A 288,358-nucleotide genomic window follows, 5' to 3' on the forward strand; every position below is an offset into this window, starting at 1 on the left:
TCCTTTCCTTGCTCCACTTGTGGTTAATTTGGGGAGACGCTTGAGGATCGGGGCCCTTGAGCAGAACTTGGGTCGGAAGCAGTGGCCGCCTTCCTTGCCAAATGGCTATGCATCCACCTTTAAGGTAAAGGTAAAGGGACCCCTGACCATTAGGTCCAGTCGTTAACAACTCTGGGGTTGCGGCGCTCATCTTGCTTTACTGGCCGAGGGAGCCGGCGTACAGCTTCCGGGTCATGTGGCCAGCATGACTAAGCTGCTTCTGGCGAACCAGAGCAGCACACGGAAACGCCGTTTACCTTCCCGCCGGAGCGGAACCTATTTATCTACTTGCACTTTGACATGCTTTCGAACTGCTAGGTTGGCAGGAGCAGGGACCGAGCAACAGGAGCTCACCCCGTCATGGGGATTCGAACCGCCGACCTTCTGATCAGCAAGTCCTAGGTTCTGTGGTTTAACCCACGGCGCCACCCACGTCCCTATGTGTCCTCCTTTACTGAGGACAATCTGCTTAGAAGGCCTGTCAGGGGAAAGCCTGCTCTTCGTAGGAGTCCTTTACTGAGTCAGGCCATTGGACCATCTATCTCAATACTGTCTACACTGACTGGCAGCACCTCTCCGGGGTTTCAGGCAGGATTCCTTCACAGCCCTACCTGGACTGAACCTGGGATGCTATGTGTGCAAGGCAGATGCTCTACCAATGAGCTACAGCCCTTTTCACGCCTGAAGGAGCGTTTCCACCCCCATCGTTCTGCCTGGACACTGAGGTCCAGTGCTGAGGGCCTTCTGGCGGTTCCCTCACTGTGAGAAGCCAAGTTATGGGGAACCAGGCAGAGGGCCTTCTCGGTAGTGGCACCCGCCCTGTGGAACATGCTCTCGTCAGATGTCAAAGAGAAAAACAACTACCAGACTTTTTGAAAACATCTGAAGGCAGTCCTGTTTAGGGAAGCTTTTAATGTTTGGTGCATTACTGTATTTTAATATTTTGTTGGAAGCCGCCCAGAGTGGCTGGGGAAGCCCAGCCAGATGGGCGGGGTATAAATAATAAATTATTATTATTATATTATTATTGCTCATGATGAATCTCATTTGCCATTGTGTCACCCTGCATTTTGACGAGGAACTACCGGGTTTGCATTTCTTGAACGGATTCGCAAGCCAAACCGTGGCTACTGTTTTACAATTCTCGATTCTCTGAATTATGCAATGCAATTCTGCAAGCAAACGGTATGCCCAGAAGCAGACGTATTGGGGAAGAAGCGTGCCTTAAGACACCTGTAGTGAGAAAAACTGGCAATGTTGCATTACATCTGGGGAAATCGCCTGTAAAAAGGTGTCCATAAAAATACGTTTATTAGGAGAAACCTATACAAAAATGCTGACAAATTTTCAGGAGGAAAACAAACAAACAAACAAACAAACAAACAAACAAACAAACAACCTACCTACCTACCTACCTACCTACCTACCTAACTGAAGTGCTCCAGAAATGTGGAGGACTGAATTTTAAGATTTCGAAAATGTAAAATGTGAAGGAACAAAATGGGCAGGTTCCTATGTCCCTACTGGCTGGTGCCCATAATGTCACAAACTCATTTCCTAGTTTCCCAGTCATTTTGAGACTTAATTTTGAATGCTTACTTCCCCACCTCCCCATAGAAATTTATTTAAATCATATATATGAAGGAAAAAGACCAGTGACTAATGCAACATTTGTGCTTTCCATTTATGTCTGTTTTCTAAGCAAGTGCCACCATTGTGCTTGCTGTAGCTGGTGAAGAACCTGCTCATAGCGCATTTTAATAGCTCTTACAAGTGCAGGACAGTTTGACAGCAACATTTTAAGATCCTTGTTGCTATGACCTTAGAATGGATAGATGCATGTCGATTTCTCTCCTATTATGAAATTCATACACTCTTCTAAACATTCTAAGAGAGTCAAAGATCTTTTTTTTAAAAAGAAAAATTATCCTAAGATTCGTCTTAGTAAAACTACAATAGAAGAAAGAGTCGGTTTCTGGTTTAATGGGAATAAACATTTTAAAGCTCTAAAACTCTTATCATGCAGAAGATTTCATAAGATTCTCAAAGTTGATTTTTCAATGAAAATGAAATGATGCCTTTCTTTTTAGCATCCTATTATCTTGCAGTTTTTCCACAGAGAAGGAATGATCTAGGCCCAGTAATTACCGTCTACTAGCAAGACAATTTTTATTTTCTATATTTTTTTTTTTAAAAAAACAACCTATACAGTTGCAAAGCGTGGAGACCTAATTATCTCTTCCTTCCAGTTCTCAGCACAGGTTATATGGAAATTCCTTTTGGATCTGATAAATGCAATTACTCACTAGTCTGCTGGGACATGTCATTACTCTATAATCACCTGGAATTTATTTACCAATAAACCTCATTAAATTGCTATGTAATTAAACAGCAGTTACTTGGCATTTTGTCCTCTTCAGTATAAATTGCTGTGGACCTTTAAAGCCTTTCTAATTCCAGGGAATGGGAGCACTGGTTTAGTGTTTTCAGCCATCATAAGTCCAGAATGATGTTCAGGCTGCTTCACAGAGCTTGCGGGGCTAAGTGTGAGCTATGAGCCGGTAACAGACAAAGTCACTAGATGGCCGAGCTTTAAGCAACACACGATTACAGTGGTACCTCGGGTTAAGTACTTAATTTGTTCCAGAGGTCCGTACTTAACCTGAAACTGTTCTTAACCTGAAGCACCACTTTAACTAATGGGGCCTCCTGCTACCACCGCGCCACCAGAGCACAATTTCTGTTCTCATCCTGAAGCAAAGTTCTTAACCCGAACCACTATTTCTGGGTTAGCGGAGTCTGTAACCTGAAGCGTATGTAATCCGAGGTACCACTGTACTATGTTCTACACAGGCGGAGGCAGTGGGGGTAGAGAAGAAGAAGAAGAAGAAGAAGAAGAAGAAGAAGGGGAGGAGGAGGAGGAGTTTGGATTTGATATCCCACTTTATCCCTACCCGAAGGAGTCCCAAAGCAGCTAACAATCTCCTTTCCCTTCCTCCCCCACAACAAACACTCTGTGAGATGAGTGGGGCTGAGAGACTTCAGAGAAGTGTGACTGGCCCAAGGTCACCCAGCAGCTGCATATGGAGGAGTGGGGAAGCGAACCTGGTTCCCCAGATTACGAGTCCACTGCTCTTAACCACTACACCACACTGGCTCTCAATTGCACAATTACACAATTGCAGGGTGAGGTGAGTGGTGCAATCCCCAAAGACCCAAATCTTTTGCCCCTCTCAGCTGTCCCCAGCCTGCCATTTGAGGCGACTAGGGGCATGGTTGGCGCTGTGGTCTAAACCACTGAGCCTCTTGGGCTTGCTGATTGGAAGGTCAGAGGTTCGAATCCCTGCGACGGGGTGAGCTCCTGTTGCCCAGTCCCAGCTCCTGCCAACCTAGCAGCTCAAAAATCACACCAGTGCAAGTAGATAAATAGGTTCCACTGCAGCGGAAGGTAACCAGCATTTCTGTGTGCTCTGGCACTCGTCATGTTGTTCTGTGTGCCAGAAGCAGTTTAGTCCTGCTGGCCACATGACCCGGAAAGCTGTCTGTGGACAAACACCGGCTCTCTTGGCCTGAAAGTGAGATGATCACCACAACCCCATAGTTGCCTTAGACTGGACTTAACCGTCCAGAGGTCCTTTGAGGTGACTGTGTGTCAGGCTTCAGAGAAATGGCTTCCTCCCCCCCCCTTGCCATGCAACACCAGAACAAAGCCATTAGAGTATTTTACCAATTTACGAGTGTTTAATGATCACAGCAAAAGAACAACGCAGCCATTCTCAGAGTGAAGGTGCTCCCAATTAAGTTTTCCTCTTACTTCCCCCCGAGTCCTTCCCGTCACTTCCCCTTCTTGCCACCTGATCCTGCAACCACTGACCCTTCTGCGTACCAACCTTATTGGCTCTCCTTGCCCTTGGACACTTTGTAGCAAAGGGAAATCAGTTATCTCTCTCTCTTTCTGTTCTGCTTCTCCTAACTGTTCCCCACTCAGCTCTCCCCAGCTATTGTTTTCTGAACTATGTCCCTCTGCAAACCAATTCTCTAAATCTATACTGCTCCACTGTTCCTGGGCAGCTTCAGGATCCTGGTCAGGAGCAGGAAGAGGGGGAGGCTCCCACAATTCCTCGTCAGAGCTGTAATCCTCAGTCTGGTCTCTGACACTCTGACCTTTAACATTTATGTGGCTGCCCTGTGCAACACCAAAATCCAGCGCCTTCTGTGAATCTCACCTTTTGTTGTTTGTCATTGTTGTGGTACCCTACAGCATCCTCTTGGCTCAGCACCCACTGCAGGCAAACTGGTCAACCTTCCCGAAATCTGCCTCTGCAGCCTCGCCAGGTCCTGGCCAGGGACCCCGGGGGCTTGGAAGGCTCCCTCACCAGCCCAGCCTAGCTGCATTGCCATTCACTGCCCTTCCTATCTGGTCCCCATATGTTCTTCAGCAACAGACAGTGAGGCTGCTTTGAAAGGGGAGTCAAACTCGGTTCCCATCCTCAGTGACTTCCTGCCATTTTAGGTTTCCCCAAATTTAATATCCTGGGCTGTAGCTCTATGTTTCAGCTCACAATCCAGTATATCTGAAGGAGCGTCTCCAGCCCCATCATTCTACCCGGACACTGAGGTCCAGCGCCGAGGGCCTTCTGGCAGTTCCCTCACTGCGAGAAGCCAAGTTACAGGGAACCAGGCAGAGGGCCTTCTCAGTAGTGGCACCCGCCCTGTGGAACGCCCTCCACCAGATGTCAAAGAGAACAGCTACCAGACTTTTAGAAGACATCTGAAGGCAGTCCTGTTTAGGGAAGCTTTTAATGTTTGGTGTATTACGGTATTTTACTATTTTGTTGGAAGCCGCCCAGAGTGGCTGAGGAAGCCCAGGCAGATGGGCGGTAAATAAATAAATAAATAAATAAATAAATAAATTTATATTGATCTATAACCATCTATAAAATATCTGAAGGGTTGCCACATGGAAGAGGGAACCAGCTCGTTTTCTCCTGCTCTGGATGGTAGGACACAAACCAATGGCTTCAAGTCACAAGAAAAGAGATTATGCTAGACATCAGGAATAACTTTCTGACCATAAGAGCTGTTTGACAGCAGAACGGTCTCCCTCAGGAAGTGGTGGACCTTAAAATCCTTCCTTGGAGGTTTTTAAGCAGAGGTTTGATGGCCATCCATCATGGATGCTTTAGTTGAGATTCCTACATTGCAGGGGGTCGGAATAGATCCTCACAACTCTACAATTCTATGATTCTGTGGTTCTGTAACCTGAGTATTGTGACATCTCTAAGATCTATGAAATATGAATTCTTCACAGGACCCTTCTTAAGTCCTAAATGTAGATGCTTGTTTTCTTTTGGCATTCAGGGGTGGTGGAGGACAAACACTACAATTTACTTTGGAGGAAATAGTGTACAGTATAAATCAAATGTGCTTTTAAGTGAGATCCAGCTCATTGTAAGACGTGAGACTACAGGGAACCAGGCAGACTTCTTGGTAGTTGTGCCTGCCCTGTGGAACGCCCTCCCGTCAAATGTCAAGGAAATAAACAACTATATGACTTTTAGAAGACATCTGAAGGCAGCCCTGTATAGGGAAGTTTTTAATGTTTAATGTTTGTTGTTTTAATGCTTGATGTGTTTGATGTTTTAATTTGCTGGAAGCTACCAAGAATGGCTGGGGCAACCCAATCAGATGAGTGAAATAATAATAATAATAATAATAATAATAATAATAATAATAATAATAATAATAATATTATCTTCAGACAACAGCCACACCTTTTGCACAGTTTTTGCTAAGGGAAACATAATCATAAAGCACCCTTGATCCTTTTTTTTTTTTTTTGAGAATGGCCAATCTAGTTTGATTTCCCTCTCCACAGTCCTCAGCTAAACCTGAATGAGACTTTTCCATCTACAAAGTATAGGCAGCCAGCTTCTTCTAAGCTGCCCTCCCTCCTCTCATCTGTGCACGCACACTTCTTTTTCCTTTTAACAGTCTTCTTCAGCTACTCCTCGACATGCCATCAATACAAATAGCTCTGACATTTTTAGTGCAATTGTTGCAAAGGAGGTAACTTTAGGGGCCGGTGGAAGTCAGCAATGCTGAATTTCTTTCCGAGATCCCCCTGTTTCTCTTCTAATAAACAGACCTGTCTATTGGGGAGATAAATTTCATTGTAACAGTTTGGACTTTCTTCCTTACTTACTTTCTTTCCCACCCCCACCCCACTTTAACAAACCACCTGCAAGTTTTCTGCAAACAACATGTTTTATAGGAGCTCAAGGCAAAGCTCACCCATCACAACTTGACAGTAAGAGGAGGATGAATGGGGTCTTATCTCAGCCACACATGTAACCTTCAATGTCCCCTGGCCTGACCTCCCTCTGCACTCATTTATGAAAATGATTCATCTTCCCTTAACTGCCTGGAGGCTGTAGATCTTTCAATGCCGGACTTGTGCAGGCTGAGGTTATAAACTCCAGGGGTGTGGAAGGTATCTGGAGGCATTTTCATCTTGAACGTAAGGAAGTGTACACAAAACCCACTTAAAGGGACATTGAAGGATTATGGAAGGCGATACTTATCAAAACACATTATCTTCGTTAATGTAAGAGCATAGGGGAGCTCAGCTGGGTCAGACTGAAGGTCCAACCAGAGTCTTCTGGGCTGGCCGGAACCAGAACATGCAGACAATGCCTCGCTCTCTGCGTCTTCCCAGCAGCTAGAATTTAGCAGCATGCTGCCTTTGAACATGGATGTTCTACTTAGCTATTAAACATTAGAACACAAGAAGAGCCTGCAGGATCAGGCCATCCAGTCCACTATCCTGACCTCACAGTGGCCAACCAGATGCTTGCAAACAGACCTGAGCAGGACTCCCCCTCCTGTGGCTTCCAGCAACTGACGTTCAGAAGCATTCCTGCCTTTACACATGGAGACAGAGCATAGCTATAATAGAAGCATAGAATCGTGAAGTTGGAAGGGATCCCGAGGGTCATGTAGTCCAACCCCCTGCAATACAGGAATCTCAACTCAAGCGCTATGCTGGTCTGTGACCAAAATAAAGTTCGATGATGAAGAACTCAAGTGTTCATGAAAGATGATCATCCAAGCTCCCCTTTTTTGGTAACTTGAAGCCATTGGTTCACATCCTAGCTTCTGGAACAGGAGAAAACAAGCTTGCTGCATCCTCCAAGTGAAAGCCCTTTAGATATTTGAAGATGGCTGTCATATCTCCTCTCAGTCTCGTCTTTACTAGGCTAAACATAACCAATTCCTATAACCATTCACCATAAGGTCCTCGATCATCTTGGTTGCCCTCCTCTGCACACATTGCAGCAGAGCCCATAATGTGGCTTGACCAAGGCAGAAAAGAGTGGGACTATTACTTCCCTTTGGGACGTGGGTGGTGCTGTGGGTTAAACCATAAAGCCTAGGGCTTGCCGATCAGAAGGTAGGCGGTTCGAATTCCCGTGACGGGGTGAGCTCCCATTGCTCGGTCCCTGCTCCTGCCAACCTAGAAATTTGAAAGCATGTCAAAGTGCAAGTAGATAAATAGGTACCGCTCCGGCGGGAAGGTAAATGGTGTTTCCGTGCACTGCTCTGGTTTGCCAGAAGCGGATGCTGGCCACATGACCCGGAAGCTGTATGCCAGCTCCCTCAGCCAATAAAGTGAGATGAGCGCCGCAACCCCAGAGTCAGTCACGACTGGACCTAATGGTAAGGGGTCCCTTTACCTTTACCTTTATTACTTCCCTTGATCTGGACACTATACTTCTGTTGATGCAGCCTAGAATAACATTGGCTTTTTTTGCTACTGCATCACTTTGTTGACTCATGTTAAACTTGTGGTCTACTAAGACCTCTAGACCTTTTTCACATGTACTGCAGTCAAGCCAGGTGTCCCCATCTTATATTTGTGCGCATGGTTCTTCCTTCCCAAGTAAGACAGAACCTTACATTTGTCCCTATGGAAATTCATTGTGTTAGTTTGGGCCCAGTTCTCCACCCTATTAAGGTCATCTTGAATCCCAATTCTATCTTCAGCAGAATTGGCCACCTCTCCCAGTTTGGTGTCACCTGCCAGTTTTATGAGCATCCCTTCAATGTTTTCATCCAAGTCATTCATAAAGATGTTGAACAACAATGGGGCCTGGACAGAACCCTGTGGCATCCCACTTGTCATTTTCTCTAGGATGACGAAGACCCATTAGTGAACACTCTTTGGGTTCAATCAGTCAACCAGCTACAAATCCACCTAACAGTTACCTCATCCAGTCCACATTTTACCAGCTTCTCTGAAAGAATATCATTAGGGACTAGATGTGCATGTGCACTGAAGGATTTTCAAAACATGAAGCAAAATACAATGTTAAAATACAAGTTAACAGTGTAAAGAAATATTTAAAAACACTCTAAAGTGCAGCATTACCAGCAAAACGAAACACTCTTTCTGGAAGAAATAAAATCTCCTCAGTCAGCAGCTCCATTTACGAAACAACACAATGAGAGCCCAGATTTGGTTTGTTTGAAGACACTAGTTGTTTGAAAGGCTAATAGTTAAAATAACATCCATTGTACTGAAGGCAGAAAATCCCACCACCCTACCTTGACAGCAAACATGCAAGAATAATGGCACTAAATGAAATAACTAACAATTTGCTGCCCTCTCATAAGGCCTGAAATCAGACCTCCCGGCGTCAAATGTCTCACCCTGCCTAACGGTAGGCATGCTAACTTATATGCATAGATGCAAATTTCAGAAATACTTCCTGCCTTTTAAATAGAGATGCAATGCATCTCACCATCGTGAGGCAGACCATGATGCCCTGTGGGAAAGGGCTGGGTTCAAGCCCTGCCAACTCTAGGTAGGACTGGGAGAGAACCATCCCTGATATTCTGGAGAGTTACTGCCAGTCAGTGTAGATCATGGGTAGTCAAACCAATGCCTGGGGGCCGGATCCAGCCCAATCGCCTTCTAAATCCGGCCTGCGGACGGTCTGGTAATCAGTATGTTTTTACATGAGTAGAATGTATCCCTTTATTTAAAATGCATCTCTGGGTTATTTGTGGGGCATAGGAATTTGTTCATTCCCCTCCCCCAGTATAGTCCACCCCCCCAAGGTCTGAGGGATAGTGGACCGGCCCCCTGCTGAAAAAGTTTGCTGACCCCTGGTGTACATAATACTGTACTGAGCTAGCTGGACCATTAATTCATCTCAGTCTAAGGCAGCTTCCTATGTTCCATCTCACCTGTGCTAATGTCTGCTGCCTGGATGTCCATGGCCAACTTTAAGGGCCTTCCTGCCTTCCCTTCTTGGGGTTCCTTGCCTTCAGGCTGGACTTGGGTTGCAATGCCCTTCAAACAGAGGTTGAGTGTCCTAACAGAAAAGAAGATGGAGCTCTTGACCTGTGACAGTTTGTAGAAGAATGGATTTCAAGAAGTATATCTGGTCGTTCAAAAGTAATCCTGCTGAAATCCTTTCTTCTACACAACTGTTAAAGGAGCAAGAGCCTAGTCCTCTTCTCCATCTGTCCAGCCTATACAGTGGGGGCTTCCAAACTGAGGACTATCCTCAGATAGCTGCTGAAATAGAGGGCTGTGCTCTATAAAGCAGGACACATGATCATCCTTTTCCCGTTTCTCAACTCAGCAGAAAGTGACTGAGATGCACAGGAGAAGAGGGAGGAGAGCAGAGGGTTTTAGGGAGGCTGGTGGACCAGATGGGACAGCTCAGGACACTGGAGAAGGCCCATGGACCTCCATGGACTTGTCTCTGTTCTAGAGCATTTCTTGCCTTGAAAGCACATCAAGAAAGGAGCTTATGCCACACCTCTCTCCTGATGAGTACGATCTGTTGGCAAGTGGGTCTTGCCCTCCAGATGTCTGGACTGCAATTCTCAGCAGCCCCAGCCAACAAGAGGAGGGCTGGGCTATAGTGAGTTGCAGCAGCTTTTCAGGGTTTCACAAAGGGGGTGTTCCAAGTCTTACCAAGGGGTTGAACTTGTAGCCTCCTGCATAGAAAGTGGATACTTTCTCAACGAGCTACAGAATACCCTTTTCTCATGATAGTGGCTGGACCATTAAGTCAAACAGTAGGGTTGCCTGGACATAGCCAGTATTCAGCCCTTATAAACAGTGTCCGGGTGGAAATCGCAAAGATTTCCTGGAAAATCCGGATGTATGGCAACCCAAGTCGGTCGTGTAGATATTGGCAAATTTTAATAAAAATACCTCCAAACTCAACAACTTTGCCAAAAAAAAAAAGCTCAACAACCTTTGTGTCCGGATTCTGACTTTTAAAATATGGCAACCCTCCCAAACTGGGCACTGCTGCATTATTTACAACCAATCACATTGCTTGTCAGTCTTCCCCTTCCTTAGTCTGTGTCACCCATGAAAAACTCTTCAGGGAAGAGGATGGGGACCTAATTGGCTGCACCTGTCACTGGCTCTGGATCCACCTACTGTTGGCCTCCTGCCTTACGCCCTACCAGCTCCAATGGGCACCAGCCACCATGGCCACCTACCCTATTTCATAGGATTGCTGTCAAAATACAAGGGGAGTAGAAGAATGGCACACGGAGAAAGGCTGAGCCTCTAGGCGCAATTAATAAAAACTTCGCCAGAGGCTGGGCTCGTTCCATTGAACTGGCCTGAGCTTTCCCCTTCCTTCATTCCAGGTGTGCATATCTGAGAACATCCTGGATCCATCCCAAGTGGCAGCCTCACTCACTGGCAGGGCAACAGCAAGCCCATGGCAAAAGCGATCGCCTACAGGAGTTCCCATCGTTTGGAACGCTTGCTCCTTCCCTCTCCACCCACTCTGTCTATTAAAGCACACCGTGTGTCACGGAGCGAAAATAAAGTCGACCCCGGAAATTCTAAGTAGGCTACAAGCAGCCAGGGCTGAATATAAAACAGGACTCGGCGTAATAACACAGCCAAGATGAAAAAAAGTTGCATGGTGCCCAAGAGGCTTTTGAATGGGAACGGACAAGGAGGGGTGTACATATGTGTGGGTGTTGAGCTGCTGGAAGAGATCGCTGGAACATTTTTTCTGCAGGTGATTCCCCCCTCCCCCATTTTGAGAGCCTCTCCCCTCCTTTTTTATTTACTCCACTTTTTTTTTTTTTTTGGTTCTGTGCCCTACTGAAGGCACCATAAATTAGCCAGGAGCAAATGCAACTGCTCTGCACTTGCATCCCATCAGAGGTGGGTGTGCATCACTCAGCCAGATTTCATTTCACGGCCAATTCTCCAGCACTGTTCGTTTCTCCCATAAAACGGGCAAGGCAAAGGGAGCCGGGAGATTGGCTAAGAAGGATCACGTCTCCCTCTCCCCCATCTCCCTCGAAGCTGTGCTGTTAAACGGGAAAGCAGGCAGGCTGACACATGTTTTAGGCAAGCCTACTGGCATTGCGACTGCAGTAAACCCTTGAATGGTGACTTATGATTGCCAACCAGAGAAAGCTATTTATTCCCAGCTAATCAGTGCAGGGGGGGAGACTTAAAATAAAATCATGTCAAAATTCAGCCATACTCTGTCCTGACTCTGGGTATGAAATGATTTTTGTGTGTGGATGGCCTAAGGGGGCATGGAATGGAGAGATGGGGATGGAATGCCATCCAAACTAGGATGAATCCAACTCATGGATGGGGCACCCATAATAATAATAATAATAATAATAATAATAATAATAATAATAATAATTTATTATTTGTACCCCGCCCATCTGGCTGGGTTTACCCAGCCATTTTGGGTGGCTTCTAACAAAGATTAAAAATACATCAAAATGTCACACATTAAAAACTTTCCTGAACAGGGCTGCCAGGATAGTCCAGATGTTGTTGATGGGGTTGGAGGAGAAGCTCAATTTGGTTTGCACTTAGAGGGGAACCTTTATCATTTAAAATTCTCTCTCTCTCTCTCTCTGTGTGTGTGTGTAATACAGGGTCTGAAAAACAACCACCCTTCAGAATCTACCCTTTTCTGAATTTTGAAATGCAGTTATCGAGGTGAAGGAATGTGTGCAACAATGCATATACTAGGGTGCACAAAAAGCATATGCAAGTGAAAACAATGTACAAAAGTAGGGGGAAATTGCCTTGCAAAAATCTGTACAATAGATTGTACAGCTGGAAATACGGAGAACTGAATTTAATGTTGGGGGAAAAAAGGGATAAACTCTGCAAACAGATAGATTTGCTTATAGATTCGCCACATCTCCCATAGTCCCCACCCACTGGCCATGCTGGCTGTGGTTGGTGGAAGAGCTGGAGTTCAATGTCACCTGAAGGGCCAGAGGTCTCCCATCACTCATCTTGTTTGCCATGGTGAAGATTTGATGTTTTCACCCCCCCAAACGTTTTTGATTTGGTCTCTTGAGACCAGGGCCCTGCAGGATCTGATCTCTTTCCGCAGGGCCTGTAAGACAGAGTTGTTCCACCTGGCCTTTGGCTCAGAATCAGTTTGATTCCCTCCCCCTCTTTCTTTTTCCTTTCTCCTCCTATGAAGAGATTGCTCCCTAATTGTTTTAATGTTGTATCTTAATCTTTTAAGTTGTATTTTAATCAACTTGTTTTTATTATTGGTTGTTAGCTGCCCTGACCCCGGTCTTGGCTGGGGAGGGCGGGGTATAAATTTATTATTATTATTATTATTATTATTATTATTATTATTATTATTATTATTATTTCCTACTGAAATGAGGCTGCATTTTAATGTTGTATTTTAATCTTAAGTTGTATTTTAATCAGTTGTTTTTATACCTAGTGTTAGCTGCCCTGAGCCTGGTCTTGGCTGGGGAGGGCGGGGTATAAATTATTATTATTATTATTATTATTATTATTATTATTATTATTATTACCTGCAATAAGGTTGACATTGTTGAATTGTACACAGTAGCATTGTAATTGTTTTTAATTAGCATTATAATTAGCATTTGTCAGGCCTTTGCATTTGTTGGCTAGAACTTGGGAAGGTTCGTGTCTCTCTGGAGGCCACACAGAAATATTCAAGCGAGAGCATAAGAAAAGCCTGCTGGATAAAGCCAATGGCCCATCTAGTTCAGTATCTTGTTCTCACAGTGGCTAACCAGATGCCTGTGGGAAACCAGCAGGCGGGATTCTAGCACAAAAATACTCTCCTCGCCTGTGGTTTCCAACAACTGCTATTCAGAAGCATGGCTACCTCCAACTGTATGTGTGATTGAGTGGTCAATGGTTACTTTGGCCACCTCCTGCTCTGACCAGTGTCCAATACCGTATTTTTCGCCCTATAGGACGCACTGGCCCATAGGACGCACCTAGTTTTTTTGGGGGGAAATAAAGAAATAAAATTTTATCTCCCCCCCCCCCCCCAGCTGCGGGGCTGGGGCAGGGGAAGCCCGAGCTTTTAAAAACGCACCTACCGTAGTTTTTAGAGGAGAAAAACAAGTAAAAAATATTCTGAATCAAATGTTGTATAAACTACTGCATTTAATAAACAACCAGTATATCAGAATCATATTACAGCCATGTAAAGTGAACAGCAGTCAACAGTGGCATTAAGAACCATCATCACTGTCATTAACAAATGAAGAGAGACTTTAAGGTTTGACTACTCTTCTAGTCTTCTGTGAACCCCAAGAACTCATCACTGCTAGAGTCAGAATTTATGAAGCTCAGTTGCTCACAATCACTGACATCACTTTCTTCGCTATCTTCATGTAAAATATCATCTTCGTTTCCATCCAAAGCATTGCTAATGCCACTTTTTTGAATGACCGGACAACGATTTCCTCCTTCACCGAGTGCCATGATGTTTTCACCCATTCACAAACCTGAGTGATAGTGGGCCTCTTCATTCGTCCAGTGGGTGTTAGATCATGATTACCAGCAGCCATCCATTTGTTCCACTCTTCTTGCATAAAGATCTTAAATGGCTTGTTGATGGAAACGTCAAGAGGTTGCAACTGGCTGGTAAGACCTCCAGGAATTACAGCTAGATGAGTCTTCACTTCTTTAAAGCACTTTTTTGTAGTTTTGCTAATATGTGCTCTAAACTGGTCCAGTACTAATAAGGCAGGTTTTTTTCAAAAGCCCTCCAGGTCGTTTGGACCACACTTTTTCAACCCATACTCTCATTCCATTTTCGTCCATCCATCCTTTCTCATGAACATGTACAACAACTCCTCATGGAATCACTTCTTTTGGAAATGTTTTCCTTTTGAAAATTAACATGGGTGGCAATTTGGTGCCATCTGCACAGCAAGACAACACAACAGTGTAATGGGTTTTCTCATGTCCGGAGGTTTTCACGGCGATAGTTTTGGCATCTTTCTGATCAACAGTCCTATTTGATGGCACATCAAAGGTTAGAGGGACTTCATCCATATTCCCAATCTGACCAATTTCAAATCCATTTCTCTTCCTAGCATCAATTACAAAGTTATGAAAAGACATAATCTTAGATTCATATTCTTCTGGCATTTTTTGTGCGGTTCTAGTTTTGGTGCGCATAGCAAGGCCACATCGCTTCATAAATCTGTAGCACCATGATGGTGAGCCAGTAAAATCATGAATGCCTTTCTCTAAAGCAATTCGTTTGGCTTCATATATCATCATTTTTGTAGAGACTGCGAAGCCATTTTCCCGGTGACTTGTGATCCATTCTTTCATGGCAATGTCCATCTGTGGCCACTATGCTAGTCTTTTCTGCTTTATCATCCTTATCAGAATGGGGGAGGTTTTCTGCAAGAAAATACAGTGGTAAGGAACTGTCAGTAATGTACAGGACAGTATCTCCAATGTTTATCATTGAGCGCTTAACTGCCCCCCCAATATTTTTAAGTTGGAAGAGGGAGGGAGGAAAGGAAGGGAAAGGGAGAGCTCAACCTGTGGGTCCCCAGATGTTGTTGGACTACAACTCCCATCATCCCTGAGCTCTGGCCTTGCTACCTGGGGCGATGGGAGTTGTAGTTCAGCAACATCTGGGGACCCACAGTTTGAGAAAGGCTGAATTGTCTGTGAGGTGGGGCTTAACTGCCCCCCCCCCATATTTTTAAGTTGGAAGAGGGAGGGAGGGAAAGAAGAGCGAGGGAGATCTTACATTTCTGGGTGTCTGTGGAGGGCAGCTGCCTTGCCTCGTGCAACCAGAGCAAAAGGAGGAAATGGCGGGAATTTCCCGGCACAATAAGCTGGGGGAGGGGTGGAAGGCGCAGTCCCGATCCTTCCGGCACACTGTTAATCTTGCAGAGTGTAAGCAGCTTTCAATTTGCTTGAATTACAGCCCCAGGAAGCAGCCAGCCCCGGCTGAGCTTGTCGGCCAGTGTCGGGGCTGAAGGGGGAAGCCAGGGGTTTCCCCATAAAGCCCGGGCAAGTGGCTCAGGGAACAGCCTAGATAGCCCTGCGGGACCTCCCGCAGGGCTGCCTAGCCTGCGGATGTGTTCCCGAAGCACCGGGTGCTCTGCTTTCAGGGCGCCTGACGCTCCGGGAAGCAGGCTGCTGTCCGCAGCCTAGACAGCCTTGCAGGACCTCCTGCAGGGCTGCCTAGGCTGCAGATGTCTTCCTGAAGCCTGGAGAGCGAGAGGGGTCGATGCGCACCAACCCCTCTCACTCTCCAAGCTTCAGCGAAAGCCTGCATTCACCCCATAGGACGCACCCAGATTCCCCCTTCATTTTTGGAGGGGGAAAAGTGCGTCCTATGGGGCGAAAAACACGGTATATACCTCAACTCACCACTGGTATAGTTGCAAACTTAGCAACAATGGACATAATTTAAATACAGTCATACCTCGGGTTACAGACGCTTCAGGTTGCGCATTTTCGGGTTATGGATGCTCCGAAACCCGGAAGTACCGGAATGGGTTAGTTGCGGGTTTTGACGCTCGCGCATGTGCAGAGACACCAAATTGCGACCCGCATGTGCGCAGACGTGGCGTTGTGGGTTGCAAACTTGCCTCCCGCATGGATCACGTTCTCAGCCCGAGTGTCCACTGTAGAAAGATAATACATCTCTTCAGAACAAAAAAAATCACCATCCCTTTTTGTCCCTCCAATATGCCACTGCTTCATGTCCTCCCAGATAGCTGTCAGCTCTGCCCTCAGCAGAAGCTAGAAGCCCTCCTCAAATTTCCTACAACTTCTTGAGCACCTCTTTAGTTTTTGCACCCGGTAGTCTGAAAACTAGGATGCGGGTGGTGCTGTGGGTTTAACCACAGAGCCTAGAACTTGCCAATCAGAAGGTTGGAGGTTCGAATCCCCGTGACAGGGTGAGCTCCTATTGCTCGGTCCCTGCTCCTGCCAACCTAGCAGTTCGAAAGCACATTAAAGTGCAAGTAGATAAATAGGTACCGCTCTGGCAGGAAGGTAAACGGCGTTTCCGTGCATTGCTCTGGTTCGCCAGAAGTGGCTTAGTCATGCTGGCCACATGACCCGGAAGCTGTACGCCGGCTCCCTCGGCCAATAAAGTGAGATGAGCGCCACGACCCCAGAGTCGGTCACAACTGGACCTAAGAGGGAGGGAGGGACCTAATGGTCAGGGGTCCCTTTTAGTCTGAAAACTGAGGGCAGTGGATGACTAGACTGGCCCTTTTCAATCCCAGCAGCATCTGGGATTCAGTGGTGCACCACTTCTGAAAGTGCAGGTTTCATTTAGCTATCTCAGATGTTGAGAGAGCTCTCCTTTCTGTCTTCCTCTTCCTTTCACAATGTTATTTAAGCCAGTAACCATTAATTCTACCAGCTAATTGTCTCCTGATCAATGAGCCATTCATTCACGATTGCTTAGACTTGAGGCTAGATTAGTTTAACATGTGTTCAGATGCTGGCCCACCTCCCAAAGAGAGGAGCAGATCACGCCAGATTTCCATTACTGGCTCCCTCTTGTCTTGGACATAAAAGATGTTGGCATTGACCTTATAGGCTTGGGTGGGGATGTGCTAGCCCACAGCAGCTTTCTCCACTGTAAAAAATAGAAGTTGGGCTTTGGAATGCTCCATTTGAATGTACAATAAGTCCATCTTCATCCAAGTTTCTTCCCCAATGGGGACGGGGAGCCTTAACCAGGGAGAGGACTATAGCAAATGACAGAGGTTTCTCCTTGGTTGGAAAGGCCACACAAAGCATCCTGCCTGGTATTCTTGGGCTTGACACATGGCTCCATGCATTATTTGAAGCATTATTTGTCTGACTCTTCGTGACCCCATGGACCAGAGCACGCCAGGCACTCCTGTCTTCCACTGCCTCCCGCAGTTTGGTCAAACTCATGCTGGTAGCTTCGAGAACACTGTCCAACCATCTCATCCTCTGTCGTCCCCTTCTCCTTGTGCCCTCAGTCTTTCCCAACATCAGGGTCTTTTCCAGGGAGTCTTCTCTTCTCATGAGGTGGCCAAACTATTGGAGCCTCAGCTTCAGGATCTGTCCTTCCAGTGAGCACTCGTGGCTGATTTCCTTCAGAATGGATTGGTTTGATCTTCTTGCAGTCCAAGGGACTCTCAAGAGTCTCCTCCAGCACCATAATTCAAAAGCCTCAATTCTTCGGCGATCAGCCTTCTTTATGGTCCAGTTCTCACTTCCACACATCAATACTGAGAAAATGAGCAGGAACCGGCAAGCCACTCCAGTATCCCTGCCAAGAAAACTCCATGGACAAAAACAACAGGCTTATAAAAGAAATAATAGTGCCTTGAATTTTGAAATGCTGGTGTGGAAATTTTGAAATGCTGGAAACCTATGTTAAAAAGGACACCTAGTAACCTGGTTTTTTGATGTGACAAGGTGTCACAATCACCTCCTTCCTTGTTTTAATATCTATGCAGAATGAAGAGCCACAGTCAGTCGTGCTCAACAGGTTTGTTATGCATGAGCAATAAATAACTGTGAGACTTCAACACCTGAACACCTTCGCCTATGCAAAGTCCTGGATGCATAAGAGAAGAGATGATGCAAAATGAGGACTGAACATTGGTGTTAGGAGTCCAAGTTCCTGGCTTGATAACACAGTAAAGGTAAAGGGGCCCCTGTCCAGTCGCAGATGACTCTGGGGTTGCGGTACTCATCTCGCTTTCCAGGCCGAGGGAGCCGGCGTACAGCTTCCGGGTCATGTGGCCAGCATGACTAAGCAGCTTCTGGTGAACCAGAGCAGCACATGGAAATGCCATTTACCTTCCCGCCGGAGTGGTACCTATTTATCTACTTGCCCTTTGATGTGCTTTCGAACTGCTCTGTTGGCAGGAGCAGGGACCGAGCAATGGGAGCTCACCCCATTGTGGGGATTCGGACCGCTGACCAAAAAACCCAAACAATTATCTCCAGATGGCTCTAGCAAGCCCCCATCACTCAGTTGACCCTTCTGAGATTACACTTGGAGCTGGTGTGTCCATGACAATTGGGACAAGATGTTTCCCCAGCTATCCAGATAGCAAGCCATGTTCCCAAGCATGGAAAATTGCTAAAGAGAAGGGCACCAACCCCTTTTCATTTTTTTTTAGATGCGCGAAATTGAGGTGTGCAGCCCCAAATGAACAACCCAGATCTAAGCATGGGTGCACACAACATCAGGAGACTGTGCATGTGTAGTCCCATCAGGTATGGTAATTATAATAGGACACGTCATCTGTCTGGGACCAACTCTAGAATGTCAGAACAGAGGATTTCTTTTCGTTTCTAAACAAGCTGATGGACTCAGTTATCTCAAGAATACAGAAGCAATCGAAGAAAAGGGCTGTGTTGTCTTCTGCTGTTAGGGCTACATCTAAATCTGCTTATCCAGACCACTATCTGGAAAAGAGGGGCACCAGTTACTTTCCTTTTTATTTTCTTTTTAAAGGCCTGTGCCTTTTACTAAAAGATCTCTTCTTTTTGTTAACTTTTGCTTCCGATTATATAGCCAGTAGACACTTAGGTGTTATCTCAGGGAGATATCAATGATACAGTATTACAGCATTACAGAGGGTTTTATACACCCGTGACAAGGAGCTGTCGAGAGTTTCTCAACTGACATATAATAATCTAAGGTACTTGATGTGCCAAAAGAGAGAGAGAGAGGGAAAATAAACAAACAGTAAGATCACTAGATCAGGAATGGGAAACGTGCAAACATGCACACATGTCAGGACCCTCGACTGTTTGGGAGGGACAATTTCTCTGAAAATTATTCATTTCTCTGGAGGGAGTGAAAGGTGGGCATTTGCACCTCATTGCTGGGGAGGAAAAGAACTTCTGCATGTTGTGGAAATTCATAGATGTTCAGTGAAGCTGAACGTTGGAAGATTCAGGACACGTAGAAGAAACTGCTCCCAGAAGTAAGGATGCCTACCAAAATACAGTGGTACCTTCAGGTTACAGACTCCACTAACCCAGAAATAGTGCTTCAGGTTAAGAACTTTGCTTCAGGATGAGAACAGAAATCGTGCTCCGGTGGCACGGCAGCAGCAGGAGGCCCCATTAGCTAAAGTGGTGCTTCAGGTTAAGAACAGTTTCAGGTTAAGAACAGACCTCTGGAATGAATTAAGTACTTCACCTGAGGGGGCTTTAAAAGAGGATTAGAGGCAATATGTGTCTGAATACCAGTTGCTAGGAATCCCAAGGGGCTAGTATACTGTTGTGCTCTGCTTCTGCTTGTGAGCTTCCCATCAGCATCTGTGAGAATAGGATCAAAGAGTCATAGAACTGTCAAGTTGGAAGGGACCCCGAGGGTCATCTAGTCCAACCCCCTGCAATGCAGGAATCTCAGCTAAAGCATCCACGACAGATGGTCACCCAACCTCTGCTTAGAAGCCTCTAAGGAAGGAGAGTCCACCCTCTCCTGAGGGAGACCGTTTCGCTGTCTAACAGCTGGACTAGATGAGCACCTGCTCTGATTCAGCAGAGCTCTTTATATGTTCATATATACAGTCATACCTTCATGTTACGTTCTTTCATGTTACGTCCTGCGGTGACCTGGAAGTACCAGGAAGGGTTACTTCTGGGTTTCGCCGCTTGCGCAGAAGTGCAAAATGACATCACACGCATGCGCAGAAGCGGTGAATTGCAACCTGCGTGTGTGCAGACGCACCGCTGAGGGTTGCGCTCTTTTCATGTTGCGAACGGGCTTCCAGAATGAATCCTGTTCGCAACCGGAGGTACCGCTGTACAAAGGGAGTACATATTAGACTCTGAATGCCCCATACCCCCTATCCAATCTGGGGCCTGATCCAGCAGTTTGGAGTGGGCCTGCTCTGATTCTGACCTGGATCTGGGCCCAAACCAATATGAGGACTGTTATGTATTGAAGTTCTCACCCTGGCCACCAGGAGGGTATTGTGTATATAGTTTTCACTCAGGTCCACTTAAGTTAATTTAGGCACCAAACCCTGGGCTGTTGTTGTTACAATGTTGACAGCCAGTTGCCTATAAAAGCAGGCCAGCTGAGGTGTTTGCTGTCAGTTCAGTTCAGTTCCAGCTTACTTATAAAGAACTACTTGGAGAAATCTCTGTGTCGTCTGCTCTGTCCACCCATGATTTAATTGGGACCTTGCACAGTGATGCAGTCAGGTATCTCTTCTGCTCTTCAAAGAAGCCCTCTTCGGCCAACAACAGAGTAGTAACACAACACAATACATTAAAAATAAAAAAAATATAACATGTCAACACTATTAAGAACACCTTCTTAAACAGTCACATGAACAAACAAACAAATCGGTGGTTGCCATTTTTTAATGTATATGTAAATAATTATAGTTTGGGATAATAATTAGTTGTACATACAATAGCAATGCATTTAATGGTGTCTCGGTCTGTTTACGATCCCAGGGCAGGCTACAACAATTTAAAAAGATAATATTGAAACTAGTTAAAGTAATTTGGATGTGTGTGTGCAATCACTTTGGCATATATGGTTTGGTTGAACATTGAAAGTGTGATTCAGAATATGAAAGTGAGATAAAACGAGAGTCAAGATCTGCTGGTGAGATAATGAAGAGATGACCAACCCTACCTCATGGTGAGAGATCCTCTCATACCTTGCCCAATCCTACAATTTGTCACCTTCTCTTTCTACAAGTTGTTACAAATAGACTGTCGAGAAGGCCCTCTGCCTGGTTCCCTATAACTTCTCTTGTTGCAGTGAGGGAACCAGCAGAAGACCCTTGGAAGAGGACCTCAATGTCTGGGCTGAACGATGGGGGTGGAGATGCTCCTTCAGGTATATTGGGCTGAGGCCATTTAGGGCGGTAAAGGTCAGCACCAACACTTTGAATTGTGCTTGGAAAATTTCTGACTTCAGGCCAAAACAGTGCCTTATGTTCCCAGATTTGAATTTGCTAAATTTGTATAGTTTTGGACAGTGCTATTTTTCTAGAAAAAGAGGTGCCGGAACTCATCATGAACACCTCCCTCATTCTCTTAGAATAGCAATGGCGCCCACTTGAGAGGTGATGGAACCCATCTGAGAGGTGCCAGAAGGGAGTTCCTGTGAGCTCCCCCTGGAAAAAAAACCCTCTGGTTTTAGAAATTTGAGGGTGTAGTTCAGTGAGAAGACCTGCTTTATGTGCAGAAGGTCCCAGGTTCAAGCCCCCATATCTCCAGTTAGGGCTGTGAGAGACTTCTACCTCAAACTCTGGAGAGTCGCTGCTGGTCAATGTTCAAAATAAGGTAAAGGTAAAGGTACCCCTGCCCGTACGGGCCAGTCTTGACAGACTCTGGGGTTGTGCGCCCATCTCACTTAAGAGGCCAGGGGCCAGCGCTGTCCGGAGACACTTCCGGGTCACGTGGCCAGTGTGACAAAGCTGCATCTGGCGAGCCAGAGCCGCACACAGAAATGCCGTTTACCTTCCCGCTGGTAAGCGGTCCCTATTTATCTACTTGCACCCGGAGGTGCTTTCGAACTGCTAGGTTGGCAGGCGCTGGGACCGAGCAGCGGGAGCGCACCCCGCCGCAGGGATTCGAACCACCGACCTTTCGATCGGCAAGTCCTAGGCGCTGAGGCTTTAACCCACAGCGCCACCTGCATCCCTAATGTTCAAAATACTGTGCTTGATAAACCAACACCCCCTCCATTGAATAGATAGATAGGTTTATTACAGTCAGAGACCAGCTTATAAAACACACTTGGGGGTACAATCCCAAAAGGAAAACAAACATTTAAAACAATGTACAGCACTAAATTTAAAATTTATAAATGTGATAAGCGTATAGACTCGTAAAACTTTAAGATAAGCAACCGTAGAGAGATGACCCAGAGTCACTCATGGAAACGAGTTTGGGGATTTTCTTAATGGACTAGTTTGGGTTGGGGGATGGATGGTCTGTGCCTACAGATCTGTACACAGAATCTGGCTACCATCCAGGTCGTCTTATGATCTTTGCCTAACAGGAAAAGGTCAAATTTTTGCTTTTCTGGGAGGTCAGCGAGCCTCACCTGCAGGGGATCAATGGTCTCACTATGTGCCTCTTCATAAAAGGGACATCTAAAGAACAAGTGCTCTGGACTTCCTATATCCCCCAATGAACAGGCACAAAGTCTCTGAGCATAAGGGACTTTTTAAAAGGATCCTTCCAGGACCGGCGAGGGCAGAGCCGAGCTTCTGGCGAGTGTAAAAGCCCTTCTTGCATTTTTGGATACGAGAAAGAAGAGATATGCTGCCGGTGCGGCTATATCTCTCTCGATTTCTCCAATTTTATAGTCGGGGCCCTTGAGCAGTCCTGTTGTCTCTCGGTGTCTATGATTCTTTGCCTGACCATAGCTTTTGCCTGGCCCAACCCTCCATTGAGTATTTTAAAGGCCAGGGACCTCCACCCCTCTGTGTCCCAAAAAATAAAATTTGCCGTAAAGGGAAAGCATAGAAGGTTATTCTATTCACCTGCGTTCGTAGATTAATCCACCTTTCTCCCTATTGTGTGCTTATTTCCTTGTGGTACACTGAACTCTCAGTGCTATGGCCTTATCTCTTTAGATGACTGAGCATTTCTGTTTTGTTGATATTTCATGGGTAATTGAGTTCCTTAGCAGAACTGCCTCTTCCCTTTCGTCCAAATCTTTGCTTAGGCACTATGACTTCCTGGCCCATTAACAGCAGAGTCATTACCTCCATTGCTTTGGGGTTTTTTGAAGAGGTCTTTGGCTGGAGCAGACCAGTCCAAACTCGGTGGTTCCATTCCTGATGTCATCCAACTCGTTTGTTCTCATCTTTACTGGCTATGGGGCCCTGACCTTCGTCTCGCTTTGCCGCATTGGGGGCTGAGTCAAAGGAAACACAGCCCTCCCTGCTTTGTTCAGGAGTATGACCAGAATGTTGTCCTTCAAAGGATGCAAAAGGTGAGGAGCAATAAGGAAGGAGCACGTTGGGGAGGCTGAGGGTTGGTAGATCAACCAGAAGAACCTGCAAAGCCAGTGTGAGGCATCTCAGAAGGGATCAGGAACAAACATAGCTCTTCTTTCACCACCACAGGTTCTTGTTGGTAAGTGTGTTAATCTTTCTTTAATATAAGAAGAGACTGCTGGATCATGCCAAGTGCCTATTTAGTCTGGTGTTCTTTCTTACAGTGGCCAACCAGATGCGATGGCCTGGGACTCGGAACCAGACTCGGACTCGGAACCAGAGGAGACTCAGTCTGCACCGGATCCTTTGCCTCAGGCATCATCTGAACCAAGTCTGGGGCCTGATCCTGAAGAGTCCCAGTCTGCACAGGTTCCCCTGCAACAAACACCAGTTGGGCCGAATCAGGGGCCTGAGCCTGCCTTGGCTCCAGATGCAGGGATTACCTCGTTGCCTCCAGCTGGGCAGTCACTTACAGCTGCTCCACTACCGGTTGGATCAGGGGAGGCTGAGGTGGCCCCTGGGTCTAGTAACCCACCACGTCTCTGAGAGAAGGAGAGACCTGAGTACTTGCAGGAGGAGGGCTCACCTTCGGGCAAAACAGGGAGGTGAGTTGCCGGGGGATCAGGACCAGCCACTACCCTGACAAAGATAAAAGGCTTTTGGACCTTACCCCAGGTTGTGGAAGCAACATTGCTGTATGCTAGATCCTGCCTGAGATCCTGTACCTGTCCTTGCCTGGTTTCCTGCCTTGTGTCCTGCCTTGGCCCTGTTGGACTGACTTCCAGCAGAACCTTTGGATTCTGGACCGGTCCTGGACTGCATTTCATGGGTTACCCCCAGGCCCAGCACACCAGATGTTCATGGAAAACCTGCAAACAGGAAACCTGAGCACAAGAACACTCTCCCCTTCTGTGGTATCCAGCAGCTGGATTTCAGGAGCAGACCACAGCCATCGTAGCTACAAGCCAAAGATAGCCTCCTCATGCATGAATCAATGGAATCCTCTCTTAAAGCCATCAAAGATGGTGGCCATCACTGCCTCCGGTGGGAGCAAATTCCAAAGTTCCCCTATGTGTTTTGTGATGGATTCCTTCATTTCACCTGTCCTGAATCTTACAACATTAGTCATCGCTGGGTGTCCGTGAGTTCTAGTGTGAGGACAAACTTACCCATAGCTTTGGTTCCTCAAAGCCTCCGAGACTGTGCCTCAGTGAACTATTTTCAAGTAAAGAAAAGATCACTGCAACTCTGTGCATAGTTTCCTGGGATCAGATCCACGGAGCTCAGTGGTGCTAACTTCTGACTGCATAGGTTCAACTGTTAAAGCACAAAGAACTATAGCACAATTCCCCCCCCCCCAGACAGCTGAAATAATAATAATAATAATAATAATAATAATAATAATATATTTTTATTTATACCCCGCCCTCCCCGACTAGAGCCAGGCTAAAGGCAGCTAACACCAATAAAATTACAATAAAACATAATAGGGTAAAACAAATAAACAAAAAAACCAGTTTATTAAAATATGGGTTAAAATACAATTTAAAATGCAGCCTCATTTTAATAGTAGCCCATAAATCAAAACCATAAGGGGAGGGAAACATAAGGGTTAAACTGAGTCCAAACCAAAGGCCAGGCGGAACAGCTCTGTCTTGCAGGCTCTGCAGAAAGATATCAAGTCCCGCAGGGCCCTGGTCTCTTGTGACAGAGTGTTCCACCAGGTCGGGGCCAGTACTGAAAAGGCCCTGGCCCTAGCTGAGACCAATCTAACCACCTTACAGCTTGGGACCTCCAAAGTGTTGTTATCTGTGGACCTTAAGGTCCTCCATGGGGCATACCAGGAGAGGTGGAGAAATGGAGGAATGCAAACAATCTTGCAATCTTGCAAAGAAGTGGTCCTGTTTACACTGATGGGATGAAGTGGGAAGCCTATACTCTGGCAAATGGCACCAGTACCCTTGCTCTTAAAGAAGTCCTGGAGTTGTGCCATCCTGCATTTCTCCCCCCACTATACCTAAGGACATGTGAACATGTCGATTTCCGTTTCTCTCAGTTTCCTTAGCCAAACCCCAGGGTTCCTTCAGGCATGCTGGTCCCTCCCTGTTACTCCTTGGTAGCCCTGTTTGGGGTCCATATCTGTCGGCACTTGCCACCTGAGTTTGCTATTAGAAGGGTTGATGCATGTAAAACTCTTTGAACATTCAGCAGTGCAATAGGCACACTCAATATTGTTATGATAATCCCGATAACAGGATTATATCACCTTGCAAACAGGGCAACATTTTGGGCAATATCCTTTTATTCACCTCCTAGCAAATAGGCCGCTTGCTGTTGGTCTGACTGAAGGTTGACTCTGAGATAAGAGGTTCGGCTAAAAATCAATGTGAAGACAGCAATTCAACTGGTCAAAAGGAAGGTTCTTTGCCCCCTCCCCCCTTTTAAAGAACTGCTGTGGGCATTGATTGAAATCTAAGTGTAGCAAACAGGTCCTTCTCTGAGAATAGAAATTCAAATCAGAGATATGATCTTCATAGCCATGCAAAAGAGAAAACTTTGGAGCCAGCCTGGGATTCAAGATTGCTGCCAAATCACTTAGGGCAACTCTGCCATGTATTCTTTTCCCCCTGAATGTCTAATTCAGGACTATAGTCACGTGCTGGTGCTGCTGATTCAGGACCTGGGGGTGGCAAACCCTCCTACCCCCATTCTGGACTGTGGACTATCTTGCCCAAGACACAAGTGACTAGCTTCTGTCAATCATGGAACCATAGAATTGTACAGTTGGAAGAGACCCAAAGGCTCATCCAACCCAACCCCAGGCAATAAAGGAATCACTGCTAAAGGATCTCAGAGTCTTAGCTGGGTTGAGCATCTGTGCACATAAATTTTGGGGATTATGGATGGCGTAGGTGTAACCATCCAAGCAATGGCTGGGTGCCCGCTCTTTAATCTGCCCTACAGCGGGTGGGTGGAAACTGGGCAAGGATTGAGGGTGGAGTTTGGACAACAGCCCAACTCCACCCTTCAGGAAAAACAGATGGAGCATGATTGACAGGTGGCTTAGGCTGCCAAATCATAGTTAGAATCCTGGGAATGATTTGGGTGGGCAGGTCAGAATGGTCAGAATGTGCACAATACACTAGCTATCTAAAGGGGACATCAGTTTTAATCTGGCATATGATGGGTAATATGGCCACTCACCATTGGGATAATAAATTTATTTTTCATTGCACACCATCAGGTTTTGTTTTGTTTTGTTTTTTAAAAAAATAATTAAAAAATGTATTCATTTAAGCTACTGTCCTATACAATAGCAGTAGCCAACATGGTGCCCTCCAGATGTTGTGGACTCCACTTCCCATCATCCCTTGCCATTGGCCATTGGGAGATGAAGTATGGCAACACCTTCAGTGAACCACATTGCCTACCCCCTGCTGTATGTAGTTCCTTGTGCAGAAGTGCCACTGAACTAAATGGACTTGCTGGGCTTACTTTCATGGGAACTCGCCAGAACTCAGTTCCAGCACCTCTTAGGTGGGCACTGTGAGAGCCAGTGTGGTGTAGTGGTTAAGAGCGGTAGTCTCGGAATCCTGGGGAACCGGGTTCGCGTCTCCGCTCCTCCACATGCAGCTGCTGGGTGACCTTGGGCCAGTCACACTTCCTTGAAGTCTCTCAGCCCCACTCACCTCACAGAGTGTTTGTTGTGGGGGAGGAAGGGAAAGGAGAATGTTAGCCGCTTTGAGACTCCTTAAAGGGAGTGAAAGGCGGGATATCAAATCCAAACTCTTCTTCTTCTTCTTCTTCTTCTGTTGCCATTCTAAGAGAACAAGGGAGGACAGATGGCTCTCTTGAGACAAATGGATGCCAAGGACAGTGGTGACAGGTGTACTGCAAATAGCTTCCAGATTAATAAATTAAAATTGGTATATAAAAGGTAAAGAGACCCCTTTCCATTAGGTCCCGTTGCGGGCGACTCTGGGGTTGCGGTGCTCATCTTGATTTATTGGCTGAGGGAGCCGGCGTACAGCTTCCAGGTCATGTGGCCAGCATGACTAAGCAGCTTCTGGCGAACCAGAGCAGCTCACGGAAATGCCATTTACCTTCCCGCCAGAAAGATACCTATTTATCTACTTGCACTTTGATGTGCTTTCGAACTGCTAGGTTGGCAGGAGCAGGGACCGAGCAACAGGAGCTCACTCTGTTGCGGGGATTCGAACCGCCGACCTTCTGATCAGCAAGTCCTGGCTCTGTGGTTTAACCCACAGTGCCACCCGCATATATACAAGTGTTTAAATAAAAAATAACAAGAATGATGAAAGCCAGTGGTTGGGGCTTGGTACATGGAGCTTCATATGTTGCATATGTTCTTGATATAACTCATAAGAACGTAAGCCCTGTAGGATCAAACCAAAGGATCATCTAGCCTCATATCTTGTTATCATAGTGGCCAACCGGATGCACAACATTTCTCTCACCAGTTGTGATTGACTAGTGGCCATTGACAGCCTTATTCATTGTGAGCTCCGTCTCTTCGTGGGCTATGCTATTCTGACTGTCAAGGATTTGGGCCCAAGGATTGGACTTGGCGACAGCAGCCCTCGGTGCTTTCCAGCGCTGTAATCCCATGAATCAGGGTAGGAGATGGCTTTGAGAATGCAGCAGTGGTACTCAGAGAAAGGAGGCTGGAGGTTAAGAAACATGTACTGGCAAGCACAGCGCAGAGAGGGAGAACCCGTGGAGTCAGCACCTGAGCCGCACCGTCAATCTTTCCAAGGACGCTCATGCAGGACAAGGGCTGGGACTGCAGAGGTGGCATGATGATGCAAGGGGCACAGGTGCGCTGCAGGTGTGTGAGCGTGGCAATTTGCATGCATCGGTATCGTCTGCCTTTGAAGAGCTCGTTTTGAGAAAAAACAAGCAGCCAAGCACATTAATTGATTTGTGCAACGTCCGTGGGCAGAGGAGGTGCGAAAGGGAAATGGCTCTGTTACCAGATTCCCCTCTGCACATGTCCCATCCCATCTGATACAGCATGATATTTCCTCAGCTTTCCATATGTGGATAATTTATTCTGGGTATCGGTTATGCTATTTGTGACATGGATGCTACACCAGGCACAAGGAGCTGGTGGCTGGTGTACAAGCTGTTCCCAGACAAAGACAACTTGACTGTGGTTACCCATACCCTGGTGACCTCTAGGTTAAAGGTAAAGGTAAAGGGACCCTGACCATTAGGTCCAGTTGTGGCCAACTCTGGGGTTGCGGTGCTCATCTCGCTTTATTGGCTGAGGGACTCGGCGTACAGCTTCCGGGTCATGTGGCTAGCATGACTAAGCCGCTTCTGGCGAACCAGAGCAGCACACGGAAACGCTGTTTACCTTCCCGTGGGAGCAGTACCTATTTATCTACCACCTAACTTTGCTATGCCTCTGCTATCTCCACTGTCAGAGGCACGGGTCCTAATTTGACCTGAAAGGGCTCGTTCCCTTGGCCACACCCACCTCATATGACACCAAGTGCAAAGCAGATAAAGATGCAAATTCAAAGCAGCAACCTTAAGCAACCAGAAGCCTTAATGGGTGCTCCTGGTTGTTTCTTGGCAAGCAGGGCTTGCTATCTGTGCTGATCAGTTGACTGGAACTGACAGCAAACCCAGCTGGAATTGGTTGTGCTATGGATCTTACCCTATTGCTGGAAGAACATAGTTTAGAATCTGATTCTTCAGGGTACAGTGGTACCTCGGGTTACAAACACTTCAGGTTACAGACTCTGCTAACCCAGAAATAGTATCTTGGGTTAAGAACTTTGCTTCAGGATGAGAACAGAAATTGCACAGCGGCGGCAGGAGGCCCCATTAACTAAAGTGGTGCTTCAGGTTAAGAACAGTTTCAGGTTAAGAACGGACCTCTGGAATGAATTAAGTTCTTAACCCGAGGTACCACTCTACCACCAGCGTTGGATCATAGCTACACTCTGTGCAAAGACTAAGGGCCTCTCTGGTTGCCATTTTTTTATTGTGCATTTGCGATTATTTGTGCTCATCAGGGCAGTTACCCCTTTTAATCTGGTTGGCCAATGTGAGAAGAACAGGATGCTGGACTAAGACGCGCCAGTGGCCTGATTCAACAGGTTCTTCTTATGTCCTTAATACTGTTTTGCACCTGCACCATTTTAGGGGTGGATATACTGGTTTATTTCCAATCCAGCCATGTCCTGTAGCTTCCTGTTGAAATCCTGCAACTTTTCAAACCACGAATGTTGCCGTTTCGGCCTCACTTTTGTTGCAGTATAGCGCAATAAGCCAGTGTGGTGTAGTGGTTAAGAGTGGTAGACTCATAATCTGGTGAACCGGGTTCGCTTCCCCGCTCCTCCACATGCAGCTGCTGGGTGACCTTGGGCCAGTCACACTTCTTTGAAGTCTCTCAGTCCCACTCACCTCACAGAGTGTTTGTTGTGGGGGAGGAAGGGAAAGGAGATTGTTAGCGGCTTTGAGACTCCTTAGGGAAGTGATAAAGTGGGATACCAAATCCAAACTCCTCCTCCTCCTCCTCCTCCTCCTCCACCTCCTCTTCTCTTTCTCCTCGTCCCCCAGATGGCCATAATGTCCTAACACTGGGCACATTCCAATGTGGGGAATATTGAGTTACTTTTCCTGATTATCATGCTGGCACTTTCCCCCTGTTTCCTTATGCCCCTTTTATATGGCAGTACTTGCTGCATTATGGAACTGGGAATTTTTGACCGATCTACTGGCACATCATGCTAAATTTCATTGGACTACTCCTCCACCTTTTCTGCATATATGTGTCTCTGTCCCCCATTCCCCCCAATGACTCCTCCATGAAAATGGCAGGAAATATCCTTTTGCTGGTATACCACCCCCATATTTGTCATGTTACTTCACCAACTTTCTGGATTAAGGAGGTTGCAAATGATTTTTTCCTCCCTGCTAGCAATTAACACAAAAATGAGTGCTAAACCTCTGGATTCCCAAAAGTGGCTTTTAGGTCATGTGGAAAGTCGAATATAATGTGGAAATTAACAGTTAGGGAAACATAGAGGAAACAGAACAAACTGCTGTGTGAATGCAGTCATTGGGGAAGTACAGTGGTACCTCGGGTTACATACGCTTCAGGTTACAAACGCTTCAGGTTACAGACTCCGCTAACTCAGAAATAGTACCTCGGGTTAAGAACTTTGCTTCAGGATGAGAACAGAAATCACATGCCGGCAGTGCAGCGGCAGCAGGAGGCCCCATTAGCTAAAGTGGTGCTTCAGGTTAAGAACAGTTTCAGGTTAAGAACGGACCTGCGGAACGAATTAAGTACTTAATCCGAGGTACCACTGTACAGACTTACCTTGGAAGTCGAATGGAATCTGTTCCAGAAGTTTGACTTCCAAAATGTTTGACTTCCAAGGCGCGGCTTCTTGTTGGGTGCAGGAGCGTTCGGCTTCCTAAAACCATTCGAAAACCGGAACAATCACTTCCAGTTTTCGATCGTTCGGGGGCCAAAACGTTTGAGTTTACAGGCGTTCAGCTTCTGAGGTTCCACTGTATAGCAGAACAACTGATAAAGCAAAGCAGTCCAGTATAAATCTTCCACTCGTGCATTCTTAGTGCGCCAATGATGCTACAGAATACACCTGCAAGCCAACCAACCTGAGTCTGGGTTTGAGTATGGGCCTGATGCTGTTGGCATGATCTGCCTGTCTCGGGATACATTGGAAGAGTGCATCTTCGGGGGTGAAGTCAAACGGTTGGAGAGTTACAGCGCCTGCTGTGGCTGTACAGACCGATATAGGAGAGACATGTTTTGTTGCAGCTGGGACAGAGGAAGGCATCTGCTTGTGCTGCTGCAGATGCACCATAGTGCTTCTTCTCTCTGCGCTTCTCCCAGGGGTTATTCCTCCTGTAGTCACTGCTGTGGATGCACAACCTGACTGCCTACAATGAACAAAGCGGGTTTCCATCTGGAAGCCTTAAGTACCATCTGGAAGCTAATACCCATCAGTATTAGCCTTAAGTTTAATGGGTGTGACTTGAGAACAGTGTGTGTGTCCAAAAGCGCACGATGTATTCCTATCCACCTTCTCACTTTATCTCCCCATTATCTGCCAGCTTGACATTATTAATTAGCTAATGCCTGTAAAGCTCTTTGAAGATCCAAAGCTCTGCAAGTATTACAATTCCCATTATCTGCCTGCTGTATCTCCCTTCACCTATCTCCCTATCTACCTTTTCTATCTATCTCTTAGAACAATAATACTTAACATTTATAACAGTGTTTTCTAATCTATAGCTGTGTTTCAAGGCACTTTACAAACATTAACTAATTAATCTAATCGAGCCATCTCGCAAACAACTCCTCCAGAGAATGGGGAATGGCTCCTTGAATGAAGGAGGTTGAGGTTTATTCTTAATTTTGCAATTTGCAGTAGTAATAAGTGTGCCTGAGAAAAAGTTGAGATATGGAATAGATAGGTGAATAGAATTTGGCGTTGGATTTATCCCAATGTGATGTGTGAAGTTTGCAGCTACCTGGTCCAGAATACCAATATGGCCAGCTCATAATAACTGCATCTGTTTACGAGTTGAGCTTCATTTTTCCCCCAAAAAGAAAAGAAAGAAGTATTCTTAATGTTGTTTGAGCTGGGATTTTCCTTCCCTGTCGGACTTCAGCTCCCATCAACACTAGCTAACATGGCCAATGGTCAGCGATGAAGGGAGTTTTAGTCCAAGGGAATCTGGAGGTTCCCTTTCCTGAGATAAAGGATCAGCTTTCATTAGATGCATTCCTGCCCTGATTTTTGAGGATTCTTTTTTTCTTATTGCCATTCTGCCACACCTTTCTGTCAAAGATCAATGGATACCATCCTGCCTGCCATATATCTTCACAACAACCTGTGAGATAGGGTTAGACTTCAAGAGAAAGCTTGGTCTATTGATACAAGAGAAAGGTATTCTCCAATGTGGTGCTGTTGAGATGTTCTGGGACTCCAGCTCCCATCATTCCTGCCATTGGTCATGCTGGCAGTGACTGCTGGTAGCTGGAGTCTAGCCACATTAGGAGAGTCACAGATTCCCAAGACCTGGTTTAGAAGGTTTTCAGGGCTGGGGGAAATCAAGTTCTTCCTGATATTTAGGCAGAATCGCCTTCCTTGTCACTTGAAACCATTGTTCCGAGTCCTACCCTCCAGGCAGGAGAAAACAAGCTTTGTTCCCTCTTCTATGTGGCAGCCCTTGATATATTTGAAGATGGCTATCATATCTCCTCTCAATTGTAATATCAAAGAACTCCCAGTCAAACTGGTGCAATGAGATTCAAATTTACGAGGGTGAGGAAAGAGAGCCAATTTCTTTCCAAGAAAACAACAACAACAACAACAATTTAATTTATATCCCAACAATCTGTCTGGGTTTCCCCAGCCACTGTGGGCGGCTCACAACATATATCAAAACACAACAAATCACCAAACATTAAAAAAACAAAAACAAAATATCTTATACAAGCAAAAACAGACCAGTTTGCTGCCTGAACAATTCCAAACTCCTGGCTGAAGGCACAGCGAAGCACTCAGATTCTAGTGGTGGCTTCAAGAGGAATGGAACAGAGTTCTTAAGAAACACTCGTTCCAATTATTTGTATTTTGTAGTTCTATCCTGCTGTTCACCCAAGTTGCTCAAGGCAGCTTGCATAGTTTCCCCCAGCACTAGCACCCGACAATGTATAGTCTACGAACATCAGGGTGACTGATGAATACTGATAAAGCCGTTTTAATGATACTTAGTATAATTTAAAAATACATTGCAATTATTACTGTAGTTAAATCAGTGGCTTTCCAAGGGTTGTTGAACTCCAATGTCCCCACCAGCCCCAGCCAGCATAGCCAATCATGATGGATGATGGGATTTGTAGTCCAGCAATTGGGCTTCATATATTTCTATTTTCCTATAGCATCATTGAAATGGGTGAACATGACTATATTAAATTTTAATAGGTCTCCTCTGAGTAAAACTTAGCATCTGTCATGGATGCTTTAGCTGAGATTCCTACATTGCAGGGGGTTGGATGATGACTTGTTATCCCTTCCAACTCTACAATTCTATGATTCAATGGATAGCACTTAGAAGTGCAGAGTGTTTGAGGAGCAGGACATTCGCAGGGAAACCAAAATGCTTGTTTACAAAGCTATTGTACTACTACCAGCCTTACTGTATGTTTGTGAAAGATGGACCACTTATAAATGCCATCTCCAACTCCTTGAAAGATTCCATCAACGGTGTCTCCGAAAATTTTTACACATCACCTGGGAAGACAGGCAAACTAATATCAGTGTACTGGAAGCAGCAAAGATCACCAGTGTCAAAGATATGATTCTTCAACATCAACTTCGTTGGACAGGTCATGTTGTGCAGATGCCTGATTATCATCTTCCAAAGCAACTCCTCAATTCCGAACTTAAAAATGGAAAGCGTAATGCTGGTGGTCAACCAAAGAGGTTTAAAGACTCTCTCAAGGCAAATATAAAAAAATGTAGTATAAACACCAACAACTGGGAATCACTGGCCTGCGAGTGCACCAATTGGAAAACAGCCTTTACCAAATGTGTCATGGGCTTTGAAGACACTCAAAATCAGGACACAAAGGAGAAATGTGCTAAGAGGATGGCAAGCTTGGCAAATCCACACTGTGATCAACTCCCACCCAGAAACCAGTGTCCCCACTGTGGAAGGATGTGTGGATCCAGAATTGGCCTCTAGAGTCAACTACGAACTCATTGTTAAAACCATGTTATGGAAGACAATCTTACTCGGCTACGAATGGTCACCAAAGAAGGAGAGCAGCACTTAGAACAGTGGTTCTCAACCTTGGGTCCCCAGATGTTTTTGGCCTACAACTCCCATGATCCCTAGATCACAGGACCAGTGGTCAGGGGTGATGGGACTTGTAGGCCAAAAACATCTGGGGACCCAAGGTTGAGAAAGGCTGACTTAGAGGTCTGGCAGCTTCCTGTGTCCTCCTATGTCATGGAGGAGAGGACGATTGATGGTTGCTAGGCAGGATAGCTATTCTCTGCCTCCACAGTGGAAGGCAGCAATGCTTCTGAATACCAGTTGCTGAAAACCACAGGAAGGGAGAGTGTTCTTGTGCTCAAGTCCTGCTTGCTGGTTTCCTACGGATATCTGGTTGGCCATTGTGAGAACATGAAGCTGGGTTAGATTGGCCAGGGACCTGATCCTGTAGGCTCATTTCACATTTTTAAAATGTGGCGCCCAGAAATGGACAGAGCATAGCCAAGCACCATGATCACAAGAAAGGTTTGTGATCTGGACTGCCCTTTGGCCACTTTTAAAGAAAGAGAAAAGATAATCTTTATTGTCGTTGTCCCATACAGAACAACGAAATTGAAAAATCTACATAAAACATTCACAGCCCAACATGCCTGCTATCCCAGCTATCCCAACCTGGCTAGCCCCCTAAAAACTCTGATACCCCATTTTTAAATACAATACACTCCCATAGAGACTCCTTGGTAAAAGGTAAAGGGACCCCTGGCCATTAAGTCCAGTCGTGGCCGACTCTGGGGTTGCGGCGCTCATCTTGCTTTATTGGCCAAGGGAGCCGGCGTACAGCTTCCGGGTCATGTGGCCAGCATAATTAAGCCGCTTCTGGCAAACCAGAGCAGCGCACGGAAACACCGTTTACCTTCCTGCCAGAGCGGTACCTATTTATCTACTTGCACTTTGATGTGCTTTCGAACTGCTAGGTGGGCAGGAGCAGGGACCGAGCAACGGAAGCTCACCCCGTTGCGGGGATTCAAACTGCCGACCTTCTGATCGGCAAGTCCTAGGCTCTGTGGTTTAACCCACAGCGCCACCCGCATCCCTGAGAGACTCCTTACAATGCATTTAAAACCAAAATTGCATTTGGGTAGAAACTGTTTCTCAGGTGACTAGTCCTAGTCTTTATAACCCTGTCCAGAAGGCAGAAGCTGAAAGAGATAATTTCCGGGGTGCGCACTATCCTGCGCTATCTTTGCAGCTTTCTTATGGCACCTGGAAGGATAGATTTGATCCAAGGTGGGAAGAGTGCACCCAATTATTCTCTCTCTTTACAACCCTGGGCAGCATGGTTTTTTCCCTGACTGCGCAGCTTTTCCATGACCATGTGTGTTTCCTGAGCACTGTGTGAAAGCAACATTCTTTTTTTGGGAATGATACATTTCTTTCCTTGGTTTTGAAAAGCTACTCAGCCAGTTCTGTTGGAAGCTGTTGCTTCACTGCGGCATCGGAAGAGAGGAACATGTTGATAGCTGCAGAGCGAAAGCAGTCCTGCATGAACCCGGTCCTTACGTGTGAGCACTTGCATCTCGCACCCCCATCATTTTCTCTCACCCAGGACTGAGAAGGACTTGCCAAGATTTACTTCCCTGCCTCCCTGCCATTCCCGCCTGACACCCGGAATTGCCAGAATCCCAAACACAAAGACTTCACAGTCATTTTTTTAAAAAAAGGAGAAAGGGTAAATATGTCAACCTGTCATACGTGTCACATGAACGGGACATCTCTACCTATCTGTTACCACCTGCTAATTACAGAGATGACTGCTAATTATCATAAATCTTGGCACAAAAAACGTGCAACAAAATCCACTTTTTAAAAATGGCCCAGCAACGAAAATTAGAAGCATAGATGCTTGGTAACGAGGTTGCAAAACAAACAGCATTGGTGTTTCCATGCTTTTCAGTGCGGCAGAATCTATCCTCTGGAATTCCCTGCCTGTTGACAACTGGGCAGGTGCCTTCACTGTACTCTTTCCAGCACCTTCCAGAAACATTTTAATTTAGACAAGCCTATACAGATGTGTGGGACGCGGGTGGCACTGCGGGTTAAACCACAGAGCCTAGGACTTGCCGATCAGAAGGCCAGCGGTTCGAATCCCTGTGACGGGGTGAGCTCCCATTGCTCAGTCCCAGCTCCTGCCAACCTAGCAGTTCGAAAGCATGTCAAAGTGCAAGTAGATAAATAGGTACCTTTCCGGTGGGAAGGTAAACGGCGTTTCTGTGCGCTGCTCTGGTTTGCCGGAAGCGGCTTAGTCATGCTGGCCACATGACCTGGAAGCTGCATGCTGGCTCCCTCGGCCAATAAAGCGAGATAAGTGCTGCAACCCCAGAGTCGGTCATGACTGGACCTAATGGTCAGGGGTTCCTTTACCTTTACCTTATCCAGATGTGTAGAATGTTGATGTGTGTGTTTTAATCTGGGGTTGTTGTTTTACTTTATTGCTGATTTTTTTTAAATGTTTTAAATAGTTATTTTCAACTGTTTTTACTGTTAAAACTATTTAGTTCCATTAATTCAATGAAACGGATGAATTTGATCCAGTGAAACCTGGGAGACAGCTCAGCCCAAAGAGCATGAGATTCTTCAACTCAGTTTCATGGGTTCAAGCCCCTCATTGGGGAAAAGATTCCTCAATTGTAGGGGGTTGGACCCAGATGACCCCTGTGGTCCCTTCCAACTCTACAATTCTATGATTCTATGATGATGTTACTGTTTTGTTCCCTTTGTGGACTGTTTTGAGTCTTTTTAGCTAGAACAGCAGCATCACCCCTGCTGATGAACTGGATTTGAATTTGGTGTAACTTTATGCCAGTTTAATTTACACCAGCTTCCTGTGTTTAGGATTGATCCCTAAGCCATGTCCATACATTTCAGTGGGTCTAGTCTGAGTATAGCTATCATTATAATAATAATAATTTATTATTTATACCCGCCCATCTGGCTGGGTTTCCCCAGCCACTCTGGCGGCTCCCAATCAAATATTAAAAACACAATACAGCATTAAACATTTAAAACTTCCCTAAACATGGCTGCCTCCAGATGTCTTTTAAAAGTAGGATAGTTGCTTATTTCCTTGACATCTGAAGCTAGGAGGCCATCCCACAGGGTGGGCACCACCACCGAGAAGACCCTCTGCCTGGTTCCCTGTAACCTCATTTCTCACAATGAGGAAACTGCCAGAAGACTCTCGGAGCTGGACCTCAGTTTCCGGGTAGAACGATGGGGGTGGAGATGCTCAAACATTAAGGAGATGCTCCTTCAGGTATACTGGCCTGAGGCCGTTTAGGGCTTTAAAGGTCAGCACCAACACTTTGAATTGTGCTCAGAATAGTACTGGGAGCCAATGCAGGTCTTTCAAGACCAGTGTTATGTGGTCTCGGTGGCCACCCCCAGTCACCAGTCTAGCTGCCGCATTCTGGATTAATTGCAGTTTCCGGGTCACTTTCAAAGGTAGCCCCACGTAGAGCGCATTGCAGTAGTCCAAGTGGGAGATAACCACTGCTTGCACCACTCTGGGAGACAGTCTGCAGGCAGATAGGGTCTCAGCCTGCGTATCAGAGGGAGCTGAGCTGCCCTGGACACAGAATTTTGTTTCATTGGAAACAAAACCCTTGAGAACAGCACTCTGTTCCAAATGGGAGGTAAAGAAACCAAACCCAGTGGCCTTTTGCTATCAATAGACTGAAAATTCACTGACCCTTCCTTGGGCATTCCAGAGGTTGCGTTCATTTTATTATTATTTTAAGTTGTTGAGTTATTCTTAGCTCAGGGAGATCGTAAGATAGTGCTGAGCAAAGAGAGGTGTTTCACTAAATTGCTGGCCAAGATCTGAGATGAATTGATTTTGCAAAATGGGAGCCAAACAAACGGCACTCGGACATCATGAAACATGTCCAAATGTTCATTTAGCTGGCTCACCACCTGCCAAATTAATTCATCTCCAGACTTGGTCATTGCCACTTGGTGATTGAAATCTCATCCCTCCTCCACTCCTTGGTTTGGCACTATCTCACACTCTTCTAGAGCCAAACAAATAAAAATAAAATAAATGACAGCATTAAAAATAAAAATAATCTGAAGCCCTTGGGATGATTTTACATGAAAAAAAATGCAGCCGGGAGATGTCAACTGGAATTGTTTTCCCTCTCTTAACTGGTGACATGTTTGCTTCAGAGAGCCAAAATCTGGAGACAGCTTATTCATGCACACTCCATTTCAATAAAAACTAAGGAATCACAACTAATTATTGCTGCAAAGCACAGAAAAGTGCAGGATCTTCAGCAGAGTTCTAATGCTAACACAGATGCTGCAAATTTATTTATTTGAGAGATTTATATGCTACCTTTTAGGATCTGCCAAGTTACACCACAAAAACTCGTTAGAACATCTTCATGGTCTTGTTATTAACATATAAAGCCCTAAATAATTCACTGTATACTGAGGGGTGCACACTAACTTTGGGGGTGAAGTGCAGAATCAGGGCCGTCTTACCCATAGGCGCTAGGGGTGTGGGGCACCCAGGCACCGGGCTCTCAGGGGCGCCAGGCCGAGAGTCTGGGGCCTGAGAGTTGAGTCCAGGGAAGAGCCCGCCTGTCGGTTGGAGGGCCGCAGCAGACTCTTCTGCTGTGGGCAGCTCTGCGCCGTGGGTTCGGGGATGATCAAGCCAGTGAGACGCTGAGGTGGCTGGCTGCCTCTGCTCTCCTGCGCACCTGAGACTGGGCAACCTGGGGAGGGCAGCGCCGGGCAGGTCTTTGCACCACGGCACCGCATATGCTTAAGACAGCCCTGTGCAGAATGCATGGCACACTGTTCTGTCCTCCCACACCTGACCACCACTGCCTGCCCCCAGCATCTGTTACCCGAGGCAGTCAGCTCCCTTTGCCTAATGGTAGGGCCTGCCCTGCGAGAAAGAACATTTTTACGCCTCTTTCTCAAGACTTGGACAAGTATGGATGGGATTAAATTTTGGGTCTGGATATCCCCACATGAGGAGCTTGAACCATACATTTATTTTAGGCAGAGGCTCTGTGGTGCCAAGCAGGAATAAGAGAGGACTGACAATACATGCATGAAACTTCCCCCTTCCTGTACTTTAGCAAATGGATGCAAGCCCTGATGATCATCTGATTGTCAGGGCTTGGGTGTTTTGCCCACGGATCTATGCAAGTCGTGACAAGTATTGTTTATTATTTATTAAACGTGTATATCGCCCTATACTAGCAGGTCTCAGCACAGTTACAACGTAAAATCGCAATATAAAAAGAAAAAATACATGATCAAAACAAAAATAAAAAATAACCCAATAGCAGCCCCCTCCCCAACACATTTTAAAAGGACATTGGGTGTCAATCAGCCAAAGGCCTGGTTAAAGAGGAATATCTTTGCCTAATGCCTAAGTATGTATAATGAAGGCACCAGGCAAACTTCCCTGGTAAGAATGTTCCATAAACGGAGCCACTGCAGAAAAGGCCCGTTCTTGTGTCAGCTGATTGACGCCATGCACAGAGCCCTGCAAGCTCCAACAATCAGCTGATTATCGGGGCTTTGCAGGTTCTGCCAATCAGCTGATCAATGTACCTGCAAGCTGTCTTTTGGCCCATCTGTATCTTTACCTACCCTACACCTCAAATCATATCATATACAATGCCAGGTTTCAGACAGGTAGGTGCAGCTTTGCCAAAAAAAGCCTCATGTGCGAAATGTTAGGAGTTCAGCCTACACTCGAGTAGGACCTTCGCAGAGACACATGCCCAACTGGCTTGTTCTCTCCCTACTGGTCGATTGTTCGGGAGCTTCAAAAGCTTTCTTCAGCCCGAACATCACAGCGACCAATGCCAACCGACCCCGGCACACTTAGGGATCTGCAGAGTTTGTGCAGTTGTGTAACAGACCTCAGCAACTCAGCATTTTGGCTAATCTACTTTAGTTACATATAAACACACACGGAGCACTGCAACATGGCTCCCTCTCTCTCTAGCATCAGACAGCAAAGACAATCAACAAAGGACAATCGCCCCACTTCATGGAACACAGTAACACAAACACCCTGTCTCTGTCACATCCCACTCTGTGGAGTCAAAACATACACCATCATGTGATAGACAACAATCCCATGACTGCAATCACGGAGCAGGAATTCTAACAGGATGGGGGTGGAGGTGGGTTGGCTCAGGACTAATTAGGCTTTGCAGCAGCTGAGTAGGTCTCTGTGTTTGCAGAACTGTGATTTCTTAGCTAGAAATCAGAGCTGCTTCACAGCGGGGGAAGTGGGCTTGTAAGCTTTTCTTTTGTGTGGGGCACCGAGGGTGGAGTGGATGAGCACGCAGAGCAAGGGGACTCGTTTCATCTTCAAAAGCTTTCCACTTCCTCCCTGCTTGAGCTAGCGAAGCCTTTAAAGAAAGCCCACCTCTTCCCCTCTCTTGCCAAGGTGATAGCCTCAAAAGCAACTGGTGTGGTAGCAGGTTTCCTCCGGAGCCAGACAACGTGTCACCTTACCGAGGTGAAGAGCTCATTGCTAAGGGGAGCAAAGCAGTGAGCCCCTTCATCCACCTGAAAAAGGGATTAGGAGGATGGAAGTCAGCTCCCTTCTGCGGCTAGAGACTTTCTGAGCTCAGCTGGTCCAGGAAGGGCACATCCCCACGGATGAGAGCTCCAAGGGTGGGCACGCCAACCCTGGAGGTGAGGAGCCAGGAGAAGGTGGATGGAAGACATGACTGCCGTCTCGGAGAAGGGCCACGCATGCCAAGGGTGGAACAGCGTGTTCTCTGTTGCATTCTGCCTGGGAACACAAATTGTGTCTGCTTGGCACATAAAGGAGCAGGGATGGGATGGGGCTAATTAAGACTTGAGCAATTCAAACTCACTCACTGAGCCCGTTGAGGATGAAGGGATATCATCTAGGTGTGCTTGGGAAGATTTACAGGCTGGATGCCAGAGGGGAGTAAGGTAATTCTTCTTCAGTCACAATAGTAGCACTCCTTCCTGGGAGTGGTGTGGGCTAGTTGCTCTTACTTGCTCAGTAACGGCAGTTTCTGACATTTATTAACATTTATTAATATTTGCACAGGGCAAGGTGGGTTTCTTGTCATCCCGAGACCAGACTGCCCACTGTCACAGGTGGAAAGAAGCTCATCTGTTGCTATAACAAGAACAACAACAACAACAACAACAACAACAATAATATTTTATTTATACCCCGCCCTTCCTGGTTCAAAAACCGGGCTCAGGGCGGCTAACAACAAATTTGTTTTGCCTCATATTGAGTCGGATGGCTTGCATTAAACCAGGCATAGGCAAACTCTGGCCCTCTAGATGTTTGGGACTACAATTCCCATCATCCCTGACCACTGGTCCTGTTAGCTAGGGATGATGGGAATTGTAGTCCCAAACATGTGGAGGGCGGGAGTTTGCCTATGCCTGCATTCAACTCTCAGGCTCCATTTGGAATTGGCTTTGCTCGAGTGAGCTAATTCCCGCAAAGATCAAGAAAAGCATTCAGTTTTCCTAAGGCCAATTCTGGATTTAGAAATCCCATTGCACCAGGAGCACAATGGGGGGTTTCCAACTGCCCAGTGAAGCATCATGGTAGCTGTGATAGAGGAGAGGGAGATCTGGAGGTCCGTGTGCTTTCCCTTCCCCCTCCTGTAAGGAATTGCCTTCTGGCTTACAATCTCAAAGATGTGGCATAAGAGGAAAAGAGACCGGGAAGCAAACACTGGTTATTCATTTAAAAACTCTTCTGCCAATGAGCCAGAATGGAAAGGGTTCAAGGAGCAGAGGAACCAAACATGGCTGGTCTCGCAAGTTGAGGCCTTGCAGCCTTGCTTTCTGAAGGAACAGGAGTGATTCTGCATTGACCCAGGTCCTCCTGGGCAAGAAGGACTGAAAAAAGTTTCCTGTTAGGGTCACAACCACCTTGAGATCTTTGGATGAAGGGAGCTATATCAATTTATTAAATAATAATAATAATTAAAAATCTCCAGCAGGTCTTTCCCCCACGAAGCAATTGCTGAGATTGAAGGTCCTTGCCTTCCAACAGCTTCCTAAGTCCCCTCCTCTCTAGGGTGCTTCCCAAGCAACTGGAGATGGCGCCTGCATGTCTGTCTTTGTTCCTCCCCCTTCATGCCTCTCCTGGTTCTGGGAGACCAAAAGGAATGGTAGCTTGTCGCAGCAGGAGATGAAACCCATGCCTCTTCACCAGCCACACTCACCTCTGCCTCTACGCCTCCCTCCTTACCTGCTTCTGATTCTGGACTGGTTCTTCCACAAACTCTCCCTGCTCACTAAGCCCTGTTACCTCTTCCACTTCCAACTCCTCGTTCTCCCAGTCTTACCCCTCTTCTCCCTCTGAACACTCATCGTCGTCCCACCATCACTCCTAGGGGTTCCCCAGCGGGTTCCTCTCACCATTCCTCTGTCTCCAAACCAGTCTGTGACACCCTTCTTCAGGGTTCAGAATTGCAGCTGAGCACATTATTTACCTGTTGTCCCTGGAGTCTTATGTGAGGGGGAAGGAGAGCAAGGGAGGGAGAGCAGAGCATTATAGGACTCGTTAATTAAATAATCGTTATCAGCCTCTTTGAAGATGAAACCTGTAATACGTAAGTGTTCCCTCACACCTCTTACATGACTGCCACAAGCCCATGCTTCTATTGGGGTGTGTAACATTATTTCCTCAGGTCTTTTTTTGGTGTTTTAGTTAAGAGTGTTCTACAGAGCTATATTAAATTCATATAAATCATTGTCCTAAGGAATCCTGTCAAAAGTTTCATAGATGGGTTGTCAAGAGACTTGCCTTCGGGCCACTCCGAGGTGATGATAATTCTCCTGAAAACCTCTCTCTCGGCTCTTCCTGAAGTGTTCATCTTCGCCCCCCACCCGCGTCCCCCTTTTTTCTTTGAGCAACAGATATTTCCTGATCACACTCCACAGCCGACGTGGTACATAATTACATATGATCCTTGTCTTCTTTTAATTAGTAGTTTTCTTTCACCCAGTAGGCCCTACATATTACTTTCGTTTGTTCCTCGGTGTAAAACGGAGCCCTTTTCTTTTAAACCGGCGTTTTCAAAACGTTGACAGATCACCAACCACAAAAGTACATTTTCCTCTCTGCAGGCTAATCGTTCCTAATTCTGATGGATTATTTTATCAAAAGAAAGAGAGAGAGAGAGAGAGAGAGAGCTCAGTTTAGACAGGCATTCGCAAACGGCGCTAGAGAAAGGTTTGGCTTTCTTGAAGCAACAACAACAACATCAATAATAGAAATAACTTCCCCAAAAGACCACCCCCAAAAATTGTTTGCAACAGTGCACAGTAAATCTTCCTAATAACTTGACATGATTAAGTTATTCCACCCCCTTTTCCACCTCGCCCTGGTGATGTTTCAACCATGAAGATTTATGAAAAGTTACTCAGAAACATCTGTGCGGATTTTTTTTTTTTTAAAATGTATATATATATATCTATCAAAAATTCCCAATCCATCATCGTCTCCTCTTTTGCCTGCAAGCATTCCTGTCTTGCTGAATGAATGGCAAAGTGTTGGAAGAAAGAAGTGTCTTCACACCACAGAAAATATTTTGCCTCTGGGAACTTGCACCCCCCCTCTCTGCTTCCCATCCTATTGCATGAGCTGTTTTACCTTTTATATAGTGTGGCATTTTGTTTCTTTAAAAGGGGACAGTCTTGGAATCTATCTATCTCCTCTATTTTAGAAATTAATAAAATGTAACTCCTCCCTGTGTTTGGCGAAAGGTTCTTTCCAGGGGACGCCTTAGAATTCCCCTGTGAGGGACGCATCCATCATCCCCGAAGCTGAGGTTTCTCTGTAGAGTTCTGCACAATTCTTATCCCATTAACCCTGACAGTGACTCTGCGAGGCAGGGCTGAAATTAATTACCATTTCCATTTCAGAAGAATTATTGCGGTTGTAGGATCAGGGTACCTTGCAGGCCAGCTCCTGCGGACGGATTTATTTTAACAGTGCAACCCTAGATGCATGGCATCTGAAGCCATTTGGTTCAATGGAACTTAGTGCCCGGTAAGAGGGCACAGAATCAAGGGACGCGGGTGGCGCTGTGGGTTAAACCACAGAGCCCAGGACTTGCTGATCAGAAGGTCGGCGGTTCGAATCCCCGCGATGGGGTGAGCTCCCGTTGTTTGGTCCCTGCTCCTGTCAACCTAGCACTTCGAAATCACGTCAAAGTGCAAGTAGATAAATAGGTACCGCTCCGGCGGGAAGGTAAACGGCGTTTCCGTGCACTGCTCTGGTTCCCCAGAAGCGGCTTAGTCATGCTGGCCACATGACCTGTACGCTTCCTTACTCCCAGGTAAGTGAGGGTAGGATTGAAGCCTCGGCCTGTTAGCTTCGTCTAGTTAGAGCCAAACTAGATGGTGGCTCTGAGTTGCAGATGCTTTGCAGATCGAAACCTCAGTTAGCTAGCTTGTTATAATCTTAATTTATGAATGGCTTTTCATCAGCATTTCAAGGAGATTTACAATCAGGCAATAATAAATACTAAAAATAGGTTCAAAAAACAGTACACAAAACCAACTAAAGATAGGTGTTAAAACAATACACAAAAACACTCAAGGCAGGAAGTCTGATTTCCCCCTCATATAAATCCAGCTGGGAATGAAAATTAATGTTTCAATGAAGTTGATTTATTGCGCATTTTAATTAAGGTGTATTTATAATTCTGTATTTTTGCAATATTGCGCAATGGGTGGTTGTTGGTTTTTTTTTTTGGGGGGGGGAGGTGGGGAGGTTAGAAGCCATCAGGGCGTTAAGCAGTATATAAATTAATAAAGAAAAGCATGTCCAACCAGAAATACCTTCAATTGTTGCCGGAAACCATAGATTAGTAGGTTCCTGTCGTCTCTCAGTAGGGATACTGTCTCACAAAATGGTCGGTTAAATAGTCAGGGTCAAACTAGATTTATTTCTTTGTTGCATTTATATCTCGCCATTTCCTCCAAGGAGCTCAAGGTGGCTCACATGATTCCTTCACCTCTCATCTTCACCTGTGAGGTAGGTTAGGCTGAGAAAAGCAGTGACTGGACACCCAGTGAGCCTCATGTTCCATGTAAGGATTTGAACCCTGGTCTCCCAGGTCCTAGGGACACAGGTGGCGCTGTGGGTTAAACCACAGAGCCTAGGACTTGCCGATCAGAAGGTCGTTGGTTCGAATCCCCACGATGGGGTGAGCTCCCGTTGCTCGGTCCCTGCTCCTGCCAATCTAGCAGTTTGAAAGCATGTCAAAGTGCAAGTAGATAAATAGGTACCACTCTGGCGGGAAGGTAAATGGTGTTTTCGTGCGCTGCTCTGGTTTGCCAGAAGCGGCTTAGTCATGCTGCCCACATGACCTGGAAGCTGTACGCCGGCTCCCTCAGCCAGTAAAGCGAGATGAGCGCTGCAACCCCAGAGTCGGCCACGACTGGACCTAACGGTCAGGGGTCCCTTTAGCCTTTACTCCCAGGTCCTACCCTGACACTCTTAAGCATTATACAACACTAGCACATCCCAGCAAGGCAGAAACATCTGGGAAGGGTGCAGAGCAGGGCCAGTGAGAGGTGGCACAGGAGAGTCCCAAGGGACAGACTGAGAGGCTAGGAGAGCAGCTGGATAAAATGACAGGACGGATTCGAAACCTGTGGGACCAGAGATTCAAAAAGATTGGAAGAAGCATGCAAACTATTTGAAGAGCATTTGTAATCAACAAATTACGCTAGTAGGATTACAAGAAGTTCTGTAAAGAGAAAAATAGGAAACGTTACAAAGTAGAAAAAGAAAAGAGATATCCGTTATGAGATTTAAGTGTAATAGGGAAAGTAAGAAAAGTATATTAAGAGATTAGATTGGAAAATTTTCAGACAGGATTGATGAAAGTCAAAATAATTGTATAAGATGTAAAAGTATGTTTAATTACTGTTGAAAATGATATGTTAAAAAACTAATAAAAATTTATATATATATATATATATATATGCTTTCGTAGATTTTCACGGGTACAGGAATGCAGGTTTTGGTGTCCTCGGGTGTCTTCCCGTGTAAAAGTTGGGGTGTCTAGGCGACGTTTCGACGAGGTCTCACTCGTCATCTTCAGGCTGGTGCTTTCGGCTTCTTGTTACTGGAACAGAGCGGGATCTCAATGTTTGAGTTCCTATAAATACTGTAGAGGGGGTGTGGTGTCTAGCCTCCAATGTTCTGGGCAGAGAGGAAGTTCCCAGGCTAGTGTGCCTTTTCTTCTTTTGTTCCTTAATTACTTGAGAGATACCTTGAGTGATTTCTTGAGTGATATCCTGAGTACCACTTAGGTGGGTCATTAGGTGTGGATTAGTTGCTAAAGTCTTTGTGTCTTGACCTCTTGAACTTTGTGAAGAGTTTTCCTGAGAAGATGGCTGTATTGCACTTAGTTGTGCTTTGGCTTGGCTTCGTGTATAGGGGCGAGCTGTGGTTTTGTGGCTTGTGTCAGCCAGATCTGTGTAGGGATTGCAGGGGGGTGCAGCATCCGGAGGTGCCACCATGGATTGGCTACTGGATGGTGTCAGTAATTCATCTGTGGAGAGGGTCTGGGTTTGGGTCTGGTGTGCCCCAAACTCTACGGCCTCCCCAAGATACACAGAGAAGGAACACCACTCAGACCAATAGTCAGCTCCATAGGCTCACCTCTACAAAATCTCGCTAAATTTCTCGCCAAGCAACTTCAGCCCTATGCAGAATCCATCTCTTCACACGTACCAAACTCCTTCCAGTTCATAGAAACAATAAAGAAGCAAAACCTACATCCTAATGACCTACTTGTGAGCTTCGATGTTGTATCTCTCTTCACACAAGTGCCCATTAATGAAGCCTTGACAGCTATTCAAAACAAATACAATCCCCCCGAATACATCTTGGACCTGACCAACCACTGCCTAACCAACACGTACTTCATCCACAATGGACAAAGATACAAACAGATAGAAGGAGCACCTATGGGATCACCCCTCTCACCGGTCATCGCAAACCTGTACATGGAACACTTTGAAACCAATGCTTTAGACAAGTCAGAACACAAACCCAAACTTTGGCTCAGATATGTTGACGACACCTTTGTAATTTGGCCACACGGGAAGGAAAAACTGGATAGCTTCCTCACACATCTCAACAACTTACACCCCAAAATACAATTCACTATGGAAATAGAAGCCAACAACCAACTTCCCTTCCTTGACGTCCTAATCTACAAAAAACCTGATGGCTCCCTAGGACACACTATCTACCAGAAAAAAACACACACCAACCGCTACTTACATGCACAATCACACCACCACCCTGCACAAATAAACTCCGTAGCCAAGACTCTCATCTCCAGAACCAAACGCCTGGCTGACAAAGACCACTTGACAACTGAGTTACAGAATCTCTCAAATGTGTTAATTGCCAATGGATACCAGCAAAACAGGATTACGAAGCTAATCCAAAAGGAAACACCCCCCAAAAACCAAGACACAGAAGAAAACAATGGCATGGCCCTCCTTCCTTATATCAAGGGCACTACAGATAAAATTAGCAAAATCCTCCATAAACACAATATCAAAACAGCCTTTTGCACCAACCAAAAAATAGCCAATATCCTCAGAAACCCCAAGGATAAAATCCAGTTGGAAAACCAAGGGATCTATGAAATACCCTGCAAAGTCTGCCCAGCCACGTACATTGGACAAACAAACAGACGAATAAATGCACGTATCGCAGAACACAAGAATGCCGTCAAAAAAGAAGAAAAAACTTCCTCTCTTTTCCAACACATGAAAGAAACAGGACACGAAATTAATTTTGCAGATTCCAAATTGCTCTTTAACACGGAACATCACCACAAGAGAATAATCATGGAAGCCATCGAGATAGAGAAACACCCTCACAACATGAACAAGCGTGACGACACATCCCGCTTGCCAGACATCTGGAAATTAGCCCTCCCCACAAAAACTGACACCAGATCCAGAGGCACACAGAACGCCAACACCAATCAACCACACCAGACCCAAACCCAGACCCTCTCCACAGATGAATTACTGACACCATCCAGTAGCCAATCCATGGTGGCACCTCCGGATGCTGCACCCCCCTGCAATCCCTACACAGATCTGGCTGACACAAGCCACAAAACCACAGCTCGCCCCTATACACGAAGCCAAGCCAAAGCACAACTAAGTGCAATACAGCCATCTTCTCAGGAAAACTCTTCACAAAGTTCAAGAGGTCAAGACACAAAGACTTTAGCAACTAATCCACACCTAATGACCCACCTAAGTGGTACTCAGGATATCACTCAAGAAATCACTCAAGGTATCTCTCAAGTAATTAAGGAACAAAAGAAGAAAAGGCACACTAGCCTGGGAACTTCCTCTCTGCCCAGAACATTGGAGGCTAGACACCACACCCCCTCTACAGTATTTATAGGAACTCAAACATTGAGATCCCGCTCTGTTCCAGTAACAAGAAGCCGAAAGCACCAGCCTGAAGATGACGAGTGAGACCTCGTCGAAACGTCGCCTAGACACCCCAACTTTTACACGGGAAGACACCCGAGGACACCAAAACCTGCATTCCTGTACCCGTGAAAATCTACGAAAGCAAATATATATATATATATATATATATATAAAGAGAGGCTTGGAGGGCCGCATTTGTACCCCCATTCCAGTTCCCCTCCTTGGCAAGGTTCAATACCTCCTTGCCTGCTTGGCATGGTCCAATACCATGGACCAGATGCCATGGTATTGCAGCTTATGCCATAATAAACCTGTTAGTCTTTTGCCTCACAGTTCTTTATTGCATGCAATGTTTGGCAGTTACGACCTCATTATGATGCCTGTGAGGTAATTGGCTTCTGACAGATTTAGGTCAGTGTGGATGGTTCTCCTGCACAGGGAGCTGAGCTGAGGGGCCACAAAATACTACTACTACTACTACTAATCCCATAGCTGTCAACTTTTCCCTTTTCTTGTGAGGAATCCTATTCGGAATAAGGGAATTTCCCTTTAAAAAAGGGAAATGTTGACAGCTATGACTAATCCTATATAATATCATGCAACATTTCTCGATGAAAATAGGGATATCCTATTTAATAATAATAATAATAATAATAATAATAAATAATACTTATTATCACTTATACCCTCCCATCTGACTGGGTTGCCCCTGCCACTCTGGGCAGCTTCCAACATCCGTAAAAAACATAACAAAACATTTCACATTTAAAAATTTTTCCCTATACAGGGCTGCCTTCAGATAGCTTGAAGGTTAGATAACTCCACACCCTCCATCATTTCCCTGATGAAAATAGGGACATCTGAAGGAAAAGCAGGACATTCCGGGGTCAAATTAGAAACCAGTACAGCTTTTGTAAATCTAGGACTGTCACTGGGAAATAGGGACACTTGGAGGGTCTGCTATATTTACACGGGTGCCTATTCAATTGCTGTGGAAATAAGAAATGTCTGGGGTGGGGGGTGCCAAATGTTGTCCTTGCTCAGGGCACAATATTGCCAAAGCCAGCCCCTGCTGCCATACTCTAAAGTGAGCTCTGTTTACAACTTTTGATCCCCCACATCCAAACTTTAGTACAGTGGTACCTCAGGTTACGTACTTAATTCGTTCCGGAGGTCCATTCTTAACCTGAAACTGTTCTTAACCTGAAGCACCACTTTAGCTAATGGGGCCTCCCACCGCTGCTGTGCAATTTCTGTTCTTATCCTGAAGCAAAGTTCTTAACCCGAGGTCCTATTTGTGGGTTAGCGGAGTCTGTAACCTGAAGCGCATGTAACCTGAGGTACCACTGTATATCTGGTCTTCACAAATTTCCACCTACCTCTGTGAAATAATGCCATTAAAGAACTCAGGTGTGGGAGCACCCCCACAAATATACTCCTGTGACTTCAGTGGGATCTTCCATCTCAGTATTGGGTGGGGGGGGGAAACTCCCACAGAAGTATCAAGCCTTGCTCTCCACGGACATGAAAATGCCATCACCCCACCCTGCTCTATGGCTCACAGAACAATGGCATCTTCCAGTTCACTCTGGGGGACCCTCCATAGTGAGGAAATCCACTGTCCCCATTCCAGAAATGAGCTGACCTTGAAGAATTTTTTTTTTAAAAAAAGGAATATGGAACATCATTTTCTTCTGAGGAGGAGAGATGACGTTTAAAGAAACAGACCTCATTAGGTCCTAATGACAGGTATAATTAGGAATGTCAATCTCCAAACGGGAGAGAGAAAGGAGCAGAAGAGAGAGACAACGGGTTGTGGGCCGCTGTGTATTTGTTCTCCAGGATATTCTACCATCCTGGCTTCGTCCAAGTAACTTAAGCCTCTGGGCTATATTGGACGAGGCAAAGTCTAATTGGGTCTCCGTCGCTTCCGCAATTTGCCATAATAAGGTTGTCTGCAGAGGGTTCAGTAGCCAGTGGCCGGCATGGCTGGAGCCTCTGAAGGCTGTCAACGGCCAGAGAACAAGGAGTCCATTCGGGTCACAGTGAAAGAGGCGGAATGAATGCTGGTAATTGATGTAGTGACAGCCATGTCTGCTGGGAGACAAGAGGAGTGGGCAGCAGTAATGAAAGACGTGGTGCCAAAGAATATATAAAAAAGGACAATGCGTTGGCCCAAGAGAATGAAAGAGAGAAGCATGACATGTTGGGCTGTTTGCTGCTGTTCAGATGCCTCTTAAACGGTTGGAAAGCATTCAAATGCTCACAGAATCATAGAATTGTAGAGTTGTGGAATTGTGGAGTCCCGCTCCTGGGAAAGCAGAAATCACAACTGAAGAATCCCTGACAGATGGTCATACAAGCTCTGTTTGAAAACCTCAAGTGAAAAATAAAAAGGAGGAGAATGATTGACAAGAACAAGGAAATAACAAGAACTGGACAGAACTGGGGGAACATTTGGGATATTCAGGTTTGACAAGCTTATGGATACAAAATTGGAGTTTTTACTCCTGGATATAAAAACCTGGATAGAAGAAATGGGCCCTTATTTGATAGACTCCTTCTACGATTGGACATCCGTAATTAAAGACTGGCAAAGAACCTGAGGGACATAGTGTAATGTGGGAACTCCAGGAAGATATTAGAAGTGGAGGGATAGGTGAAACGCAAAGGGGAAAGAGGGGAGGGAAAATTGGAATCCAAAGGTTGTAAAATTACTATTCATATTTATCTTATTTCCATCTGTACTATGTTTGAAAGGGGGAAACTCGTGGAAGGGTATAGATCGATCTTAGGGGATGGGAATTTGGATAAATTGGGTTATTGATGGTGAGTGTAATTTGGGGATAAGAACTTGTTGAATTTAATTGCTTATTTGGAAGATTTGGAACACAAGAGGGGGTAGGGAGGGGAAGTCCTGGTTATTGGCAAAAAGTTTATAGATTGGATTTAATTTGTTTTGATTTGTTTTAATTTGGAAAACCTTAATAAAAATTATTATAAAAAAAAAAATATGAAAACCTGAAGTGAAGGAAAGGCCACCCCTCTTTTGCTATTCCAGGACTGTTTGTTAGGACATGTTCCTAGTAATGGCTTTTTTGACTGAACAAAAGTACAGTGGTACCTCTGGTTACATACGCTTCAGGTTACATACGCTTCAGGTTACAGACTCCGCTAACCCAGAAATAGTACCTCGGGTTAAGAACTTTGCTTCAGGATGAGAACAGAAATCGTGCTCCGGCAGCATGGCAGCAGCAGGAAGCCCCATTAGCTAAAGTGGTCCTTCAGGTTAAGAACAGTTTCAGGTTAAGAACGGACCTCCGGAACGAATTAAGTACTTAACCTGAGGTGTCACTGTACTGTTATACCTCTTAAACCATCATAGCTCCCACCCAAGATTTTGGGAACTGTAGTTTGTTAAGGGTGCTGAGAGGTGCCCACATGAGTTAGACTAATCCACTATGTAGGCCTCAAGGCATACCGGGATGGAAGTTCAAGGAAACCAGGACTCTGGATTTCATTGCACTACATTCATCAGAGACCGATAATGGAGCCTGGAGACATTCACACCATACATTGAACATGTTACCGTGTTAAAATGTCACTGCATACCCTACAACATGTCCAGGCCAAAAACTGGGACCCGTGTCTTCTAGGCCAGGCTCCTGGGTAAGTCATGTGACCTGTGCGAGAGCATGGTGCCCCCAGAATGGGATGTTCCAATTCAGTCAGGGCAGTTGAGGGCTATGACATTGCTTCCACCCCAAAATTATTCCAGCCATAGCTTGTTTAGGGGCCTGAGAGTTGTTATGAGACTCCATCTTTTCCCCACAGAGCTACAATTCCCAGAATTTCCTGGGAAAAGGGATTGAGGACTAAACCGCTCTATTTGGGCTCCTTGCAGCTCTCAGCACCTTAAACAACATACAGTTCCCTGGGTTCTTTGGAGGAAGCCAAGACTGTCTAAAGTGGCATCATAGTTCTTCACATAAATAGTGTGGACGTATCCTGACCCTTCATATCCTTTCTGCTAGATTCTAAGCATTGTTGGACATCCAAGGGAATATTCCAGCCAGGAATTTTTTTTCAAGGAGGTTGAGTAGAGTCCATGAAAGGTGTGCCCTGGGGAGCTACCCAAAGGCCAGGCAGATGTCTGGAGAACTGTCTCTGTCCTCTGGGCTTGATATATACCGTATCCCTCGATTATATTGCTTGAGGTAGAAATGGCATGCCCGTGGCATTAAAAGGAAAGGGCTCCCATCATCATAATTCTGGTGATTACCCTCTAGCAAACCCAATTGAGACCAGGAAAATGCCTTAAATTTTCATCTCCAAAAAGACAAGATTCCTTTTAAAATGTGGGTGCAGGAGCAGCCGTGAGGAAACACGGCAGATCTGGTAAGACAGATGGATATTGTCGCATCTGAAACAAAGGCCTTCTCCCTCCCTCTCTTTTAACAATTCAGAGGAGCACATTTCCAGAAGCTGTAATTACTCATTGATGGTGCAAGCTGAGCTCCATCCCAGTGTTTATCCCTAAATAACAAAGCGTACTCTACATGGCAACGGCATAGGATGCAACATGCCTTCTCATTTCCCCAGCATAGTTCCTGGGGAATCTCCTGCCAAAAACTCAACTGGGTCTAGTTGCAAAGCGTGACCGCAATCGAGATGGTTGGCCAACTGGAGTTTCCACACCTTTTGTGAGAGACTGAGTTTTGTTTTACTTAAAGCAATAATTGCATTCTAATTTCGTCATGTCGTATGCCCCTGTTTCATCACCTTGTGCCTGCAAGGAGAGAAAAGGGGGAAAAGGAGAGAGGAAGAAGACAATGAACACTTTGAAAATAAATTTTCACTTTTTCCTCCACCTTTTTTTTTTGCAGTTTGTTGACCCAGGATAATCTGAACGAACAATTTACACTCTTCTGATGTGATGCTGGTGTGAGGAAGCCGAGCTGATGTTTGTGCCTGGATGAAAGCAACATAAAATGGGAAGAAAGTCTCACCATACTGTTGTTGTCATTAATAATGATGGATTACGTTTTAATGAATGTTATGGTTTTAAAATCAGCCCTGGCTGTGGGAGATTAGGACAGCATTGGGTGCTTGAAGCAAAGAGAAAAAGGGGAAAAAAGAACAGGGTGTGGTCCAGCAATTGCAAAGCATGAACATGCACCCAAATTTCAAAACAAAACTGTGCAAAACTTGTAATTAATTAACAAGCATCCTTGGGATCCATCCAATGAGGAGCAAAGCGGCATTTGCCGGGTGCTGTGAGACAGGTTCAGAAGGCGGCTGAGGCCCAGCACTGGCTAGAGAAGGGGATGCGAGGTGGGGATGTCAGGCCCACAGGCCAAACGCCCTCTCAGCTTCTCTATGTGACCCGTGGTTCTCTCCCCACACTACGTCTCCTTCCCAGCCACACCTTCTCTCCTCGGGGCCACAATCCCAGCCAGCATTTGCTTTGCACCTTTCCCGGGTGCTTATTTGCCTGACTGGAACATGTCTGAGAATGCCTCTTGCTATCCTGGAAGGAGGACTGAGAGGCTATCATAGTGTCACATGGCACCCCAATATTTTCCGAGCAGTGTGGGATCCCTAGGGGCGCTTAGCCAGCATTTGGTCTCCTTGGAATGAGGGACAGTGGAGATGATGATGTTATTAGGACATACAGATGCCCCAAGTGTCCCTATTTTCCAGGGACACTCCTGGATTTACAGAAGCCATCCCGGTTTCTGATTTGATCCCAGAAGGTCCCAGTTTTCCTTAGGTAAAGGTAAAGGGACCCCTGACCATGAGGTTCAGTCGTGGCCGACTCTGGGGTTGCAGCGCTCATCTCACTTTATTGGCCGAGGGAGCCGGCGTACAGCTTCCAGCTCATGTGGCCAGAATGACTAAGCCACTTCTGGCGAACCAGAGCAGCGAACGGAAATGCCGTTTACCTTCCCGCTGGAGTGGTACCTATTTATCTACTTGCACTTTGACGTGCTTTTGAACTGCTAGGATGGCAGGAGCAGGGACCGAGCAATGGGAGCTCACCCCGTCGCAGGGATTTGAACCGCCAACCTTCTAATCAGCAAGTCCTAGGCTCTGTGGTTTAACCCACAGCGCCACCCGTGTCCCAACTCAGTTTTCCTTAGGATGTCCCTATTTTCACTGGAGAAATGTTGGAAGCAATGGAGTGATGCAACCTCCCCGAGCCTAGGAAATAAGTAACTATACAACCTTTAGAAGACATTTGAAGGCAGCCCTGTATAGGGATGTTTTTTAATGTTTAATGGGTGGTGTATAAATAATAAAATTATTATTATTATTATTATTATTATTATTATTATTATTATTATTATTATTATTGAATAGGACACCCGTATTTTCATTGGACTGGAGAAATATTGGAGGGTAGGGGTATATGGTGTATTTGCAAAAATATACAACCTGAGCCTACGACGGAGGGGCTCACAGCATCAACACCCCAGGAGGTCTTTGTTATGTATTCAGTGGTCTGTGTTCCCCTGAGCTTGAGTCTGGACTGAGGATTCTGAGCCCCTGTGTTCTGATTCAATACATGATATCCAATCACGTAGCATTATCAGTGTTTGGGGTACTGGTAGTGGCTCTTAACCTCTGAGTTACAGCTTGTGGGGTTTAGACAACCAATCACTCTGAGTGTGGGAGTGGCCCAGTCCTTCAGAAATATATATAAGCAGTTGCTTTGCCCTTGTTTTCTACTGTTAGCGCCATAAAGTCTCTTGCTGTTATCACTGTGTCTTGCCTCCTAGAGACACACTTCAGTCTTGCTTCAGCCCTAGTCACAGCCTTGGATTCAAACAGAAATCAAGCATGTCTCTCACTCTCTGGCTTTTGTCTGCTTTTAGCTCAGCTCTCTCACAACTCTGGCCTTTGTTGTTCTAACTACCAGCCAGGTGAGGGAGGGGACCCCACCCATTTGCCTTCTGGCACAGAGCAGCTTCCTTTGCCAGACTAATGAGGGCCTGTACTTAGGGTCATTATGGTCCTCGCCTGGCCACTTGAACAATGGGACCTTCCATTAGATTTTGGTTGTCCTGTATGGTGACCTCTGCCAGGAGAGGCAGGGGAAATATGTCCCTGTTAATTCTCCCCAGTCTCTAAGCGCCTTTCAATACCATCAACCATGGTATCCTTCTGGAACAGCTGTCTGAGTTAGGGGTGGGTGACATTGCTTTGTGGTGGCTCCAGTCCTACTTGGATGGTCGTTTGCAGAAGGTGGTGCTTGGGGAATGCCCTTAGCCCTGTAGAACCTTCCATATGGAGTCCTCAGGGTCCAGTTTTATCCCCTGTGCTGTTTAACATCCACATGAAACTGCTGAGTGTGGTTATTTGGAGTTTTGGTGTACGCTGTAAGCAATATACTGATGACACATGCCTCTACTTTTCCTTTACACCTGCAGGTGTGGCAGTGGAGGTGCTGGACCGTTGTCTTGCCTTGATAATGGCTGGATGAGAGCCAACACAATCCAGATAAGACTGAAGCACTGTTAGTGGGTGGTACCCTAGCGCAGATGGATGGGAGCTTCCCTGCTCTTGATGGAGTTACTCCCTCTGAAGGAGTCGATACATAGTTTGGTGGTACTTTGCTGTTGCTTGAGGCTGAAGTGGCCTCAGTGGTGCAGAGTACCTTCCACCGGCCTCAGCTGGTGGCCCAGCTGCACCCCTAGCTGGACAGGAATAGCTTAACTTCTGTTCCCTATGTTCTAGTAACCTGAAGGTTAGACTACTGCAATGTGTTTTATGTGGGGTTGCCTCTGAAGACAGTTCAGAAACTTCACCTGGTGCAGACTTCGGTGGCTAGATTGCTCACCTTGACAAGAAGGTTTGAGCATATTACACCGATCCTGGTCCTATGGCACTGCTTCTCAAATCACACTTTCCCTTGAACTTAGATCCATTTAAGATCCAGCAATTTCATCTATCGTTTTAAAAATGCACTATACGTTTAAATGCAGCATCATACCATTTTAAACAGTCATGGCTTCCCCCAAAGAATCATGGGAACTGTAGTCTGTTAAGGACAGTGAGAGTGGTGAGGAAACCTTGATTTCCCCCTCACGGAGCTACAATTCACAGGGAATTTTGGGAATGGTAGTTCTGTATAGTGCAGGTGGGGCCCATTACTTTGTTCGGGAGCCCAGAGGGAAAGTGAGAGATAAAACAAAATAAAAAGTAACTACTAATAATGCCTGTACTTTTATCTTCACCTTCATATTTCAATTCACCTTGTATTCACCATTATATTTCACTATAAATAAGCTATATATTTGGGTACAGTGTATAGAAGCTACCATCAATTCCAGTACCCATTTATGCAGCTTATTCAAAGAAATATGTAGGTGAAGACAAAGCCGGTTTTGTGTACCTAAGAATATTTTGGCCTTGTGTTCCTCAAACAGCCTTTGCAAGTGATGTTCTCTCAACAATGGGCTGAACATTGTGGCAGCCCACTGGGCAAGGAGGAGAGGGAGAAAAAATGAAGGTGGCAGTAACAGAACCTGAGGATGGTGATGCCATGTCCTTAGGCCAGAGGGGTGCTGGCACCAATGGCTCATCTGGTGGGAGTGGTTCTGAGGTTGGCCTCTCCTCTTCCACCTCAGAGTCTTCACCATCATTCTCTGCAGAAGAGCCACCCAGCTCCAGGGCCATGACCCCCTGGGCCTAGGAGTCAAAATGGGACAGCTTCATCTCATTGTCGCTTCTCCAGGCAACCAGCTCACCAGGGGCCCTGTGATGATGCGCAAGAGAGCAAACCAGAAGCACCCCAGGGCGTACGTGCACAGTTTTATGGGTAATTAATGCCTTCCAATGTTTTATCTTCTCGTTTAATAATAGAATACCATCATAAAAACGTCGTTAAGGAGTACGATCTTCAAAGCATTCCCGCCGCCGTGAATGACTGATCCATGTAGCGGACCACTGAGGTAGACTAATAAAGGGTTATTATCTCCATTTTATATGTTTGTAAACTGAGTTAAAAGACATAAGCACCTCTTCTCAAGGCCAGAACGGATGCATGCTCTACGACTCAAAATAAATGCCCCAAAGCAAGCATAGCTTTGTAGTGTCACACACAATCAAGTCAACACACAGCGACAAATGTGCTCTTGAAAGCCATGTTCCCTGGGGACAGCCTTCTGGGGGGTGCATTCTTTTGGTGGGCGGGGCCAGAGGCAAAAGTAGGCGGGGCAACATGGGGGACTTTCAGCTTTATGCAGCAGGCTGCGTCTGAGCCACATTAAAAATAAAGCGTTCTTCTTCAAACACACGTCCACGCAAGCAAGAAGTGTTGTCCCAGGACCCATTCTAGGAAGGTAAAAGCACCTCAAGAGGGTGCAGGGTAGGTCTGCCCAGAGCTGGAGAGAGTCCCATACTCTCCAACATTTCTCTGCTAAAAATAAGGACACCCTATTCTGTAGCCTCCACCATTTCTCTGATGAAAACAAGGACATACCCTCCAACATTTCTCCTGCTGAAAGTCTCCTATCACTGCTCTACACCAAACTCCTGAGTCGGCAAGCTGGTACCCAACTGAGAAAACGCCCATCATTATTCTTCTGGGCAGCCCAAAAGACAAGGTAGGAAGTCAGTTTGGTCCAGAGAGCAGGACGTCAGCACATGGCTTATATGTGCACAGAGGGTTCACTTTTCATTCCAGTGGCATCTGCATGCCCAAAGGAATGTGCCTGGAAATTCAGCTCCCTCCATTGAACTGAATGGGGAAGAGTTTTCTGCAGGCATCTGAATGTTCCATGGAAGAAACGGCTGGATCCAGCAGATGTATGTTGAGCGTCTGAATTGCCCCCGTAATGAGATATTTGCAGTTGTCTTAACACTTCCCTTAAGAAGGAGATTACTATTGTTAAGTGTGACTGTAGCAAAGTGTTAAAATAATTTTTGCCAGGATTAACTTAATCCTGCCCTAAACACAAGGCAACATAAGGATGCCAGTGAATTCACTATTTTTAATCAGACTCCCTCTCCCCCCAAAAGACAAGATGAATCATGCCTTTCAAGACAGTTTCCCGTGCAATAAAAGTTTACACCCAGTGCACAGCGCAGAACTGTGTGTATGTTTGTGTAGGTTTGCATCCTGGAACACTTGCTTTTTGCCAAATTAACAAAGTCCAACTTGTCAAATTGAAATCATGCATGGAAACTTCTTTTTTTAATGTCAGACATCACACTGTAGTTATTCTAGGCATCAGTTTTATTCAGCAAATATTTTGGAGGTGGCTAATCTGGTCTGTGGGTTTGCTTTCTGCCTTGGGGTGCTCCCATACCATGAAGCTAATGTCTAATCTTAGCCTTGCAGACTCAATCTAAACAGTGTTCTGATTGATCTCTATTGTGTGCCAGAAGTGATTTTGTTGTGTAGCTAGCGCTGATACTTCTGGAAGCGATTGGCTGAGCTGCTCTCATGTCATAGAAGCAGGCAGGAGCTTCTACTGCTGCCATTGGTTGAACTGCTTGGATCCTGCAGTCGGTGGATCAGGGAAAAGGGTCTAAAGGAAGTTGGGGTAGATTAATAAGTGGCCTAGGAAAGGAATACACTCATTTTAAGAGATTCCACAAGGGCAGAGCAGGGAGAGAAAGTTGGAAGAGGGAACAAGAGAATCAGAAGGGAAGAAAACTGGGGGCCTTCTCCAAACACTTTTTAAATTGTGCATTCATACTGATGGCATCAGGGCAGTTAATCCTGATACCACTTTCAATACTATTTGTAGCTGCAAAATTTTCATGGTAGACACATGGCTAAGGGTGGGGAAGAAATTCGATCCACTTTCATTTTTATAGCAAACTATCCATTTTGCATTTCTCGAACCAATGCTCAAACCAAAATACCATTATCTTTGCAATTCACACTCTTACAAATTTTGCAACACATTTCATGCATCAAATGATGTGTAGAAAAATGCATATATTCAGAAAAAGTGTGCATGAAGATGCACATATAGATGAAAACAATATGCAAAAGATGCATTCTGTCAAGGAGAATTGTTTGCAAAAATGTGTATAACAGTCAAACATGCACACAAAATTTGGAGAAATCTGCACTAAAATGCAGGTAAATTTTCAGCAGTTTTTTTTCATTGAAACTTGTTGAGGAAGTGTGAAAGACTGGATTTAGGACTGCAAAAACGAGGAATGAATCAAAACATTCAACCATTACTAGGCACTGCAACATTTTGTACACCTATAACCCTGAGTGGAAGATGTTTCACATCATAACTTGTATTTACATGTTTCCCAAATAGAAGAACGAAAGTCCAGGTGAGAAATGGCCAAAGAAAACAGACCATTCACCAGTCAACACAGGGTCAAGTAGAAAGTTCTTCTCCTTTACCTCAGCTGAAGCCACTAAAAAAGGCCGTAACCTATCTCTTCCACCTCTGAAAATATCTACCTGAATCGGCTTGGGTTGCTCAGCTCAGTAGCAACAGAGCTGGGTGAAAGAACCAGCATGCCTGTTCTGAGAGCAGCATAAGCTTGTCCTTCAGTTAACACCAGGGTTACTGGTGCATGGGCCAAATCACTCCTGTGGAGATCCTCTGTGGGCTGGACCGGCGCAGCGCAATGCCGAAAATCGTTTCTGTGCATGCCCAGACACCGAAAATTGCACCTGCGCAGATGCGATTTCTGGAGCCGCGGAAGAGAGTCCCCGTGCCATGCTGCACCGGTTTAGTGCAGTGCGCAGAGAATCTCTGAGCAAGTGGCTCGGTTCAGGGGCGGCTCATTAAATGGCGTCCGTGGACCGCTTCTGGCCCTGGGCCTTAGGTTGCCGATGTTGGGATGCTGTCGTGGAGACGGGGGCATTTGACAGGCCCCCAGCTGTCTCCAGCCACCGGCCGGCAGCCCGGTGAACTCCGGTTCTCGGAACAGCGTCAATCAGCAACTCGAGCCTCCGAAACATTCAGAAGACAAGCGCGCTCTTATCAGCAGAGTGAATAAATCTTCACAACGGAAGAGGCGGACAGAGTCATGTGTAAGCATTATTTACAGGTGTTTATTTTGCATCAGGAACAAAGGGGAAAAAACATGTCTGCTTCCCTTCGTGTCCAAGCAAACTACCGCTATAGCAAAAGCAATATACAAATGGAAGTTCCCATCAAGCTGTGCTGGAAGTAAACAGGCATGTGACACACAACAGTCATGCCTGTTCCTTTTAAGGTGGAACGGAACCATATCCTAACAGCCAACCCCTGGTTAACACTATCCTGCTTTACACAAACTTGCCTCCTAAGTGGATCATGAAAGATCGGTGTGTGGCTGACTGCCTGTGCTGGGAAGGGCCACAAACTGTGCAATTAGGCACTCTTGTAAAGCTAGATGAGTGAACTACCGACTGACATTTCAAGATGGCAATTAAAAGATGAACTTGCCGGCAATAAGCATAATAAAAAAACTTTATTGGGCTTATGTTGAAACTGCATGTGACAGGCACAGATTTGGTAAAAACGGAAGAGGGAAGACTCTAGCAAATGCTCATAGAGTCATAGAGTTGGAGTGTTAGAAGGGACCTCCAGGGTCCAATCACCTGAGATGCAGGACTTCTGCCCACAGCTGTTCCTGGGTGGGCTTGAACCACCAACCTTCTGGTTAACAGCCAGACACACTGACTCACTGCATTACCTCTGGGTGATCACACAAATTGTTCGCATTAATGCATTTTTTCCAATTTAGTGGGAACATCCGTATTTGAGAGAGGGGAAGCAGTAGAGCTCAGAACTGGCTAGTTGGTTGGCCTCCAGTCTGTGTCACTCCTGCAGCTGTTCACCTGTGTTTCAGTGGAATCTGTAGGGGTTTTTTGGTGTGTATTTTTTTTTTAAATAAACACCACCCAAACTGATAATGCTTTGTGGCTCCAGAGGGTAGAACCAAACAGAAGAAGAGATTTTCTGGACCTGAATACAACAGCACTAGCTGAAAATGCACTGGGGCTTCCGAACGATCCCAGAAATATATTCTTCCCATCACCACCCCCTCCTCATCTTCCATAATGTTGGGCTTTTGGCTAATGCCTAATGAATTCTTTTAGGCCTGTCAAAAATACTCCTTAAATACGGTCTTTTACAACTGCAACCTTTTCTTAACCCCTGTATTTCAACTGCAGCTTTTGTTGATACGTCCCAATCTGTTCGAGGCTATTCAGCGTGAAATCTGTCTCTTTCTCTGTGTCTGCATGTGTGTGTTTTAAAAACCGCTTCAGAGGGATGCTTGCTTTAAGGTGAAAAACAAGGTCTTACGTGCTGACAGTTCCATCCCTGACGATTAGGATTCCTTTGGCCGGTGACTGCATTTTCAACCTTCAAATCCTGAAGGTCGCAGAGAGGTAATGTTTTCATTAAAACATACCTGTTAAGTTGACCTAAAGCCATAACATAAACAAAGCCTTTAAAAATGCAGACACCTGAAATATTTTTTCCCCTTGCAAAAAAGAGAGAGAGAGAGCCTGGCTCCAATTTCTGAATAATGAAAGAGAGACAGAGAGAAAGAGAAAGAGAAAGGTGGGAAGGTTGAATGTGGCATAAGGAAATTCCTTTGAAGCGAAACACCTAACCCTATATTAGGCTTTTGTGTTCTGTGCAGTGGATGAAAGTTCTTACTCCAAAGAGATTGAAAGACTTTTCGCAGACATTATCGATGGGTATACATGATAGACTCCTGGGTGGCTGATTGTATTCACCAGTTCTTCCAACCGGTTTGAAAGCACAACACTCTGACATTTCTCAGAGTAAAAATGACTTCTTTTGTGCTTCAGGTTTTTTGTACAGTACAGCGGCAAGCAATTCCAACTGGATCAAACCTTTCCATTACGTCTAGTATCATGCCTCACCAGATTTAGAAAGGTGGGGTGTGGGCACACATGCACATGTCATGAATACTTCAGAGCACAATTTTTTGCTTTCCTACTGAGGTTGTCAAATTTGGTTGATTAATCACACAGCTTTAAATTGATTAATTAGTTGATAACGTTTAAATGGATTTGCTTGCCACAGAAACCTCAGTGCAGGATCCTTTGTGAGGATATTGAAGCCCAGGTGCAGTTCATTTTGTGAGTATGTTAACCTGTTGTTGTTGTTGTTTAGTCATTTAGTCGTGTCCGCCTCTTCGTGACCCCATGGACCAGAGCACGCCAGGCACTCCTGTCTTCCACTGCCTCCCGCAGTTTGGTCAAACTCATGCTGGTAGCTTCAAGAACACTGTCCAACCATCTTGTCCTCTGCCGTCCCCTTCTCCTTGTGCCCTCCATCTTTCCCAACATCAGGGTCTTTTTCAGGGAGTCTTCTCATGAGGTGGCCAAAGTATTGGAGCCTCAGCTTCAGGATCTGATCCAGTGAGCACTCAGGGCTGATTTCCTTCAGAATGGATCGGTTTGATCTTCTTGCAGTCCATGGGACTCTCAAGAGTCTCCTCCAGCACCAGAATTCTTCTCAGTCCCAGGCACAGAGAGGGGTATTTCTCAGTCCCACACCCCATGAAAACTTCTCACTGTTGCCATATTTTGAAGAGCAAAGAAAAGGACACAATTGCCGACTTCCACTTTTATCGATGGATGGCTATGACGGCTCTACCCGTGAAAAGGAGTACGTGTCCTGGAAAAAGAGGACACATGGCAGCCCTATCATGGGACCCTCCACTTGCTCTGCTGTTGAACTACTCAGAAAATGCAGATGCTCTATTGATTTATTTTCTATAGATATAGTCGGCCTGCTTTTTGGACAGAATGGAAATCTGAGTAGGGTTGCCAGCAAGCAAGCAAGCAAACAATCCAAAGCAGCTCAGTGATTTGTTATTGGCATTATTATTATTATTATTATTATTATTATTATTATTATTATTATTATCTTGGCCCTACTTGCCAAAAAAGAATGCCTTTTGGGTTCCCCGCTTCCAGCTTTCTCATTTTAGCTGTACATCTTGAGTACATTGACAGATTTTGCTCCGCCCCTGGGCCAGCCAATAATCGCTAAGCTCCGCCCTAACCCAGTCCTGTCAAAATTGAGTGGGTCTGCCTCTGAGCCAACAACAAAACCCCTTTGTGGCTCCACCTCCTGATCCCACTTCTAACACCACTGTTGCTTCCACTGCATACTGTTTCAAAGTATCAAGACTGCAGTACAGATCAGCTATTTCTGGTATTTCCCCCCCTCTTTCCTTACTGCTTTTCCTCTGGTCTATTTGTTAACTGACACCAAAGTTATTTTAAATATTTCTACTATATGTCCTCATTCTCTGCCCTCATTACTGAGATCTTCTGGTAAGAACAACAACAACGACGACATTAATTATTACGATTATTGCCAAATCTATTTATTTCTCAGCAAAACTCAGAAAGATAGTCTGTTAAAAAAAAGACCCTCAAGACGTGTTAATAAACATTTTCCTTCAAGATTTCGACATCAAACTAATATTGTTTATTGCTGCGCTCTGTGTGTTGCCCCCAATTAGAAGAAAGTTTCCGTTAATGGGCTAAGACAGAGTTATCGTTCTAGGAATAATGCATTTATAAATAAAATAAAAGCTGAGAAGTGGGCAGCCCGTTAATTCAGCTTCCCCTCCCTTTAAAAAGATTTTTAATATATACTTTTGTCTGACTTCACACACTTGGCATTAAGAGTTTTTGGCAGCTTTTCGGATCCTTGTCCAATATTTTTTTAGCATGGCAGCAACTGATACAGTCACATCACATCCATCTTTGATACGATTTAGAATTTTTTATTTGAAAAATAAAATAACAAACAGTAATTTTCTGGCTGCCCAATAGTCTTTAAATTGCAACTAAAAACAATGGCTTTTTAATCGCCTTAGCATCCTCTACGAGCTGGGAAGCTGCAATAATTTCCAAAATCAAAGAACCTTTGTTTCGTTGCTGTTCTGCATCCAGGCTCAGATATTTGGCCAAATGTTTGTCGGATCCAGCAGTGTGCTTTGAATTCTTGCAGAGAAGTCTGGATGGAATTGAAGTGCAGGTATTTGTTCCTCTGAAACTCTGGTTGGAAATTGAGTTTTTGATCCCCCTTTCCTAAAAAGCAAGGATCCATTTGTATCCTGACATCCATTACAGTTATTAGAACAGGCTTTATGTGCTTAACCCACCCCCCAAAAAACCCACTACATGACAGTACAGTAGAGGAATCAATTTCCAGCTATTTCCCCCCCCCCCCGTTTATTTATTTCCACACACCCTCCTATTTATTGCTATTTATTCATCTAGCTCAATTTCCATCTATTTTTCTATTTATATCCATTTAGTTTTCAAGTATGTATCTTAAACATCTTTTTTTATAAATTGTATAGATTTTACAATTATGCTGCTGACTGCCCCAGGCTCCTACAGGAGGGAACACAGTGTAAAAATGAAGTCAACAAGGATAAAAATAAACTAAACCAAGATCCATTCAAGTGAAGCGAATGAACTCTTTGGTATTGTTGGTGCATAGAATTAGACAATGGAAACTCCTTTTTCTTTAACACGCACTTGCAAACGTACTCATGGCCTAGTCACAATTTACGTGAGCTGAGTCCCCTTGGAAACAGCTGAAACATGCCGAGTGTGAAGAGATGATGCCTTTGTCCAAAATATGCAACAGTGGTGTGTGCCAAGGAATTGTGTCCAAATGGGGTTGCCAGCTGTGAACCTCCCATTTGCAGGCCATGTGGATGAAATATTTAAATGGCATACGTACCTCCAGCATTTTCAGAAAGTAATTTTTGGTTTCCCACCAACTTGGGAAGCAAGCCCCATCACACTCAGTGGGGATTACTTTTGAACCTTCCTCTTTGGCAATCACTTGAAGCCGAGTAAGATTGTCTTCCATAAACACGGTTTTAACAATGAGTCCGTAAGTGACTGTGGAAGCCAATTCTGGATCCACACATCCTTCCACAGTGGGGACATTGGTTTCTGGGCAGGAGTTGATCATGGTGAGGGTTTGCCAAGCGTGCCTTCCTCTTAGCATGTTTCTCCTTGTGTCCTGACTTCAAGTATCTTCAAAGCCCATGACACCTTTGGTAAAGACTGTTCTCCAACTGGAGCACTCGCAGGCCAGTGATTCCCAGTTGTTGGTGTTTATACTACATTTTTTAAGATTTGCCTTGAGACAGTCTTTAAACCTCTTTTGTTGACCACCAGCATTACGCTTTCCAATTTTAAGTTTGGAATAGAGTAGTTGCTTTGGAAGACGATCATCAGGCATCTGCACAACATGACCTGTCCAGTGAAGTGGGGGTTGAAGAATCCTTGCTTCAACACTGTACAGTGGTATTAGTTCGCCTGTCTTCCCAAGTGATGTGTAAAATTTTTCGGAGACACCGTTGATGGAATTTTTTGAGGAGTTGGAGATGGCGTTTATAAATGGTCCATGTTTCACAAGCATACAGTAAGGTTGGTAGTACAATAGCTTTGTAAACAAGCATTATCATCTTCCAAAACCGTGTTTATAGAAGACAATCTTACTCGGCTACGAGTGATTGCCAGAGAAGAAGTACTGTACGATTAGCATGCATTTTATGCTGTTTAGCTTTATGGCTATTTTAATCCATCATCAGAATTCCAGATACCATTTTGCTTTTTGACAAGATCTTTCTCACACAAATAAGATCTCACCCTCTTTGTTTTCAAAGCGATCCCTTTGCTTGAAATACACCTTTGCAGACGTTGATAACAAAACAAGACAAAAAGCCAATATGCAAATTTACAAAGATTTTTTTAAAAAAATAAATCGACAGAGACTGGAACGGGTCAAAATGAGTTTCTTTCCCAGGGCAGAGAGACTCCCAGTTGGATTTGTTGCTCCTGAAACAAAAAGGATAGATGCAAACTGAACCCCCTGATTAGAATCTGGGAGAGAGAGATAAAAGGTTTATCTGTGTAACAAGGGCCATTTCGATGGCATATTAGATGGCAGGCTGGTGTGTTTGCCTAAAACCGCCTGTTTCTTTGCTTTTGTCATTGAGAGAGGTGGTTGGGGGGGGGGGGAGAAATAATCTTCCCTTTTAAGTGAATTTAATGGGCTGTGAATAAATATGCAAATAGCCTTGGCATTTGGCTTCAGACTCGGAGTTAACTGGGTGGGTGTTTGAGGTGAAAATATCACAGCGATTTGTGCAGTGTGGGTGGCACATTATCGTTCCTTGAATCATTATATTCCCCTTATAAATCTCCTGATGTATTTTTTAGTAGATCACCTTGGGTGATTGATCAGCTTGATAAATGACTAGGAATAAAAACGCTGTTCTGTGGTGTTACTATCTATGTCGGTTTTATTGGCAAAGTAGCTTGAAGCACAGTCTTTAAGTCTGCAGGTTGTGGAACAGCCCCCTCTGGAGATGTGTGTTTTTGTAGGCTCCAACCAAAGATGGCGATGAACCTCTCCAAAATCAGGCTTAGTGCAGAATATTGGAGGTTAGGAGAAGCCAGTTGCACTCATCTCCTGCATGCTGTCTTCCCATGGGCCAAAGGATAGTCAACATGGCGCCTTGAAGATCTTGCTTGACTACAGTTCCCATTAACCCTGACCACTGGCCATGCCAGTTTGGGCTAATGTGCTGCAAAACATCTGAAAGGTCCCATACTGCCTGCCACTACCACAGGCATCTGGTTGGCCACTGTGAAAACAGAATGCTGGACTGTGATTTCAGAGATCTTCCATAGACCCCAACTTTACTGCCTGTCTCAAAAAATGGTGTTGTTCCCATCCCAGTCAATCTAAGGTGAATTTGGGAGAGCTCACCCATCTTTGAACTCCAGCTATCTCTGTTTCCTAGGGATAGTCTCTATTTTTAACTAGTTGCCCCTGGTAAATTGGAACAGCCCTGGTAAATCGCAATGGGTGTTGTCGTTACGGCCTTGAACATGGAGGACGTGAGGTAGGAGGTGGAAAGATTGAGTGGTTTAGGTACCAGGGACATGGGTGACTCTGTGATCTAAGCCACTGAGCCTCTTGGGTTTGCCAATCAGAAGGTCAGCGGTTCGAATCCCCATGACCGGGTGAGCTCCCGTTGCTCTGTCCCAGCTCCTGCCAACCTAGCAGTTCAAAAGCACGTCAAAGTGCTAGATAAATAGGTACTGCTCTGGCGGGAAGGTAAACGGCGTTTCCGTGTGCTCTGGTTTCCATCACGGTGTTCTGAAGAGGTTTAGTCATGGTGACCACATGACCCAGAAAGCTGTCTGTGGACAAATGCCGGCTCCCTCAGCCTTAAATCGAGATGAGTGCTGCAACCACATAGTTGCCTTTGACTGGACGTAACCATCCAGGAACCTTACTTTTTTTTTTTTTTTTTACCCAGCAAGGAACCCCAAGTTACTTCTGCTGGGGTTTCTGCACCACCTTGTCATTGCTGCAAATGCCCTCTCTCTTGACTGGCATTTATCAGAGATGCCATTGCTGGGAGGTCAGTTCTGTGGTGCCACCCCTCCCTACCAGCTATTCCCGCTCAAGAGCGGATCGACACATGAAGGTATGTGAGAAAATTCTCTTTTCTCATTCAGTAAGATTCCCAAATAGTTAGCCTTCCTTCAGTAAGGCATTGCGTGTTGAGTTCCACAGTGCCGCCCCCCAAATAATTACACACTTCACACATCAATTTTTGTTTAAGGTTTTTGGCATAATTTTGGCCACAACTTTATTCAAAATACAAAAAATTGTGAGTGGTTGCTTAGGCATTGGTTATGACTATCTGTCCTGGCCCTCAAGGACAGAGCTGGTCCTTCCGGACTCCACCGGAAGCCAGCGTGGGAAACAAGTATTGGTTGAGAAGTGAGGCTATTTTTGTTTCAGACCCTACAGGTCGTGGACAAGGTGGAATGTTTTGGAAAGTGGCAGAGGGATATTTCCAAGTTTGTTTGGCAGGGCAAAAAGCCCCGAATAAAGTTTAAGATACTAACTGACGCGAAAGAAAGAGGGGGATTTGCCCTGCCAGACTTGAGGTTATATTATGAAGCTGCAGCCTTCTGCTGGTTGAAAGATTGGATTTTACTGGAAAACACTGATGTCCTAGATCTGGAAGGGTTTGACAGTGCTTTTGGGTGGCATGCATATTTGTGGTATGACAAGGTTAAAGTGCACAAACTGTTTAAAAACCACATTGTCAGGAGAGCAATTTTAATGGTCTGGACAAAATATAAAGACTTATTGGAGAGTAAGACTCCGAGGTGGCTCTCACCGGTGGAGGCCAAGGCACGTAAGAGACCTAATATGGAAGCCAATTGGCCTAAATATGGGGAAATTATTGAAAAGATTGGAGACAATTGGAGGTTGCAGAGCTTGGAAAAATTAAAAAACAAGGTGCGAGATTGGTTGCATTATGCACAAATTCAAGAGGTCTTTAAGGTAGACAAGAAGGTTGGATTCCAGGTGGAAAAATCGAAACTAGAGACAGAATTGTTAGAACCAAAAAGTAAACTACTTTCGAGAATGTACAACCTACTGCTTAAATGGAATACTCAGGATGAGACAGTCAAATCCGCCATGATAAAGTGGGCGCAGGATTTGGGGCATAACATTATGTTTGAAGACTGGGAAAGGTTATGGAACACCGGAATGAAATTTACGGCATGTAGTGCCTTGAAGGAAAACATTATGAAAATGATATACCGGTGGTACATGACCCCAGTCAAGCTTGCTAAGATATATCACCTGTCTGACAACAAATGCTGGAAATGTAAAGAGGCGGAAGGGACATTTTTTCACCTCTGGTGGACCTGCCCGAAAGTGAAGGCCTTCTGGGAAATGATTCATAATGAACTAAAAAAGGTACTGAGATTTACCTTACCTAAGAAACCAGAGGCCTTCCTCCTGGGCATGGTGGACCGGAGAGTGCTTAAGAAGGACAGAACTTTTTTTATGTATGCTACTACAGCAGCAAGGATCCTGATTGCAAAATATTGGAAAACACAAGATTTACCCACACTGGAGGAATGGCACACGCAGTTGATGGACTATATGGAACTGGCCGAAATGACTGGCAGAATCCGAGACTTGGGAGAAGAAACATTCGAGGAGGATTGGAGAAAATTTAAAGATTATTTGGAAAAACATTATAAGTTGTATGAATGTTAAAAAACGCACCCTCTAGGAAATTCTAGCTTCAGTAATATTAAATTTAAGAAATGGAAATTAAGGTACAAGGAGTCAGAGATAGAATAATGAAACAACTTTATTGTGTTAAAATGAAAAGTACATAATTTGGGTTATAATACATTTGAAATTGGGTAACATGATAAAAAGGAAGATACAATAAGCATTGAAATAAGTTAACAAATTGCAGACGTCATGTATCACAGAGAATGCAGGGTTGGGAGGATGTGGGGAAGTCCAACAGATTTGGAAAAAAGAGTAAGAAAAATTTGTAACTTTTCTTGTTTGCTTTTATAATACGTTCTTTATTCTTTTTTCTGTACTTTATAAAACTAATAAAAAATATTATAAAAAAAAAAGAGAAGTGAGGCCGGGAAACAGACCCTCGCTTCTCACCCTCATGTTCCGGTGGGGCTTGCACGGCCCAAGTCCGGCTCCACGGACAAGGACGAAAAGAATGGCAAGCCCCTGGATTCCTTTAACGGAATTCCCTTTCCGCATCATTTGGAGGGATAGGCACTTACCCCTCCAAGCACCAATTAACCAATGCCTAACCGCCAACCTTACAAGTTGTGACGATTTGCTACGCAGTAGGCAAAAACCAAATGGCACCGGCCAATCAGCCAGATGGCAAAATTCCTACCAGGCCCCCGCTCCAAGGCGAACGACCCCATGACAGGCATAGCAAGGTCAAGCGATCAAACTTAGATAAAACCCCCCTATTAAAGGGAGGGAGGGCGGGTGATCCGATGCAAAACGGCCAAGAAGGACATCCCCACGACCGGCCCATCTATTTATAGCTTCTGACTCCTCCTCCGAATTGGTAACAATCAAAATTCCCCAGCAACCCAATTAACCCTTAAGGCTAGGGCTGCTGATCAATTTGCCTAGTCATGGGAGGGCGGCCTGTTCCCCAGCCGCAACACGTGCTCTCTGCTAGGGAGAACACGCTTTGCCAGACACAGTCCAAAAGAGTCTTTGAGAGTATACCCATTAACACACGCCCTACCTATGTAGGAAATACAGGTCATCTTAGCTGTTCTCTCGCCAACCATCTTCTGCTATCCCAGCACATCACCAAACCACAGTCCTTGAGAACACTAACTCAATCCAAGTTTTTTCCTGTATGTGCAGTGTGGTGTTTGCCTCCTAGGTGGGTCATAAGGAAAGGGTTAAATGAGTGTGATGTGATTGGCCAGAGAGAACTGATAGGAGGAGTTAGAGTGAGAGTCGGAGTTGTGTGGAAGTCAGTTGAGAGGTGGGAGTTGAAGAGGGAAGAGGGAGGTTAAGTCTGAGGGTTGGTCGAGTTGAGTTGAGTGAGAGGAACTGTTAGGTGAAGTCAGATATAGTTGGAATAATCAGTTTGAAGTTGTTAGGAACGCATAGGACAGTTAAGGAACTAAGATTAAGAAACTGCTAAGAAAAATTAACTGAAACCATAAGGTTGTTCATGCCTACAAATAAAGTTGGTTATTGTTAATGTTAACAACTGTCTGGACTCCGTGTGTACCCGTGTGTAATGGTTCTAGGGGTTGCTCGTGCGTAAATCGGCACCACACCTGCTGGGTTACCTGGGTGAACTCTTTCTGTCCGGACAGCCACTCACCCGTGGCTGTCTCAATCGCTGGCAGAATCCGTCAGTGGGTGTTTCTTCAACTTCTTCCAGCAAAGAAGTTCTTTGACGCCAAGTCTCCTCCTACTCTCCCTGCGCAGAAGTCTTCTGCGCAGGGAGGGTGTGGGCAGCAGAGGACCCGTGCTCTCCCCGCTGGTCTCCGGCGAGGAGTCATGGAGCCACCTCGCCGATTCCCCCATCTGCCCCCCTTCTCCACTGGTGCTACGCTGATTTCCTTCCCCAGCAGATGGGCTGCTTCTCTCCCTCCTGGGACGCTCTCCGGAATCCCTCTGGAGCCCTCCCTCTCCCGCTGGCTCCGATGGCAGTTCCCTGACACCATGAGAAACGGGTTGGTGGCAGCAAAGAAAGCAATCACAGTGGTGGCACAGGGTCAATAGACCGCCAAACGTTGGGGGACCCTGTGTGATCGCCATATGCAGAACCCTCCTTGTACCTTAACTTGTACCTCCTTGTACCTTTTAAAAATTTCTTCTTCTTATTATTATTATTGATACAACAGCGAAAAGGAAAGAAAGCAAAAATACAAACAAAAAAACCAAAAAACACAAAATTTTCTTAACAAAATAATAAAGCGAAAATTGGTCTTGGAACTATAGACCTGATCTCACGTCTATTCCTTATTTCATGTATATATTACTTGTTGCCCATGAACACTTTTATAATAATTTAACTAATTCTAGATATATCTTAGGTCTCATATCTAACTTGAAACTATTACTGAAATTCTTCAAATGCTGCAACAGCATTTGAACTACTATAATTATATTTTTAAATATAATTTAAAGACCTCCCATTTTGAAAGAAATTCCTGTTTTGATTTATTCTTTATTTTTTCTGATAGACCATCTAACTCCGCATATTCTGTCAGCTTTTGAGTCCATTCCATTTTGCCGCGATGAGGACTCTTGCTGCAACCGTGGCATATTAAAAAGATACCCTTCACCTTTCGCGGGATATCCAAATATGTAATTCCCAGAAGATATGCCTCCGGGTTTCTATTAAAAGCGATCTTTAACATTTTTTGCAATTCTAAATGTATACTTGTATTGGTTATAGGGGTTGCTCATGCGTAAGTTGCCGCCACTCCTGGCTAGGTTACCTGGTTGAACCCTTTCTGTCTGGACAGCCCTTCACTTCGTGGCTGTCTCAGTCGCTGGCAGAATCCGTCAGTGGGCGTTTCTTGAACTTCTTCCAGCAAATAAGTTCTTTGACGCCAAGTCTCCTCCTACTCTCCCTGCGCGGAAGTCTTCTGCGCAGGGAGGGTGTGGGCAGCGGAGGACCCGTGCTCTCCCCGCTGGTCTCCGGTGAAGAGTCCTGGAGCCTCCTCTCCGATTCCCCCATCTGCCCCCCTTCTCCACTGGTGTTACGCTGATTTCCTTCCCCAGCAAATGGGCTGCCTCTCTCCCTACTGGAACCCTCTCCAGCATCCCTCTGGAGCCTTCCCTCCACCTCTAGCTCCGATGGCAGTTCCCTGACAATACTGGAGTTGTTTTTCACTTGAGTAATCCACATTAGGTTCCTCCTAAACTGGTTCTTGCCAGTTCTGTGGTCAGGCTGTACTCGTACACAGTGACATGGGCCTTACTGATCATAGAAGCATAAAATAATAGAGTTGGAAGGGATCCTGATCATCATCTAACCCACCCACCAGCAATGCAGGAACATGCCACTGTCCCATATGGGGATCAAACCTGTGACCTTGGTATCATTGGCACCTTGCTCTAACCAAATGAGCTGTCCAGGGATTGTTGGTTTTGCAGAAGCAGAGTGCAGGATCACAGGGGCAAGCCCTGTCCCATAACCTCTCCTTGTTGTTGTTGTTTAGTCGTTTAGTCGTGTCCGACTCTTCATGACCCCATGGACCAGAGCACACCAGGCACTCCTGTCTTCGAGAACACTGTCCAACCATCTCGTCCTCTGTCGTCCCCTTCTCCTTGTGCCCTCCATCTTTCTCAACATCAGGGTCTTTTCCAGGGAGTCTTCTCTTCTCATGAGGTGGCCAAAGTATTGGAGCCTCAGCTTCAGGATCTGTCCTTCCAGTGAGCACTCAGGGCTGATTTCCTTCAGAATGGATAGGTTTGATCTTCTTGCAGTCCATGGGACTCTCGAGAGGTGCCCTGCTTGGCATAGTTCATAGCTTCTCTGAGTTATTCAAGCCCCAAGGCAGTGATCCATGAAGGGGAACCTCTCCTTGCCGATGGGCATTTTTACACACACACACACACACACACACACACACACACACACACCATGGAGGTATGGAGACTGGGGCCGGGACCGTTCTAGCAATCCTGCTGCACACATTGCCTTACTTACCCTTGATTGTCATCCATACGGTGACTCGCGACAGACACCAGTTCCGTGATCTTTTCAGCACTCTGGCCTACGCTGGCAAGCGAGATGGGTAGCTGCCCAGAGTGATTATTCACTTAAGGTGTAGAATGCACAAACCTGTTCATGGTGCCTAATGGCTGGAAAGTGTGACCGGGTTTGGGGAGAGCTCGTTTTTCCAACGTTTGGTGCCAAAAATAAGCACACATGCTTAGCATCAACCCTGTTAACAAATTGACTGAAACAGGAGCTCGGCAAAAGCCTCTGCCAGCACGGCAGTAACTGGGGCCTGCTGTGGGCTCAACGTGCAAACACATCTTCAATCTACGCTGTTGCATAAGAGCTGCTCCTGGCATGGATCACCTTCGAGAGTCAGGGAAGCTGGGTGTGCATTTTGTTTTAAAGTATTATTATTTTTTTTTAAAGCATGCAACAAATTCATTGAGGGATCGGTCTATTCATAGCGCTCAGACATGTTTGCTAAATGGAGCTTCCATGTTCCAGGGCAGTGCATTCCTCTGCAGGCAAGCATCTGGTAACAAGCAGCAGAGCAGGCGTGCTAAATCTAGGGGGCAGAGGTGTTGTCAGCTTCCATCTACAGCAGGGATGGGGAACCGGTGGCCTCCGAGGAGCTGCTGTTCTGAGATGGCTCAGTCAGTAGAACACGAGACTCTTAATCACAGGGTCCTGTGTTCAAGGCCCACGTAGGGGAAAAGATTCCTGCATTGCAGAGGGTTGAACTAGATGAACTTCATGGTCCCTTCCAACTCTACAATTTGATGCGTTGCCGGACTACAACTCCCATCCCTTCTCACCATTGACACAGGCTTCCCAAGTCTGCAAGCGCTAAAGATTTATACTTTTCCAAGTGGGAAAAAGGATGCTCGTTTCTGAATAGCCAAATGGAATCCTGACAGGTTGCGAGAAGAAAGAATTCTCATTGGGCAAAAATTATGAACTGTGATTTCCTTTTCCATTTCCCCCCCCACCCGGCCATGTGTACCTTTTTAAAGCCGTTCTATTTTTTATTTAATGATTAAAAAGGTGAGCTTATTCTCAGTATTAAAACAGAAAATAACCACTTGCTTCCCTTAGGTGATTAATTAAGGAGTGCTTACTCCTTAACCCAAGACGTTTTTGAGCATGAATGCAAGGGTGACTAATTCAGTTGGCTTAATAAATTTTTTGAAAAGGGAGAAGTGACAAATTCTATGCAGGATTCAGCCAAAGTAAAGTCCCATTGATTTCAGCAAGACAGTGCAGTATGCATTTCAATGGGCGCATCAAGCATGCACTAAAACTCTGACCCTATGCAGATGTGCATGTGTGTTTAGAATCAGATTATGTGGGTATATATGTAACATTCTGTGATCCTATCTCTTTTGCTGCTATTTTGGATTAGGCAGCCATTTTGTGCTATTCCACCTCATCACATCAACCCCTGGCCCCCAAAGGTGGGCAGCCAAAGCCACAGGTTCTAAGCACAACACAAAAAAGTTCTGAGGGAAGAAAGTGATATTCTGTTGAGCCTTTTCTCAGTCCTTTGTCAACCCACTCTCAATTCTGGAAAAAAGAGTCGGCCCGTACCTCCTCTGGAAGAATCTTCGTTCCTACTACTTAACCTTTGATTTCCTTTGGTCACCTGCCAACAGTGTTACACAGCTTCTATTTACTTATCTGATTATAAAAATAAGATTATTCGCTGGTAGAGTTCCTTTTCCAACTATGAGCTAGACTGCTAACAGACAGCTGTTGAAGTCGAGAGCCAAATCCTGCTGTTGTCTAAACACACTGACAAACCAGTGCAAATCCTTGGATATCCTGGAATTGACTTTAAGGTGTAAAGTAATTGAAATGAGTGCAGAGTCTGGCCTGGGTTTTTGACAAATCCAGGCATTCTGCTGTATGATGGGGGAACACCTATGCTAATCAAATTGTGTAATTAGATCATGTTGATGGATTTAATGTGAATCTGGATTAAGTTCCCTTTTCATTCCCTGTGTACAAATCACACCAATTATTTTCATTGTCTTCCTTATTTACATCTGAGGAAACAACTGTTGAGTGAATGGTTCTTTCCCCAAATCTGCTTCATTCCAGTTTGCGATGGGACACAGCTGGCTGGCTCGCAAAAGGTTGGGTTGGGTTTACTAAGAACTGCTCAGATATGTTTTGCTGAATCAGGCCAAAGGTCCATCTAGCTTTCAGTGTCGGCCAGCTAGATACCTCTGGCAAGCTCACTTTGATCTCGGCAGCTGATGGTTTCTTTAGTCATGTACTGCTTGCTAAAACAAAAGACCTCTTATTGGTTTATAAGATGTTATATTTCATAGAATCATAAAATTGTAGAGTTGCAAGATGTTAAATAGTGGGTAGACATATCAGACGACACAGCGATTCTTCAAACAGCTCTTGTTTATTCACAGGCCAAAACAGAACTGAACTGAAGGGTTCAGCCAGCCTGCTTATAGAGAGCTCCAGTCCAACGTAACTGTAACAACTTTCTGTAAATATCCAATCACTGAACGTCACTTTTGATCCCTTATTTGCATATGTGGACCTGAACTATCTACAGTATCCCCCTGCTGGCCCAGGGTGAGAACTTCAGTACATAACACAAGAGACCATGAGGATAATCTAGTCCAACCCTTTGCAAAGCTGGAATGTTTCACCCAACATGGGGCATGAACCCACAACCTTGAGTTTAAGGGTCTCATGCTCTACTGACTCAGCTACTGGTGCATAACAGTGTCTCAAAACTCAACAGGGGAGGTTGTAGCTTAGCTTGTATGCAGAAGGTTCCTAGTTCAGTCCCTGGCATCTTCCCATAGTGCTTGGGATTAACCCTTGTCTGAAACCCTTGTCTGGTGTGAGGCAGTTTCCTTTGTCCCTAGTGATGGCACCAAATTTTGCATTTCTCTAATTGGAAATTCGAAGTGCAGGAAAACTCATAGCAAGGTGAAGCATATATTTGGGTCCAAGTGTTCTTCTCCATGTCATATTGCAATCTAAGACAGAGAAGAATTAAGGCTGCAATCTTATTCTCAGATGGCAAATTTGGGGGTCAGTGGGTATTTTGACATTCTTTTGGAATTGCGGGGGATGGGTGGTGCTGTGGGTTAAACTACAGAGCCTAGGACTTGCTGATTGGAAGGTCGACGGTTCGAATCCCTGCGACGGTGTGAGCTCCCATTGCTCGGTCCCTGCTCCTGCCAACCTAGCAGTTCAAAAACACATAAAAGTGCAAGTAGATAAATAGGTACCGCTGCGGCGGGAAGGTAAACGGCATTTCTATGCACTGCTCTGGTTCACCAGAAGCGGGTCAGTCATGCTGGCCACATGACCTGGAAGCTGTATGCTGGCTCCCTTGGCCAATAAAGCGAGATGAGCGCCGCAACTCCAGAGTCGGTCACGACTGGACCTAATGGTCAGGGGTCCCTTTACCTTATAATCCATTTTTGCTGCCCCGTTGTCAGTTTCCAAACAATGGGTACATAGTTCAAAAGAATATTCACCTCTGAAAATCATACATTTTCCCTGTAGTGTATCATTTTAAGTGTTTTCTCCCCAAACCTAGCAAGTTTGGGACAAAATAAAAAGCATGTGTTTCAAAGAAGCATCATCCATATTATGTCTCCAGTGAAGAGCTCCATTAGATAGTCCTTTCTTATACAGACGTTTTTGGTTCTGATGCAGTCTTTGATTAGGATCTTATCCTCCTTTCTCTTTGCACGGGATCCTTGTTAGCGCCCAATGGCTGTGCCCCCGGCAACCGTCTCTTCCCACTCCCACCCCCCACCCTCCGCTGCAGTGTCCCAGCTAATCCCCTGTAAAGAGTTTGGATTTCCAAAACAGCCATCGATGCATCTGTCAAAGGCAGCCAAGCAAGTGACATTTAGCTGACTCAGCACTTCACCCAGGTTTGACCGCTGTAGCTTCTCACACAGATAATCGGCTCTTCATAAGCATCAAATGACTTGCAGCTGAAATAGGACTTTGACAGCCCTAAAGAGAGGGGGTCCCTCCCCCTTCTTTGGTCCCTCTGGAATGTGCTATTCAAATGAGACATATATGTACATGATTGCTTTACTTATAGCTCCCTGAATTGGACTTCTAAAGAATTTGGTGCTTTGTCAGAAACATATTGGACCTGAACTTATGCGTTGGCACCTATTGTGTGCCACCACACACTAGCAGTAAGGGACTCTGAAAAGCCCCACATTCAAAGGTTGTGTGAAACTGCTCATTTCAGTTTTCCTCAGTTTCAATTCTCCACACTTCCACATCGGTTTCCGATTTATTTCTTACAAATAAATAAAGCTGTTGTGAATATTCACCTGCGTTTCGGTGCAAATTTCTTATAATATACACATTTTTGTTTGCAGCTGTGCCTCAGGTAATATATTTGCAAAACCATTTTCTGTAATATAATGCAGTTTTGTAAGGTTTTTTTTTTTACTGATGTGTGCATTTTTATGCATAACCTATCCCAATATACGGTAAACATTTTTTTGGTACAAATAAATTGGCTTCTTAAGATGCAGAAGAAATGCACTGAAAAAAGTAGAGAGATGCAAATTGCAAAATTAGAGACCTGCAAATTGTGTTTGTTTGCATATTGTTTCAGAAAGAGCAAATTAGGTCCATTCACTTGTTACCTGGGTCTTCTTTTTCCCTTCTGTTTGAAGATAGGGCAAACATTTGCCTGCCTCCAGTCTGCAGGGACCTCACTTGTTCTCCAAGAATTCTCAAAGATTATTGAAAGCGGTTCTGAGATTCAGATGATAAAAAAATCAAAAACACTTTGATGTGTGCATAATGCTGTGTTTTGATGCACATTTCGCAATGCTCCAACATTACAATATCCCTCCCCCATCCTGCTAAGGTTGGTGTGCAGTCATACTAGACATTGAGTTTTTGCAAGATTTTCCCATTAGGCAAGCATTCAGGTTTCTGTCTGCAAGATTCCAAGCAAGATTTCTCAATCTCCCGGAATTAAGATGGTGAAGCTGAACAGAGGCATCTAATAGCCTGCGAAAACATGGACCAACAATGGTGGCAGCCAGCACAGGCCTTTGGAGGCTTCCGGGGGAGGGTCTCAACTTTGCAGGGAGAGAACAAAGTGATACAGTCCCCCAAGTGTTTCCTGGACCCCAAATCAGCATTTTCCCTATTAGATTTGTGTCCTGGCAACCCACACTGCATTGACCATGCTAGCTGGGGCTTATGAGTCCATCAACAGCTGAAGGGCACTGCGCTGGTAACCCTTGTATTATGTCTTTTATTGCTACCCTTCTCTCCTGAGACCTCCTTTACCCATCAGAGGCCTTGCCTAATGATAGGACCGGCCCTGGACAGCACCAGGTTGGGAAGGCGAGGTGAACAAGGCAAGTGATGGCTTGGCTGTGGTAGCTCACTCGCTCAGCAAGGGTCAGCAAACTTTTTCAGCAGGGGGCCAGTCCACTGTCCCTCAGACCTTGGGGGGGGGGGCGGACTATATTTTGAAAAAAAATATGAACGAATTCCTATGCTCCACAAATAACCCAGAGATGCATTTTAAATAAAAGTGCACATTCTACTCATGTAAAAACACCAGGCAGGCCCCACAAATGACTCAGAGATGCATTTTAAATAACAGGACACATTCTACTCATGTAAAAACATTCTGATTCCCGGACTGTCTGCGGGCAATTGAGAAGGCAATTGGGCCGGATTTGGCCCACGGGCCTTAGGTTGCCTACCCATGCGCTAGAGCATGAGCCTCTTAATCTCAAGGACATGGATTTGAGCCCCACTTTGGGCAAAGGATTCCTGCATTGTAGGGGACCTTGCAGTCCCACTTACAACTCTATGAGTCTATGACTTGCAGCTCCCATGCTTACCCATTGAACATCATCACTTTTTAATAGGATGTGCTGTGCATAGACAGGGGAAACAGGTGGCGTGTATCCAACACAGGGATCAACATGACCCTGAACCTGATGTTTACTAGCTTAACAGTTTTTAGGATGCTGGCATTTTTTTTTTTTAAAGAGTAAGCATCTTATGGAAATCCTAGATCTTTGCTGGTACCCACATATGTACCAGTTGTCTCTCATCAAGCATCCTTTTCTAGAACAATGCAGGTGCTGGTGGTGTGTATATAACACCAGCTGGTGCCTTGAGCTGCGGCTGGGAATGGCATAGCGGTTAGAGCAGGCCAGCAGAACTTCTAAAGTTGGCATGGAAAGCTCTGGCCAAATTAGGTCCAGGATGAAGTCTGAGTTTAGCCCGCAAAGTTGCTTCCCACTCGCCTAAGCAGCTCATAGATGAGAGGGCTGTTGATGGCCACTAGTTCTGTCTCTGCAGTTGGAGGAAGCAAAATTCTGAATACCAGTTGCTGGAAACTGAAGAAGGGGAAGGAGGTCTTGTGTTCAAACCCTGCTTGTTGGTTTTCTACAGGCAGCTAGTCGGCCACTGTGAGAACAGGCTGCTGGACTAGATGGGCCATGGGCCTGATCCAGAAGTTTCCTCTGATGTTCTTATGCTCATCAGCATATCCTCCAACATTTCTCTGTTGGAAACAGGGATGAACTGTTTAATTATTATTACTATTATTATTATTATTATTATTATTATTATTATTATTATTATTATTATTAATTATTATTATTATTATTATTATACCTCACCCATATGACTGAGTTGCCCCAGCCATGCTGGGCAGTTTCCAACATATATAAAAACATAACAAAACATAAAGCATTAAAAAAACCTACAGCATCCACTGTAGTTACTTATCTCCTTGGTTCGGGGGGGTCTCATAACTCCATACTCTCCGACATTTCTCTGATGTAATGGGGACGTCCTATGGAAAAGTGGGACATTCCGGGATCAAATCAGAAACCAGGTTGGCTTCTGTAAATCCGGGACTATTCTTGGAAAATAGGGACACTGGGAAGGCCAGGATTATCCAGACTGAGTGGGCAATGTGCAGATTGCCTTGCAGGTGGTGTCAGTTTGTGGACATTATCCAGGCTTTATCTGAATGTGCATAATTGCTGGGGCTTATGCACATTCTCCAGAAAACTCCTTTTAACCCCATAACGTAGCTGGGCTGCTGCAATGGAATGAAATATCAGGTTCAAATAATTCCCTTGTTTTCTCATCCTGCTGTCCACCACCTGCCCCAGCTTCCCCCTTGCCTAGATGGGAGGTCAGGTCAAACAGGTAGTTGCCGTAATGAGCAATTTACCCTCCTCCTATTTGTCCTAGGATATGGGCGGGGGAATAAATCAGGAGGCCGTGAGTTAGGTTTGTGCGGCTTCTGGCTATTAGATGTGTGTCAACGAGCAAAGGTGGGATCAAAGCCCCCAACGAGACGGCCAGGGGTCGTGAAGCATGGCTGGAGCCTAATTGTGGACCTTCCTTGGGCTAAGAGGAAGCTGGTAATGAAAGGCATTAGCCAGAATCTCCGTCCGAGCAGTGGAGCAAAGAGGAGAGGAAATGTGTTTCTAGAGCAGTAGATAGGCAGGTGGGTCAGGGCTCCAGAGCTGGTGTGGACCCTCGCCTCTCTTTTTTGCTGATGGAGCCCAAAGGCCTTGGCAGATCACATCAAGGATCCACTTTGCCCTCTGTTCTCTTCCCAGCAGTGGCCAGCTGAAGACTGCATGAAAACTAAGAAGGAGGCATGATGCCTTGGGAACAGCCACAGCTCAGCAGCAAAGCATATTCTCTGCTTTCAGAAAGTCCCAGGTTCTATACCCAGGTATGAATGGGAGAGGCACCTGCCTGAAACCCTGGAGAACCACTGATGGTCAGCATTTATTTATAAAAATATTTGTATACTGCTACATGTGGCGCTGTGAGTTAAACCACAGAGTCTAGGGCTTGCCGATCAGAAGGTCGGCGGTTCGAATCCTCATGACGGGGTGAGCTCCTGTTGCTCAGTCCCTGCGCCTGCCAACCTAGCAGTTTGAAAGCACGTCAAAAGTGCAAGTAGATAAATAGGTACCGCTCTGGCGGGAAGGTAAACGGCGTTTCTGTGCACTGCTCTGGTTTCGCCAGAAGCGGCTTAGTCATGCTGGCCACATGACCCGGGAGCTGTACGCCAGCTCCCTCGGCCAGTAAAGCGAGATGAGAACCGCAACCCTGGAGTCGGTCACGACTGGACCTAATGGTCAGGGGTCCCTTTACCTTTACCTTTTACATAGGAAAGAAATATCTACCAAAGCAGTTTGTGGCAAGGAAACAATGTATTTGCCCGCATGGGCCTGGCAGAATAGAAAAGTTTTCAGCAACCTTTTAAAAGTTGATAGAGAAGGTGCCTGCTGAATCTGTAGTGGCAGAGAGTTCCACAGGATTGGGTAGATGACAGGCTCTGTTTCCTGTTGTTGTCAAATGAACCTCACCTACATGGGGAATGATCAGCGATGCTCCTGCGGATGATCTCAGTGATGGAGCTGGAATACAGTACATAAGGGTTCAGGCGTTCCCTGTGGTACCCTGGACCTAAGTTGTGAATGAATGAATTTTGTGAATGAATACCTGGCTCAGTAGTAAGTGGACTACCAGCACAGCTGTTTTAACAATGGTCCCGTGTTCTTGACCCGAATCTCCCGTCAGCAATCTGGCTGGAGCTTCTGAACCAGACCCAAGGGCAGCCCCACATATAGTGCATTGCAATAATCCAGCCTCAAGATTACCAATGCATGGACTAAAGGGGTCAGGCTGTTCCTGTCCAGGAACAGCCCTAGTTGGTGAACCAGATGAAGTTGGAAAAAGGGCCACAGAGGACACTTGGGTCTCTAGTGACCAAGATGTATCCAGGAATATCTCCAAGCTACGCACTTGTTGCTCCAGTGGGAGTGTAATCCCATCCAGAACAGATAACTTGCCTATCTCCTAAGCAAGGGAGCCACCCATACTGAGCCAGATGAGTCAACAGGCTGACTATATCAAGCAGCTTCTTAGCTCATAGCTCTTTGTCCTGCTGTTTGTCCCTCAGTATCCAGCAATCAGAGGTACATCGCCTCTGATCATTGAGGTTCCATCAGATCCGTCTGTCAGTGGATATTAAACTTCCATGAAGCCCAGAGATAAAGCTTAAATGCAGAACATATAAATACGGCAGGGTAGTAGCAGCTTTCAGGGACACGGGTGGTGCTGTGAGTTAAACCACAGAACCTAGGATTTGCGGAGCAGAAGGTCAGTGGTTCGAATCCCTACGATGGGGTGAGCTCCCGTTGCTCGGTCCCTGCTCCTGCCAACCTAGCAATTCGAAAGCACATCAAAGTGCAAGTAGATAAATAGGTACCACTCCGGCGGGAGGGTAAATGGTGTTTCCGTGTGCTGCTCTGGTTTGCCAGAAGCGGTTTAGTTATGCTGGCCACATAACTGGCCGGAAGCTGTACACCGGGTCCCTTGGCCAGTAAAGCGAGATGAGCGCCGCAACCCCAGAGTTGGCTGCGAGTGGACCTAATGGTCAGGGGTCCCTTTACCTTCTAGTAGCAGCTTTCATTTTCTTGGCCAAGAGAGGGGAAATTTCCTGTTAAGCTGGAAGAGGCAGGAAGTTCTCATTTCCCCTCTTTCTTGGGTGCTCCGTGCCAGAAAGAGAAGATCTCAGCCACTACCCATTCTGGGAGGCCAGCCAGAATCTTACTTTGACACTTTCAATGGATAAAGGAGCCACGTGTCCTCTGCTTGAAGAAATGTGCAGTCCAAGGCCAGTACAAAGATAAAATGGAAGAGCCTTGGAGCTGCCATCAAGCGTCCTCAGACAGAGATGGCCCCAGTGGCGTAGCGTGGGGGTGCAGGGGGGCCAGCCGCACCGGGCGCAACATCTGGGGGGGGGGGCGCGCGCTCGCATTCGCAGCTCTCTGCCCCTACCTGGCTCACTCACTCTCTCTCACTGCAGTGCTGGCTGTGCGAATCCGATCTGAGCCGCCGGGTCGCCGCCCACTGTGGAGGGGGTGGGTGCCAGGCGTGCGGTGCTGAGAGAGAGCGAGGGACTATCTGAGGGAGGGACAGTGCAGTGGCCGCCCAGCGCAGCGCTGAGCACGGGAGAGAACCAGACCAGACCAGACCAGGCAGCAGCAAGAAGAAGCTGGCAGCGGCGGCAGGTTAAGGGTTAGGCGCAAATTACTTGCCTTGCCCCGGGTGCTGACAACCAACGCTATGCCACTGGATGGCCCACAGGTCACCTTGTCTTCCCCAGTATGGTGAGCTGTGATATCCTAGTCGTTATTTCCAAACTTGCATCTCTCAATATAAGTTACCACGTGTGATTATTATGTGCATATCTAGACAGAAGAACATCTAAAGAACATCTGAAGAGATATTCTGGATGATGCCAAAGGCCTATCTAGCCCAATGTCAGGTTCTCACAGCGGCCAATGAAGTGGTGATCTACATCCTCTCTCTGTTTCATTTTAATTTCATGAATTTATTAAATTGATATGCCACCCTTCATCCGAAGATCGCAGGACAGTTCACAAGCTGACCGTGGGTGAATGACCACCCTTGCAATGAGTCTGCATCCCATGCCACACCTGAGGGCAGCGACTTGTATGGCATGCCCTGCAAATTGAGCATGTCAGGTGCCTTTTCAGGAAGTCTTTGGGACCTTGGAGAAAAGGCCAGCCCTATCCATCTCTGGAACTGGTCCTGCAAATGACAACCTGTTCCCTCTTAGCACAATAACTTCAGAAGAGCCCTGCTAGGCAGTGGTGTAACATGGGTTGCCAGTGTCCAGGGCCCTGCAGAGAGGTGGATGGGTCGGAAACAGATGGAGTTAGCAGGCACATTCAACTGACTAGCAGCGTCCGCATCATACAGGAGAAAAGAAGAGTCATTCCATTGTCTGATTTGCATGGAGAAGCAGTTTTCAACAGAGCCCCAGCTGTACAGTGGTACCTCGGGTTAAGAACTTAATTCGTTCTGGAGGTCTGTTCCTAACCTTAAGCACCACTTTAGCTAATGGGGCCTCCTGCTGCTGCCGCGCCACCGGACACTGGCCTGATCCTGCAGGTTCTTCTCTGTCTCAGGCACAAAGAGGGGTGTTTCCCAGTCCCACGCCCCATGAGATCTTCTCACTGTTGCCATATTTTGTTTTTTGCTTTATATACATTCTTATTGATTTTTTAACATATAAGTTCCAACAGTCATACAACATATCTTCTCATTTTATACACTATTTTAGACTTCCGTCAACACCTCTGATGATTTTCCGTTCTTTATCACTTATTCTGCATTTTTAAATTTCTATATTGCATTTAAATGTCCTTAACTAACAACTTTTTTCATAGTCTTTCTTGCAATATTTCAAATAATCCACCTTACAAAACTTCTTGCAAACCTACTAGCATACAGTGGTACCTCGGGTTAAGTACTTAATTCGTTCCGGAGGTCTGTTCTTAACCTGAAACTGTTCTTAACCAGAAGCACCACTTTAGCTAATGGGGCCTCCTGTTGCCGCCATGTTGCCGGAGCATGATTTCTGTTCTCGTCCTGAAGCAAAGTTCTTAACCCGAGGTACTATTTCTGGGTTAGTGGAGTCTGTAACCTGAAGCGTATGTAACCTGAAGTGTATGTAACTCGAGATACCACTGTATTGAGGCAGCACTGGCTGTTGAAATTTTGCACCCATAACAATTTTGTGCCTGGGACAACTGCCCTTGTGCCCCCCCCCCCATGCTACGCCACTACTGCTAGGTCCATCTAGTCCAGCACCCTCTTCTCAAGAAGCCTGCAAGCAGGACTTGAGTGCAACAACCATCTCTCCACTGAGTGCTCACTGGAAGGACAGATCCTGAAGCTGAGGCTCCAATATTTTGGCCACCTCATGAGAAGACAAGACACCCTGGAAAAGACCCTGATGTTGGGAAAGATGGAGGGCACAAGGAGAAGGGGACGACAGAGGACGAGATGGTTGGACAGTGTTCTCGAGGCTACCAGCATGAGTTTGACCAAACTGCGGGAGACAGTGGAAGACAGGAGTGCCTGGCATCCTCTGGTCCATGGGGTCACGAAGAGTCGGACATGACTAAATGACTAAACAACAACAACAACCCTCTCCCCACAACTTGTATTCAAATACTCTTTGCCTTTACCCAGGCTGCACCTCTTCCTTCCTGCACCAGACAGTGTCCCCTCGTTTGTTGCTTTTCCGAAAGCCTAGCTAATGTGGCAGTCGAGACGTTCACTGGCTTCCTCTCCTCTGCGGTGTGGCAAGCAATTTCCCATCTCCCCCGTTCCGCTGTGCACGCAGCTGGCCAGAAGTAGCCAAGTGCACAACTTGTAATCTTCCCCGTGCATTAGATGGATTTCAAAGTCTTCGCAGCGGAGCGAGGGACTGTGGCGGCCCTTCAAGGAGTGAGGTTTGCAATTAAGTCCTGCCCGGAGACGGGAGGCAGGCCTGGCTTTGTCGGCGAGGGCTTTTCTTTCGCTCCGGTGATGACCTAATCAAAACAGAGACCGCGGCAAGTTGACAACCGGCAAGGCTGGCTGAAGGGGGGGGGAGGGAGGCAGGGGGTGGAATGCAATGGAGGGGATGATAACATGCAGGCTGCTGAATGAACGGCTTTCAAAATAGGAAAGGTTTCTGAATGAGTATGCTCTTGGCTGACTTTTCCCTCGCCCTGGATTTATTGACACTCACTTCTCTCCAGTTCCTGATTGAACAAACAAAGGAACAGACCTAGGGCACCTTCTCCTTCCTTGGAGGTTTTTAAGCAGAGGTTGGGTGGCCATCTATCATGGCTGCTTTAGCTGTGATTCCTGCACTGCAGGGGGTTGGACTAGATGACCCTCAGGGTCCCTTCCAACTCTACAGTCCTGAGATTCTGTGATTCACACTATTCATTTAAAATGCTATGGTGTGCTTTAAGCAGTCCTGACTTCCCCCAAAGAATCCTGGTTCCTGTCGTTTGTCAAAGGCAAGGAGAGGGGCCAGGAAGCCCCAGTTTTCACCCCAGAGCTACAGTTTCCAAAGTAGTTTAACCACCAATCCCTCTTCCTAGGGAATTCTCCTGGTATGTCCCACGGAGGACCTTATGGTCTTCAAACAAAAGCATCTTGGAGGTCCCGAGCCACAGGGAGGTTAGGCTGGCCTCAACCAGAGCCAGGGCTTTTTTGGCTGTGGCCCCGATCTGGTGGAACGCTCTGTCACAAGAGACTAGCCGCTCTGTTAGCCGCTCTGAGCCCGGCTTTGGCTGTAAAGGGCGGGATATAAAATTATTATTATTATTATTATTATTATTATTATTATTATTATTATTATTATCAACTGTAGCTCTGGAACAAGGGATCTCCTCACAGCTCTCAGCAAAATACCAGAAGGGCTCATCACACAGTTGAAATAACTCCAATCAAGCCATCTCTTTCCCGAAATTTGGCACAGATCATCCTCAAATGTCCCACTCCAAATCAACTCCTTGATACATTGTTAAGATGTATTTCCAAAATGTCAGAAAACAAGCAAATAGCTCTGCTTTACCCTTGAAAAATACTCTGATTATTCCACTCTTTATATAACTTGTTGGAACTCTGAGAACTGTAGATCTGTGAAGCAGATGTGGGTCTCCTAACCACTCTCAGCACCCTTAACAAACTACAGCTCCCAGAATGCTTTAGGGGAAGCCATCGCCATTTAAAGTGGAGTCATAGTTCTTTAACCGTGTGGTTGTTCATGACCAACTTGATGCCCTCCAGAAGTTTTGGGCTATAAATCCCATCAGCCCCAGCCAGCATGTCCCGTTGGAGTTCCTTTCTACTACCAACGTTGCGGACTGGCTGTTCCTTCACGTTGAAAAAGTTATGTCCCTTCCATGCCAACATTCCATGCCACCCACCCAACTTCCAACTATGATGCAGCGCACAGCCAGAAGATAGACTATGGTGGACACCATCCAGCTAGGAAAAGAAGACCCATCTGCCAGAAGAGACCCATCATGTTACAGAAGCAGGAACAGCCCAAAATATTTTGCCGCCCGAGGCAAAGAACAAGATGCTGTCCTGTCCCGGTTCCATGTACTGGCAGTTTGGTGTTATTTCATTTGGGGAGATTGGACAGCATCTGAGAGAAGCAGGCAAGGTTAGGGAGTCAAGGGCACACACAGCTCTGTCTTTGAATGCCCCATTCCCTGTCTGCCCCCAGCATCTGCTCGGGTTGCATAATGGTGGGGCCGGCCCTGGATGCAAGTTGGTTTGTCTAACTCAGGTGGGCGGTGGCTCCCTGATGGGATGCTGGCACGTTTCTGATGGCTTGCCTTCACTTGCTTGCTGCTGGACTAGATGTTGGATCTGAAATGCAGGAAGGCAGTTCTGATGTTCTTACACACAAAAAGGATGGCACATATAGGAACATGGGGGGTGGGGGTGCGCCTTGCAGTGAGCCAGACTGTTGGTCCAATTAGTTCAGCACTAACTACACTGACGGCCAGGAGCTCTCTAAGATTTCAGACAGCAGATACAGTGGTACCTCAGGTTACATACGCTTCAGGTTACATACGCTTCAGGTTACAGACTCCGCTAACCCAGAAATAGTGCTTCAGGTTAAGAACTTTGCTTCAGGATGAGAACAGAAATCGTGCTCCGGCAGCGCGGCAGCAGCAGGAGGCCCCATTAGCTAAAGTGGTGCTTCAGGTTAAGAACAGTTTCAGGTTAAGTACGGACCTCCAGAACGAATTAAGTACTTAACCCGAGGTACCACTGTATTCCTAGCTCTAGCTGGAGATGCTGGGGGTGACCAGTCCATATCAAATTTCAAAATTTCATTTTTTCTTCTTCAAAATTTCAAAAAATAAAAGCTAAAAAACATACAGTGGTACCTCTGGTTGCGAATGTGATCCGTTCCGGAGACCCGTCCGCAACATGAGCAGAACGCAACCCACGTCTGCGGGTCGCGATTTGTCACTTCTGCGCATGTGCGTGATGTCATTTTGCACATCTGCGCATGCGCGAGCGGCGAAACCCGGAAGTAACCCTTTCCAGTACTTCCGTGTCACATCGGGATGCAAACTGAAAACGCTCAACCTGAAGCAAACGTAACATGAGGTATGACTGTATTAGTATTATTATGCTTTGGAGGTTTTGCCAGAAAAGCATAACAACTTTGCCCAAAAAACGCTCAACAATTTTTGTGTCCGAATGTTCACTTTTTGAAATATGGCATCCCTACAACACTGGAGGCCTGATCCATGCTATACATTTAGACCAGTTACCACACCATTTGAAACTTTTCCCAGAGAATCCTGAGAAGTGTAGTTCAGGGTGCTGAGAGTTGTTAGGAAATTCCGGAGCTACAATTCTCAACCTATCCGTCTTCCCAGGGAGCTCTGGGATTTGTAGTCCCGTGAGGGGAATAGGGGTCTCCTAACACCTTTCAGTACCCTCCACAAAACTACATTTCCCAGGATTCTCTGGTGGATTAAAGTTGTATAATACTGCTTTAAATGTATACTTCAGATGGGACCTTAGTTATGTTTAAAGTATCAGTGTGCCCAATTGCAGGGTTCGGGGGGTGGGTAACTTTTTAAAAAAAGAAGTAGTAGAAGAAGAAGAGTTCACGACCACCCTATTTTGAGCATCACCAAGAAACAGAAACAGCTGACAAGGCTATACAGACGAGGTTGGCTGGTTTAATTCCAATTGCAAATACCATTACTGGATAGCAAAGGAAAGCAACATTCACTTCGAGATTTGGAAGCTGTTCTTAGCTGGGTAAGTAGGGGCTAGGGCAGGGGTCTGCAACCCGTGGCTCCGGAGCCACATGTGGCTCTTTTACACCTTTGTCGCGGCTCCGGGGCGGATACTAGCGAGGGGAGGAGGCGCATTGTGCACCCCAACACTTCCCACTGTGGCGAGCGCTGTACTGGCTGTGACGTCGCATGGGGGCGGTGCGTGCGTTAGTCACGCACCGTCCCGACATCACCTTCTCGCCCGCCCGCCCGCCCGCCCACTACATTGTAAGGGGCATGTACGCTGGTCACTGAATTGAAAGGGGGCATGTACGCTGGTCACTGTTTTGAAGGGGAGTGAAGAACACACACACACACAAAAGGTAACTTGTTAATTTAACGTTTATTTCTATGAGGAGGAGTAATTCTGAGGGGTCAAACAAAGAAATAATAAAAAAGTGACAAAAAAGTTATTTTTATAATGACGAGTTTTGCGGCTCCCAGTTTTTTTTCCTTTGGAAACAGGTCCAAGTGGCTCTTTTTGTCTTAAAGGTTGCAGACCCCTGGGCTAGGGGCAGGTGTGCTCTGCCTGAGGCAATATCCTCAGTGATGGATGGCAGGGCGAAGGATGGGGGAAAGGGCTGGAATTCAATATCTTTCTTCCCCCCATCAAATTCTATGTCCTTCAGCTACTTATTTAAAAAAAAAAGAGCAGCATCACAGAAAAGTGTCTATTAATTGCTTGGCAATTTTTCGGAAATATGCTGACACCAATTTCTTCTTCTTCTTCTTCTTCTTCTTCTTCTTCTTCTTCTTCTTCTTCTTCTATATTTATTTATATCCCACCTTTTCCTCAAGATAGCTTACGGATAAAAGGATTGCTAAAAACAAAGAAAAAGCCATCATTAAAAAACAATTAAACACTGATAGAATCAAAACCATATGCATATATAAAAATATGTTTAACAGATAGAAATAATTATAATTAAAAGAGCACGTCACCATTCAGTATTTGGTCGCTGGTCTGTTTCTTAGGAACCTCTTGGGTAATTTCTGGGGGAAGAACATAGGCCATGGGTAGGCATACTAAGACCCGGGGGCTGGATCCGGCCCAATCGCCTTCTCAATCCGGCCCGCGGATGGTCCGGGAATTGGTGTGTTTTTACATGAGTAGAATGTGTCCTTTTATTTAAAATGCATCTCTGGGTTATTTGTGGGGCCTGCCTGGTGTTTTGACATGAGTAGAATGTGTGCTTTTATTTAAAATGCATCTCTGGGTTATTTGCAGGGCATGGGAATTTGTTCATTATTATTTTTTTCAAAATATAGTCCGGCCCCCCACAAGGTCTGAGGGACAGTGGACTGACCCCCTGCTGAAAAAGTTTGCTGACCCATGGATAGGAGACCTCGAAAAGCAGATTGGCTATCACACACAGCTGATTTCAAGAGTTAACATTTTGAACAAACTCCAGCTATTAACCAGAATTAACCTACCCCAAATGACCATGTTCCAAATGCCCCCTTCATTCCACTCCCATTGACTGATCCAATCACCATGGTTTTAGGAGACACACACACACAGTGGGTGGGTGGGTATATACAACAAAATATTGCAGTGTGGAGTGCTTATTTTCAGAGTTCCAGCAAGCCAAATACCACTCCCTTCACTCCAGTTGGTCCCCCCCCCCATTAATTGTTCTGGCGTCACCAAATCCACTCGTTCCTCATTTTTTCAAGCTTGCTCCATTAGTTTCTGCACTGACAATGTTGTTGCCCTTCTGAAGACTTTGCGTGGGTTGCCATACGGCTGGACACACCCAGAATATTGCAGTCGGAAGCAGTGTCTGGGTGGAAATCGGGTGGAAATGTCAGGGAAAATCAGATATATGGCAACCCATGTCAACAGTGTTGTTTTCGCTTTAAAAATAGCTCAAAATTGGTTGGGCTTTTTTTGCGATTTTGAGCAAAACTAAAAAGCGCGTTCTCCCTCAGAGAGAGCACGTGTTGTGGTGGGGTCTGCCAGGCAGGGTTACTAAGCTGACCTGTGGCAACGATTGGATGGCTGGGTTGCTGGGGTAAATTCTATGTTGCAATTTGGTGGGAGGGATCAAAAGTTTTAAATCCTTTGCACGCAGCTTTGAGCTTTCTCTTTCGTTGCGTGCACCGGATCACCTGCCCACCCGCCCTAATTTTAGGGGTTTCGTGTTGACCTTGCTATGCCTGTCATGGGGTCGTCTGCTATTGGGGTAGCGGCCTAGTAGGAATTTTGTCCATCTGGCTGATTGGCTGAGCCATTTGGTTTTTGCCTACTGCACAGCAAATCCTCACAACTTGTAAGGTTGCGGTTAGGCATTGGTTATCAATTGGTTGGAAGAGGGGTAAGGATTGGCTGGGCCTGCCCCTCCAATGCTGCTGCAGAAAGGGAATTCCGTTAAAGGAATCCAGGGGCTTGCCATGTTTTCGTCCGAATCCCTGGAATGGGGCTAGGGCCGGCAAGCCCCGGGGAGCATGCGGGGAGAGGTGAGGATCTGTGCCTCAGCTCCATTTCTCCCCAATATTGTTTTCCCTTACTGACTTTTGGTGGTGTCCGGTAGTTAGTTCTGTCATAGAATCATAGAATCATAGAGTTGGAAGAGACCACAAGGGCCATCGAGTCCAACCCCCTGCCAAGCAGGAAACACCATCAGAGCACTCCTGACATATGGTTGTCAAGCCTCTGCTTAAAGACCTCCAAAGAAGGAGACTCCACCACACTCCTTGGCAGCAAATTCCACTGTCGAACAGCTCTTACTGTCAGGAAGTTCTTCCTAATGTTTAGGTGGAATATTCTTTCTTGTAGTTTGGAACCATTGCTCCGTGTCCGCTTCTCTGGAGCATCAGAAAAAAACCTTTCTCCCTCCTCTATGTGACATCCTTTTATATATTTGAACATGGCTATCATATCACCCCTTAACCTCCTCTTCTCCAGGCTAAACATGCCCAGCTCCCTTAGCCGTTCCTCATAAGGCATTGTTTCCAGGCCTTTGACCATTTTGGTTGCCCTCCTCTGGACACGTTCCAGTTTGTCAGTGTCCTTCTTGAACTGTGGTGCCCAGCACTGGACACAGTACTCCAGGTGAGGTCTGACCAGAGCAGAATACAGTGGCACTATTACTTCCCTTGATCTAGATGCTATACTCCTATTGATGCAGTCCAGAATTGCATTGGCTTTTTTAGCTGCTGCGTCACACTGTTGGCTCTTGTCACTGTTGGCTCATGTCACTGTTGGCCCATGTCAACCTGTCCCCAGGCAGGTGGACAGATAGTCTTAACCAATGCCTAAGCAACCACTCACATTTATGTATTTTAATAAAGTTGTGGCCAAAATCACGCCAAAAACCTTAAACAAAAATTATGTGTGAGTTGTGAGTTATTTGAGGGGTGTCTTGGGGACCTCGACACGCCAAAGTGCAACAACTTTTGTGTCTGGATTTTCACCTTTCGAAATATGTCAACCACCATCTTTGTTTCTCAGTTGCTCCTTACAACCCTAAACTCCTTCCTGGCATAGTTAGAGCTGTTTGACAATAGAACGGACTACCTCAGAGAGTGATGGACTGTGGAAGTTTTTTAAAGAAGAGGTTGGGTGGCCATCTGTCTGGGATTCTTTAGTTGTGATTCCTGAATTTCAGGGGGCTGGACTAGATGTTGCTTGGGGTCCCTTCCAACTCTACAATTCGTTGATTCTAACTAAATCAAGCATTCTCACCCTGTCCCCACACTGGGAAATGGAAGATTTTCTGCCTCTCCCCATTCCTCTTGCAGCTGTTGCATGGTCTTTGCTGTTGCATGCAGATTCTGAAAGCAGCAAATGGTTTTCTCCCCCAAAGGGCTTTCTGGCCCTGAAATCTGCTCCCCAAATCTCCCAACTCTATAAATTTCCTCAATAGGAAGTACCTTGCCCAGACTTCAGATAAAAAACCAAGATGTTGCTTCTGTTGATAAACTCCCTACATTAAAGGCTTCAACCTTGAGCGCTTTTCAATTCCAAGCAGAACGCCAACCGTTTTATTTCCTCATGTGCTTTCCATTTATTCCCCCCCTCCTCCGAGAGTAATGCAATGTTTCCTTCAGCTGCCTATCTGTTAAATTTGGTGTCACAGCGGGGACGGAGTGGTGGTGGTGGGGGGAAGGACTGCTTCATCCCAATGCGAGTTGATTAACTCGGATGGAATCCAGGGGTGCAAAGCGTTTTCATCAAAACTTAGGAGCCAGCGTGATCTTCTTGGAGCCAGCAGGAAGAGAAGGAGAGATGGAGCTTTGAGCAAGACATTTTCAGGAAGAATGGGATCTCCACCTTTATTTTTTAATAGTTTTTATTAAATTTTCTAAATTACATTTCAAAATATTCATTTAATAACCAATGACTTCCCTTCTTCTCCTTCCATGGTTCATTTTGCATACCATAAATTCATGCTCTCCACATGACCCAGAAGCTGTCTGCAGACAAACGCCAGCTCCCTTGGCCTATAGAGTGAGATGAGCACACAACCCCAGAGTTGTCTGCGACTGGACCTAATGATCAGGGGGCCCCTTTACCTTTATTTTATTTTAGGCAGCCCTTAACTGAGAGATGTCAGTGCAAAAGCCTGCTTAGAAATCATAGTCTCTGACCATCCTGTAGTGCAGGGCTTGGGAACCTCTAGCCCAGAGTTTTTGATGATTAAGTGATATATAAAGGTAAAGGACCCCTGGACAGTTAAGTCCAATCAAAGGTGACTACAGGGTTGTGGCACTCATCTTGCTTTCAGGCCGAGGGAGCTTTCTGGGTCTTGTGGCCAGCATGACTAAACCGCTTCTGGGGCAATGAGACACCATGGCAGAAACCAGAGTGCACAGAAACACTGTTTACCTTCCCGCTGCAGTGGTACCTATTTATCTACTTGCACTGGCATGCTTTCGAACTGCTAGGTGGGCAGGAGCTGGGACAGAGCAACGGGAGCTCACCCCATCACAGGGATTCAAACCGCCAACCTTCTGATTGGCAAGCCGAAGAGGCTCAGTGGTTTAGACCAGTGTTTCCCAACCTTGTGCCTCCAGCTGTTTTTGAACTACAACTCCCATCATCCCTGACTAGCAAGACCAGTGGCAAGGGATGATGGGAACTGTAGTCCAAAAACAGCTGGAGGCACAAGGTTGGGAAACACTGGTTTAGACCACAGCATACATCTCAAATAGCATACATCTGACAATCTAGTAAAGAGGTATAAAAACATGGCATCCAAGGAACGTTAAGCAGGATGCCTTCGTCCCAACCGTGATAATGAATGGGATGTCAGCAGCGTGCAGAAATCTCAGTCCCCATTAATGTATATTTAAAACGAAAACAAAAAAGAGCTTTGAGCTCTTTGGATGAAATCGAAACTTGGGTGCTTGCATGTATGGGGGGGAGAAGAGAGGCCCCCAAACTCCTCTCTCCCCTTTAGCTCACTTTAGGTCAAGACCTGCTCGGCACCATCCACATTCTCCGACGCTACTTTGGCTTTTCTTACTTGAACTCTGAAAGGGAACAGAGAAGCAGGTACCCGGAGCCAAGAGCCGAGCACCTTCCAATTTCAGTCTAAAATTTCACTTAATGCAACGGTGGCGCCAGGCCCCCACATACGGTGCGTACCGTTAAGCATATGTTTATGTAATGTGACGGCAGGCCTTGGCGATCCATCCCATTCTTTGCTAAAAGCTTTAGTCACTCCAGGTTCACTCATCCAAAACCCCTTATGATCTCAAATATCCCAGTTACTTTCTCCGCAACTAGCCTGGAGCAGAAAGCGAAGGCAAAGGAGATCGTGGCGGCAGGTATGGGCAGGAGATTTTGGGGGGAAAGGGGAGGGGGTAACTGTCAGGGACGCCTCAGCTCTCAATATTGTATTTTGTTCCGTCCAGAAGGGGCAGTTATTACATTTAGATCTGACCGTACTCAGCGCCAGCTTGCACAAATCACGTAAGCTTGAGGGCGTTTGTTCGTTTTCATGTGACACAATCTTTACCTGAAAGCAGAAATGGAAAGACGAAGACGTTCCTACAAAAGAAGAAGTAAGCAAAGGAATGGACTATGTTGAATCAGCAAAGTTAACAGCTAAAGTAAGAGAAACTAATATTATTTTTTAAAAAAAAGAATGGAAGCCCTTTAGACCGTATAACACCGGTCCTGAAAGACCTTCATTGGCTCCCAGTACGTTTCTGAGCACAATTCAAAGTGTTGGTGCTGACCTTGAAAGCCCTAAACGGCCTCGGTCCAGTATACCAGAAGGAGCGTCTCCACCCACATTGTTCTGTCCGGACACTGAGGTCCAGCTCTGAGGGCCTTCTGGTGGTTCCCTCCCTGCGAGAAGTGAGGTTGCAGGGAACCAGGCAGAGGGCCTTCTCAGTGGTGGCGCCCGCCCTGTGGTATGCCCCCACATCAGATGTCTAGGAAATAAACAACCATCTGACTTTTAGAAGACACCTGAAGGCAGCCCTCTTTAGGGAGGTTTTTAATGTTTGAAGTTTTATTCTGTTTTTAGTCCTCTGTTGGGAGCCACCCAGAGTGGTTGGGGAAACGACCTGGGAGAAGAAAGGATTGAAGAAGATTGCAAGAAATTTAAAATTTATTTACAAAAATATTGTAACTTGATTGAATGTTAAGAAGGATGCTTGATCATCAATAATTGGCCACCACTAAACTAGATTGGAATTTGATGATAAGCAAGATTAAGGAAAAGACAAACCCTTTGGGAGAACTATTAGATTATATTTAAACGAGTGGATATAAGATTGTAAACAAGAAGATAATTTGCTTGAAAAAACTTTTTAACAATGTAAGTGGGAGCAGGAGACGTGAGGAAGTCTAAACAAGTTATGAAATTTTGTTATGATATAAGCAATGTTGTTTGTTACTTATGCTTTTCTTTTACAAAAATCTTAATAAATATTTATATATATAAAAAAAAACAGAGTGGTTGGGGAAACCCAGCCAAAGGGCCGGGGTATAAATAATTTGTTGTTGTTGTTGTTGTTGTTGTTGTATTATTTGAAGAAATACTACAGCATGAAGAATCTGCGAGCAGGTTTTGTACTATGAGCAACAGAAAGAATTAAAGATTACAGTGGTACTTAATTCATTCCAGAGGTCTGTTCTTAACCTGAAACTGTTCTTAACCTGAAGCACTACTTTAGATAATGGGGCCTCCTGCTGCCTCTGCGCCACTGGAGCATGATTTCTGTTCTCATCCTGAAGCAAAGTTTTTAAGCCGAGGTACTATTTCTGGGTTAGCGGAGTCTGTAACCTGAAGCGTATGTAACCCGAGGTATCACTGTATTGTGTTATGACCATTTTAAAAAAGAAGGATGACAGGGTGCAGCAACAGGGTGTAAGAAAAACATCATGGAAAATGGGATGGGAAGTTGGTAATATAAAAGTTTTTTTTTTTTAAAAAGTTAGAATTATAGGTGGAATTTTTGGATTTATTTTTTTAAAAAAATAATATTCGAAAGAAGGCAGGTCTCTGCACATTTTTTTAAAAAAATAGTTCATAAAATGTATACACCACTTGATGATAAGGCAACAGCATCCCCAAGCAGTTTACGAGAAAGTCAACCAGCAGATTTGCTGTAAGCTTCAACAAGGCACAGAAAACACTTTTATCAAGATGGCTAAATTCCTGCTAATCTGACGAATCACATCAAATAAGGCAGCTGTAAAAACTCACGCTTTCAAAGAGGAAGCAAAACGCACTTCCCCACTTGGAAATGACTGTCTGCTAGACTTTCCACCACCTTCATAGCTCCACGTTCTGTTGGCCTTTCACCTACATCAAAAACATCAATAAAACCAGATCGGGCTGATTCTTCTCCTTCACACATCAGCCTTAAAACAAATTAATTCCAAAAATGAAAGACCCAAGGAACAGATAAATCTTGGCTAAACTTAGCAGCAGGGCAAAAAAGGAGGACAGAGTTGCTGTTAAAAACAAAAAACAAATGCTTGCCATATTTGTCACATAGCATACTTTTGATGGTAGATTTTCATATGGATGTTATAAGCTGCTTCTCCTTTGGAAATATTAAAAGGGATGCATGACAGCGAAGCCATTGTCTCACAGCCTGGTGACTAATGAATCTGGGTTCTTTTTCAGCCGCCAGAACTGCACCAGTTTGGGACTGAACTCATTCAATCCAAACAGCTTGAGCTCTTAATTAGGGATGCGAGAAGGCATCCTTTTTCCTGCTTTGCTCTATATTTTTTCTTTTGCATGCGGCGTTGCTTCTCTTCTGCTGCAGTTTGTCTTCTGCCCAAAGCTATGTTAATTGTCTTGCTGTGCACAGCCATTGAATTCACATTTCAATGCAAAGGAAACTCCATTAAAACTGGTGTGTGGGGAGATGTAATCAATTGCGAATCATTTGCGGACTGAAAGAACCGGTGATGGCGAGTAACAAGCACATTTCCCAAATTGATTTCCCTTACAAACATAGGAGGAATGCGTTAACACCAGCAAAATCCACTTCTGTTTTTGTTGGAATTCTCTGATATCCAAAGCAATGACAAACCTAGGCAGCATCTTAAAAGGCAGAGACATCACCTTGCCAACAAAGGTCCATATAGGAAAAGCTATGGTTTTCCCAGTAGTGATGTATGGAAGTGAGAGCTGGACCACAAAGAAGGCTGATCACTGAAAAATTGATGCTTTTGAATTATGGTGTTGGAGGAGACTCTTGAGAGTCCCATGGACTGCAAGAAGATCAAAACTATCCATTCTTAAGGAAATCAGCCCAGTGCTCAATGGAAGGACAGATCCTGAAGCTGAGGCTCTAATACTTTGGCCACCTCATGAGAAGAGAAGACTCCCTGGAAAAGACCCTGATGTTGGGAAAGATGGAGGGCAGAAGGAGAAGGGGACGACAGAGGAGGAGATGGTGGGACAGTGTTCTTGAAGCTACTAGCATGAGTTTGACCAAACTGCAGGAGGCAGTGGAAGACAGGAGTGCCTGGCGTGCTCTGGTCCATGGTGTCACGAAGAGTCAGACACGACTAAACGACTAAACAAAAACAACAACAAATATAAACAGGACACACGAAAATTCTGCTTCAGGTAAAGCAGGGCTGGCTAATCTGTGGCTTTCTGGATACTTCTAAACTACATATTCAACATGCACCCTGATTTGCTTGAGCAATACTTATATGGTGTTTAAACTGCGTCCAGACTTCACTGCGCATTTGTTCAGATTTGTTTATGGGGCAGTCATATGTCAATGAACATTCATTTTGATTTGCCTGCCATGTTTTTACACGTCTTCCCATTAGTCAGTCATTCATCCCACACTTTTTGATACATTTCCCCATCAATTTCCAAACCACAAGTGGTTTAAGTGGATTTGTTGTGCTAGGATCGACAGAGCACTTTAATCCACTTTAATTGTGCAAACTTGAAGTTCTGGTAAGTGTTTGAATCCCTTCTGGGAAAAAATGCCTTTGGTGTGGAGACGTCTTGCATCTCCCTTCATTCCTGATTGTTGGTCAACAACATCTGGAGAGCTATAAGATAAGAACTCTGAATTGGTCTAATCCTCTTTTAAAGCAATCTAGGTTGGTGGCCCTCATGTGGGAGCCAGTTAAAAATAATAATTTTATCCCCATCCCTGAGCACTGGGAATGTTTGCTTTATCTCAAATGGATCATCCATACAAGGGTAGCAATGTAATGTCCTCCAGATGTTCTTGGACTACAGTTCCTATCATGACTTCCCCCTGGCCATGCTGGATATGGCTGATGGGAGTTGTAGTCCATCACTATCCAAAAGGCACCCTGTTGGCTCCGCCTGCTCTGCAGAGATGAAGAGCGATAGTATAATGGAAACGCAAGTGCCTTTTACGGAGGCTTTAAATCTGAATGTGTTTTTAAAAATCGCTTCTTTCTGGGCGCAGAGCTATCCACAGCGATCAAAAAGAGCAGCCAGACAAATTGATTACACAAGTAACTTGGGACCGAAATGAAAGCCAATTATTTCCCTTTCCCTTTTCATTGGCGCTAATCAGAAATGGCGCTGTTGAAGTCAGCAGAGTTACTCAGATGTACAGCTAGCAGATGCCCATGCAAAGCGAGCTCACGAAACCGATGGGGTGTTTCAGCTTCTGATTAGCATGACAGATGGTTTTGCACAGATGCAGGTCGTCATGCAATGAGCATGGAAATTGACAGAAGCTGCAGATAACATTTGCGGGGAGTTCCTAACCCTTTCCTCCATCCCTCCGCCCATAACTTGTTATCAGCAGCATCCGGGGATCAGCTATAGGCGTCATTAAATCATCACGGTTTTATTTTGCTCTCATCTTTCTTGATTATTAATTTGCATATGTTCAGGGCACAAGAAAGACTGTGGGTGTTGTGCCTATTACAAAGAAAACTACACCCCACCCCCACCGCCAAGAACTCATCACTGGTTTTCTGGCAAAAGTTTCAGTCATCGAGAGATTAAAACAGCAACACAGAAAACGAATTTAGTTCCTACACATTAATTGTTACAGAGACAGAATTAGATAAGCTGCAGTGTTGCAGAAGAATGAAGGGGTTTTGCTTTGAGATTCACTCTAAGGGAAATCAGCGTGATTTCATCCTATTCAATGTTAAGTTGGGATGCGGGTGGCGCTGTGTACTAAACCACTGAGCCTCTTGGGTTTGCCCACTGGAAGGTCAGTGGTTCAAATCCCCACAACGGAGTGAGCTCTCGTTGCTCTGTCCCAGCTCCTGCCAACCTAGCAGTTCGAAAGCACACCAGTGCAAGTAGATAAATAGGTACCACTGCAGCGGGAAGGTAAACAGTGTTTCTGTGCACTCTGGTTTCCGTCACGGTGTCTCGTTGCGCCAGAAGTGCTTTAGTCATGCTGGCCACATGACCTGGAAAGCTGTCTGTGGACAAACGACAGCTCCCTCGGCCTGAAAGCGAGATGAGTGCTGCAACCCCATAGTCTCCTTTGACTGTCCAGGGGTCCTTTACCTTTACCTTTTTACCTATTCGATGTTAAATTGTATGCAAGTGAAAGGCTACTACTATTATTATTCCTGCCACTAGATGTTGCAGCATAGAATACTTCTGTTGACTGTTCCAGCCAGCCAGCCATGACCTTTGCAGCAGTCCTCCATCCCATCCCCCCTCCATTCGATCTCATGGCCACTGAGCATGATCACTGCTCCTAAGTCTGTTTTGGGCTCCTTCCCTGAGTATTTTTTTCTTAAGAGGTTCCCCCGCCCCGACTTCTGGAAATGTTTGATCTCCCTCAAACTTTGCCAATACTCTCTTCTTGTGCGTCTTGGCTATATAAACGATGACACTCACACCTGAGCATCAGGAATAGATGGAATTGTTGGAGTGACCATAATTGTTACCATTTCGGGCGTTATTGCCGCTAGAACATATATTTATATTGATTTAGAAATTCATGGAAGGGATGAGGGTGGCGCTGTGGGTTAAACCACAGAGCCTAGGAGTTGCCAATCAGAAGCTTGGCGGTTCGAACCCCCCCGACGGGGTAAGCTCCTGTTGCTCGGTCCCTGCTCCTGCCAAACCTAGCAGTTCGAAAGCACGCCAAAGTGCAAGTAGATAAATAGGTACCACTCCGGTGGGAAGGTAAACGGCATTTCCGTGTGCTGCTCTGGTTCGCCAGAAACAGCTTAGTCATGCTGGCCACATGAGCTGTATGCCGGCTCCCTCAGCAAATAAAGCGAGATGAGCATCGCAACCCCAGAGTTGGCCACAACTGGACCTAATGGTCAGGGGTCCCTTTACCTTTACCTTAGAAATTCATGGGGGATAGGTTCATTGCAGGCTGCAAGCCATGCTGATGGGCTGCTGCTCTGCTTTCTGGCACAATACAAAGTGCTGGTGTTTATCCTGGATCATTTGAGGTAGGCTGTTTTCCCATCTGTACTTGCCCATGCCTTCAGATCCTCTTTTGGAGGCCTTTCTCCAGCTGCAACTAGGAAGATGTTGAGCAAGGGATCAACGCTCTTGGCTGTAGCATTCATGCTAAAAGGAGGGAACGACCTTCTTTTATTTTGCAGTGCCTAGAGCAGTGGTTACCAAAGAGGGTGGCCTTGCCTTCTGGGTGAGGGCATTAGGATTAACTAGAGTCAAGGGGGATAGCAGGATAGCTGTAAATGTAAATGACTACCAGACTTTGAGAAACTAGCACTACTGGATCAAGTTCCTATCTCTACCTCCTAGGTGACATGGACGCCATTAGGCAGTTGAATGTGCATCCATCCTCCATCCCTTTCCCTTTCTTCCACCCCCTGTGTGTGGTTCCAGATGCTGGCAACCTATGCTATGCCACACGTCTAGTCGTGTCTGACTCTTCATGACCCCATGGACCAGAGCACGCCAGGCACTCCTGCCTTCCACTGTCTCCCGCAGTTTGGTCAAACTCATGTTAGTAGCTTTGAGAACACTGTCCAACCACCTCGTCCTCTGGCATCCCCTTCTCCTTGTGCCCTCATTGTTTCCCAACACCAGGGTCTTTTCCAGGGAGTCTTCTCTTCAGGATCTGTCCTTCCAGTGAGCACTCAGGGCTGATTTCCTTCAGAATGGAGAGGTTTGATCATCTTGCAGTCCATGGGACTCTCATGAGTCTCCATAATTCAACACCATAATTCAAAAGCATCAATTTTTCAGTGATCAGCCTTCTTTGTGGTCCAGCTCTCACTTCTTTACATCACTACTGGGAAAACCGTAGCTTGAACTATATGGACCTTTGTTGGCAAGGTGATGTCTCTGCTTTTTAAGATGCTGTCTAGGTTTGTTATCGCTTTTCTCCCAAGAAGCAAGCGTCTTTTAATTTTGTGACTGCTGTCACCATCTGCAGTGATTATGGAGCCCAAGTATATATATAGATTCAACAGAGACACCGAGTTGAAATTTCTAACCAAGCAGACATCAGGACTCACACCTGCATAGAAATCAGATGTTCTGTCTGCATGCCCAAGGATCATATGAACAGATCTACCTGTGTCACACTTATGGGTCTTAAGTGTGGCCTTGGACTGACATACCGTGAATCTCACCCTGTTATTAACCTCTGGTTGAATTGGGAGCAACTATATTTTACCAGTCAATGTTTTGGGGTGTTTTATTATTTTTTTTTATGTGCCATTCAGCTCTGTTCAACTAGCTCTCTTGATAAGAATGCTTTCATTTTGTAGAATTTTATTCCCTTGCCCCCTTTGTACTTTCATATAAAAAAATGCAGTAAAGATTATCACAAGCGTGAGAACTATGATGAGGGGACAGATAGTGGCAGGAAATTAGAAAAAGAGAGAGAAGGTTATTACTCAGCTGAAATAATAAATTCAAGGAATGGAAGGTTGGTACAGAAAAGGACATATTGCTGATGGGATATATTAATATCATGGAGGATATGACTATTGATGACTACAAGCCGTGATGGCTATGCTTTGCATTCATGGTCAATGGCAGCAATGGCTCTGAATACCAGTTGCTCAAGGAACATCTCTCCCCATATGAACCAACCCAGATCCTGAGAACATCATTTGATGTGCCTCCTCTGTGAGAGGTTCGGAGGGTGGCAACATGAGAATGGGCTTTTTCTGTTTGTTTTTTTTCCCAAATAATTTTTATTAATTTTACAACATAAGAAACATAAACAAAACACAACACATAAAAACACAAAGCGACTTCCCCAGACCTCCCCTTCACTGCATCCTTATTTTAAAAAGTTTTTTAGCAATTCTTTGTCCAATTTTTTATAATTGAGATCCTTTAAGAACTTTTCTTAAAAGTTAATTTTTTACCAGCTGTAATTCTCTACATCCTGTCCCCTGGCATCTATCATTGCGGAATTTTACAACAATTTTCAAGATAAGTTTTAAATTTTTTCCAGTCCTCCTCCACCGTCTCTCTCCTCTGGTCATGAATCCTGCCGGTCATTTCTGCCAATCCCATGAATTCAATCACCTTGGTCTGCCATTCTTCCAGAGTAGGTAGTTCTTTGGTCTTCCAATACTTTGCCAAGAGTATTCTTGCTGCTGTAGTTGCATACATAAAAAATGTTCTATCTCTTTTTGGAATTGTTTGGCCGACCATACCCAGGAGAAAGGCCTCTGGTTTCTTTACAAAAGTCCACTTAAGGATTTTCTTAATTTCATTATAGATCATTTCCCAGTATGCCTTAATCCTAGGACAGGTCCACCAAAGATGATAAAATGTTCCTTCGCATTCATTACATTTCCAACAGTTGTTGTTGGGCAGATGATATATCTTTGCTAGCTTGACTGGGGTCATGTACCACCTATAGATCATTTTCATTATATTTTCTTTTAAGGCACTACATGCCGTAAATTTAATACCTGTGGTCCATAACTGTTCCCAGTCAGCAAACATGATATCATGACCGATGTCTTGTGCCCACTTAGTCATAGCTGATTTAACCATTTCATCCTGTGTATTCCACTTCAGCAGCAAATTGTACATTCTAGATAGATTTTTAGTATTGGGTTCTAACAATTCTGTTTCTAGCTTTGACCTCTCCTTCTGAAATCCTAACTTTCTGTCCTGCTTAAAGGTTTCATTAATCTGGTAATAATGTAACCAATCCCGAACTTTAGGTTTTAGTTTCTCAAAACTTTGTAGTTTCAATTTTTCGCCATCATATTCTATGATTTCACTATATTTTGGCCAATCTGATTCCATATTGAGTTTTTTTAACGCCTTAGCTTCCATTGGTGACAACCACCTGGGGGTTTTAGGTTCCAGCAATTCTTTATACCGAATCCATACATTGTACAGTGCTTTTCTGACAATGTGGTTTTTAAACTTCCTGTGGGTCTTTACCTTGTCATACCATAAATATGCATGCCAGCCAAAATCATTATCATACCCCTCTAAATCCAAGATGTCTGTGTTCTCAAGAAGTAGCCATTGTTTCAGCCAGCAAAACGCTGCTGCTTCATAATAGAGTCTTAAATCTGGCAGAGCAAAGCCCCCTCTATCAAGAATGGGCTTTTTCTGTGGGAGCTCCCCATTTGTGGGATGCTTGACCCAGGCCTTAGGCAACAGGTGAAACCATTCCTCTTGTCCTAGGCCCTTGAATGATTATACAATCGATGGACCGGTGGCGTTATTTTTATTTGTTACTATGCTATGGATTTTTGTGTTTTTATATTGGAAACTGCCCTCTAATCCGTCCTGAGGGAAAGTGGGACATTCCAGGATCAAATCAGAAACTGGGACTGCCCCTGGAAAATAGGGGCACTTGGAGGGTTTGCAATAGTCTCAGTCCTATCCAAACAGGCTACACGCCCTGACCCGTCCATTGCCCTGTGTATCTCAGGGTTCGACCCTCAGGAGATCTGAAAACCCAGAGAGAGAGAGAGAGGAGATTTGAGCCACAAGGAAGGAGAGAACTTTGAGGGCCCACTGAGAAAGAAGGAAATTGGCACGCACTGGCAATCCCTGCAGTTCACACGGCGAGTTCATATATCAAACTGACAGTATATTTAACTATAGATAAACTCTGTATTGACTTAGAGGCCTGCTTCTTTCACTGGCAATTGAGTGGTGTGAATAACATGGCGGTTCACCTATAAATGACCGGGATTGGAAGTGGGGACTGTTCGCCCTTCAATCATTTCGCTAAAAAGACCTGCCATAGCCCTATTTTCCGACTTGGAGCCTTCCTGTCCCAAAACAGAAGGTGGGAACATGCACACACACAAAAACCCAATGGGGGAACAAAAAGATAATTGACAGTGCAGGCCCCGTCAATCTTTCTCCCAATGATTATGTACTTGGCCAAGGTATGTTAAAGTTTTATATGGTAATTATACCCATTGTGACTTTTGTAATTATAGCACAAGAAGGTCACAGGCAGGGGAACACTGCCAACCTTCCTGGTTTGGAGAGCTAGCCTGAACAGGAGAGATTGCGTGCGACTTTCCGTGTGCTCGTACAAAATCCGGAACCCAGAATCCTGGAGCCTCGGTTCTGTATTTTTTGAAGGGAGCTGTTTTTCTAGACCCCTTTAGAATGTGGTTGGAGTGGCTCCATCCCCACGCAGCATGAAGGTTCTGAGTTCATTCCTTGACAAATACCAGTTGCTGGAAACCACAGGAAGGGAGAGAGCTCGAATCCTGCTTGCTGGTTTCCCACAGGCCCTTGGTTGGCCACTGTGAGAACAGGATGTTGGACTAGATGGGCCATTGGCCTGATACCGCAGGCTCCTCTTAAGCCTTTATGTTCTTATGCTCTTAAGCTGCTCGCAAGGTAGGGAGAAACCACTGTTCTGCCTTCTTGGCAGGTGGGTTGCTGTTGCTGACTGAGGCAGACCCTCCAAGTCTCAGATTTACAGAAGCCATGCTGGTATCTGGATTGATCCCAGAATGTCCCACTTTTCCTTAGGACGTCCCTATTTTCACTGGAGAAATGTTGGAGGGTATGGTAGGACATCCCTATTTTCATCAGGGAAATGCTGGAGGGGGTGACACTCTTTTTGTTGGAGAAATGTTGAAGGGGATGGAATAGGATGTCCCTGTTTTCGTTGGATAAATGTTGGAGTGTGTCAGGGGACTGCCATCGGAACAGGGGAGGGGGGCAGGGGAATACAGAGAGCCTCTGATGCTGCTTAGGAGCAGTGTCTCATCCTGCGGTGGGGAAAGCCACACCTCCAGTGGAGCAGAGGGGAAAGGGGATAGCTGGGTGAGGGGAGGACTTGAAGATGCTACTGAGAGCCCAAATGCCTCACCTAGCCCGGCTGGCCAGGAAACAGACATGCCGCTTCTGTCACCCAGCTTGCGCAGAGTGGTGAAATGTAAGGAGGGGAGGCAGAGATTTGGGGTGTTTAAGTTTTTATGTTGGGGAAAAAAGCAGAAGGGGCCACTCCCGGAATCTGCAAGTGACTGAGACGGACATGAACTTTGGGTTTCTGCACTGTAAATAATTTGCACTAAATAAAACCTGTAAAAGACAGGTTGGAGTCCTGCCTGGTTACTCATGAGCAACCACCTGCACATCTGACAGAGTTTATATGAGAGGGAGAAGGTGGAGGTGTTGGAGAGGTAAACATGGTGCAAATGCTCCAGAGGAGCACCCACAGTGGTTGCTTTTATAAATTGATTGTTCAAAATTTCAGTTCAATGAAGAAAAAGAAAGAAAGAGAGGAAGGGGCGGGGAACAAAACCCATCAGCTCACATTAAAATAAAATAATCATGGATATATCCATCTTAGCCAGGGCCATCTTTACCCGGGGGTGCAAAGGGTGCGGGGCACCTGGGCACCGAATTCTGGAGGGCACCAGGTGCCCGCCACTGAAGCCACTGCCTAAGCTAATGCTGCTTCAGGGAGAGCTCTCTGGAAAGTCTCGCTCTGCAAAGCCGGGAGGAGGGGGAGTGATAGGAAAGCGGGAGAGACAGACAGAAAGAAAACATGCCTATCTAGCAATGGGAGTGCACACAGGCTCCAGAACCTTCCCAAGAAGAACTCGTATATGTGCACTTGCAAAGGCCCTCCCAGCTCCTCTAGAAATAAGGTTGCTCTCACAATGAAAGGCTGCCCAAGATGGCTCTCCCACGCATGCGCACAATGCCCGCCCGTCTCATCTTTCAGACACCTCCCTAAAACCGTAAGCGCATGCGTGGAGTCTTTGTACCGACTCCCAGTGTGTTCTTTGTCTTCTTTCGAAAAGCTGGTGTTAAATAAACACACACACACACACACACACACACACACACACACACACAACTCCTTTGGGAGCTGCACAGGCGTGAGAGCTATTTATCAAATGATAATAGTGACCTAAGCATAATAAAAGTTAATTTGGGGGCTGAACTAAATTTGGGCAGATCTTTGCACCCCAGCGGCGCATATGTTAAAGACAGCCCTGACCTCTGCCATCCATGATAGGCATCCACACAAAGTTGACATAACAGATATGTTTAAATGTAACAAGAGCTGAGATGGTGGGAGAGAGCAAGACTTCCTGAGGGCCCCACTATTGGCCAGAAGAGATCCTACTGGCCTAGCAGATCAAATGTTCTGGCAGCACAAGGCAGCTTCATATCTCAATGTGTCTGACTTTACAGAGGACAGTTTTTATTCTTATGATGTGCTAGGTAGGCAAACTAAGGCCCGGGGGCTGGATCCGGCCCAATCGCCTTCTCAACGCCTGCGGACGGTATGAGAATCAGTGTTTTTTACAAGAGTAGAATGTGTCCTTTTATTTAAAATGCATCTCTGGGTTATTTGTGTGTTGAGTCCCACAGTGCCACCCCCCAAAAATTGCACACATCACACGTCAATTTTTGTTTAAGGTTTTTGGCATAATTTTGGCCACAACTTTATTCAAATACAAAAAATGTGAGTGGTTGCTTAGGCATTGGTTATGACTATCTGTCCTTGCCCCCCAAGGACAGAGCTGGTCCCTTCCGGACACCACCGGAAGCCAGCGTGGGAAACAAGTATTGGGAGAGAAATGAGGCTGGGAATCAGTCCAACACTTCTCACCCTCATGTTCCGGTGGGGCTTGCACGGCCCAAGTCCGGCACCACGGACAAGGACGAAAGAATGGCAAGCCCCTGGATTCCTTTAACGGAATTCCCTTTCCGCATCATTTGGAGGGATAGGCACCTTACCCCCCCAAGCACCAATTTAACCAATGCCTAACCGCCAACCTTACAAGTTGTGACGATTTGCTACGCAGTAGGCAAAAACCAAATGGCAACAGCCAATCAGCCAAATGGCAAAATTCCTACCAGGCCCCCGCACCAAGGCGGATGACCCCATGACAGGCATAGCAAGGTCAATTGAACCCAAGAACCACCCTATAAAAGGGAGGGGGGCGGGTGATCCGAAGCAACGGCCAAGAGGATGCCTATCGTCTGTCTCCTATATTTATAGACTCTGACCCCTACTCCGAATTGGCAACACTCAAAAATCCCCAGCAACCCAGTTAACCCTTTACAGGCTTGGGTTCCACCAAATTTGCCTAGTCATGATGGTGGCCTGTTCCCCCAACCGCAACACGTGCTCTCTGCTAGTGAGAACACGCTTTGTGGGTCCTGTCTAGTGTTTTCACATGACTAGAATGTGTGCTTTTATTTAAAATGCATCTCTGGGTTATTTGTGGGGCATAGGAATTAGTTCTTTTTTCTTTCTTTTCCAAAATACAGTCCAGGCCCCCACAAGGTCTGAGGGACAGTGGACCGGCCCACAGCTGAAAAAGGTTGCTGACTCCTGTGCTAGATTCACTGGATACATCGGTCTGACCCAACAGGTCTCAGCTTTTATTATTATGATGTGCTGCATGTGCTGGACAGACCCAGCAGGGATTTCGTGATTGTGTGATTCAGCATGGCTCTTCTTATGATGCAAATTGTAGAATTGTAGAGATGCAAGACACCCAAAGGGTCATGTATTCCAATATCTATGGGAAGAAAATTAACTTGGTGGATATACGAAAATTGCTGCTCAGGCTGAGGCTTCATTGCCCATTGTTTGGGCAGGATCCTGACTGCATTCCTGGGATTTCACCTTTGGAAGTGATATTACATTCCTTCTTAGGGTTTCATATATGCTCAACTCTGCCATAGCTCCCACCACCACCACCACCACACAATGCAAATCTCTAAATAAGTACAGTAGGAAGATAATACGAAAGCAGGCACTTATTGCACGCCTATTTAATAACCTATATTTATCATAATTACATAGGTATTTCAGCTACCAGGCGCTATTTGAATGCAGCGATTTATGCGTCTTCTCAACTTATTAGAAAGGCGCTATGAACTCGACAATCTGGCGGGGAGGGGAGGATGCAGAACGAACAATTATTCTTGCTAAGGCACTCAAATATTTTCTCTCATTCATGCCTGTTTCCTTCCTGCTTTGATTTTCTGCTCTTCTGTTCCAGTGACGCCAACAAAGCAAAATTCATTAGCCCCATTACTTTCCCCAACTAATGAAATACTTGGAACAGCAGCCTTGGAAAGGTTTATACTGGGCGAAGTTTGTGTTTTACTGTAGAGGAATCAAGTTAATGCCGCGCCGTTTACCTACTTTTGGACTGCCCATTAATCAGGCTGAGAGCCAACTCTAAACAGCACTAAAAGCTGCTGCTGGAAATGGTGTGAATTCTTTGGAGCGACACCTAAACAGAAAGACTGGCTTCCATAGTGGGTTACTTTTCTCAAAGGAAGACATCACCACAAAAAAGCCCGTCACCAAAAAAAAGAGAATGTGCTTCGATCCATTTATTTCTTTAATTGAAATTTATTTATTTATTGCATGAAATAAGATATAATATAGACAGGGTGTTGATGCTGCCACACTCAAATATTGTTTTCTTACAAATGTTTTCTTACACCTGGGAAAGGTGTTTAGTTGCTCTTATTGTTTCCTCCCATCCCAATAATTTTTATTATTTTTTTCCAAATATCTTAAACACAATACAGCTTAACAACATTGTTCTCCTTTCAATCTATATCTTATCTGAATTAACTTCCCTCCACCCCTCTTCTGGCTTCTCCACATTGCTCTTACTTAAGCATGATTACTATATATACATTTGATATATAAATGTCTATAATTCCTTAATAAATTTTTGTATTATACTTTAGACATATATTCCTTATTATATTACAGCATTACATCTTGTGGTCTAACCAAATGTTTTCAATAAACGTTATGAGTTTTATTTCAGTTCTGTCAGTGTCTTTATTTATGTACAGTTTTCTCTAAGTATACCATAAATTTGGACCATTCTTTTTAGAATTTCTCATCGTCCTGCTGTCGGATTCTTCCAGTTAGCCTTGCCATGTCCGCATACGCCGATACTTTCTGTTGCCTTTCTTCTATTGTCGGAATATCCTGTTGTTTCCATTTCTGTGCGAGGAGTAGTCTTTCTGCTGTTGAGGCATACAGAAAGAATTTCTGATCTTCCGTTTTAATGTCCTCTCCAACCATTCCTAGCAAAAATGCCTCCAGTTTTTTTTTTTAATAAAAAGTGTACCTAAATATCTTTTTAAACTCATTATACACACTATGCCAAAAAGTCTTCGTTGCTATTATTGAGTCAGGAACTTGTTCCAATCTGCTGCAAGTCATCTCCCAGTCTAATCCTGGATCACAACGTAATGTACAGCGACATCATCATCATCATCCTTTATTTATACCCCAACCACTCTGGGCAACTCCCAACAGATTAAAAACAGAATAAAACGTCAGCCATCAAAAACTTCCCTAAACAGGGTTGCCTTCAGATGTCTTCTAAAAATCAGATAGTTATTTCCTTGACATCTGATGGGAGGGCGGGTGCCACTGCCAAGAAGGCCCTCTGCCTGGTTCCTTGTAACCTCACTTCTCACGGTGAGGGAACCACCAGAAGGCCCTCAGCACTGGACCTCAGTGTCCAGGCTGAACGATGGGGGTAGAGGCGCTCCTTCAGGTATACTGGGCCGAGGCCGTTTAATACTTGGGATGGGGTAGCTCAGAGGCAAAACATCTCCTTTGCATGCATTAGGTCCCAGATTCAGTCTCCAGCATCTACAAGCTGGACTGGGAATGTCCCCTGCTTGAAACCCTGGAGAGTAGCTGCCAGTCAGTGTAGAGAATACTGAAATAGATGGACCAATGATCTTGGTGTAAGAGAGCCTCCTATGTTACTCCTCCTGGGTCATACCCTCCAACATTTCTCCAATGAAATGCGGGTGGTGCTGTGGGTTAAACCACAGAGCCTAGGGCTTGCTGATCAGAAGGTCGGCTGTTCGAATCCCTGCAAGGGGGTGAGCTCCTGTTGTTTGGTCCCTGCTCCTGCCAACCTAGCAGTTTGAAAGCAAGTCAAAGTGCAAGTAAATAAATAGGTACCGCTCCGGCGGGAAGGTAAATAGCGTTTCCGTGTGCTGCTCTGGTTCACCAGAAGCAGCTTAGTCATGCTGGCCACATGACCCAGAAGCTGTACGCCGGCTCCCTCAGCCAATAAAGCGAGATGAGCGCCGCAACCCCAGAGTCGGCCATGACTGGACCTAATGGTCAGGGGTCCCTTTACCTTTTTTTTTATTCCATTTTGTATTTACACCCCGCCCATCTAACTGGGTTGGCCCAGCCACTCTGGGCAGCTTCCAACATATATAAAAACATAATAAAAAAAGAAACATTAAAAAACCTTCCATATGCAGGGCTGCCTTCAGATGTCTTCTAAAGGTTGTATAGTTATTTATGTCCTTGGCTCGGGGGTCACATAACTCCATACCCTCCAACATTTCTCTGATGAAAATAGGGAAAAGTGGAACATTCCGGGATCAAATCAGAAACCGAGGTGGCTTCTGTAAATTTAGGACTGTCCCTGGAAAATAGGAACACTTGGAGGGGCTGCTGGGGGTCCTCTTGGAATGTCAAGGGAGTAGTGAATAAATTCTCCATCGCCACAGGTAATTTTTAAGAAGGCCTGGGACTGGAGTGGGCCATCAAGTTTCACCTTCAGCAAAACATCAAGGCATTGCACACTGAAGGAATCTTGAGGAAGTCTCAAAGATGTCTGATAATGCCAGTGAAATTCACCAGCGGATTTCTAACCACCCTTAAATAGCTCAGTCTAGCCAAGCAAAGTGTTGACCGTTCATTTCCTTCCCTCCTCACGGTTGCTTGGTTTTTACCGACTGGTTAAGAAATCTGCCCCAAGAGGACAGAGCGACTATTTATTGGGACACAATCAGGGAATTGTGTGACAAGACGAACACAGTGTTGGACACTGGAGAAAGGGGATCCACAGTCGAGGGCTATGCTGTGTTTGAAACTCAGTCTCCTCGCGACAATTACCTTCAATTAATGGTACATTGCACTAAGCATAAAATGAAGGTCAGGCCATTAAATCCATCGGCACTGCTTGGAAGCCTTCCAGTTCCACGTTAAACTATCCTAAATAGTTTGTGGTCGCATTACATACTTATAACTTCATCGGCTCTATGAAGACAGAGGCTGCATGAGGTAGCAGAAAGAGTGTTGGCTTTCCGGTCAAATTCAAATCCCTGCTCAGCCGTGAAACTCTCTCGATACACAGGGGTTAGCGTTTTCCTTTCTTTCACTTAACAAGACATACATGTCGCTGGGTTGTAATAAAACCTTAAAGCAGTTTGCAGTAAAATCACCAATAAAAAAGCACCTTATTTATTTCGTATTTATTTGTTCAGTTCATAAAATTAATACACCTCTAGTTTGGAAAACAAACAAACAAAGTGATTTGCAAAAATTCCTGAAATTGTTGTTGTTATATTTCTAAGCCTTCCTTTTCCCAGACTGGGACTTTACACAATTTGAAGCAACAACAAATAAATGGCAAAAAGCTAAAACCACCTCAAAGATAACTGTTGAAAAGCAATTCGTTTTCTAACAGAATTGAAATAATCTGAAAACCAACCAACCAATCTATGAGATGCAGATAACAAAAACAGCGCAGCACTGTTAAAAGCTCTTTCCTTAAAAAAGTCAAAAATAGCTAAATGCAACTATTTACAACATTCAAAAAAAGTAATCAAAATGAACGATAAGCTAAAAACTGGATTAAAATGCACATTGACATTCTGCATTTCTGGATATGCTGCCCTATTCAAAGGTGTTTGGAAAAGGCACCAAAGAGGATACAGCAAATGTACCTGCCTTCACTTTCTTACAAATACAGAACAGGTGTTTTATGGCAAGGTGATCTGACAAGAAAAATGGTCCCAAGCTGCTAAGGAAGAATATTAACACCTCGAACTCAGTGCGATTGCAAGTGGCAACCAGTGCAGGTATCTGAGCACAGGTTGCTTTGAGATACAGTGGTACCTTGGTTCTCAAACTTAATCAGTTCTGGAAGTCCGTTCCAAAACCAAAGCTTTGCAAAACCAAGGTGCGCTTTCCCATAAAAAGAAATGCAAAATGGATTAATCCATTCCAGACTTTTAAAAACAACCCCTAAAACAGCAATTTTACTATTTGATGAGACCACTGATTCTTAAAATGAAAGCAATAAACAATGTACTGTAGTTACACAATCAATCAGTAGCTGTACTGGGTTCCACACAGTCACAAAAACAAAACAAAAAAGCCACAAAAACGCAAAATAAATAGCAAAAACAGACAGACCTCAGCGTAACACTCAAATCAGAAGTGTAACACTCAAAACAGAGCATGTTTGTCTTCCGAAAAAGGTTCGCACGCTGCAACACTTATTTCTGGGTTTGCACTGTTTGGGTTCCATGTTGTTTGAGTACCAAAGCGTTTGAGAACCAAGGTACCACTGTATATGAAGTTGCAGTGTGGAGGGGAGTTTTATCCCCTCCCTCTGTACTGGTTTCCCCCCCACACTTAACACATCAACCCCATGAGTTAGGTGTGGCTGAGAGAGCGCACAACTTTCACAACATCACCTAGCGAGCATCATGGCTCTATTCCCATCCAAGAACTACAATTCCCAGAGTCCCCTGGGAAGAGGGACTGGTTGTTAAAGCACTCTGATAACTCTTGCTCTGTAAAGGGGAATAACCTCTACGAAATCTCAGTGCCCTCAACAAACTACAGCTCCCAGATGTGGTATCCTTTGAAAGGGTTTGCTGAAGTTAAGAAAGTTTGGAGGAAGAAAATAACCCACCAGCCCATGGCATTAGTGTTCTGGATCGGCGTGGAAGACCTTGCTTATGGGACAAATTGATTGTGAGACCATGAGAATTGGCTCGCAGATGGCAAGTTGAGATTAAGCCCCGTGCAACGCAGCCCAGAAAGAGATTGCTATCGTTCTTCGAAACTCACAAGCAAAGATCTTCACCCAGCAAGATTGCAGATAAAATATGAATATCTGCCTGAGTCGAACACGTGGGCGAGTTTCAAAGGATGTATGCTGCAGATTTTATCTACAAATCTCACTACCCCCCCCTATTTTTTGGGGGGCGGGGGGCTGTACTTTGCCTGTACTTCATTTCGATGACGCAGATTGTTTCCTACTACAGTTTTGCAGAATGTGAAAAATTGCAATATTTGCCTTTTCGGAGGAATTCAGGGCGGTTTTTATTTCCTTCCACTGGACATTCCCAGAGACCTCCTCATTTGTGTTTCACTCTATAGATAAAGCCATTTCTAAAATTCATAGCTGATTCATTCTGGGACATATTTGTCAACCAGTAGCATTGATTTCAAATCATCATCATTGCCATCTGACAGGCCTTTGGCCACTAACTGGCTGTTATGGTGGGGTCTTCCAAGGGTGGGTGTCAAAGGGGGCTTTGTGTGTGTTTTTAAGTGGGTCACTTATTGATTTGTGTGCTTTTAAATATTTACATTTATTGTGTCTTTTTAGTTGCATTTGTTTCCATTTTAAGCTATGATTTAGGTCCTGCAGTGAGAGAAAGGCAGGATATAAAAATGAAAAAATAAATAAAATCATCTTAGTGATTGGTGACTGATTTTGACCCCCCCCCCCAATTCCCCTTATTTTTCATATTTTTTTTGGATTGTAAGCTTGAAGGCAGGGACTTTTTTTTGTTTTACCTGATTGTATCTAAGCCATTCTGGGAGACCTTTGGGGTCCAAAATGCTTCTAAGCAATAGCCCACTTTTCCTCCACAGAGCTCAAGGTGTAGCAGACTCCCTGGGAAGGTGCTGGACTCCCCTTCCTGGGAGGTTTCTAAGTGATGGCCACCTGTCACTGATGCCTTAGCTGAGATTTCTGCATTGCAGGGGGTTGGACGAAATGATCCTCTTGATCCCTCATAAAAAACCCTGCAATGCAGCTTAGACTGAGAGACAATGGCTGGTCTAAGATCACTCAGTGAATCTCAGACCCTCCAAGTATCCCTTGGAGGACATTTTCCAGGGACAGTCCCAGATTTACAGAAGCCATCCCCGTTTCTGATTGGATCCCAGAATGTCCTGTTTTTCCTTAGGATGTCCCTGTTTCCATCAGATAAATGTTGGAGGCTATGGAGTTACCGGTATGCGATCCCCAAGCCAAGGAGGTAAGTAACCTTTAGAAGACATCTGAAGGCAGCTCTGTATAGGGACGTTTTTCAATGTTTAATGTTTTATTATGTTTTTATATATGTTGGAAGCCACCCAGAGTGGTGGGGCCAATGCAGTCAGATGGGCAGGGTATTATTATTATTATTATTATTATTATTATTATTATTATTATTAGAATAGGACATGCCTCTTTTCATGGGAGAAATGTTGGAGTGTTTGGAATCTCATGTCCGAATGGGGGATTTGAACCCTAATCTTCCAGATCCTAATCCAACACTCTAACCACTACACCACACTGGCTCAACAGCCAACTGTTCTCAATAGCCCGTATGACAATTTCAGTAACTTTAGACTTTCTCTGATCAGATGTCTGTTCAAAGGTCCACTCAGAATTGAAGTCTGCTTTCAGTGAATCGCGTTGTCTCTTTCTCTCGGGAAGGGAGACAATGTGTTCTTCTTTTTTGGTAAGTGCGGAATATTCAGCCGGCAGCCCTCATAAATCAAATCATTATCGTTAATAATCAAAGTGAGACAGTGGGAGAAATGGTAAATTAATCATGCCTGGCAGGGGAAGTACCTTTCTAGGAGCGCAGACACTTGCATATTAACAGGAGCCACACTTGGGCCATTTTCACACTCAAGAGGAACAACCAAAAGGGTGCTTCTCTCCTCCATCTCCACATGTCAGAGGTGAAAACATGGCACTCCCTTTGGACTCTGTGGCAAATGTCAGCTACTTCCTGTTGCTTCATAGCAAGGCCATTCTCCCCTCAAGTGGCAGACAAAGTGGCTTTTCATGCAGAAGGTGTGGGGTTCAGTCCATTGCATGGGTAGGCAAACTAAGGCCCGGGGGCTGGATCCGGCCCAATCGCCTTCTAAATCCGCCCTGTCGATGGTCCGGGAATCAGCATGTTTTTACATGAGTAGAATGTCTCCTTTCTACTCATGTAACCCATCTCTGGGTTATTTGTGGGGCATAGGAATTTGTTTATTTCCACACCCAAAATATAGTCTGGCCCCCCACAAGGTCTGAGGGACAGTGGACCAGTCCCCTGCTGAAAACGTTTGCTGACCCCTGATGCATGGCATCTCCAAGTTGGGCTAGGGAAGATGCCATGTCTGCCAGTCACTGTGGGCAATATTGAACTGGATGGATCCCAATGGACTGACTTGGTATATGTCAGGAATGAGCCAGCTCCAAGCAAAGGTTTGCAGCCAACTGCAAAAAGCAGCCAGGAACAGACTTCCGGGTCGGCGCCATCGCCGAATGGCGGGCTCCCTCCGAGCTCCGGAGGGAGCTGGCTTGGCAGGGGCTGGGTCCTACCGCACCGGCGATGCGGGGACCCTTAAAAACCACGGCCAGAGGAGGCCGTGGACATGGAGACTCGGCTGGCACCGTTAGCGCTCTCCCGACTCGTGAAGGAGCCTTTTTAAAGGCTACGGATCGGGTGCCGGGGAGAAGCGTGGTGCTTTGAGTTCTCTGCTATCCCTGCCGAGCGCAGCCGCATGCCATCCGGCGGAGAGCGCTGACTTCTTCTATTGAAAATTCGGCTCTAAAGAAGAACCCGTGAGTAATTGGAATATGGACTAAAAAAAGGGGATAAATTTTTAAAATTCGGAGCGAACGGGGGAGGCGGAAAAAAGGAAGTCAGCCCACCCCTAAATTGTAGAAGAGCCAAAACAAAGGACTGGACAACTAAGATCGAGTGTAACCTTATCTTGCCGAATCAGCAACTTCGCGAGGGAAAATTATAAGATTGAGCTGGAGGAGAAAAGTGGAATTGTTTTTAAAAAGCAACCCCCCCCCGGAATCCCTGGAGCGATTCGTGAAACTGCCTGGAGAAAAGCGATGGAGGTTTTGACAGCTGTCAAAGAGCTGTCAAAAAGGAAGATTAAAATAGAGACTTTGTTATGAGGACTTTGCCGGTTATATTTGTTATAAATTGAATATAAACTGTTTTAAATATCGGTCAACAAGCTACTTGGTCTGGTGGATGTGATTCTGGAAGGGAACTTTGTTACTGCAATCCACCTAGAGGAGCCGAGGGATATTGCATGTGTTTTTCACAGGAAACTTGAACAGTTGAATGGAACTTTTAATCTCCTGGGAAACTGCAGGAATGGAACATTATTTTGTCTACAGAGGTCTACACACTACAGGAAACAATGGAACTATTTGTTGGAAAATGAAAGGAACATGATGCAATGCTTTGCTTCATGAATAACAAGCCTCTGCAGAGACACTAGAAACTTTTGGAAAAAGAACATTTCTGTGGGAGAACAGAGAAATAAAAAGGAGGAGAATGATTGACAAGAACAAGGAAATAACAAGAACTGGACAGAACTGGGGGAACATTTGGGATATTCAGGTTTGACAAGCTTATGGATACAAAATTGGAGTTTTTACTCCTGGATATAAAAGCCTGGATAGAAGAAATGGGCCCTTATCTGATAGACTCCTTCTATGATTGGACATCCGTAATTAAAGACTGGCAAAGAACCTGAGGGACATAGTGTAATGTGGGAACTCCAGGAAGATATTAGAAGTGGAGGGATAGGTGAAACGCAAAGGGGAAAGAGGGGAGGGAAAATTGGAATCCAAAGGCTGTAAAATTATTATTCATATTTATCTTATTTCCATCTGTACTATGTTTGAAAGGGGGAAACTCGTGGAAGGGTATAGATCGATCTTAGGGGATGGGAATTTGGATAAATTGGGTTATTGATGAAGAGTGTAATTTGGGGATAAGAACTTGTTGAATTTAATTGCTTATTTGGAAGATTTGGAACACAAGAGGGGGTAGGGAGGGGAAGTCCTAGTTATTGGCAAAAAGTTTATAGATTGGATTTAATTTGTTTTGATTTGTTTTAATTTGGAAAACCTTAATAAAAATTATTATAAAAAAAAAAAAGCAGCCAGGAACAGAGAGACGTAGATGTTAGTCTGGCAGGGGAGAGCCGGCAGCTGCAGACTTCGGCTCTTCCTGACCTTGCTGGGCAGGCTGATAAGGGAGCAGCTGAGAGCAGGCTAGAACACAGCCAAAGCTCACAGGAAGCACAAACAGGCACAAATAGACTCAGAGACAGCTTCTTGGAACAAGAAGAGGTTGGAGCTGATCCACTAAGTCCAAAGAGTTGGCGAATGGGAGGGCTGATGGATAGGAAGCAAAACAAGAGACGTAAGGGTTGTAAGTTCAATATCTTCTGTCGACACTGGAAGTAGTCTTCAGAAGGGTCATCTTGAGTAATGATGCCAGAGGCTTTGTTACAGCCGTCCGGAGCTATCTGCTTGTTTTTGCAATAAATCCTCCTTTTTAATTACCTGTGCTTACTGTGTTATCAAGCTGGGGACCTGGACTCCTGACAGTATAAGACATCTTGCTCTTTTCCTATGTCTCTGTGTTTGTGTATGTATGAAATTCACAATCCACAGAGACAGGGGCGGTACCTCCTGTCTCCCCATTGGAGGCAAAATGGGAAGTGCCACTGTGCCACCCCACCAAAGCATCTCTTACCCAGGTTGCGTGATGGCAGCGCCAAGTGGCGGCAACGATTTCATTTGCGCTGTGGGTGAAACCACAGAGCCTAGGGCTTGCCGATCAGAAGGTCAGTGGTTCTAATCCCCACGATGGGGTGAGCTCCCTTTGCTCAGTCCTTGCTCCTGCCAACCTAGCAGTTCGAAAGCACGTCAGAGTGCAAGTAGATAAATAGGTACTGCTCCGGTGGGAAGGTAAACGGCATTTCTGTGCGCTGCTCTGGTTCACCAGAAGTGGCTTAGTCATGCTGGCCACATGACCCGGAAGCTGTACGCTGGCTCCCTCAGCCGGTAAAGCGAGATGCGCGCCGCAACCCTAGAGTCGTACGCGACTGGACCTAACGGTCAGGGGTCTCTTTACCTTTATACTACTTAACATAACACAATTTCTAAGCAGTTCACACAAAGGACAAGCAAAAAATATTATGTATGTATGTATCAAAATACAAAAGAGAATCCAGAAAAACATTACGCAAAACATTAAAACAGAAAATGTGGAAATTATGTCTGTGGGCTGTTACAATGCTTTGAAGAGAAGGCACAGTGAACTCATGTTCAAACCCAGCTTCACAAACCATGGTTTGAATTTAGCTCAATTCAAACAAGCCATAGTTGAGCTTCACTTCAGTGTACTGGTCAGTATGTTGGTGACAAAGTAAGATTACTGAAAAACAGACATGAAAGCTTCCAGTCTGTTCCTTGAGGCTGCAGGACAAGGGAAGCAGACAAACTTGGTTTAATCATGACTTCCAAACCAGTTTATTATCAAAGAGTTACAAACTAAAAACCTTCACTTGGCAACAACAACAACAACATACCACCACTACTGCTACTACTACTACTATTTATACCCCACCCATGTGGCTGGATTTCCCCAGCCACTCTGATGGCAGCTTCTGGCGAGATCTCATAGGATTTCAGCAAGATCTTGTGAGATTTCGGTGAGATCTTGCTGGAAATCATCGCTGATGCCAGTACTGCTACTTTGGCAGCGATGGGCAGGTGGAGCCCCTGCAGGGACACCATGTCAGGGTCTTCTGCTGCCTGAGGCAGCTGCTTCAGCTCGCCTCATCGGTGAGCCGGCCCTGGGCAGAGACCTTCATGTCCATTGGCCAAACCTTTCCCCTTAATCATACTTTTATGTTCTGGATGCTTTCTACCAGGCCAGACCATTGGCTCACCTAGCTCAGGGCAGCCTAAATTGACTAGCAGCAGCCCTTCAAGGCTTCAGGCAGGGATCTCTCCCAGCGCAGCCTGGAGGTGCTGAGAATCAAACCCAAGACCTTCTGCACGCAAAGAAGGTGATCTCATACTGAGCTCCAATCCCTCTGTGATCCAAAGGCGAATTAGTGACTCAAAGCACCAGCCGTTCCAAAAGAAATGCCCTCTGAATGTCACGGCGGACCCGCAATATCAGTAATAACCATAGTTGGCCGGGCTGTACTCTGAAAGACAAAATAATTCATTCTTTTGTTGTGACAGAATGATGGCTTCACTGCCTGGCTGTACTAATTGAAGTGAGGGGGACCTGCAAGGGAGGGAGAGAGATATGGTTTTTTTGTTTGTCTTATATCACTAACGAGTTTTTGTCATTGCTGCCTTTCCTGTAAAGCAAAGTATAATTGAGCAGCGTAAAATGTCAGCAGGGTTAGCAGTAAATTAAGACGTGAGGATATAAATCAAAGCAGGTGTCAATATCCAGAGCCGGTCCAAGGCATTCCGCTGCCTGAGGCAGAGGACAAGATGCACGGGCAGGTACGAAAGAGATGTTTAAAGTGATGCATAGTATAAAGAAAATGGATAGGGAAGAATTCTGCCCCCTTTCTTACTAGACCTTGTGGACATCCCAGGAAGTTGAACGTGGAAAGCATCAGAACAGACAGACGGAAGTACATCATGCACAATTAAACTATGAGATTCCCTCCTTCAGGATGTAATAATAATAATAATAATAATAATAATAATAATAATAATAATAATAATTTATTTATACCCCGCCCTTCCCGGTTCAAAAACCGGGCTCAGGGCAGCTAACAACAAATTTAAACACTTAATTATAAAAGCAGCATAAAATATAGTATAAAAACATGAATAACAATAAAATTCAAAAATCAATTTAGGGGAAATAAGCATTAGATAATCCCCAGGGCTAGCTGGCTGAATTGGTCCTGCTTGGGCCAGCGAGGAGGCCGGGGAGAATTAGCTGTGGGGTCTCAGAGCGGGTGATCTTCATAAAAGAGGATGTGGATACCACTTTGCTTGGCTTTAAAAGAGGATAAGGCTAATTCATGGAGGATACTGCTACCAGTGGCTACTGGTAATGTTTCACCTCTGCTTTTGGAGACCATATGCTCCTGAATACCAGTTTGCTGGGAACTGCAAGTGGGGGAACTGTTACTGAATTCAGGTCCCGCTTTCCATAGGGATCGGCTTGGCCACTGGGAGAACAAGATGCTAGACTACATGAGCCCTTAGTTTGATCTAGCTGGGCTCTTCTAACTGTTAGGATAGTTCCATTCCACCTAAAGGCTCAGGCATGATTGTTGTGTGTCACATGCCTGTTTACTCCCAGCACTGTTCTCGCTGGGAACTTGCGTTTTGTATATAGCTTTTGTTCTGGCTTTTTTTCCTGGACACGGAAGCAAGCAGTCATGTTTTTCCTTTGTTCTGATCTACGTTGAATAAAGCTGTAAATATGCTCTCCTGTTCATCCTTTCGTTGTGGAGACACTGCTGAAAGGGTGTGCGTGCATGGGTCTTAGAATGTCTCTGAGGCTCGTGTCGCTAATTGATGCTGTTCCACAGGAGACCGGTAATTGTCCGGAGATGATTGGGGGCCTTCTTGATGCCTCCGTCTCCCTGGCAGTATCCTAACACTAACCCCCCCCCCACTTTTTAATATACCGTAATGGCCCGAATATAAGTTGCACTCAAATATAAGCCACTCCTTTAAAATTCAAGGGTGGGGGGAGAGAATACCCAAATATAGGCCGCTTCCTTAAAATTCCATCCAGAATCCCAGTAGATTCTGGGTTAGAGTGCTTGGATTGCAGAGTGCTTCATTGGCACCAATGAAAATATTACTACCTCTGAGGGATCACTTCAGTTGCTTCTGCAGCCAGGCCAGCTCTGTCCAGGAATTTTCCTACAGAAGAATAAACAATTCCTGTGTCACAGGGGGTTGGGCTAGAATACTGTTTGGGTCTCTTCCAACTCTACAGTTCTCCACTTCTGTGATTATTTGAGAGAAATATGTGCCATTTTGAGAGAAATATATACCATTTTGAGAGAAATATATGCCGTTTTGAGAGAAATATATGGCTGAGAAATCTCTATGTGGGACAAGAAGCTATAGTTAGAACTGGATATGGAACAACTGGTTGGTTCAAAATTGGGAAAGGTGTATGGCAAAGCTGTATATTGCCTCCCTGCTTATTTAACCTATATTCAGAATTCATCATGCGAAAGGCCGGACTGCATGAATCCCAAGCTGGAATTAAGATTGCCAGAAGAAATATCGACAACCTCAGATATGTAGATGACACAACTTTGATGGCAAAAAGTGAGGAGGAATTAAAGAACCGCTTAATGAAGGTGAAAGAGAGAGCGCAAAATATGGTCTGAAGCTCAACATCAAAAAAACTAAGATCATGGCCACTGGTCCCACCACCTCCTGGCAAATAGAAGGGGAAGAAATGGAGGCAGTGAGAGATTTTACTTTCTTGGGCTCCATGATCACTGCAGATGGTGACAGCAGTCACAAAATTAAAAGACGCCTGCTTCTTGGGAGAAAAGTGATGACAAACCTAGACAGCATCTTAAAAAGCAGAGACATCACCTTGCCAACAAAGGTCCGTATAGTTAAAGCTATGGTTTTCCCAGTAGTGATATATGGAAGTGAGAGCTGGACCATAAAGAAGGCTGTTCGTCGAAGAATTGATGCTTTTGAATTATGGTGCTGGAGGAAACTCTTGAGAGTCCCATGGACTGCAAGAAGATCAAACCTCTCCATTCTGAAGGAAATCAGCCCTGAGTGCTCACTGGAAGGACAGATTGTGAAGCTGAGGTTCCAATACTTTGGCCACCTCATGAGAAGAGAAGACTCCCTGGGAAAAAACCCTGATGTTGGGAAAGATGGAGGGCAGAAGGAGAAGGGGACGACAGAGGACGAGATGGTTGGACAGTGTTCTTGAAGCAACTAACATGAGTTTGACCAAACTGTGGGAGGCAGTGGAAGACAGGACTGCCTGGCGTGCTCTGGTTCATGGAGTCACGAAGAGTCAGACATGACTAAACGACTAAACAAAAACAACATGCCATTTTCTGATAGGAATGTTTAGTACTTCTGCTCTTGGAAATATTATAAATCAAGCACAGTTTAATACTCGCCTGACCCTCAATACTCCAAGACTGATGGTACCAAAGACTATTGGGGGGAGGCGAAAATGGCACAGAACACCCCAGCTCATCCCATATATGTTTAGACTACCAGAAAAAATAGATGTGTCTTCCCCACCCCTGTTCCAAGAAGACCTGAATTATTCAAACACCGTAGCCACAATGGTTTTGTATTACTTACTTAAATTGGGACAGTCTTGGTTTAGTTTCGTGAACGGCAATCTGCATTTCGCTTAGGGAAATGTGAATGGCAACTTTCTCAAGCAGGTGCCTTTCAGGTGCTTCAAAATGCAGCGCCCAATAACCTTGGCCAGCACAGCTATCCTCGCCCAGACTGGTTCAAAATATCTGGAGCAGCCCAGGAACTTAATTTTAGTGCCCTCATAGATGTGTTTTGAGGGGGAAAGTATTTTCTTTTACTTCTGTCACTCCTTTCTTCCATCACAGAAGCCAAAGCATCCAGGCACTGACCCCATGTCCTTTCAGACCATATTCTGGGACCCAAAGCTTTGATGAAGCCTTTCCAATGGTAGGCTATATGAGAGCCAGTGTGGTGTAGTGGTTAAGAGTGGTAGACTCGTAATCTGGTGAACCGGGTTCGCTTCCCCGCTCCTCCACATGCAGCTGCTGGGTGACCTTGGGCTAGTCCCACTTCTCTGAAGTCTCTCAGCCCCACTCACCTCACAGAGTGTTTGTTGTGGAGGAGAAAGGGAAAGGAGAATGTTAGCCACTTTGAGACTCCTTAAAGGGAGTGAAAGGCGGGATATCAAATCCAAACTACTCCTCCTCCTCCTCCTCCTCCTCCTCCTCCTCCTCCTCCTCCTCCTCTTCTTCTTCTTCTTCTTCTTCTTCTTCTTCTTCTTCTTCTTCTTCCTTCAACAATGCACAATAAAAGTTTATAAAAATTATGCATGGTATGGAGAAAAAAGATAGAGGTTTTCTCTCTCTTTATCTTCCTTCACTCATAACATTAGAAATTGTGGACATTTGCTGAAGCCAAATGCTGGAAGATTCATATATATTTTTAATGCTTTATTGAAATGAAAAGGAAACAAGAAACAAAAGGTTTGTCCAGGGAAAGGGAAAGGAAATGGCAATATTTGTTACATCCAGTCACAATAAGTTCTTATTGCATTTCTAATGACTTCCCGTCACCCCATCATGCATCTACCTCTTAATCTACCTAGCTCACTGTTTGTTTTCATTTTCTTTTGTTTATTTTCATGAGTAATATATTCTCTTATAATGATCCATCATACCACAGAAGTCATTTGAGGCCTGCCAATGCTGGAAGATTCAGATCAAAGAAAATCTTCCTAGTTAGACTACAGAACTCCTTCTCACAGGATGGAGTGATGGGCCACCAAACTAGATACATTCATGGAGGAGAGGGATATTGATGGCTGCCAGGCATAATGGCTATGTTCTGTCTCCGAAGTTGGAGGCAGCAATGTTTCTGAATACCACTTGCTGGAAATCACAGGAGAAGAGAGCTGCTCTTGTGTTCGAATCCTGCTTGCTGGTTTCCTTGCTGGCCGTTGTGAGAACAGGATGCTGGACTAGATAGGTCATTGCCCTGACCTAGCAAGGCAAGCTCTTCTTCTTATGTTCTTATGCAAGACTGGCTTGCCCATGTTCTGCGCAAAGGAGAGCCAGTGTGGTGTAGTGGTTAAGAGCGGTGGACTCGTAATCTGGTGAACTGGGTTCTATTCCCCGCTCCTCCACATGCAGCTGCTGGGTGACCTTGGGCCAGTCACACTTCTCTGAAGTCTCTCAGCCCCACTCACCTCACAGAGTGTTTGTTGTGAGGTAGGAAGGGAAAGGAGATTGTGAGCCTCTTTTAGACTCCTTAGGGTAGTGATAAAGTGGGATATCAAATCCAAACTCTTCTTCTTCTTCTGGGTTGTCCACGTGGGAAACAAGAAGAAGGAAGGCCAAATGAATAATGAAACTGCTCCTCTTCCTTGCTCCTTTTTCACTCCCAAACAGCAGGCGCAGCTATCGGAGGCAGAAATGTCCTCGGCAGCTGTTTCCGCCTCGCACTGTAAATAGAATTATGCATTCTCGTCATGACTAATTAATGTTCCTGATTCAAGGAGATACAAGGTAGATTTGCATTCCACGTGTTACTGAATAACCTCCATGTGTAATATCGCCTCCCTCCCCGGGCCTTTGTGAAGCTGGAGAGCTGTGGGGACGTCAGGCTTGCGTGACCAGTGACTCAACAGGCTGGCACAGCAAACCACCCATGCATTGGTTGGTCCAACTTGTGACAAAGGACCCCCATATTATTATTATTCTTATTATTATTATTTCTGAAACTGAAAAATGTCATCTCTTACATGACATAGGAGGCTGCCTTATGCCTAGCCAGACCTTTAAGTGGTAATCATTGAATCACAGAATCGTAGAGTAGGAAGGGATACCAAGGGTCATCTAGTCCAACCCTCTGCAATTCAGAGTTCCATCTGAAAAAAACCCCACCCTGATTATTATTAGAATGTTAGTTGCTTTAGTGGTTGAATCCTGACAAGACAGAAGTACTGTTTTGGGGGGACAGGAGGCGGGCAGCTGTGGAGGACTCCCTGGTCCTGAATGGGGTAACTGTGCCCCTGAAGGACCAGGTGTGCAGCCTGGGAGTCATTTTGGACTCAGAGCTGTCCATGGAGGTGCAGGTCAATTCTACGTCCAGGACAGCTGTCTACCAGCTCCATCTGGTATGCAGGCTTAGACCCTACCTGCCTGCGCACTGTCTCGCCAAAGTGGTACATGCTCTAGTTATCTCCCGCTTGGACTACTGCAATGCGCTCTATGTGGGGCTACCTTTGAAGGTGACCCAGAAACTACAACTAATCCAGAATGCGGCAGTTAGACTGCTGACTGGGAGTGGCTGTCGAGACCGCATAACACCAGTCTTGAAAGACCGACATTGGCTCCCAGTATGTTTCCGAGCACAGTTCAAAGGGTTGGTGTTGACTTTTAAAGCCCTAAATAGCCTCGGCCCAGTATACCTGAAGGAGTGTCTCCACCCTCATTTTTCCCTCATTGTGAGAAGCAAAGCTACAGGGAACCAGGCAGAGGGCCTTCTCAGTAGTGGCGCTCACCCTGTGGAACGTCCTCCCATCAGATGTCAAACAGATAAACAACTGCCTGACATCATTTAGAAGACATCTGAAGGCAAGTTTTTAGGGAAGTTTTTAATGTGTGACATTTTAATGTATTTTTAATCTTTGTTGGAAGCCACACAGAGTGGCTGGGGAGGCCCAGCCAGATGGGCGGGGTACAAATAAATTATTATTATTATTATTATTAAACTGTTTCTGCATGTGCTGTAGAGGGAAATGAGGGGCAGCTGGGTCTTGTCAACCTGGGAAGGTAGCCCATCTCGGAGAAGGAGAACTTTGATCCATAAGTTTCACTGCCTTGTGGGATATCTTCAGGAGTAAACCCTACACAAATCCAGAATTGAGTCCCTAATACAACTGGATTGCTCCTTGTATGCCTCCTTCCAGCAACTCCTGCAGCCAAGCTGTGCCAAACGTCTTGCTCTGCTTTCCTTTGGACCACATCAAGGAAGCCAAGAAGAGGGTCTTGTCATCTGGGCATCCCAGGACCTCCATACAGGACAGATCCTGAAGCTGGGGTTCCAATACTTCTGGCCACCTCATGAGAAGAGAAGACTCCCTGGAAAAGACCCTGATGTTGGGAAAGATGGAGGGCACAAGGAGAAGGGGAGGACAGAGGACGAGATGGTTGGACAGTGTTCTTGAAGCTAGTAGCATGAGTCTGACCAAACTGCGGGAGGCAGTGGAAGACAGGGTGCCTGGCGTGCTCTGGTCCATGGGGTCACGAAGAGTCGGACACGACTAAACAACAACAACAACACAGCCATTTGACTTCACCTTGGGAGAAGCACTCCATTGTCTCCCGAGACAGGTGGAAGCCAACAGCAAGATCTTGCCAGGGCAGCCCAAAACAACTCACAAACAACCAGAATACTGAACCTGGAAACTAATGTAGGAACCATATACAAAATTGCACTTTGTGTGTGCAGAGCCTCAAGCCAAGTGAATCCTTCGAAAGCTGAATTTCCTCCCATGATCCTTTGCAGTTGGCTGGGCCAGGCGGCTATAGTAGCCCTTCCCTTGCTTTATATAATTGGCCACTGCTACTCTCAGCATCTTGCATGACTCAGACCCTGAAGAGATTTCTTCTGAGGGTGAGCGATCTGGGGGAAGTCCCCAGGGCCAGGAAGAGAGGGCTTTGCCCCCTGAGCTTGGGAGACCCCATCCCTGAACAACAGTGATCTTTGAACTTTATTTGCTTGCTTTATTTGTTTTGTCATTGCATTTTCTTACATTTGTACCCCAGCTTTCTTCCATCATAGAAGCCAAGATGGCGGACCTTTGGTTCCAAGCCACAACCGAGACACAAACATGCTCTGGGACAGAGGATAGAGAAGGCTTTCAGCTGCACCACTAGCCGGAAGGGCTACTTCTTTACTCCCCAAATGGGATCTAATTTATTTGCCTGTTTACTTGCGACCGATAGTCATTTGCCGGCTTGCTAAACCTTGCTGTATTGGCTGAACCTTTAATGACCTTTACATTCCACAATCTAATTTGATCGTGTACCAGCACATGCAGCCGACACAAATGGATGCTGATATTTGGCCAGTCTTCACATCTCATAGATAAGAAATGATCTGTCAGTGTCACTAACAAGTCCCGGGCCTCACACATAGTATGTTGTGCACCGTACATTATGCGTTCTCACTCATGAATAGGCAACATGTGTAGTCTTCGCCATATCAAGGAAGTGGAACTCTGCCGCCCTCTATGGGAGATCAGAGGCACAAGGAATGAAGCGACGCAGAGCTGAGAAAGCTGCCTTTTATTTTTTTTAAGAGGTTCTGACGTAAAGCCGTGAAATTTTGTCAGAGAGAAGCCAGCGTCCTGGTCCATTCATCAGAAGTCACACCCAGCTCTCATTACAAAAAATAAAATTTAAAAAGGAATATACTAAGCCTTACCTGGCACAGGGCCTGCTTGTTTAGAGCATGGGGGGAGAATCTGCAGCCCCCCCAAAAGACAATGGACTCCACCTTCCATCATCCCTGAGCATGGTCCTTGCTGACTGGGGATGATGGGAGTCCCCACATCTGGGGGGGGGTGGAGAAAGTCCTTTTCACACTGAATTTTCTGTCAAGGAACTCAGAACACCGCAATACCTCAAGGCACGCCTCTCCCCATCTGAACTGATTCAGACCTTGCGATAATCACCAGAGGCGCTTCTTCATGTGCCTCCTCCGTGAGAGGTCCAGAGGGTTGCAACATGAGAACAGGCCTTTTCTGTGGTGGCTCCCCGTTTGTGGAATGCTCTCCTCCCAGGGAGGTTCGTCTGGCACCTTCGTTACACGTCTTTAGATGCTAAGTGAAAACGTTTCTCTAAAACTAGGCCTTTGGCTGATTAAACAATCTATGGCCTTTTGTCTGTAGGAGTGGGGATTATTGGTTTGTTTCTGTTTATTATGTATTTTGTGTTGTCATATTGTATTTTTAAAGGGAGGCGGGTGGTGCTGTGGGTTAAACCACAGAGCCTAGGACTTGCCGATCGAAGGTCGGCGGTTTGAATCCCCGCGACGGGGTGAGCTCCCGTTGCTCAGTCCCTGCTCCTGCCAACCTAGCAGTTCGAAAGAACGTCAAAGTGCAAGTAGATAAATAGGTACCACTCTGGCGGGAAGGTAAACGGCGTTTCCATGAGCTGCTCTGGTTCGCCAGAAGTGGCTTAGTCATGCTGGCCACATGACCCAGAAGCTGTATGCCGGCTCCCTTGGCCAATAAAGCGAGATGAGCGCTGCAACCCCAGAGTCGGCCACAACTGGACCTAATGGTCAGGGGTCCCTCTACCCTTTACCTATTGTATTTTTATGTTGTGGACTGCCCTGTGGTCTTTGGGCAGTATCCAAATTGAATAAGCAAGCAAGCAAGCAAGCAAGCAAGCAAGCAACATCTACAATTGAAGCCTGACATCAACAGAGAATTGTGGGTCATGTTCTAGGAGGGGCACTGAATTTCCCCAGGGCACAGTCTCAGGCTTACAACAGCAAAGGCAGGGACTCTCTGGCCCACCAGCCTAAGTGGGTCTGACCGCAAATAGGCTATTGTAGAGTTGACAAAGGTTCAGAAAAGGGCAAGGAGTGACTGCTCTATGCAGGGAGGCAGACAGCAGTCATGAACACTCTTCAGAAACTGGGTTTTGCCCCTCAAGCCCTTCTAAGGCTGGGCTCAGGCCAAGCAAAAGCAATGGTTAGGCAAAGAATTATAGACACCGAGAGACAACAAGACTTCTTAAGGTGCCCCGATTACAAAATTGTAGAAATTGAGAGATACATAGCTGCACCAGCAGCATATCTCTTTTTTCTTTTAACCAATATGCAAGAAGGGCTTTTACACTCGCCAGAATCTCAGCTCTGCTCTCGCCGGTCTTGGAAGTATCCTTTAAAAAAGTCCCATATGACCGCAGAATTTGTGCCTGTCCTTTGGGGGATATAGGAAGCCCTGAACACATATTTTTTAGATGTCCCTTTTACAATGAAGCATGTAGAAAAACCATTGACACCCTGCTGGGGAGGCTTGCTGACCTCCCGGTAAAGCAAAAATTCGATCTTCTCCTGTTAGGCAAAGACCACAAGATGACCTGGATTGTCGCCAGATTCTTCGCACAGATCCGTAGGCACAGACCATCCCCCGACTCAATCTAGTTTGTTAAGAAAATTCCCAAACCTGGATCCACGGGCGACTTTGGGTCATTTCTCTAAGGTAATCTATTTTAAAGTTTTTATGTGTTTATACGCCTATCACTTCTTGCAGTCCATGGGACTCTCAAGAGTCTCCTCCAGCACCATAATTCAAAAGCATCACTGAAGAATTGATGCTTTTGAATTATGGTGCTGAAGGAGACTTGAGAGTCCCATGGACTTCAAGAAGATAAAACCTATCCATTCTGAAGGAAACCAGCCCTGAGTGCTCACTGGAAGGACAGATCCTGAAGCTGAGGTTCCAATACTTTGGCCACCTCATGAGAAGAGAAGACTCCCTGGAAAAGACCCTGATGTTGGGAAAGATTGAGGGCATAAGGAGAAGGGAACGACAGAGGATGAGATGGTTGGACAGTGTTCTCGAAGCTACCAGCCTGAGTTTGACCAAACTGTGGGAGGCTGTGGAAGACAGGAGTGAGCCCACAGCCAGTGGAGGCTAAGGCATGGAAGATGCGAAAAACTACAGGACAAACACATTGGGGTTAACCAGGCCATAGCTTTATTGATTACAGATGGGAGTAGGTTTGGGCGCAGGAATTGGGTGTGTATACTGTACTGAATCATCCAGCCCATCTGCTGGTTGATTATTTGGCAGGGTCAATCCTGGGTTAATGATCACCCTTTGATGTACCTCAAATTGGGAAATCCCTGGAAGATTGCCATTTTGTGTGTGTCTGTGTGTGCGTGCTGTGGTCCATCAGCCCCCATCTGGCCCTCAGGACAGAAGCATCTCTCCCTTGCCCCTTTAAGGAGGTGCCCCAATTTCTTGGAGGTGCCCCAATTTCCCACCCATCCGTCTTGACTAAGGATCCAACCCAACACCTTAGCTGCCAACAAGTTGTGACAATTGCTGTGAGGTAGGCAATTTGTCTGAAGGAGAATTTGTTCCTGGCCCCACATAAAGTGACCAAATATTTTCATAGCAAGTTTACCACATAACATGCAGTATGGGGGGGCAGGGGAGGGGGGAATCCAACACTGACTGGGACACAGAGTCCTGGGCATGGCTGGCTTTATAGCCAGAGAACTGAATGGAGGGGGAAAGTTTTCCCTTTGGTCCTCTACCCAAGCCACACCCTCATCTCCCCCACGGAAAAGCTCCAGCAACCTGTGTGGTTGGTGGAGGAGGGTATGACATCATCCTCCGGCCGTGCAGGGAGCAGAAGACCACCCTGGCTTGGCCACAGTCGTGCTGAACCTCAATCACTGCTCCCTGCCAGGCTAATGGTAAGCTGACCTGGCATTCAAAGGCATACAGCTTCTGACAGTAGAGGTACCACATAGCCAGTGATGCTGGTAGACAGTGTTAGTCTTACCCTCCAAGCATCTGTCTAACCTCCTTTTAAAGCGATCCAAGTTGGTGGCCATCACTGCATCTTGTGGGGGAAAGTTCCATAGTTTAACTATGTACTATGGTACCTTGGTTCTCAAACTTAATCCGTTCCAGAAGTCTGTTCCAAAACCAAAAGCGTTCCAAAACCAAGGCGCGCTTTCCCATAGAAAGCAATGCAAAACAGATTAATCTGTTCCAGGCTTTCAAAAACAACCCCTAAAACAGCAATTTAACATGAATCTTACTATCTAACGAGACCACTGATGCATAAAATGAAAGCAATAAACCATGTACTGCAGTCACACAAACAATCAATCGGTAGCTGAACTGGGTTCCACACAATCACAAAAATAAAACAAAAAGAGCCACAAAAACACAGAATAAAGAGCAAAAACAGACAGACCTCAGTGTAACACTCAAAACAGAATTGTGGCACTCAAAGCGGAACTGTGGCGCTCAAATCGGAAGTGTAACCCTCAAAATGGAGCACATTCGGCATCCGAAAAAGGTTCGCAAAAACCAGAAGACTTACTTCTGGGTTTGCAGTGTTTGGGTTCCAAGTTGTTTGAGTACCAAGGCGTTTGAGAACCAAGGTACCACTGTACTGCATGAATAAGTCCTGTTCCACTTTCTCTCCATCGTGCATGATTTTCTACCTCATATAAGTTGTTATGTCTGAACACAGCCTTCCAGTAAGCAAGTATCCTGGATCTGATCAAGCAAAATGATTGAACTGGAAGAACTCATGAAGGGTCTGGGCAGATTTATGGTGCCTCAGTATCTCCTGCCTCAGTATCTCCTGTGGGAACACTCAGGAAGAACAACCACAGTGACAGACAAGGATTGAGGAGGTTGGAAGATGTCCTGCTCTGAGCAGGGAGTTTCTCTGGGACACCTAAGTTTGCAGCTCAGTCTGTCGACCACAACACAGTGCTGCTCTCACACGCCTTTGAGTCATTATTATTGCGTAAACAAACTGTGTGGAGAGGAAATCCATCCTTAATGGTCATGGGAGCAGAACTCGTGAGGTAACCCTGAGAAATAGATGTTCTTTTCCCAGCCTTAGATGTGGGTGGATGCTTCAACCCGTGTTAATTAAAAAACCCCCTGCAGAATACAGAATGAGACACTTTTTAAAACTACCTTACACCACCCTCTGGCAAATGGGGAATGTAATTAAACAAATACCACAGAGTAGGTGGCTGTACCAAACACCTGGATGGTATGGCGTATGTCTGTAGGAGGCAAGAAGCTGAACTATCCTCCCATCCTCAAGAACACTCAAGAAAAGTGGGTCACGGTGGCTGATCTCAAGGGTCTATGAGGCAATCCGTCATGTGGCCTTGTACACAGGGTCAAAACATACCTGAATTTTAAAAAGGCGAGGGCAGCGTGCAAGTGGCCAAATGGATATTCCGCATCCAAGAGACTGTGTTGTTGTTTTTGTTGATATTATTAAATAAATTGTGAATTAATATACAGTATAAGGTAAAGGGACCCCTGACCATTAGGTCCAGTCGTGGCCGACTCTGGGGTTACGGTGCTCATCTCGCTTTATTGGCAGAAGGAGCCGGCGTACAGCTTCCAGGTCATGTGGCCAGCATGACTAAGCCACTTCTGGCGAACCAGAGCAGTGCACGGAAACGCTGTTTACCTTCCCGCCAGAGAGGTACCTATTTATCTACTTGTACTTGATGTGCTTTCGAACTGCTAGGTTGGCAGGAAATATACAGTATGGCTTAATGCAAAAAAGGCTTCGAAGCAGTTTACAAAGTTTTATGAACAGTTGTCTTTGAAGGGCCCTTCTACCAGGCTTGGCTAAAGCTGGAATGAGATCTTGCCTAATGGGGTCCATTTTGATGAGTTTCTGAAGACTCTGGAGTGGAAGAAGAAGCCACAGTATTTTCCTTCCGGGCTGCATCATGACTGAATCCTCCATTGATTCCCTTTGGCCTGGCCTTGCTGCAAAGAGAATGAATGGATCCTTTACTTGACTGGCCAGTAGGTCAGTCCTATGTTTTGTTTTTCCTGAAATCTGGTTTAGCTAAGGCCACATTTGAATGGTTATGTTACCACTTTCCACAACCATGCCTTACCCCCAAAAGATTCTGGGGAGCTGTGGTTTGTTAAGGGTGCTGAGAGTTGTTTGCCCTGTTCCCCCACCCCCAGAGCTACAATTCCCAGAGTGGTTTAGCAATCAAGCCCTCTTTCCCGGGGAACTCTGAAAAGTGAGAGGTACTGTTGCCACTCCTTAGTAGCAAAAGGAAATAAAAACTAGATCTGATGGCTGGAGATCTCTGATCAGCTCTCCTGCACTTCATTAAAGGGTTAAATGCAGCTGCTTGGGTCCTTGTCACCACAGCTTTCCAGTGTGCTTCCTTCCCAGTCTGGTTGATGTTTGTTCCTATTCAATGGTAAACCACAGTTTTTCCCAGGGAATGTGGCAGGATTAAAGAAATGCTTCTCAGACCCATGCCTAGATGTTTTGGGATTACCAGATTCATATAAGCGGCTAGCTGAGAAGCTCAGTGTGTGCTGAATCTCTGACCACATGACTCTTACAAGCCTTTCTTGTGTTACCATACCAATAATTTAGGGACCTTTAGCATTTTAACGAAGCTAAGTTTTATTGTTTGTGCAATGTTTTCCATACAACATTCAGAAAACATGGGCAATAAAACTTTGCTTAGTTTCAGTGGTGAAAGTCCCTAAATCAGGGGTGTAGGAACACAAGAAAGGCTTGTAAGAGCCATGCGGTCTGAGCTGCAAGCAACTAGCTCAAAAGCTCTTCATGCATTGACCTTCTCAGATACGCTGGGGAATAAAGGGTTGATTACCTAAACCCTCCCAAGGTGAGGGAGAGTGACCTAACTAAGCCTGGCAGGACAGCTTACTCTATGGCATTAACCCCTTCATGCATGAATTAGACTTAAGCATGTTGGTTATATGAGGCTGGTTATCACTCAGAAGTCTCGGGACAAATGGAAGAAACCACAAACCCAACGCAAGTGTGTCTGAACCCCGAATCACTACAGCAGCTGCTGTAGGAAGGAAAAGGGGCGAGCCAGGGCTGCCCTGACCTTAAGAGCCCCTGGTAAGCCCGCCCCCTAGCGCCAGCCGATTGGCTGGTGCTGAGGGCGATGAATATTGATGAGAGAGGGGAATCCCTGAGTCCCGCGGGGCTGACGCCAGCCCCGCGAGATTGTAGTTGGGGGCGTGAGCCCCGCAACCCCACCCCCTCTTGAGATCGGTAGTGGCTTTATCACTCAGAAGTCTCGGGACAAATGGAAGAAACCACAAACCCAACGCAAGTGTGTCTGAGCCCCGAATCACCCCTCTAAGTCCCTCAAATTTTCCCTCTCCAGACATTCTGTTTGCCCTAGTACAAATCTGTCTTTCTTCTAACGGTAAACAATAGGTTCTGACCCAGGAACAGTCATTGGTCCATTGTGACCCAGCCTTTCCATATTCCACTCTAGTGGACTGAGCGGAAGGGTTCCGAATGCTATGATGATCAGAGGAAGGAAGAGTCTTTGTGCCTTGTAGGATACCCAACCACAAGCCTAGCCAGTGTCATGGATAGCAGGAAAGTGGATTTAATAGATCAGTTCTGGTGCATTTTTTTAAAAAAAGGAATAATCTGAACATTCTATCCATGTTTCAAGTAAAACCCAGGTCTATTCAAATTAACTATCTCAGCACTTTGTGATGCAAAGGTGGGAGGGGGAAGGAGGAAAAGTAGTGATATTATTAATTCATCACAGCAGATGGGCTGTCAATATTACTCAGGTACGGTACATTATTGCGAGCAAGTTAAAAGTAGGTCAGCAGAAGCCAGCAAGCTAAAGAGACTAATAATGCTTTCTGCTGGTAGACATTCATCTACCGCAGGGCTTGTGCTTTATGTGCTGGCATCAACATGAGATAAGAATTTTGATTTGTGGGGTTCGGAGATCACATTACTACAGGGGGTGGGGAGGGGGAGGAAGAAAATAAAAAGAGGCAGTCTGCTCTTTCCCCCATTGAAACCATTTAGCTCCGTGTTTTTGATAAATGGACAAAGCGAATTCTACTAAAACTCTGAGATTTATAACAAGAGGGTATTTATATAAAAAAACAAAAAAAACTGGGCAGATTTAGAGGTGAAAGGGAGAGTGATCTGTCAGTTTGCAAATCGTATCAGAGGATGCTCGGAGATTTTCCGCCATCTATATTTTTTGAATGATCCGCGTAACAGTGTGATTTGTGGGGCAGGAAGCCAAGCTATATAGGAAGAAGTGGGGATTTTATTGAAGGCATGGGGCTTGAAACAAGTGGATGGGCAGCACAAGGCAATTCTCCTCATTCCAATATGATCATCAAGAGATTTCACAAACAGTAGCAAAATCCTTTTAGATGAAAATACCTTCATAGATCAAAGAGAATCAATTTTGGGGGGTGGGGATAGAGAAACAATCAGAATGGTACACAGTATTCCAAATGTGGTTGCACCATAGATTTGTGTAATGACCTAAGATATTGGCAATGTTATTTTCAATTCCTTTCCTAATGATCCCTAGCACGAATTAATCCTTTTTCACAACTGCCACACACAGGGTTAACATACCGTATTTTTCGCTCTATAAAACACACCAGACCACAAGACGCACCTAGTTTTTGGAGGAGGAAAACAAGGGAAAAAAGATTCTGAATCTTAGAAGCCAGAACAGCAAGAGGGATTGCTGTGCAGTGAAAGCAGCAAGTTATGCAATGTGTTTCTCCAGCAAAGTAATGTGTACAGATAATCACATACTGGAACACCACGCGTGTAGATTGACAAATTGCCCAATGTGCTAGAACACTGCTCCCTATGTGTGTGAAGCATTTCTCTTATGTAAGCCTTACAGCAGCTCTGTGAAGTTGTTGGCATCCAATGGAGGAGTGAGCTTTTGGGGGTGAAGTCAAAGCGCTGGGGAGTTACAGCGCCTGCTGAGGCTGTAGAGACCAACACAGGAGAGACATGTTTTGTTACAGCTGGGGCAGATGAAGGTGTCCGGTTGTGTTGCAGAAGATGCACCAGGGCGTTTCTTCTCTCTGTGCTTCTTCCAGCAGCCACTCCTCCTCTGGTCACCTGTCTGTCTTACCTGTGGTCTTCTACAAGGGTTTCCTCCTCTGGTCACCTGCCTGTCTCACCTGTGGTCTTCTACAAGGGTTTCCTCCTCTGGTCACCTGTCTGTCTCACCTGTGGTCTTCTACAAGGGTTTCCTCCTCTGGTCACCTGTCTGTCTCACCTGTGGTCTTCTACAAGGGTTTCCTCCTCTGGTCACCTGTCTATCTCACCTGTGGTCTTCTACAATGGTTTCTCCTCTGGTCACCTTTCTGTCTCACCTGTGGTCTTCAATAAGGGTTTCCTCCTCTGGTCACCTGTCTGTCTCACCTGTGGTCTTCTACAAGGGTTTCCCACATGGCAAGGCTGATTCTGCCAGCCTTCATGTCTCGTTCGCAGGCACCTTTGTAACACAGAGTTTGCCTGCCAACGGGCCAGGTGCAAGAAGCCAGTTCCCCATAGAGCACATCCTTGGGGATCCTGCCATCTTCCATTCTGCAGACGTGACCAAGTCAGCTTAGATGTTGCTGAGACAGAGATGCAAAAATGCTGGGAATGTGGGCTTGGGAGAGCCCCATCTTTGTTTAAAACTGCCCTTCCATGCGAAGCCAAACATTTGTGGAGTAGGTCAGTATGACTGTCTGGATGCCCCAGGGGACTGGGGCCAAGTCAGATAGACAATCATTTGGCCAAGGCCAGCAATTGCATTCAATTCGTGGGCAACACTTGAATTGGAGATTATCTCCTACTTCTACAGTTGCTCTATTGCCTATTTAGCATGCTCTAGATATGTACTTGGGACGCGGGTGGCACTGTGGTCTAAACCACAGAGCCTAGGGCTTGCCGATCAGAAGGTCAGCGCTTCGAATCCCCACGATGGGGTGAGCTCCCGTTGTTCAGTCCCAGCTCCTGCCAGCCTAGCAGTTCGAAAGCACATCAAAGTGCATGTAGATAAATAGGTACCGCTCCGGCAGGAAGATAAATGGTGTTTCCGTGTGCTGCTTTGGTTTCACCAGAAGCGGCTTAGTCATGCTGGCCACATGACCCGGAAGCTATCTGCGGACAAATGCCGGCTCCCTCGGCCAGTAAAGCGAGATGAGCGCCGCAACTGGACCTAATTGTCAGGGGTACCTTTACCTTTAGATATGTACTTATACTGGCCTATGGCCGTAATAAAGATGTACATTGGATGCTCGGGTTGCGAACGTGATATGTGCAGGATGCACGTTCGCAACCCGCCGTGGCAAGTCTGTGCATGTGTGGGTTGTGATTTGGTGCTTCTGTGCATGCGCAAAGCGCGATTTACCTCCAGATCAGCCAAACCTGGTGCCCTCTGGAGCTTTTGCACCATGACCCATGGCCAGGAAGAATGCAGTTAGAGCCCAACAACATTGGTAGGTTTCCAGGCTGGGGGATCTTACTCCATATCGATGGGTTCATTCAAGAGGACTTCTGGGTGACTGGTTTGTACTCTTGCTTTTCAAATGTAACATCCAAGGATCCCAGGATCACTTTGGGCCAACCAAATCTATGTAAGCCTTTAGATATTCGAAAAAGAAAAATGGGAGAGCAGGAGAAAACTCCAACACATTGTTTACATTTCTTTCGCCGGTTAGATGGATAAGACTAATAACACGAATGTAAGCATCGGGAGCCATTGTTGAATTAACAAGTCTTTCTTTTTGAAAGTTTTTTAAAAAACCATTATTTTATCATTCAGAGAAACTTTGCCGTGTCACTTGATTTCTTTTTTTTTTTTTACAATAGGAAATGGATTGTCATCACATTTGTAAATGGCCATGTCCCTAGAGCACATTATTCTGAAATCATTCCGTGAAGAATACAGGAGTTCGCTTATCTGGCTGCATTGAACGCAGCAATCGAAAGCAGTACACGCATTCTGCTTGGGCGGCAATAAAGAGAAGATTGTCTGCCATCCTGTGGAATGTGGGAGCATCTTCTTTTAAAATGCAATTATCTCGTGGGCTTCCCATTCCATACTTACCAACACTGTTCTGCAAGGTGTCTTACACTGCTTTCTTACACCCCACCACAAGTTGGGCATTGGATGTCTGTGTGCTTGATGGGGGGAGTGGAGGGACAGGGCACTGGATCCTCTGGCAGAAATCCACCTGTGATTCTGAATGAGCGACCAGATGCTGTCAAGGTAGGAAGGAGCTGTAGCTCGATCGACATTTGCGTGGCAAGTTCCCGCCCCCCCCCAGTGGAAATAAAGACACATGACACAATTATTAAGGTTAATGGGCTAAATAAGGCCACAACTTTATTGGTTACAGGTGATGAGCGGTATTGGCTTAGGCATTGGTCCTAACCGACTATATCTGACTTCCGCTTGAAGTCCGAGAAGGGTTAATCACCCGTAGGGGGAGTCCTGCTGATGCACATCCACTAGGAACTATCTCGGGGTCACCTCTAGGGGGTGTGCCTTAGGCCCTCACCTCTATAGGCTTCAGACAGGGTCACACACCCCAGAATCCATTATTGGACTACCCTTCAATATGTGGGGCAGGTGATGGCGCTACCTCCCCTCTTCCATCTACAGAGCAATACCAATACCAATGCCTAACCACCGATACCAAGGAAGTTGTGACGATTTAATACGAGGTAGGTGAAAACCAATGGCTGGTGCCAATTTGCCAAGTGGGAAAAATTCCTACCAGGCCTCTCAACGGCAACCAACCAAGGTCCATATCAAGGTCAAGGAACGAAAACCTTAAAGGGCAGGAGAGTGGGAAACATGAACAGCTGGTAGGAGGGAAAAGATGGAGATCCCCGGCCGCGCCTGTGTTAAATAGGGCAAGTCATGCCCCCAAAGGCAGGCAATTGGCTGGCCAGGGGGTGATGCGGCTGGGGATTCCCACAATCGGGCGGGGACTGGGCTATGACGTGTAGGCAGGATCTCTCTTTGTACAGAATCTGGCGATAACATCCTTCAACTATTGTTGTTGTTTAGTCATTTAGTCGTGTCCGACTCTTCGTGACCCCATGGACCAGAGCCCACCAGGCACTCCTGTCTTCCATTGCCTCCCGCAGTTTGGTCAAACTCATGTTAGTAGCTTCAAGAACACTGTCCAACCATCTTGTCCTCTGTCGTCCCCTTCTCCTTGTGCCCTCCATCTTTCCCAACATCAGGGTCTTTTCCAGGGAATCTTCTCTTCTCATGAGGTGACCAAAGTACTGGAGCCTCAGCTTCAGGATCTGTCCTTCCAGTGAGCACTCAGGGCTGATTTTTTTTCAGAATGGATAGGTTTTATCTTCATGCAGTCCATGTGACTCTCAAGAGTCTCCTCCAGCACCATAATTCAAAAGCATCCATTCTTCGGCGATTAGCCTTCTTTATGGTCCAGCTCTCACTTCCATACATCACCACTGGGTAAACCATAGCTTTAACTATACGGACCTTTGTCGGCAAGGTGATGTCTCTGCTTTTTAAGATGCTGTCCAGGTTTGCAGAAAACTCCTTCAACTATAGCGGAGTGCATAGACTGGAATTGCAGATTTGTAAAAGCCTTTCCCCCCTCCATTTAACATTTGTACAGCTGGTTACACAGCGGGGATGAGGAGTCTGAAGATTTGCCCTTCTTTGTCCAGTTTATGAGGACTTAAGAGTAGCCTTGTTCAAAGATTCAAATCTATCATGTGAAAGACTGCCTGGGTTAGATTAGCTTTTACTTAGCGGACAGTTCCCCTTACATTTCCCCTTTAGAGCAGTGCTTTTAAGTTGGAAAGTTTGGGAGGATGATATGTCAAATTCTTCAGGGGAACAATTTTCCATTTGACAGAATGCCCATTTTTAATAACTCTTTTAACGGTGCGGTGTATTTTTCTTTGTTTTTATGTATCTCACGCTCCCCACACAACCACCCCAGACTCACCCACCCCCTTCCCCACAATCCCTAAAAGTACCCTAATATTTTTAACAAAAGATTGATATATCTGGGTTTGACAGTTTGCCATCCTTTGAGCAAATAGGGCAGCAGCAACACCATTGATTCAGACTACCAGGCAAATTAGAGAAAGAAAACTCAAGGATGAGTCTGTCGTCTTGTTTATGAAGAGCATCGCGCTAGCGTCATTCTTTTGAACAGAACCTGATGAATTCTTATCTTGTTTTATTTCCCCCCTCCTGTGTGCATTTATTTATTTCAAACTGTTTATACAAGATAACCGATTATTGGGGGGTTGGAGTGGGGGGAAAGTAAAAGAAAGCCCAGGCTTGCAACTATTTAAATAATGCCGTGTGATTCTGTGTCTTTTCTCCTCACTCTTTCTCTCTCTCTTTTCTCTCTCTCTCTCTCTTTTTGCAAACAACAAACAATGCAATGAATATAGAGATACCGAACTTCCTATTACGAGTTCAGGAGGAAATGCAGCGCAAGGCCAAATTAATCAGGAATAAAATGAGGCCCGCAATCTCCCTTTCGACATCCACATGACAAATGAGGTGCTCTACGTCTGGTGTCAAAGGTATTCTAAAGTTTTAAAATCAATATGCTGGTCTGTAAAACTGCATCTCCAGGCGGGATAAGGAATACAAACATTGGGGGTGGAAAATGCAAACCCAAGAGAATGTGACAGGCCGCTGGAATTGAAGAAGCCCCCATTTTCCCCGCTGGTTTCAGTGACATTATTTTGTTCAACGTGTGTTTAATTTAGCGATAAAATGCAGGTAGAGCAATGCTAAATTCATACTACCTAGCGCATGCAGATAACTCCAGGTTAACACTCCAATCCCCAATCCATCTCTGGGGAAACATAAACTAGAGCTCAACACAGGAATTGAAGTATTTATTTTATTTTATTGTCTCATTCGGCACTGTAAAATTGTTGCTGAAATACTCAGAGATAAAGTTTGGCATTGTGGCCCAAATGGCGGTTGGGAAGAAGGTTCCAGAAGGTTCTCTTTGGGTGTGTAGGAGACGCATCTCCTAAAAGATGTCTATGTTGAAAAGTTGCAAGCGTACACAAGTAAAACGAAATTTTGGATGCGTCTGACAGCATTTCTGAAGTTTTTGAGTTTGAATGGAAATTGTTGTAACACATTATTTTGCACACTGCAGTTCCCTTATGGGGAGGAAGTTCCTGGGAAGCTAGAAATGGGTCAGTCGTTTCCCTGTGAGGTGAGAGATTTGTGGTACTTCAGACTATCTTCACGAAGGGTAGCCATCTTAGCTTCTTGCAGCAAAAGAGTCTTGGGGCACCTTAAAGACTAACAAATTTAGTATGGTATGATATTTCACTGACTGTGATCTTGCTCATCAGACACATGAGGCATTATCCCGAGTTAACTTGTCTCTCTGTGTGTGAAAACCTGCTGTAGTCTAAGCTGTACAGCAGTGGGTCAGGCTAGTGAAGGTTTTCCTCCTCTCTCATAATTCTAAAAACTCAGGATCATCCGAGTTTAATGCCTGTTCCCAGGGAACTCTGGGGAAAAGGTGCCTCTTAACAACTCTCAGCACCCTTAGCAAACAACAGTTGCCAAGATTCTTTGGAGAAAGCCAGGACATTTATTGCTTTAATTTTTTTTTTTTTTTTTAATAAAATTTTTATTAGGGGTTTTTACAGAATAAAGTACAAAGACAATAAACAACCTTACTTTTATCTCAACAGAGTTTCATAACTTCTTTGGACTTCCTCACATCTCCCGCTGCCATTTTCATCATCATAGATTTTTTCCATGCAATTTATCATCTAATTTGCAAATTTTATAACCACTTATTTAAATATAGTCCTCTGCAAATTAATTTCTCTTAATCTCACTTTACATCCCATTCCGATCCGATTTTGTGGTGGCCAATTATTTATGATCAAACATCCTACTTAACTTTCCACCAAATCACAGTATTTTTGTAAATAAGTCTTAAATTTCCTCCAATCTTCTTCAACCCTCTCTTCTCCCAGGTCTCGAATTCTGCCAGTCATCTCAGCCAGTTGCATATAGTCCATCAGCTGCATCTGCCATTCTTCCAGAGTGGGTAGATCTTGAGTTTTCCACTTCTTGGCGATAAGTATCCTTGCTGCTGCTGTTGCGTACAAAAAGAATGTTCGATCCTTCTTTGGCACCATCTGGCCGACAATGCCCAGGAGGAAGGCCTCTGGTTTCTTAAGGAAGGTATACTTAAATACCTTTTTCAGCTCATTATATATCATTTCCCAGAAGACCTTCACCCTGGGACAAGTCCACCAGAGGTGAAAGAATGTTCCTTCATTTTCCTTACATTTCCAACATTTATTGTCTGGCACATGGCATATTTTGGCAAGTTTAACTGGGGTCATGTACCACCTATATATCATTTTCATTACATTTTCCTTCAGAGCATTACATGCCGTGAAGTTCATCCCCGTGGTCCACAACCTTTCCCAATCCTCAAACATAATATTATGCCCAATATCCTGTGCCCACTTTATCATGGCCGACTTAACCATTTCATCTTGTGTATTCCATTTCAACAGCAAGTTATACATTCTTGAGAGTACTTTAGTCTTAGGTTCTAACAATTCTGTTTCCAACTTCGATTTCTCCACCTGGAATCCTAACTTTTTATCCTTTTTAAAAATTTCTTGAATCTGAGCGTAATGTAACCAGTCTCGCACTTTGTCTTTCATTTTTTCCAAACTCTGCAATTTCCAATTATTGCCCTCTTTCTCTATTATTTCCCAATATTTCGGCCATTTGGCCTCCATATTGGGTCTTTTTCGGGCCTTAGCCTCCAGAGGTGATAGCCATCTTGGAGTTTTATTTTCCAATAGGTCTTTGTATTTTGTCCAGACATTAAACACTGCTTTCCTGACAATATGGTTCTTAAAGGCCTTATTGATCTTAACTTTGTCATACCATAAGTATGCATGCCAACCAAATGCATTGTTAAAACCTTCTAAATCTAACACATCAGTGTCCTCTAGAAGTAGCCAGTCTTTTAGCCAGCAGAAAGCTGCGGCTTCATAGTACAACCTTAAGTCTGGCAGGGCAAAGCCCCCTCTTTCTTTCGCATCAGTTAATATCTTAAACTTAATTCTGGGCTTTTTGCCCTGCCAGACAAATTTAGAAATATCTCTCTGCCACTTCCTGAAACACTCCGTCTTGTCCACAATTTGCAATGTTTGAAACAAAAACAGCATCTTAGGCAATACATTCATCTTAATAGCAGCAATTCGGCCTAGCAAAGAAAGCTTCAATTTTGACCAACTGTCCAAGTCTCTCTTAATTTCAGACCAACATTTTTCATAATTGTCCTTAAATAGACTCAGATTTTTTGCTGTTATGTTTACCCCTAGGTACTTTACTTTTTTAACCACAGTTAGTTCTGTTTCTCTCTGAAACCGTTCTGACTCTGCATCTGTCAAGTTTTTTCCCAACACCTTAGTTTTCTGTTTATTTAGTTTGAAGCCCGCTACCCGACCAAAGTCCTGAATCAATTGTAACACTCTTTTTGTGCTAGATTCTGGCTCTTGCAATGTCAAAACAAGGTCATCTGCAAAAGCTTTAAGTTTATATTGTTTCGCTCCGATCTGAATCCCTTGCACCAACCGGTCCCCTCTAATCAAGTTCAAGAGCACCTCCAGGACAGAAATAAACAGCAAGGGGGAAATCGGGCAGCCTTGTCGTGTCCCTTTTTCAATCTTAAACTCTTCTGTAACCACATTGTTGACTATCAGTTTTGCCTTTTGTTCTGAGTAAATCGCGTCAATCCCATTTTCAAAACCCCGCCCCACTCCCATTTCTTTTAAATTCCCCTTCATAAATTTCCAAGAGATGTTATCGAAGGCCTTCTCCGCGTCTATAAAAATTAAAACTGCTTTAGTGTTAATATTTGTTTGCAAAAGTTCCAAAATGTCAATAATGTTCCTTGTATTAGCAAACAAGTGTCTTCCTGGGAGAAAGCCTGCCTGGTCTTTATGAATTATCTCATTTAAAACTCTTTTGAGTCTTCCTGCCAAAACGTCAGCAAATATTTTATAATCCACATTTAAAAGGGAAATGGGACGGTAGTTCTTAAGTTGTGTCTTTTCAGTTTCTGATTTTGGTATCAATGTGATGAAAGCTTCCTTCCACGATTCAGGCGCCTTCTTTCCCTCCATAATTTCATTGCTGACCTCCATCAGTGGTTGAATCAAATAGTCACTTAATGTCTTATAATACTTGGAGGTCAAGCCATCTGGCCCTGGAGACTTGCCCAGCTTCATATTCTGAATGGCATGTTCTATCTCTAATCGTGTTATTTTACTATTCAGGAGTGATCTATTTTCTTGTGATAGTTTTTTAAGTCCATTTTTCTCCAAAAATTTTGCAATCTCTTCCTCATTTTGTGGCCCTTGAGTGTATAATTTCTTAAAATATTTCTGGAAACATTTTCTAATTTCCACCGGGTTCTGAATATATCTTCCTTCTATTTCCAAATTTGTTACTATGTTCAACTTTTGTCTCTTCTTCAACTGCCAAGCCAGCAGTTTCCCACATTTGTTAGCCGATTCAAATGTTTTTTGTTTCATTAATTTAATCTTCCATTCTATTTCCTGATTTATCAGTTTGGAATATTGTGCCTGATGAAGTTTAATTTCTCTCAAGATCGGCTGTGACTTCGGGTTTACTCTTAGTTTCTTCTCTAACTCTTTAATTTTCCCCAAAATCTTATCCTTTTTCTCATTTTGTAGTCTTTTCTTTATAGCGTTCTGTTGTATCAAGAACCCTCTCATCACAGCTTTGCTTGCGTCCCAGATTGTTCTTTTTTCCACAGCAGTGTTCAAATTTATCTCGAAGTAGTCCTTTATTGTTTTTTTGGCCTTCTTAATAATCTCCTGATCTCTAAACAAGTTGTCATTCATCTTCCATCTAAAGGAGCCGGTTGGTAATAATGTCATGTCCATTTTCAACGCGTTATGATCGGAGCAGGTCTTTGGGCAGATTTCCACTTTCTTCACCTTAGGAGCCAGACCTCTAGAAATCCATATTTGGTCAATTCTTGTCCAAGTCAGTTGGGCTTCAGAGAAAAATGTTCCTTCTTTCCCCAAGGGGTTCTTTGTCCTCCATATATCAATCCAGTCCATGTTGTCTGTCATTTCGAAAAAGGTCTTTGGTAGTCTGCCATCTTTAGTAACCTTTTGGCTTTGTGACCTATCCATGTTCGTTGAAACGATCCCATTCATATCTCCCATCATGATGATGTTATCATAGTCCAGATAATCCAGCATGATCTCATGCAACTTCTTGTAGAATTCTGATTTCCCTTCATTTGGAGCGTAGATTCCTAATATCAAAATTTTCTCTCCTTGGTGCTGTATTTCAATTGCCAAAATTCTTCCATGTTCATCTTTAAATAGAAATTTTGGTGAGAGGCTCTCCTTTGCATATATCACCACTCCTCTCTTCTTAACTGAATCCGAAGATATAAATTCTTGGCCTAACCTTTTATTTACCAATATTTTTCTGTGGAGCCTAGTCACATGTGTTTCTTGTAGACAAGTAATGTCTAGTTGCTCCTTTTTTAATATGTGAAAGATTTTCTTCCTTTTTTCCGGGCTGTTACAGCCATTTATGTTCCAGCTTAAAAGTTGCAGAGACATCCTGGATGGATCTGTTTAGTTTCCTTGGGATGGTGTTTTGTTCTGTGAGTCTTCAGGGTTCTGAGGTACAGGTACCTGTGGTGGTTCAGGCCCTGAGGGTAGTTCAAGTCCTTTATGAAGGTCCTCTCCGTAGGCAGTCAAAAACTTATCCCTATCTTCCAAAGTTCTAATTTTAATCTTCTTCCCTCTAAAGGTAAAAGATAATCCTTGGGGAAAGTCCCACCTAAAGATGATTGAGTTGCTTCTCAGCAGTTTTACTAAGTCCAAATATTCAGATCTGAGGTCCAACAGCTGTTTAGGAATGTCCTTAAAAATCTCAATTCTTTTGTCCGAAATGTTCAGGGATCTTCCGTAGTGCAGGCCCAAAATCTTGTCCCTTTCCTCCTTTGATCTCAACGTAATCAAACAGTCTCTGGGCTTTTCTCTCTTTGTGAGTCTTCCAAGTCTGAAGGCTGACACAATTTTAAAGTCTTCCTCCTCTAGACCCCAGAACTTGGAGAATTCTTTGGTCAAAAACTCAGCTAGATTACCTTCTTCCACTTCTGGTATCGATCTTATCCTTAAGTTAGTCTCCCTGTTCCGAAGTTCCAACATAGAGAGGTAGGTCTGGTGTTCCCCAACCTGCTTGCTGAGCGGCCTTACTTCTTTTTCCAACTCTCCCACTCTTTGGCTGGTCTCTTCGGCCAGTTTCTGATTTTCACCTGCAGCCTCCTTCAGTTGTCCGATTGCTTGTGCATTCTGTGCAACTTGCCCAGATAATTTGTTTAAAGTTTCTGTATTAAGGTCAATTTTCGCAGTTTGTTGGTCAACTTTCCTGTCCAAAGACTCCAATTTCTCAAGAATTCTCTCTAATACAGAACCAGATCCTCCTGAGGCCATCTCTTCTAGTTGTAATTCCTCAGTTTCTCCCTCCCCTGCCTGTGACAGGGAGGTAGCTTTTTCCTCCGAGGGCAGAGTAGGCACAGATGATCTGCGTGTTTGTGAGGCTGCAGTTAAGGTTGTCAGAGTTGTTTGTCTAGTTCTTAATCCCTTTCTTTTTGCGCCACTCATTCCAAAGTTATCTAGCAGTCAAGGTCAAGCTGAGTTGTTCCCATGAGAAAGCTACGGCCCAGGTGGTAGCAGTCAAACAGAGGGCCGGGAAATAGAAAGTAAAACAATGTTTTTGTTATAAATCCTCAATCCTCTAGGGGGAGCATAAAATGTCCTAAGAAGAAGAGTCCATTCCAATCATACGAAATCTGAACCAATACTTAGGGATCTTCACAAAAGTAGTTTTAGCAGAGTTGGTTTTAGGTTTGCCACAATATTTCAAGTTGTGCTTACTGGAGTTCCATAATGCAAGAACGTAACCATTCTGAACTCCCTCAGACTGTCTCAAAGTTTAAATACAATGTATCCAAATTTGCAGTCTGACAGTTCTACTGCTCAGGCAGTTCTGACACCTGGGCTTCTTAAATAAAATTGTAATCCACAAAGAAGAGAATATATAAGTCCTGATAAAAGTCCAAAAATCAGTTGCTTACAGTCTTTAAGGGGATTGAAAGTAATTTCTGCGGGTGCTCAATCTGAGCTGTCAAAAGTTCTCTCTATGCCTCTACTCCTCCTGCTCTTTGCTTTAAAAGTCAATGGCTGCGGAAGACGGACTTCCTTTTCCTCGTCTCTCCGCTTTCAGCTTATTTTCAGTATTTTTAGTCCCAAAATTTAGTAAAGTCCTCAGTTACTCACGGGTTGTTGCGTTTTAGAATCTTGTGTTGCAGGAAGAAAGGTCGGCGCTCACCGGCAACGGCAGCGCGGCTTCGCTCCGCTGAATGCGCATAGACCCACAGCGCCGCTGCCCCCTCTGCGATCCGGAGCCCCTTACGGGGTTCCCTCAACGTTTCGGGGGTTGCTCCTGGCGCCCGCCGGGTCCCGAGACCGCAGGCTTCCGCTGCCTGCGGTTTTCCAGAATGGGTCTCCGCTTCGCCGTAGCGGACGACCCTTTTCCAGCGGAGCTTCCCTCTCCCGGTTAGGAAAGGGCAGCCATTACCGTTCGCGCCGCCTCCGGAAGTCCATTTATTGCTTTAAATGTATAGCTCTGGTGACTGTTCAGGACAGACAAAAGAAAGGACAGCCAGTGTGGTGTAGTGGTTAAGAGTGGTAGACTCGTAATCTGGTGAACCGGGTTTGATTCCCCGCTCCTCCACATGCAGCTGCTGGGTGACCTTGGGCTAGTCACACTTCTCTGAAGTCTCTCAGCCTCACTCACCTCACAGAGTGTTTGTTGTGGGGGAGGAAGGGAAAGGAGATTGTGAGCCACTTTGAGACTCCTTCGGGTAGTGATAAAGCGGGATATCAAATCCAAACTCTTCTTCTTCATGCGGTTAACTATAGAATTTTCTCCCATAAGATGTAGTGATGATCATCAACGCCTATTGGACAAATTATTGGCTATGCTCTACCTTCAGGATGCCTCTGAATATCAGCTGCTAGAAGCCCAATTGGGGGAAGAATGCTGTTATGCTCCAATCCTGCATGTGAATTTCCCACAGGCAGCTGGTTGGCCACTTTGAGAAGAGGACTTGATGGTCCATTGGCCTGACCCAGCAGTCAAAGCTTCTTAAACCTTATGTTCTTCAGATAATCCTGGTTGAGCATTGATTCTTTCAAGGCAGAGGTGGAGCTGTTCTGGTGCCCAGAGCGGGCCGTGGGGGCAGGGCTAGCTGCCCGCAGGGCACGCTGGCAGCAGTGTGCTTCCCAGGGGGGTGCTGCCGCAGGTGCGTGTCCCAGGGGGGTGCACCAGCGCCAGGGAGCATCCCAGGGGGACGTCGCCTGCAGTGATTTCACCTCCCTCAGGGAAGGCACCATCCACCGCACTCACCTTGCTCAGCTGCTGTTTCAAGGCAATGGTTGCAAGTGGGTGAAGATTCGGAACCGCTGCCTCGAGGGATTGAATTCAAACGGTACGTTGCAAGAGTGGGAAGGCCACAGTGCTTTGCAAACCTGACCAACTGCCTCAGGAATGACGGCAGCGGTAATAGCGAGGAGTTGGGCACTGGATGCGAGGCAGGTGGTGAGAAACCATTTTAGAGTCCAATTTCATTACAACATCTTGATAGATTGATGGTGCCCCGGGAGAGTTGCCAAGTTGTTCTGATGCCGGTGGTGGCACCTGTGCTGGAAAAGGTGCATAAATTAAGGAATCAAACAAGCAAGCAAAAAAGGAGAGAGCAAGAGAGAGAGAGAGGGGGGGGGAAGTGCTTCACACCCAACTCCTTTGGCGTACAGAAATCCAAACAAAAAGATAACAATGGCAATTGGAATACATTACCCAATTCACAACGCAGCAATTTCGGGTCTAACAATGAGGTTATATGTCCTCATTGTCTGAGGAGGAGGAGGAGGAGAAGAGCTAAAACAAAAATGCAGGACGAGTCAGAGCAGTGTGAGATATTGTTTATTCCACAAATATGAGAAATTGATCTTTTAGTATGGCAGCACTTATTCTCCAGAACTCCCTGCCTTATTGATACTAGTTTTCAGCACCTGCTAGAGATGATTTTATTCAGGCAAGCCTACCCATACTTTTACAATCTTTTAAAAATCCTTATAAGTTTCTTTTAAAACAACATTTTATTGCTCCTTTAAATGAACATTTTAGGTCAACCACTTAGAGAGTTCTTTTTGATTAAGCTGTATATAAATCTTATTAAATAAAATAACTACAAATGGAAAAAAGAAGCCGCAACAGCAGAACGGCTGAGGGGAAACAGGAAAGCATTTTCCAAACCTTTTCAGCCCTTTGAAATCAGGGATGGGCCTAAGAGCAAATTCCATCTAATCCATGTTTGATATGGGACTAGAATAATGTCCTTGTTCTATGTGGCTTAAAAAAAATAAAAATAAAAATGAAGGAGTCTGCATACATCTTTTAAAAATGCACAGAGCATTTCGGGGGTGGGTTTTTTTAGCCATTTATGATTAGTCCACTCTGCCTCTCTATCTTCTCATGCTAGTTTTCAAAATGTAAATAAACTCAATAATAATAATAATAATAATAATAATAATAATAATAGCCAGTTTTCTGTGGTGGTGGCCCATTTGTGGAAGGCTGTCCCCAGGTAGCCTCACCAGGCATCATCTTTATATATATCTTTAGGTGCCGGGCAAAAGTTTTCCTCTATAACCAGGCCTTTAAATGTTTTTCCTTTTCCTCTTGCTTTAAATGTATCTGTGTGCGTTTTGTTTTTCTGTTTGTTTGTTTGTTTAGTTGTAAATCTCTTTGAGTTGTCCCTCAGTAAATGTTGTTGTTGTTGTTTTGCATTTTTGCACTCAAAGCAACTGATGCAGTAAAATAAAACAACAGAGGCATTAAAATCAGATAAAAGGGGGCAATGCACAAAAACGAAAATGCTGATCGGACATTATGTTCGAAAGGAACAAGTTCTACCTTCCCTGGCGCAACAAAGGCCACTGGCGCATCTTTCTACCCTTCCAATTAGAAATCATAAGCCTCAGTAAATTAGAAACTTTTTGCCTGGAGCCTAAAAATGGACAGCTAAGGTATTAGGCATGCTTCCCTGGGGAGAGCGTTCCTCAGACATGGAGCCACCACCAAAAAGGCATGTTCCTGCATTGCCATCCTTTGTATCTTCCTCGGAAAAGGGTTCACGAAGAAGAACCTGCCAGCTGCTAACTACTGTCCACAGAAAGCAATTTTTTTAAAAAAAATAGCTCCAAGTCTCCCCGGGAGAGAGGCAGTCATCTGCAAAGTAACTAAGGGTTCGGGCAATGTGCAGGTTGCTGAGTGTGTGGTTTGGGAGCTGCACAGTCAGGGAAAAAACAATTCTGTCCAGGGTTGTAAAGACTGCAGAGAGAATAATTGGGTGCACTCTTCCCACCTTGGATCAAATCTATGCTTCCATGTGCCATAAGAAAGCTGCAGAGATAGCGCAGGATAGTGCACACCCCGGAAATGATCTCTTTCAGCTTTTGCCTTCTGGAAGAAGGTACAGGGTTATAAAGACTAGGACTAGCCGCCTGAGAAACAGTTTCTATCCAAATGCGATTTGGGTTTTAAACACAGTGTAAAGAGTCTCTATGGGAGTGTATTGTATTTTTAAAATGGGGTATCAGAGTTTTTAGGGGGCTAACCAGGTTGGGATAGCTGGGATAGCAGGCTTGTTGGTGTTTGAATGTCTCATGTAGATATTTTTCCCCCAATTTCGTTGTTCTGTATGGGACAATGACAATAAAGATTATCGTATCTATCACTAGCCCAGTCTGTTCACCGACTCTGTATCATACTTTGCTTCTGTTGAATTCTTTCCCCATCCCTATTCAAACTGTGCACCCTTCCTTTCATTTATGCTCCACGCCCGTTTGTGAAATGCTTCGAAACCGTTCTCAAGAGGGTGGAGGCCAGGGGAATGCCCTCCTTGCTAATATTCTCCCCTACCCAGGTCTGGTCATGCTTAGTAAAGTAATTGAGGCAACGACTGTGCCTTCAGATGCTGCTTCAGTGGTAGATTGCTCCATTGCCACTCTGTGCCAATGAGTCAGGCGTGCATAACGATGCGCATTGCACAACGAGAGCCAGACCGGACTGAAAGTCTTGCTGCAAGGTGCTGGCAGGCAAATGAAACATTCAACACATGTGAGGCAAGCCCTACTAGTTGCTTCCAAGCCCAGTAAAACATAAGAAATGCAGGGAGGCCCCAGCTGAGGAGCTCATCTCTAGCCCAGCCTTGTGGATAGACACAGAACTGTAAAGTTGTTTTTATTTTTATAAGTTTCCCATTTAATAATATACAATCACATCATTGGTATTCACTATACCTCTTTGGCGCTTTAGAGCATGGGTAGGCAAACTAAGGCCTGGGGGCTGGATCTGGCCCAATCGCCTTCTCAATCTGGGGGTCACGAAGAGTCGGACGCGACTAAACAACTAAACAACAACAACAACATGTTTGGGGATGATTTGTACTCTTATGTAGCTGTATTGCTTTATGTCTCATGATCATATTATAAAGTAGTTGTGTTCTATGTTATAAATCACTGTTTGGAATGGCTTCTTTTTGTTTTCCAATGTATTTCTTATCAATGTGGTAAGAATTCATATCGGCACCACCTTGTTCATTACCCAGGTGAAGAACACCCATCTTTTGAATAAGACCACAGAACCAGGAAATCTATTTCCAAGTCCAGCAGTGTGTGGCTTGAGCGAATTTTTATTTTGAAAGCATGGCCCAGGGAAAACGTTTGAGAACCACTGCTCTAACCACTGCACAATGCTGTCTTCTCAGTAGTAGAAATAGTAACAGTATATCACATACAGTTTCATGGGGAAGACAAATGCCCCTCAGAACTAAGCTCCAGGTAAACAAACTGGCAAGTTATTAGGCTCTCGAGTCCTCCTGCTGTCGTCATTCTACAGGAGGCCGGCTCAAAACCCAAGTTGGTTTTTCTTTTTCATTCAAAGAAATATGAAAAGAATATTTGGCAAACAGCAACATACGTTAGGGGAAACTTCGTACAAAAATGCGTGCATCTGGAGAAATTTGCACTAAAATGCTGGCAAATTTCCATGACAACTTTGAGAAAAAAATTGCACGCTGACAGGAAATGTGGAAGCCGAACTTGACTCAAAGAATGAGAAACTGAGTGAAATTGAAACTGACAGATTTGCCCATCACTACTGGAGTTGCCCAGATGTCACAGCTAAGCTATGGGAGTCATCTTTCCCTTATTCAGGCACCAGGCAGGTGAGTGGAGCAGGTACCATCGCTCACAGCTCCACCAACCACATCACATGCCTCTGACAACCCCTCTATCTCCTGCGCTGCCTATATTGCACGAATATATATCTTACATGAATGTCCCCAAAACTCAAGGTGGCATATACTCCCCCTCCCCATTTTATCATCAACAACAACCCAGTGAGGTAAATCAGGCTGAGAGCGAGTGATCACTCAGTGAGCTTCATGACTGAGTGGGGATTTGAACCCTGCTCCCCCAAGTCCTAGTGTGACACTCTATTTTTCAAAATTCATTTATATTTTTTAATTAATTTTTCACATAATCCATCTTAAGTACAGTGGTACCTTGGTTCTCAAACTTAATCCATTCCAGAAGTCCATTCCAAAGCCAAAGCGTTCCAAAACCAAGGCATGCTTTCCCATAGAAAGTAATGCAAAATGAATTAATCCGTTCCAGACTTTTAAAAACAACCCATAAAACATCAATTTAACATGACTTTTACTATCTAACAAGACCATCGATCCATAAAATGTAAGCAGCAATCATTGCACTGTACTATAAAATAAATAAGACAGTATTGTAGATGATAAAAATTAAAATTAATTTTGTTTCTTACCAGCACTGATGATAGTTTGGATGGGTTTTCTTATCCATTTCCGCAGTCACAAAATCAATCAATCAGTAGCTGAACTGGGTTCCACACAGTCACAAAAACAAATTAACCGAAAAAGACTCAAAAACAAAAACGCAAAACAAATAGCACAAACAAAACGCCAAATACCGTGGTACCTTGGTTCTCAAACTTAATCCGTCCCAGAAGTCAGTTTGACTTCTGAAATGTTTTAAAACCAAGACGTGGCTTCTGATTGGTGCAGGGCCCCCGGAAACGATAGCTGACAGCTGCATCGGATGTTCGGCTTCCAAAAAACGTTCGAAAACCGGAAGACTTACTTCCGGGTTTTTGGTGTTTGAGAACCAAGGTACTATTGTACACCACAATTTATCATTTTCCTTTTTCTTTGACTTCCCATATCACTCTTTACTGCCTATTTGTTTCTAACAACACATAAAATATAAAACTAAGAATAGCAATTTCTTGTTTTTCTGTTGCTCAGGATATAAACCCATCTCATATTGCAAAAGAATTAAAGTATTTACTTAAGTAATCCGAAAAGCTTTCCACTCTTCTACAAACACCTCATCGTTAGAGTCCCTTTTGCCATTTCAGCTTAATCCATTAATTTATTAACCCATTCTTCTTTTGCGGGTTTCATTCCACTTCTGCACATATAAGATCCCTGCCGCTGTTGTTGCTTACATAAACAGTTTTATCATTATTTTTGGCATCTCTGTCCCAATCAAACCTAGCAGAAAGGCTTCTAATGTTGTTTTTAAAATCTATTGTCATTTTAAACATCTTAATTAATTCATTATTCATCATTTCACTGTAAGCTTTTGCCTTCTTACAAAACATTTTATAGACCTTAGGAATCAATTTCTCATTCCCACTCAGTAATTCCCTTTCAAAATCCGAACCCCCCTCCCAAAAAAACACCTTTTTTTGTACCATACACTTGATATTGAAACCAGTCTGATATCTATTCTTGTGTCTCTTGTTGACTTTTCATTTTACATCCAGCCCCCTTGAAGCATAATAAATCTCTTTATGTTCCCCATTTCTCCCCCACGCAGTGGCGTAGCGTGGGGGGTGCAGAGGGGGCCGGCAGTACCGGGCGCAACATCTGGCGGTTAGGGTTAGGGGGTGCAAATCCACGGGTTAGAGGGTGCAAATCCACGGGTTAGGGGGCGCAAATCCATGGGTTAGGGGGCGCAAATTACTTGCCTTGCCCCGGGTGCTGACAACCCACGCTACGCCACTGCCCCCACGTTTAGTTTTTTCAGAGTCGGCTTCAATTAGGGACGACCAAAGGGGGGGGCCCGCCTAGTCTGACACTCTAACCAATTCGCCACATTGGATAAACCACCTGGATTTATCTCTACATCTTCATATAATGACATCACATACTTATCTCCGGTTATGATTAAGCATCCACCTGTACCATGATAAAATGAACCAGATTCTGAAGAAGATTAATGTAGGAACGATTCTGCTCTAGAATGCATGTGTGGTTTATATTGCTTAGTGGCTTATCACAGCTACAAAATTTACTGCCTCCCCTTTGCCAAAAAACACACATATTCTGGGTACAGTAGTGTTTTGCAACACACAAACACTTTCTCTACATTGCTTTAGGCTGCATCTCTCGCTTGGTGCAATTTAGGCTCAAAACCGTCATTGTTTTAGTAAGAACAATCCTTTTATGTATTCTTCTCATCTTCCCCCCTCATTTTCTTCTCTCCCCAACCCTCTTCCTAACTTCTCCAGAACTCACTGGGAAATGCCCACACCCAGTGACGAATGACTAAGATTTGGAAATAGCATGAGGCATTTGCGGCGGGTTCTGCAAAAAAAGAAAAGGTGTAGCAACACTAGAAACTCAGGAGGGAGAAAGGGGTTCAGATCTGCGCAAGCGGTCCACCAAACCAGGTAGATGTGGCTCGCCAGCCATTGAGATCCTTCCACCAGCAATGGCCTCCTCCTGACCCAATAGCAGGCAGCCCATTGTGGATGGTCAACTCAGCATTCCCAGCTCTTTAGTCATGTTTGCATTTTTTTCTGCCTCTGGAACCTGCCCTCTAAAAGTCCAAGGACTCTGGCTGGGAGAAGCCTATTGCTTTCTTTCTTCCCAATCTCCAGTCATGGGCCTCGCTGCTATTTCAGGGGTCCTCATGGAGGTTGTATGGGGTGGGGGGTGGCCCCTATACTAAATTGGCATGCTCTGTATAAGTTAGTGGGTCGTGGAGGCTCCCATAAGAGTTTAAGTTTCTCATTTTGCCAGGCATAATTTCAGTTTGGCATATTTCTGCATCAGCGTTCATGTTTCCTTTTGTTCGAAAAAGCCCTCTCCAAAAGCACTCGTCATTTTAGCATGTGGATGAATAGATAGAGAGACTGTCAGACAGATAGACATACTGATATTGATATATACACATCATTACACAATTTGGCCTGATAGACATATTTTATGTTGTTTCATTCTTGTTTTTTATATTTGCTTTAGTGTTTGTGTTTGATTTCACAGTCTGAAAAAATGAAAAAATGACTCATTAATAATAATAATAATAATAATAATAATAATAAATGCCCCCCAAATAAATGCATTTTGGGATGTTGAAATCTCTGTGCATTTTTACTCGCACTGTCCATCCAGACCATGCATCCTTGTACAGTGGTACCTCGGGTTACATACGCTTCAGGTTACATACGCTTCAAGTTACAGACTCTGCTAACCCAGAAATAGTACCTCGGGTTAAGAACTTTGCTTCAGGATGAGAACAGAAATCGCGCGGCAGCAGCGGGAGGCCCCATTAGCTAAAGTGGTGCTTCAGGTTAAGAACAGTTTCAGGTTAAGTACGGACCTCCAGAACGAATTAAGTACGTAACCAGAGGTACCACTGTACATATTTTGGGGTTGGAGAATTGACCGAATTGACCAGTTTCCTTTTGGGAATTGTACAGTCGATAGATTTGCATTGAATTGGGAACCAAGATGTATCCCTAAAATAGATTTTGGTCGACTTTTGCTTTGCTTTGCTTCATTTACTACGTGTCCTATTCCCTGAGGGCTCAGGGTGGATCAAAAACTTTATGACAACCAACACCCTGTGGTCCTTTCCTCATGAGTCACTGTTTTGAACCTTCTGACTGGAAGGAGTGAAGCACAGCGATGAAGACTTCTGTAGAGACACACAAGCGGCATCCTCTTTGCAGCAGAAGTGGCGGAATAATTCAATCACACCAAAAAAGGGAGATGCAGCAGAACTTTGAGCGAATGGAGCTCAGTGGCAAGGAACTTGCCATGTATGTAGAACGTCCAAAGTACAGATCTCCAGATTAAAGGTCCAGCATCTCCAGAGCTTAAGTAAGCTCTTATAAGTTTAAGCTTTGAGAACCTGGATTCAAAATATAGAAGTAAACTCTTATCAGAAATTTATAAGATATAACAAAAAGGAATCAGTGCCCTAGATGATAGCACCAACCTAATGATAGCACCAGCCCCGAGTATAGTCTACAACTTCTGGGGAAAACCGGGGGTGGGGGGGTGGGACACGACCATGTAATCCCTCTGATTGTGGAAAAGCCAGTTGCTGCCCCTTCTTGAGCAAGATTTGTCCTCTATAGGCTTAGAAAGTCTGTCTGTCTTTATTTATTATTATTTATTATTATTATTAAAATACATTTATTCAAAAGTTACAATACAGCTTTGTCCACTGCTAGAATACCACAGATTGATCACTCCAATCCTCAATCCCTCATCCCTGTCATTTTGGCTCACCATGTACCCTTAGTAGGAACCCAGTACCGATCTGATTAATTTTCAGTTAATATATCCCCTCTCCACAGACACCTCTGCTATGATGGGGACATTAAAATATCCTGTCCTTCTTCAATCAGAGAGGAAAAAAGAGACCAAATCTCTCTGTCTAGCAAGTCTATCTTTAATGATGTTTTGCACCAGTTTTCCCAGAATGGATGTTAAATTTCCAGGGCATTGTGGAGAGGAGAAATGGCTGGCTCCAGGATCTGTCGATGTACAGCAAAAGCTCCTTTAGGGCTCTATAGTAATACTATAGGGAAGTTCAATGTAAGTGGACTCAGTGGACCCCCACTGTGTCATGGGTTGCCTCAGCCTTGACTTCTCTCCTCCCTCCTCCATCACCACCCAGCACCCAAAGGTCAGGCTGGGACTTTTCTTTCTTCCTCAGTAGCCACATAGCAGCTGATAGTGGAATGTTTCTGCCCACGCCTGGCAAACTTACTGAGGGAGTGCACCAAGATGGATGAAATATACTCGTAGTTGCGTAGTGATTTCATGCTCTTTATTGCAGCTCGTAAAACAGTGAATGAATTTTCCCCAAAACCTCAGGCTTTATATACATTATTTACACCATGAGTCCCATCTGAATGGCTGATTCTGCTTCCCTCCTGCAGCCTGATTGGGCTGCTCCTGCAGGCCAATCAGGTTGTTGCATTCTAGGACCCTACCTGCCTATTGTTCTAGGATCCAAGCTTAGTACATAACAATGGAAATCACTTTGCCTTGCTCCACCTCAGTCCTGGTCCTGGTGTGAACAAAATGTGAGGCAAGAAGGAGCAGATAATGCCCACTCCTATTTTGCTAGTCATATTGAACCGCTTTGAGCTTCTCTCCAAACCTGAGACATTTTCCTCAGGCAAAATTTGGTGGCAATTCTAAGGGCTCATCCAGACACACACTATAAAGGTAAAGGGATCCCTGACCATTAGGTCCAGCCATGGCCGACTCTGGGGTTGCGGCACTCATCTCGCTTTATTGGCCAAGGGAACCAATGTACAGCTTCTGGGTCATGTGGCCAGCATGACTAAGCCGCTTCTGGTAAACCAGAGCAGTGCACGGAAACACCGTTTACCTTCCTGCTGGAGCGGTACCTATTTATCTACTTGGACTTTGAAGTGCTTTTGAACTGCTAGGTTGGCAGGAGCAGGGACCGAGCAACGGGAGCTCACCCAGTCGCAGGGAATCGAACCGCCGACCTTCTGATCGGCAAGTCCTAGGCTCTGTGGTTTAACCCACAGTGCCACCCAGGTCCGACACGCACTATTGTGTGTTCAGCGAGTGTTTATACTGAGTGACTGAGTGACACGCACTGTATCACTCGGTATAAACACTCGCTGGACACATGAGACACACAAGCCAGCAAGTCAGACTGGAAGCTTGCTGTGAATTCCTAAAACCAGGGCAATGGGGGACAGACTTCAGATCTACTTTGGCTGTTTTAAAAAAATACTAGGCCTCTGAAATCCACCAGCCACAGCCTGGAGCAAAAGAGGCACTTGAATTGAAGCTTTCCGAGCCCAGGAATTTCAAGTACCAGAACTGAAACAAGTTCACAGCATTTGTAAGCAAATATCCACTCCTGGTTAGCCCAGGTTTTCCTCCTCCCTTCATTTCAGCAGCATAGTTTAGGGCAGCGGGAAAGTTATTTTCTCGCTGTTGTTAATCAGGAGTCAGAAATTTCTTGGCGTTCTTCTGCAAATCATGCAGAGATCTTTCAGGAGATGCACAGCTACCCTTCCCTCAGGTTGTTTCAAGGCAGCAATGTTCTTAAGCTGAGATTCCCTGGAGTCACTCAGAGCCAAAATTCAGTTTTCCCTGAGAATATTTTCCCCCTCTTTTTGTTCCTTTTTGCCAAATTAAGCGTTTCTTCCATCTACATCATTCAGCCACCAACTCAGCCACCCCAAATGAGAGACTGCTTCTGAACATTTGCCTGTAGCTTTTCCTTTTATCTCATTTTCTCCATCTCTAGTACTTAATTGTCTACCTCAAATAGATTTTGTGAGGATTAATTAGTTAATCTTTGTACTATGCTTTCGAAATGTCAAGTGCTACTGTATTTTCTTAGATTATTATTATTTTTCTTTAGAATGCCTTATTAAATGCCCGCAGGTTCTGCCGTCTTTCTCACAATGGAACAGAGGAGGAGCCCTTTTCAGTTGAGATGAGGTAACTTAAATTGTTCTTAATTTTCATTTAAAAAGCATCTCAATTATAGGCAACACCCTCTTGGTGAGCATGGATGGGGGAAGAATTTAAATCTAGTTCTCATTTGAAGGCAAGCCTACCCAATCCATACTGTTTGAATTTTGCAAGGCAGTTCTCCATTCATGTTGTGTTTTCAAAAATACTCGAGTAAAAGAGAAGCTCTCTTTCTCCACAACATCTGAATCAGGAGAGGCTGTGAAAGCTCTGGAGCAATGTCTGAATGTAGTGGTGCATGGGATGAAGCCCAATAAACTTCTTGAATTCTGGAAAGATTCAGGCTCATTGAGTAGATGGTTTCCATGCTTGGGAAATAGGCAAGTTACCTGTTCTGTACCTCTGAAGGAGGAGACATCATCATCAATAAATAATAATAATAATAATAATAATAATAATAATAATAATAATAATTTATTACTTATACCCCTCCCATCTGGATGGACCTCCCCAGCCACTCTGCGTGGCTTCCAACAGGATAGTTGAAACACAATAAAACATCCAACATTTAAAACTTCCCTAAACAGGACTGCCTTCAGATATCTTCTAAAAGTCAGGCAGTTGTTTATTTCCTTTACATCTGGTGGGAGGGCATTCCACAGGCCAGGCACCACTACTAAGAAGACACAAAAGTCCTCCATGGTATATATAACGAAATGAAGAAAATTCTAAGATACACCTTTGTTAAAAAACCAGAGGCCTTCTTGTTGGGATTGGTAGGAAGGGAGATAAAGAGGGAAGATTACAAGCTGTTTCAGTACGCAACAACGGCAGCAAGAGTCTTATTAGTTAAAAACTGGAAATCAGAGGGTCTACCGACAATCGAGGAATGGAGATCAAAACTATTAGAATATGCGGAGATGGATAGGATGACAGGGAAAATCAGATATTTAAAGGATCAGAGGTTCACCAAAGATTGGGAAAATTTCACGAACTATCTGGAAAATCTAAGTGATGGACAGATAACACTAGTGGGTTTCAAAGGAGCTCTGTAAAAAGTAAAGGGTACTGTCTAAAGAGAAACGGGAGAATTAGGATGAATAATGGCATTACAATCTAAGAACTGCGAAATTCCAAAAAAGATTAGTATGGATGATTTGTGGAAAGGTTGAAGGAAGTCACATTTAAAAATCTGTGAAAGTAACAATCGAATCTGTATATCTTATTTTTGTATTTTGAATTATGCAAACTAATAAAAATCATGTATTGAAAAAAAAAAAAGTCCTCCATGGCCACAATTGCATTTTACCAGCTTCATCTGGTTGGCAATCTGGGATGTGTGCAAAGGAGGGCAACCATGATGATCACGAGTCTGGAAACCAAGCCTTATGAGGAATGGTTGAAGGAGCTGGGTATGTTTAGCCTGGAAGTGAGGAGAGGGAGAGGAGATATGATAGCCATCTTCTAATATCTCAAGGGCTGTCACATGGAAGAGGGAAAAAGCTTGTTTTAGCTTGCTCTGGAGGGTAGGACACGAACCAATGGCTTATTTATTTATTTATTTATATACCCGGCCAAGACCGGGCTCAGTGCAGCTAACATCAAGTATAAAAACAATTGATTAAAATACAACTTAAAAACAGGATTAAAATGCAGGCTCATTTCAGTGGAAGCCAAGATCAAAAATTGTTTGGGGAGATAAAATGTCAAATCTTCAAGAAGGCCAACTATCCAGACTGGTCCCACATGGGCCAGAAAAAAGCCAGGGAAGTCCCCAGATAGGGGTTCTATCACAGAAGGAAAAGGAAAGAGGGGGAGGGGATCAGGCTGATTCAAAGCCAAAGGCCAAGCGGAACCACTCTGTCTTACAGGCCCTGCGAAAGAAATCAGATCCCCAAGGGCCCTGGTCTCATGAGACAGAGCGTTCCACCAGGCTGGAGCCAGTGTTGAAAAGGCCCTGGCTCTGGTTGAGGCTAATCTGACTTCCTTAGGACCCGGGACCTCTAGAGTGTTGCTATTTATGGACCTTAAGGACCTCCGTGGGGCATACCAGGGGAAGCGATCCCGTTACAAGAAAGTTACAAGAAAGGAGATTCTGACCAGGGGTGGAGCGAAGGGGGTGCAGGGGGGTGATCTGCCCCGGGTGTCATCCCAGAGGTGGGTGACATTCAGCGCGCCGCCTGCCCGCGACTCCCAAGCATACCCCGAGCTGTCAGGGGGAGGGGGGAGCTCCCCCTTCCCCCGATGGCTCAGGGTACTCTTGGGAGTAACAGGAGGGAGGCTGTCACAGTCCGGTTTATGGGTGGTCAAAGTCCTGGTGGAGGACGTTGGGACCTGGGGCAAGATGGCGGGGTGGGAGCAGGAAATGGGAAATGATATATAAGGAGATGGAAAAGATGTTGAAATACACATTCTTAAAGAAACCAGAAGCACTTTTACTTGGTATTATAGGTGACAATATTAATAGACAAGATGTTAAATTGTTTCTATATGCAACAACAGCGGCATGAGTATTGTTAACCCAGAAATGGAAGCAAGAAGAAATGCTGACGAAAGAAGAATGGCAGATAAAATTAATGGACTACGTGGAATTAGACAAAATGACTTGAAGGTTTCGAAACCAGCGGGACCAGAGATTTACAGAAGGTTGAAAGAAAGATATGAACTATTTGAAGAGCGACTGTAATCAACAAATTACGCTAGTAGTACTACAAGAAGTTTTGTAAGGAGGAATATATGAAATATTGCAAAATAGAGAAAGAAGAGAGATTAGTTATGAGATTTAAAGGTTATAATGAGAGTAAGAAATGTATACTAAGTGATTAGATTGGAAAATTTTCAGATGTGATTGATGGAAGTCCAAAAATAATTGTATAAGATCCAAAAGTATGTTTAATTATTTGAAAATGGTATGTTAAAAACTAATAATTTTTTAAAATAAAAAAAATAAAATAAGCAGAGGTTGGATGGCCATCTGTCATGGATGTTTTAGCTGACTTTCCTGCATTGCAGAGGGTTGGCCTAGATGACCCTTGAGGTCCCTTCCAACTCTACAGTTCTAGGATTCTATCAATCTGTCTGTTTTGCCAGCTGTGGCCATTCCTGGGCAGGGACAGCCTGATCCCTGCAGTTTAGTATATGGACATGGGTTCAGAGATACTCTTGGCATTTTCTATCCGGCGAAGTTCAAACAATAGTGCCCGGTGGAAAATGCCACAGCTAAGCCTTATTTCAGATACCTTACGAGTTATGAAACTCACCTGCATGGTGTTACTCAAGTTGGCTGCCTTGCATGATCTGCAACACGGTTGAGTTGAGTTGAGTTGGCATTCGTCATTCTGCTTTCATTTGGAAAGGATCCACCATCTTCCAAGTCCTGGCCGGCACTGCAAAAGGGACTTGTGAAAACAAGCATGTCTTTCAACATTATTTATTAAGTGTTGACAACGTGCTAAGTTACAAGAGATAAATGAGGAGAGGCGCTGCCTAAAGATTTTTGTCTCACATAATTTGGAGTAGTGTCAATCTCTTCCTTCTTTTCTTTCGTGGCCATACCCTCTAAATTTATGTGAATTAAATACATAGCCAATCTTATAATATTGTTGCATGTGTGCCAAGATGAATTGGAACGACCACGTTTTAGAGATAAGGGGAATTCCCCTGTTGGTTGTCGTTATCATTCCTCCAGTGTGCTCTGCATACTGGGCTTTCTGGATTCTGTTTCATGCTAGAAAATGTCTGAATTGATTTGAAAATTGGAGGAGGGAGAATTGTGCTGAGGTTTTCAGTTTGGTCCATTCAAATCAGATCTCCCATTAGGGGCTGCTGCTGCTGCTTGTCAATATGGCTTCTATGCAGCTTATATCTGGCGGTGTCAAAACAATAAATACATTTAACGATAAATAATAAAACACAGTAATATGTCAGAAAGCTGCCTGTTTTCTAATGTGCAATAGAGTTTCGCATTGTTAAAGATAAAAAAAGGCAAATCTTCATTAGCACTTTAAGTTAGACAACACTGGTTCCAGTCAAACGCCCAACTGGGGCACAACGGTTGAGAAGCCCACCCAGTGATTGTTCTCACTGGAACAATCCCAGCAGATCTCAATTTCGGCATGGGGCAGTGTGGAAGAAGGCGCTGTTCCAGGGCCACTGTTCAAGACCCTGGAAGCTGCGTTATTCACCAGCTGCAACCACAATGCATTTTGCAGTACCTGCAACAAGTCAAAATGGCTAAGTTGCACCTCCCCTCTGACTACCAGTTTCTGTGACTCACAAATGGGGAGAATGCTGTTGGGCTCAGGGCACTGCTTGGTGGCTTCTGGTGGTCATCCAGTTGACCACTGTGAGAACAGGATGCTGGACTAGATGGGCTAGATCTAGCAGGACTTTCCTTCTGTTCAGCCATAGAACAGTTTTCAAGGGCAGCCCCACATGGAGTGCACTCCAATAGTCTAAACAGGTTAGCAGTGTTGTGCACCCGTCAAGACCCGCACCCTACTAAGGGACTCACCACCAGCTCCTGGAGTCTTTTGAGCCTGCTTTTCCTCCTCCTTGCTGTCATTGTAGGTTTATCCGCCCTCTCTAAGTGAACGTCTTTCAACAGTATGCTCTACTGTCATTTTGCCACCACCAAAAAGACCCTGCCTCTTATGCATCCCAGTTTTATTTCAGGCACTGGGGGACATGGAGCAGGGCCTCAGCAGATAATCTCAAGGGTTGGGCAGATTTTTATGGATGGCCAGGAGTGAGAGCTCATTGCATAAAGATCCTAAATTCCCAGGGGACTGCAGGGGTAAGCTGCAACTAGAGACATAGGAAGCTGTCTTATAAATAGTCAAACGTTCCATCAAGCTCACTCTTGATTATAGTGTCTGAAAGTGGCTCTATAGGGTTTCAGACAGGGCTGTCTCCCCACTCTGTCTAGAGATGCCAGGGATGTTGACCCCATGACCTTCTGTGTGCAAGGCAGATGCTATACCACTGCATAATAGCCCTTGCACTACTTGATTTATAGCAGTGCAAGAGTGCATATGTATATAATATGTGTTATACAGGACCATTGGGCTCCGAGATACCTTTCGGGACCTTACTGGTCCTTCTGTAAGTACATGCAAAGCAGATACTCTGACACTGAGCTGTGGCTTATCCCCCCAGTGGTGGCGCCAGTCAAAAGATTTTGGTAGGCATGGTGCAGAGAGGGGCAACATGTTTGGCCTATGGGACAAGGTCTGTAGCTCAGTCGCAGAACATCTGCTTTGCACACAGAAGGTTCCAGGTTCAATCTCTAGGTAGGGCTGGGAGAGATTGACTCTCTGACACTCTGGAGAGTACTGGACCAATGGTGTAAGGCAGCATCCCATGTCCCTACATTTTGATGGGTGTGTGGTTTTCAGAAACTGATCTCTAGTCTTCCTGATGGAGAAGAATCGGGAACCATGGGGTTGGGGGAGCTCAGAGTTCTCTGAGTCGGGAGCCATAGGAAGCTGCAAATCCCATGTACCCAGAGTTTGAAGCCAACTTCAGTAAACCAGACTTTCACTGACCTTAGTAACTCAGATGGAGGTTTCACAATATGGCACATTCTCCTTCTCTTCCCCATTTCACGCTTGGTACACGGCTGTGGATCTGGGCACCAAGCCAACAGCTTCCCATCATGGCAGAAGAAAGAGTGATACTGACATAACACCTGACGAACATGCAACCACATGGCACTTCAATATGCTTTATTTAATAACATCCTCTTAGTCTCATAACTGCCTTCTGATCAGCTCTCAGAGATCTGAGAAGTATAATACTTCAAAGCTGTTTAGTGTGGTACGTTTTTTTTTTTTAATTAATTCTCGCAACACCTTTGCACAGTTGGTGTTGCTTTATGCAGCCTCCCCCACCGCAGTGTTGCAGAGGTAGGAACTGATGCCAGGGGGAAAACAGTGTCCTCCTTTATCTAATCTCAAAGCCTACAATTAACTCGGATCGTTAATGCTTGAGCACTTGTTTGCACTCCATGTTACGATTAGGAACGGGATTAAGCTTAGCAAAGGCCTTGCTCTGTCAGGGTATGAGAGCATAAGAAAGTGCTTTACTGGATCATATAAAAATCTGTCTAGTCCGGTACCCTATTCCAATGGTAGGGGGGTAGATTTCTGAAGGAAGCCCACAAGCAGAACAGAAAAGCAACAGGATCCCTTGTTGTTTGGCCCCAGAAATGAGTTTGGCATCATGTAGCCAACAAAGTTGGAGCTCCATAGCCATCAAATGGCCCAGCACCAGGAGGGTTAAAAGATCAGCTCTTTCCACTTGAACCTGCCTATCAACTATGCTGGGGCACATTCTTGCATGTCTGAGACCTTCAGTGTCTCTGTGTGTGAACTTTGCACCTCACACGGAAGGACCTGCTTAGAAGGAATTAGCCATGCTAAAGCTTTCCATTTTTACATGCCCAGTCTGGATGGGTGGCATCTACTCTGAAGCTTGGGATAGGATTGCTCCACTCCCCGGCCACACTTCTCTTCAGAGTGCAACCAAATGGTTCTGTTGATCCTTTGTTGTTGTTTAGTCATTTAGTCGTGTCTCACTCTTTGTGACCCCATGGACCAGAGCACGCCAGGCACTCCCGCAGTTTGGACAAACTCCCACACTCCCGCCTCCCGCTGTTTGGACAAACTCATGCTGGTAGCTTCAAGAACACTGTCCAACCATCTCATCCTCTGTTGTCCCCTTCTCCTTGTGCCCTCCATCTTTCCCAACATCAGGGTCTTTCCCAGGGAGTCTTCTCTTATCATGAGGTGGCCAAAGTATTGGAGCCTCAGCTTCAGGATCTGTCCTTCCAGTGAGCACTCAGGGCTGATTTCCTTCAGAATGGAGAGGTTTGATCTTCTTGCAGTCCATGGGACTCTCAAGAGTCTCCTCCAGCACCATAATTCAAAAGCATCAATTCTTTGGCGATCAGCCTTCTTTATTGTCCAACTCTCACTTCCATACATCACTACTGGGAAAACCATAGCTTTAACTATACAGACCTTTGTTGGCAAAATCATCCTTAGTGCACACATAAATCCTTAGTGGAGGCTTCTCTAAATTCAGAACATCAGTTTCATTATACAGGAAAACAAGTCACCAGTCCCTGTGCTTTGAAGATAAACTTGAAAGCATGCCGACAATATTGGGTCCAACTTCAGAAAGGTGGGTGCAGAGAGGGTTGGAAAAGCTGTTGATTGATTAATTGAGTTTACTTATATGCTGTTTTCCCACAATGAGCTCTTTCCAAAGCGGCTTATAACAAACATTCAGAACACCGAGATACAAATATACAGAGCATGTCAGCAAATTAGAAAATGGCGAACATCAACAATTTCACACAGAATAAATTCAGTATCTCAAAAAGAATATAGGCTTAAGTACATAAATACAAAGCAAAGCAAGAAGTCATTCCAGTGCTCACGTGAGTTAATCTTGTGCCTTGTATAGTCCCCACCATGTGTGTGTTTTGATCAGTTTTGATGTATGCACGTTTCACACAAGCTGCAGACTTCATTCTTTTTCTTGGCATGTAACAGGGGGTGGGCACTGGGGTGCAGAACTCTGAAAATTCAGTGCAGGTAGCTTGACACTCCAAATCATTCCCTCCCATGTTTTACCAGCTATGGGGCAATAGCAAACACGTTCTGCCTCTTTTAAAGCCTCTGGTGAAGTTTTTATCTAACTCATCAGATTTAGCAATTTGTAGCTGATCTAATCTCGCTGCAGAATCCTCACTCTCTGAAACTGTATCCACCAAGCGGCTTGCCGTAAACCTCCGTTTTCCTTCAATAGAACAGCTGCAAATCATGCCAGTGCAATTTCTTTCCTTTTTCTTGTTCCTTCCCCTCTATTTCCGCCACCCGCACTATTTCTCCTCATTTTACAAAACCACTCATATTCTCGTTTTACCTAAATCAAACAGATTTGCAGATTTGCTTAACAATAGCGCTGGGTGAATCATATCGCGGATTGCCAGCTAGTAATCAGTAATTAACATTATAGGCAGCTAATGAGACACATCATCACCATTAACTTTCTACTCCATTATTAAAAGGGAGGATATAGGTAACTCTCACACACCTTTAAATTACTTTCCCTCCTTTCAACCTAGAGTGGGATTAAAAAAAATGAGAAAATGAAGCATTCATGTTATGTGTACCAGGTGCTTCTCTCATGTAGGTCTCATACTGCTGTGACAGCTTTCAAATAATGCCTGTGTGTTTTGTAAGATCCTTGGGGAGGATTCTTTAAGAACACAAGAAGAGCCAGAAGTAGTTACATAGGAGATAATCCAACGATCCGTGGCGGTGCGTACAGGCAAGGACAACATACTGGCTGAGCGGGAAACAGCTACATCTGCTGCATCAAGCCAGAGGTGCATTTGTGCAGATGTTCCCAAACTTATTTGGCCTACCGCCCCATTTTCGGGGGGGGGGGGTATTCAGTGCCCCATGGAAATCTATCTTCAATAACAAACAACAATACTGTATTGGCCTGAATATAAGCCACACTTCTTCTTTTTTTCCAAATTCCGATCGTGAAAAGTTAAAGCGCGGCTTAAATTTGCGACCTTACAAAAATTGGCTTTTGCGACATCGCTGCTGAAACACACATGTGGTAAAACGGAACCAAAAAAAAAAAAGGTTTTCTGGCCAATTTGCAAGCTTGAGACCGTTGTGCAGTTAATTCTAATGTCATTCATTGCTTTCACTTGCAAGTCTCTCTAGCACTTGTAGGATTGTCTTCTACATTTGCCATTTACAGGTGTGAGTGCCTGCGGAATTTTAAGGGAGCGGCTTATATTCGGGTACAGAGGTTATGCACATCTTATTACAGGGGAGAGACCAGGAGCTCACCAAGACAGTAGCTAAGTTCCTCTATTTGATTTTTTTGTCACAGAAGTATGCTACAGGATCCTGCCCTTGTGGGAACCCACAGAGATAAGGCGGATTGCTCGCCTCTTCTGCCCTTTGGCGGGGGACTGTGCCGTTGGGGTAGCGATGAGATCGCACTGGCCCATCTATTCTGAATGTATTCTGAATGTTCTTATGTAATGCCAATAAAGGTTACTTGACTTGACATTCGGGTATTGTCTCCCCCCCCCCCCGAATTGTAAAGGTGCGGCTTATTTGCAGGTGCAGCTTATATTTGGGCCAATACAGTATGCAGCGACAAATGGGTATTCTTTTATGTATCTATATTTCTACCTACGTTCTACAACATAGTAAAGAGATTAAAAACCCACAGGCTTGCTGGCTCAGTTTGAACTGCCCTGGGGTGGGTGAGACTGGCATCACAGCACGCCTGCCATTGGCCAAATAGGCAGGCAAGCTGCAATCCACTTCCTGGGACCACGAAACCCCCTTACCTCCATTCTGACCACCAGATCCAAGGGAGGTGTTGTTGCTGTCCTGAAATGGCACCCGACCTGGTGGTATATATAAAATTATTATTATTGGCTTTCGTAGATTTTCACGGGTACAGGAATGCAGGTTTTGGTGTCCTCGGGTGTCTTCCCGTGTAAAAGTTGGGGTGTCTAGGCGACGTTTCGACGAGGTCTCACTCGTCATCTTCAGGCTGGTGCTTTCGGCTTCTTGTTACTGGAACAGAGCGGGATCTCAATGTTTGAGTTCCTATAAATACTGTAGAGGGGGTGTGGTGTCTAGCCTCCAATGTTCTGGGCAGAGAGGAAGTTCCCAGGCTAGTGTGCCTTTTCTTCTTTTGTTCCTTAATTACTTGAGAGATACCTTGAGTGATTTCTTGAGTGATATCCTGAGTACCACTTAGGTGGGTCATTAGGTGTGGATTAGTTGCTAAAGTCTTTGTGTCTTGACCTCTTGAACTTTGTGAAGAGTTTTCCTGAGAAGATGGCTGTATTGCACTTAGTTGTGCTTTGGCTTGGCTTCGTGTATAGGGGCGAGCTGTGGTTTTGTGGCTTGTGTCAGCCAGATCTGTGTAGGGATTGCAGGGGGGTGCAGCATCCGGAGGTGCCACCATGGATTGGCTACTGGATGGTGTCAGTAATTCATCTGTGGAGAGGGTCTGGGTTTGGGTCTGGTGTGGTTGATTGGTGTTGGCGTTCTGTGTGCCTCTGGATCTGGTGTCAGTTTTTGTGGGGAGGGCTAATTTCCAGATGTCTGGCAAGCGGGATGTGTCGTCACGCTTGTTCATGTTGTGAGGGTGTTTCTCTATCTCGATGGCTTCCATGATTATTCTCTTGTGGTGATGTTCCGTGTTAAAGAGCAATTTGGAATCTGCAAAATTAATTTCGTGTCCTGTTTCTTTCATGTGTTGGAAAAGAGAGGAAGTTTTTTCTTCTTTTTTGACGGCATTCTTGTGTTCTGCGATACGTGAATTTATTCGTCTGTTTGTTTGTCCAATGTACGTGGCTGGGCAGACTTTGCAGGGTATTTCATAGATCCCTTGGTTTTCCAACTGGATTTTATCCTTGGGGTTTCTGAGGATATTGGCTATTTTTTGGTTGGTGCAAAAGGCTGTTTTGATATTGTGTTTATGGAGGATTTTGCTAATTTTATCTGTAGTGCCCTTGATATAAGGAAGGAGGGCCATGCCATTGTTTTCTTCTGTGTCTTGGTTTTTGGGGGGTGTTTCGGCAAACAACTAGCCGTCTGGAGAGCTGAAACGGAGACCTCACATAAGACAGACACACACACCAACAAACTCCACAAACTAGAGAAACGCCAGAAGCCCGGCCACCCTCCACAGCAACCCATGAAACAAACAGTACATAACATATCAGACAGGATCCTCACCACAACTGAAACCAAAGTACTCTCCAAAGGTTTCAACTTTGCAGTCGCCCCGAGACGCATCCCCACGGAAAACATCATATGCGGAGTTGAAGCTAGCCTAACCAAATTCAACCCAGATGAAGCCAATAAAATCAGACTTGAAGTCACCAACATCCTCTGCTCCAGCAAACCACCCAGAAGCAATTTACACAAAGAAGAACAGAAAGCACTCACCAACCTGAGGAAAGACAACAACATAATCATTCTCCCAGCAGACAAAGGTAATGCCACAGTGGTGATGAACACATCGGACTACCAAGCAAAACTATCAAAGCTACTCCAAGATCCTGCCTACAAACCTATAAAAACAGATCCCACCACCTATCTGGAAAAAACCACCAAATCCAAAATAAAAGCCTCTCCTATCAGTGAAGAAATCCAGCTAAGAATCATCCCCAGAGAAAAATCATCCAGATGCCCCAAACTCTACGGCCTCCCCAAGATACACAAAGAAGGAACACCACTCAGACCAATAGTCAGCTCCATAGGCTCACCTCTACAAAATCTCGCTAAATTTCTCGCCAAGCAACTTCAGCCCTATGCAGAATCCATCTCTTCACACGTACCAAACTCCTTCCAGTTCATAGAAACAATAAAGAAGCAAAACCTACATCCTAATGACCTACTTGTGAGCTTCGATGTTGTATCTCTCTTCACACAAGTGCCCATTAATGAAGCCTTGACAGCTATTCAAAACAAATACAATCCCCCCGAATACATCTTGGACCTGACCAACCACTGCCTAACCAACACGTACTTCATCCACAATGGACAAAGATACAAACAGATAGAAGGAGCACCTATGGGATCACCCCTCTCACCGGTCATCGCAAACCTGTACATGGAACACTTTGAAACCAATGCTTTAGACAAGTCAGAACACAAACCCAAACTTTGGCTCAGATATGTTGACGACACCTTTGTAATTTGGCCACACGGGAAGGAAAAACTGGATAGCTTCCTCACACATCTCAACAACTTACACCCCAAAATACAATTCACTATGGAAATAGAAGCCAACAACCAACTTCCCTTCCTTGACGTCCTAATCTACAAAAAACCTGATGGCTCCCTAGGACACACTATCTACCAGAAAAAAACACACACCAACCGCTACTTACATGCACAATCACACCACCACCCTGCACAAATAAACTCCGTAGCCAAGACTCTCATCTCCAGAACCAAACGCCTGGCTGACAAAGACCACTTGACAACTGAGTTACAGAATCTCTCAAATGTGTTAATTGCCAATGGATACCAGCAAAACAGGATTACGAAGCTAATCCAAAAGGAAACACCCCCCAAAAACCAAGACACAGAAGAAAACAATGGCATGGCCCTCCTTCCTTATATCAAGGGCACTACAGATAAAATTAGCAAAATCCTCCATAAACACAATATCAAAACAGCCTTTTGCACCAACCAAAAAATAGCCAATATCCTCAGAAACCCCAAGGATAAAATCCAGTTGGAAAACCAAGGGATCTATGAAATACCCTGCAAAGTCTGCCCAGCCACGTACATTGGACAAACAAACAGACGAATAAATGCACGTATCGCAGAACACAAGAATGCCGTCAAAAAAGAAGAAAAAACTTCCTCTCTTTTCCAACACATGAAAGAAACAGGACACGAAATTAATTTTGCAGATTCCAAATTGCTCTTTAACACGGAACATCACCACAAGAGAATAATCATGGAAGCCATCGAGATAGAGAAACACCCTCACAACATGAACAAGCGTGACGACACATCCCGCTTGCCAGACATCTGGAAATTAGCCCTCCCCACAAAAACTGACACCAGATCCAGAGGCACACAGAACGCCAACACCAATCAACCACACCAGACCCAAACCCAGACCCTCTCCACAGATGAATTACTGACACCATCCAGTAGCCAATCCATGGTGGCACCTCCGGATGCTGCACCCCCCTGCAATCCCTACACAGATCTGGCTGACACAAGCCACAAAACCACAGCTCGCCCCTATACACGAAGCCAAGCCAAAGCACAACTAAGTGCAATACAGCCATCTTCTCAGGAAAACTCTTCACAAAGTTCAAGAGGTCAAGACACAAAGACTTTAGCAACTAATCCACACCTAATGACCCACCTAAGTGGTACTCAGGATATCACTCAAGAAATCACTCAAGGTATCTCTCAAGTAATTAAGGAACAAAAGAAGAAAAGGCACACTAGCCTGGGAACTTCCTCTCTGCCCAGAACATTGGAGGCTAGACACCACACCCCCTCTACAGTATTTATAGGAACTCAAACATTGAGATCCCGCTCTGTTCCAGTAACAAGAAGCCGAAAGCACCAGCCTGAAGATGACGAGTGAGACCTCGTCGAAACGTCGCCTAGACACCCCAACTTTTACACGGGAAGACACCCGAGGACACCAAAACCTGCAATTATTATTATTATTATTATATATATATATATATATATATATATATATATATATATATATATAATCTTTATTAATTTAAATTACACACATATACAGAAAATTAACAAAGGGTTTACAATCTCATATTACAAAAAGAAAAGTTAAACAGAGAAAAACAATCAAGAAAGAAAAGAAAGAAGTAAATACAGAAAAATAACAGAGGAAAAAGAAACAAATTTACATACATATAACAGCATAATCTTCCTATTGACATTCTAATAGACACTTAAATAAAAAATATGACAAAACAAGTCTTCCAATCATTCTCATTATACTGTTTATACTGTCCTTCTTTTTGTCGCACAGTTTTATATTATTTAATATTGTTCCCATTTACTCCAAAAAACGGTATTTGTTATGTGTTTTATTTACAGGTGTCACTCTAGTTCTGCTGATATGGTATGGTTGGTACAATATGATCTTATATACTCTTTAAATATTCTCCATTCTCTAAATATTTTCTGATTCACTACTCAAACTCTTCCTGTCAGTTTTGCCAATTGTAAGTATTCTAACATTAGTGTCTGCCAGTCTGTAATTGTAGGTATTTTTTCATTTTTCCACTTCCTTGCCACAAGGATTCTTGCTGCTGTGGTGGCATACATGAACAGTGGTCTTATGTCTTTTTTGATTTCTAATGGTAAAATGCCTAGAAGGAAAATCTCTGGGGTTTTTTTAAAGGCAAGTCTAAATAGTTTCTTAACCACACGTGGTAGTATGATCCCATGTCTGTTTTACATCTCCAACAAATCGGTGACCCTCCTTTATAAATATTTGCTAGTTTCGAGGTGTGTGTGATGCCATCTATATAACATCTGGTGGTTTTTCAATATATTCTTCTCTTCTTTTCTTTCTATATGTTTCCGCCGCTCCCTTAGTTTTGTTCAAAGCCCCCCAATTGCACCTAAAGCTCCTACTGCCCCCAGGGTTGTTCCAGCACGCCCAGGGGGTGGTATTGCCCACTTTGGGAAACACTGATCTAGTGCAACATCCGGTTCTCACAGTGGCCAATCAGATACCTCCAGGACGTCCACAGCAAGGCTGTAAAAGAAAGAACCTCCCCCCCTCTCGCTGTTATCCCCAGAAGCCATTGGGAAGCCTGCAAGCAGACCCCAGAGTGCCAGACTGCTCTATTCACCTGTGATTCTTAGCCACCAGTATTCAGATGCATCCTGCCTCCAACACACAGTGATCTTCAACTGTACATAGGCTAAGAGTTGCTAGTGTTGTTCGGATGCCTGATTGTGGTCTTCCAAAGCAACTGCTCTATTATGAACTTTATATATATATATATATATATATATATATATATATATATATATATAAATTTCTATTAAGATTTTTTTTTAAAAGGTTACAGAAAAACAAGAAAAAACAAATAAAGAAAAAAATATAAGTAAAAAACAGACAGTACAATAAAAAACAATACAAAAACAATACATAAAAGAAAACAGTACATAAAAACCCTTTACATGCTTTCATTCACTTACTTCCTTCACCTCCTCACACATCCCATTTTTGTATTCTAGTTCAGTTAGATATTTCAGCAAATCCTTTCCATCTTAATATACTGTCATTTAATTTCTCTTCTTTCATCAATTCATTTTTATTTAATCCTTTATATCTTTTCTGCTAAAACCACATAGTTTTATTCCAACATCTTTCTAACATTCCTTAATTTTACAATATTTCTGTAAATAAACTTTAAATTTCTTCCACTCTTCTTCCACCGACTCTTCTCCTTGGTCTCGGATTCTGCCAGTCATCTCAGCCAGTTCCATGTAGTCCATCACCTTCATCTGCCATTCTTCCCGGGTGGGTAGATCTTGTGTTTTCCAGTAATTTGCGATAAGTATTCTTGCTGCTGTTGTGGCATACATAAAGAAAGTTCTATCCTCTTTTAACACCAATTGGCCGACCATGCCCAAGAAAAAGGCCTCTGGTTTCTTCTGAAAGGTATATTTAAATACCTTTTTCATTTCATTATAAATCATCTCCCAAAAGGTCTTAATCTTTGGGCTCTATTATGAACTTATAAATGGAAAGTGTAATGCTGGTGGTCAACAAAAGAGGCTTAAAGACTCTCTTAAGGCAGATCTTTAAAAATGCAGTACAGTCATATCTCATGTTACGTTTGCTTCATGTTAAGCTCTTTCAGGTTATGTCCCGTGGCGACCCGGAAGTACCGGAAAGGGTTACTTCTGGGTTTTGCCACTCGCGCATGCGCAGAAGCACTAAATCACACTTCGCGCATGCACAAAAGCTCCAAATCACGCCATACACCTGCGCAGATACGGATCTTGTTTGCAACCAGAGGTACCACTGTATAAACACCAACAAGTGGGAAACGCTGGCCTGCGAGCGCTCCAGTTGGAGAACAGGCTTTACCAAAGGTGTCATGAGCTTTGAAGACACTCAAACTCAAGACGCAAGGGAGAAACTGTTATTCTAAAGCAGCAATGCTGCAGCAAGCAAAGGCTCTAGCAGCTCGGTCTGCTGCTTGTGGCTGGAAAGCCAAACAGGAAGTGTGTGACTGTTGCCATGGGAACAAAGGGGCAGTCCATTCTGTACTGAGCACCGGATGTTAGCTCAGTGTGTGAGTCATATGACCTGTACAGGATGTACATGGGTGGAGTTTGGAGTTTCTCTCTGTTTGTTGAAGAGAGCAGACATCTTTTACTGTATGACTGCTAAAAGACACAAATAAAGACATGTAGATACGTTTCTGTCTGTGTCTGATTCCCCTCCCTGGGGATATGCAGGGAGGAGGAGAAGCAGGAGAAGCAGTTGGTGTGTTTTCCTCACAGCCTGAGGAAAATCGCCGGAACGGACCTCGTGTATGTTTTATTCTGCCGGGAGTCGCCGGAGGGAGGTCTAAGGAATTCAGCCGGTGCCTGAATAGATAGGCACATACCTCTGAGACGGGCAAGAATTCCAACAGAAACGTGCTAAGAGGAAGGCATGCTTGGTAAACCCTCACTGTGATCAACTCCCACCCAGAAACCTATGTGGAAGGACATGTGGATCCAAAATTGGCCTCCACAGTCACTTACAGACTCACTGTTAAAACTGTGTTGATGGAAGACAATCTTACTCGGCTACGAGTGATCGCCAGAGAAGAAGCTTCCATCACACTTCCCTCCATGTATTCAGTGTTGCATTTTTAGGGGTGACTCTTGTCACAACTGGTCCTGAATGAATGGCACACCTGAACGTATGAAACCACTCCAGGCACTGGGAGTCAATTTGAGGTGATACAAGGAGCTATCTCTGTTCTTACCTCTTGCAATCTAGACAACTGCACTGTTTCTCCCCTCTGGCTATGCCCCAGAGAGAATTTGGGGTTGTACATCCCAAGAAAAAGGCAAGCTTTGAAAATGAGTGGGAGTTTCCACAAGCAGCTGAGGACTGAGCATGGATGGATGTCTGTTGCTCAGAGGAAAGGAAATTCAGAAGACGTATTTGTGCCTAAAGCAACTCTTTAGATTGAGACCTCTTAAATATATTGCAGAAGATGACTATCCACTCGGGGAAACTGTTTGAATAGGCAACATCCATCAGATAAAGTTAATCCCTTGGTTTGCAAAGTACACAGGCAGATAGTTAACTTTAAATATGTGAGTAATTACCTTGACATTGGTGGATTTAAATGCTTATATAGCAGCAGCTTCCCTTAGCCTGTTTGGCAGAAGTATCCAATGGGGAACAATTGATGCCTTAAGCAGTGGGTGTATTGGAGATTTGTAGGTATGATGTTTCCAGTCTTCAGCTCTTTGCCTAAACTCTCAGTTTAGGATGATGTTATACACACCTCCCCACCCCCAACCCCCGCCTGCTACCAAAATAATCTCACCATGAGAAGAGAAATCGTTGCAATTCTGTCTCTTTCTTTCAGAACTGTGCCCTATATGAAATAGCAGCAGAACAACAGAACTGGCTATATCGAAATTTTATGGGAGCAAACATGTTTTGTCAAGCGGCACAGTTAACTACAGTGGTACCTCAGGTTACATACGCTTCAGGTTACATACGCTTCAGGTTAAAGACTCCGCTAACTCAGAAATAGTGCTTTAGGTTAAGAACTTTGCTTCAGGATGAGAACAGAAATCGTGCTCAGGAGGTGCGGCAGCAGGCCCCATTAGCTAAAGTGGTGCCTCAGGTTAAGAACAGTTTCAGGTTAAGTACGGACCTCCGGAACGAATTAAGTACTTAACCTGGGGTACCACTGTATTTTGTTTCTAGGAGCTAAAGACTGAAGACAGATCCAGGTGCTCTTAGAAGAAACTGATTTTCTAGACCCATTTCAATTGGGGTTTAGGCTCAGTTTTGGCACAGAAACCGCTTTGGTCAACCTGTATGATGACCTCTGTTTGGAGAGACAGGAAATTGTTAATGCACCTTGACCCCTCAGTGGCGTTCAAGACCATCGACCATGGTATCCTTCTGGAGCAGCTGTTTGAGTTGGGATGGGTGACATGGTTGTGTGGTGGTGTCACGGTCTGGTTCACGGGTGATCGAAGTCCCAGCAGGGGACATCAGGACCGGGGGCAAGATGGCGGGGTGGGAGCAGGAATGGGGGTCCAGAAGCCAGGAGTCAGGAAGCCAAGAGTCTGAGGGCCAGAGAGCCGGGAGTCAAGAAGCCAAGGGTCCGAGGGTCAGGAAGCAAGGAGTCACGAAGTCAGGGGTCTGAGGATCAAGAAGCAGGGAGTCAAGAAGCCGAGGTTCAAGGATCAGGAAGCAAGAAGCCAAACGCAGCAAGGCAGGAAGCGTGTTGCCGTGGCAAAGAGCTTGAGGGAAATGCTGACCTTATATCCCTTCCTAACTATTGCCACCAGGTGCTGTGAGTTACCAATCGGCCTCACCTGTGAGGCCCGCCTTGCCTCTTCAGAACAAACTTAGGAAGGTCCCAGTCCTGCAAAGTCCTATTGGTCACAGGGCCTGGCTCCTGCACACGCACATGACAGGTGGTTCCAGTCCTACTTGGATGGTTGTTTCCAGAGGGAATGCTCCTTGGCTCTGTGGAAACTTCCATGTAGAGTTCCTTAGGGTTCAATTTCACCCCCTTTGCTGTTTAATATCTACATGAAACTGCTGAGTTAAGTTATCCAGAGTTTTGGAGTATGCTGTCAGCAATATGCTGATGATGCACAGCTCTACTTCTCCTTTACTTCTGCAGGTGTGGCAGTGAAGGTGCTGGACCATTGTCTTGCCTTGGCAGTGGACTGGAAGAGAGTCTCCCAGATGCTGATGGACTACAACTCCCATTAGCCCTGACAATTGGCCATGCTGGCAGGGACTGTGGGGAGTCCAAAATATTTGGAGGGAACCACATTGTTTACCCTTCTCTTAAGCAGATACCAAGACTCTGCGTTTCCTGATACAGCAGAACCGATTTTGGGGGGATATTGGAAACATGTTACTAATAGGATACTGGATGTATCAAGCCTTAGCAACAGATTTATTATGTTTTCTGATCCAGTCCTCAGCTACAACCATTTGGCAGAAAGTCATGCAAACAATAAAAGATATATCGAAGGAGAGGTTTTCGTTGAGTAGCTTTATTGAAAAATAGCATGTATTTATAAATCACTGGAATATGCAATCTCAAGATCATATTCAGCAATATGTGTTCTTTCATCTGATATACGTTTGGGTTGTACACATTGTTGTAGAAATTATCTACTAGAATCCTTTTGTACATTGAGTAGGCTTTTTTAAAAAACCAAAACCAAAACCAAACATGATTTCTCTTAGGAGGTAGGACAATTGAAGTGCAATATATTCTTCATTCTTTGCTCATATAGGTATTTGTGTTTTTAGGATACTAAACAAGCAAACAAAAGGATTGCTGAGGGTTTCCTCTAATGAAACCAAATGTGACTGTGCTTGACTCATGGCAATTGTGCATTTATTTTCCATTTTTGGGCTAATGAAACATGGGCTGCCGTAGTGACATGCATAGATAACCTTTTTAACTGTTTTTAATATTTTATGTGTAAATTGCCTTATGGCTGATGTTCATCATGTTCTAGAACAGTGGCAGAAGGAGAGAATCTTCTCTCCATTTCCGTTTCTTAAGAATGAGTATTCTAAATGAGTATTCTAAATTGTAAAACATATATATATATATATATATATCTACGAAAGCAAATATATATATATATATATATATATATATATATATATATATATATATATATATATTTGCTTTCGTAGATTTTCACGGGTACAGGAATGCAGGTTTTGGTGTCCTCGGGTGTCTTCCCGTGTAAAAGTTGGGGTGTCTAGGCGACGTTTCGACGAGGTCTCACTCGTCATCTTCAGGCTGGTGCTTTCGGCTTCTTGTTACTGGAACAGAGCGGGATCTCAATGTTTGAGTTCCTATAAATACTGTAGAGGGGGTGTGGTGTCTAGCCTCCTTCCTCTCTGCCCAGAACATTGGAGGCTAGACACCACACCCCCTCTACAGTATTTATAGGAACTCAAACATTGAGATCCCGCTCTGTTCCAGTAACAAGAAGCCGAAAGCACCAGCCTGAAGATGACGAGTGAGACCTCGTCGAAACGTCGCCTAGACACCCCAACTTTTACACGGGAAGACACCCGAGGACACCAAAACCTGCATATATATATATATACACACACACACACACACACACACAAAAGCGGCCAAATACATTTAAAACAAGACTGACACCTTAGCAAGCCAATAGTCCATGATAAAGACCCATTTAATGTATTTTTAATCTTTGTTGGAAGCCGCCCACAGTGGCTGGGGAAACCCAGCCAGATGGGTGAGGGAACAAATAAATTGTTGTTGTTGTTGTTGTTATATTGAACCTGATCGCACTATGGTCACTGTTCCCAATTGGTTCAGGAAGAGGTCCTGGGCACCACTTAAGTCCCAAGGTATCAGTTTTATGTTATCAGCAGTAGATGGGGTGGGGTGGCTGTCCTGCTCACCTGACCTCTGCACTGCAGCATGCTGGGACGGAGAGAGGGAGGGACACAGAGGCAGTGAGTTTGGAGCGGTGCAAACACACTGCCGAGGCAATGGATTGGCTCTACTGGCGTGTTTGCATCGTGCCAGCCTTGCTGCCACCGTGCTCTCTACCTCTCCTTCCTGAAATGCTGCAGTGACTCAGTGGGGCGGAGGTCAGATGCGTGGGGCAGCCCCACCCCACTGAAGCATATGACTAATAGTTTCGGGGCACGTGAATTTAGGGTATCCAAAAATCTCTAGTTATTATTGGATCGCACATGAACTCAGCCTATGTGAAAAGGGGGTTAAATGTCCTTCATAACCCATTATTGGGGGGGGCAGGGTTTGTTTTTTGTTGTTGTTGCTAACATTAAAATAGGGTGTGCGGCCCCTTCAGATATTGCTGGGACTACAACTTCCATCATTCCTGGCCATTCGCTTTGCTAGCTGGGGGTGATGGGAGTTGTAGTTTAACAACGTCGGGGGAAAGGCACCACAGGTTCCCGCAGCCCTTTCTTAAAATAAATAAGTAATGTGAACAATTAAAGTTAAGGAAATCAGCCCTGAGTGCTCACTGGAAGGACAGATCCTGAAGCTGAGGCTCCAATACTTTGGCCACCTCATGAGAAGAGAAGACTCCCTGGAAAAGACCCTGATGTTGGGAAAGATGGAGGACGCAAGGAGAAGGGGACGACAGAGGACGAGATGGTTGGACAGTGTTCTTGAAGCTACCAGCATGAGTTTGACCAAACTGCGGGAGGCAGTGGAAGACAGAAGTGCCTGGAGTGCTCTGGTCCAGGGGGTCAAGAAGAGTCGGACATGACTAAACGACTAAGCAACAACAACAAAGCTTTCATTTTAGTTTTTTTAAGAAGTCAGTTGCTGTGCATTAACAGAAGGAGCAGCAGCAGCAGCAGCAAAACAACCCAAAGCTCTTCAGTTATTGCACAAGCAGCTTGACTTCTTGCAAAGCCTACGGACCCAGAAAAACATAGAGCTGCTAAATGGGATAGAAAAGGACAGAAGCAGCCTGACAGGGCAATGTGAGACTTTGTGCCTCCAGTGATTCAATTTAGGGGGTTTACTGGTACTGCCCTTCATTTCAGGGGCAAGGAAAGACCCATAGCATTTTGCCTTGTTGGGCACCCCCCCCCCCCACTGAGCCAATGCACTCCCCTGGTATATAATCACTTAAAAAAACAAAAACAAACATGCAATCAAAACAGGGTTTGTATTCTGTGGCACAATGCAAATATTTTTCCTGAAAATATTTGGTTCTGGAAAGCAAACACATCTGAAATGTGAGTAGCAGAAAGCGCAGCATTTCTTTTTGCTGTCTCGTTGTCAAGATCTGACCATCGATAAGCTCAAAACAAGCAATTCATCCCCTAAGGCTGCAATCCTAAACATCTATTATGCTGTACGTTTTGAAAGCTTCACTCCAAATTCAAAACTAAAATATTTTAACACTGACATTTTGAATTCTGACATTCCAATTTTGATATGCATTTAAAATAAATAAATAAATAAATAAATAAATAAATAAATAAATAAATAGCATGCATTATATTCAAACTGGACGCGGGTGGTGCTGTGGGTTAAACCACAGAGCTTAGGACTTGCTGATCAGAAGGTCGGCGGTTCGAATCCCCACGACGGGGTGAGCTCCCGTTGCTCAGTCCCTGCTCCTGCCAACCTAGCAGTTTGAAAGCTCGACAAAGTGCAAGTAGATAAATAGGTACCATTCCAGTGGGAAGGTAAACGGCGTTTCCGTGCACTGTTCTGGTTCTGCAGAAGTGGCTTAGTCATGCTGGCCACATGACCCGGAAGCTGTACGCCGGCTCCCTCGGCCAATAAAGCAAGATGAGCGCCGCAACCCCAGAGTCGGCCACAACTGGACCTAATGGTTAGGGGTTCCTTTACCTTTACCTATATTCAAAGTACAGTGGACCCTTGGGTTACGTTGCCTTCAGGTAGTGTAACTTTTGGGTTGCGAATGCAACAAACCTGGAAGTGTATTCTTCTGGGTTTCACCGCGTGCGTGCGCAGAAGCGGCGCCTCTACTTGCAGATTTTTTGGGGTACGTATGGACCTCTGGAACAAATTACATTCATATCCAGAGGGTCTACTGTATTAAGATTACCCTCTCCTAGCAGACTCAAAGGCTGGCTGACTCTGGAGAGATGATTCCAGGGGCAGTGGAAAGTGTATGGAGCCAGGGCATCTACAAAAACGCTGGTGAACAGCAGAAGGAAAGGGAAGTGAGAGGGAAAATAAAGACTGTGAACCCTTATTGACGCTATTGGCAGGCATCTTGGGGCTTGCCAGTCAGCCTGAAGTTGTGCATAATATTTCTATTCAGGTACACTTTTAGTATTGTTTGCACCCTGCTCTTTCCACATGTCATGGGAGATTACTACAGAAAAGGTTTTTTTTACAGCTGTTGTGGCCCAACCTGGAACATTCTCTGCAAGGAGGCTCACACCTCCATTATTGTCATTCTTGGGCCAGGCAAAAAGACCTGGCTGGGGAAACCCACAAGAGAGTAGCTGGGGAAACCCAGCCAGATGGGCGGGGTACAAATAATAAAATTATTATTAAAAATATTATTATTATTTTAAATTGCCCCAGACCTTTGAATTTTCATTCACTTCCATTATGATTTTTTCTTAAAAACTAATCAGTACATGTCAATTTATGCTGCAAAATTTGTTGTTGATTAAGATTACCCTCACAGATTATATTTGTGTATGTGTGTATACACACACACACACACACACACACACACACACACACAGAGTGGTACCTCAGGTTACAGATGCTTTGGGTTACAGACTCTGCTAACCCAGAAATAGTACCTCGGGTTAGGAACTTTGCTTCAGGATGAGAACAGAAATCGTGCAGCAGCGGCGCAGCAGCAGCGGGAGGCCCCATTAGCTCAAGTGGTGCTTCAGGTTAAGAGCAGTTTCAGGTTAAGAACAGACCTCTGGAACGAATTAAGTTCTTAACCCGAGGTACCACTGTACACACATCATTATACAGCCAACAAGAATAGAATTCTATAGCACTTACAAGTGTTTCAAATGCTGTACAGTCATCACCTGAATAATCCATACAACAATACCATAGGACAATATTACCGGTATTCCTATATTGCAGGAGTTAGTCAGAAGCTCAGTGAGTGGCAGATTGAAGTGCAATCTGAATTTGGTGTGTGTGTGTGTGTGTCAGTACCCACTGCACTAGGTCTCAAATACTAATATTTGAGTAAAATATCTAATTATTATACCAATCTCGCTGACTACAAAGCTATGAATAAGTAACCTTTCCTTCGTCCTGACGAAGAGTTATATCCTTATCTGTCTTAACAGCCTATCATCATTGGGAATTTGATCTAATCCCAGTAGGATAATAATCCTTATTCTCTTGAGCAGATCTTAATTTGACATGCCAATTCCATCAAAATATTATCTTACCATCACACACACACACACACACACACACACACACACACACACAAAAACACCCCAAGATGGAATATGTGTCAACTTGGAAGCAATAATTATAGCTATATGCTCCAAAGTGTTTATTAAATTATCAAATTAATACACCTCTTGGCATGTTGGAGTTTGTGAGTAATTATAGTTTAGCACTGCGGTAATAATTTGCAAGATTTATGTAACCAATGAAACCACAACTGGAGCCAAAAAGCTGTCTGGGGTAATTACAGCAAAGAGGTATGATCAACAGGCAATGCCCGCCAAAAGAACACAGCCCTGGGGCGGGGAGGGGGGGAGAAGACACAGAAAATGGGGGGAAGAGGTGGAGAAGAAAGCGTACTTCAGGTCTACCCTCCACAATGGACTGTTTTTCTCACCTGAGTTGCAGCAGCCCACCCACTGATAGGTAGGGATCTCCAGAGACTCACATGCAGAAGATAAGGGGCGGGGTCTAATGGGATCTGGGGCGGGTCAGGGGGTGGAGCCTGGCTGTACTTGGGGATTCCTGGGACTTGCTGGTCATGGGGACAGAGTGAATGGCAAAAGTCCTTATCGACCCTGGCTGAAATTCCACAGACTCCTCCCCTTGGAAATCCTGAAGGAACCTAATAAGTAAGGAAGTAAGTTGCAGTGGTCCAAAGGCAGCCTGAAGACAATGGCTCAAATGCATGGCTGACAACAACAATAACAACAATTTTATACCCTACCTTTTCCACTGAAAAGAACAATTTAACACTGATAGAATTAACACTCTTTCTTTCTTTCTTTCTTTCTTTCTTTCTTTCTTTCTTTCTTTCTCTCTCCCTCCCTCCCTCCCTCCCTCCCTCTTTCCTGTATACAGTGGTACCTCGGGTTAAGTACTTAATTCATTCCTGAGGTCCATTCTTAACCTGAAACTGTTCTTAACTTGAAGCACCACTTTAGCTAATGGGGCCTCCAGTTGCTGCCATGCCGCTGGAGCATGATTTCTGTTCTCATCCTGAAGCAAAGTTCTTAACCCGAGGTACTATTTCTGGGTTAGCGGAGTCTGTAACCTGAAGCATCTGTAACCTGAAGCGTATGTAAACCGAGGTACCACTGTACCAGGGGTCAGCAAACTTTTTCAGCAGGGGGCCGGTCCACTGTCCCTCAGACCTTGTGGGGGGCAGACTTTTTGGGGGGGAGATGAACGAATTCCTATGCCCCACAAATAACCCAGAGATGCATTTTAAATAAAAGGACACATTCTACTCGTATAAAAACACCAGGCAGGCCCCACAAATAACCCAGAGATGCATTTTAATGTAATAAACTATTAAATGCATACAGACAATTACAATAAAAGCAGCACGGCACCAGCCCTTTCCTTTAAAGCAGTCAGTTCCCTTTCTTGTTGGAACAAGAAAGACTTCACCAGCTGGCAGAAGGATGACAGGGAGGGAGCCAGTCTAGCTTCCCTAGGGAGGGAGTCTGGGAGCAGCCACCCAGAAGGCCCTGTCCTGCACCCTGAGGAAGCGTGCCTTTGAGGATGGCAGGAACAAAAGAAGGGCCTCATCTCAGAACCTAGGCAGGTTCATATGAGGGCATACGGTGTTCAGTTAGCTTTGGCCTAAGCCGTGTCAGGCTTTATAGGTGATAACCAACTCTTTAAATTGTGCCTGGAAACAGACTGTTAGCCAGTGGAGCTGTCGTGGCAAAGCTCTGCTCCCTATAACCAGCCCCGGTCAACGATCTGGCTGCAGCTCTTTGAGCCGGCTGAAGTTTCTGAGCACTTTTTAGAGCCACCCTTTGTAGAACATATTATAATAATCCAAACGGGGTGTATCTAAGCTGTAAGTCACTGTGGCAGATATCCACAAAGCACTGTGTATTCAATATTGTGAGCAGCTTTGTACAGAAAAAAGCCTTTTAAATAAAATAGCCAAGTGTTATATGAGACAGATACAAGATTAGGAATGAGGAACCAGTGCCTTCTAGATTTTAGTTAGATTTCCATCTGCCCTAGCCAGCATAGCCAATGGTCAGGGAAGATGGAAGTCACGCTCTGACAACATTTGGAGAGCTGCATGTTCTCCATCTCTGAACTAGATGTTCCTTTTGACCCATCACAACAAACCATTTCTCAAAAGATGCAGTGCAAAAGATAACATGATTATTAATAGCTTATGGTTACATGGAGGTGGGGTTTTCACTGGTGGCATTCATATTGCAGACCCTCCATGTCCCTATTTTCCAGGGATTTAGAGAAGCCATCCTGGTTTCTGATTTGATCCTCAAATGTCCTACTTTTCCTTAGGATGTCCCTATTTTCATTGGAGAAATGTTGGAGGGTGTGGAATGATCTGACACCCCAAGCCATCTAAAAGCAATCCTGTATAGGGAAGTTTTTTTTTTAAAAAAAAAATGTTTAATGTTTTATTATGTTTTTATATACGCTGAAAGCCGCCCAGAGTGGCTGGAGGAACCCAGTCAGATGTGTGGGGTATAAATAGTAAATTATCATTATGGAATGGGACGTTCCTATTTTTGTCAGAGAAATGTTGGAAGGTATGATATTGTGGAATGCCCTCCCTGCTGAAATAGAGTAAATATTTTTAAGAGCTCATATACCACTTAATATAAAAATAGCATCTAAGCGGTTCACAGAAATGACCATCCAAAAATTGGAAGGAAAGATAAAATACACAATATCAAAGTGCAATTAAAAGGACCCAAGGAAATGTTAAGCAAAACATTAAAACATGAATACTGAGCAGTGTGATCGCAATCCAGGCATTATAAAGTTTAGTAAGTTGTATTTGATGATGATAGCGTTCATTAATAACCATGAATGCCAATTCATTAGATAGGCAAACTGACTTTAACGAAATGCAAAAGGAATATCTTGCAACATCAGAAAATTACACCATCATCAGTTTCTCTAAACGTTATTTACAATTACTGAAATTAAGATCTGAAATCTTCAAACATTAGTCAAACGAAAAGTCCTTTATTATTAATAATGAAGTGTTTAATCTTTAAGCAGGTGGTCGACTTGAATGAATTCTTCCTACTTGAATGTATTCTTCCTTTCCTTGATTTTGGAAAACTTATCAATTAAATCATCAAGAGAGAATTTGGCAAGCAAGCTTCTTTTCAAGGGGAAATGTGAGGAGACAGTGACGAAATAGAACGAGTTGCACAAGCACAATTCCCAGCTGCTGTAGGAGCTTGTTGTTATAGCTAACAAGCTATTATTATTATTATTATTATTATTATTATTATTATTATTATTATTATTTTCTTATTATGTATTACACAGGGCCACAATTTTTTTACTTTTTGAATGTTGTCTAGATTTCTACAACTGATTTAGGGTATTTTTACACTGCTGAATCAGGAAATGGCATCCGTTTCTCTCCATCAGGTCAGGTTTTCTGTAAACTGAATGGTGGGCATTGATAAAGGTAAGTTGTGGTTCGAGGACCCGAACCCCGCGCAGTGGAATGAAACACAAGGACATGTGATATAAGGTTAATGGGCAAGAAAAGGCCACAACTTTATTGATTACAGCAAGTGAAAAGGTATTGGCTTAGGCATTGGATTACATCAGCTGACTCCACCCACTCGGAGAGGGGTGAGTCTAAAAAACAAACAAACAAAAAAGGGGGTTTATTCACCAGTAGGTGGAGCCTGTTGATGCTAATCCAACTATAGGCTCTCCCCTGATGTCACCGAGGGTCGTGCCATGGCCTCCCACCAAGCAGGCATCGGACAGAATACACGACCGCCGGATTCCTTTAACAGAATACCCCAAAATTGAAGGCGCAGGCGATGGCCACACCTAGCCCTTCAACACCACAACACATTATTCCAATGCCTAACCTACCCACCAATACCACGAAAGTTGTGACGATTGCTACGAGGTAGGCGAAAAAACCAAAAAGCCTAATGCCAAATGGAAAAATTCCTACCAGGCCCCCTGGACAACCAGGGCGACCAACCTAAGGTCCATAGCAAGGCCAAAAGAAAACTGGAAACCCTGCTCTAAGGGAGTGGAGGGTGGGTGACTCGCGATGGGACGACAAAAAGTGAGGGCTGGAGGCTGGCGCCGCAGCAATTCAGGCTGCTGTACACGCCCCCTTGAAGGCACCTGGTTGGGTGCGTGGCCGAGGGCGTGGGCGCCAGCCAGGTGAGTGGGAGGCCCCCTGCTTGAAGCGGAGTCCGGCTCCCGGCCACAACCACTCCCCTCTCTTGCAGGGAGGAGAGTCTTACACGTAAATTGCATGTTGCTTCACCATTATTCAAACTTCAGGGCTTGAACTTCTGTTTCGTGGAACTCCTGGAATGCTCAGCAGCATGGAGGCCTCTCTTAAGAGTCCAACAGTAGTCAGCCATCATGACTGCATCCCAGCGACCCTGATACCTGGTCTCCATCTCTTTCATGTCCTGATGGAATCTCTCCCCCTGCTCATCACTCATTGAACCCAGGTTCTCAGGAAACCGGTCCATATGTGAAAATAAGCAGTGCATCTTGATGCTCATGTTGCAGCCCAGGCTTCTGAAAGCAGTCAGTATGTTGTTGCCAAGAAAGTTCTTCACTACCAGAACAAATGCCTTCCACGCTTCCAGTTCCACTTCGTTCATTGAGTTTCCGAACTCTGGATCTCTGATGAGCTGATGGATCTCAGGACCGTCAAAGATGCTTTCAACTTTTCCATGGTCAGTCCTGGAAAAGCCTGGCACAAGTAAGTGAAGCAGTCACCATCCTTGTCCAGAGCCTTGATTAAGCCGAGCTTGATGTGCAGCGGTGGGAAGAGTATTCTGTCTCTGTCCACCAGAGGGTTGTTGATGACGTTCCTTTCTTTGCAAGGCACCAATTCCTCCCACACAGGCCAGTCCTTCGTGTAATGCTGAGCACGGTCCCTACTATCCCACATGCACAGAAAACATGGGTACTTGGTGAAGCCAGACTGTTGTCCCAACAAAAAGTTCACCATCTTCAAGTCAACACAAATAAACCACTTATGCTGATCATAACCAATTTTCTCCAGCACATCCTTCATCGGTTCATAGTTCTCCTTCAGTGTACTCGAGTGAGCCAGGGGTATAGAGGCAAACTGGTTGTCGTTGTGTAGCAGAACACATTTCAGTGATCGCTTGCTGCTGTCAATGAACAGTCTCCAATCTTTGGGTTCGTACTGTGACACTCCAAGCTTGAGCAGAAGCTGCGCAATATCTGCACAGTACACCAAGTCCTTCTCTTCCGAGAAAAAATGGAGGTACTCTTGATACCTGTTGCGCAAGAAGCTGATGCGAGCACTGTCAGAGAGGAGGTTTTTTCCCTTCAATCTGGATGCCAACAGTTCGGCAGAGTCCTTTGACAAGCTGAGGTCGCAAACTAGATCATTCAACTCCTTTTGTGAAAATGGATGTGGAGCATTTTCTTCAAGAACCACTTCTTCTTCTTCATGTCCTTCAACACTGGAGGCATCTTCGTCACTAATGTCAGGAAGTTCTCCAAGGATAGGCAGTGGAATTTCATCACAATGAGCTACAGGACGACATGTTGATTGAAGATCAGGATACTTCGTGGGGTGGCTGCCCCATTAACTTAGTTTTGATCCCCCAACTTTATGCTTTGCTGGACCAATTTATGGAAGATTTCGAGGTTTTATGACTTCAAACTGATCCCTTTTCAACATAATCACCCAGAACTATTGGACCTGAATACTTCTTGTCATTAAAATAATCATTTCCAATCAAAACAATTGTTTGACAAGGCATTTTACCCCCTCCAACTTCTTCTAAAATGCTCCACACAAGCGTACATGTGAACAAAAACGTAAAAAAAGACATGACAAAAACTTGACCTGATTGAGCAAAACCAATGTGATTTTTGGATTCAGTGCATCAGATTCATCCTAAATCAGCTGAAAAAACGCAGACAACAAATTTGTTGTTGACCAGTGTTATTATTGCACTTATTAGTTGCTTTTCTTCTCAAAAAGCAAACTCAAAGCAACTTACAACGCGAATGCAAAATTAAAACAAACAGAGAACCAGCGTGGTGTAGTGGTTAAGAGTGGTGGACTCGTAATCTGGTGAACCGGGTTCACTTCCCCACTCCTCCACATGCAGCTGCTGGGTGACCTTGGGCTAGTCACACTTCTCTGAAGTCTCTCAGCCTCACTCACCTCACAGAGTGTTTGTTGTGGGGGAGGAAGGGAAAGGAGATTGAAACACCTTAGGGTAGTGATAAAGCAGGATATCAAGTCCAAACTACTACTACTACTACTACTACTACTACTACTACTACTACTCTCCTCCTCCTCCTCCTCCTCCTCCTCCTCCTTCTTCTTCTTCTAAAACAAAACAAATGCTAAAAACTTTCAAAGTTTTCCAAGCGATCTAACACATCCTGCCGCATAGACCCCAAATCTAAAACTCTCCAAGGTAAAGGCTAAAAATCTGGCTCGAAAGAAACATGATTGGCTTGCAGCTGAAAGTTGTTGAGGTGGCACCAGGCATGTATGCCTGGAGATAGCATTCCATAAGCGCGGTGCCACCACTGAAAAGGCCCTTTCTCATATTGCCACCCTTTATATCTCCCTTGGAGAAGGAACACAGAGAAGGACTTCAATAATTTGACACTCCCCAGCCATGTTGGGTCCTGAGGCAGTTTGCTTCCTGTTTCTGCAACTCTAGGGATGAAGCCCCCCCCCCATTGGGTAGGTCAAAAACAGGCCGAGCTACCACTTCCTCTCTCCCTAATAGACTATTAGGAAAAGGACAGATCACTTGCATGGAATATTTTAAAGTACGTTAAAGGTTGGATAGGATTAGGCCAAGGGCCTGATGCCCTCTGTGGTGTAACAAGCAAAAGATAGTTTTCCATTTTCAAATTAAAATATTTTATAAAATAATTTATTAAAAATGGTTTGTACTTCACCACAAGCACTAAAAATCAGGCCAGCTTTTAAGTGCAAGGAATAGTTCCCTCATTCACTCATTTTAAGCAGCATTCTCAGTTATGGGAAGTGTTGCCTTTGGAGGGTTAGAGAGATGGAGCCAAAATATCAAAACTGTGAAATAAATCCTTAACAATATGGAAAAGATGCATTTTTTTAAAAAATGAATAAATAAATAAATAAATAAAAGACTGTGTAAAAACTGTGGCAAATTTCACTACAATAGTAAAGAAAGCTTCACCAGGTGAATTCTTGCCTGCCATGCCATTATCACAAGAAGGAAAGGGAGATATCTTTTTTAAAAAATAAAATAAAAATACTACTATATTGATTTAAAAACATATATATTGTTTTTAAAAAGAGGGGAGAAGTGTTGGTTCGAAAATGTATTAATGTCCTGTTGCCATTGGATGTCTAGAATACAGGTGAGTATATCACAATATCAGTAGGCAGTTGCAAAAAATTCACAATCAAACATGCAGATGTTAAGAGTAATCTATCCCATCTATAATAAATCCAACAGCAACAAGTATATTTCAGCATAATAACTGGTGCCAAGTAAGTTGGCGGTTTCCTGTTTTGGCAGGCACTCCTTTCAATATTCCTCTCACGTTCATGAGGACTACAGACCTGATTTAAAAATAATAATAATAATTAGAAGATGAAACTACGATTATTTAGCTATGATACCAGGCTCAGTTTCTTATATTATTTTTTGACAATCGGAATCTACCCTGAATAAAGATGTCCCTACCATTGGTTATCAACCTTTGGTTTCCATGCAAGCCCTGTGGAGACATTTTGTGCCGCTTATGAATCAGGACTTGTGTAAGATGGCTGCCAGGATAAACAGACACCTCTAGAAATTGGCTCGGCGCTGCTGTTTATTTCCAAATAAACTTGGTTGCTGGGGCTCAGCTGTGCGAATTTGGTTCCTACACATTGGCTGAAATCCTAAAGCAGCTCTGGCAGCCTAGCCACCTTTTACCGCAATGGGGTTTGGGCAATTGCGATGATATTCAGGTGCGAGCCGAAACACAGACACAAAACAATAATTAAAATACACTTATAGGCCCTTATTACTGGGGTCCTGTTTAAAAAGCCTTGCTTTTTAATATGGTTTTATTTGAGTTTAATTGCTTTTTAATTATTGTCTTTTGGATGTTTTTAGCTTTTTGAATTTTATCTCTGCTGTTTTAATATTCATAAACTGCCCTGAGTCCCAGTAAGGGGAAAAAGAGAAGGTTTCAGTTAGTAAGTAAGTAAGTAAGTAAGTAATTGAACTCCCATCAGTATTTTAAACAGATTGCTTTTTATATTGTTTTGAGTTTAACTACATTTTAATGATTGCATGTTTTTAGCTTTTTGTATTTTATCTGTGCTGTTTTAGTATACGCAAGCCTCCTTGAGACGCAGTTTGGGGGGGGGGAGATACAGAATTTAAGTAAAATAATAATAATATTATTAATAATAATAGACCTGAGCAGGGCTTACTTCTGAGTAGACATATTAGGACAGCAGTGTCAGCTAGTTTCCCAAGTTTTGTTTGAGTCCTGGAAGGTTCCTTTCTGAACCCCAGACCGTAGGATGAACAATATTTGTAAATTTGTAAATATATGTTGAACAATATTTGTAAATGAATATAGACAGACAACAAGAATTGTATATATAGAAAGATTTATTTGTTTACAGACATTTTATGGGGAAAAAATGAAGAAGAACAATTATATATAAAATGGACACAAAGACAATGCGAAAAGTTAAAGACGACATAAAAAAGCAGGAAAAAGGAAGAAGGGAAGTCAGCTCGGGAGAGCAAGAACAAATGTGAAACATAATGTATGTGTATGTATAGTATGTAACTAAAAATTCAATAAAGATAATCTAAAACAAAAACCAAAAAACTGCAGAGGTGAGGCAATGAGTCCTGCGCAATGCAACGCATTTGTCAGAGGGATGAGCTTTGGAGAGACACCTTCCCCAGGTGCTGGAGGACATGATTCTTCCACCTACATTTGAAATGTGTTTTCTCTCCCTGCTGCGCAATGTTTTCCTTGGCAGGCGTCACCACCGTCAGAAGCGCCGCTCGTATCCAAGAGGCCATTGCCTTCCCCCTGTGTTCCCAGCATGTGGGAAGATCTGAAGGAGAAGGCTGGACTGCAAGCTCAGGTGATGATATGTAGGTTGCTGAGAGACAACATACAGGCCTCCTTCATTTGAGACTGTTAAGATGTGGGTGAACATAGCAGACGACACAGCGATTCTTCAAACAGCTCTTGTTTATTCACAGGCCAGAGCAGAACTGAACTGAAGGGTTCAGCCAGCTTGCTTATATAGAGCTCCACTACAACGCAACTGTAACATCTTTCTGTGACTATCCAATCACTGAACAACACTTTCAATCCCTTATTTGCATATGTGGACCTGAGTGAAAACTATCTACAGTATCCTCCTGCTGGCCCAGGGGGAGAACTTCAGTACATAACAGAGACAATCCCTGCCAGTGCTTGGCGGTTTGTCTTCCACACAGGAACACAAGAAGATGCCTTACACTCATGGAGTATGCAGAATTAGACAAGATGACAGGAAGGATTCGAAACCTGCGGGACCAGAGATTCTTAGAGGACTGGAGTAAATATTTGAACTACAGTCATACCTCATGTTACGTCCGCTTCATGTTACGTTCTTTCAGGTTACGTCCCACAGCGACCCGGACATACCGGAAAGGGTTACTTCCAGGTTTCGCTGCTCGCACATGCGCATAAGCGCAAAATGACGTTACGCGCATGTGCAGAAGTGGCAAATTGCAACCGCTGCGGGTTGGGTTCTTTTCATGTTGCAAATGGGCCACCGGAACGGATCCCGTTCGCAACCAGAGGTACCACTGTATTTGAAAAGCAATTGTAATAAACAGATTCCGCTAGTAGGACTGCAAATAGTTTTGTAAGGAGGAGTGTGCGAAATATTGCAATGAAGAATATGAAGAGAGTTATTAGTTAAAATCAGGATCTTTCCCAGGGAGTCTTCTCTTCTCATGAGGTGGCCAAAATATTGGAGCCTCAGCTTCAGGATCTGTCCTTCCAGTGAGCACTCAGGGCTGATTTCCTTCAGAATGGAGAGGTTTTATCTTCTTGTAGTGCATGGCACTCTCAAGAGTCTCTTCCAGCATTATAATTCAAAAGCATCCATTCTTCGGCGATCAGCCTTCTTTATGGTCCAGCTCTCACTTCCATACATCACTACTGGGAAAACCATAGCTTTTACTATACGGATATTTGTTTGTACAGTTCCTAGACATGGCATGTTCGTAAGGAAAAACAATGTCTGAAATAGGACAAGAAGGTTACTTGCTGGAGAATCCAGGCTAGTGATGAGAGATAAATTCAATTCAGTTCACATTTTAAGCAAAATCTGCATTCGGAATATGAGAACCAAAGAACAGCCATCTTACAAAATTCGCATTTCTCTGAATTTTGCAATTTAGTTCAGCAACTAAATAATGTTTAGAAAGATGCATATACAGTGGTACCTCTGGTTAAGTACTTAATTCATTCTGGAGGTCCGTTCTTAACCTGGAACTGTTCTTAACCTAAAGCACTACTTTAGTTAATGGGGCCTCCTGCTGCCGGTGCGCCGCCGGAGCACGATTTCTGTTCTTATCCTGAAGCAAATTCTTAACCTGAGGTACTATTTCTATGTTAGCAGAGTGTGTAACCTGAAGCGTATGTAACCTGAAGCATATGCAACCCGAGATACCACTGTAGTGGGGTAAAGAAACATTGGATAAATCAGCCTCATATAACCAATGTGCTTAACTCTAATTAATTAATGGAGCAGTTACAGATAGGTAGCCGTGTTGGTCTGCCATAGTCAAAACAAAAAAAATTGCTTCCAGTAGCACCTTAAAGACCAACTAAGTCAGTTCTTGGTATGAGCTTTCGTGCGCATGCACACTTCATGCACACTTGTTTCAGTGTATCTGAAGAAGTGTGCATGCACACGAAAGCTCATACCAAGACCTGACTTAGTTGGTCTTTAAGGTGCTACTGGAAGGAATTTTTTTGTTTTAATTAATGGAGCATTTAAGACCATAGAGTAAGCTGTCGTGCCAGGCTTAGCAAGGTCATACACCTTCAGCTTGGGAGGAAGGGTTACCAAACTCTTTCTTCTAATCTCTTCCAACTTGTGAACTCTACCGGTAAGGAGGTCTAAGATGGATTTTCCAGGCTTAGACCACATGGTTTAAACAAGCCATCTTTGTGCTCTTGTACAAATAATTCAGAAACATTTACCACATTTAGGACCAAAGTTATGCTGACTACCTTTTCTTCCTGCTGTATGGCAAAGCACATGAACCTGACCTTTGAAGAGTTTGCAAGTAAACCATTTTTAACCAGCACTTGCCCCAAACCTGGATCTAGGCATCCAGGGAATTCTCCTTTTTATTTTACCTACCATTTATTTCCTTTCAACCAAATACAAAAACTAACACAAAATGCATAAATATCATACAAAAATGCATTATATTAGGAAAATTGCTCTGCAACAAAAGTGTATATTAGGCAAAATTTCATGCAGATGTTGGAAGAATTTTGCACTAAAATTCCAATGGATTTTCATGAAGATATTTTTTAATTGCAAATTGTTGCAGAATAGTGGAGAATTGAATCGAGACTAGAAAATTCAGAAACGGAGAGAAACTAAAATGGTCAGATTCTCCCATCCCTAGTTGAGATTGAACCTGGAAACCTGGAAACCAAGCATCACAGGAGCTCCTTTCTGCAAAGATGGAGAAACTCCCAGTGCTTATTATTTTTGTCTCTGAAAAAAAAAGTGTCATTCACCTGAATGGAAGGCAGCCAAGTCAATTAAGCAATTTCACAAACCGAGTGAGTCACTGCAACCCAGCTGCACCAATCAGGTGAGATTGCCTCAATACTTTTCCTCTTTTTAAAAAAATTTACCTGAGACAAAGAAACGCTTGTTGTTTTGCTCCGTAATAAATCATGTCATTGTGACTGGGAGGCATGGGAGACGTTCTTTAGAACTTCATTTCTCAAACTACGAGCCAAATCTAGGAATGACCAGTTCTTAGGGACGTAGGAAGCTGCCTTCTATTGAGTCAGGCCGCTACTCTATCTAGCTCACTATGGGCTACCTGATTGACAAAGGTTCTCCAAGGTTTCTGGCAAGGAGACTTTCCTAAACCTACCACAGAGCTAATGCCCTTCAACTTAGGTGGTCCCCTAGACTGGCTCAGTGGAAGGAATCAGGACCCAGCACCCCCAGGCAGCTGCTGACATCCCCTGTATATAAATTTATGAATTTATATAAAGTCTCAGCCAAGCAGAGAGAATACAACACCTCGGGAAGTTCCAAGAGGCCGCCATCTTTAGGAGATGTTGTCTCTGCAAGGAGGTAAAACCAACTGAGATTGTACACAGAATGTGGTAGGCTCCATCTCTCTAGAGGAGATGCGTGCCTGGCTGGTTTAAAGGGCGCTTTTCTCATTTTGTAGTCTTGTGGCTTCTGCAAGGCTGAAACAGTGGTACTGAAGAGGACTGAGTCTAATAATAATAATAATAATAATAATAATAATAATAATAATAATAAAAGCCAAGTTACAGGGAACCAGGCAGAAGGCCTTCTCGGTAGTGGCGCCCTCCCTGTGGAACATCCTCCCACCAGATGTCAAAGAGAACAACACCTACCAGACTTTTAGAGGACATCTGAAGGCATGTATTACGGTATTTTAATATTCTTTTGGAAGCTGCCCAGAGTGGCTGGGGAAGCCCAGCCAGATGGGCGGGGTATAAATAATAAATTTATTATTATTATTATTATTATTATTATTATTATTATTATTTACACCCCAGCCATTCTGGGTGGCTTCCAACTGAATATTTAAAACAATACAGCGTCAGACATTAAAAACCTCCCTAAATAGGGCCGCCTTCAGTTGTCTTTTAAAAATAAAATAGTTGCTTATTGCCTTGACATCTGCTGGGAGGGTGTTCCACAAGGCAGGCACCACCACTGAGAAGGCCCTCTGCCTGGTTCCCTGTAACCTCACTTCTCGCAGTGAGGGAACCACCAGAAGGCCCTTGGCACTTGACCTCAGTGTCCGGGCTCGACAATGGAGATGGAGACGCTCCTTCAGGTATATTGGACCCAGGCCATTTAGGACTTTAAAGGTCAGCACCAACACTTTGATTGTGCCTGGAAATGTATTGGGAGCCAATGTAGGTCTTTCAAGACCAGTATTATGTGGTCTCGGTGGTCACTCCCAGTCACCAGTCTGGCTGCCGCATTCTGGATTAATTGCAGTTTCCAAGTCACCTTCAATGGTTCTCTAACCAGGAGCCCACTGAATGAGGTACTGATAGTTCTCCCCTCGAGGAAGTAGCCTGATACTTCATCTCACCTAAATCCTCAACCACATCCTGCAATGTCCTCATGTCATATGTCGTGACAGCTATCATGACCAGCAGCCGCTGAGTCTTGTCCTTCACGAATTTGTCTAATCACCCTTTAAAGCCATCTAAGCTGTTGGCCATCTTCTCAGCCTGCAGTGGTGGGTTCAACTGATTAATCAAGCATTTTGTGAAGCAATCTTTCCTTTGGTCTGCCCAGATCCCCCCCCCCGCCCTCCAATCAGTTTCATTGGACGACTGATCTTCCTGCAGCATCTCAACCAGTTAGGAGTTCCTTCCGCAGTGGGTCTTCAGAAGTAAGAAAGTTTGAAAGCCATTGGTTTATATTAGCTTTGGTTGTCTGGTGAGAAGAGAACACGCATTATGCTAAGAAATATTTACAATATTTGTCCAAATAATTTTAGATGGGCACAAATGTGTGGGAGGTTTTCTTTTGGGTGGTGGTGGTATAAATTAAGGTAGCCCCCTGACAAAGAAAAGAAAAATGTGAGCTCAAGCCAATGAAACAATTTGTTTCAGCAACTCCAGTTTTATTCACTTTGTGAAACATGCTTAGTTGAACTGCCAGTCACTGTTACATTTCCATTTCCAAGCAATTAATTAAAACCCCAAATCAGGTTTTCTTCCTTGATCATTGCCAGCGGGAGACGGTTGCCATGACGATAGAACGATCAGTAGGGTTTGGCTGGGGATGAGGGAAGAGGAGCAGGGAGGGAAACAAGCTTTTAATGATTGAAACATAAGGGAAGTTGTGTGATGGAGATGGCTGGCTGGAGAATCCTGAGTTCATGGCAGTAGCAGAATGTAAGAGATCAAAGGTGGGGCAAAATGGCAGTGTGTGCTGGGCCAGAGGTTAACCCAAGCAACGCGGTCCAGGTCCGGTCCTGAATCAAAGGGTTCCGCGAGGAGCCAGTCCGACAGGGCCAAGGCAGGACACGAGGCAGGGAACCAGGCACAGGATCACAGGCAGGTTCTGGCAAACAGCAATGTTGCTCCTGCAATCTGGGGCAGGGTCCAACAGCCTTTTATCTCTGTCGGGGTAACGGCAGGTGCTGATCCCCCAGTGACTCACCTCCCTGTCTTGCTCAAAGACGAGCACGACTTTTAGAGTACACAGGTCTCTCCTTCTCTCATACCTCAGTCTCTGCAGCTCGGGAGATGTCGGTGGGTTACTAGACCCAGGTCACAAGGTGGTTAGAGGTAGTCTCAACTAGGGTCAGGGCCTTTTGAGTACTGGGCCCGACTTGGTGGAACACTCTCTCACAGGAGACTAGGCCCTGCGGGACTTGACATCTTTCTGCAGGGCCTGCAAGACAGAGCTGTTCCACCTGGCCTTTGGTATGGACTCAGTCTGACCCTTATGTTTCCCTCCCCTTATGGTTTTGAACTATGAGCAACTATTAAAATGAGGCTGCATTTTAAATTGTAATTTAACCCGTATTTTAAATTGGTTTCCCCACCTCCCCTATTATGTTTTTATTGTGATTTTACTGGTGTTAGCTGCCCTGAGCCCAGCTCTGGACGGGCAGGGCGGGGTATAAATAAAAAATTAAAAAAACAAAACAAAAACTTGGTGTTCTCACAATGGCCAACCAGATGTTTTTGGGAAGGCACAAAACTGGCCATGAGTGCAACGTTAGAGAGAGAATGCAGCTATCATGGTCAGGGCTGGATTTAGTTTTGACGAGGCCCTAAGCTACTGAAGGTAAATTACTTTATCAAAGTAATTGTTGAACTGAAACACAATTAATAAGTATATTAATAGTGAAATGCAATTAAGAAGTACATTAATAGTGAAATAATGATTAAGCTCTAACTTGAAGTGATTTTTATTCATAACAAACTTAATAATGCAAACACGAGTTTTATTTTATTTGTTTTTTATCTTATATTCTGGAAATGTACATCCAGTTTTTTCCCCTTTATTTTTTTTTTGGGGGGGGGACCCCAAGAGAGTGGGGCCCTAAGCTATAGCTTGTTTAGCTTATACGTAAATCCGGTACTGATCATGGTTAGTCATGACTGATAGCTCTCTCCTCCACGAATTTGTCTCATCCTCTTTTGTAGCCATCCAAATTGGTGGCAATCACTAAGTCTTGTGGGAGCAAATGCCATAGCTTAGCTTTCCACTTTATGAAGAAGTCCTTCCCTTTTTCTGTCCTGAATCTTCATTGAATGTCCCCAGGTTCCAGCGTTCTGAGAGAAGGGAGAAAACTCCCTAGTCCCTTCTTTTGCGCCATGCATCATTACAAACTTTTGTCTAAGCTACAAAGATCCAAATGCTGTGTGTAACCTTTCCTCAGTTGTGCCACCCCACAGATCATTTGGGTTGCCTTTCCCAACTCTACAATACCCTGCAACATCTTGGCTAGTGGCCATTGATAGCCCTGCTGTTGGGTGCAGTGTTCCTCTGAATATCACTTGCTGGCAATCACAAGTAAGGAGTGTTCTTGCACTCAGGTCCTTCTTCCCACGGGGTTGGGTTAGATGAGCCTCGGGCCTCTTCCAGCTCTATGATTCTATGATTCTTTCTGACTGGGAATAATAATAATAATAATAATAATAATAATAATAATAATAATAATAATAATAATTTATTATTATTTATACCCCGCCCATCTGGCTGGGTTTCCCAAGCCACTCTGGGCGGCTTCCAACTGAATATTAAAAACAATACAATGGTACCTCAGGTAACATACGCTTCAGGTTACAAACGCTTCAGGTGACAGACCCTGCTAACCCAGAAATAGTGCTTCAGGTTAAGAAGTTTGCTTCAGGATGAGAACAGAAATCATGCTCCGGCGGCGCGGCAGCAGCAGGAGGCCCCATTAGCTAAAGTGGTGCTGCAGGTTAAGAACAGTTTCAGGTTAAGCACAGACCTCTGAAACAAATTAAGTACTTAATCCGAGGTACCACTGTATAGCATCAAACATTAAAAACCTCCCTAAACAGGGCCCTCTTCAGTTGTCTTTTAAAAGTAAAATAGTTGCTTATTGCCTTGACATCTGCTGGGAGGGCGTTCCACAGGGCAGGTGCCACCACCGAGAAGGCCTGGTTCCCTGTAACCTCACTTCTCACAGTGAGGGAATCGCCAGAAGGCTCTTGGCGCTGGACCTCAGTGTACCGGCAGAACGATGGGGGTGGAGATGCTAAATTCAAGTATACTGGGCCGAGGCCTTTTAGGGCTTTAAACGTCAGCATCAATACTTTGAATTGTGCTCAGAAACGTACTGGGAGCCAATGAAGATCTTTCAGGAGCAGTGTTATATGGTCTCGGCGGCTGCTCCCAGTCACTAGTTTAGCTGCCACATTCTGGATTAATTGCAGTTTCCGGGTCACCTTCAAAGGTAGCCCCACGTAGAGCGCATTGCAGTAGTCCAAGCGGGAGATAAGTAGAGCATGCACTGTGAGAAGAGGATGCTGGACGAGATGGGCCTTTGTCTCGATTCAGCAGGACCCTCCTTACATTCTTATGCTTATTAGCAGCATAACTAACTGAGCATCACCTGTCGGATGCTCCCATCTCCCATGGCCGCTGTTGACATCAGTTTACCTTTACCTGGTGATGCCAACTCTCAAGTACCTGTCACTGTATGTAATAGTAGAGGATTATCCTAATCTGATTCGTATCTAGTCAGGGGAAGTCCGGGTATTGGGAAATTCTTGGGTTTTTTTCTTTTTAAAACATCGTTCTTTCCAGTCATGGAGAAGAGGCTCATAGAGGCATAATCATGCAAATGTAGCAGCCACCGGGAAACCAAATCAACAGGCCACTCTGGGGGAATGATCGTGTTCAGACGTCCTCTGTTAAGCATACCCCATAATGTTGATCCTCATGTAATCATAATAAAACAAGACTATTCTGACTGAATAGCACAAAAGCTGATTACAGTGGTACCTCAGGTTACATACGCTTCAGGTTACATACGCTTCAGGTTACAGACTCCGCTAACCCAGAAACAGTGCTTCAGGTTAAGAACTTTGCTTCAGGATAAGAACAGAAATTGTGCTCCAGCGGCGCGGTGGCAGCAGGAGGCCTCATTAGCTAAACTGGTGCTTCAGGTTAAGAACAGTTTCAGGTTAAGTACGGGCCTCCGGAACAAATTAAGTATTTAACCTGAGGTACCACTGTACCTACTTTGAGTCCTTAGGGGCAGAAACACCACGCTGACATCCTGGCCAGTGGGGCACTGCTGCTTACTGGGTGTGGAGGAGGGGAGAAGTTTGGTCCAAGCTATTGGAAAAGCTGTATTCCCTCATATGTACCTGCCCGGGTTCTGAGATATTTGAGGGAGACCCTTCTCTTGGCCCAACCACCCTCAAAAGCATGCTTGCTGGGGATGCAGGACAGGGCCTTCTTGGTGGCTGCTCCTAGGCTTTGGAACTCAGTCCATGGAAAAGCTAGACTGGCTCTCTGCTTGAGGTCCCCTTTCTGGCAGGTAAATAAATACCTTCTTGTTACAACAGGCTTTAGGGAACTGGCTACCTTTAATGAAAGGGTTGGGTTCTATTGTAATTATCTGTATGTTTTTAATAGATCTTTTATATTTAGGTATAGTTTTAAATTCTACAAATGTTTAATTGTTTTTAATGATTGTTTCCCTTATGTTTTTAGTTGTTCCTATTTGATCTGAGTCCCTGTCAGGGGAAAAATATTGGCTATAAATAAGTATATAATGCTGTGGTACTTTGTGAATCCTATAATATAACTTTTGTTGTCATTGTGCTGTTCAACTTTTTCCCTGCTGTTTTGTTAATAAGCGTTTAATAGATTGTAACTGTTTTATTGATGCTTCGAAATTGATTTACTGATGATTTGTGAATTATTCCACGTGACTTGTGTTGTATTTGTGATGTTCCACCATGTGACTGTTGTTTATTGTTTGTAAGCCACTTTGTGATTCGTGTGAATGAAAAGTGGCGCAGAAATATAAGAAATCAAATAATAAGAAACCTAATAATGATGATAATAATGTAATTGGATTGAGGAAGCCGGGGGGGGGGGGTTACAGGTGTCCTTTGTTTTGTTCTGTGATTCATCTCACCAGACACCTTCACTCTGCAGCCTTCCTGGGTGCCCTGGCTTCAAAGGGGAAGACATCACAAGGAAACCCCTCTTGTGGGGCTTTTTTCAAAACCAACCAGGGAGGCATCTGGGTGGCTACTTTGAGAACAAGATGGAGGACTAGATAGATCATTAGCCTCATCCAGGAGTCTCTTCTTATTACGTTCTTATGTTGCAGGGTTCTGGAGAGACAGAGAAGAGAAACTGCAGGTCCCACCTTTGGCCACATTGTAGGTAAACTAAAAACCCACATCCACCAACATTTTAAAGAAACTTGGAAGAAATTCTCAAATGCCCTGAAGGGATGGCAGAAAAAAATAAGAATGGAAGCCTCTTTCACAGAGAAAGAGAACTTTGCAGGAATTGGAGGGCAGGTTTTTGGGATGGCAGAACACTCCAAATGTGCAGATTGGATTGCCGCTGGCACAGGAAAGTAGGAATGTGCGTTATATACGGAAAGGGGATATTGGCAGGGGCGTAGGGGGGACAGCTTGTCCCGGGTGTCATCCCTGAGGGGTGACAAAATCCCTTCTGGGCAGATTGCTGCGCCAATTGCCCCCTGAAGAAGAAGAGGAGTTTGGATTTGATATCCCGCTTTATCACTACCCGGAGGAGTCTCAAAGCGGCTAACATTCTCCTTTCCCTTCCTCCCCCACAACAAACACTCTGTGAGGTGAGTGAGGCTGAGAGACTTCAAAGAAGTGTGACTGGCCGAAGGTCACCCAGCAGCTGTATGTGGAAGAGCGGGGAAGCGAACCTGGTTCACCAGATTACGAGTCCACTGCTCTTAACCACTATACCACGCTGGCTCCCCTGGGTGCCATTGACCCGCCAATCGCCCTCAATGGGTGCCAATCACTCCGCCCCTCTGGGCGGCTCCCTCCCCCCGGTGCACGGCATGTGTGCCGCTCCAGGTTCCTGCTGGCTTTTGGTTTGTCTAGAACAGTACCATCTAAACAATCTAGAACAGGATTGTCTACACAGTTAGGACCACACAGCTGCATTGTGGGTCTGGTTTAAGGTGAGTCACCAACACCACTACTACCATTCAAATGTATGTTAAAAAAGAAAACGAGGAAACGGGTCCCCAGGTGCACATTTGGGTAAAAAGTAGGTCCTGTGTCTGAAAAGGTTTGTCAACAGTGTCTGTCAGCAGAACTCTAGGTTTCCAACAGGAGTCTTTCCCAGCCCTACGTAGAGATCTTGAGAAGGAGACCTGGGAACTTCTGCACGCAAGGCAGATCTTCAAACACTGATCTATAGCCCTTCCCTGCCCATTCTCTGTGTGGATAAGCAGAGAGGAGTTTACAATGTTTACAGGACAGGTCACACTAATTTGATTCCTAGAAAGACTCTGGGAATATGGCCGGTGTTCTTCCTGTGAAGCAATATCTGCAGCCGTTATCCTGCAAAGGCCTCCCACCATTTACTACTTTAGAATATCCCTTTTAAAGCTGTAATCTTTTTCTAGCTCAGGCATTCTTTCAGGTTTATCCAAGCTAATCAGAATGATCCTAAGGTGTCCCATTTCCAACGCTCGGAGAGGATAATAAAACTGCTTGCTCAGCTGCAGCCTGAAAAGATAGAGTAAAACAAACTTTTTCGATGACAGCCCCTAAATGGGCTCAACTGGAAATGGGATGGACCTCAAAAGGATGACATTTCTTATGTTCTCCATAATTAAAGCTATTAAGAAAGCAGTTTTTAAGAGCATTTTATCTGGCGTATCGTGGAAGAAAGATCTAGATATGCATAGCAATTAAAGATCAACTTTGATTCTGATAATCCTTTTTAATTGCTTTTTTAATTGTAGTGATTTTCTTTAAAAGAAGAATCTGTGAAGTACTCAGTGGAAAGAAGAAGAAGAAGAAAAGACACACCCTAAAACGCTGATGTGGGAAGATTAGTTAATCAAGATCGCTCCATTTTGTTTGACTAACTAGGAAGGAAACTTTGAGTGGGCCAAGTGTAGAATAATTATTCTGACTAATGTATGGCTCTATGCAATCTCATCTCACCTTCTGGGAACAATGCATAACCAATTAAAGCTTGGATCATGGAATGTCATGCAGAACTGACAGCAAGATTGCTTTGGGTCAGGGGGGATGGCTGCTAGGAATGAGGTTCTTAACAAAAAAAAAATCAAGGCTGTGGAAATGTTAGCATTTCTTTATTTTTTGCTAGCAGCTGGACAAATACAGGTGTTGTGTTTTATTTACTGTATTTTTCGCTCTATAAGACGCACCAGACCATAAGACGCACCTAGTTTTTGGAGGAGGAAATCAAGAAAAAAAATATTCTGAATCTCAGAAGCCAGAACAACAATAGGGATCACTGCGCAGTGAAAGCAGCAACCCCTCTTGCTGTTCTGGCTTCTGGGATAGCTGTGCAGCCTGCATTCGCTCCATAAGACGCGCACACATTTCCCCTTACTTTTTAGGAGGGGAAGAGTGAGTCTTATAGAGCAAAAAATACGGTATTTTGAAAGTTTGCATTGTGCAACTGAATTGGGCCCATAGACTATAAAATGGAATTACATCAGGCGAAATGCCTGTCTAGTCCAGTATCCTATTTTCACGGTAGTCACCTAGGTACCTATGGGAAGACCATAAGTAGACCTTGCCTCTTGTGATTCCCAGCAACTGGTGTTCAGAGGCCTACTCTCTCCAATGGTCATGGCAAAACATAACCTTCTTGGCTGATGGCCATTGATGGCTTTCTGCTCCAAGCATAAATGGGGCCCAGATCCAGAGTATGTCTGCGCTCTAACTTCTTTATTTCAAATAGGGCTCTGGAAAAGAAAGCTTCCTGCTGATGCATAAGCACTGTACAGTCGTACCTCAGAAGTCGAACAGAATCCGTTCCGGAAGTCAATTCGACTTCCGAAATGTTCGACTTCCAAAACATGGCTTCTGATTGGCTGCAGAAGCCCCGCTGGACATTCGGCTTGCAAAAGAACATTCAAAAACTAGAATATGCACTTCCAGGTTTGCGGCATTCAGGAGCTGAAATGTTCGACTCCCAAGGCATTCAGGAGCCGAGGTATGACTGTACTGTTTAGTCTGTGCCACAACTTGACTTATTTTGACTGTGCTGTGGAGGTGCTTTTGGAGAGTCTGAAGAGGTCTTTCGAATCCACAGCCAAGGTCCCAAGTCAAGCATCTTCCTGGGTACCAATCTTGGGCGATCTGTGAATCTCCACTACTGCTATGGGATCTTCCTCCTCTAATAAACTCCTGCCTTGTTCCAGTTCTTGCCCTAATAGCTGCTGACATTTCATTGTTTTACGCAATTGCAGCCTGGTGAGATTTCTCATCCCACTACGAAAACACCAGCCTGCTCCACAGGAATGCACAAAAACAACCTGAAGAAAAATCCATCTTGAAAGCAGCGCTCATGATCCAGAATGAAGAGGTGTCTGTGAGAAAGGCATATGCCCTCTGGGGCTTTGGCTAATCACATTTCATTGCAACATATTAGCAGTCAGAGGCCCTGACTGACTTATCTGCAAAAGCTGAGGCTGCTGAGCAGAATCTTGGGTTGGGGTTTTGTGGGCCAGGGTTGTTGGGGGGCAGGGTTGTTGCTGTGCTGCTGTTATTTTTTGTATCTTTATTTTGGATCTTATGATTTATGTGGAAATTGTTAGTTTTCATTGTATACTTTGTGTTGTTGTGCTTATTGTTAATGACTTCTTTTGTTATGTAATTTTTAAAATGTGCTGCAAGCTTGTTATGTAATTTTTAAAATATGCTGCAAGCTGCCTTGAGAAAGGCGGGATACTAATAAAATGATTGATTGACTCATTGCAGCCAGGCCCTGGACCTAGCAAAGACGCACATCACAACAGCAATGGCAGGTTTTGAAAAAAGCAATGCACCTGTGCCCCACAAATGGCTTTGGAAAACTGTTCCCTCAAATTTCATGAGGCCGTTCTCTTTTAGGCTGAATTCAATGCTAAACCCAAGCCTGCGTGCACTCAGATAGACAGCCAAGGAGGAATAGGCAAATCTGTCAATTTCAGTTCCCCACCTTTCCTCGTTCTTCTACTCCTAAGCACAGTTATTCACATTTCCACATCAGTTGGTGATTTATTTATTTTTTAAAAGCAAGTCCTCAAGAAAATTTAGCAGCATGTTTATGTGAATCAAAATTGCATTTTGGGATGCAATTTTGCCTAATATACATATTTTTGCGAAGTCATTTCCCCCCAAAATCATGTACACTGTGTATGCTATTCTCACTATTATATGCATTGGTATACATGTTTTTCCCTAATGCACACATTTTTCTTTATATAATGAGCATGCATAGGTCTAATTAATGCATTAAGGGGTTAATACAATGGAGTAACCTGTCTTGCCAGGCTTAGCTAAGTTCATTCCCTCTCACCTTGGGAGGAACTAGACAATCAAGCCTTTGTTCCCTCCTAGTCTACATGTAAACTTTGGTGTGTAGGGAGCTCTGAGCTGCTCCCTCCAGGCACATGGCTCTAACAAGCCCCTCAATAATCTAGGAACTTTCACCACTTTGTAACTAAGCCAAGTTTTACTGCCTGTGCAACTTTTTCTGAATGCTGTATACAAAAGCCCATGAATCTGATCTTTGGAGTGTTGGTAAGTAAACCATGTTATAACTTGGCAATGATTGGTCTTTTTCTATGTTAGGGGAAGAGCAAAACTTTGGAAGGAACTTGGAAGTGCATATTTTAAAGGTCTAACCACCTATATTCCCATGCTTTACCTTGCTGCATATTTTGTGATTTTAAATCTCTGCTGCGGTTCTCTCACCAAAGTGTACTTGCTCCAAACCTGGATTCAGGTATCCAGGGATTTCTCCTTTTATAGCTTCTAGATTTTCTTTGCGCCAACAGTACTAAAACAAGCAACATAACTTTAATATTTCCTCAGCACATGCCCGCCAAGCTTTTACAGTGTAAACACAGGATTCTAGGCAAACAGTCTCCGTGATAACTGAAGGATAGCATCCGCATTTGAGCGTGCAGAAAACACCGTGATGTGAAATATGCAAACATGACACCTATTTGTTCCAACCTGTTTGGTGTGATATCACTAAAAACCTGTTGGAACACAGCCTTTATGAAATGTTGTCTACAAGTGTCCCATCAATGTACAAGGGACTTCTGCAGTTAACAGGCCCAGACAATGAAGACTAAATGCTTGATTTTGATGGTTCATCTGCAGACAACTAGTCACTTACAAACAAAAAAACCACCAAGTCTATGGGAGCATGAGGAGCTGGTATAAAGTAAACTGGTGTAAATTAAGCTGACATGATGTTACACCAGATCCAAACCACACTGCTATGATGTTACCAAAATAGGCCACTTTTGGAAAATCTGGAAAAAGCAACACTGAGAGAGGAAGTGGTATACATTTTTGTTTTGTTTTTTAGGAGGGAGTTTTTATGTCCTTCTCTGCATGACATACAGAAACATAGCACCTTTTGTCATTTGTTGTTGTTTAGTCGTTTAGTTGTGTCCGCCTCTTCGTGACCCCCTGGACTAGAGCACGCCAGGCACTCCTGTCTTCCACTGCCTCCTGCAGCTTTATCAAACTCATTTAGTAGCTTCAAGAACACTGTCCAACCATCTCGTCCTCTGTCGTCCCCTTCTCCTTGTGCCCACCATCTTTCTCAACATCAGGGTCTTTTCCAGGGAGTCTTCTCTTCTCATGAGGTGGCCAAAGTACTGGAGTCTCAGCTTCAGGATCTGTCCTTCCAGTGAGCACCCAGGGCTGGTTTCCTTCAGAATGAAGAGGTTTGATCTTCTTGCAGTCCATGGGACTCTCAAGATTCTCCTCCAGCACCATAATTCGAAAGCACCAGCCTTCTTTATGGTCCAGCTCTCACTTCCATACATCACTACTGGGAAAACCATAGCTTTAACTATACGGACCTTTGTTGACAAGGTGATGTCTCTGCTTTTTAAGATGCTGTCATAGCAAGACAATAAGGGAGGAAACCTGACCTGTTGAATTTCAGGTTGCCATGCATTATTTTAAATGCTCATGCACCTAACAAGGGGAAAGCATTCACAGATACCCAAGCTGGCAGTCTTGAACAATGATGCACTATACTGAGTTTGCAGATCAAAAGATCCATCTCAGTTTAAAGGCTTGTACATCAAAAATGTTTAATTCCATGCACTGGCTTAGATATTTATTTATTTTATCTGACTTGAAATTGAATCTCAACTCACATGAACTGAAATCCAGGATATTCAGCGCCACAGAACAATGTTCTGCAACTGCATGTATCCTTAAATTAATTGGCGTTGTTGTGGCTTGATTCCCTGGGCAAAATTGTTTTGAAAAGGCTGGGTGCATGAGTGTGCAATGCAACATGGTAAAGAGAGCCTGAACATCACAAGAGGACTTCAGTCACACTGCATCATGGATTTTGTAGTCCTAAAGGCTTCATGTACGTTGATTTTGAAGACTAGAAGTCCTGTGATTGAGCATGACTGTGATCGAAGCACATATGCACAAAGACTTCTTGAGCAGTAACACTTGCAAATATAAGGATATATAACAGTGGCAATTGAGACCGTCTGAAATCCAGAAAGACAGATGGGTTCTCAGTGGTCATTCGCCCATTGACATAAGAAAGCATATTCGCAGGGGCTTCACACATGAATCACCTGAGATAGTTTATTTTGTCATTTATTTATTTTTTGTGGGGCTAACTTTGTAAACTCTTGCCCTGGTTCTGGAGAGTGAGACACCGTGATTCTCCTTCTCTCATCTTCTTCCTTGGCAAGAGCTCTCTGCTCATAAAAGCAGAATGACCCACTTCAGCAGAAAGCCGCCACTGTGACATAATCTTCATTTCAGCTGGTGAAAATAAGAAGTCAGCTCCTTGTTTCAGATTCCTATAAGACACGTCTCTCTGGGTTGGGGCTCGGTTCAATCCACTAGAAAGATTAAAATCTGCACCAAGCATAGAATGGCGTGTGCTTGATCCTGACTGACAAATACTAACTAGGCAACCCTAATCATGCGTCGCTTCAACTGGATATTTCTAAATCCCAGAGCAAAGTCTCTCCACCATTATTCAGGGACGAAGCCAAATTATTATCTGGCGTTTCTCCTCAGGGACGAAGCCAAATTATTATCTGGCGTTTCTCCTCTTGTATATATTGAGCGTCTTGTTATTTATGCCCCTTTCTGCCTTTTGAACCTTAACACACCTGTGGAACTCCTGCCATTGGAAGGCACAGGAGCCTTGCCAGAAAATAGGGTGGCAACTCAACCCTTCAATCTACTACTATTGGCCTCTCAGCCAATGGGCACCAGCCATCACTGGCCATCCATAATACTGCTTTCCAGAAACAAGAGGCACTGTGCTCCATTCTAACTCTCCCCTGCCTCCCCCATTTTTGGGGGTGGGAGTGTTTTAGGATGGAACCAACATGATGTGTGACAGGAATTAATCTGAACACCCTTCAATTCAAGGAACTGAGCAGAAAAACAGAAAGAAGGAGGTCAGCCCCAAATAATGGAGACTACAAAAGGTGGAGGGAACATAGCATTTAATGTTAAGTACAAAATAAAATCAAGCTTTTCTTTTTTTAAAAAAAGCATTTATTTATTTTTGCATCTATATTTCACTTTTTTTCTCCCAAGAGCTCAGTGGAGCTCCTCATTTAATCCTACAGCCAGGGCTGGATTTAGGTTTGATGAGGCCCTAAGCTACTGAAGGCAATGGGGCCCTTGATATGTCCAGCTGTCCTTTGTCAACAACAAATTGCCGCTGTTTTTTGTGTTGAATATATGCTATATGGTCATTTATGGACCTAATAGGTATCTAAAGCCATTTGCACATAACAAAATATGTATTTTATCAAAGTAATAGTTGAACTGAAATACAATTAAGAAGTATTATGTTAATGGTGAAATACAGGCAGGGTCCATTACTTACATCATAGGAGCCTACACAACACAAAACACTGTTGCTGTATGTAGGTTTTATTTTACTTGTTTTTTATCTTATATTTTGGAAATGTACATCCAGGTTTTTTTTCCTTGAATTTTTTTTGGGGGCTCCAAGAGAGTGGGGCCCTAAGGTGTTTAGCTTATACGTAGATCCGGCACTGGGCTTTGGCATTCAAATGGTGTTCATGCACCATGTCTTGTGTGGGGCTTACCTCCCCCCCTCCTATTTTATTCAAGTTGGCATCCCTGCTTCCTGAGGCTTCCAGCAACTGGTGTTCAGAAGGATTACAGCAACCCCTGATAGCTCAGAACCTGAGCTATCTCAGGTTTATGGGTTTGAGCCCCATGTTGGGTAAAAGATTCCTGCATTGCAGGGGGTTGGACTAGATGACTCTTGTGGTCCCTTCCAACTCTTGAATTTTATGATTCTATGCCGTTGACTGTGAAGGCAAAGCTAGCAGTCATCGATAGCCTTATCCTCCCTCAACTGGTCGTTGTATGTCCTTTGTCAACAACAAATTGCCAAATTGCCGCTGTTTTTTGTGTTGCATATATTCTGTATGGTCATTTATGGACCTAGCAGGTTACTAAATCCATTTTCACATAACAAAATATGTATTTTATCAAAGTAATTGTTGAACTGAAATACAAATAAGAAGAAGTATATTAATAGTGAAATGCAATTAAGAAGTATATTTTTGGGGAGGGTAAGAGAGTGGGGGGACGCAGGTGGCGCTGTGGGTTAAAGCCTCAGCGCCTAGGACTTGCCGATCGAAAGGTCGGCGGTTCGAATCCCTGCGGCGGGGTGCGCTCCCGCTGCTCGGTCCCAGCGCCTGCCAACCTAGCAGTTCGAAAGCACCTCCGGGTGCAAGTAGATAAATAGGGACCGCTTACCAGCGGGAAGGTAAACGGCGTTTCCGTGTGCGGCTCTGGCTCGCCAGAGCAGCAATGTCACGCTGGCCACGTGACCCGGAAGTGTCTGCGGACAGCGCTGGCCCCTGGCCTCTTGAGTGAGATGGGCGCACAACCCCAGAGTCTGTCAAGACTGGCCCGTACGGGCAGGGGTACCTTTACCTTTTACCTTTAAGAGAGTGGGACCCTAAGCTATAGCTTGTTTAGCCTATACATAAACCCAGGACTGCTCACAACAATCCTGTAAAGTAGATTAGACGGAGGGACCTTCTTGGCCACATGGGGATTTGAACCCTAGTCTTCCACCCCCATCGTTTTGCCCAGACGCTGACGTCCAGTGCTGAGGGCCTTCTGGCGGTTCCCTCACTGCAAGAAGCGAAGTTCCAGGGAACCAGGCAGAGGGCCTTCTCGGTAGTGGCACCCGCCCTGTGGAACACCCTCCCACCAGATGTCAAAGAGATAAACAACTACGTAACATTCAGAAGACATCTGAAGGCAGCCCTGTTCAGGGAAGTTTTTAATGTGTGACATTTTAGTGTGTTTTTGGTCTTTGTTTGAAGCAGCCCAGAGTGGCTGGGGAAACCCAGCCAGGTGGGTGTTTGGGTACAAATAAATTATTATTATTATTATTATTATTATTATTATTATTATTATTATTATTATTATTATTATTATATTCCAGGTCTGAGTCAGACACTCTAACCATGACACCATACCAGCTCTCAGAAAACATCCAAGAAAAACACTTCTCCATTTTTAGAGACAGGGAGTGCAATGAGTTCTGCTGGAGATCCTCCTCTCCTTTCTTTCCACACGTTTCCCTCTCAGTTTTCATTGGAGGGCCAGAGAACGCCAGGTTGGTCCGCTGAGGGAATGCCAAGTGGCAAAGCAATTAAATCAGCCCTTAGTTAGCCATCTCCTAGTGCATGCGACTCGAGGCAGTGTCACTGACTTAACCTTGTATAATGTTTGCAGTGTTGCAGAAACTACTGTTCTCCCGAACCTCTTTTCAATTCCCCCCCCCCTTTTCCCCAAGCAAATCCCCATAACAAATGAAGATACACTTGAAGACTGGATTACATAGGCTGTTAGGCTTGCATGCCAAAGTTTACTTTAAATGGGGTGGTGGTGGTGAGCTACTTCTGAGAATTCAAATAATATGTCTAAAGCATTTCCAGGCTATTGCTTTGCATATTATTTGTCTTGGCACACATTTTCCTCCCAGCATGGATATGCAACGTTTTTATTTTTTTTTGAATGAGAGATGAATGGTGTTGAGTTAAAGCTGTTCCCAATTGATCCTGCGTTTAGCATCTGTTGACTTTGAGTTTGCAGCTTGAAATAAAGTGTGTGTGTGTTTTAGCCAGAAGGGGAAAAAAACCACACAAAAACACATCCCACCCCAACCCTTCTTTACTGACAGGAAGTTGTTGACACACCAGGATTTGCAAACGTTTGGCGTGAAAGGTGGGGAAAGAACGGAAGGTGCCATATTATGATGTAATGAGCCCAACACACAACTGCTCGGGTCATGTGGTATATAACCTGCTGGACTGTGCCATTCAAATTGGAGGGGGCACTGATGGCTTGAATACGCTCTCATTAAAGGTAAAGGGACCCCTGACCATTAGGTCCAGTCGTGGCCGACTCTGGGGTTGCTGCACTCATCTCTCTTTATTGGCCGAGGGAGCCGGCGTACAGCTACTGGGTCATGTGCCCAGCATGACTAAGCCGCTTCTGGCGAACCAGAGCAGAGCACGGAAACGCCGTTTACCTTCCCGCCGGAGCGGTACCTATTTATCTACTTGCACTTTGATGTGCTTTCGAACTGCTAGGTTGGCAGGAGCAGGGACCGAGCAATGGGAGCTCACCCCGTCGCGGGGATTCGAACCGCCGACCTTCTGATCGGCAAGTCTTAGGCTCTGTGGTTTAACCCACAGCGCCACCCGCGTCCCTTACGCTCTCATTAAAAACAAATCCCAATACAGTGGTACATTGGTGCTTGAATGGCTTGGCTCCTGAACAAATAGGCTCCTGAATGCTGCAAACCTGGAAGTGTTCCGGTTTGTGAACGTTTTTCAGAAGCCGAACATCCGACGTGGTTTCCTCTTGAGTGCAGGAAGCTCCTGCAGCCAATCAGAAGCTGTGCCTTGGTTTTCGAACGGTTTCAGGAGTCGAACAGGCTCCTGGAACAGATTCAGTTCAAGAACCAAAGTACCACTGTATATAGAAAACCAGCCCCACTGGAACAAAGCTTGCAGCCCAAGCAACAAGCTACTTCAGAATACTGATGGTATATTTTTTTAGAAAAAATATTAGATTCTCCTTCCTGAAATGGAAGTCAGCAACATATATATCATATGACCATGGTGATGTGTTTGGACTCTAAATGTAGGGGAATGTCATGTACTGACTTTGTCATTGTATGAGAGAAAGCACATGTATGTGTGGGGAGGACGACCCAACATTATCTCCACCTACATGACACCTCTTTGCTTATGAATCATGCTTAAATACATAGGTCCCTTTGCTCCCCCCATAAAATATGCACTGTACCTTGTGATCAATTATGTGGTCCGGCACATACCTCCCCCTTCCAATATTTTATTCAAATTGGCATTTTTGTGGGCAGCTGGGTGGCTATTTATACATATATTGCGGAAAAATAGAAAGCATGTCACCCAAAATGTGGAGCAACGAAAAGAAAGAAATATATTTGCATAAAAGTTGAAAATGATAAATTATGTGTATAGATGCATATTTAGAAATAATTACAATAATTTAAATAGAAATATATGTCACCACTCTAGTGGGGAGCACTGTGAAGAGACTCGCTCAAGCTCAAGCTCTTGCCCAGAGCAGAACATGATGGGCAATTTTAGGGCCCCTCCTGCTCAACCTTTTTGGTCCCATCTGCACTATACATTTAAAGCCGTATCACACTGCTCTAAACAGTCAAGGCTTCCCCCAAAGAATTCTGGGAATTGTCATTTGTTAAGGGTGCTGAGAGTTGACGGGAGATGCCCCTATTTGCCCCTGGTTAAACAATCAAACCCACTTCCCAGGGAACTCTGGGAATTATAGTTCTGTGAGGGGAATAGGTGCTTCCTAACAACTCACAATGTATTTAACAAACTAACACTCCACATTTCCATATCAGTTCGCCATAAAACAAATCTTGAAAATTCACCAACATTGCAATGTGAATTTCTCCTAATCGTATACAATTTGACCCGAGATATAAAGTGATTTTTTTTTCAAAACAATCATCCATACATTTTGCACATGTTATTTTCACTAATATATGCATTCTAATGCATATCCCACCCCCACCCCCATATGTGTATTTTTCTATTGGGCTGGAGAACTGCATTGCAAAATTCAGAGAAAAGTGAATTTTCAGTTTCAGTTTTTGTATTGTTTCTGGAAGCCTAAATCATGTGGGTTCATCTTTTAATGTAATCTGAATGGCGTTTCTGCCCCATGCATACTTCTGAGTAGCTATGCATCAGGCTTCAGGGTAGATAGATAGATGGATAGATAGATAAACTTTATTTGCATTAGCCAACGGCCATAGCAACATGCAATATATACAATTAAAAAGACAACAATGGGTAAAAAGGACAATCAAATGATCAAGACTATCGTGCAGATAGTGGCCCTTAATCTCATTGCACTCTCGATAAACCTAGCAACCTTTGCTGTTGTCTGATCATTTTGATCTGGTAACAGAAAGAACAATGTGGCCACAGATGGGCGGCCTGGGATGGTGAGTAAGAGTGGGGTGATGATCTCATTCCTCAGGTCTTTATAAAGGGGACAGGACAGGAGAACACAAGCCACTGTTTCCAGATTGCCATCTCCACAGGGGCAGAGTCATTTCTCAGCTGGAATCTTTTGGTATCTGCCCTCAAGTACGGAAGAAGGCATCACATCCAATCTGGACAGTGTGAAGGCACGTCTGTATTTTGGGATAGTTAATTTATACAAATATGGTGCCAGGGAATCAAACTGAGAAGGGGGAGAAAAGGCATACCAAGGACAGAGTTTCTTTATAATGGCCAGATTGTTCTGTTGCTCTAAGTCCTTCTGATGCTGTTCAATTGGCCTTTTTGCTTTAATAAAGCCTATCGTGAGAAGCTGACGTGGGTGGAGGCCGCAGGAGAGGAATTTTTGGCGCACAATTTTGGACCGCACACTTTTATGGGGGTATTGTGTCACTAGGGGCAGTAGACCGGGAAGATTTAGATTTAAATGGAGCCAGTAATTAAGAGTTCTTTGCCAGGACTGAGGTTCTACAGAAGGAAGACTTGCCTCCAGTCGTTATGCTGCATTTGGAACTCAAGGTGGTATACAAAAATTTTTAAAAATTGGATTGGAAGGCTGCAGGGTAAATTCATTTTCTTGCAAGCAAGTTGAAGACAAAAGGGATTGTTTTCCCCTCCCAGATTTGTTTCAACTCTACATGAAATGAAGGAGGTCGGGCTCATAGATGAATGGGCTGAATGTGTCTTGAGAGGGACAACCCTGGGTAAATACTTCGGGAGAATCTTGGAATTAAACTATCCACTTGGGCTTCATTATCCTTTATATAATGGCCGAATACAATGAAAAGGGGGAAAGTTGGCCAAGTTAATTAACACTTAGTCAAAGGGAAGGGGTGGGGTGGGGAAAAGGCATAACAGTAGTCTTAGGAACGACTTGACATTGAGATAAAGAAGTAAGTCATTAATTGGTTATCTTGTTAGGCCTACGGAAAGAGACCCTTCCCAAGGTCAACGTGACTTTGACAGTGACCATAGATAGTGCTCCCTGCGATGGGAAGGCTAACAAGGGAAACACAAAAGGGGGAAGAAGACAAAGAGATAAGGAAATTGGATAGGTAATTATGCAAAGGTCTCAAGGAACAGTCAGATGATTGCAAGTTAGGTCAAAGGGCAAAACGTGTAATAGACGTGGCAGCAACCATAGAGGTCCATGATTTACATTGTCTCTTTTGAGAAGGGGTATCAAAGAAAATGGAAAACGTCAAGAATGGCTAAATGAAGCTACACACATGCAGATAAACTAATGAATAATGGGTCAAAAACTGAAAATAGTACAGTACTATATCTTTAGTTGCCTTAAAATTTTTTTTTTTTACAGTGGTACCTCGGTTTTTGAACGTCTTGGAAGTCGAACGTTCTGGTTTTCAAATGCTGAAAACCTGGAAGTAACTGCTTCAGTTTTCAAACGCTTTTCGGAAGTCAAACGTGCTGTGTGGCTTCCGTATTAAGTTTTCCATAAGTAAGTGCTTCTGTAAATGCATGCTTCAGTTTTTGAACGTTTCGTCGAACTATCTTTCAGAATGGATTACGCTCGAAAACTGAGAAACCACTGTATTTCATTTATTAGGCATATTATTATATTATATTGTATTATATTATATTATATTATATTATATTATATTATATTATATTAGGCTTCTTCATAAGATTTCAGAGCAGTATACAAGATAAAAATACAAGGTGAAAACACAAATAAATGGTTTTTTAAAAACGATATCCTCCCCTCCCACAAACACATTTAAAAGGCTGTAGAATATCAATCAGCCAAAGGCTTGGTTGAAGAGGAATGTTTTTGCCTGGCCCTGAAAGATATATAATGAAGGTGCCAGGCAAACTTCCCTGGGGAGAGCATTCCACAAACGGGGAGCCTCTGCAGAGAAGGCCTGTTCTCGTGCTGCCACTCTCTAGACCTCTCATGGAGAAGGCACACAAAGAAGGGCCTTAGATGATGAACACAGAGGCCAGGTCAGTTGATATGGGGAGATGTGGTCCTTGAGGTATTGCAGAACTGAGCTATTTAAGGCTTCGTAGGTCGAAACTAGCACTTTGAATTGGGCCTGGAAGCTAATGGGCAGCCAGTGCAGTCTGGCCAGGATCAGTGTAATATGCTCAAACCATCTTGCCTCGGTGAGCAACCTGGTCACCAAATTCTGCACCTGCTGAAGCTTCTAAGCTGTCTTCAAAGGCAGCCCCATGTATAATGTGTTGCAGTAATCCAGCCTAGAGGTTACCAGAGGGGGTTTTGCTCCAGCCTAAACAGCTGAGCACATGAAAGAGGGAGGAAAAATTGTTGCTTTCCCAGTCCTTCCTGTAGCAGCCTCCTATTCCATTCATTCATTCATAGATGAATGGACAGATGTTAGATAAATAGATGATAGATAGTAATAGTAATAGTAATAGTAATAGTAATAATAATAATAATAATAATAATAATAATAATAATAATAATAAATACCCTGCCCTCCCTGGCCAGAGCTGGGCTCCGGGCAGCTAACACCAGTAAAATTACAGTAAAAACATAATAGGAAAAAAAAACCCAATTTAAAATACAGGTTAAAATGCAGCCTCATTTTAAAAGTAGCCCATAGATCAAAACCATAAGGAGAGGGAAACATAAGGGTCAGACTGAGTCTAAACCAAAGGCCAGGAGGAACAGCTCTGTCTTGCAGGCCCTGCGGAAAGATGTCAAGTCCCGCAGGGGGACTCACTCTCTTGTGAGAGAGTGTTCACCAAGTCGGGGCCAGTACTCAAAAGGCCCTGACCCTAGTTGAGACTACCTCTAACCACCTTGTGACCTGGGACCTCCAAAAGGTCCTCTGTGGGGCATACCAGGAGAGGCAGTCCCATAGGTACGTGGGTCCTAGACCGCATAGGGCTTTAAAAATCAAAACCAGCACCTTAAACCTGACCCTGTACTCCACCGGGAGCCAGTGCAGATAGATAGATAGATAGATAGATAGATAGATAGATAGATAGATAGATGATAGATGATAGATAGATAGATAGATGATAGATAGATAGATAGATAGATAGATAGATAGATAGATAGTAGATAGATAGATAGATAGATAGATGATAGATAGATAGATGATAGATAGATAGATAGATAGATAGATAGATAGATAGATAGATAGATAGATAGATAGAGATAGATAATAATAGATATATAAAATCAACCAACACCATCCCAAGGACATCAAGCCTGACTCAGCTGTTGCCCCAAACTCTGTAGCCTCTACTGTGGAAAATGCGGTTGAGATGCCTAAGGCAAATGGGGATGAACTAATAGTCAAATAATGGCAAACAGAGGCAGTCATGCTTCTGAATTTCAGTTGCTGGAATCAGGAGCGTTGTTGTGCTCAGATCCTGCATCTGGGTGGCCGCTGTCAGAACAGGATGCTGGACTTGATGGGCCATTGGCCTGATCCAGTAGCCTCTTCTGATGTTCTGATGTTCCTTTCAATAGAAAGGGATGGGTTATCCATTCTCTGCTCTAGGCAAACCCTGGAATTTTGTGTGTGGGTGGGTGGGTGTTTGTGTGGGTGTATGTGGGGCTCATTTAGCTATAACTATGGAGTACACCCTTTAAAAAACAAATGTGTGATATATACTTAGAAAAATGAAATTACGTGGATGTATTTTTGCTTAGGGGCAAAGATGTCCAGAACAAGAATCAGGCCATTGGACCTTGGATAATCGTTGGACTAACTTGTCTGGGGTTGGATTGGAGTTTTTGAGACCAACAGTATTTGGAAACCCCTTGTTCCCCATCCCTGCTCCAGGCTAGCAAACGTTGCTGAGCCGAGCCTTTCTTTTAGAATTCAGCATACACTTCCCCCGTGTAATAAAGGGAAGTGACATTAAAAAGTTATAAAGAAAACTATTGTTAAAAACCTCTCGAGTTTTCAAGGCTGCGAGCTCCATTTGTAACACCGGGAACATGAAGCCGTTTTTCATTTCTCCGCTTGTCATCTCATTTTTATTTTTTTTTGTAATGCATAGATTTAAATGTCCCCCAAAGTAACACTGTTCCCAATCACAGCAACCATATTTTACCAGAACGATGACTTATTTCTCTCCCATTGCAGCGTTCATCAGATTTCATTTATTTTTATAGCGTCAGGGACATTAACATTACCCTTTAGAAATGTCCTCCGTTCCGTTCCAGCATGGATAAGACACCTTCCTTCTCCGGTTAGGATAACTACCCCCCCTTCCAAGATTAATGTCTTCTGATAAGGCGAGATTGTTAACCCGCAACAAATCGTAATATGAAATAAATGCAGTTGTCAAGTAAACTTTGAAACACAGGCTATATGAGGAGGGGAAGGCGAACCAGAGCTTCCCACAGTACAGATTAAAAAATTGTTGATTGTACCTTTTTCTTGCGCATTTATCTTTCTGGCTATCACAAACGACTGAAGTGTAGAAAAGTCACGTGGAATATTCATTCCAGGTAACAAAATGCAGTGAGGTGCTTTGTGGGAGGGATGCCATTGAAGTAAGGAAGGTGGGGAAGGGGAAATAGAGAAGTTTTGGGTTGGCCATGGGTTGCTGCCTTTTCCAAAATGGCGGCCTGACGCCATTACACTGAACACAGGTACCACCTGCCTCTACACGGGCCCAAGTGTTTGTGTGAAAGAATGGGCACTTGCCAATTTGTACCGCTCAATTATTTTGTACGCAGGGGAGCAGGAGGACTGTGCACCAGATCAGGATGAGTCCTGAGTAAAATTCAGCCCATTTGGAGGGACTTGGGTGTTGGATGAGTTGAGTTCAGGCAGCCACAGATTGCCACAGGCCCAGCTGGATGACCGGGAGTGATCCATGGGTGTTAGGGGGTGGGACATCAGGCAGGAAAGAGAGGCAGGTAGGGTGGGGAAACCCCATTGAAAAGCTCAGACCTACCCCTGATTGCTGGCTGGTTCTTCTGGGGGAAGGTAGGCTCAATTTCATGCTTGCCTGATGCCTTCCCTCCCCCTGGATTTCAATGCTCTGCTCTGCTCAGAGGATGGAGCGATCCTGCAGTCTGCAAAAGAGATTTCCATTATCGTTCTTATTAGTATGGATATTATTATATTTGTTTATACCCCCCTTTCCCCCCAGTCTGGAATTCAAGGTGGAGTATGCAGATAAAATAGAATAAGCTAAACACATAGAGAAGACAATCACTAAAAGGCAATAGAATTAAAATAATAGAAAAAGATCCATTAAAAATGCAGGCACACAAACAAACAAACAAACAAACAAACAAACAAACAAACAGAACCTACCTTTCTGTCAAAACCAGTCAGTTCCCCAAAGCCTGTTGGAACAAGAAAGCCTTATCTTGACAGCTGAAGAATAGCTAGGAGGGAACCACTCCAGCCTATCTTGGGAGGGAGTTCAAAATCTGGGAGCAGCCACCAAAAAGGCCCTCTCCCGTGTCCCTACAAACTGTGGCTGTGAGAGTGGCAAGACTGAAAGAAAGGCCACCTGCAAAGATCTCAGAGCCCAGGTAGGTTTGGATTAGGGAATACAGTGGTACCTCGGGTTACAGACGCTTCAGGTTACAGACACTTCAGGAAACAGACTCCTCTAACCCAGAAATAGTACCTTGGGTTTCGAACTTTGCTTCAGAATGAAAACAGAAATTGTGTGGCAGCAGCGGGAGGCCCCATTAGCTATAGTGGTACCTCAGGTTAAGAACAGTTTCAGGTTAAGAATGGACCTCCAGAACGAATTAAGTTCTTAACCTGAGGTACCACTGCATAGTCTTTCAGACCTGAGCCATATTGGTCGCTCTTGTGATCAAGCTGTGTCAAAGAGGAACTAAGGGCCAATTGATCCCTACATCTACATCACTTGAAACCTCTGCACTTGATAACTTTGCTCCCAATGGCCAGCAGCTGAACAGGAGAAATGGATTCCCTGGCAAGTGCTTGTGGTTGGAGCTATGTGGAAGCAGCTGCCGTTTCTCAAACACGTGAGCCATTGCTTGATGTCGTCTTCATCCAGCGTTGAACATTGCATTTGTGAACGAACCCCAATTGCCAACCTTTTCCCTTGGCAATGCTCCTATGCTTTTAACAAGTGTGCGGCAGGCAGAAATTCAGCAGGTGAAGTTTACAGGGAAAAGCGCAGGATGGCTGCGTAAAAAAAAAGAGGGGGAGAAAGAGAAACCATGCTTTCAGTGTCCAAGCTTGTAGGTGATGGGGAGATTCTCCACTATAGTTTGGGATAATTATTATGATTATTTAAGGTATGGAACAAAAAGTAGTAATGAGTCTAGATTTATTCTTCCATGTTTATTTGAGAAGGGTTATATAACGCTCAATTTTTTAAAAAAACAAAAAGCGGTTTACACAAAATAATAGAGTATAGTTATAAGGGAATGCTGATAAAATCAACAGACTTTAGAAACAAGTTGTTGTAATACAACAATCAAAATATAGTTAAAAGCCAACAGTTTTAGTAATAAATTTACATAATGAAATTGCATGCCCAAGTAAAAAGGTTTTTAGCAAGCGTCAAAAACAGTACAATTCTTTCTGCCTGATGTCAATGATGGATGCCTTGCTAGTGTAGAATGCGTATTCTTCAACATCAACTTCATTGGACTGGTCATGTTGTGCGGATGCTTTCGTCTTCCAAAGCAACTACTCTATTCTGAACTTTAAAATGGAAAGCGTAATGCTGGTGGTCAACCAAAGAGGTTTAAAGACTATCTTAAAGCAAATTTTTAAAAATGTAGTATAAACACCAACAATTGGGAAACACTTGCCTACGAGGGCTCCAATTGGAGAGCAGCCTTTACCAAAGATGTCATGGGCTTTGAAGACACTCGAACTCAGGATGCAAGGGAGAAACGTGCTAAGAGGAAGGCACGTTCGGCAAATCCACACCATGATCAACTCCCACCCAGAAACCTATGTCCCCACTGTGGAAGGACGTGTAGATCCAGAATTGGTCTCCACAGTCACTTATGGACTCATTGTTAAAACCGTGTTTATGGAAGACAATCTTACTCGGCTACAAGTGATCGCCAGAGAAGAATATGGCACTAGCCAGTTCTGCAGATTGAAGTGGTCCTGTGTACATATATGGAGCAAGGCAGCCCTTCAATTCAACTTGTCCTAAGATGAATTGAGGGAGGCGGGTGGCACTGTGGGTTAAACCACAGAGCCTAGGACTTGCTGATCAGAAGAACGGCGGTTCGAATCCTTGCGACGGGGTGAGGTCCCGTTGCTCGGTCCCTGCTCCTGCCAACCTAGCAGTTCAAAAGCACATCAAAGTGCAAGTAGATAAATAGGTAGCACTCCAGTGGGAAGGTAAATGGCGTTTCCGTGCACTGCTCTGGTTAGCCAGAAGTGGCTTAGTCATGCTGGCCGCATGACCCAGAAGATGTACACTGGCTCCCTCGGCCAATAAAGCAAGATGAGCGCCGCAACCCCAGAGTCGGTCATGACTGGACCTAATGGTCAGGGGCCCCTTTGCCTTTAAGATGAATTTATATGGAATTGAGGAAGCAAAGGAGTTTACTGATGTTCCTTTTTGGCTCTCTTCCAACAAACAATGGACCTTTCTTGGTCCCACGGAGGCAAGGACTGGGGTGGGAGGAGGAGGAGAAGGACTGGTAGCTTGTATAAGCACCACAGGTTTTCTCAAGGCTTTGGCACTCCATTAAGTAAATATGTTTCTTATTTTAACCTCTTGAGTGCCCCAGGCCTTGCAAGGCTATTCTGCTTACTTGCCTAGATGCTGGGGAATGTAGGTCATGCTCTCCCTCCAATTTGAATGGTCTGGCCTCACCAGAGATGTCTGTGGGTGGGAAACCCTTCAAAGGTCTGACCGGATTAGCTGACAGGTCAGAAACTAAGTACCCAGCCTTGCTGACCTAGAAACTCAATCCTCTGGGCTGGTTACCTACATTTTAAGTCAATAGCAGGCCGGGGGACTGGGCTCGTGTAAATCGGAGGCAAAAAGTTCGTCCTAGCATGGGGATTTAGGCAAGTGTGACAAAGAGTGCTGAGCACTGCAAAGGCTAACAATTTTATTATCGCATAAGGTTTCGTGGAGAAGAGTTCATGATGAAAGGGACTGGAGGCCATAAAGCTTATGCCATAAGACATTAGTTAGTCTTTAAGGTGCTACAAAGCTCATTTTCTTGCTGCAGATGACTTCACATGGCTAAAGCTCTGGGCATTTTTAGACAAAAGCTGCCATTCTTGCTCTGATTTTTCTCGTTCCTGCATTGCAGGGGTTTGGACTACACGACCCTTCTAGCTCTACAGTTCTATGATGCCTCTTCTTTTTCCTCTTCCCACCATCACCATCACCATTTGGGAGAGAGAAAAGAATTCTAACGTGAATTTTCATTTAAAAATTTTAAAAAAATTGTCCAGTAGCACCTTAGAGACCAACTAAGTTTGTTCTGGGTATAAGCTTTTGTGTTCATGCACACTTCTTCAGATACACCAAAAATTATGAAAAATATGAATTTTCATAACTCAATTTTTCCTACTAGAACTTTCCCAGAAGGTGCTCTGGAGATCCTCAAAAGGACAGGGCAGGGCCAAGCATTTTCATTCTGCCATGTCCTTTTGAGGATTGTCACTGAATTGGGTGAGTGCCCCCCTTCTGGAAAATATTGGGGGCCCTAGCCCCACGCCCCTCCCAGATGGTACCTCGGATTTCAGCTAAAGCATCTGTGACAGATGGCCCTCCAACCTCCGCTTAAAAACCTCCAAAGAAGGAGAGTCCACCATCTTCCAAGGGTTCATTCCACTGTGAATGAGCTCTTAGTCAGAAAGTTCTTCATCATCATCATCATCATCATCATCATTTATTATTTATACCCTACCCATCTGGCTGGGCTTCCCCAGCCATTCTGGGCGGCTTCCAACAAAATATTAAAATACAGTAATGCATCAAACTTTAAAAGCTTCTCTAAACAGGGCTGCCTTCAGATGTCTTCTAAAAGTCTGGTAGTTGTTGTTTTCTTTGACCTCTGGTGGGAGGGCGTTCCACAGGGCGGGTGCCACTACTGAGAAGGCCCTCTGTCTGGTTCCCTGTAACTAGGCTTCTCACAGTGAGGGAACCGCCAGAAGGCCCACAGCATTGGACCTCAGTGTCCGGGTAGAATGATGGGGGTGGAAACGTTCCTTCAGATATACTGGACCGAGGCTGTTTAGGGCTTTAAAGGTCAGCACCAACACTTTGAATTGTGCTTGGAAGCGTACTGGGAGCCAATGTAGGTCTTTCAAGACCGGTGTCATGTGCTCTCGGTGGCCTCGGAGGAGCCAGTGTGGTGTAGTGGTTAAGAGTGATAGTCCGCTCCTCCACATGCAGCTGCTGGGTGACCTTGGGCCAGTCACACTTCTTTGAAGTCTCTCAGCCCCACTCACCTCACAGAGTGTTTGTTGTGGGGGAGGAAGGGAAAGGAGATTGTTAGCCGCTTTGAGACTCCTGAAGGGGAGTGAAAGGCGGGATATCAAATCCAAACTCTTCTTCTTCTTCTTCCTCTCCCAGTCACCAGTCTAGCTGTTGTATTCTGGATTAGTTGTGGTTTCCAGGTCACCTTCAAAGGTAGCCCCACCTAGAGCGCATTGCAGTAGTCCAAGCGGGAGATAGCTAGAGCATGCACCTCTCTGGTGAGGCAGTCCATGGGCAGATAGGGTCTCAGCCTGCGTACCTGATCCAGCTAATAAACAGCTGTCCTGGACACAGAATTGACCTGCACCTCCATGGACAGCTGTGAGTCCAAAACGACTCCCAGGCTGCGCACCTGGTCCTTCAGGGTCACAGTTACCCCATTCAGGACCAGGGAGTCCTCCACACCCGCCCGCCTCCTGTCCCCCCAAAACAGTACTCAATCATCTTCAGGTGGGACTTTCCTCAAGGACTATCTTTTACTTTCAGAGGGAAGAAGATTAAAATTAGAACATTGGAAGATAGAGATAAATTTCTAAATGTGTACGGAGAGGACCTTAAAAAAGGACTTGAATTACCCTCAGGGCCTGGAGCACCAGAGGCACCGGCACCCTTGGATTCTGAAGACCCAGCGAACAAGGTACCACCCCCAGAAAAATAACCAGATTTATTCAGGATGTCTCTGCAACTGTTGAGTTGGAACATAAATGGCTGTAATATTCCGGAAAAAAGGAGGAAAATTTTTCATATATTAAAAAAGGAACAATTGGACATTATTTGCCTACAAGAAACACATGTGACTAGGCTCCATAGAAAAGTGTTAATAAACAAAAGACTCGGTCAGGAATTTATATCTTCGGACACAGTAAAGAAGAGAGGCGTGGTGATTTATGCAAAAGAGAGCCTGTCACCTAAATTTTTATTTAAAGATGTACATGGAAGAATTTTGGCAATCGAAATACAACACCAAGGAGAGAAGATTCTGCTATTAGGAATTTATGCACCAAATGAAGGAAAATCGGAATTTTATAAGAAGTTGCATGAGACTATGCTGGAGTACCTGGACTATGACAACATCATTATGATGGGAGACATGAATGGAGTCGTATCAACTTACATGGATAAGTCACAAAGCCAAAATGTTACGAAAGATGGCAGACTACCAAAGACCTTTTTTGAAATGACAGACAATATGGACTGGATTGACATTTGGAGAACGAAGAACCCCTTGGGAAAAGAAGGAACATTCTTCTCTGAAGCCCAGCTGACTTGGACAAGAATCGACCAAATATGGATAACTAGCGGTCTGGCACCCAAGGTCAGGAAAGTGGAAATCTGCCCAAAGACCTGCTCCGACCATAATGCACTGAAAATGGCCATGATACTTTTACCAACCGGTTCCTTTAGATGGAAGATGAATGATAATTTGTTTAGAGATCAGGAGATTATTAAGAAGGCCCAAAAAGTTTTGAAGGACTATTTTGAGATAAACATGAGCACTACGGTGGAAAAAAGAATTATTTGGGACGCAAGCAAGGCCGTGATGAGGGGGTTCTTGATACAATAGAATGCTGTTAAAAAAAGAACACAAAATGAGAGGAAAGACAAGATCTTGGAGAAAATTAAAGAGTTAGAGAAGAAGTTAAGATCGAATCCGAAGTCACAGCCGATTCTCAGAGAAATTAAACTCCATCAGGCACAATATTCTAAACTGATGAACCAGGAAATAGAATGGAAGATCAAATTAATGAAACAAAAAACTTTCGAATCAGCAAATAAATGTGGGAAACTGCTGGCTTGGCAGTTGAAGAAGAGACAAAAGTTAAATGTAGTCACAAATTTGGAAATTGAAGGAAGAAACATTCAGAACCCTGTGGAGATTAGAAAGTGTTTTCAGAAATATTTCAAAAAATTATATACTCAAGGGCCGCAGAATGAGGCTGAGATTAAACAATTTTTGGAAAAAAATGGACTTAAAAAACTTTCACAAGAAAATAGATCACTCCTGAACAGCAAAATAACACGACATGAGATTGAACAAGCCATTCAGAACATGAAATTGGGCAAATCTCCAGGGCCAGACGGCCTGACCTCCAAGTATTATAAGACATTAAAAGATTATTTGATACAACCATTGATGGAGGTCAGTAATGAAATTATGGAGGGAAAGAAGGCGCCGGAATCGTGGAAGGAAGCTTTCATCACATTGATACCAAAATCGGAAATTGAGAAGACACAACTCAAGAACTATCGTCCCATCTCCCTTTTAAATGTGGATTACAAAATATTCGCAGATATTTTGGCAAGCAGACTTAAAAGAGTTTTAAATGAAGTAATTCATAAAGATCAGGCAGGCTTTCTCCCAGGTAGACATATGTTTGCCAACACAAGGAACATCATTGACATTCTGGAACTTTTGCAAACAAACATAAACACAAAAGCAGTGTTAATTTTTATAGATGCGGAGAAGGCCTTTGATAATATCTCTTGGAAATTTATGAAGGGAAATTTAAAAGAAATGGGAGTGGGACGGGGTTTTGAGAATGGGATTGATGCAATATACTCAGAACAGAAGGCAACATTGATAGTTACAATGTGGTTACAGAAGAGTTTAAAATTGAAAAAGGTACACGACAAGGCTGCCCGATTTCCCCTCTGTTATTTATCTCGGTTCTGGAGGTGCTCTTGAATAGGATTAGAGGGGACCGGTTGGTGCAAGGGATTCAGGTCGGAGCGAAACAATATAAACTTAAAGCTTTTGCAGATGACCTAGTCTTGACTTTGCAGGAGCCAGAATCTAGTACAAAAAGAGTATTACAACTGATTCAAGACTTTGGTCGGGTGGCGGGATTCAAACTAAATAAACAGAAAACCAAGGTGTTGGGGAAAAACTTGACAGATACAGAGTCAGAACGGTTTCAGAGAGAAACAGAACTAACTGTGGTTAAAAAAGTAAAGTACCTAGGGGTAAACATAACAGCAAAAAATCTGAGTCTATTTAAGGATAATTATGAAAAATGTTGGTCTGAAATTAAGAGAGACTTGGACAGTTGGACAAAATTGAAGCTTTCTTTGTTAGGCCGAATTGCTGCTATTAAGATGAATGTATTGCCAAAGATGTTGTTTTTGTTTCAAACATTGCAAATTGTGGACAAGACGGAGTGTTTCCGGAAGTGGCAGAGAGATATCTCTAAATTTGTCTGGCAGGGCAAAAAGCCCAGAATTAAGTTTAAGATATTAACGGATGCGAAAGAAAGAGGGGGCTTCGCCCTGCCAGACTTAAAACAGTACTATGAAGCCGCAGCTTTCTGCTGGCTAAAAGCCTGGCTACTTCTTGAAGACACTGATGTGTTGGACTTGGAAGGTTTTAACAATGCTTTTGGCTGGCATGCATACTTATGGTATGACAAAGTTAAGATCAATAAGGCCTTTAAGAACCATATTGTCAGGAAAGCAGTATTTAATGTCTGGACAAAATACAAAGACTTATTGGAAAACAAAACTCCGAGGTGGCTGTCCCCTCTGGAAGCCAAGGCCCGAAAAAGACCCAATATGGAGGCCAAATGGCCAAAATATTGGGAAATATTAGAAAAAGACGGTGATAATTGGAAATTGCAGAGTTTGGAGAAAATGGAGGGTAAAGTGCGAGACTGGTTACATTACACCCAGATTAAATAAGTTTTTAAAAATGACAAAAAACTAGGGTTCCAGGTGGAGAAATCGAAGTTGGAGACAGAATTGTTAGAACCAAAGACTAAGGTACTATCAAGAATGTATAACTTGCTGTTGAAATGGAACACACAAGACGAAATGGTTAAATCTGCTATGATAAAGTGGGCACAGGATATTGGGCATAACATTATGTTTGAGGACTGGGAAAGGTTGTGGACCACTGGGCTGAACTTCACTGCATGTAATGCTTTGAAGGAAAATGTAATGAAAATGATATACAGATGGTACATGACCCCAGTCAAACTTGCCAAAATATACCATTCGTCTGATAATAAATGTTGGAAATGTAAAGAAAATGAAGGAACATTCTTTCACCTCTGGTGGACTTGCCCTAAAGCGAAGGCCTTCTGGGAAATGATATATAATGAGTTGAAAAAGGTATTTAAGTATACCTTCACTAAGAAACCAGAGGCCTTCCTCCTGGGTATTGTCGGCCAGAAGGTGTTAAAGAAGGACCGAACATTTTTTATGTACGCAACAACAGCAGCAAGGATACTCATTGCCAAGAATTGGAAGACTCAAGATCTACCCACACTGGAAGAATGGCAGATGCAGCTGATAGACTATATGCAATTGGCAGAGATGACCGGCAGAATCCGAGACCTGGGAGAAGAAAGGATTGAAGAAGATTGGAAGAAATTTAAAATTTATTTACAAAAATATTGTAATTTGATTGAATGTTAAGAAGGATGCTTGATCATAAATAACTGGCCACCACTAAACTAGATTGGAATTTGAGGATAAGTGAGATTAAGGAAAAGACAAACTCTTTGGGAGAACTATTAGATTATATTTAAACGAGGGGATATAAGATTGCAAACAAGATGATAATTTGCTTGAAAAAACTTCTTAACACTGTAAGTGGGAGCAGGAGACGTGAGGAAGTCTAAACAAGTTATGAAATTCTGTTATGATATAAGCAATGTTGTTTGTTACTTATGTTTTTCTTTTACAAAAACCTTAATAAATATTTATTTTTTTAAAAAAAACAAAACAGTACTTCTGTCCTGTCAGGATTCAACCTCAATCTGTTATCCGCCATCCATCCTCCAACCGCCTCCAGACATAGGACCTTCCCTCCCTTCACTGGTTCTGATTTGAAAGAGAGATAGAATTGGGTATCATTCGCATGCTTAGTTGGAATCACCTTTCTTGCAATTTGAATCCATTGGTTGGGGTCTTACCCTACAGAGCAGCAGAAAACAAGCTTGCTCCGTCTTCCATGTGGCGGCCCTTCAGATATTTGAAGATCTCTGTCATATCACCTCTCAGCCTTCAACCTCTCCATTGTAAACATACCCGATTCCCTCAACCATTTCTTGTGAGGCTAGGGGGGATCCCAGGCAAGTCGATCTTTCACAACCTCGGTTCTCCCATCTGCTAAATGGGAGGAAAATGATACTGGCTTCCCTCACAGGGCTGTTGTAAGAATTAGAGCTAGACAATGCACATGCTTTGAACCTGAAAGCAGTATACAAATGCTAAGCACTACTTAACACAGATTTCCTGTTTTTGTTTAATTTGGCTGGCTGAAAAACGGAGCGCGAAAGCTTCCCATTGCATACTATAAACCATTTTGTTATCGGTTATGAAATTTCTTCTGATCACTCCTTCCATCCATAAATAGCTCACGTAAGTCTAAATATAAGTATCTCGTTCCGCAGATCTAAAAATACTCTTCTTTCCAAGTTAGTAGTACAAAGGCCTCTCAGAATATTCTTTCCCCACACCGTACTACCACAAAGCAGCTGCTCTTCTAGAACAAAATGATTTTAATCTATGGATATATAGATAAGAAGAAGCTGGTTTCTTCTTCCCACACCTACAGAGGCATTCCGGTTCCTTCTTACAAAATAGCTTAGCTTCTCTTAGCTCAGAGAGTAAGGTTTGCTATGCATGGTTTTATATATATGATTACCAGCATACCCGAGAGATATTGTGGGTTCGGTTCCAGACCACCGCAATAAAGCGAATATTGCAATAAAGCAACCACACAATTTTTTGTTTGTTTCCCAATGCATATAAAAGCTATGTTTGCATTATACTGTAGTTTATTAAACCATGCCCCCCACCCCCTGACTGCAGGGGCGGTAAGGGAAAATCCTGGCTCCATCACTAGACAACTCCACTCCCATGGCCAGAAGAGGAGCGGTGGCAGTGGGGGCTTCCTTCCCCTGGAAGCGGCTGGGCTGCCTGTAGTTGTACCCGTGTCCTCGTAAGCAGCAATATCTGTGAAGTGCAATCAAGGGAAGCACAATAAAATGAGGCATACCTGTATATAGTTGGTGTGATGTGCATCATTAAAAATAGAGGGGTTTCATTAAGGGATGGAGGGCTGATCAACGCATCATTTAGATGCATACAGCCATAATGGTACAGGTGTCTGGACTGCTGCAATGTGCTCTACGTGGGGCTGCCCTTGGAACAATTTGGAAACTGGTCCAAAATGCAGCAGTCAGATGAGTTAGCATTCTGAACCCTCATTGTAAAACAGGTACACTGCCTGCCAGTTTGTTTCTGGGCCCAATTCAAGGTGTTCCTGCTAACCTTAAATGAACAAGGCCCCAAATATTTGGAAGACCATTTCCTTCCCTATAGAGCTCAGGTGTTAAGATTGGCAGAAACCACCCTCTTGGTGGTTTCGCCACCCTCAGAAGTCTGGTGAATGGATGCCTAGGAGAGGGCCTTCTCTGTGGCAGCCCCAAAAATGTGGAACTCCCTCCTCACGGAGATGTATCTAAGATCTTCACTGCTTATTTTTCTTCATTTACCAAGTCAGATCTCTTGATTCTGACGCCTGACAGCGAAAGTATTACTTCATTTTGTTGGACCCACCTCTTTTGTTGAATTTATAGAACAACGACAGCAACAACAACTCTAATGGTCTCTGTGAGCCTTTATGGTAGCTAAGAGATTTATACTGCAAGGCAAGAAGGACGGGCATCCACTGTCCATCATTCAGTTCTTTGAAGTTCTTGCTGCCCTTTCTATTCTTGAACACATGACTTAGGACTCAGCTACATTAGCAAAGAAAAAGCGTTTTAAATGCGTTATAACACTGTGACACCAGATGGCGCTGTGGAGTTCCATCTTTTGGCAAAGCGATTTCCCATTGTGAGGTTTACAACACATTTTCCTGAAACATTTTTTTCCCAATGTATCTAGATCCAGCCTTAGAATCGTCAATCTTTTTTTGATACTTTGACATGTGGATCCATTGACATGTGGATCAATGGATTGTTGCTTCAAACACAACAATCATTATTTGTTTTTCTTCTTCTCTCTTCTGTTACAATTGCAAATTTAAAAATTGCAAATGCATTATAACAGAAAAGGTGGGAAAATGCTGTTCTGTCCCACTCAAAACATTTCCACCATTTTATAATCTTACAAAGAAGTAAATGTCTTACCGGAAGAAAGTCCCATTGAGTTCAGTGAGACCTATTCCCAAGATCACATCGGGCTCACAGTCTGTTTTTTTTTATATATATATAAATATTTATTAAGAATTTTTATAAGAAAAAAGCATAAATAACAAACAACATTGCTTATGTCATACACAAAATTTCATAACTCGTTTGGACTTCCTCACATCTCCCGCTCCCACTTACATTGTTAAAAATTTTTTTCAAGCAAATTATCATCTTGTTTACAATCTTATATCCACTCATTTAAATATAATCTGATAGTTCTCCCAAAGGATTTGTATTTTCCTTTATCTCACTTATCGTCTAGTTTCAATCGAGTTTAGTGGTGGCCAATTATTTATGATCAAGCATCCTTCTTAACATTCAATCAAATTACAATATTTTTGTAAATAAGTTTTAAATTTCTTCCAGTCTTCTTCCATCCTTTCTTCTCCCAGGTCTCGGATTCTGCCGGTCATCTCTGCCAATTGCATATAGTCTATCAGCTGCATCTGCCATTCTTCCAGTGTGGGTAGATCTTGAGTCTTCCAATTTTTGGCAATGAGTATCCTTGCTGCTGTTGTTGCATACATAAAAAATGTTCGGTCCTTCTTTAACACCCCCTGGCCGGCAATACCCAAAAGGAAGGCCTCTGGTTTCTTGGTGAAGGTATACTTAAATACCTTTTTCAGCTCATTATATATCATTTCCCAGAAGGCCTTCACTTTAGGGCAGGTCCACCAGAGGTGAAAGAATGTTCCTTCATTTTCCTTACATTTCCAACATTTATTATCAGACGAATGGTATATTTTGGCAAGTTTAACTGGGGTCATGTACCATCTATATATCATTTTCATTACATTTTCCTTCAAAGCATTACATGCAGTGAAGTTCAGCCCAGTGGTCCACAACCTTTCCCAGTCCTCAAACATAATGTTATGCCCAATATCCTGTGCCCACTTTATCATAGCAGATTTAACCAGTTCGTCTTGTGTATTCCATCTTAACAGCAAGTTATACATTCTTGATAGTACCTTAGTCTTTGGTTCTAACAGTTCTGTCTCCAACTTCGATTTCGCCACCTGGAACCCTAGTTTTTTGTCATTTTTAAAAACTTCTTTAATCTGGGCGTAATGTAACCAGTCTCGCACTTTACCCTCCATTTTCTCCAAACTCTGCAGTTTCCAATTGTCACCGTCTTTTTCTAATATTTCCCAATATTTTGGCCATTTGGCCTCCATATTGGGTCTTTTTCGGGCCTTGGCTTCCAGAGGGGACAGCCACCTCGGAGTTTTGTTTTCCAATAAGTCTTTATATTTTGTCCAGACATTAAATACTGCTTTCCTGACAATATGGTTCTTAAAGGCCTTATTGATCTTAACTTTATCATACCATAAATATGCATGCCAGCCAAAAGCATTGTTAAAACCTTCTAAATCCAACACATCAGTGTCTTCAAGAAGTAGCCAGTCTTTTAGCCAGCAAAAAGCTGCGGCTTCATAGTACAGTTTTAAGTCTGGCAGGGCGAAGCCCCCTCTTTCTTTCGCATCAGTTAATATCTTAAACTTAATTCTGGGCTTTTTGCCCTGCCAGACAAATTTAGAAATATCTCTCTGCCACAGTCTGGGCTCACAGTCTGGGGTGGTTTCACGACCTTGAATATTTCTCAGATCATAAATGAGGGCATGCTTATGTACTTGGAGGTGTTACACGCTCATTCTCACACCAGCAGTGAGCCCCTGCTCACTGATGTTGCCAAGAGCACCATAAAATCCACCTATATCCCAGCAGCCATTGTAGATGAGTAAACTAGTGTACAGTTGTCAATTAGCCTGGCCGGCTTCTGCCCATTTTACAGGTTTCTGCAGGTTTGTCCTGCGGAAAGTAGCCCATGAAGTTTTTGTTTTGTTTATAAAGGCCTGCAGCAACACACCAATGCAGCAGGTGAATTTCTGCATAGGAGACTCATGCTAAAGGCACAGCAACATGAACTGTTTCAACAGTTGGCAACCCTACTATAACTGATTGGCTAAGGAACACCTTGCAAAACATCTTAATGATAACAATTACATATGAGAGAAATGCAAAACATAATCACCAAAAAGACTAATTTATTGAGAGGACGACTTTGTTTTTGCACCTTTGGAATGATATTTTTCCTTTTAATTTATTCACCATACTTTATAGGTCTTCATGGGTGTTTTTTTTTAAAAAAATTGCTATGCCACCCATTTTCTCCTCAACGTGATATTTTCTTTTCTTCTTTCCCTTCCCTCAGTGCTTGTTTCCTTTTTTTTCCCCCTCAGCAAGCAAGCTTGTTTGACGTTTATGCATCTTGGCAACAAAGTGCAATATAATAATATTAATAGAATTATTAATGTCATTATTTTTTAAAGGGTAGGTAGAAATTCATGTTAGTGATGTATTGAAGTGAGAGCTGGACCATAAAGAAGGCTGATCGCCAAAGAATTGATGCTTTTGAATTATGGTGTTGGAGGAGACTCTTGAGAGTCCCATGGACTGCAAGAAGATCAAACCTCTCCATTCTGAAGGAAACCAGCCCTGAGTGCTCACTGGAAGGACAGATCCTGAAGCTGAGGCTCCAATACTTTGGCCACCTCATGAGAAGAGAAGACTCCCTGGAAAAGACCCTGATGTTGGGAAAGATGGAGGGCACAAGGAGAAGGGGATGACAGAGGGCAAGATGGTTGGACAGTGTTCTTGAAGCTACTAAATGAGTTTGACAAAGCTGTGGGAGGCAGTGGAAGACAGGAGTGCCTGGCATGCTCTGGTCCATGGGGTCACGAAAAGTCGGACACGACTAAATGACTAAACAACATCAAGAAATTCCTGTAGAACAGGGCATATCTAGAAATGCTGATGTAATATAAAATGTCAAAGTGGAAGTGGCTGTGCGGAAAGGGGTAGAGCAGGAAAAGGAAGCCATCTGTCATGGATGCTTTAGCCGAGATTCCTGCATTGGGGGGGTTGGACTAGATGACCCTTGGACACCTTCCAGCTCCGAGGTCCTATGATTCTATGAAGCTAGTACATTATTGTTTCATTTGCACCCAGTCTAGGGCAGCAAACCTTTTTTTCACAGCAATGGGGCTGAGAGGGAAGCCTAATCATTTTCTAGGGTTCTAAAATGATTAGAACAGCAGCAGAGTTAGCAGAGTCCTCCATACAGCCCAGCCACCCTTAAAAAAAGGTTGCACCATTTTTTTTTAAAAAAAAGGTTACAAAAACGTTGGCAACCTGAAAATAGAGCAAAGGGTTTCGAAGGGGAGAGGAACGGCACACACTTCAAAGGATATTGCAACTTCTTCCTTCCTTCCTGTGTTCAACACCTTGCCCGGATTCAAAACCTCTGAGTTTCTGAACAACACCCACAACTACCATGTTCCTTACTAGAGTGAAAAACCATGCGAAAATGAAGCTGTTGCATTTATATATATGTATAGATAGATAGATGGGTTGTTTGTGAGCTTGCCTGAGAAAGGAAGAATGGAGTGGGGGAGGGGGGTCACGCCATTATCTCAGGAATATAGATTTAAGACAAGGTTATTTACATTTGAAAAAAAAAAATTAGATTGCTTGTCTAACAGCAAAACATTGGTGTATGTCATTAAATGATAAGAAGTGGATTTTGTGCAGGCATATCAGCTCGCTTCATAACCCCAAACACATTCTTTATCCTTTTGACATTACCATAATTTAAACTCAGCAAAGTTACATTCAGATTTCGCTACTTTTAAAATGTGTGTGCGTGCGTGCGTGCGTGTGTTTTAATGCCATTTCCATGGACTGGAGAGAGAATCCAAACTTGCCTTTCGAGCCGTAAGAGAAGAAACTTTCATCCAAAAGAAGAATCACCTGGCAGGATACCACGCAAATACTGGCGGAGGAACAGGGGTACAGGGCAAACACGCCGCCCATGGCAGCACGATCCTGGTGGGGTGCCATGGCAGCTGACCCCCCATGCTGGGTGACACGCCCTGCAGGCGGCACACCATGCCCCCAGGATGCACTCCAGCCACGCCCCCGCCTGCTCTCCCCTCGCCGCCAGAGCTTGAAGCTCCACCACTCCACCCAAAGTCCATCCTCTTGTTTGCCGGTAGCCAACCAGACTGCTCTGTGATGCTCTTGAGCAGAATATGAAGTCACTAAATACCACTCATCATAGGAAGCTTATGGTGGTCTAAACCACTGAGCCTCTTGGGCTTGCCGATCGGAAGGTCAGCAGTTTCAATCCCCACGACGGGGTGAGCTCCCCTTGCTCTGTCCCAGCTCCTGCCAACCTAGCAGTTTGAAAGCAAGTCAAGGTGTAAGTAGATAAATAGGTACTGCTCTGGTGGGAAGGTATGCGGTGTTTCCGTGTGCTGCTCTGGTTCACCAGAAGCGGCTTAGTCTTGCTGGCCATATGACCCGGAAAAACTGCCTGTGGACAAACATCGGCTCCCTCCGCCAGTAAAGCGAGATGAGCACCGCAACCCCAGAGTCAGGGCTTAACTGTCAGGGGTCCTTTACCTTTTTAAAGACCACTCATCATAGGAACCGGCCTTATTAGGAAGATAGGAATGTGGCAAACTGTATTACACTGACTGTTAGTCCATTGTCTACACCAGGGTTTCCCAAATTTGTGTCTCTAGCTAGCATGAGCAGTGGTCAGAGATGATGGGAATTATGGTCCAAAAACAGCTGAAGACCCAAGTTTGGGAAACCATGGTCTACACTGACTTGCAGCAGCTCTTTAGGGTTTCAGACTGAGATTATCTCCCAGCGGACGCGGGTGGCACTGTGGTCTAAGCCATTGAGCCTCTTGGGCTTGCCGATCAGAAGGTTGGTGGTTCAAATCTTTGTGACGGAGTGTGAGCTTCCATTACTCTGTCCCAGCTCTTGCCAACCTAGCAGTTCGAAAGCACACCAGTGCAAGTAGATAAATAGGTACCAATGCAGCGGGAAGGTAAACGGCATTTCCGTGTGCTCTGGCTTCCGTCACAGTGTTCCATTGCACCAGAAGCAGTTTAGTCAGGCTGGCCACATCACCTGGAAAGCTGTCTGTGGACAAACGCCACCTCACTTGGCCTGAAAGCAAGATGAGCGCCGCAACCCTATACAATGGTACTTAATTCGTTCCTGAGGTCCGTACTTAACCTGAAACTGTTCTTAATCTGAAGCACCGCTTTAGCTAATGGGGCCTCCTGCTGCTGCCGCACCGCCAGAGCACAATTTCTGTTCTCATCCTGAAGCAATGTTCTTAACCTGAAGCACTATTTCTGGGTAAGCAGAGTCTGTAACCTGAAGCGTATGTAACCTGAAACGTATGTAACCCGAGGTACCACTGTAGTCGCCTTTGACTGGACTTAACCATCCAGGGCTCCTTTACCTTTTTTTTTTAACCTTTTATTTCCCAGCCCTACCTGGGGATTGGATTTAGAACCATCTGAATGCAAAGTAGATGCTCTTCCAATGAGCTACAGCGCTTCCCGACTCAGCTTTAGACTCAAGAGAGAGAGCAAGTAAGGGGCTCTTCCCAGATTGCAACTAGATTGATCTATTGCTCTCTTGCAATCACTGCTGACATCACCTCTAGCTCTAGGGTTGAGAGTGGCCTGTCCTCTAGAAGTATCTCCAGAATTCCTATTAGTTTCTATACCACTATTATTATTATTGGGAACTCCTCCCAATAATAATGGAGTTCCCTACCAGGACAGACTTTGCTCGTGTGCTCAAGACATCGATTCCATAAATCATATTTTGTTACATTGTGCGAAGTATGAGCAGGCCAGGGCTGAATTGATACTACCCTTGCTGGTGCCTTTCCCGGGAAAGTCAGAGATTCACTATGTCAGGTTCCTACTGGAAGACCGGACAAAAGCTAGAACTTTGGCAGTGGCAAAGTTTTTATCGGTGGTTGCAAGAACAAATGAGCCCTATATTCCAAACAAAGTGCTTGATTAACCTGGAGGTAGGCTGTATGAACTCTGTATTGATTTGTAATGTTCTGTTGGTCTCTGGACCGTAATAAAGATTGTTGTTGTTGTTATTATTGAGAAACAGTATAGTGTAGTGGTTAGAGTGTTGGACTAGGAGCTGGGAGAGCTCTGGATTCGAATGCCCACTTGGCCATGAAAGGGATTATCAACCAGGAAGGTATAATTATTGATAGGACTCAAACAAGTTAGCAACCTGCTTGTCACTGCATAAACTCAAACATGGGATCGTTTAAACTCTGCTAAATTATATAAACATTCCCACAATGTGTGCTGCAATCCTAGCCATGCCTACTCAAAAATAAGTTATATTGAATTCAATGGAAATTACTCCCAGGTGTGTGTGTATGCAGGTTGCATTATAAAGCATTTATACCTCATTGATTTCAGTGTTTTCCCCCCTGCATTGTGGGAACGGACTGCCAATTACTCCGCTTTCAAATAGTTACTTCATTTCTACGGAAGTATGGCTGGGGTTTTCAGAAGAAAACTACTTTTTTCATTCTTTCCAGAAGGCCTCAGGGACAGCCCCCGAGCCAACTGATCAAATGCCTTTGCCCTTTTCTTCTTCTTCTTAAAAAAAATAATACTCCAAATGTCAAATTCCACGTACTGTATCTGAACCTTCTTAATGACTTCTGATCACTTACGGTCTTCTGAAGCTTCTGAAGCTCCCCCTGTTCTCATGTGGTTCTCAAATGAGTGCATACACAGAAGTTTCTCAAGTTTTCTAAGAATGAATGGTTTCTTGCGAAGATCACCGGCAGCTTCTTCAGTAACCACATCCAGCAGCAATACAACAATGGTGCACACAGACACACCCCATGTGCTTATATTTCCTAGCTATGAATTAGTGCCTTAAGCTTGTCTTTTTCTGCTGATGAGAGTACAGCTGTGCTGACTAGGGTTTGGAACCCCAAAACCTTACAGGCTGCCTGCTGCACACCACCCAACTTTTTTCTTACCTAAAATTGGGGTGCGTGTCACTCATAGTTGTCAACTTACAGATTTGAAAATAAGGGACCAGCAGCCAAAATAAGGGATTTTCCAAACACAGGTATGTTCACCTTCTGAGCCCCTGCGAGCCAAAGGCAGAAAGAACAACCAGCAGCCAAACAGAGCCTCAAGCGGTGGTTCCCACAGCGCAGCAACCTGGCAAAGGGGATGCAGCAAGGAAAACCACCGTCACCTCTCTGCTGCGAAGCGCTGAGCAAAGGCGAGTCCCCAGGCAACTCAGACGATTTGATCGGCACAAGACTTGCAAGCTCCACCCCCCCAGTGGTTCTTAGACTCCTTATTGGGTGAGCAATGCAGCCAAGCAACACAGTTGGAGCCTCCCTCCTCCCTGGCCGTCAGGGAAGGAGGGAGACGAGCTGCTTCCTTTGAAACCCGGGAAATTTAAGGGACATCATCAATAAGGGACAGCAGCGGGACACAGTGCTGGGATAAGGGACTTTCCCGCCAAATAATGGATGGTTGACAGCTATGGTGTCCCTCCCAGGCATGTCGTGTGACCTGCACCCTGCTCTCATCCTGAAAAAAGCGGTGTGAGAGCATGTGAGATTGTGGCGCTGGCACTCTGGGCTCGTCAGACTGTCGCGCCAGAGTTCTGGACCTTTAGTGCTCTAGCAGTGACCCTACAGATGACCTGAGCACCAGGATTGGCTTTTGTGATTCTGGGATGTTCCACTTAAAATGTTGATGGGCTTTGGATTGATTGGCAGAAACACCAGCATGTGAGGAGATGCTGCAAACATATAGAGGGGAATCATAGACATCAAATCCACACAGAAACTTATCATTGCTTGTTTTAACAACTCAGAACCTGTGAAAGAAGGAAGTTTAACAACAGAAAGAATTAGAGGAACCATTGGAAGTGACTATGAAAAGCAGTAGAAGTATGAGATGATCAGAACCCTCAGAACTTTACTAAAAATTTATAATTTGGCAGAATATTCAGATTATTTGATATGAATATGTATAATTTGGAATATTTAATGTGATTGGATTGGTTTGTTAAAGTGGAAATTTAATAAAAAATGAATTTTAAAAAATTAATGTTAATGGGCATGTGCTCTCCACATGAATCAGAGGCCTTTCTCCACATGCATCCTCCATGGGAGGTCCAAGGGATGGCAACACAAGAATGGTCCTCCCCCCCTTTTATATATATATTTATTAATTTTTTAACATATCTGTTCCAACAATCATTTAACATAACTTCTTATCTTATACAATATTTTAGATTTCCGTCAACAACCTCTGAAGATTTTCCGTTCTTTATTACTTGTTCTGCATTTCTTAATTTCTCTATTACTTTTAATTGTCCTTAACTAATAATTCTTTTCAAAGTCTTCCTTGCAGTATTTCACAAACTCCTCCTTACAGAACTTCTTGCACTCCTACTAGCGTAATCTGTTTATTACAATTGCTTTTCAAATGCCTGTAGTTCAAATATTTACTCCAGTCCTCTAAGAATCTCTGATCCCGCAGGTTTCAAATCCTTCCTGTTAATTTATCTAATTCTGCATAGTCCCTTAATTTCATTTGCCATTATTCTTTCGTTGGTAATTCTTCTTGCTTCCATTTTTGTGCCAATAATATTCTAAGAATGGGCCTTTTCAGCAGTGTCTCCCACTCGCGAAATACTTTCCCCAGGGAGGCCCGCCTGGTGCCTTCACTACACATCTTTAGGCGGCAGGCAAAAACATTTCCTTCCTGTCAGGCCTTTGGCTTTTAGTTGTCTGCGACCTCCTACATACCCTCCAAGTATCCCTATTCTCCAGGGACAGTTCTGGAATTATGAAAGCCATCCCAGCTTCTGATTTGATCCTGGAATGTCCCTGTTACCCTCACCAGTGCCACCACCACTGAGCTTGGGGAAGTGGGTGAGCAGGCAATTGTTCAGAGCAGTGGCTGCAGTGGCATCTGAGAGTGAGCATCCAGTTACCTCTCCATGGCCACTGCTGCCAGCATCCTCTCTTGGGCAGCTTGTATCGGCTGCTGGAGTGCAGGGGAGGAGGAGGAGAGGCTGGCACTGATGCGCCAGCTCTGAGGGGCAGGAAGAGGGCAGGGATGCCCTGAGCGAGAAGAAAAGGGGAGTGACACACAAGGAGTCTTGATTTTTTTAATACTACTACTACTACTACTACTACTACTACTACTACTACTACTACTAATATATTTATACCCTGCCCACCTGGCTGGGTTTCCCCAGCCACTCTGGGCAGCTTCCAACAAAGTATTAAAATACAGTAGTCTGTTAAACATTAAAAGCTTCCCTAAAGAGGGCTGCCTTCAGATGTATTCTAAACGTCAAGTAGTTGTTTTTCTCTTTGACATCTGGTGGGAGGGCGTTCCACAGGACGGGTGCCACTACTGAGAAGGCCCCATGCATGGTTCCCCATAGCTTCACTTCTTGCAACAAGGGAACCGACAGATGGTCCTCAAAGCTGGACCTCAGTGTCCGGGCAGAACGATGGGGGTGGAGATGCTCCTTCAGGTATACTGGACCGAGGCCATTTAGGGCTTTAAAGGTCAGCACCAACACTTTGAATTGTGCTCAGAAACATACTGGGAGCCAATGTAGGTCTTTCAAGACCGGTGTTATGTGGTCTCGGCGGCTGCTCCCAGTCACCAATCTAGCTGCCGCATTCTGGATTAGTTGTAGTTTCCAGGTCACCTTCAAAGGTAGCCCCTTTGAAGGGAGCGCATTGCTGTTTGCATCTGCATCTAATCTTGCCCCTTTTGAAAATTATTTATTGGTGTCTGTTTTTCTTTTTGTAAATCTACCAAAAAATAAAACCAGGATTAAGGGGTTTTCTCAGGGCAGCGGAGGGTGTTTGTGTTGTGTGTCATTGTAGTGGTGTTGGAAATGCAGACGAACAAAAAATGGAAGGTTGAAGGGCATCAGTTGTGGGGGGGGGGAGTGAGAAAGATCTTTATTTTCATCCAAGGAATGTTGCTCCTTCCACGAGTGCAGTTTTCAGTCCTGCCTTTTAAAAACGTGTTTTAGACTTTTCTCTTGTTTTGTTTTTATGCTGGCTTTAACATATGCACTGCTTCCTTATTGTTGTAAGCTGCTTGGAGCTACTTTTGTGAAACCGAAAAGAGCAACAATTTATTTTTTAAAGAAATTAATAGCAATAAGGCTGATTGGACATGTAATCCAATACAAGCAAAGGGCACCAAGTTTGCGAAGGCTCTAGCATATGCATAAAAGGATGAGCCATTGCAACCCAGATTTTCTCCGGCTTTGATTCAAACTGACACCTCACCCGAGACACAGAGGTGGGGAGCATTCGCAGATTTTCGGGACAGATGAAAGCCCCTGGTTCCTTAGCCATGCAAAGCACAGGAGCAAATTGTTACGAACTTATTAAATTGTTAAAGCTCCTTTTCATAATTTCTCCTAATGCCAAAGCCTCTCTGGAGGCAACAAGACGACTTACCTGCCAACTCTGACATTTCTGTAACCAAATCAATATTTCAGCGGCTTCCCGCTATTAATCTGATGGTGATTTGAATTTTAGAAAGTAACGGATGGTTCAATTAGAAAACAAACAAACAAGCCCCCCCCCAAGGGAGGCGAGAATAATTGCTCTGTTTATTCTTCTCCCTGCACGATAAGGCGGGTTCTGACAAGACGGACTGCGCCGCCCGACTCTCCAGCCCGTCTAAGGTTGCAATTGATCTTGGGAGTTAAAGGTTTCGTTTGCATTTTTTAAGTCATTCCGCAGAAAATGTATAGCTTTGATTAGAGATGGTATGGGGAATCCAGATTATAAAAAGCAGGTGCCTCTCGTTTTATATTCCTCTGTCACAGAAATTGTGTGCAGATTTTTAAAAATTTATTTTAAGGTGGGGGGGGAGGGAATATATTATCTGCATGGGAATAAGTCTGACTTGGCAATGATTAACAATCCCAGAGCCTTTAAAAATGAGTTCTCTACAGCCCTTTTCTGCTGAGTATCACTCATGCTGAACGAAGCACCTGCATTTTTCATACATACACTTCTTATAAAGTTTTCTTTGGGCTTGAGAAAACTTAAGGAGGCTGAAAATATCTTCTTATAATTGGGATGCCAACAAGCTCTTTCCTCACTTTTTTTTTCTTGTTAAAAGAAAAGGGAGCTTGTCACATATTTCATAAACCCGCCTTGTCTGGCGTGAAAAGGGAAGAGGTTGCCCCCACTGACCTCACTTATTGGGGTCGCATAGTGGAGGTTTTAGGGACGTGGGTGGCGCTGTGGGTTAAACCACAGAGCCTAGGACTTGCCGATCAGAAGATCGGCGGATTGAATTGCCATGACGGGGTGAGCTCCCATTGCTCGGTCCCTGCTCCTGCCAACCTAGGAGTTCGAAAGCACGTCAAAGTGCAAGTAGATAAATAGATACCGCTCTGCCGGGAAGGTAAACGGCGTTTCCGTGTACTGCTCTGGTTCGCCAGAAGCGGCTTAGTCATGCTGGCCACATGACCCGGAAGCTGTATGCCGGCTCCCTTGGAAAATAAAATGAGATGAGCACCGCAACCCCAGAGTCGTCCGTGACTGGACCTAATGGTCAGGGGCCCCTTTACCTTTACCTAGTGGAGGTTTTGGGCAAGATCTTGTGAGATCTTGCAGAGCTTGCGAGACCTTGCCGAAGCAGATGATACTTCTTCAGTGGTTGTGCCACCTCAGCGGATTCCACTGCCTGAAACAGATGCCTCAGTCCACCTCATGGGTGGGCCACCCTTGCTGACCACGCCCCAGACTTTCTAGGAGGCAGATAGAGCCTCAACAGGATCTCAGAAATAGCTGGAGACCTCAAGGTGCAAAGGAATGAAGCCATCACTATATGCCAGGATGTGGAGTTCTCCATTTTCTGTAGTTATTAGAAACTTGGGGAGGTGAGGACCTGTGTCAGCACTCAGCACTGGAGAGCCAGTGTGGTGTAGTGGTTAAGAGCGGTAGATTCGTAATCTGGTGAACCGGGTTCGCATCTCCGCTCCTCCACATGCATCTGTTGGGTTACCTTGGGCCAGTCACACTTCTCTGAAGTCTCTCAGCCTCGCTCACCACACAGAGTGTTTGTTGTGGGGGAGGAAGGGAAAGGAGAATGTTAGCCACTTTGAGACTCCTTAGGGTAGTGATAAAGTGGGATATCAAATCCAAACTCCTCCTCCTCCTCCTCCTCCTCTTCTTCTTCACTTTTGCTTAACCTGAGCCCCTTCTGTCAAGTGTCTAGATCAGGCATAGCCAAACGTGGCCCTCCAGATGTTTTGGCACCACAACTCCCATGATCCCTAGCTAACAGGACCAGTGGTCAGGGACGGTGGGAATTGTAGTCCCAGAACATCTGGAGGGCCGAGTTTGCCTATGCCTGGTCTAGATCTACATCCAGGGCATTGTGGAGGATTCAAGATGGCAGCCAATAGCTGCCTGATGGTGCCATGGTGAAGACCCATCATTGGACACTTGGACAATGGCCCCACTATACCTGGAGCCAGTTTGGCAATTCAGATGAGGGAAATCAAGTCTTGAACAGAGGAAGACAGGAAGCTGCCCAATGTTGCATCAGATCATCGGCCTATCAAGTCTAATGTTCTCTGCAGTGACTCTACAGGGGTTCAGATGGATGATAATCTCAGTCCTACCTGAATATGCTGGAGACTGAACATGGGACTTACTGCATGCAGAACAGATGTTCTTCCACTAAGCTAGTCCCACCAATTGTAATAATAATAATAATAATAATAATAATAATAATAATAATAATAATAATTTATTTCTACCCCGCCTTCCCTGGCCAGAGCCAGGCTCAGGGTGGCTAACTCCAGTAAAATTACAATTTAAAAAAAAACCAAACCAATTTAAAATACACGTTAAAATATAATTTAAAATGCAGTCTCATTTTAATATTAGCCCATAGATCAAAACCATAAGGGGAGGAAAACATAAGGGTCATACTGAGTCCAAACCAAAGGCCAGGCGGAACAGCTCTGTCTTGCAGGCCCTGCAGAAAGATGTCAAGTCCCGCATGCCTTTGTCTCTTGTGACAGAGCATTCCACCAAGTCGGGGCCAGTACTGAAAAGGCCCTGGCCCTAGTTGAGACCAATCTAACCACCTTGCGACTTGGGACCTCCAAGGTGTTGTCATTGTGGACCTTAAGGTCCTCTGTGGGGCATTGTATGGGACTGAGGCCTCTACAGCCCACCCCCTGTTCACTGGGACAGGGCTTGGACCCCCTCCCCCCCAATCCTGAGGGGGCAGAGGAGGCCTGGCGAAATGTCATCACAATGTGGCGCAGGATGGTGTCACCCAGGATCGTGTGGCATCTCCGGACCCTGTGTGGCCTGGTGAGATGTTATTCTGTGTCTCCCAATGCTGCACAACCTGGTAGAATGTCAACCAGCCTGGCCTGGTGAGTGAATGTTGCATCAGGAGGAGTCTTGGTCAGCCTCTCTCAATGAGACAGTTGTCAAAGGGACGCGTAAGGTGTGTGATGTCACACACACATGCACACACATGATGTCATGTGCAGCCCCCTCAACATGGGGTGCAATTCGGCACCTGTGGCTTACCCATAGTTGTCAACTTACAGATTTGAAAATAAGGGACCAGCAGCCTCAAAAATAAGGGATCAGCAGCCAAAATAAGGGATTTTCAGGGCACAGCTATGTTCAACTTCTGAGCCCCTCCGAGCCAAAGGCAGAAAGCCCAGCCAGCAGCTAAACGAAGCCTCAAGCAGTGGTTCCCACAGTGCAGCAACCCGGCAAAGGGGATGCAGCAAGGAAAACCACCGTCACCTCTCCGCTGGGAAGCACTGAGCAAAGGCGAGTCCCCAGGCAACGTGGCCGATTTGATTGGCACAAGGCATGCAAGCTCCACCCCCCCCCAGTCGTTCTTAGACTCCTTATTGGGTGAGCAACGCAGCCAAGCAACACACTTGGAGCCTCTCTCCTCCCTGGCCAGCAGGGAGGGAGGGAGAGGAGCTGCTTCCTTTGAAACCCGGGAAATTTAAGGAACATCATCAATAAGGGACAGCAGCGGGACACGGCGCTGGGATAAGGGACTGTCCCTCTAAATAAGGGATGCTTGACAGCTATGGGCTTAGCCACCCTGCCTGTGCCATGCCACTTCCTGAATCTTGGGGCTGAGGGGGGTGGTCAGAACTTGAAAGAAAGAGGGATCTGATCTCTAATGTCTGTGTCACATCCACAATGCACTCAAGAGGGACTCGTTTTTCTCCCAAAACACTCAGAAGCAAAACTCACTTTCCTTCGAGCCTGGAATGTGCCTCCCATTTTAATGCACCGAGAAAGTGCAACTTTAACTATCAGAAGTTTGTGGAAGCACTTTTCGAACCTGTGAAAGGCACGCTCTCTGTCTTCCCCCTGCTGACATCTGCATAATAAAGATAGACCATCCCATCCTGCAGTGCATATTCATACCCACATATAAAATTTATATCTTCGTTGCATACGCACGGGCAAGATAAACAGAATAGTCATCACAATAATAATGATATCAGAAAGAAAGGGACCGGCGTGGTAATGGATGGCGCCCAGTAGAGATCTGATACGACGGAATTGAGAGGCTTTGTGCAAAGGCTCGGATCGACTACTTTATGCCGAAAAAATAAAATAAAATAAGTAGATGATAGCCTGCAATCTCCCCCCGCCCTCCGCCACCCATCTGCCGAAGAAAGAAAGAAAGAAAGAAAAGGATACAGAAACGTGAGCCTACCTTCATTTTTCTTGGGGGGGGGGGGTTATTTCCTCATTAAAGACAAGGGCCAACATAAAAAAGTGTGCACTGATAAAACTTGCGTTAGCAAAAGTGAAACGTGTCCTTATTCATAATGCACATTCCCGATCTCTTTGAAGACACAATGGGCAAATAAATATATACATGGATTTATCACTTGTGTTTATATGGGTGGGACAGATATTTTTTTACAAGTCATGCATAACATTGTCGGGTGGCTCTCTTACATCCAGATGCTTGTGCAGTTTTGTTTTCTCTCCTAACTTCTTCTATTACGCCATTTTAGGAAAGGAAAAGACACCCGAAAAGCGCTGTGGGCGTGGCCCTTCCATGGAACACCCCAAATCCCTGCTGATTTGCTACCAGATAACAGGGACAAAGAGGGACGTGGATAGGCGCTGTGGGTTAAACCACAGAGCCTAGGACTTCCTGATCAGAAGGTCGGTGGTTCGAATCCCCGTGACAGGGTGAGCTCCCGTTGCTCGGTCCCTGATCCTGCCCACCTAGCAGTTCGAAAGCATGTCAAAGTGCAAGTAGATAAATAGGTACCGCTCTGGTGGGAAGGTAAATGGCATTTCCGCGTGCTCATAGCTGTCAACCTTCACTTTTTTTGTGGGAAATTCCCTTCTTCCAGTGCCATTTCCTGCTGCTTCCTGCTGCTATCCTGGATTGTTAGACTGTCCCCGGGACAGGTGAGGCTGCTGATCCCTTATTTTCAAATCTGAAAAGTGACAGCTATGCGTGCGCTGCTCTGGTTCGCCAGAAGCAGCTTAGTCATGCTGGCCACATGACCCGGAAGCTGTCTGTGGACAAACGCCAGCTCCCTCAGCCTATAGAGCAAGATGAGCGCCGCAACCCCAGAGTCGTCCACAACTGGACATAACAGTCAGGGGTCCCTTCACCTCTACTGGACAAAAGTTCAAGTTCAGCACATGAATGGAGGAAATAGTATTTGTCCACCCAGTTGCAGGTCAAAAACTTGATCACGTGATTCTGGACCAGTCAATCTGCTCATTTGAGGCAGCCCAAATACCGAGGTCAATGTTGGAGCATCTTCTCTGCACATCACACCTCCGAGTTGGGGTGGGTGCTGTCTGAAAAAAGAGCCTTTTTCAGAAACAAACCTGAATATTGGAAGATTTAGGACATGCGCACAAAAAAGGAAGTCGCTCTTCACACAGCATAGTTAAAACTATCAAATTCACTCACACAGGAAGTAGTGACGGCTGCCAAGTCGCATGGCTTTAAAAGTGGATTAGGCAAATTGAACTGCATCCGCTTTTCTCCAAGCAAAAGAAAAATGTTTCCTGAGATGGGAAATGTGTGGAAGGGTGGATTGATGCCATTGGTGTGTTTGCACTGCGCTGACCTCCTCCTGCCCGCCTGCCTCTTCCCTCCCTCCCCCAGTGAGCGGCTGTGACTCAGTTGTCAGAAGGCCAGGGTTTGTCAACCACTGCAATTTGCAAAACTGAATGTGAATTTCCATTTGGATTTTGTTTCAGCGCACATAATGCGGAAAGGAGTTTAGCAGACAAATGAACATATGTGGGAGTGGAAGGGGCCAGGAAAAGATGGATTCCTCCCTCCATTCTGCACAAACAGTATTGATCAAAGCTATTCCTTAGAGGAAGGGCTGCTGTGACTCAATGGTAGAGCGGGGGCGTAGGAAGGGGGGCGGGGGTGGTGCGCCCCGGGTGTCACCCTGAGGGGGGTGTGAGAAAATGGCGGCTGGCCGAGGGCTAAACTCATTGTAGGGCAGACAAGGGCGTGTGTCCCACCATTATGGGTACCGCTCGAGCACCGTCTGTATGGGCACAGCTTGAGTGCCATCTGTATCGGCAGCATTCAAGTGGTGCCATCTGTATCAGAACCACACATGCGCCATCGGTATTGGTGCCTCACATGCGCTGTCTATTTCGGCGCTGCTCGGGTGCTGTCTATATCGGTGCCGTGCATGCGTTGTCTGTATCAGCATTTGCAAAACAACAACAAACCTCTGGTTACGTGAAGCATATTCAATAAACACACAAGACGTAACCAGCTGTACTTTTGAATACCGTCTTTTTCTCTCCATAAGGCACACTGGACCATAAGTCGCACCTAGTTTTTAGGGGAGGGGAATCAAGAAAACAAATCTTATTCCCCCGCCCCCCAGCTCCAAAGAGCAAAGAAGCCAAGACAGTGAGCGGGATGGATCCTGCTCACTGTCTTGGCTTCCTTTTTAGTCATGGGGCTGGGGCAGGGGAAGCCCGAGCTTCCCCCGACCCCAGCCCCCAGAACAGGTCCGGGAGCAGCGGCAAGGTTGCGTGCAGCTCATAAAGTTCAACAAAAAAAGCAGAAAACCCAGTGGATCTGTTCGTTCTTTAATCAGTTCATGCATAAGGTCCATATATGTGTAAGTGTCTATTCCACCAGTCTGTTCATAGAGTCCAACAATCCACATGAAAGGTTGTTACGGTTCCACAGAATCCTTTCACAGAGTCTAAGATAAGGATTTATAGCTACTACTATGCTATAAGATCCACTGTCCTGTGATATCATATATGAGTTTGTACTACTGATGAAGCCCAGGACTGCGAAACAAGGCTAATATTCGGGAAATCCTTGTCTTAGACTGTGAAAGGGATCTTTGAGACACCTCCCTGAAACCCTGGAGAGTCCCTGGTACTTAGCTAGATGACCCAATTGACCAACTTCACCTAGGCAGCTTCCTCGGTTCCCCTTTGAGCTAGTTTTTATTTCTTACACCTTTTGTCCCATGCAGCCACTGTTTTTGCTCACATCACCAAAAATGCCTGACACTGTTAACCTCAGAGCTTCCTGGTTTCTGCGCTGTCAACCTCATCTTGTGGTTTTGTCTTTATGCTTGAGAACTGATCATAGGAAGTGTCTATCAAAAAGTACAAAGCACTCACGGAAACTGTACCTCGTTCCTATCCTTACTGGAAGAAATGGTAGTTTTCTTATTTGCCATTTCTGCCAATGTCGCGTCCTTCACCATTATTTATTTCATCTGCAGTTCAGATGAATCTGCAGTTCAGATGTGTATCCTTTCAGTGTGAGAACACAAAGTTGGTGTGGTTAATGTTTCAGGGTGGGGGTATTCGCCAGGCACATGCCCTATGATTAAAAAAGAGGAAAGAGCGGCACCTAGTGGCAGAATTGAGTATTAGGAAATGGGGCATTAGCCTCCCACCCAACAAAAGAAATCAGAAATGCAAAGAAAGAGATCTTTTACCTAAAACAACAACAAAAGCCCACCTTGGTGAGTGGACTGAACCTCTCCACTTCTGTTGGAGACAGATCATGAACCTTCTGAAAAGGAAAATAGGCGAAAAGTCCATAACAGAACAGGAGCATCACAGGCAAAAAAAAGGGCCTCTAGCCTGTGATACGACCAACCTTCACCCCTGTGGGTTTAAATCTGAATGCTGAACAACGCACAAGGAATACAATCAAGGGAGAAATGTGAGGGTGGTGAAACTAACACACCCTTGCGACTTGATGGTAAACATGTTTACTCAGAAGCCAGTCTTACAGGGTTCAGTGGGACTCACTTCCTCCTGAATACGCTTTGGAGTGAAGCCATGCACCACAATTCAAAGCACATACATTCAGAACTTTCCCTGAGTTCAATGGAACATGCTACCCGGTAAGGATGCTTTTGACTGCAGCTGTAGTTTTCCAAAGCAGGGCACATCATATATTTATCGAATAATTACGGATGGCAGAAACAGCTGTGATTCCCCCCCACCCTTGTTCCTGAATGAGAAGAACAGATGAGAACATGCAGCATACAGTCCCTTTACTTTCGGTCTTCTGTGCACTCCACCACTCCTGAATATTGGGGGGGAATTTCTTCTATTAGTTCCAAAGTTGATGCACGCACAGTTTTCTACAGCTCTGCATTCCTTCAATTCTTTTCCCATTCTATGTTACGAGTTCGTTCATATGCATTAATAAATCAGTGGCGAAAGGCCATTGTTTCTTCTGCCTCACTTTTTTCTTTTTGCATTTCTCCTGCACATTGAAAAAATGGCCCGTGATACAATTCTGTGCACAGTTATAATAAGGTTGTGTGTGTGTGTGTTTGGCAGTGTTTCAATAATGAGCTCATGCACCTTGGCAATGCTATGTAAAAAATCGGCACTGGCTCACCTGACCTTTGCAGTCCAGCCACATCCCTGGCACAGAATTCCCAATTAGAATGGTCTTAAAGAAAAAGGTAAAGGTAAAGGACCCCTGACAGTTAAGTCCAGTCGCAGACGGCTCTGGGGTTGCGGCGCTCATCTCGTTTTACAGGCTGAGGGAGCCTGCGTTTGTCCTCAGACTGGTTTTCCAGGTCATGTGGCCAGCATGACTAAGCTGCTTCTGGTGCAATGGAACACCGAAAACAGACGAATGCATGGAAACACGTTTACCTTCCCGCCGGAGTGCTACCTATTTATCTACATGCACTTTGACATGCTTTTGAACTGCTAGGTTGGCAGGAGCAGGGGCTGAGCAATGGGAGCTCACTCCATCGCAGTGATTCAAACTGCTGACCTTCTGATCAGCAAGCCCAAGAGGCTCAGTGGTTTAGACCACAGCGCCACCCGCATCCCTTAGAATGGTATTCCCTATCCCAAACGACTAAAATGCCCATTAGACTGCATTGCCTATATCAGGGGTCGGCAACCTGCGGCTCCGGAGCCGCATGCGGCTCTTTAACGCCTTTGCCGCGGCTCCGGGGTGGAGGCGAGGGGAGGAGGCGCATTTTCCTTTGTTCCCGCCCCAAGCCTCGCGCGCCCGACGGGAGCTCCTGCCGGGCGCGCAAGGCTTGCAGACACTCGCCCGAAGCACGGGGAGCCCTCCGGAGGGCTCCCTGTGCTTCGGGCGGCAGGCTGCCGCCCCAAGCCTCGCGCGCCCGACGGGAGCTCCTGCCAGGTGCGCAAGGCTTGCAGACACTCGCCCGAAGCACGGGGAGCCCTCCGGAGGGCTCCGCGTGCTTCGGGCGGCAGGCTGCCGCCCCAAGCCTCGCGCGCCCGATGGGAGCTCCTGCCGGGCGCGCAAGGCTTGCAGACACTCGCCCGAAGCACGGGGAGCCCTCCGGAGGGCTCCCTGTGCTTCGGGCAACAGGCTGCCGCCCCAAGCCTCGCGCGCCCGACGGGAGCTCCTGCCGGGCGCGCAAGGCTTGCAGACACTCGCCCGAAGCACGGGGAGCCCTCCGGAGGGCTCCCTGTGCTTCGGGCGGCAGGTTGCCGCCCCAAGCCTCGCGCGCCCGACGGGAGCTCCTGCCGGGCGCGCAAGGCTTGCAGACACTCGCCCGAAGCACGGGGAGCCCTCCGGAGGGCTCCCTGTGCTTCGGGCGGCAGGCTGCCGCCCCAAGCCTCGCGCGCCCGACGGGAGCTCCTGCCAGGTGCGCAAGGCTTGCAGACACTCGCCCTCCAGAGGGCTCCGCGTGCTTCGGGCGGCAGGCTGCCGCCCCAAGCCTCGCGCGCCCGACGGGAGCTCCTGCCGGGCGCGCAAGGCTTGCAGACACTCGCCCGAAGCACGGGGAGCCCTCCGGAGGGCTCCCTGTGCTTCGGGCAACAGGCTGCCGCCCCAAGCCTTGCGCGCCCGACGGGAGCTCCTGCCGGGCGCGCAAGGCTTGCAGACACTCGCCCGAAGCACGGGGAGCCCTCCGGAGGGCTCCCTGTGCTTCGGGCGGCAGGTTGCCGCCCCAAGCCTCGCGCGCCCGACGGGAGCTCCTGCCAGGTGCGCAAGGCTTGCAGACACTCGCCCGAAGCACGGGGAGCCCTCCGGAGGGCTCCGCGTGCTTCGGGCGGCAGGCTGCCGCCCCAAGCCTCGCGCGCCCGACGGGAGCTCCTGCTGGGCGCGCAAGGCTTGCAGACACTCGCCCGAAGCACGGGGAGCCCTCCGGAGGGCTCCCTGTGCTTCGGGCAACAGGCTGCCGCCCCAAGCCTTGCGCGCCCGACGGGAGCTCCTGCCGGGCGCGCAAGGCTTGCAGACACTCGCCTGAAGCACGGGGAGCCCTCCGGAGGGCTCCCTGTGCTTCGGGCAACAGGCTGCCGCCCCAACAGGCAGCCGCTGGCTGATTTGCTGCTATTGCTTTGCAATTTGCAGCTACTGTTTTGAAGGGGAGTGAAGAACACACACTCAAAAAAAGGTAACTTGTTAATATAACGTTTATTTCTATGAGGAGGAGTAATTCTGAGGGGTCAAACAAAAAATAATTAAAAAGTGTCAAAAAAGTTATTTTTATAATGACGAGGATAACATTGGGCTAAGAAACAATGTATGCAGTGTTATATTTGTTTTAAATGTCGCAATGGTTTTGCGGCTCCCAGTTGTTGTTTTTTCTTCGGAAACGGGTCCAAGTGGCTCTTTTTGTCTTAAAGGTTGCAGACCCCTGGCCTATATGGAAAATTGCTTTTCAAAAATGTGCATGTTAGACAAGGTTGTATACAAAATGGTGTGCATCAGGATAAATCTGCACTTACACACTAACAAATTTCCATGAGAACTTTTTGCTGGAATTGCAGACTGGTGTGGAAATGTGGAGAACTGAACTGAAGACTGGAACAAGTGAGAGAGACTGAAATGGACAGATCTGCTCTTCTCTATTAGGGAACACCTTTTCTTTCCTTAGACATACAAGCGGAGACATCACATTGCCAACAAAGGTCCATATAGTTACAACTATGGTTTTCCCAGTAGTGATCTATGGAAGTGAGAGCTGGACCATAAAGAAGGCTCATCGCTGAAGAATTGATGCTTTTGAATTATGGTGCTGGAGGAGACTCTTGAGAGTCCCATGGACTGCAAGAAGATCAAACCTATCCATTCTGAAGGAGATCAGCCCTGAGTGCTCACTGGAAGGACAGATCTTGAAGCTGAGGCTCCAATACTTTGGCCACCACATGAGATGAGAAGGCTCCCTGGAAAAGACCCTGATGATGGGAAAGGTGGAGGGCACAAGGAGAAGGGGACGACAGAGGACGAGATGGTTGGACAGTGTTCTTGAAGCTACCAGCATGAGTTTGACCAAACTGCGGGAGGCAGTGGAAGACAGGAGTGCCTGGTGTGCTCTGGTCCATGGGGTCACGGCTACACGACTAAACAACAACAACAGCAACATGAATCATAGAATTGCAGAGTTGGATTTCATAGAGGGGCAGAATGAGTATTACCTGGCACCTGAAACTGTGCTGCCTCTGTCAATCACAGTGGTGAAAGTGATCTTACAAATAAAGTGGTCCCAAATTGAGGGATAAGTTTTGGTTCAGCCCTGTTTCAACTAAAATCTCTTAGTCTGAGCATTTTCCAGTTTCTAGTCTCCAATAAGGAGCTATCAAGGCAGGATCTCACAGGGATCAGATACTTTGCATCAGAGATGAGCAAAGTTTTTTTCTTTTTAAGCATGCAATGCCTCTCCCACAATGCGCGTGCGCACTCACACACACACAATCTGAAATAAAAGCTAAAATAAAAGGCTTGGATTTGCTTAAGTTCTTTGATACTTTTACCTGGAGCCAAAAGATCAGTAAGTGAAGAGGAGGGAGGTAGAGAAGAAAAGAACCAAAAAAGCGTTTGGTTCTGGCTTTGAATTACATAAAAGCCACTGCATTTGATTTGAATTTACAAAAGGGGGAAAAAGAGAGAAAACCTTGCAGTGCTTTGCTATATCTGGTTCTGCAATATGTTGGACCTGGTTCTTCTGCCACGGGAAAAAACTTGGGGGTTGCATGAAATGGGGTTACTTTTCACAAGCAATGGGTCAGTTCAAATTTTAATTTGAACCATTCCCAATTCACCCATCCCGAAACAATATGTCCAAACTGAATTCCAGCTATCCTTTGAGATTAGCAAATTAACACACAAGTGTTACCAAAGGAACCAAATACAGAGACTTTCACGGGAAAATATGTTGGGTCTTTATTTACTTTCACAAATACACCAGAAAAGAGCAGTCCCAAGGTTTGTGCTAATTTTTAGATTTCATGATCACCTTTCTTTTTCTTTCTTTTAAAAAATATATTAGTATCTGCCATTACTGCATGGGAATTGTTATTGCTGCGACGGTGATGACGTCTCCAGAGTTGAGTTTTGTAGTTTCTGTGGTTTTTGGTTCTGTAACACTGATGTATAAAGCAGGACATCATGTTCTGGTTCGCTGGAAATATGACAATAAATATATACTGGGGTGGGGGGAAAGAACGAAAATCAGCTGTTCTCCAGATTGCATGATGGAGTTCTGCAGCCAAAAGACATGTACAAAAATTGATATTTTAGGGGAAGGTTTGAGTAAGAAATGTGAATACATTTTATTGCTTGCAAAAAAAAAAGTGTACATAAGGAAAAATTGCATGGTTTTAACTGTTTAGTTTTTGCATCTTTAACTTGTTGTGAACCTTTTTGGTGACTTCAGGCAGGGAAGTGGTTTATAAATGTGTAAAATAAATACACACAGCAAAATATTCTGCCCACCACAGCAAACCACACTAAGCCTCATGCTTCTAACCCTATCAGATTCACCTCCCTGATTTCTCAGCAGCCATATTGATAGAAGAAAACTACTCCTTCATGCAGTGCCTAAAAAGTAAAGGGACCCCTGAATGTTGGGTCCAGTTGTGGATGACTCTGGGGTTGCGGCCCTCATCTTGCTTTATTAGCCGAGGGAGCCAGCATACAGCTTCCAGATCATGTGGCCAGCATGACTAAGCTGGTGAACCAGAGCAGCACACGGAAATGCCGTTTACCTTCCTGCTGGAGTGGTACCTATTTAACTACTTGCACTTTGACGTGCTTTCGAACTGCTAGGTTGGCAGGAGCAAGGATCGAGCAACGGGAGCTCACCCCACTGCGGGGATTCGAGCCGCCAACCTTCTGATCAGCAAGCCCTAGGCTCTGTGGTTTAACCCACAGTGCCACCTGTGTCCCACCATGCAGTGCCTAGTTAAACTATAGAACTGACTCCCAGAGGAGGCAGTGATGCACATCAATTTGGATGGCTTTCAAAGAGGATGAGTTGAGGGAGGATAAAGCTATCGATGACTGCTAGCTTTGCCTTCACAGTCAACGGCATAGAATCATAAAATTCAAGAGTTGGAAGGGACCACAAGAGTCATCAAGTCCAACCCCCTGCAATGCAGGAATCTTTTACCCAACATGGGGCTCAAACCCATAAACCTGAGATAGCTCAGGTTCTGAGCTATCAGGGGTTGCTGTAATCCTTCTGAACACCAGTTGCTGGAAGCCTCAGGAAGCAGGGATGCCAAATTGAATAAAATAGGAGGGGGGGAGGTAAGCCCCACACCATATAATCGATCACAAGACATGGTGCATGAACACCATTTGAATGCCAAAACCCAGTGCCGGATCTACGTATAAGCTAAACAGCTTAGGGCCCCACTCTCTTGGGCCCCCCCAAAAAAATTAAGGAAAAAAAAACCCGGATGTACATTTCCAAAATATAAGATAAAAAACAAGTAAAATAAAACCTACATACAGCAACAGTGTTTTGTGTTGTGTAGGCTCCTATGATGTAAGTAATGGACCCTGCCTGTATTTCACCATTAACATAATACTTCTTAATTGTATTTCAGTTCAACAATTACTTTGATAAAATACATATTTTGTTATGTGCAAATGGCTTTAGATACCTATTAGGTCCATAAATGACCATATAGCATATATTCAACACAAAAAACAGCGGCAATTTGTTGTTGACAAAGGACAGCTGGACATATCAAGGGCCCCATTGCCTTCAGTAGCTTAGGGCCTCATCAAACCTAAATCTGGCCCTGCCAAAGTCTGTCAACTTTTTGGTGGGTCCCTCAAATATTTTGTTGGAAGGCAAGGGGACCTTGGCCCTTTGGGATTCCCATGGCAGAAGGGCAGAATGCTCTTGTGCTGAGGTCCTGCTGGCAGTTTTCCAACAGGCATATGGCTGGTATCTGTAAGAACAGGATGCTGGATTTGATGGGACATTGGCCTGATCCTGCCGGCTCTTCTTATATTCTGATCCATTACTTCTGAGGATCCACTGCCTGCATCTTTGCTTCTGAGCTTCGGAGACCCTGGAAAACTGACACACACAGACACAGCATTGCAGTAAAGACTTTCACACACCCTTCCAGTATCCCCATTTTCCAGGGAAAGTCCAGGAATGTCAAAAGCAATCCTGGCTTTTGATTTGATCCTGGAAATTCCCTATTGCCCCATTCAGCACCAGCAGCACTGAGCTCAGGCTGGAGGATGAGCCGGAGCTTGTCCTCAGTGACGACAGTGGTGGTGGTTGCAGCTGTGAAGAAGCATCCCATTGCCTTTCCATGCTTGTAGCAGTTGCTGGAGAGTGGGCAAGGAGGACAAGAGGCTGCTGCTGTCGAGGCCCAGCTCTGAATTGGGAGGAAGAGGAGGAGGAGGAGGAGGAGGAGGAGGAGGAGAAGAAGAAGAAGAAGAAGAAGAAGAAGAAGAAGAAGAAGAAGAAGAAGAAGAAGAAGAAGAAGAAGAAGAAGAAGAAGAAGAAAATGACAACGACTGAAGGCAACCTTGTTTAGGGAAGTTTTTAACATCTGACGTTTTATTGAATTGAATTTTATTATTACAGTCAAAGACCAGTTCCAGCTCACTTACAATCTCAGGAAAATCATAAAACACAACAGGAATACACTGAATTGCAATTGGATATAACAGAGACAATTCAGATATAGCGGCAGTTAGAAATATATATTAAATCTTGATCACGAAAATATAACCTAAAATTGTCATTTAAAACCTTAATCATTTTGGTAGTACAGCTTGTTCCCTACGTTTTATGGCAGTCACACAGAATTTGGCCACCCTTAGCGTGATCTCTAGATCCTTGTCCTCTATCAGGAGTTTTAGGCGTTGAAGTTCGGACCCATTTGGAGATTTTTGTATAACAGGAGTGATAAATACCGCTGTAGAAACAGCAGCATAACAAGACATGAGAGACAGTTTCTACCTCCATCAAGCTGCAAGGGCAGACTCATTCCACGTACGGTTTACCCTCGAATCTGCCCTGCAATAAGGCAGGTGGCAGCATGTTGAATCTAGCAATGGTAAATGACCGTCTGTATTTGGGTATTTGTATTTTTAATATTTTGTTGGAAGCCACCCAGAGTGGCTGGTGAAACCCAGCCAGATGGGCGGGATAGAAATAATAAAATATTATTGTTGTTGTTGTTGTTGTTGTTGTTGTTGTTATTATTATTATTATTATTATTATTATTATTATTATACTGAATGAGATGCCAGCTCTGAGGGGCAGCTAGAGGGCAGGGTCACTCTGGGAGGGAAGAAAGGGGGAGCAGAGCGGAAGAGTCATTTTTTTAATATTAAAAAACGTGCATCCGCGTCTAATCTTGACCCTTTCTAAAATTTATTTATTTGTGTGTGTTCTTTTCGTAAACCGACCAAAGAATAAAATAAAATAAGGATTGTGTGGTTTTCTCAGGACAGTGGATGGCCTGTGCGCTGTGTCCCATTCATGTAGTTGTGGTTCTTCTGATATGAAATGCTCTGCAGGGGTGGGGGTGGAGCACAAGAAATGGGGGGTTGAGGAGGGTCAGGGCATGAGAGTGAGAAATAACCCTGTTTTCATCTTAGGAAGCTTAGATGGCATGCTTCCAATCTACCTGAAGGGTATACTTGAAGGAGCATCTCCACCCCCATCGTTCTGCCCGGACACTGAGGTCCAGCCCCGAGGGCCTTCTGGTGGTTCCCTCACTGCGAGAGGCCAAGTTACAAGGAACCATGCAGAGGGCCTTCTTGGTACTGGTGCCTGCCCTGTGGAACATCCTCCCACCAGATGTCAAAGAGAAGAACAACTACCACCCTTTAAGAAGACTTCAGATGTCAGACCTTCAGATGGCAGCCCTGTTTAGGGAAGCGTTTAATGTTTAGCAGACCACTGTATTTTAACACTTTGTTGGAAGCCGCCCAGAGTGGCTGGGGAAACTCATCCAGATGGGTGGGGTATAAATAATAAATTCTATTCTATTCTATTCTATTCTATTCTATTCTATTCTATTCTATTCTATTCTATTCTATTCATCAACAAGACACCCAGCACCAGCTACCTGCAGACCAAGTCATTCCTGTGCCTTATCTGACCAGGTCCCCGTGCTGTCTGTCAGACCTAACTGACTTCTACACATGCAAGACCCCTGTGGATGGAAGCATTGTCCTCATTTCGATGCCTCCCCTTCAGCGCATCAAATACATTTGCACACAATCATAGCCAACAATAGTCAAGGATGGAGCAGGAACCGCAGCGAGGCTGCTGCTGCTGCTGCTGCTGAACCAATTTTGCTTTAAGAGTCACATTTGGTAAATGTCAACTTAATTGGTTCCTGGAAGGCTTGGAACATGTGTCGGCTGACGAAAAAGTGAATATATATATATATATATATATATATATATATATATATATAATATTATGACGGTACCCACAGGTATGATTAAACATCCCATTGATGTCTCTATTAGGAAAGGGCTCAAGAGGCATGAAATAAGAAGGAAATTTTCCTTCTCTACCCATTCATACAACCATTGGGTATCATTCAGAGGTTGGGAACCTCAGAGCTGGGGGCAAAATGTGGCACTCCAGGACATTTGTACTCTCTTTGGCTTATCCCACCTATTACCTACATCTCCATAGGCAATTCTCCTCACTGGACCTGCCCTGTACTTTTCTTTGAATGTTTTGCATGCCTGAAATGTGCTTTCTGAGAATCTGTTTTGCTCACCTGGATAGAGAACGTGTGTGTGTGTGTGTGTGTGTGTGTGTGTGTAGAAACTAGCCAACTCAACATATGTAAGTGTCAGGGAACTGCCATCGACTCAGAGGCAAGGAATAGAGGGCAGTTGTGTTACAGGGAGCCTCCAAAAATCTTGCGAAGCAGTTCCTCTTCCGGGGAGGAGGAAAGCCCCACCTCTAGTGGGGAAGAGGTGCAAGGACCAGAGAATGCTGGTGGGAGCCTTAACACCACTCCTGGGCAAGCCGGACAGGAGGGAAACACGCCCTTGCCATCGCCCATCCTGCGCAGTAGCCTAAGGCGCAAAGAGGGAAGGAGAAGGTAGGGGGGAACGAAACTCTTATGTTGGGGGAGGTAAAAAAAAAGACCACTCCCGGATTCTGCAAGTGATTGAGCCAGACATGAGCTTTGGGGCTTTTCACTGTAAATAAAGGTAAAGGTAAAGGGATCCCTGAACATCAGGTCCAGTCGTGGCTGACTCTGGGGTTGCGGCGCTCATCTCGCTTTATAGTTTGCACCAAAATGTTGTTGTTGTTGTTTAGTCGTTTAGTCGTGTCCGACTCTTCATGACCCCATGGACCAGAGCACGCCAGGAACTTCTGTCTTCTACTGCCTCCCGCAGTCTGCTCAAACTCATGCTGGTAGCCTCGAGAACACTATCCAACCATCTCATCCTCTGTCGTCCCCTTCTCCTTGTGCCCTCCATCTTTCCCAACATCAGGGTCTTTTCCAGGGAGTCTTCTCTTCTCATGAGGTGGCCAAAGTATTGGAGCCTCAGCTTCACGATCTGTCCTTCCAGTGAGCACTCAGGGCTGATTTCCTTAAGAATGGATACGTTTGATCTTCTTGCAGTCCATGGGACTCTCAAGAGTCTCCTCCAGCACCAGAATTCAAAAGCATCCATTCTTCAGCGATCAGCCTTCTTTATGCTCCAGCTTTCACTTCCATATATCACTACTGGGAAAACCATAGCTTTAACTATACGGACCTTTGTTGGCAAGGTGATGTCTCTACTTTTTAAGATGCTGTCTAGCTTTGTCATTGCTTTTCTCCCAAGAAGCAGGCGTCTTTTAATTTCATGGCTGCTGTCACCATCTGCAGTGATCATGGAGCCCAAGAAAGTAAAATCTCTCACTGCCTCCATTTCTTCCCCTTCTATTTGCCAGGAGGTGATGGGACCAGTTGCCATGATCTTTGTTTTTTTGATGTTGAGCTTCAGACCATATTTTGTGCTCTCCTCTTTCACCCTCATTAAAAGGTTCTTTAATTCCTCCTCACTTTCTGCCATCAAGGTTATGTCATCTGCTTATCTGAGGCTGTTGATATTTCTTCCGGCGATCTTAATTCCAGCTAGGGATTCATCCAGCCCAGCCTTTCGCATGAATTCTGCATATAAGTTAAATAAGCAGGGAGACAATATACAGCCTTGTCGTATTCCTTTCCCAATTTTGAACCAATCACTTGTTCCATATCCAGTTCTAACTGTAGCTTCTTGTCCCACATAGAGATTTCTCAGGAGACAGATGAGGTGATCAGGCACTCCCATTTCTTTAAGAACTTGCCATAGTTTGCTGTGGTCGACACACTCAAAGGCTTATGCATAGTCAATGAAGCAGAAGTAGATGTCTTTCTGGAACTCTCTAGCTTTCTCTAGCTTGCACCAAAATAAAACCTGTCAAACACAGGTTTGGAGTCCTGCCTGGTTACTCTCGAGCAACCGCAACAGCCATCTGACAGCAAGTTTCCGTAGAATAAGAGAATTTTAGAATTAGAAGGGTCATCTGGTCCAACTCCCTGCATCTCAAGCATTCATGACAGATGGCCTCCCAACCTCTGCTTAAAAACCTCCAAGTAAAGAGAGACCACCATCTCCTGAGGGAGACTGTTCCGCTGTCAAACAGATCTGATGGTCAGAAATAATAATAATAATAATAATAATAATAATAATAATAATAATAATAATTTTATTTATATCACGTCCTATCCAGCCAAAGCTGGGCTCAGAGCGGCTAACAACAATGAAAGTAACACAGCATTCTAAAATCAATTCATTTTAAAAACAATTCAAAATCAAATTATTGCAACCATTGGGCTAGAGTTCTGTGAGGATTACCAAAGGAGGGGGTCAGACTGTGCCTTGGCCAAAGGCCTGGTGCAACAACTCTGTCTTGCAGGCCCTGCAGAAAGATGTCAAGTCCCGCAGGGCCCCAGTCTCTTGTGACAGAGCATTCCACCAGATCGGGGCCACAGCCGAAAAAGCCCTGGTTCTGGTTGAGGCCAGCCTAACCTCCCTGTGGCCCGGGACCTCCAAGATGTTTTTATTTGAAGATCGTAAGGTCCTCCGTGGGACATACCAGGAGAGTCGGTCCCATAGGTACGAGGGTCCTAGGCTATATAGGGCTTTAAAGGTTAAAACCAGCACCTTAAACCTGATCCTGTACTCCACCGGGAGCCAGTATAGCACAGGGTGAATGTGATCCCATGGTGAGGACTTGTGTGAAATGCTCAGTTTGGTGGCAAGCTGTGAGCACTGAGCTGCACCCCTGTAGAGCCCTGAGTTCAAATTCTTCCTCAGCCATGAAGTTTGCTGGCTGAAGTTGGGTCAGCCACACGCTTTCACAGGGCTGTTGAAAAAAAATATATATACAGAAAAGGTCTAACATCTGTGTGCAGCTACCCTGAACTCCTTTACAAAAGGCAAGATATAAATGTGATTAATAAAGGGGAGCAAAGCAGCAGTATGTAAAGGAAGTATTTAAATTCTGCAGACTATTTCCTCTAGTCGCCAACAATACAGAACTGAACTCTTTTGAAGGCATTCATTGTTTTAGACCCAGAGGGTGGGGTGGGTGGGGGGATAATATTTGGTGCTTCCAGTCCTAAAGAGATTGTATTAAACCAAATGCTCCTATTGTATTCCTTTCTTAATTTTTTTTTATTCCCACAGTGAACATGCATTTATTCTCTAAATGCTGATAAGGAAATGGCATCATTCTAGATTATCTATTCAAACACCTCAGAGTTCACTTCCCTTGCTGAACCAGCTGTACTCGGAATTTGAGTTCGCCTGAATCCTCTTCTCGTTTTATTATTATTATTATATAATTTATTTATTTTTTTAAAAAAGAAACTATTATCAATAGCTTAACACAATCTGAATAGAACATTGGGAAACTATTCAGATGTGTTTAAAATACAGGGCAGATTGTCAGACAAAAAGGGTGGCGGGGGGGGGGGTGGAGAGAAAGAAAGAGAAAGGAAAGAAGGGAGGAAGGAAATGGCACAATTAAATAAATACGAGAGGCAACATAAAAGAGAAAGGGATTTAGTAAATTCTATTTTCTCCCAAAATCTTTTAGCTGTCTGCCACTTAAGTCGCAGCCCCTATTATATTGTGCATGAAGCACGCTAAGGAGGTTTTGTCAAAGAACGTGTATCACCTCTTGGCAATAAGGAAGGGGGGCTTTTAATTCAGGCCTTGTGGGGGCTTCTTGGTTCTTTGAATGCTGGGGGTCCCACTGGGTTGGAGCCTATGAGTCAGAAAGTTAAAGGGCTTTTAAAAAAGTGTCATATTTCCATTTATGTACAGTGGTACCTTGGGTTAAGTACTTAATTCGTTCTGGAGGTCCGTTCTTAACCTGAAGCACCACTTTAGCTAATGGGACCTCCTGCTGCTGCTGCACCGCCCGAGCACGATTTCTGTTCTCATCCTGAAGCAAAGTTCTTAACCTAAAGCACTATTTCTGGGTTAGCGGAGTCTGTAACCTGAAGCGTATGTAACCTGAAGCGTATGTAACCCGAGGTACCACTGTACTTTAATTTTCTCCCTGCTTCTCCAAGAAAGGAAGGTGTATCAGGTGCATTGTATAGCCAGGCCTCATCCACACCATTCATTTAAAGCACTATGATATCACTATAAACAGCCATGACTTCCCCCAAGGAATTCTGGGAGCTGTGGTTTGTTAAGGGTGCAGACAGTTGTTAGGAGATTCCTATTGTCCTCACTTGGGACGCGGGTGGCGCTGTGGGTTAAACCGGGAAGGTAAACGGCATTTCTGTGCGCTGCTCTGGTTCGCCAGAAGCGGCTTAGTCATGCTGGTCACATGACCCGGAAGCTCTACGCTGGCTCCCTTGGCCAGTAAAGTGAGATGAGCGCCACAACCCCAGAGTCGTGGCCGAACCAGCGCAGTGCACGGAAATGCCGTTTACCTTCCCTCCGGAGCGGTACCTATTTATCTACTTGCACTTTGACATGCTTTCAAACTGCTAGGTTGGCAGGAGCAGGGACTGAGCAACGGGAACTCACCCTGTCACAGGGATTCGAACTGCCAACCTTCTGATCAGCAAGCCCAAGAGACACTGTGGTTTAGACCACAGTGCCACCCGCGTCACTTCCCTGTACATATGTATTTTTACTTAAAGAACCAGAAGAACTGTAGATAGTTGATCATAGTGTTTAGCTTTGTCTTGTGCCTGGAGACAATAAACACTTGGTTACTTCAAACTGTATAGAAGAGATTTTCCCATAACCAGGGACTCTGGAAGAAGCTGTTCTGCTGGGTGCAGGAAATCTCTGAAGACTCTGCTCTTAAAAGGATGGTGGACCAAATGAGCTACTGGTCTGTTCCAGTAGGGCTATTACTTTCTCGCTTCACGAAGTGTTGATGTGGACTAACAGCTTGCGTTGCAACCGATAACCTTAAAATATAGGGGGCCAAGGAGTGGTTGTTACAGGAAAAGTTCAGGATGTGGAGAAGTAAGTCATTACGTTAGACAAGAAAGTGGGAGATCAACTCCTATCAAATCTGCAATTTCACCGCAACTCACACCAACGTTTGCGCATCGGTTCGGTGACAGATAAATTCATTTTTGCCACTTCTTCTTTAAATAGGCCTATCTGATCTCACACACAAATGAACCTTGCTAATAAAGAGAATAGTTCTTCATCTGCTATATTAAAAGAAGTACCTAAGGATTGCTTATCTGCCTTACATATTTCCACAGGGCTTTATCACTTTGCAATATCTGCTTATGCGGAAAAATAGAGAGAGCAAAGATGAATTAGACACAGCAGAGGTGACGGATTCCTTACACGTCGGGCTATAAAATCTGCATGTGATGCAAATCTGCTTTAAAGGTTGGAAGGGAAACCAAGAGCCTGGGGTGAGATATCCTCTGCAATGGGGACATGTATTGTTGGTCTGCCTACTGCATAAATTAACACAGCATGGAGAGGAGCAGCTCCATCCTACTGGTGCTGGGTGTCCCAATTCGCTGCTTCCCTTCCCTTCCAACGTCAGACCCCAGGGCTAATTGTGGGTCTCAAACTCTTCTATGGGATGCGGGTGGTGCTGTGGGTTAAACCACAGAGCCTAGGGCTTGCCGATCAGAAGGTTGGCGGTTCGAATCCCCGCAACGGGGTGAGCTCCTGTTGCTCGGTCCCAGCTCCTGCCAACCTAGCAGTTTGAAAGCACAACAAAGTGCAAGTAGATAAATAGGTACTGCTCCGGCGGGAAGGTAAACGGAGTTTCCGTGAGCTGCTCTGGTTCGCCAGAAGCGACTTAGCCATGCTCGCCACATGACCCGGAAACTGTACGCCGGCTCCCTCGGCCAATAAAGCGAGATGAGCGTCGCAACCCCAGAGTCGGTCATGACTGGACCTATTGGTCAGGGGTCCCTTTACCTTTAAGCCCTTCTATGTGACCCATAGCACCACCCCCAGACCACACTCCCTTTCCATTCCCTCTGTGCACCCTCCTCAAGTAGTTTTGCCTGGCTGGAAAATGATCTTGAACTTTGATAATGACTCCTCTTTGCCCGGGTGAAGAATATAAACAAGCCAACAATCAGGTGGCTATGTTTTGCACCAGCTTTGTTACTCTCACTTACTTCAAGAGACTTATAATGTGTCAAACAACTGCTTGATCTAGCTCATTACTGGCTACACTGATGGGGAGTGGATCTCCCAGCCCTACCTAGAGATGCTGAGGACTGAATCTGGGACCTTCTGCATTCAAAGCAAATGGTCTGCCACTAAGCTATGGGCCTTCCACCAAGAGCACTTTTGCCATGAACTGGCAGGACAACGAGGAACGGGAAGAAGATCCTGGAGAAGGGTATAGCCACAATTGGTACACACCAGGACAAGCTGAAGGGGGTGAAGGGGATGTTGAAGGGGCAACCAGCAGTTCATGGGAGATAGGGGAAATGGACACATCTCCAGAACCAGAGATGTCCAGGAACACAGTGGGAAATACAGTTTAAGAAACTGAGGCAGGCAAGAGAACACAGCCCAGCTTACTACACTAGTGGCCAAAATCGTGGAAACCTTATGGGAAAAGGGTATTTCTGAGGTTTGATGGCTCATAACACTACTTTTTTTTTGGAGTAATACCATAAAATTATATATCAATAGAAAGATAATTTAATGAAGAATGGAATGCAAAAAGGTTTGTTCAATTAAGTGTATTCTATCAAAAGTTAAAGCCAAATAACCAGAAAAAAGGAAGCACGACTTGCTTAGGTTGATATGCAGTAGCTTTTCTTCACTTGAATGTAGCCAATGAACATGAGTGTTTAGAGAGCCAATCAGGTGTTATGAGCCATCATACCTTGGAAACACACTTTTCCCCAAAAGGTTTCCACAATTTTGGCCACTAGTGTAGTTGATCAGGTGAAGATCATAGGACTCGCTAGGTCTGAGAAGAGGTTTGTGGCCACTCAACTGGATTAATTCAGGTCGGGTGATGATTGCATGTTTTGTTAAGGAGGGAGACACAGCTACTCAGCTGGAGCAAGCTCAGGTGCGTCAAATAAGACTGGGAGAAATAAACAAGAAGCAAGGAAGAGTCTCTGTGTCTGCTCAACTTTCACTGGTGATGAGCCATGGCTTGACTTTTCAGGAATTCCACTGGCCTGCAATTTTTGTACTGACCCTAGGATTCCCACCCTAGATCTTCTGCAGAGGCATGAATCTAGCCTCACTGTTTGACTCTGAACCTTTCTCTTGGCATTGGACCCGAACCTGTATAAGATCATGACTCTTCTCTAACACTGCCCTTGGGACTGTGGTCAATAGAACTTTCTGCTTAGACTACACTGCTCATCATGTTCACCACTGAGACTAACCTCAGAGTACGCCAGGATAACTTGTTATTGGTTGATTATCAATAAAGATAGGAAGTAGCAGTTATAGCAGGCAGCCTGACCCTTTGTCTGCCATTTTAAGCAGCCCCTCTCTGGAGCCCTTTCACGCACCGCTCATTGTACTGCTGTCGCCAGCCCCTGCCACTCACAAGACACAGATAAGCAGCCACGGGGGCTCTTGCATCATTTCCCCCCCAAAAAAATATTGCCCCCCACAAGGTCTGAGGAACAGTGGACCAGCCCCCTGCTGAAAAAGTTTGCTGACTCCTGCGTTAAGCGCAATCACATCCTAGTGTACCCCGTCCTTTGCTAGATGTTACTGGAGAAACAAGGGTCAGAAGAATAGATCAGCAGCAGCCACGAGGCACACGTCGCAGTCAGATTATGCTGACGTGTAAGAACAGACGGTGCCTGTTATTTATCCTAATGATCTATCAGGGTTTCTCCTAAGCTTACATGCACATAAACCATCTGAAGAAATAACAGCACCATCAGCTAACTAACGTCTGACCACAATTGTGATTTGCATAAGTTGTTGCATACAGAATAACTCAGAAGGCTCAGAATATCAAAACAAGACAAGTGCATTTGTGGGGGGTGAAAGCATGCAGACCGCAGCTGGTTCAAGGAAGGTTCAGCTACTTTGAAAGACAAATCTAGATGCCCAGAGATTAAAAGGAGGATATCTGAGTCTCAGTGGGTCCTATCACAGTTCAGTAAGCTGCTGGTTTGTCCTTCACTTCCACCCTCTCATCTTCTTGTTATTTTCCAACTGCTTAAAAACCTGACCATAAAGAACTTGTCAAACAAGAATCATCATGCTGAGCAAGTTTTTTTTTTTAATGGTTGACTACAGTATCACTAAAATGGCATGCTTTGATATAGTTTATGGAAAGGTTGGGGATCTCAGAAGCCTTGGTCAGCCCAGGAAAATGAGGAAATCAGCCAAGCTCATTGAGTAATGTTTCTAAGTTTATAGCTTAAAAATAAATCATTTCATTTCCTAAATGCATTTCAGCTGAGCAGAACTATCTAGGATCATAGGAAACTGTCTTATACCAAGTCAGACATTTTGTCCATCTAGCTCCTACCTGGAGATGCTGGGATTTGAACCTGGGACCTTCTGCATGCACAGCAGATACTCTATTCCTGACCTACAGCCCTTCTCCCAAATTCTCTTATTTTTCCTGCTTGCGGCATTTAGCTAGTATCACCCCTTCCTGGCAGAAACAGCAGTGCACAAATGTATTTTCAAAATTCATCTCCCTATTTGTGGATGAAGAATTTCTCCAACAGTTTCTTGGCATGGGGGTTCCCATTTGTATTGACCAGAAGCATGCCATTCTTTGTTTCCTCAGTTTTTGTTTGTTTGCCTTGCTGCAGCAACAACTCTTGATGCAGCCACTCTAGAAAAACAAATTGGTACAGAATGCAGAGAAAGATTCTGCAAGGTGGCTTTCTTTTTCTTGGAGGTGTGAAAGGAACAAAAAGCAAAATCTTGTTTATCCCCCCACAGAAAAATTCTAAGAAAATGAGTCCTCTGGAAAATCTCAGTTCAACTCAACTTCCACCACATGCATCGAGTACCAACTCTGAGAGGTGTCAATAAGAAACTTTCCCACCAATTACTTTCATAGAGTGAAAAAAGGGAAGGCACATTTCTCTCATCCATCTTGTATGTAACATAACATGGAAGGGGATTATGTTGACCGTTCAGTCAAACTCTCTGCTTGATTCAGGAAGCAGAGAGTTCAGCTCCAGCATCTCCAACAGATGCCTGTCTAGCTTCTACTGGAAGACCTGAAACATACGAGAACCTCCAACCCATCAAGGCAATTGGGTCTATTGCGGAACAGCCCTTTGAAGTTCCTCCTGATGGAAACTCACCTGTAACATTTGATCTGGTCCCAATCTCCAGGAGCAGCAGGGAATATGTGTTTGACTTCTTCCATGTGATAGCTCTTCAGGTATCTCATCATGAGAGGCCTGAATATTTGGAGACACCAAATGGTGTCACCTAATGGCCCTGATAAGGGTAATGCCTAAGGGAGTGATATCTAGAGGAGGAGGAGGAGGAGGAGGAGGAGGAGGAGGAGGAGGAGGAGGAGGAGAAGAAGAAGAAGAAGAAGAAGAAGAAGAAGAAGAAGAAGAAGAAGAAGAAATTTTATTTATACCCCGCCCTCCCCAGTCAAGACCGGGCACAGGGCGGCTAACAACCGATATAAAAACAAATTGATTGAAATACAACTTAAAAACAAGGTTAAAACACAACATTAAAACATTAAAATACAGCCTCATTTCAATGGAAACTCAAACCAAAAACTTTTTTGGGGAGATGAAAATGTCAAGTCTTCACCAAAGCTAACTTTCCAGACTGGTCCTACATGGGCCAGAAAAAGCCTTTTTCTTTTTTTGGAAATGGTCCTCTGGACCAGAGAAGATACTGACACCTATTTCCTGGGACTACAGATGCCAGCATCCCTGACCATTGCCCACCCTGACTGGGGCTGATGGGAGTTAAGAACAGAAGAAGAACTTGCTGGATGAGACCAATGGCCCTTCAAGTCCAGCATCCTGTAATCACATTGGCCAACCAGATTCTCTTTCCCACAGCATCCAGAAGTCAACAGGTATAGCTTAATAGAAGATTGAACAGTATGGGGTACACCACAAAGGGAAGGTTCAGGTACAGGACTTTTGGGGTGGAGGAATAAGGACTTGTTCAACTGTACTTGGCAACACTGTAAGCCATTTTGAAGACCGGTGTGTGTGCTAAATTAAGAACTGAGAAAAACTACCGGTGAGTTAGTCATTTGTTGTCTCCAAACATGTAGGTATGGCCAGTGATGGGGAGAACTCCTCCAGCCTGGCTCAGAAATGGCCTTCCAAAAAAGCTACGTAACTGCAGGACCAGCAATGGACCTAGGAATCTACTTTTGTAACAAGTCAGACCCATTGGTCTATCTAGCTCAGTATTCTCTACACTGATTGGCTGCAGCTCTCCAGGCTTTCAGACACAGAGCTTTCCCCAGCCTTATGTGGAGATGCCAAAGGTTGAGCCTGGGGAACGTTCAAAGCAAATGTTGTACCACTGACCTACATGCTTCTGCAGGATATGAATGGAGATGGATGGGAGTGATGATGATAACAATGACGATGATGATGATGATGATGATGATGATATATAATATTATTTATACCCCGCCCATCTGGCTGGGTTTCTCCAGCCACTCTGGGCACCTTCCAACAAAATATTAAAATACAGTAGTCCATCAAACATTAAAAGCTTCCCTAAACAGGGCTGCCTTCAGATGTCTTCTAAAAGTCTGGTAGTTGTTGTTCTCTTTGACATCTGGTGGGAGGGCATTCAACAGGGTGGGCGCCACTACCAAGAAGGCCCTCTGCCTGGTTCCCTGTAACGTGGCTTCTCGTAGTGAGGGAACTACCAGAAGGCCCTCGGCGCTGGAGCTCAGTGTGCGGGTAGAATGATGGGGGTGGAGATGCTCCTTCAGGTATACTGGACCGAGGCCATTTAGGGCTTTAAAGGTCAGCACCAACACTTTGAATTGTGCTCAGAAACGTACTGGGAGCCAATGTAGGTCATTCAAGACCAGTGTTATGTGGTCTTGGCGGCCGCTCCCAGTCACCAGTCTAGCTGCCGCATTCTGGATTAGTTGTAGTTTCCGGGTCACCTTCAAAGGGAGCCCCACATAGAGTGCACTGCAGTAGTCCAAGCGGGAGATAACTAGAGCATGTACCATTCTGGTGAGACAGTTCGTGGGCAGGTAGGGTCTCAGCCTGCGTACCTGATGGAGCTGGTAAACAGCTGCCCTGATGGTTCTAGGAAATTAGCCTTTCAAGGTCATGACCCTTGATTTGTTTTTGAGTTGAGCATTGAGTCACTCAAACATGCATTGTTATTTTTTTAAAAAATGCTCAGAAATACACGTCTGCATTGTCACTGAATCAGATAGGCATAGCCACATTATCTCTTCATTGCATTGTGAAAGTACCTAATCAAGATGCTGAAAATGAATACAAAAAAGAGATATATCATTACGCAAACAGGGCAATAAAAACAGGTATCGTTAATCCATCTGTTAGAATATTATAATCATATTATAACTAAGCAAAGAAAAGTATAGGAAAATAAATATTTAAAATAAGAAAAAGAGAAGGAAAAGGGGAGAGGGGAGAAACCTTTGAAATGAATTATTTTTCTTATAAAAGCATTTGAATCTAGAAAAAGTCAAAAAAGAAAGTAATATATATTATTATAAAAATCAATGAAGAGGAAGAGCAGAAAGTATAAACCACATACTCAGATTAATTACAGACAAGCTGCTGACTAAATTTTTTATATAGGGATAAAGTAATTCCAAATTCTATAAATTAAACTCTCATCCCAATTAAACTTTAATTAAATCAGACAAAATGGATTAAATCAGTGAGAATGAATTATATGGAGTGTTTTCTTCAACTTCCTCGTTCCTCAAGCTTGCATTCCCCCCCCCCCCCCCCGAGCCAGGAAATATGAACGTTGACGAAATCACGAGTTGCTAGTTATAAAACAAGCACCAACTGGAAGTACTAGTTGACTTGGATGGCTTTAAATGAGGATTAACGTTAATAGCATGAGAAGAGCCTGCTGGATTAGACAAATTCATGGGGGATAATGTTACCAATGGCTACTAGCTACAGTCACAGGCAGTAATGCTTCTGAACAGCAGTGGCTGGGAATAACAGGTGGGGAGAGTTGAGGTAAGCCTAAATCATGCAGGTGAGCTTTCCATAAGTATCTCTTTGGCCACTGTGAGAACAGGATGCTGGTCAAGATAAGCTACTGGTCTGATCCAGCAGGCTTTTCTTATTGTTATGTACTGAAGTTCTCACCTTGGACCAGCAAGGGGATACTGTAGATAGTTTTCATTCAGGTCCACATATGCAAATAAGGAATTGAAAGTGACGTTCAGTGATTGGATAGTTACAGAAAGTTGTTCCTGTTGCTTTGTAGTTGAGCTGTATATAAGCAGGTTGGCTGAACCCTTCAGCCCAGTTCTGTTCTGGCCTGTGAATAAACAAGAGCTGTCTGAAGAATTGCGTTGTCATCTGATATGTTCACCCACAACTTAACACTTATGTTCTCTGTCCTTTGCCCAGCAAGCCTCTCATGACCGGTGCCAGATTTACGTATAAGCTAAACAAGCTATAGCTTAGGGCCCCCCTCTTGCCCCCCCCCAAATTAAAGGAAAACCCACTGGATGTACATTTCCAAAATATAAGATAAAAAAGCAAATAAAATAAAACCTACATACAGCAACAGTGTTTTGTGTTGTGTAGGCTAATATGATATAAGTAATGGGCCCCGCCTGCTAGCCTGCTCCCTAAAATATCACTGGTTCGCTCATTTCTATATATAGGGTGCTTACATTCTGCATGGACTGTTATGTGCAAATGGCTTTAGATACCTATTAGGTCCATGAATTGTTGTTGTTGTTTAGTCGTTTAGTCGTGTCCGACTCTTCGTGACCCCATGGACCAGAGTACGCCAGGCACTTCTGTCTTCCACTGCCTCCCACAGTTTGATCAAACCCATGCTGGTATGCTGGTAGCTTCGAGAACACTGTCCAACCATCTCGTCCCCTGTCGTCCCCTTCTCCTTGTGCCCTCCATCTTCCCCAACATCAGGGTCTTTTCCAGGGAGTCTTCTCTTCTCATGAGCTGGCCAAAGTATTTGAGCCTCAGCTTCAGGATCTGTCCTTCCAGTGAGCACTCAGGTCCATAAATTACCATATGACATATATTAAACACAAAAAACAGCGGCAATTTGTTGTTGACAAAGGACAGCTGGACATATAAAGGGCCCCATTGCCTTCACTAGCTTAGGGCCTCATCAAACCTAAATCTGGCCCTGCTCATGGGCACTAGCTAACTGTGTGTGTCTAGGTATTTCCCCTTCCTCTTATGAGTTTCCCCAACCCTGCAAAAGCTGAGGCAGAATGCAGAGAATAACTTATCCCATATGATGAGCTTTTGCACTCTACTGCTGGGGGAGTAAACTCATTCAACTTGATTTCAATGCAAATCTAAAAAATTCACACGTCCCAAACCAATGCACACGCCAAAACACACCTTTCTTTTGGAAGTTGCACTTCCCCGCCCAAAGAACGTGTACAAAATGTGTGCATAATTGGGAAGTACATGCAAAATTATTATATTACTGATAGTAACATGCACAAATAGAGTATACCAGGCAACATGCCTTGCGAAAGTGAATGTACTGTGCAATATTGCATACAAAAGCATGCATACTAGAAGAAATGTATGGATCTTCATATTTTACACACAAACACACACACATTCAGTTGTAAACACATGGAAATGGGGTGTCAACAACTTCAGTGGGTGTTATCCTGGAACTGCTTTAAATGATGGAGTTTAGATGTATTTATTGCATTCTAATAAGTAATTATCTTTTATTGTGGAATGATTTTTCTGATAACCCATGGGATGCATTCCATACAATTCTATAGTTCTTTGATTTTGATTTTATTTTTTTGAAAATTGCTCATGGGTTTTATTTTTGCCAAAAACCTTAGCACAGATAAAATGTTATTCATATAAATACATATATTCATTCATACATACATACAATTACTAAAATGACTGGAAAGCAACTATTGGAATCTCCCGATTTGGCCTTGCTAACCATATTTTTCAAAACAACAATGAGGATTGCCATTTCAAACCTTAAATTGGTTATTCTCTTGCAGCTGCCTGGGTTTCTCAACATCTGAAGAACCTAAAAAGGAGCCATGTTAGCTAATTCGCAGAAGACCATTAAGCGAATCACTTTGGTGGAAAAGTTAAGAAGTAACCTATGTCTGGCCAAAGGAGCAAGATTCCTTTGTGGCAGATCGTTTTATTGCTTATGTGAGCAAAGATGGAATACAAATAGATCTCCCAGCAGCATACATACACAACTTCCTGAATGTTGTGGGCTTGAATTCTGGTGTTTCCTGGTTTTTGGTTTGTCTCTTATGTTACCTTAGAGCAGGGGTGTCAAACTCAAATTCATCGGGGGCCGCATCAGCAGTTTGGTCACCCTCAAAGGGCCGGTTGTCTCTGTAGGACTATGTGTCCACTCTTTATTATCATAAATTATTGTCACTGCATTCAATTATTACTGTTTTTTGTAATAATGTAAGTAATAACTAGCTCTGAAAGCAGAAACATAGTCAGAATAATGGCAAGTAGATATTCAAATGTCCAATTATTGTACAATTTATTGAAAAATGATTTTTGGTAACAGACAGTAATTTATTTTTTTAAAACATACAAATATTGCCAAACACTGTTTATTACACATATGGCAAACACAAGGCATTAACTTTTTAAAAACTTTTCTGACTAGATAAAAACAAGTGGAGGTTTCCTGAATGCATGTAAAGTAGAGGTTTCCTGTGTAGAACGGCTGGCGCCGCTAGAGGGCAGATGTTCTCTGGCTTGTAGGCTGCTGCGCATGCGCTGAAGAGGCGGCTTTCTTGTGTAAAAAAAAAAAAAGCGAGAATAAAAGGTGAAGGCTGGCGGCTGGTGGCGGCTACACGGGCCACATGACGAGGTCTGGCAGGCCAGATTCGGCCTGCGGGCCTTGTGTTTGACACCCATGCCTTAGAGTCTCCTTGCCTCCTCTCTTACATGAAGCAGTGGTACCTCAGGTTAAGTACTTAATTCGTTCCGGAGGTCTGTTCTTAACCTGAAACTGTTCTTAACCTGAAGCACCACTTTAGCTAATGTGGCCTTCTGCTGCTGCTGTGCCACCGGAGCACGATTTCTGTTCTCATCCTGAAGCAAAGTTCTTAATCCGAGGTATTATTACTGGGTTAGCGGAGTCTGTAACCTGAAGCGGATGTAACCTGAAGCGGATGTAACCTGAGGTACCACTGTATATTTCAGTGCTGGTGACTCTGGAGACTCCCTGGTAGATTGTTCTCATACTCAACAGTTATAACAGACAACAAATATTTAATCTCAATCTCTATTCTGTTTAAGACTCTTACCCTTCCTCATGTGTTCCATAACTGGAGTAGTCCATTGGCTCCCATCACACATGTGATTACTTTCTTCATTTTCCTAAACAAGATCCTCATTATTGCACCACCCTTCCTCAAACCACAACCATCTGCATGGCATTTGACAACGAGATTTATTTATTTATTTATTTTGAAGGGGAGAAATGTACTGTTTCAGGAATGCTCTATAGAAACAGGCCCTTGAAATTTTATTAGAGCAAAGCTCCAGGGGGAAATTTCCAACTCAACTCAGGGAGTTGTCTCACTCTCATTGAGGTCGTAATGCCATTTCTAATGTCCCTGTGCAGAGAAATTCATGCTGAATATAATTAGTACCAAACAGGGAGATTTTTATCAATTTGACAGATAACAGCCCAAATTAACTGCGCTTTCATGTACGTTTGTAAGTAGGTCAGATAAGAAGATCTGTCGTAACTAACTTTTCCTTTTGTAGATGGGGATCATGGGTGGGGCTGGATTTGTTCATGGGGGAAAAGGTAGATCCCAACTGTGCAAAACTGCAGTTCCGGGGACCATGTTTGGGAGTGAATTTGGGTGCCTTCAAAAGCTCAGGTGGGAGCAGCCTTGCTTACTGAGCTCTTACCCACTCTCTCAAGGTGGCCTCCTGAACTTCTCAAATCACAAAGGCACGGAGTCCTCATTGCTTCCAGAAACAAGAATGAGTGTCAATATAAAGTTGCACTGAATATTTTCCAGTTTCCAGATTCAGGTAGAAACCAGAAGTACCAATTTCACTGGGGCAACCTCCCCATGACATCATGCAGCAGCCAGTTGTGTTCAGGCTACATGATGACATCACTGAGAGCAAGTGAAGGTTCACTGAGAGCGATGGTCAAGGAAAGGATCCAGTGCCCCAAATCCCTCCAATAGAGAAGGCCTTGTTTGTGACTTCCTGGGTAGCTCAGCTGGTTAGAGCATGGTGCTCATCACACCAATGTTGCGGGTTTGATCCCCATGTGGGATAGCTGCATATTCCTGCATTGCAGAGGGTTGGACCAGATGGTCCTCAGCGTTCCTTCCAACTCTATGATTCTATGGAAACAGCTGATGATTTAACATAGAACTGAAGAGCTGAAAGGACACCCAAAAGGTCTTCTACCCCCAACCCTCTGCAATGCAGGAATCTCTACTAAAGAATCCCTGATGGATGCCCACCCAACCTCTGCTTAAAAATCTCCAATGAACCTTGAGCTCCTTGGAGAAAAAGGTGGGATATATACAATAAATGAAATAATAATAATAATAAATGCAAGCTCTACCTGTGAAACCAGGTATGCATTTTACAGACATGTGTTTGGACAATAAGAACTGGAAATGCAGGACTCGATGATTTTGGAACCGTAAGTAAATACCCTCCAAGTAGAGTAACTTTTTTTGATTCTCAGGGAAATGCTTTTCTTCAGGAGATGCTAAAAATACAGATTCCTCTCAAAATAGCCTGTCCCAACTGCTGATCACGCCATAATTTAAGGCACCATGTCCCCTTAATGGTCTTCTGCGGGTACGTTCTGTTTTTCCCATGAAATTGCTTGCCTAGTGCAGGGGTGCGGCTGTGGTTGAGCGACAAAGAGGTAAAAATACTTTGTACGATAAACATGAGGGCAGATTCTCAGCGGGGTTGCATAGTCTCCATCCTAAATCAAATAAGTCTTCACTGTAAAAGAGAGAAAGAGAAGTCTACATTTGAAGGATTTAGATACGTTGTTTCATTGATTTTCATTAGAGCTCACAGTGCCTTGAATTACTAAGGCAGTCAAACTGATGTGTCGACACAAAGGGATTTGAATAGGGAAGAGCCATCGTTCAGTGGTAGAATGGTTTTGCCTTCAGGAAGGCTGCTGTTCAATCCCTGGCTTGGATCACAAATCCTAGAAAGACTTCTGCCTCTATTACTGGAGAACTTGTTGTCAGACAGGTTAGATCCACCTTGGGTGCCCAGGTGTTGTTGGACTGTAACTCCCATCACCCCTGACCATTAGCTGGACAGTTGTACTCCAATAACTGGGGATGATGGGAGTTGTAGTCCAATAAAACTGGGTAAGCTGGACAAACAGAATAAGACAACTCCAAATGTTCAATGACTGGGGTTCCCAAACTGTGGTGCACAGACCACCAGTGGTCCATAAACTTGATTTGGGTGGCCTGTGGCCTATCCACATTCAATATTCATCTTGATTTTTAACCGCATTTTGATTGCTTCTTATATTTAGAATTATTGTTAAGGGATGAAATACAATATGAGAAATAAAAGAAGCAATGAAAGTACAATTAGAAATGACACAGTTTTGACCGTGGTATAGTGCAATTGATACACAAGCAATAAAATAAATAAATGGTCCTTGAAGACCATCAATAATGGTTGAGTTGTCCATGGGGAGGAAATGGGGAACCTCTGTCCTATGCGTCTATGGCATCTGTTTTTCCTTGTTGTCTTTCTGGTAACTTTCTGGCAACTTGAAAATGCACTTACCACCATCTTACCACTTACCACAGCCAGTGTGGTGTAGTGGTTAAAAGCGGTAGTCTCGTAATCTGGGGAACCGGGTTCGCGTCTCCGATCACCCAAATGCAGCTGCTGGGTGACCTTGGGCTAGTCACACTTCTTTGAAGTCTCTCAGCCCCACTCACCTCACAGAGTGTTTGTTGTGGGGGAGGAAGGAAAAGGAGAATGTTAGCCGCTTTGAGACTCCTTAAAGGCAGTGAAGGCGGGATATCAAATCCAAACTCTTCTTCTTCTTCTTTAAATGAGAGTTGGGTTTACATTGAAGGTTATGTGGACTCTTCTTTGGAATGCACTTAAGGTAATCATTAATCTCCCTGTGGTCAGAGCAACCTATATCTACCTCTTTACAGTTAAAATCCCATTGGAGAATTATGTGGCCTGAGGCAATACAGAGAAGGGCACACTTATGCACCACTCTTTTCTCTTCTTCTTCACATCTTCATCATTCACCTTCTTTTCTTCTCTATTTGTCCATGTATAACTGATCACCCTAGGATCTGCTAGCTCCTCATAGGCCACCTGCATAATCTCAGAGCTCCCATGATTCTCCCACCATCTCCTGATGGTCTCATTCAGTTGCTAGAAGACAATTGCTGCCTAGTGGACTGCCCAATAAGTCACCAAGGTCCATCAGGGCTGGCTCAACACATTTTGCTCCCCAGTTCAAAGGACAAGATGAGCCAGCTCCCCATTCCATGTGTAGAAGCTAGCTGGGCTGACAGGTGAATCTTACTTAAGGATGTATAAAGAGGGCTGCTGGGTCAAACCAAAGGTCCATCTAGCCCAACATCCTGTTCTCACGGTGGCCAATCAGATACTTCTGGAAGGCCCACAAGAGCAGTTCCCTTCTGTGGTTTTCAGCAACTGATACCCGGAAGCATAACTGCCTCCAACTGATGATGGGGTTGCATCCTCTATCACACAGGAGGCAACAAGTCAAATTAGAAGGGGCCAGAGCATGCCATGTGACAACAGAGAGGAATGTCTGGTGGGAGAAAAAAACAAATATGGGGACTATTCATGGTTGTGCCAGCCCTGAAGACTATGACATGTCACAAGGACACCTGCAGCAATCCCGTTGCAGTGTGTGATGGCCTGGGACTTGGGCTCAGACTCGGAACCAGAGGATACTCAGTCTGCACCGGATCCTTTGCCTCAGGCATCACCTGAACCAAGTCTGGGGCCTGATCCTGAAGAGTCCCAGTCTGCACAGGTTCCCCTGCAACGAACACCAGCTGGGCCGAGTCAGGGGCCTGAGCCTGCCCTGGCTCCAGATGCGGGGATTACCTCATTGCCTCCAGCTGGGCCATCACTTACAGCTGCTCCACTACCAGTTGGGTCAGGGGAGGCTGAGGCAGCCCCTGGGTCTAGTAACACACCAATGTCTCCCGAGCTGGAGAGACTAAGGTCTGAGAGAAGGCGAGACCTGAGTACTTGCAGGAGGAGTGCTCACCTTTGGGCGAAACAGGGAGGTGAGTCGCCGGGGGATCAGGACCAGCCGCTACCCTGACAGAGATAAAAGGCTGTCGGACCCTGCCCCAGGTTGCGGGAGCAACATTGCTGTATGCTAGATCCTGCCTGAGATCCTATACCTGTCCTTGCCTGGTTTCCTGCCTTGGCCCTGTCAGACTGACTCCCAGCGGAACCTTTGGATTCTGGACCGGTCCTGGACTGTGTTCCATGGGTTACCCCCGGGCCCAGCACACAGTGTTGGTCGGAGCTGCTTAGCAAAGTAGATAACATTGTTTGAAAGCTGACACAGAATGTTATGGAAGGTTCTTGGGTTTTTTTGGTTTTTACGCAGGCCTTCAGGTGAGCAGCCCAGAGCCAGGGCTGGCCCAATACATTTTAGCAGACGAGGTGAATGGCAAAATGGTGCCCTCACCAGGGAAGAAGGGGTGAGCAAAGATCTACATCAGGAACTAAGAGGAAAGAAAAGATCTGAAACGAGGGTGGGAGGAGACCAGCAGCCCCTCCCATTGTCCAAGAGGGTGCTGAGGAGGCAGCATGGGTGCAGGGCTGCTGGGGAGCTGGCAGGTCCACCATCCAAGGATGTGTTCTTCAGCTGTCATTGCCACCGTGGCAGCAGGAACGGGTGATGCATTCCTTGTAGGCTGAATCAGCTACCCCTGTGGATTCTGCCGCCTGAGGCGGTTGCTTCACCTTGCCTCACGGGTGGGCCGGCCTTGCCCAGACCAGCAGATTTTGTTGGTGGGATGGGAGCAGGGAGCTCACTTTGAGTCCTTCCACTTTCATCGCCATGCACTTTATTCTTTCCCACATGTCCACACGCACAAACATTTTGGATCCCCGCTCAAGGCCACAGTTCAGAGCCATTTGTTTGATCTCCATATAAGAAGGATATTTCTATTGAGGGAATCTGAAGACCTTATTCATTCGGAGTGACTTTAATGTTTTCGATAAGCAAAGTTTACAGAAGAGCCGTGTAATTGGTACAGAACGTTTTGCGTCTATCGGGCGCCTTAATCCTGGCACGTTGAGAATAATTTTGCATCTAGCCAGAGGTAAATTAGTTCTTTCTCTCTCTCTCGCCTTATTTATTTATCTGAATTCCTTTCTAGGATTATTATTTTTCCCCTCTCATTTGATTTTTTTTAAAAAAAAGAATATCAAAGTGGGTGCAATTAATTGCCCTGTGCTGATGATCTGAAAATTAAAAAAGTGGAAATAAATAAATAACATCTCAAAGGAGGGTTCCAAAAAATATACCTGATAAAAAGTCACTCAAGTTTTCTGAAGCTGAAGGGGAAACTGTGACATCTCTCTCTCTCCCCCCCCCCATCCCCCTTGACATCCGCAGCAGATAAAAACCATACTGTAGCGCCATCTAGTGTACCAGGAAGTGTGGAAAATGTACAGTGCAAATCTTGTTCGGCTTCCTGCTGCAATATATTTCTAGGGTTCAGTCTCTCAGGTAGGTTGATCATCGATATCACAGAATTGTATAATTTTACAGTGCAAACCAAACCTCCTCTGCGCTGAGATGGTGGGTGGGGAGTTGGAATGGGTGGGCACCCCTGTCAGTCTGTCTCCGCTGGCCGCAGGGAAACCAAAATGCTTGTTTGCAAAGCTATTGCACTACCAACCTTACTGTATGCTTGTGAAACATGGACCACTTATGAACAGCACCTCCAACTCCTTGAAAGATTCCATCAACGATGTCTCCAAAAAAATTTACACATCACTCGGGAAGACAGGAGATTTAATGTCAGTGTACTGAAAGAAGCAAAGATCATCAGTGTCAAAGCAATGATTCTTCAACATCACCTTTGTTGGACTGGTCATGTTGTGCAGATGCCTGATTATCGTCTTCCAAAGCAAGTACTCTATCCCGAACTTAAAAATGGAAAGTGTGGTGCTGGTGGTCAACAAAAGAGGTTCAAAGACTGCCTCAAGGCAAATTTTTAAAAGTGTAGTATAAACACCAACAATTGGGAAGCACTTGCCTGCGAGCGCTCCAATTGGAGAACAATCTTTACCAAAGGTGTCATGGGCTTTGAAGACACTCAAACTCAGGATGCAAGGGAGAAACATGCTAAGAGGAAGGCATGCTTGGCAAATCCACACCATGATCAACTCCAGCCTGGAAACCAATGTCCCCACTGTGGAAGGATGGGTGGGTCCAGAACTGGCCTCCACAGTCACTTCAGGACTCATTGTTAAAATCGTGTTTATGGAAGACAATTTGACTCAGCTACTAGTGATCACTAAAGAAGTAGTTTGCCTGTTGTGTCCCACACACCAAAACACTTGGGATTGTCCCCTCAGACCTAGAACAGGACCTGAAACTGATGTATTTGTCACTGAAGGATCACAGCTCAGTGGCAGAGCAAGTGCCGAAGTTCCCATGTTCATCCCTGGTACCTCCTGGTAGGCCATTGTAGGACTCCTGACTAAAACTCAGTGCCAACAATGCTGAGCTAGACTGATGCTGTGACAGCTTTCTTCTTCTTTTTGTAATAATAGGTTATTCTTTCTTCCATAGACAAAGCTACATTTGTTACTCAACAATTATATTCCAGTTCAATAATACTAGCGACTCCCCACTCACCCAACATTGATGTTTATAACTCAAATTACATACAATTGCATTCTAAGGTTCCATCTTACCTAATTTCATCCTCTCTGACATGTTTCTTAATATGTCCTGCTGTTTTCTTACACTGCTGTGGTCTTCGCATATGGGAAATAACTTTTTATATAGACCAGAAAGGGTTTCCAGTCTCCTTTAAAATACTCTAAAAATTCATATCTTTTTATCAGGGCCTTCAATTTGGCCATCTCTGCAAGATATTCATCAACCATTCTTCCTTTGAGGGTGTTCTCTTTTCCCTCCATTTCTGAGCGTAGAGAATCCTTGCTACTGTAAAAGGTAAAGGTTAAGGTACCCCTGACCATTAGGTCCAGTCGTGGACGACTCTGGGGTTGCGGCGCTCATCTTGCTCTATAGGCCGAGGGAACCAGCATTTGTCCGCAGACAGCATCCGGGTCATGTGGCCAGCATGACTAAGCCGTTTCTGGTGAACCAGAGCAGCGCACGGAAACGCCGTTTACCTTCCCACCAAAGTGGTACCTATTTATCTACTTGCACTTGACGTGCTTTTGAACTGCTAGGTTGGCAGGAGCTGGGACTGAACAATGGGAGCTCACCCCGTTGCAGGGATTTGAACCACCGACCTTCTGATTGGCAAGCCCTAGGCTCTGTGGTTTAGACCACAGCGCCACCCGCGTCCCGCTCCTTGCTGCTGTAGTCACATACATAAATACTGTTTAGGCTTTCTTTGGGATTTCGCTATCTACTATCCCCATAAGGAAGGGATCTGACCTCTGGGGAATCCCCCCCCCTTAATTTCATTATATACCATGTCCCAAAAGCCAGCTTTCTATGGCCCTATGTAGAAGAGTTCTCCCTTTTATGTACTGGATCTAGCAGATAATGCTATGCAAACTATATGAAGGCATGAGAACATCAGAAGAGCTCGCTGGACCAGACCAATGGTCCATCAGATCCAGCATCCTGCTCCCAAACTGACTAATCAGATTCTTGGGGGGAACCGGTAAGCACTGCCCAAGCACAAGAACAACACTCCCACCTCCTGCACTTCCTGTGTAAAGGATCTAGGAGTCTTGGTTGACCACAAACTTGACATGAGCCAACTGTGTGACGCGGCAGCTAAAAAAGCCAATGCAATTCTGGGCTGCATCAATAGGAGTATAGCATCTAGATCAAGGGAAGTAATAGTGCCACTGTATTCTGCTCTGGACAGACCTCACCTGGAGTACTGTGTCCAGTTCTGGGCACCACAGTTCAAGAAGGACACTGACAAACTGGAATGTGTCCAGAGGAGGGCAACCAAAATGGTCAAAGGCCTGGAAACGATGCCTTATGAGGAACGGCTAAGGGAGCTGGGCATGTTTAGCCTGCAGAAGAGGAGGTTAAGGGGTGATATGATAGCCACGTTCAAATATATAAAATGATGTCACATAGAGGAGGGAGAAAGGTTGTTTTCTGCTGCTCCAGAGAAGCGGACACGGAGCAATGGTTCCAAACTACAAGAAAGAAGATTCCACCTAAACATTAGGAAGAACTTTCTGACAGTAAGAGCTGTTTGACAGTGGAATTTGCTGCCAAGGAGTGTGGTGGAGTCTCCTTCTTTGGAGGTCTTTAAGCAGAGGCTTGACAACCATATGTCAGGAGTGCTCTGATGGTGTTTCCTGCTTGGCAGGGGGTTGGACTCGACGGCCCTTGTGGTCTCTTCCAACTCTATGATTCTATGATTCTAAGCAACTGATATTCAGAAGCATTACTGCCTCAAAAGCATGGAGACAGAACATAGCCATCATCACTAGTAGCCACAGATGGTCTTCTCCTCCATGAATTTGCTCAGTCCTCTTTTAAAGCCAAACTGGTAGCCATCACTGGCTCCTGTGGGAGCGAGTTCCACTGTTTTAAGTGTCTGCTGTGTAAAGAAGCACTTTCTGAATTTTTCAGCAACATAAGAAAACAAAGAAGCAATCGAAACACAATTAAAAACCTTACAGTATCTAGCACAGGGCATTGTGATTGCTATAACAGGCTGAAAAAAGCATTCAGGGCTCTGCCAACACCCTCAGCGATTTTCAAGTGGTCCACGGAGTGGTGGTGGCCAAGTTTGGAAACCACTGCTCTGTTTGAAATCATTGTTTCAAGGGCTGTGCTGTCCAAAGTCCGTTTTCTTAAAAAATGTAAGAAGAGAAGGGGCAGGAGAGGCCTTGAAGTGGTGCAACAGCTGGGGATATCTGGATAGCAGACTGAGCAGGCAGTCACACAGTGTGCTTGGCTATAGCCATCCCCACTTATAGAGGGAGATAAATCAAATTTCTATTTAAATCACAGCAATTCATTTCAAAGGTGCCTCTATATGTATAAATCAACATGCTCACATTTTATGCACACCTATGCCTTCATTCACCCAACATTTTAGCGACCCATTTTTGTTCTCTGGACAATGCGCTAGCGCCTAAGCTAAGAGGGAAAAGTATCGCTGTCAGCTCTGCGGTTTGAATGGCTGTGTGACCTGGTAGCGGATCCAGATGATAAAAAGGAGTGTTTAACGCAAATGGAGAATTTCCACCCGGAACCGGAGAACTCATGTTCTCTCCACCGGCTTCTCTTTATTCACTGTTGTGAATTATCATTTAACTTAAGGCAAGATTGGAGTTGGGATTGGGAAGTTACATTTCCCACTGTCTCATTTGCTGCGGCATCAGACCCCCGCTCTTCCATGCCGTAATTTGGCTTGCAAATGGTTTTCAGATTGAAAGTGCAAGCTTCATGATAGTACGACAGGGGGAAATACACGTTAAGTGGTTATGGATAGAGCCGTATAAGCCATGGAGAGAGCAATGAGAACGGACGGAGTCTTGTTTTTTTAAAAAATATATATATATTTTTATTAAGATTTTTTAAACATAAATGCAAATATAATGATAACATATATCATAACATAGTTTCTTAAGTTCTTTGGACTCCCTCACGTCTCCCGCTCCCACTTGCATCATTGTCAAATCTTGCCCGCAATTTATCATCTTGTTTACATTATTGTGTCCCATTCATTTAGAATATAATCTAATAATTCTCCCAAAGGTTTATGATTTTTCCTCAATCACCTTTATCATCCTAATTGCATCTAATTTAGTGGTGGCCAATTATTTATGATCTAGCCTCCATCTTAACATTCAACCAAATTACAATGCTTTTTAAAATAAATCTTAAATTTCTTCCAATCTTCTTCAACCTTCTCTTCTCCCAGGTCTCGGATTCTGCCGGTCATCTCAGCTAGTTCCATATAGTCTATCAGTTGCATCTGCCAGTCTTCCAGTGTGGGTAGATCTTGAGTTTTCCAGTGCTTAGCGATGAGTATCCTTGCTGCCGTTGTTGCATACATAAAAAATGTTCGGTCCTTCTTTAACACCTTCTGGCCGACAATACCCAAAAGGAAGGCCTCTGGTTTCTTAGTGAAGGTATACTTAAATACCTTTTTCAGCTCATTATATATTATTTCCCAGAAGGCCTTCACTCTAGGGCAGGTCCACCAGAGGTGAAAGAATGTTCCCTCATTTTCTTTACATTTCCAACATTTATTATCAGACGAATGGTATATTTTGGCAAGTTTAACTGGGGTCATGTACCATCTATATATCATTTTCATTACATTTTCCTTCAAAGCATTACATGCAGTGAAGTTCAGCCCGTTGGAGAACGGACGGAGGCTTGGAGGGACGATCGCATATGGCATTTGATGGATATAGAAAACATTCAACTTGAATCACTTGTGCGTGATCCCTTGTGGGCGCAGCAAAGCTCCGCTGAGCGCGGAGGTATCCCCTGAATTCGAAGGCTTCCCATTCACTTCAATGGAGGGGATGCTCTGTGCATGCTAAGAGTTATATGTAAGCATCAGTGAGTGCTGCTAGCTCCCTCCCCCCAAAAACCTTTAAGTGTGTGGAGGCAGGAATAGCATTCAGTCTTTACAAAAATTCTCTCCCCACAAAAGAGCTGTTCAGCAGTGGAATGGTCTCCCTCGGGAGGTGGTGGACTCTGCTTCCTTGAAGATTTTTAAGCAGAGGTTGGGGGGGGCCGCCTTCATGGATGCTTGAGCTGAGATTCCTGCATTGGAGGGGGGTTGGACTAGATGACCATCGGGTCCCTTCCAACACTACCATTTTTGATTCTGTAAAAACACACATGTAAGGTAAAGGTAAAGGTACCCCTGCCCGTACGGGCCAGTCTTGACAGACTCTGGGGTTGTGCGCCCATCTCACTTAAGAGGCCAGGGGCCAGCGCTGTCCGGAGACACTTCCGGGTCATGTGGCCAGCGTGACATCGCTGCTCAGGCGAGCCAGAGCCGCACACGGAAACACCGTTTACCTTCCCGCTAGTAAGCGGTCCCTATTTATCTACTTGCACCCGGAGGTGCTTTCGAACTGCTAGGTTGGCAGGCGCTGGGACCGAGCAGCGGGAGCGCACCCCGCCACAGGGATTCGAACCGCCGACCTTTTGATCGGCAAGTCCTAGGCGCTGAGGCTTTAACCCACAGCGCCACCTGCGTCCCCCCAAACACACATGTACCCCTGGGCATATCCCGAATATTTATTGTTCTTGTTATCATCAACATAATCATTCATTTCTTCATCACCTTCTAAGCCACTGTCTCGAGGTGATTTGAATATGAGATAACTGAAAACTCTTAACCTCCTTCCCTGCAAACAGAAAATACATAAAAAGCAGGGGTCAGCAAACTTTTTCAGCAGGGGGCCGGTCCACTGTCCCTCAGACCTTGTGGAGGGCTGGACTACATTTTGAAAAAAAATAATAATGAACAAATTCCTATGCCCCACAAATAACCCAGAAATGCATTTTAAATACAGTGGTACCTCGGGTTACATACACTTCAGTTTACAGACGCTTCAGGTTACAGACTCCGCAGAAGATGCAACGGATTTGTTAATCGTTTGATTTAAAAACAGTCTTTGAACCATTTTGTAATGGTACGTATTACAAAGGAACCTTGATTGCCCCCGAAGTTCTCACCTCCAACTTCATAGGGAAGGAAGGTCCAACGAAGATGGTTGAAGTGGGCCTTGGGATTTCCTTCATCTCAAGAAATGTGTCCTGTGAAATAGTGCCCTGCACCTTTCTGTGTAAGGGACAGTGCAAGTGCACCTGCGGTCAAAATAAATGGCATTCTCAACAAAGGTGCATTCCCTGTGCTGTCAATACAGCTGCCCCTTCTGCAGTGTCTTACAAACATAGTCAACTTGGTGTCTTTGGATTGCTACAGGGATGGGAAACTTCAGGGTTGGAGACCAAATGTGGCCCTCTAGGTCTTTCTATTTGGGCCTCAGGATTGTCCACAAGCCACTAGCCCTGCTCCATAGTCTCTTTCAGTTGTTTTGGCTGGTTGAAATGTGTCCTACGGCTTCTTGTATGGGCAGGAACTTCTGGTTTTTGTGTGGTTGGACTGTAGCCTACTGTACAAAGATGAGATGTGGGTCTGTTGACCTATCTGCCTCTGGCATGTGGCCCTTGGAAGTCTATCCACTAAAGAATGTGGCCCTTGCATTGAAAAAGATGTGCTGCCCATGGACTACAGCTCTCACCAACCCCAGCTACCATGACCAAGATATCTGGTGGGCACCAGCTTGGTGAAGGCTCCTTTCAGCATAATGAGAATCAAATCTTTTACAGACCCTTCCGATATGGAGGCTAAGACTTTGTGCCTCTGCTGCCCCTCTCGGAAGACTATTTCCGCTCTTTGCAAATAAAGAAGTGATTTGGAGTCATCCATTCACCCCATTGCCCCATCACACTGAAGCTTAAACCTTGGAATGAAGGAGCATTTCCATCTGATGTCAACTTTGGCATTGGCAAGATCTAAAAAAGGGTTTTAATCCCAGCTATTTCCGTTCCACTTAATTGCCTTAGGCTTACACTTCATCCCAAAGACAATTCATCTTTGCCCTCCTTGATTCCGAAATAATCGTTATCCTTGTTGGCAGAATGGAAGGAGGGAAGAAGAAAATCCCTGAGCAATGTTGGAAAGGAAGATGACATTGGCACGAGACGTTCAAAGTGTGGAAGGCTATGGAAGGAGCCCAGATGGCATTTGTGCTAGTTACAAAGTTGCTCTCAAAAGATTTCCCAATCAAGAGGACATCTCTGCCACCACCCCTCTCAAGCCCTTTTGGGGGGAAAGAGATTTATTCAAGTAATCCCAGTGACAGCATTTGGGTGATTGAAAGTTGAACGCAAAAATTATTGGAAACTGTGTCACATTCAGCCATCTTAAGAGGCCAATTAAATCACACGACTATCAGGCATGTCATGTGGTTCCCAATGGGAGCATCTTGAGAATCATATCAACTCCTTGACTTGATCCACATGTGAGTGTGCTAATGGGCTTTCCCACAACACACACACACACACACACACACACACACACACACACACCTTCTCCCTTACTCACATATTTGGGAAACTTAGCGGCAAAAGCCAATATGGGTTTTTCATGTGGTTTTCCCCAAATTGCTAGATTGATTGAAATAACATTTTGGAAAGAACAAATTCAATCTCCCATCTGTGGTCATCAGAGCACTGAGTGGATCAGATGACTTTAAGAGAGGATTACACAAATTCTTTGGTGGGGAAGGCTATCAATGACTACCAGCCATAATGGTTGTGTTCTACCTTCACTGTTGGAGCCAGTATGGCTCTGAATACATGTTGCTGGAAATGTGGGCAATGCCCAGGTCCTGCATGCGGTCTTTCTGTAGACATCTGGTTGGCCACTGTGAGAACAAGATGCTAGACTAGATGGGCCATCAGGATTCTTCTTTTATCCTTAGACATATTTTTAGTGTCTGCAATAGCATCACAAAAATAACTCCCTCACCCAGTTAAGTGTAAGTCATTGTGTTCAATTTATAAGCCTTGCACTGTTGAAGAGTTGATGGAACAAATCTAAAGTGATTCAAAACTAGTTAGAAGTGACTCAGCCACCTACTGAGATGGACATTTGCCCCAGCAGAAGGAGTCCTCAGTTTGAAGGCCTGTCTGGTCCAAGTCCAGTTGAGAGATAGAGTCTTAATAATAGAGACCAGAATAAGTCCTGAAGTTGACCATCAAGCAGGAAGACCTGGGCTGCAGACTGAGCAGTTCCCCAGGCCACCTGATCACAGTCTTTCTCATGAAGAAAGACTTGCCTTGCATTTCTTTTAAAATTGTGGCCATTATTTATAAATTTGCATATCATTAGCAAGGGGGCTGAGCGTTTTTAGAAGATCCCCTATTTGTTTCACAGAGTTGCAAATCCCAGAGTTCCCAGGGAAGGTGAATTAATTGTTAAACCACTCAGAGAACTGTAGCCCGGTGAGGGGAATAATGGCTTTCATTATTGATGCTTTCACTGTATAATTGCTTTGAGGGATGTAATGGGAAGTGATTCATAAATGGAATCAAATAAATAAATAGATCAATCAATAAATTATGGCTTCAGTACATATTAACTGTCTGGAATGCCCCTCCCCCCTCAAAAGAACATTTTCTAAGAATTTTTCTAAGATTTCTCTCGCCTCCCCAAAATTGTTGAAGAAACCTGCCTCCTCCTGGGGAACACCAGGCTGAATCTCTCAAGGCCATGTGTGTTGCCCACTAAGATATCGGTGAATTTTGGGGTGCCATTTCCCCCCTCAGCCCTGTTTTCCAACACATTTAACATACAGTGGTACTTTGGGTTAAGATCTTAATTCGTTCCAGAGGTCCGTTCTTAACCTGAAACTGTTCTTAACCTGAAGCACCACTTTAGCTAATGGGGCCTCCTGCTGCCGCCGCGCCACCGGAGCATGATTTCTGTTCTCATCCTGAAGCAAAGTTCTTAACCCGAGGTACTATTTCTGGGTTAGCAGAGTCTGTAACCTGAAGTGTCTGTAACCTGAAGTGCCTTTAACCCGAGGTACCACTTTTGGGGTGTTTGGTGTATTGTTACCCGCCTTGTCAAATCTCATATTAAAAAAAAGTAAGAGTAAATTGAAGCAAATGAGCCAATCAATCAATTTCTTTTTTTATGATCCACTCACCGCCGTCACCCCTTGAACACGTATAAATTTTTAATTTCCTTTCCCCCAGCTGGTTTG

General features: G+C 44.6%; 1 long non-coding RNA gene across 1 annotated transcript; it reads left to right on the forward strand.

Moving 5' to 3' along the window:
* The first annotated feature begins 34,992 nt into the window (after positions 1-34,992).
* LOC310826339 lies at positions 34,993-148,803 on the forward strand. The gene is made up of 4 exons (XR_014555766.1): positions 34,993-35,047; positions 138,336-138,735; positions 140,922-141,056; positions 148,679-148,803. It is a non-coding gene; the product is annotated as an uncharacterized lncRNA (long non-coding RNA).
* Positions 148,804-288,358: the final 139,555 nt, after the last annotated feature.

This window comes from Podarcis gaigeae, assembly GCF_964106915.1.
Source record: "Podarcis gaigeae genome assembly, chromosome: 10".
Lineage (NCBI taxonomy): Eukaryota > Metazoa > Chordata > Lepidosauria > Squamata > Lacertidae > Podarcis > Podarcis gaigeae.